This window comes from Camellia sinensis, chromosome 6 (assembly GCF_055761805.1).
Source record: "Camellia sinensis isolate YWXY chromosome 6, ASM5576180v1, whole genome shotgun sequence".
Lineage (NCBI taxonomy): Eukaryota > Viridiplantae > Streptophyta > Magnoliopsida > Ericales > Theaceae > Camellia > Camellia sinensis.
The window spans coordinates 112,208,628-112,496,985 of NC_138966.1; the positions used below are offsets into that span (position 1 = coordinate 112,208,628).

A 288,358-nucleotide genomic window follows, 5' to 3' on the forward strand; every position below is an offset into this window, starting at 1 on the left:
TAGTTGTCCACCAACGGTTACCAACGAAATTTGATGAAAGATTGAACGCTTTCTTAATTTAATAAAAAATCTAGCTTTGCCTTCATTAGATATGAGTTTAATGACATTGTTGAGCAAACAAAAGGGGCTTGTTTCATCAAATTTCTGAGTAAGCGGTTCCCCTTCCTTGATCCAATAACTTTCATTGCTTCTTGCTCTTCCACGATATAGAGCTCAATGACAATACAATTTCTTTCCAGTGATGGATTTCCTATCTAGCCCATCTCTTGCCCAATCTGCATCGGAGTCTCCTGGAACTGGAAGATGGGAAAGGAAGATCCAGGTGAACCCTTACGCTATGTTTGGTTGGGGGATTTGGAGAGGGATTTGGAGAGGGAAAGAGAAAAGGTGTGTGAAACTATGTGAATTGTAGGCATGTTTTTTTTCACATTTCACCTACCTTTTCCATTTCTCTTTCCAAATCCCTCCTCAAATCCCTCAACCAAACACAGCATTAAGATATCTGAGGATTCTGTATGCAGCATCTAGATGACCCTCTTAGTGAACCTCAAAAATCAATTAAAAATCCAAAATTTATAATTTTACTTTTTAATATTTATCAAATTTTAATTAATTTGAAAATATTTTTCCAAATGTTCATTGATGTAAAATTATCTGTATCTATTTTATTACAGGGGTAATTGCATCCCAGTGATGTTAGGGAAAAAAATACAAATTCAAGAAAAAATTTATAATTTTAATTATTAATATTTATAAAATTTCACAATGATTTGTTATTACTCTTTTAACACACTAGTGATATGATATTTCCCCTTTGTTATAAAGTATATAACTCACACCGTGTTTTAAAATTAGGTAATGCTACACACTTTTATACCTTATGCATTCATATTACGCATGTTTATGATATATGTTACTAAAGACAAAAGTAGCTAAGGACTAGGGAGTCACGTGCCCCCTAACTGTTTAATATTTATACTAATAGCTTTACAAATAAAGATTATTTCTTATTTATCCTTCATAGAATTGCTTGACTAACATGTGTCCCTCTATTTTAAATTTCTAACTCTGTCACTATATGTTACGTATTTTTTTGGATAAAGTTACGACAATTTATGGTTGAGAAATGAAATTATATATTTTGTGATAGTGTTACACATTGTTTGGTTAAAAAATGTTTGGACAAAAAAATACATAACATTACGACAAAATGCATAACTTCATTTCTCAATCATAAATTATCATAACTTTACCAAAAAATTACATAACATTTACCACAAAAATACGTAACATACACCATAACAATACATAACAGGTGCATATGGTATACACTCAAATTACCATTATGCAACTGTCCAAATATTTGATTTCAAATTTTTATTTCTTCAAAAAAAATAAAATAAAATAAAATAAAATAAAATAAAATTTCAACGGTACAACCATCATTTCTCTACAACATCATAGGTGTGCGTGGCCTTCTAATACTGTAAAATACCGTTATATCATTTTGCATATACACTGAGGATATGTTTATTTAGACGGACATGATCTTCGGATTGGACTAATAATCTAACAAAATATAAATCTAATGATTGGCTAAGAAAATTGAGGTTAAGAGTAATAGCCTATCTAAACAGAGCGGACTACTGACGTAAGATATAAAATGGAGGACTAAGAAGATGTTTAAATTAATTACTTAAAATACAAAATTGATAGGATTTTATTAATTACTTAGAATCTTAAGACAATCCAAACATGGAATATGATATACAATATAAAGTTATTGATAATTTCAGGACTAACAGTCCTAAGAATGATAATCTCATCTAATCTAATCGGTCTAAAGAAACATAGTTTGAGTGGGTTGATGACAAAATAGCAACTATGGGTTTGTGGCTTGGCTAATTTGCTATGAGAGGCCTATGTTTGACTGGAAACAACCTAACAATTGAAACTCACCGATTTGTTGTAAGTTGTTGTTTTTAAGTAGATTCTGTATTTTAGGCTTTAAATTATTGATATTATTGTTTTAAGAAAAGATTATTTTGCTTGTAATTTTGACTAGAAATTTTAAGTTTTCAGTATAGTTTCTTTTGGCACTTTTCTTTTTCTTTCTAATATTCAAATTTGAGCATAACTCAAATTTGTCAATTTTGATAATTTTCTGATTTGATTAACTAGTGTTGTAATTAGCAAAAAATTGATCGCATTTCCCATTTATTATAAATAACAATTATGTGTTAGGAAAAATATGTGATTCCCCATAAGTAAATCAATCAATGGAAAAAAACTAATGTGGAAAAATTAAATCAAAAGCAACACAAGAATTTTACGTGGTTCCTTCAATGTGAGGTACGTCTACGGGATCGAAATCCGATTCCACTATCAACCAAATAGTTTCCAAACGATTACAAACGAGACACGAATAGTCTTGCAAACTACCCTTAGGTGAATTCCAGATAATCACAAATAAACAACAGGAAAGAACTCACCAAATAGATGAACAAAAATCTTCGAAATCAAATTTGTAGAAGAACCAAAATAACTTCACCAAATTAACCATCTATGAAGCCGAAACCGAAGTAGCCAACCAAAGATCTACTGAATTTGATCTAAGAGTTCTGTTTCTCCACACGTCAAGATTGAATGACAAACCCACAAGTGCATCAAGCACTATCTCAACAAATATGACTCAGCAGCCACGTTCTTCCACCGAACCAAAAACAAAGACAATATATATATATATATATATATATATGTTAAATCTTGAGTTTATTTATCAAGCCCTAGTTGTTACCAATTTGAATTAGGTCTCCATAAATTAAATATAATATATAAAAAATATATTATACCTAAACCAAACCAATTTAAAATTCTTTTAACAAACCAATTATGTCTCACACTCTAATAAGGAGGTATACCCAACATTATGATCCTTAAGGGGTTCTTCATTTGATGAATAATATAGATTTTTCTCAATGTTTCCTATTATTAGGGTATTCCGCACCTGTTAATGGATCGGATTCATAGGAATTCAACCCGATCCAATTCAATTAGGCATCCAAAATATGATTAATTTTTGGATCGGATATTAATTGGATCAGACTAGACAGATTCGGCTTTAATCAGGTTTAGGACCAGAGTTTAATAAACGGATTGGATGTTTTGGATGAAACCTGAACTATTGACAAGCCTAATTTCGTGGGTTCAATTGCAATGATTTATTAAATTGTTTATCATATGGACTCTTATGTGCATATATTTATTTAATTTTTACAATGATAGAATTTATGATTATTAAATTAATTCAAAAAAAATTCATTGATTATTTATACACAAAACTAACAAGATTAAAATTTAAATAAATCAAAATAGAATATATGCTGTTGTGCAATCCGCTTGGTAGAACAAACCACATCTATAAAACAATTATCTTCAGTTACCTGCCAATTAAGTTGTGAATGCTTTAAAGATCATCCGGCAAAATCAATGTAAAGTTGCTTAGAAAAAATAAAAATTTGCTTAAGATTTTGCAAGTATTAAAAGTAAATATCAAAATACGATATTATCTAATCAAGTTTTTAAAAAGTTAAGGTTTTTGATTGTAAGAATTCTTTGAAATTTTTTCGTGAGTCTTAAGCGATAGTTGAAGTGATCTAATAATTGAGTCACCTCTTATAAATACTCATCTAAACAGTATATAATGATTGGGGGCATTTAGCTACTTTTGACCACTCGGTAGCCTTGATCAGGAATGCTATGTACGAAGAAAAAAAAAGTTTTTGCGTACAGAAAGTAATGTTCATCATTGCATAGATGTGAGATAAAATATTTGTATTTATAATTGCGATAGATGCAAATATTTTGTCTTACATCTATATCTATAGGATTGTCAAGTGAATTAAATTGCTCGAGCTGAACTTGTATCCTATCGGCACAGTTACACAAAATTCATTTTTCTATACTTTTTGTTATATATATTTTTTTAATTTTTTATAGATAAATTATATTTTGCACTCTTGCATTTTATAACGATATCTACTTTAGTTTCCCGTCTTCATCTGTCTCGCATGTGTATCGTGAGGGTAATTCTGTGGCTCATTGCCTATGTAGGTTAGTCTTTGATTTTGATTTCCCACACATTTGGATAGAAGCTGAAAGCTATGCCTTCATCCTTATTGTTGTTGGTTGCATCTAAGGTCCCTTCTGTTTTGTAATTGCTTTCCTATCTAAAAAACTAAAAATGTAGTCCTTATGTTTAGTCTAGTGTTAAATTGATTAACAAAAATGACATGTGTCTCATACATGAAATATTTTTTAGGACAAAAATAAGAATTTTTTAGGACAACAAAATACAATTAAAAGAAAAAAATACGTAAGAGAGAGTAACATATGTATTAAAGTTACATATATGCCCTTAAAAATGCCACACCTATGGGTCACATGCCAAATTTTCTTTGCTAAATTTAACATTTAACAAAATAATCACATTACAACTTAATTAAAAATGTAAATAATTAATTATTATAACTGAAAATTTTGGGATTTAATATAAACAGTAAAGCTGCAAAGCATAATTTATAGTGATTTATAATTTTGGGATTTATAAATCCCTTTTAGCAGATTTATAAGCCAATAAACCTACAAGGTTTTCTTGTGTTCCATCAAGTCCCATATATTTAGACTTATATCCCAGGAGGTCATTTTTTCCTGATTTATAATTTTTTTGGGACTATTATATCCTTTGTTCTATTTTGATAGTATGTATTATACACAATAGGATATATACGTTCTTCATATTTTGTTATTTCTATTTTGAAAATTTTGGTGATTAGAGATCTTGGAGGAATCAATAGATACGTTTCCATTATATGTTTTTGTAGGAGTTTCGTTTATACATTGGTGGTGAGAGAATATTCGAATATTTTATTCTTCTATTGTTGTGGTTCAAAACTCTTTTCTTTCTTTTTTTCATTGTTACGATTTTGAAGTTCTATTTTCTGCCATTGTTGTGGTTTTCAAGTTCAGAATTGTTGGACGAAGGTTAGAGAATATTCAAATACATTGTTGTAGTTCAAAACTCTTTTTTTTTTTCGTTGTTGCGGTTTTGAAGCTCTGTTTTCTTCCATTGTTGCAGTTTTGAAGTTCAGAATTGTTGGATGAAGGTTAGCACCATTTTTGTTTTTCAACTACATGTAGGTATGCGTTTGATAGAGATTCATTTTCAATAATTTATTAAAGTTGGATTCGACTTTTTGTTTCGAAATGAATTGATATGGTGCTATGTATCAGTGTGTATATGCTTCTTGGGTGGGTATTTTAGTGAATGTGAATGTTCACATCCATTGAAGTTATTGTTGTTGTGAATTATCAGATTTTAATTTTTTGCATTTGATGATATGAACTTCAACATTAAAAGCATGTCATGGTTGCATTATATGCAATGTAAACTGATAATTGCATGGTTATTGCATAATGTGAATGTTTACATATCACTTATTATTGTATGAGTTTTGCATGATTATTATAAGGTGTGAATATTCACATTGTAAGGAGTCATTGCTTGTTGTGAATTATCACATTGTAATGTATTGCAATTGGTGTTGTGATCATTACATTATTAATCAATGTTAATATTCACATTCAGAAATAGTCATACAAGTGCAAACAACAGTGTGTTATTTTATCAACATGCATTTGTAATGTGAAAGTTCATATCAACATTTATTTACCACAACTCACATTAAGCCAATGGTTATGTGTATACAAATATCAGCAACTACCAGTAATGTGGATGTTCACAGTGTCTACACTTTGATCGATGTGAATGTTCACAGCGTTGCTTCTTCATGTCATAGTAAGGTAGAAGATTTAGGGTTTTGGAAATGTGAGAGACTTTCTTTCTAGAATAAGGGAGAGATTTTTTCCATAGAATAAATAAGAGATTTTCTCCATAAAATAAAGGAGATATTTTCTCTAGAATAAGGGAGAAATATTCTCCATGAAATAAGAGACTATTATTATTTTTTATTGTATAATGGTTTCAAAATGGAAACACGCCCAAAAAGTTTGAAAGGGTGATTTGGTCATATTAACTTAAATAGGACCTAATGGAACATTAAGAAAAAAGATGGATTAAATGGAACATAACATTTAGGAATATGACTTTCTGAAAAATGGCCCTAATTTATATATTTTTGAATAAACTATCAATAGGTCTTAATAGTTAGACTAAGTCCTATTAAAAATAAATTCTGATAAAATCGTGGCTAAAAATAATTTTTTGTGATGATTTTTTGTATATGTTACTAGAAATTGATAATTAATGACTTTTTTTGTCACGATTTGTATAAATTATTGCTAAAACTTACAATTAGTATTTTTCCTGTGACGAATTATTCAAACTATCCCTGAAAGTTAAAAATTTATGACCTTTTTTTATAATGATTTTTTAAGCTGTTGCTATAGTGACAATTTTTAAACTGTGTCTGAAAATTAACAATTAGTGACGTTTTATAATAGTGTTCAATGAAAAATGTCATTAATTATCATAAGACCTATTGAACAATAAGTTTACCTATTAAGACCTACACGTAAACCCTTTTTTATTTTTGTATATCACCCAATTTCACTTTTTTTCTTTTTTTTTTCTTCTTCTGTATAACGTATTATACCCTAGCTGGAGAAGGAAACAAGAAGGCAGAGTCAAAGTCACAAACTTAGAAATGGTATGGTTCCAATATTCCAACTAAATTAACTTCCATTATTATATATACCAGGCTTAGCTACTCTTCATCACACACACACACAGAGCTCTCATATTTAGAGAGAGAAAGTAGCCTTTAGAGAGAGAGAGAAAGACATGAAATTTTTGGTTGTGGTTGTGGTTGTGGGGTATCAAATTCATTCTGCATGTAATGTGGTGGTCCTCCAGATCCAACAGATGGATTCACCAATGTGGCATTGACACAGTATAACTTTGAATTGCAAAACCGTATGATATTCCACTTGAAGAGCGATACAGTTATGATAATGGAGTGAGAAAATTGTGGGTTTATGCTGATGATAAGCCTCATGACCCCACTAGTTCTACCCAGCCCCGCACTGAAATTCGCATCCGAGTACTCTCTCTCCCTCTCTCTATTTATGTACATGTAGTAGATATATTTCTCATCTATTTGCGGAATTTAAATTACATGTTAGTGAACTCAAAAATTAATCACAAAAAATCAACAAAAATAACCACTCATTACATGATCATAACGCAAACACATACTAAAAAAAAATATAAAAATATAAAAGATTTATCATTTTTATACAGTAATTTTTATCTTTGCTAGGTGGAAATAATTTTTAAGAATTCAAAAATAATTTTTTCACATTTATTTTTATTAAATTAGTTTATTTTATCAAATTGATGATTTTGCCCTTAAAATGGAGCAACAGTGTCTTCAATTGTCTTTATTTGAAACAAGATTCAAAATTTAGGATCAAATGTATTACAATTGAAAGATCAAGGATCAAAATGACACAAGTTTCAAACAACAGGAACTATTAGTGTAATTCGCCAAAAAAAAAAAAAAAAAAAGTTCCGTGGGGGTATTATAGTTTTCGTAGGCCCTGGCCTTGGAATAACTTGTTGACAGGCAAATTTAACCAATCCAAAGGAAGGGTCTCCCACTGGGGTAACATTGGGTCCCAAACTTAGTCCACAGTAAGAGTCGTAGAGTTGTACAATAGAAATATAACACATTATTCAAAAATTTATGTGTCCCTAAATGACAAACCCAAATAACTTGTGTGAAAAGAGCCTCAAAAACCAATGAACCATCACCCTCGATGGTTATCGTATTGTTAGTCTAACTATATCACCTTCGAATAAAAATAAATACAGTCAAAGTTTTATTTATTTATTTTTTTGAATTGCTTTCGAATTTTTAGTATAAATATTCAATACATGGATAAGAAAAGTTTAAATAGGAAAATGACAAAAGGTAGGCTCACTTCCCAAAATTTAGGCTCAATATTAGCCTTAGGCTCCAATTTCATAGCCCACAAAATGGTCCAATTAGTGGCTCAAAACTTGACACTTCAATTCGACAGCCCAAACAGGTTCAGTTCCCCAAAGCCTTAGTTCAAGCAGCTAATGGATCATCAATTAACAATTTAAGGCTTTAAATTGATAACTAATCAAAGGCCTAAAACAGTGTATTGTTTCATTTTTGCTTGCACTATGGACTTTTTTGTCTTTCTCTTTTGTTTTACTGATTCGTCTCCGGTGTGGTGTTTATATCTATTTTCCCTTTGTAACATCATGATTCAATTTATCAAGATGAGATTGATTATGTTGCCTATTGCTTATTAATTAGTCAAAATAGAACATGGTTTTTATTTATTTATTATTTATTTTGTGTGTACAATACCTGTTATGATTTTTTTATAGCATTAATATACACTGAGATTCAAATGAAAACATAAACTTGTTCTTAACATGGGGTGAGAACAATGCAAAGAGTATGAATGAATTAATGAGAAAACTGATACAATTTTTTCAATGCATTCCTAGTTACCCAACTATTATTATTAATATACTCAATATATACACAGAGCCTAATGCATTCCTAGTTGCAAAAAATCACATATAACCACTACTCTTGATGTATGATTTTGTTGTTGTGATCCACATTCTATGACATTCTATTTTGTTATTGCTGATCTTTTAGGCCTTTAAATTACTTTACTGTGGACTTTCATGAGTAATTGAGGACGATAAACTTAATATACATACAATTAATTATTGGATGAATTCAAATAACATTCTCCCCCCTTCCTTTTTGGTAGATTATCTTCAATTACTTGCTAGTGGAGGAGAGACTTTGTGAAGCAGCCATTGTTGGCAATTTGATTTCTCTTATCAATTTTAGGTCATATACTCTTTGCTGAAGTACAGCCAGATTGACGTAAATGCTATTAATGCGGCTGGGCACACTGCGATGGATGTTCTAACTCTAGCACGGAGTGGAATAAATCCAGTGTGTCCAAGTGACGTCTGTGTAAAATGTCTTCGAAGAGCCGAAGACCTCATCAAATTTGATTGGCTACAGAGAAGAGACATCTTAATGGTGGTGGCATATGTTGTGGCAGAAATGACATTTGATGCTGCTGAAAACCCTCCAGGTGGGGTTTGGCAAGATGATAAAGATGGCCACAAAGCTGGGGAAGCTGTCATGGCTTATAATAATCCACAGCTATACACCTATTTTTTGGGGTTTAATGATGTAGGATTCATCGCGGCCTTGTGCCTCATGCTTTTGCTTACGAATTTGGTTCCACTTGGAAAGAGGTCATTTTTGCTTGTTTTTGTAGCGATTAACTCATTGATAATTGCATCCATTACAACAAGTTTTGCGATCTCCAACATTGCGGTGACACCGAATGGTCAAAAAGGAATCGGAACAAAAATTGAAGTCACAGCCATTGTGTGTGGTGTTGTAATTGCACTTTACCTCTTTAGCCCACACGGTTCGTTTGATAGATGTTGTGCTTAGAGAGAAATGGAGTAAAGAGGTGACCATGCAATTTGCAGCAAACATGTGAGCATGAGAGACTTATGATTAGCTGGGACAATTTGTATTTATAGTTCTTGTAATATATTTATGTGTTGGATTATGGTTTCTTATAGGTTTTTTTTGGGCCAACTTTGAACCTAAATTTGAGTGGGTCTCACACGTCTTTTGGGGTGGGTCCAAAGAGGTGACGTGTTATTTGCCGCATGGTAAATCATAAAGTGCAAACGGTTCGTCAAAACTATTTATGAGTGAATGGAAAGCTAACGTCATTTTCTGGTTCGTAGAATGGACAATTAAAGAGTAAAATGTGGGTTTTCTTGTAATGTTTGCCCCACATTGAAATTTTAAGGGAGTTTGTGTATGTATATAAGCTTTAGGTGGACAAACTTGGGTTGGGCCCCAAGGGGGCACCCCAAGTTTATAGAAGGAAAGAGTTATGGATAAAGTAGGTTTTGGCTCAAACCATCACGCGCTGCCGCCAGCTGGGTGTGGGTTGGATCGGTTCTAATATTAATTTTTTTGACAAAATTTATTTGAATTTTTTTCCAAAAGCTCTTGCGGGAAAATTATTATTTTTGAATGAAATTAATTCAAATTTTGGGCCAAATTTGAATTCAATTTTTCTGTCCAAAATAGTGCCTCCTCTGGTCCAATTTCCAGCAGGTTCAAACAGACAGATTCAAACTGTGCACCGAACATGTTCAATTTCTTTCCAGATCTGTTCAGTTTAAATACCATACCTGTTCAGTTTGAATCTGTATCTGTTCAGATTGAATTGCACCTGTTCAATTCAAAATCATATGTGTTCGGCCTTTCCTAAAGGTCACCACTTAGCCTATAAATACTAGAACCTTTCTAGCAGATTTTCACATTCAGAAAAATCAATTCTCTTCCCGCTCTCTCTCTTTCTCTTTGCATTATTCTACATACAGTTTTTTAGAGAAAATTCTGAAAGTATAGAACACAGATTCTAGTTCGCCATACAGATTGTTTGGAGTGCTACTACAGTCTGTGTAAGATTATTGTATCCTGGGAGATAGACGTCATTTATCCGTAACCACCGGAGTGGGGCGAATCTGTCTTAAGGACAGAGTGTCACACATTCGATTTGTCATGCCCCGAAAATAATTCAACATGAAACCCCAAACGAACAAACATTCTCTCTGCATTGACAATAACTCTTCCATCTTCATTTATTTAATAACTGGGTTTAATACCAAAGTTCCACATGCGGTATACATTCACTAAACAAAAGGATATATGAATCTATAGCATGTGAAGCACCTATCATCAAAATAATAAAGTGCCCTTACGGGCTTGCATTTTCCAAGGCAATAGCCCGGTTACACAAAAAGGGGGTCTTTCGGACCCATACATGTTGGCCCTTGGCTTTACAAAAAGAAATCATAACAAAAGAAGAGCCATGCCCTTTACAATTATCTATGCCCTCAACTTGGCGGGATCACCACGTCTTTACCTGCACCAAAACCCATAGGGGTGAGCATAAAGCCCAGTAGAAAAATACCAAACAAAGTATATACGTTTATGTTAGATGGCCAAAATGAATGCAAGTGCAATTGCGATGCAATACTCTTTTCAAAATATCATTCATGTCATTCTTGAGATACACCATGCATTTCATCTACAATTACAATCTCATCAACTTCCAAATTTTAAACTTTTTAATCACAAGGGGCGGTAAATACGACACTGGTAATCCCTAGGTTGGTGTCTGCAAGTAGACTCTACGAGTACTACCAAATTGTCATTTTTACCGGTATTAATCGGAAGGCTCAACACCTATCGACGTGGTTTTCTGGTTTTTCACCATGGACACTCAGGCCAACTTATCAATTTATCTACACCCCCTAACCGGACTTACCACCATATTTACCCCATACACAGTTTCATAGTTCTCATTATAGTGTAATCATTCTCAAAATAATCATGATGAGAGTGTGCAATAATAATGATGAATCAAATGGGAACATGATGCAATATAAATATCTCAAACATCTTTCCATTTCAAAACATTTCTACAACAAAGTCAATTCACCACTTTACTCATTACTTCTTCTTAACATTATTTCACCAATGGCCATGCCATCCATTCATAGCTATAGCGACATTTATTCATGCTCAATTTATAACAATTTAGCCTCTTCCAGGTCACATGCGATGCCTTCAATTGACAATTTCAATATTCACAATTTTCTCTAGCCAAGGTGCACAACCACTTATTATCTCACAACAATATACTTTCAAATGTTCAACAATAATGTTAAGATAATAACTCTTTTCTCATACAGTAGGTAAATTACCACTATGCTACACAATGTGATGAAAGTTTCACTCTCTAATCTTTGAAACCACAAGATATCCCATGTTTTCACCTTTCAAAATCCCCAAAAATTTTTTTCTAGGGTTTTAAGTTAAAAGCCAAAACAACCATTTTCCCCTTCTTTTGAGAGGGTTTTTCTCTCAAAATATCACACCTACTATCATATGAGTTAAAAGCTTCAAGAGGATAGTTAAGAAAAGAGAGAGATTAAAAACCCATTTTTGGAACCCTAGCATTTATGAGGCAAATCTAAGCATTTAATACCATTAATGGAGCCTTTAAAACCAACCAAATCTAACATAAATATATATATATATATATATAACTCAAGGAGACTTCCCTACCTCAAGGTTTTGATGAAAAGATGATGAAACCCTAGCTTCAATGGAGGATCTTTCACTTCTCTACTACACCAAGAAGGACTCTAGCTCAGATCCTCAAGATTATGGAGAGATGATGATCTTTGGCCCAAGAATCACAAGAGATCAAGGGTTTGGTGTGCTAGATGAGGGTTTTTAGAGAGAAGGAGGAGAGAAAATGTTTTTAGAGAGAGAGAGGGAGAGACTTGAGAATGAGATGCAAACAGCCCCAAATTGTAAAAAAAATAGAGTTTTCGAACTGGTCCCGCCCTGCATGTGCGGCTGGTCCCGTACTTCCCCTTTGTACCTGCAATTTAAGCAGAATGCAACACACTCGGACTCCCCTCTTCTAGCACGTGCGGCTTGGCCTCCCGCACGTGCGGCCCCAGCCTAGTAGCCTAAAATTTCCTGATTTGACTCCCGGGCGCTTCGGACCCCACCACGCATCCTCCGGAATAGGTGAAATCTCACAACAAACAAGACAAGGATAAGAGCTAAATCTCAAGGAGTATTTCCGGATACCTCAAACTCACTAAGAGCAAGAAGAAAACGGAGTGAGGACAGAAGAAAAGAAAAGAAAACAAGACCCGGTCATCACACGACTTGATCAATTTTGTACTTATTCATTTCGGTAAATAAATTTTGTAAGTGGTTTATTTTGTATTTGTTTGATTTGTTTCACATTATTTATTTTACATAGATGATTGTTCCAACAATCTTAAGACAAATTTGAATTATTCTGTTTATATAGAATTTTTCGTTTGTTTCATTTTCTTATTTTCTTCTTCTTATAGAAAATTATTTTTCTGTGTGAAAAATCTAGAAATCCCCTAGATGTTGATTTGTGATTATGTATCAATTTTAAGCAGTATATAACAATCCCAATCAAACAATCAAGACAAATCGACACAATAATTTTAACGTGGAAAAACCATAATTGGACACCTCCAATTGTGATTAAAAAACCACCGGCAACCGCCACAAAACAATCCACTAAGAAGATTTAAAGGAATTACACAGGTATACTCTCAATTACCTAGCGAATCCACGCCTAATTGAACCAACCTCTATGTGCCTCTTCCAACCCCGTCTTCACCTCGGAATTGTCTTTACGATGAGCCACTCCAGAATCCACCGAAGCTTCAGGCTCGAATTCTTCAGAATCCACCGAAGAACAACTCTCTCTCTCTTGTGTATAACAAACAAATCCTTTGATGTACTCTCTTTAAACCATGAGTTGAATACTAACATCAAAGAAAACTAACAAAATATCCCCAGATATAAACCTTAAGAACCAAAAAGAAGATCTGGAGGAATTAAATAGTTTTGGGAGAAAACCAACTATTTATAGAAAATCCAAAAGTAATCCTAGTTTTGGAAGAAATCCAATTACTTATAGAAATCCAAAAGTAATCCTAGTTTTGGAAGAAAATTAACTTCTTAAAGAAATCCTTGTCAAACAGAATTGTCAATAATAAAACCTAACAATCTCCCCTTTGGCAATGCCGTGACAAAACACACCTAACAAATAAAATCCTAATCACCCCAACCCATGACAACCAACAAACACAAACTTCTTTCTCAAGATTAAGATCTGCAAAACAGCTATTAGTGCCACAATCTCCAAAACAACTATTAGTCTCACAAGAGTATATGAAAAAGCAATAAACATATGGCTAGATTATCTTGAAGTATTTGAAGCATGAGATGGAAAACATGAATAGATGCAACTTGGAGATTTTAAGAACATGTAGCATGAAAACCTGAAAACTAAGACACGTGCCTAAGACACATGCACCGAACAACATTACTCCCCCTTTTTGGCACGAATTGACAAAGGAAGCTCAAACAACTATAGCATGCAATAAGGAAATAATAAGCAAACAGTGCATAGCAACATGCAAAACATATAGCCAATCTCCCTTACCAAACATATCAAAGTGTTCATGCTAAACAACTCTTACAATGAACAACCAAACTCCCTTACCAAAAACAATGAACAAGAAGAAAACGACAAAAATAATATGGTGGAGCAAGCAAGGAATTTCTGATTTGTACCTTGAAACACACAAGATTATCCAAGAAGCACCACTACAAGAAAACACAATGTGCACAGCCTCTAGAAGATTCCTCATAAAAGAAAGTGATGCATTATGTGAAAAACATAGATCCCATGATAAAAGTGTGTGTGTGACCCTTGGAGTTCGACAAACACTAGATTCAATCCTAATAGTGATCTGAAAGTTGAACCTCCGACATGAGAATCTAAGCACAACAAAGGAAAATCAAACCACTAGGAATCAAGGGGTATTTGGTGAGTAAAGGCGGAAGCTCCCCCTCAATCAATGAATCCTTTATTTTTTTATTTCTTTCTTTTGCACATTTTTTCTTTCTTTTGCATATTTTGTCTTCTTCTCTTTCTTTTTCTTTTGCACACTCATTGGCGGCTGACATGCTCAAGAGTATGGAAACCGAACCAGAGAAGCATGGACATAATAAGGATGGCCTGGTTGGTGACTCTGAGGTAACCTTTTCCTCATGGCTAGACTGCAAAGAATTGAGGGTAAAGCCGTGGAGGTGCAAAAAGATGGAAGGTGGTTAAGAGACTCAACATCACCCATGATATGCTAGTATAGGTCAATTCCTCTAGAAAAGCAAAAGATACAGTGCTAGAAGTCCATAGAAAAAAATAATCACTAAGGCGGAAGACTCCGATATTTGCTAATCCAAGAGTGTGTACAGAATGAGACATACTAATCAAAAAACACGCACTCCAAAATGAGAAAAGACCACAGAAAGCACACATATATTAACATGTAATGAATGTTCTCATCAATTCCAATATGCACCAAGGACCACTCAAAAATTTCAAGCTTGCAAAACCATACTAAGAAAATCTTTTTGGCTTTTTTTTTTTTTCTTAACCAAAGCAAGACAAAAAACGAACATGCACACATTTTTTCCCCATTAAAAAAAAAACACACAGAAACCCAAAAACTAAAACAAATAAACAAAGACCCAAAAACTAAAACAAATAAACAAATTAACACAAGTCAAGTTTTCTTACCCAAACCGCTTTAGTATGAACAAATTTGTGAGCATTGCGGTTCTTGGGTGGTGTCTTGACGTTGTGGTTCCCTTTACTTTCAATGGGAACCCGTCTCGACTTGGTTTCCAACATCCTATTTTTAGGTCTAGGCAAATACACTCTCCCATGTAACTTATAACAATAAGGGCGAATATGACCATGCATACCATAATGATGGCAAATAAAAACAGGATATACAGGGTGTACCTTTTTTTCTTTTACCTTACCAACTCTAGGAAGTTTGAGAAGTCCATCATCGTGTTGAATTTTTTGTTCTCCTTTTCCTTGAGTTCTTGTATCATGAGATGTAGATACACTCTGTTTTTGCTCTTTGTTATCACCAAAGCCAATGCCACTCTTGTCACAGCTCATTTGTTGTGACCCAATGATATCCTCCAAAGTCTTTGATCCTTTGTTCCAAAGACCAATGGTAGCCATAGCACACTTGAGCTCTTCCTCTTTCTTGATCATTAGTTCTTCCAAAGCAACTTGTGACATCTCGAGAGATTCAATCTTTTCTTCATACATGGCATGGGTTTGCAGTAGCTCATTCCTCTCTGTCTCACAAGTCAACAGTTTTGCACAAAGAACTTGTCGATCATCAGCTACCTTAATGGCATTAATCCTGGCCTCGGAAATCTCCTCCTTAAGTCTGACATTCTCACTTTCACATGGTTTGAGTTTCTTTGTAAGTTTGTCATTCAATTTGAATAAGTTAAGAGACTCCTTATACAACTTTTCATAAGCTTGCTCAAGCTCTTCATCATCACTCTCCGAGGATTCATCAAGTAGGGGTGGTCGAACCATAGAATTTCCCTCACGAATTGAATCCATTATCACAAATCAAACAAGATCTCGTTCTAAAAGAATTTTTTTTTTAAAAAATAGAACGGCCTACTCTGATACCAATTAAAAAATCTAGAAATTCCCTAGATGTTGATTTGTGATTATGTATCAATTTTAAGCAGTATACAACAATCCCAATCAAACAATCAAGACAAACCGACACAATGATTTTAACGTGAAAAAACCACAATTGGACACCTCCAACTGTGATTAAAAAACCACCGGCAACTGCCACAAAACAATCCACTAAGAAGATTTAAAGGAATTACACAGGTATACTCTCAATTACCTAGCGAATCCACGCCTAATTGAACCAACCTCTATGTACCTCTTCCAACCCCGTCTTCACCTCGGAATTGTCTTTACGATGAGCCACTCCAGAATCCACCGAAGCTTCAGGTTCGAATTCTTCAGAATCCACCGAAGAACAATCTCTCTCTCTCTTGTGTATAACAAACAAAACCTTTGATGTACTCTCTTTAAACCATGAGTTGAATACTAACATCAAAGAAAACTAACAAAATATCCCCAGATATAAACTTTAAGAACCAAAAAGAAGATCTGGAGGAATTAAATAGTTTTGGGAGAAAACCAACTATTTATAGTAAATCCAAAAGTAATCCTAGTTTTGGAAGAAATCTAATTACTTATAGAAATCCAAAAGTAATCCTAGTTTTGGAAGAAAATCAACTTCTTAAAGAAATCCTTGTCAAACGGGATTGCCAATAATAAAACCTAACACTGTGTTTATACAAAATAATATTTTGGTTGGAAAATATAAATAGTAGTAATATACTATTTGACAAATAGTAGTAATATACTTTTTATTTTCTTTGACAACTAATAGTAATATACTGGTTATCATTAACAATTTCAGAATATTCATTTGTAAAGTTGGTCAGAAATTAATTTTGGTTTTCAGAAATAATTTCTAAGTTTTCATTAATTAAAATTCTGTTTTCAGTATTTCAATTTTTGAAGTGTAACAGAAATATTTTTCTGTTTGGAATTAATTTGTTTAAATAAATTTTATTTTCAAATTAATTGGAAATAAAAGTTACAATTTTTGTTTCTTTTATTTTTACAGAATTAAATTTTGTGTTTATGATTTAAATTTATGTGTAGTATAAAATTCTAATTAAAATTTTGTTTTATAATTTAGAATTCATGGCTATTGAAACTAATGCTCAAACCAGTACTGGTATGGTGACTTCAATTGCTCCAACCCTCTCTCCTGTTGTGACTATGCTAGTCAATCTCAGTAAAAAGCCAGAGAAGTTCTTAGGAACTGATTTTAAAATATGACAGTAGAAAATGTTATTTTATCTTACTACTCTCAACCTGGCACATTTCCTCCATGGGAATGCTCCTACTCTGAAAGAGGTTGAAACCAACCGACAAGTGGTTGCTGCACTCGATGTTTGGAAATATGCTGATTTCCTTTGCCGGAACTACATTTTGAACAAACTTGATAACACATTGTACAACATCTACAGCCCTATCAAGAGGGCAAAGGAACTTTGGGAATTTTTGGAGAAAAAGTACAAAATAGAATATGCTGGCTCAAAGAAATTTGTGGTTAGCAAATTTCTGAATTTTGTAATGACTGATTCAAAGACTATGATTAGTCAAGTTCAAGATCTCCAACTTATTCTGCATGACATTCACGCAGAAGGCATGTCTCTCAGTGAATCCTTCCAAGTTACTGCCTTAATTAAAAAATTACCACAAGGCTGGAAGGAATTCAAAAACTACCTCAAACACAAGTGCAAAAGGAAGATCAAGCAAGAAGTCTGCTTAAGCCAGTATGATCGAAGTGGATAAAATTTCTAATGATGTAGATGACATAAATCTTTGTAGACCGCCCGAACTCCGCTCCGCGCGCGGGGGCGCGAGTTGTAGTTCATAGCTACTATAGTTCGAACTCATGTCACGGTTCTGAATCTAATCTCACAAAGTGCAATGTAAGACTGATAAATCACCAAAGAGTCCAAATCTAGCAAATCATTTTGGAAAATCGATTTTAATCAAAAAGCGCCAAACATGGACTGCTTTGCCAGATTTCAGAGTCGCCACCTAAATATTTTGTTTTGGGAAATTTAGAAAACCCTGACTCGTGCCTAAGGCTACGTGTCCGTCATCACCAAAGTTGCCTCGACTCGGGAACTTGGGTATGAGAGGGGAAGGTCATGCAATGAGCACCCCCGCTCGCTCGATCAAAGGATTGGCCTTTACTGACATGATATGTTGTTTTTGAAAACACTGGTGTTCTTATTCCGATTATTAGCTAGCTTACTATGTGATGCGCACAACACACAAGTATAGACTAAATCGCTCGATTTGGAATAAAACATCTCATTTTTGTTTGTTTGAAAATGGTTTGAAGTTGCTACTCGCAAGTAGGCTAAGACGCGGATTTTGCCACCCTCAAGTGGGCTTAGAACATGATGATTTGCCACTTCAAGTGGACTTAAAACTCGCATTTTGATGATTTTTTCCAATTCAAGCAATGAAGCCTTCATCCACAGACATTCAGACAGTTAAACACTTAAGCAGTTGGCCTCATGGCAAGCATGCTATACATGGCAACATGCACATCTCATGCAATATGCTAAAGCGTAAACACTTACAGTGTACTCCGAGCCAAAACAGAAGCTAGTTAGTAATCAATGCATGACCCTAGCTATGTCAAGAATGCCTAATGCAACACATGCAAAATGCAACTAAGATAGGCTCGGCTATTCTAAGATGCAATGTGAATGCAACTTGATAACATGTATTCAAATTGATATTGAAATACAATGCAGTTTGTATGATGTGCCGAGCCCGGTGCATGCAAAACAAATGAATGGATGCAAACATGCAAGCATAAGGATGCTAATTGAAATATGCCCTAAACTAACCATCAAAAGCGGATAAGTAAAAGGGAGAAAGACGTGGGGTTGAAAGACATGCATCACACACACGCATGCTTATTACAACATTGCCCTCGCGAAGGAGGGTCCGAATGATAAGCTAAGCTAATTATTACAAGCCGAAACTAATTAACTAATTCTAGCTAATATTACAATCCAAATTGAAGCAAATAGCTATGCTAAACTAAATAGAATATTACAAAACGAATCAAATGACTAGTTTATACGAACTAATCACAAGTAATGAAATGGCCTCGCAGGCAAGGAAGAGATGCATGCTCGGTCAGCTTCGCTCGGAAATCCACCACCGTGCCTCATGTTGCCTCTGTTTGCACACTTCTGGACTTCTGAAAATTGTGCCAACTTCCAAGGTACTTCTGACCCACTTTATGAACATTCTGATGGATGATCGGCCAAGAGGAATGGCCATCGGCCAGAGTTAATGGTCATTGACCACTTTTGATAGCCGATCGGTAGCCTTTGATGGCTGGTCAGCAGCTTTGATGGCCGGTCGGCCACTGATTCCTGCAATTTCTCCTTTTGCTGCAACAGAGCACAAACAGAGGCATGACAGTGTATTTGCAAGGGAATGTGTGTGCAACCACACTCCTTATCATGTCCCAAGCTCAAAGGAGTGTAGTGCTCGGCTCTTGAGCCATCAATCACACATCTCAATGCATGATGGCCAAAGAGGCCAAGTTGCACAAATCAATGTCAATGAATGCACACAAATAACACATAAGACTCGATGAACCTCCACCTTATCATACATGATCAAAGGTGTCGGTGACCTAAGGAATGAGGTACGTTTCATCACTTTGAGTATGAAACATCCCTCGTTCCTCGTGTTTGGATTGACGTCCAACCCAAACAAAATGCAAAACACAACATGCTAACACAATGTAATGCAACAGCATACAAACACAACGCAATGCAACAACATGCAAACAACGATGCAATGCAACAACATGCAAACAACATGAACATGGCAAGGGCTATGTAATGCAATACTCAATGGACCAAACCAACCTCAAACAAGCCTCATGCATGCCAAGACAATGGCCAAAACATGCTGAAAATGAAGTCCAAAAACAATTACAAGCATGCATACACATTGGTTCACAAACAAGGCATGAAGACAACAACTCTCAAGCATATTGAAGGAGTGGAAAATGTAAGAGTGTGGCAATGAAATAGGCTCTGAAATCTTGTAAGGAATGATGCCAAATCATGCACATAACACAAGCATAGCATGCTAGGAGGCTCAAAGCTTAAGACTAACAAAGGGACTTGCACCATGGCCATATCAATCAAACCCCAAGGAGCCAAGATAACTCAAAATAGTCCCAAGGTAGGTCAAAACAATGCTAGAAACATGCTTAAACATAGTCAACATATGCTAGAATTAGAGGCACGAAGCATGGAGCATACAAGGCCAATGAGTAGGATTACACTACACCTACCAAAACCAAACATGAGATGACTCCACCAACCAAAAACAGAGTTATGGCATGGCAAAATAAGACCAAATACACACTGAAATGGTAACCTAAAAGCTTAGGCAAGATGGCATACATATTGGCTCATGTTTAAGGCATAAAATACCAACCCTCCAATGCATTGAAAGAGTGAAAGATGTGAAGGCATGACCACACTACACACACTGAAATCACATGCCAAATGATGCTAAATCATTCAAATAGCCCAAGCAATGCATGCTAGTGACTTGGAAACTCAAAGCTAGTGAACAAAATTGCACTATGGCTATATAAAGCAAGGCATGCATGACCAAAACAACATAAAACAGAGCTTAAGCATGGTAAAACATGAGTAAAAGCTTCCTGGAGCAGAGCCAAAAGCATGCTAGAATGATGATCCAAAACATGATGCATGTTAGGCTAGAAAGGAGGATTGCACTACAAGTGCAAGGAGCATGCAAGAGGCTATCAAACCAACCCTAGACAGAGCTATAACATGCTGAAATAATGCCTAAAACATGCTAAGATGGAGCCAAAACAAGCTAGAAAGGCATGCTACTTTGAGAAGCTTCAAGTAGGATTACACTACACATACAAGAAGCATGCAAGGGGTGACCAAGACAACCAAAAACAGAGTCATGGCAGGTCTAAAAGGTCACAAAGAACTGCTCAAACAAAGCTTCAAGAAGATAGAGCTACATGCTCCTTTGATGAGCCATCAACACAAGCAAACAAGAGAAGAGGGGGGGGGGGAAACCCCCTCCTATTTAAGACCTCAAAACACACTTTTCACCACTGAAATTCCTTTGGAATTCAGTGGTGAAGAGGCCAAATAAAGGTGATCCAAAGGCCTAAAAGAGATGGCTCAAAACAAGGCCAAACAAGGCACAAAATGGAGTAGACCACCCCCAACACCAAAGAGGCCTCAAACAAACACTTTTAAAACTTAAAATGAAGCTTTTTACAGTTGAAAGTTAAGCCAAAAGAAGCATGCAAATAGGGCCAAATAAGCTATGAAAACAAAGCTTTAAAGAGGTGAGAGACTCACCCTTGAAGAACCTCTTTAGAACAGCAACTTCAGAGGCAAAAACCAAGCTTAAACCATTCAAATGCAACCTCTAAGAACCTCAGCTCAGTAGTGAAGGTGTTTCACTAGGTGATTTAGTGCAAAAGTGTGAAGAAAAGACACTTTTGAGCACAAACAAGTGCAAATATAGAGAGAGAGGAAGAAATATAGAGAGAGAGATATATGTTTTGTATCTCAAATTTTCAGAACCTCTGGAAAGGGAGAGGGACCTCCCTTCTTATAGAAATTCAAGTCCTAAGCTTGTTGGACAAGCTAAAGACTTGGTTCAATCCCTCCATACATATGGAGGATGAAATCTATGCTCACCAGCTGTCACAGCTGGCACAAAAATATCTGCAAAAGTAAATAAAAAGGCCTCGGCCAACAAACATGGCTGACCGGCCAAAAAGGGTGCCGACTGGCCACCACTGATGGCCGATGGGAAGAAGGAACGACCGATAGGCACGAGGCCTGGCCGATGGGTTGTAGGGCTGGCCAACAAGCCACCCCCTTCCCTCAGAAACAAAACTACAAGCTCTTGGTCCACAACCAAGCACAAAACAGACAAGTTGACAGGTTCTAAGCAAGGTGCGCAGCCGAAAGCTTCAAGAACTCAAAACGAACACAAGCATGGATGATCATCGAGTGTTCAAATGATGACGTCCAAGTTTTGAGGACGGTAAAAAATGGGGAGTCTACAATCTTTTTACAGTTGTTTCCGAGGCAGACGTTGTCGGAAATCCTAAAGAATGGTGGGTGGACACTAGTGCTACTCGCCACATCTGTGTCGACAAAAAGATGTTCACATCTTATTCTGTGGTGGACAACGGCGAACAACTTTTTACGGGCAACTCTTCGACTTCTAAAGTTGAAGGACAATGAAAGATTATTCTGAAGATGACATTTGGAAAGGAATTCACTCTCAACAATGTGTTGCAAATTGATTTTTAAGGTATAGTTTGGGGGTAAATTGATTTTTAATTTGGGGGGCAAATGGATTTTTAAGGTATAGTTTGGGGGGTAACATAAAATTTCAAATGAACTTTGATGCCATATCAGCACATTCCATCTAATTGTAGACGGAATGTGACGGTAGGGGTCAAATTTATCAAAATTTCGAAAGTTTAGATAGAAAATTGATATTAATCAATCAAAATTTAAGGGTCAAATTGGAAAACACGTGAAAATTTGAGGGGTAAAATGATATTTCCTCTTTGCATAATTTACCCAATAATCAAAGTCCAGCGTATTGGTGAAAAGAAAAAGTCAAGTCAAGTCTATTGGGGGGGTAGCATAAACATTTGGTTATGATTTTCTTGCCCTCTTTGCACGACTGCATGCGGTAAACATAGGTGAAGTAATTTGAGTCAAGCAGTACTTTTACAATAGACTCTATCATCTCATATGTATAATTAAAATTATTTTATTTTCTTTCTATAAAAAATATATATATTTATATATATTTTATAGGTCTAGCTTCTGTTTAGCCCAGATCTTGAATTGAAGGATATTGTTCGAGCTTGTAAGACTCACTACGGTCTACAGGTATCGTTTTATGATATGAATGGTTTATTTTGTATGAATTTTCATATATATTATCTACACAAAAAATTATGTTGATTCAATAATCATTATTTGTTCAATTTATTGTGTTTGTCTCCAAAGTGTATTTTCAAAAGGGGAAATATCATTTTTCCCCCCAAACTGTCACGCATTTTTCACATTGACCCCCATACTTCGATTTATTTCAATTTAGTATATGAACTTTTTGCAAATTGATCAATTAGACTCTTACCATCACCTTCCGTCCACAATTGGACGAAATGTGTTAATGTGGGAGGAAATTGATTTTTAAAGTATAGTTTGAGGGGCAAATTGATTTTTAATTTGGGGGGTAATTTGATTTTTAAGGTATAGTTTGGGGGTAAAATGAAATTTTAAATGCCACGTCAGCATATTTTGTCCAATTGTAGACGGAAGGTGACGGCAGGGGTCTAATTGATCAATTTGTGAAAAGTTCAGGTACTAAATTGAAATAAATAGAAGTATGGGGGTCAATGTGAAAAATGAGTGATAGTTTGGGGGGCAAAATGATATTTCCTCGTTTCAAAAACATACTTATCGTCTAATTTTTTTTTTTTAAACCAATGAGATAAATTGAATATGTTACGATTATCGAATTAATCTAACTTTTTGTATGGATGATATACATGAAAGGCTCCATAAAATAAATGATTTGGATAATTGGAAAACGGGATGTATGGTGAGTTCCACAAGCCTAAATAGTACACTCCTTTAGATTAGAGAAAAGTCCAACCCTATTATTCACATTAAAAAAATAGATCAATTCAATAATTGTAATTTATTCAATTTGTCAAATTTATCTCAAAAAAATATTGATAACAAGTGTATTTTTTAAAAAAATCATTCATTTTTTTTTGTTGATAATAAACACTATAAATTGAACGTGTTACGATTATTGGATTGACTAAATTTTTTGTGTGAATGATATACACGACGCACTCTCCAAAATGAATGATTCGGATTATTGAAACGAGATCCGTGATGGCGATCCGGATCTTATGTATAAATTTGTTGTCGTATAAGTTAAAGAAGGGGGATTGTAGGCTAATTAAAATAAAGGAAATTTTACAATACATACCGTATATATCAATCATGACACTTATAGTCTTTTGTTATGACTTATTATGGTATTTGTTATGACTTGATTATAATTATGATTTTTTTATGACTTATAGCGATGTTAATTATAACCTTTCATAATTATTAGTTTGGTTAGAAATCCAAAAAGTTGTTAATTATACTTTATGTAATGTTTGTTTATGAGCCTTTTTTTTTAGTTACAGCAAACAAAAAAATAATTGTCATAATCAAAATTACAAATTTCATAACTTGTATATAGGTGTTTATCGGCATCTATAGTCAACTCAAGTCTTGATATTATACAATGGGGGATGTTTGGTGCAGATTAAGTAGGTGTTTGGAATTTGCTTTTTTGATATTTTTTTGCTGACTTATTTTTTTGTGATGAATTATAAATACATTTTTTGAGATTTTTTAAAAATATATATTGCCCTTTGTGATTTTGAAAATTACAAATACTTCTAGTCAAAATTTGTCATTTAATAAAATTAATATAAAATGAGAAATTTTTAACTACCCCCTTATATAACAATAAAATTACTAAAAATATTAATTAAACTATATTTATAACATCATTAAAAATTGTTTATGACTTAATGATTTATTAATAAAATGAGTCATTTATTATGCAATTAATTTTTTTTAAAAAAATATAGGTTGCGTTTGGTAGAGTTTTTTTAACTATGATTTGAGAATATGAGTTGTATTTTGAGTTTATGAGTTTTGGAATTATGATTTGAGTGCAGAAAATTTGTTTGATGAAAGAGTTTTGAATTGAGTGGGAAATTTTTGATGTGACATGTAATATTTGATACAAAAATTTACAACTCATAACCAAATATACAACTTAAAAATCTATTAAAACCTCATAAAAAAATTTAAAAAATTCCAAAAATATTGTTTTATTAAAAATAAAAAAAATAAAAAAAAAATCGCACTGTAGAGGTCAACTGGCCGGACATCCGGTAGGCCAAATTTCAAAATTTAAAAGCCCACCCGGAACGAGTTTTCAAAACAAGAGATGGAATTAACTTTCCAAAACTCAAACCAAACATCATACTAGAGTATAAAGGTGGAACTATAATTCCAAAACACTTCCAAACACAGATAATTTTCAAAAGAGTAGTGTTACATTCCCTAATATATCACATCTATTTTGACTTTTAATGAGGTTAGAGAGAGAGAGAGAATAGAAAGAGATAGAGAGATGAAGGATGAGAAGTGAGAAATGGGGTCCATTTCACATTATTAGTGGGGCTGATTCCCTTACTGCCATTTTTAAAACTTTATTCCCACTCTAGGGTGAGTTTTTATCTTTATTCCCATTGTGGAGTAAAACGGCTTTAGCAATTCTGTTTTCCAGAAAATGACTTTTGAAAAGCCGTGTTTCACAATTAAAATAATAATAAAATTTGAACAAAAAAAAAACCAACTTTGGAAAAGCCAGTTTTAATTAACTTCTAATTAATTTTGAATTAATTAAAATTGGTTTTGGTAAAACCATTTTTACACTAATTTTTTTTTAATTTATATTTTCAACATAAATATTTTTTAATCAAAAATATTTTTAATATAAAAACGGTTTTAGAAAAGACGTTTCATGAAAAACCGTTTTCACAATTATTTATTTATGTTTTTTTTTCATGTGGGAAGGTTGGACTTGGGAACCAAAAGAAATGAGAGAGAGAGAGAGAAAGAGAGAGCGGCAATTCCAATGCATTCAAAGATGGGTTTCTTTAGAAAATCACAACACAGACAAAACATAATCTATATAATACTCCAACAAAACATAATCTCACCAAGATTCCATGCTCAATTAGTTATTATATGAAACCTATATTATATATACACACATTCTTGGATCTTTAGAAAATCACATACAAGGCCGGCCTGCACCTCCAACTAGGGGCTAAAAATAGGGGATCCAAATATAATTTTGTATTTTAGATATTAAAAAAAAAATTTCAAATAATATAGACCCAATAGAACATGGGGCTTAAAAAAAACAACAAGACTAGATTTTTATTTTTTTTAAATATTTGTCACGATTGCTTCCTATCTTAATATATGAAAATAAAATTTTATTTATAATTTTAATGATTATATGTGCAAGTAATTTTTTTTGTAGCTACAAACAAATAAAAAAGTTGTAACTTATTGTTTTATCTATGATTTTTTTTTTTCCAATATAAGAGGGCCCCATTTCTGAAATTCGCCTTGGGTCCCCAAAATCTCAGGGCCGGCCTTGATCACATATATTATATATACACACATTCCTGCATCTGTGATTTATGGTCCACCGAGAACAGAACAAGATGACAGGACTAGCCACCCAAAGTGAAGTCAAGTCTACCTATAATAATAAAAGTAATATTATGGATTCAAATATAAAAATAAAAAATTATTCAAAATTTTATATTAGTAGTTTCTATTTATTTTATATACAGATCTCACACTATATAAATTCAATCTTTACGTATTCCTCTATCCAAAAAAATCTGGATAGATATGTCATGGTTCATAACAATTTTGTAATAATAATAATAATAATAAAAGTAAATTACTAAAAATATGTAAGTTGATAAAATTATTACATATGCATGAAAAAATTTATAATTTTAATTATTAATATTAATAAAATTTATTATTAATTTATAATTATTTTCAAAATTATATCCTGATATTATTCTTATTAAAAAACACAAAATGACAGGAATTGCCAAAAGTCAAGTCAAGTCTAGTCTGCATATAATATTGTTGTTATTATTAAAAGTTGTAATTTGAAAATTATGTATCATTGTGTTGTTTAAATTATCAACAGAATGATTATGATAAATGATAAATGATAAAGTTATGTTTTACTTCTTTTTTCTTCATCAGTGTTTAGGATTCAAAGTCACACTTAAAAAATAAAAATAAAAAAGTTTAGGATTTAAAGTGACAAAAATTAAAATATTAGAGTCCAAAATAACATGAAATTCATATTTTAGAAACTATAGATATTATTTCACTATCATTTGTTGATTTAGATGATTTGTTTAAAATTGAATCAATTCAATTCAATTCAACTCAAAGTGAATATTTGAATGATAATATTAAAAATTTTAGAAATCAAAGTAACACGAAAAAGTATATTTATAGAAATATATTTTATCCTAATTTATAATAATATGGTGAGAGCTGCAAATGAAACTATTGGAGGATCAAACACGGGGCAAGGTCGTTCATCCAAATGATTGGATGCTTATGTTGTATAATTTGTTACAGAAGTGATGGTCCAAAGATATCTCTTTCATATGCATTGATCTGGCATGATCTTATTGGTCATCAATTTCCCAAAATTGAATACTTCCTAGTGGAGGATCCAAACCAAAACTATCGAAAGAAAGACCTCTCTAGGTTCGATAAAAAAAAATAATTTTCCAAGTTGTATTATCTATAAATACCTCTCCATGCTCTTGCAGCTCTTCATCCCTCCATCCTATTACTGTCTTTCATAGCTTTCTATTCTATTAATAACAAGCAAGCCTACAATACAATGACATTCTTGCCCAATACACTTCCCAACCACTTTCTTTCTTTCCCACCCCTTTTACTCTGCCTCATTATCCTTGCATTCCCCACTTTTTTTGATTATGCTGCTTTTGCTTCTTCCTTAACTACTGGAAAACAACCAAGTGAAGCCACGGCTCTCTTGACGTGGAAAGCTAGCCTTCACAACCAAACTCAAACTCTCCTGTCCTCCTGGGTTGGAACCAACCATTGCACTTGGCTTGGAATTCGTTGCAACAAGGCCGGTAGAGTTGCCCATATAGACCTTCAGAGTTATGGTTTGAAAGGTACTCTTTCTGATCTTAATTTCTCATCCTTTCCTCATCTCCTCACCCTTCAACTTTTTAACAACTCATTTTATGGGACCATCCCCCCCCCATATTGGTAACCTTTGGAGACTCACCTACCTTAGCTTGCCTCTCAACAATCTCTCTGGAACAATTCCAACTGAAATAGGCCAACTAACTAATCTAAGGATCTTGTTCCTCAATAGAAACCAAATCGGTGGCTCCATCCCTCAACAAATAGGATTGCTCAACTCTCTCAATGAGCTTAGCTTGTATGCTAACAATCTCAAGGGTTCAATCCCTTCTTTAATTGGAAACTTGGGCAACTTAACCAGTCTGCTCCTTTATGACAACCAACTTTCCGGATCAATCCCTCAAGAAGTTGGGATGCTGAGGTCTCTCGTTGATCTCGTACTCTCAAGGAACAATCTCACAGGTTCAATCCCTGCATCTATAGGGAACTTGGGAAACTTAACCCTTTTGTACCTTTATGACAACCAACTTTCTGGATCAATCCCTCCAAAAATTGGGATGCTAAGGTCTCTCGTTGATCTCAGACTCTCAATGAACAGCCTCACGGGTTCAATCCCTGCATCTATAGGGAACTTGGGCAACTTAACCACACTGCACCTTTATGACAACCAACTTTCTGGATCAATCCCTCAAGAAATTGGAATGCTGAGGTCTCTCATTGAACTCATACTCTATAGGAACTATCTCACCGGTTCAATCCCTGCATCTATAGGGAACTTGGGCAACTTAACCGCACTGTACCTTTATGACAACCAACTTTCTGGATCAATCCCTCAAGAAATTGGGATGCTGAGGTCTCTCATTGAACTCATACTCTATAGGAACTATCTCACCGGTTCAATCCCTGCATCTATAGGGAACTTGGGCAACTTAACCACACTGCACCTTTATGACAACCAACTTTCTGGATCAATCCCTCAAGAAATTGGGATGCTGAGGTCTCTCATTGAACTCATACTCTATAGGAACTATCTCACCGGTTCAATCCCTGCATCTATAGGGAACTTGGGCCACTTGACCACTCTGTCCTTTTATGACAACCGACTTTCTGGATCAATCCCTCAAGAAGTTGGGATGCTAAGGTCTCTCGTTATTCTCGAACTCTCAACGAACAATCTCACCGGTTCAATCCCTGCATCTATAGGGAACTTGGGCAACTTAGCCACTCTGCACCTTTTTGAGAACCAACTTTCCGGATCAATCCCTCCAGAAGTTGGGCTGCTGAGGTCTCTTGTTGATTTCGAACTCTCAATGAATAATCTCACAGGTGCAATCCCTGCATCTATAGGGAACTTAAGCAACTTAACCAATTTGTACCTTCATTACAATAAGCTTTTTGGATCTATTCCCCCAATGTTCAATAATCTTACACATTTGACTATACTTTCTTTAAGTGTAAACATGCTCACTGGTCAAATCCCAGAAGGCCTATGCCTCAATGGATCGTTGGTTTGGTTTGCAGCAAACGATAATAACCTTAGAGGTCCCATCCCAAAAAGTTTGAGAAATTGCTCTAGCTTATACAGAGTTAGGCTTGAAAGAAACCAATTTTCGGGAAATATATCAGAAGATTTTGGCATATACCGAAGCTTGGATTACATTGATTTGAGTCATAACAATTTTTATGGTGAGCTATCTAAAAACTGGGGAAAATGCCACAATTTAACTAGTCTCAAAATGGCTAACAATAAAATTTCTGGTAAGATACCATCTGAATTAGTAGGGGCAACTCAGCTATCCGTTCTTGATCTCTCTTCAAATCATCTCGTTGGGGAGATCCCATTGAAATTGGGAAGGTTGGTTTCACTATTCAACCTTAAGCTGGATGATAACTATCTATTAGGCAATATTCCTCCAGAATTAAGTAAGTTGTCCAATTTAGAGAACCTTAACTTGGCAGCAAATGATCTTAGTGGCTCAATCCCTAGAGAACTTGGAGACTACTTAAAACTATTGAACTTAAATTTGAGCAATAATAGATTTGGGGAAAGCATTCCTATTGAAATAGGCCAGATCAGCACTCTTCAAAGTCTTGATCTTGGTAATAACTTGCTAATTGGTAAGATACCACAACAGATTGGTGAATTGCAAAGATTAGAAACATTGAATCTCTCCCACAATGAGTTCTTTGGTTCTATACCATCATCTTTCAATAAAATGGTAAGTCTTACTTCCGTTGATGTGTCATACAATCAGTTAGAGGGTCCTCTTCCTGACATCAAGGCCTTCCAAGAGGCTCCATTCGAGGCACTCAAAGGTAATAAAGGTTTATGTGGTAATGCTACTGGTCTGAAGGCTTGCTTGACAAAATTGAACAATGGGGATGTTGAAAAAAAGGGCAAGAAAGTAATGCTACTAACTGTACTTCTTGTTTTTGGAATTTTGTTTCTTTTGCTAATGGTTCTTGGCATTTTCATGGCTTTTCGTAAGAAAGCGAGGAACACAAAAAACGAGCCATCACGAGTAAACCATGATAATGTTTTTGCAATATGGAGCTATGATGGAAAAATGGTCTATGAAAACGTCATTGAAGTCACTGAGAACTTCAGTGCCAAATATTGTGTTGGAGAGGGAGGATATGGTACTGTTTATAGAGCTGACCTACCAAATGGTCAAGTAGTTGCTGTGAAGAAACTTCATGCAACACTTGATGATGACTCGGCTAATCTAAAAGGGTTTACAAGTGAGATCCGTGCATTAACTGAGATTCGGCATCACAACATTGTAAAGCTGTACGGTTATTGTTCACACCCAAGGCACTCATTTTTGGTTTATGAGTTCTTGGAAGGGGGAAGCTTGGGAAATGTGCTGAGTATGGACAATGATGTAGTAGTCTTTGATTGGATTAAGAGAGTGAACACTGTTAAAGGTGTGGCAAATGCTCTGTCTTATATGCACCATGATTGTTTTCAACCAATCATCCATCGAGACATATCAAGCAAGAATGTTTTGTTTGATTTGGAGTATGTGGCTCACATATCTGATTTTGGCACAGCTAGATTTATGAATCTCAACTCATCCAATTGGACCTCCTTTGCTGGGACCTTTGGTTATGCTGCTCCTGGTATATATTTTTCTATTGCAATGATTTATTTCCAATTAAATTACCCATGTAGTGTTTGTTCATTTTAACTTACTAATGATGACAAATTGCTAGATTTAATCTTGTTATTCAATTTTTTCTAATATGCATACCTTAAATTCTCATGTATGATGAACATAGCTACTGAAAAGCCATTTTAGAAGAAAAATATTCATTGAAGTAAATAGTGTTGCAGATTGGTTAAGCCTATTGTGGCTTTAGATAGGTCAGGTACTTTGTATATATATATATATTCAAGTTTGTTAGTGTTGATTCTTTTTTGGGCCAAATTACACTGTATCCTTATAGTTTACACCATTTATTACTTTGCCCCTTGACTTTTAAATTATTTTAGTCAGCCCTAGACTTTAAGTCGAGTTTCAATTGGGCCTAAGCATATAACATTGTCTTAGAATGAGACTTTGGTAAAAATACAAGTTGATAAGGAATAAAGTGAGATTTTGATAAAAGTGCAAGCGTGCTAATTGTAATTAATTCTATCAGATGACTATTCTTTGTTAGTTTTTGAAACAAGGTTATACAAATAGGCCCAATTCCAATTTGACTCAAAGTCTGGAGGGGTTGCCTAAAACAATTAAAAGGTCAAAAGGTAAAGTGGGATTAGATGTAAAGTATAAGGATGTAAAGTGTAATTTACCCATTCTTTTGCATGAATATTTTTTATCTTATATTGCTTAAGAGGTAAGGCTCATTACCCCTCTCGATTTTAGTTTTAGATTATTAATAAATTTCTCCTTATGTTGTCAAGGTTAACCAAAAAGTAAAAAATAAAAACTCTTTTTTGCAAGACATGGAATATTTTCTCCTTGTTTGACGTTCATTTAAGAAAATGATTATTTCAGTAGGATTCCATGTGTTTCCTTTATTTAGTACTTATGGTTTTAGTTGAGACTTTGGCGTGCTCTAATGACCTACCACTCGTGCACGAATGGATCGAGGGGGTTGGCAGGGTGACCGCCACCCCAAAATTTTGAAATAACTCCTTAAATATAGTAGTATTAGTTATCAATATTTATAAATTATATAGGTTCACCCCTCCAAGATTTTATTGTTTTTCTTTAACTCGATTTGCAGTTTTAAGTTTCAATCATTACTCTTCAACTCTAGGTTTCCTTTCTCTCTCTGCCTCTTATTCTTCTCGTTTGTTTCGGTTCTATTCTTCTCTTCTTGTTCTTCTTTTTCCTCAATTTTTTCCTCTATCTTTTTTGTCATTTCAATTCTGCCCAGAACTCAATTTCCATTTTCAATTTTTCTTTCTGTTCTCCTTCTCTATTTTAAAACAACTTATATTTTCTATTCTTTCTCTTTTTCTTGTTTCTCAATTTAAATTATGTCTTTCTTTCTTCTTCTTCTTTGAGATCTTAATTACATTCGATGGAAGTTGTACTCACCAACGAAGAGATCACATTGCCATTGAGTTTTTTCAAGTTGACATTTTACAATTACATGTGATACTCAATTACAAGAATTAAAAAAACTGATTGATTTTTCAAAATTGAAGATATTTGCAAGCTTGCAAGTAAATTTAATTTACATTTGAAATTCCAGTTAAAAAATTAGACATTCCGAATTTCAAAAATTGTTAATAATATTTGAGTTGTGCCAAAGTGTTTGTAAAGCAAGAAAGTCGATTATCTATCCTCTTGTCAATAGATTGAATCATCATCTTTTAACTTTACCTATTTCTATGGTGACTACAAAATGCACATTTTTGTCAATGAAAATTATCCAAACTAAGCAACACAAGTAGTATTTTTTCTCCTTGAGTATAAGTTCGCCCCCTATGATTAAAATCATGCCTCCATCCTTACACTTGTGAACAGTCCTTCAAAAGCTTCATTGCTTCAAAAACCTATCTTTCTACAGTTAACATTTGGTAGTGACCAAATTTTCATTAATTCTTTATTTCTCTCAAATTGTTTGGGTTGGTCATCAAATCAAAAATACTAATAACACTTGAAAGACTTTAGTTAATATTGGTGACTAACAATCCTATTGATGTCTTGAAAATCATGTATGGAAAAGTAGGTAGTTGCTTCAATGAACTAACTATCCTGTTTTAAGATATTCATAGTTCTTAGGTTTTCATATTCTGAAATTTTCGCATTGGCTTTCATCAAGCATTTATATAATTTCCTTCTTTTGGAACCCTAAACTATTCGCGTCATTTATCAAAGAATTCCAAGCAATTTAATCAATGTCTGGAAATGGGCCAGGAGCATTTTTGTTTACTTTTCCACCCTTTCTTTGCTTAACTATTTTCTGTTGGGCATTTTTATTTTTGGCAGAACTTGCTTATACAATGGAAGTGAATGAGAAGTGTGATGTTTATAGTTTTGGGGTGCTAGCACTGGAAGTGATTATGGGGAAGCATCCGGGTGATCTAATCTCCTCTTTATCATCGTCCTCGTCCTCATCATCAACATCAACTGCGCAAGGGATATTTTTGAAGGACGTCTTGGACCAACGCCTCCTACCTCCGAGGAATCAAGTGGCAGAGCAAGTAGTTGTTGTTGCGAAACTAGCATTTGCATGTTTACACACCACTCCACTGTCTCGGCCAACCATGCAACAAGTTGCTACGATGCTATCAAATGAAAGACCAACACCACAAAACCAATTCTACATGATTACATTAGGACAACTCTTTGACATCAACTGCTCGAGCTCTTGAGTATTTATTTTTCCTTTTATTCTTGGATTGCATGATGTTCTTACTTTCAATTGTCTTCTTATACCATTCAATTTCACACCGTTTCTAGTCTATTTTGCTACTCTTTTCTACTAATTATCATCTTACAAACTTCTATATGCCAAATTTAAAAGTATCAATACTCTATGATTTCTATCATAGTTAGAGATACAATAATGTGTCTGGAATTCTGCAGTGGCTCACTTGTTGTATTACATATATATTGGCTCTCAATCAACAAGTAGGCTCTATGGTCAGCGTAATCCAACCATAAATAATAGACACACTCAAGCTCTTGCCATCTTGCATGCTATCAACACGTATGACATTGTATAATATCCTGTCTTCTTGACTTTTGCATTTCCAGGTAGCTGGTGAACAAGATTTTCCATTAGAACTTGGCTCCACTGTTATTGGACATCTACGACTTTAGTCCTGAGTTCCAAAAGCCAAGAGAACCAAGCTTTTTTTTTTGATGAATGCAAGGATTCAACTGAGTCTTCGTTGGTCATCTCAAGCAGAGGGCAATCATCTAAGTTTTGTGTGGGTTTGTTTGTCCTGTTTTATATGTTTTGTTTTGATTTTGCTTCTAGCAAGGTAGTGGTGTGGTGTGTTGCTTTCATTTTTTAGGATTCTGTCTCCTATACTAGACTTAGGTGGTATTTTTCTTTCGATCTCTCTATCCTATGGTTCACTTGTGATTGGTTTGTATATGAAATGAAGTTCATGAATCACACCTATGATATTTAACAAGCATTCAAGGTAGGAATCAATTTGCATAGGATGGATAATTCCTTGATCATTTCCTACTCTTTCCTCCTTCCACTCACTCTCTCAAATAAACAAAGAAATGCTAAACCTCAAAAAGGGCTTTTAGTTTATAATCTGATCTTCAATTTGCAGCAGTGTAGGCATGGTGCTGGGGCTTGAGCTTTTGTTCTGTTTCCTCTGTTCTGCTTCTTTTTTGTGTAGCCATATTGAAACCTCTCCAATTCTGGTTTTCTGGTTTGTTGTGGGATTGCTCATGATTAATCATGCATAGGGTGCCAACATAGTTGGGATGCTATGTTTTTTATAATGATGCAGTGTTTGTTCCCACTTTTTGTAAGTTTTTTGATCTACTTTCGATTAATAAAATCTTTGCTTTTGGCTGATCAAAAAAAAAAAAAAAAAAAAAGAGGCTTTCAGTTGCAAAAAAAATATCAACTCAAACACATTGTAAAAGATTTAATCCTTTTGCCTGGCCCAATCTCTAGACATCAGTCTCAAACATGTGCACATGTAGGTCTAACACATAAAGCAAACTGATACAAATGAACGCATAACCATTCACATGACCACTTTTGTCAACAAAAAAGTGTTGTTGAATTATTACAGGAGAAATGAGCAAAGTCAAGATATCTTGACTTGCTTAAGAAGTTTATTGTATTTAAGATGAACATTTTAGAAAATATACACAAGCAAATTCTAAATTCACAGACAAAATATTAGTAGATCAAATAAAAATCGAAATGTTGTGTTTGGAAAGTTGGTTATTTTAATTGACTATTTGACTTTTTAACTATTTTAACTTGGCTAAAATAGTTGTGTGTGGGAAGTTGGTTGGTAGTTCACACACACACACAACTCATAGTTCACAATTAGATAGAGAAAGTAGTCCTGAGAGAGAGAGAGAGAGTAATACATGAAATTTTCAGTTTGCAGCTATGCACTTGTGGTTGTGGTGGTGATTGTGGAAAATAGTGGGATATCAAATTCATTCTGCATGTTATGTGGTGTTCCTCCAGATCCAACAAATGGATTCACCAATGTGGCATTGACAGAGTATAACTTTGAATTGCAAAAACCGTATGATATTCCACTTGAACAGCGATACAGTTATTATAATGGAGTGAGAAAATTGTGGGTTTATGTTGATGATAAGCCTCATGACCCCACTCGTCCGAGTACTCTCTCTCTCTCTATTCATCTACATGTAGCAGATATATATCTATTTGGGGAATTTTAAATTGCATGTTAGAGCATCTCAAACGTTTAAAGTTTGATCTAATATATTGTATTTCAATCGTTTCATTAAATTTGGCTGGTCGTTCGGCCTGCAGTAAATTTTCAGCAAAACTTTCCCAAGCTAGTCATCTACCCGGATGTCCCGCCAGTCATCCACCCAATTGACCAGCCAGTCGTTCACCAATGGTTACCAACAAAATTTGATAAAAGATTAAATGCTCTCTTAATTTGATAAAAAAATCTAGCTTTGCCTTCATTTGATATGCGTTTAATGACATAATTGAGCAAAAAAAAGGGACGAGTTTCATCAAATTTAAATTTGATGAAACATATGAGTAAGCGTTAGAGACCCTCTTAGTGAACCTCAAAAATTAATTACAAATCCAAAATTTATAATTTTACTTTTTAATATTTATAAAATTTTAATTAATTTGAAAATATTTTTCCAAATGTTCATTGATGTAAAATTATCCCTATCTATTTATTACAGGGGTAATTGCATCCCAGTGATGTTAGGGAAAAAAAATACAAATTCATGAAAACATTTATAATTTTAATTATTAATATTTATAAAATTTCACGATGATTTGTTATTACTTTTTTAACACACTAGTGATGTGATATTTCCCCTCTGTTATAAGGTATATAACTCACACCATGTTTTAAAATTAGATAATGCTGTGGTACACACTTTTATACCTTATGCATTCATATTACGCATGTTTATGATATATGTTACTGAAGACAAAAGTAGCTAAGGACTAGGGGGTCACGTGCCCCCTAACTTTTTTATATTTATACTAATAGCTTTACAAATAAAGATTATTTCTTATTTATCCTTCATAGAATTGCGTGATTAACACGTGTCCCTCTATTTTAAATTTCGAACTCTGTCACTATATGTTACGTATTTTTTTGGATAAAGTTACGATAATTTATGGTTGAAAAATGAAATTACGTATTTTGTGATAGTGTTACACATTTTTTGGTTAAAAAATTTTTGAACAAAAAAATACGTAACATTACGACAAAATGCATAACTTCATTTCTAAATCATAAATTATCATAACTTTACCAAAAAATTATATAACATTTACCACAAAAATATGTAACACACCATAAAAATACATAACAGGTGAATATGGTATACACTCAAATTACCATTATGCAACTGTCCAAATATTTGATTTCAAATTTTAATTTCTTCCAAAAATAAAAAAATAAAAAAATTTCAACAGTACAACAATCATTTCTCTACAACATCATAGGTGTGTATGGTCTTCTAATACTGTATAATACCATTATATCATTGTGCATATACACTGAGGATATGTTTATTTAGACAGACATGATCTTTGGATTGGACTAATAATCTAACAAAATATAAATCTAATGATTGGCTAAGAAAATTGAGGTTAAGAGTAATAGCATATCTAAACAAGGCGGACTATTAACGTGAGATATAAAATGGAGGACTAAGATGTTTAAATTAATTAGTTAAAATATAAAATTGATAGGATTTTATTAATTACTTAGAATCTTAAGACAATCCAAACATAGAATATGATACACAATATAAAGTTATTGATAATTTCAGGACTAACAGTCCTAAGAATGATAATCTCATCTAATCCAATCGGTTTGAAGAAATAGCACTAAAAGGTAAAATAAGCTAAAATAGCTAATAAGACAAAATATCACATCAAACCCATAATCATTTCACTTTTTCTCTCACAAACATCATATCTAACAATAAAAAAATCCAACTATATTCCCAAATACAAAAAATTTAGCCTCCTAAAATAACCAAAAACTAAAATAGCCTATTAAAATAGCAACTTCCCAAACACCCACATAATTTGAGTAGGTTGATGACAAAATAGCAACTATGGGTTTGCGGCTTGGCTAATTTGCTATGAGAGGCCTGTGTTTGATTGGAAACAACCTAATAATTGAAACTCACCGATTTGTTGTAAGTTGTTTTCAAATAGATTATGTGCCTCCGTTTGGGAAGTGGGTTGGCTTTTTGGCTATTTTAGCCTGGGCTAAAAAGCTTGGTTTGGGAAGGGCTTTTTGACTTTTTGACTTTTTTTGTGAGAAAAGAGTATAATGATTATGGATTGGATGTGATGTTTTGTTTGTTGTGACTGAAATAGCCTATTTTGTCTTTTGTGGCTAAAATAGCCCCAACCTCTTTGTTTTATGAAAAGATTATCTTGCTTGTAATTTTTACTAGAAATTTTAAGTTTTCAGTATAGTTTCTTTTGACACTTTTCTTGTTCTTTCTAATATTCAAATTTGAGCATAACTCAAATTTGTCAATTTTGATAATTTTCTGATTTGATTAACTAGGGTTGTAATTAGCAGAAAATTGATCGCATTATGGTTCCCATTTATTATAAATAACAATTATGATCCTTAAGGGGTTATTCATTTGATGAATAATACAGATTTTTCTCAATGTTTCCTATTATTAGGGTATTCCGCACCTGTAAATGGATCGGATTCATAGGAATTCAACCCAATCCAATTAAATTAGGCATCCAAAATATGATTAATTTTTGGATCGGATATTAATTGGATCAGACTAGACAGATTCGGCTTTAATCAGGTTTAGGACCAGGGTTTAATAAACGGATTGTACGTTTTGGATGAAACCCGAACTATTGACAAGCCTAATTTCGTGGAATCAACTGAATCATAAAAGAATTGTAGTGATTTCATAACTACAAATTCTGCTTTTACACGTTTCCGCTATGGTTTTGTCCGGAGTTTGGCAATCGAAGGCTATGGTTTTGTCCCAAACTCAACCTCCGGTGCTACAATTGTGCAGATCCATGGTGCGACCAATTACACTACAACTATCATACTGAGGATCTACAATGGGGACATGAGGTACTACAGTGGTGATCTTGTGGATACAGACTTGTATGATAAATGGTTCAGGGTCAACTTAATCCATGATGTGTATAAAAGAAATCTCACAGTTTTCATTGATGGTATGAAAAAGTTTGAAACAAAAGATACAGGTGCTGGAGACTTTTATTTCAAATGTGGTGTGTATGCTGCACCAGCAAATATAAGCTATTAAATGGAGTCAAGGTGAAGAGACATCAAAATATACAAGAAGTCATGTTAGATAGAGCGGTGTTTGGTGTAGTAGAATGAAGGTTAGAATAGAGTGGTCATTGTCTTGTTTTGTTTGGTAAAATAGCAGAGAATGTGCGTTTTGAATGGAATTACCATTCACCAATGTTGGGAAATGGTTATTCGATTAGGAGATCAAGGAATAGTTATTTTATTCTTGTTCAAAATCATTCCAATAAACCAAAAATTAATTTAAGAAGTACTAGTCAATGTTGCTTAGTTTTGAGTGATGTGAGATTGTTAGAAAAGTCTTGTAATGAAGTTGTTATTTAGTTATGTTCTATGAATTCACTATAACTAGAACTATTAGCAACCAATTTCTCCACAAAAACGTGCTTAAATCCCTCAAGAGAGGAGAGAGACACCCCTCAATGCAATGCTGATAGCCTCTAATAGAGGCCCGACTTCAACCTTTTTACAAAATTATTCATCCTTCAAAAGCAAATACATTCCCCCAAACTAAGTAGGCCATACAAATAAAGTTGCAAGAAACAAAATACTGAAGTTCAAAAGATAAGATAAGCGTTGATGCTACTCCATGTTTTGGCTAATATTGCTCTATGTGCTCTTTTAAAATAAAATAAAAAAATGTCTTGCTCTCCTACTAACTTTAGTAATCAAAAAGGTTGTCAATATTGTATTGTGTTCTACGTATACATGATCGATGTCATTATCCATCACATTATTCTTCAAGTCCAAGATTTGCATATATGTAGCTGTTTTCCTCAGTTCATTCTTCAAGTTCAATGTCTTGTAATGAAGGTAAGTAATGTATCTCATATTATCAATACAAAATTCTACATTTTATTCTATGTGAAAGCTTCAACACAAACTATAGACTAAGATTGGGAAAAGATGTCTGCCCTCAATACAAAATTATTCAAAATTTAAAATCAAATACATTCTGCCAAATTAAAGCAGGTCGCACAAATAAAATTGAAAGAAACAAAACACACTAAAGTTGAAAAGATAAAATAGACTTTGATGCTATGTGTTAATTGAGACTGTTCTATGTGCTTTCTAAATAGAAGATGATGTCTTTCTTTTTGTGCATAATTACATCCCATGACAATTAACCCTCAAACTGATGTTTTAATTAGAGGTGACAAATTCACCTCGAAAACCATGAACCTATTCTAGTACATCCATTTAAAATCTGCGTAAACTGTCCAAATTCATAAATGGACTTAATAGGTTGCATCTTGCAAATATCCATTTAAACTCTTTTAAACTAATACCACCAATACCATACCACAACCACCACCACCAAGGCTGCCATCAAAGCACGAAATAAGCAGGTTAGTTAGGTTCATATGTCTAATCCATATCCAATTCAACCTAACTCTCTTAAACTCGTTTATGAAATAGGTAAATTTGGGTTAAATTGTTTTAAATACATAATCCATTTTGACCTGGTCCAAATTTGCCCATTTTGACACCTCTAGTTGCAGCACAACCAGCATGTCTTTTATCATAAGAAGGCAAAATTTTATAGTATTAAGAAAAATATCATCTGTATAACTGCCGAATCACTCAATTGCAACGCGGACAACACCATATTCGCATGCTATTTATTTTCAGAAACATTGGCCGTCACCAAAAGCTAAAGTTTCCCAACGAAATAATGAATAGAATTCTTAACTTGTTAATCACTCCACAAGGAGAAGCAGGTGAAAATGAATTTATTGCGAAAGAAAGTAAATATGATATTTGCATTCATTTTTGCAATGAAACTAAGCACTTTTTTGCCTTTTGTAATTCAAAAAGCTCAGTTCGAGACTCTAACTTCAATGATGGAAACAACTGCTGCCGCACTATGGCACTCCATTCAACTCTGTTCTTCAACTTACTAATATTTGGAATAGTGGTCAATTTTTGAAGAGGAATATTCGTAATTTAATGTTTTGTTCACATGGTGATATTTTATCTTTTCAAGGGAGAAAACAATTCATGTATGATATCATAAGTTTCATTCCGGAATGGTATCCCCTCTGATTTGCTGGGAAAATTTGACAAAAGATTGGCACAAAATAATAACAATAATAATTCACCTAAGACTCACTTTAAAATCCAAGGGTAGTAATCGAGCTTAGATAAGTATAACAGTAGCAATCAGATGAAGAGGCTCCCTGCCTATCAAAAACAATTTTGAATTCTTATACTCACACAAGGCCAGGCCCATCAAGAATAGAGCTGCAAAAGAGTTGAGTCGAGCAGCGGGCTGTCTAAGTTTTATTTAAAAACTTAAGTTTCAAAATTGTTCAAAATTTGACTTGTTTACATAATAAACTTATTTTAAATGAGTTTTTAATGAGCTAAACATGAGTCGAACTTGAATAGTTTGGTTTTTTCTGATACACATGCTTATTGCGCGAGTGGTATGTTGTTCAAATTTTGTTTAAAAATTTAAGGAACTTTAAAATATGTTTAAATTTGATTTATTTATATAACGAGTTGATCTTAAACGAATTAAACACGAGTTGAGGTCAACTAACTTGGTTCGTTTTATCAAAAACAAATTCATAGAGGCCTTCCAAAGGAAGAGCAACGCAATTGACGTGCAAATTGAACTTTTTCTAGTATGCAATGAATCATTTTGGCATTACTAACAAGCACAAAACAGAGGTCACATGTTCAAAGACATTTTAGAGAATCCTAGTCCTTCACTAAAACTGAACCAAAGACATTCATGTTTGCAAATCATAAGACAAAATTTTAACATTTTTTAATTGGGTACAAGATTTGTTGGTGATATCAACTTCTAAAAAATCATGTTATTTTCTGGTTCTGTTTGGTTTTAAAAATAAAAAATAACTTTCTCAATAACGAAAGCAAATTTTTTTAGCATTTGACAATCGCATCGACTTTTTCAACTACCATATCCTACAAAATAGTACAAAAAGTTGGAAATAAATAAATAAACTACTTGAAGAGCAATTTCCAAACCAAGCCTCTATGTCCGATTTTATATTTAATTTCTTGACTTACTGCAACAAAGCAGCTGCCTGCTAGTGGCAAGCCCGCAAGAAATCTGAGCATAATAGGCTTCCAAGTCCCCAAGCAAAGCATCTTCACAACTTCAATCAGTGCTCTACTTCATAGAAGTCCTAGCTCTGCAAACAAAACATGGAAATTTCTCACAAGAACAGTCTTCTATTCCTTGTTCTTGTGGGATTTTCAGCAAAACTTGTTCTGTTTTGCTCCACAGATGGATTCACCCTGGCGCCACTAACCGAAAAGAATTTCTGGTTGCAAAAACCATACAACGTGCCTCTGGACAATCGTTACAGTTATGAAGATGAAGTCCGGAGATTATGGGTCTACAACCATGACAAGCCCTTCTACGATGACAGTGGAACCAGGCCCGCACAGAAGGTACTCTCCTCCACTCCCTCCACATGCATATACCAAAAAAAAAAAAAAAAAGTCTACCTGCACAGAAGAATATACTAGTCACAACAAATATAGCTAAAATAACACAGTTTCAAGTGATCATTATGTGAAATTCCACTTCAATTTTTTTCTTTCCAGGGTCATGATTACTCATCTGGAGTATGGCAATTTGAAGGGTATTTTTATGTACCAAAGGGAACATCAGGTGTCACCATAATGCAGGTCCATGGTGCGAAAAAAGGTGCTACAACTCTAAAACTGAGGATATATGACGGTGATATGAGGTACTACAGGTTTGAGGCGGTGGACACAGATCTATATGATAAATAGTTCCGATTAAACGTGATCCGGGACGTGGATGAAGGGAAAGTTGGGACACAAATCTATATGATAAATAGTTCCGATTAAATGTGATTTAGGAAAAATATGAAATTTATATCTTATATTCATGTGACAAGTTATAAATGTTTCTTTACTAGCAAATTTGAGCATCTTCTTCAAACATCATATAAAATTAAAATATTCAGATGTCTAAATTGGATACGCATGTCAGACAAGTATCTACACCCTTACCCTTGTTGGGGAAAGAAATGAACTACCAATGCAATCACTTGTTGGCAAGAAACTATTTTCATGACCATTCAACTCAGTTTTTGAAACTTATTTAACACATATTTTACATGTGGAAGCATCATACTGATATTCTCATATGCAGCCAAGAATACTACAACAATGAAAAACTTATGAACACGAATATTACCCCAGCCCTTAGTCCTGTAGCTGTGGTTCCAGCACTGCCATGATGTACCTGCACATTCGTGACAATATCATTTCCTTTTAGTGATCTATCACACAGATCTGTAACTTTAAAATGCATTACAAAACTGTGCATTTGTGTAGTATTTCCTGGCATGTATAGCTGCATTCAAAACATTAACAATGCAACTACATAGATGATAGATCATGTAACAATTGATTTCCAAAGGCATTTCAACACCCACATTCACCTTTAACAAAGAGTCTACAACCTTCACCCCCCCAAAATAAGCTTAAAAAATAAATACAAGGTTCACCAATCTAAAGGTAGCTTAAAATAGAACTCACCACAGCCAAACATTGAGGGAACAGCCAATCATGAGGGCAATCCTCTAGAGGGAAAACACTGTCAGAAACTTCTGGAACTGCAATACAAATTTGAAGTAAAATATAAATTAATTTACTCAAGGTAGCTATATTGACAATGTAGTCTTTCACAAAAGATTGTAGGAAGCAAGAAATAACCATTAATCATTGAACAGGAAAAAAATATGAAGAAGAAGAAAGACACTCATGTGTACCAAGGTCCCCCCAACCTCGACAAATTATTCCCCTTTGTCCTGTATTCTTCAATGCCTCCAAAATAATATCCATAGTTTTCTTGGGATCTTCAAGAGGCTTAACAAGAAATAAGTAATATATTGAGTTATACTCTCTCCACATTTCAATTAATAAAATGCATGACATCTGGAAACAATATTGATTGGAAAATTCACAGAAAATTCAGCAGACACATGCATTATGTCAATGTCAAAATAGGACTGGGTACAGACCAAACTGTGTTTCGGATGAAGAGTGCAGTGAACAAAGTAATACAGTGGAAATAAAGCAAAGGGGGGAAATAAATAAACAAATAAAAATTCTCTACCTAATTGGCCAAGGAACAATTTGAAAAGAGACTATGAAGAGCAAAGTTAATGCATGTGGACACACACACATGGAGACCATAACAGAGACATGAAGGCTCACTTTTTTGTAGATGGCTACAGCAGATTATTTTGCTTCTCAAATGGTGTTCCATATTATTTTGGCTTTCTTGGGAATCATTGTGTCTGGATTCATTTTACTTCTCAAATCCATTTTTTTTAAATTTGTAAGTGTTGCTACTTTTTTCGATAAGCCTATGACTCTTTTCAAAACACACTTTTCCTTCCTTATAAGCTACTCTTTTCCAATATACTAATGATATTTTCTATTAAATCCTTGCATTCTTGATGTGGTTTTAAAATATTTACTTGTATGTAATAGCCTGGTGTCAATCCTACCAAGAATCCCAATTCTAGACACATATACGAGTAGTCTTGAAGTTCATCAAACATGGGCCTCCATTGGAGATACCATAATTTTTTTAAAATTTTCTACTTTTTTTTTAATTAATTTTTTGGCTTCACTGTAGAGTGCGACAAATTCAACAGCAAACAAATTACATTCCTAGAAATCCTTAATTTCAGTTTCTTGACCAGTATATACTTCCTGACCAACAGCATTCTAAATGAAGCATTTCACATCAAGGACATGCTGATTCAAAGTGATTAAAATCCTATTACATGAAGGAAGAAGCACAGAACACCGGCTTAACCACTAACGCAACCTGCATGACCCCAAAACTGACACCTAACAATCTAAAGCCACCTTCAAATTTGAATAACCAATATGATGTAGGATGAGTAGGGATTACTTTCCTACAAGTAGTGAGCCCAGTTTAAGTATATTAACAGCAGCAATAATAGACTTATAGGGCTAGATTTGGTGGGATTTTGTGGCTGCAAAAGGGTAGGGTTTTGGGAATGACAACACGAGTGTTTAGGGGCTGTCGGGTGGCTGTTCTAAGCACTTTGAACAGTGAAGTGAACAGTAACCTTGTTAGAGAGAGAGAGAGAGAGATGCTTCACCCTCACAAGGGATAGGCCAATCATACAAACACAATCTCAAATTTTCATAATATTTACTCTGCTTGTCAATCATTGAGTTACACATATTTATAGGCTAAAGACTCCTAATTCTATAAGGACTACAATTCAAATTTAGATACTAAAAATATTTAGCAATTACTAATATTTTAGACCAATTATGACTTCCATTCTACTTCAATCATAATAGGAAACTTTAATGATTTCTAATTCTACTTCCATATCAAAATAGGAAACTTAAACTTTTGACCACTAAAATTATTTTAGAAATAATAAAACCCATATATAAGACCCATTTAATAACTTGATCCAAAATAAAACCCATAGGTGACCCCTACAACCCGTGTCCAACAATTATGAGAATTACCGTTATACCCTTAAAAACTAAAACCTACTATAATGACATGAAGACTCAAAATTATTCCAAATCTTTAATTCTTGATACCCTAAATGTACTTCAGGTGAAATTCTAGATTTGCTCTTTTTCTTCTTTCCATGATTTTCATCACAATATGTAGCCCACTTCTTAGCAAATTTTGCAAGTTTGGACTGATAAAACATCAAAAATACAAAGCCAGACCCATTTGAGGTTTCATGAATTCAAGAAGATGAAAGTTGGGTAAATCTGAACATAATTGATGCAAAGATAAACTATTGATGAGGTCAAAATATTGTTAATTACGAAAAAATGCTTTGGAGTCCAAGTAATCTAGAGAAATGTAAAACATATTAGGGTGACTCAAACTGTTTTACTCAATCAGAACGTGAAGGATAAGAACCCTAATAATAATAATAATAATAATACAATGGCATGTAGCCATCAGAAATGCTACAATTACAAATGTAAATTATTTTTCTCACATAGTTTTGATAAGGTCACCATACCATGCTCCCAAACCCAATATAAATAGGTTGAGGTCCTTTTTGAATCCATTGAACAAACTCCTCAGGAGGTTGATACTTTGACCCGAGGTTGATACTTTGACCCAAGGTTTAGGAAACAATAACCAACAACATCGACTTGGGGGCCCCAATCTGCATGTTAGCCAAATGAAATCAGTTTTTTAAAAAGTAGTTGATATATGAACCATAGACTCAATTCCACATCCAAACCAAGAATTCATGTGGAGTAAAAAGCTCAGATGTAAATAGTAATGATATTCATGCTGTGAAGTAAAAGAAGAATTGTTTTACATGACAAACTCTAATTGAAAAGTCCAGCCCACACTCATCCTAAAAACTCAGTTGTTCAGAAGAGAGAAACTAGAGCCTTATAACCAACACAAATGGGGCAACTCCAGGCGATGTGAGACACATTCCAACACACCCTCTTGGACCAAGACATACAATAGTCGGACAAACGACACACCAGTCACAGGCCCAACTTAGCTCTGATACCAAATTGAAAAGCTCAGCCCACACTTATCCTTAAAAACCAGGTGTTAAGGAGAGAAAATCTGGAACCTTGTAACCAGCATAGATGGGCCAGCTCCAGGCAATATGGGACACATTCCAACAGCTCTCACACTAATCACATAATCCAACAAATTGGTGCCAACTCAAGGAAAGAGTATAAGAAACATACCGTCCATACATAATTATGTCTTAACTAGGGAACTACAATTGATTTCACTACTTTTGAGAAGGGAAAAAAAAAACAGTTCCGTTGATACGCTAAAACTGACCCCACTTGCATGTATGTGGTGTATCTTCCACTTGACTCTAGGGCATAACCATACTAGTCATGCCTAATATGAAAACCACTGTCATATAGCCCAATGTAGGGGAAGCAACACGAATATGAGGTGAACAACTGACAATAACAAAACAACAAGCCACAAATATGGAAAACAAGTAGTAGCTCCCTTAAACCAACCCAATACCACCTCTATTGAACCCAAATTAAAAACAAAATGATGGGAGTAAAATTGATAAGAAATGGGTTTATTTGCAATCATCAAAAGATTAATTACCAAGCATTGGGTAATAAGCACAAGATGAGCCGTCCATAATGATGCAAGAAGACCGTTATGTCAACAATGAGCCAATGACTAATAAGAAATTACCAAGGCATTAGAAGACGCTAGAGTATGTTCAGGCATTAGTGAAGAAATAGACAACGAAACAGATAAATCTACATCCCATAATCAATACACAAATAATCTCTGTTTTGATATAGACAATATCATCCTTACCACTTGGCTTTGGCATAACATGAGGACTCCACATATAGGCTGTTGGCAAATGGGATACTGACCCACGGTACAAACTAAAGTATGCAATAGGAGCAAGCTTCAAATTCCTTTTCCTGAAGTCATTGATATATCCCCTTATGCCCCACCATATCAGTAAATCGACAACTATATATGAAAGCTGGAACCAGCAAGAAATATTAGGAAACAATTTGGGGTAAAATTTAATTCAAAAGCTCTTCAATTGGGAAATCAAATAAAGAACAAATTGTCAGACAAGAACATACCCAATAACCAGTGCTTTGGGGTACGCGTGCCAATGGATGGGGAAATTCATAGGTTGGCCTGCCTATTGAAAAGGATGTAAGGAGCTGTTCTCTGATAAAAACAAAATTAAGGAAAAGAAGTAAAACATGGATGAGAATTTTCAATCAATACTCACGTCCAGGGCATTGTGAAGAAAATGTGAAGCGGTACAGCAAGAGCTTCGGCAACATGTGCATGCCCTGCAAACCAGGACACAGTAATTATTTCAAGTTCACCAATAATGAAATGGCACTTGCAACAACTTTATCATTCTAACATTGTTCATCAAAGAGATAACTGATAAGAAGTTAAAATATATTTCATAAGCTCCATCAAGGGATCACTAAGAAGCCATCAGTACAAATATCATTCCACCTAGGTTCTTTAAAACTTGCCCAGACAAACACTGCTAAAGGAAGTCTATATTTAAAATTATCAAACTATGGATACACAACCTATCCCGTTAATACTATAATTCTACACCATTAACTTGTATCATTAAAATCTTCCTCCTTTTTCTTCGGCTCCACAACCTGGCAAAGTATGTGCTTAAGCATAGAACATATTTGTATATCATGTTTTGATCCACCATCATTTTATTGTATAACAAAACAAACATAAGTTTTGACTAAATAAAATGTTCTAACACTTCAATTAACAAACTGGCAGCCCACAGCTTGAAAATCACTTTAATTGATTCCAAACTTCTTTATTCACTACATGAGAAAGCAAAGTTTAGACGAATTTATTCCAAACTTTTATCATTTCACTTCCTGAGTTTGATGCAGCTTTTCCCAAATTGAAAAATCATCATAAAGAAGAAGCTAAAAACACCTATCCCCTAGCTTCCAAATAAGATTTTCTAAACTTATTTAAGCTATTTTTGCCTCACAAGCTAAAAGCAAAAGTTGCACCTAACACTCTGGTACAACTTCCAAAAAAACAAAGCAACTTTAATAAGATGCACCAAATAGGTCCAAATTCAAGTTTACAATAATATATTGACTTTTGAGACATTTTTATGACTATACATACTTGGTGACTGCTATTCACATGATGCATGTTAACCCAAATTACACTTTTGTACTATTTTGTGACACATATTTTCTTTTCCCAATTTTTAAGAGTGACCTGGGTTCAAAAAAGAATAAAAAATGATTGACCCTAGTTTCAATTGAATCCATACTTCCATCCAAGTAACAAACATAAATATGTAATTTTCATACCAATAAGCGTCAACATCAGATTGGGGGCACGCAATGCAGGTATTTATCACTGCTTTCTATATTAGCAGGATTTCACAAGAGGGTGATGATAGAATTGTTTTTGAAAATCAACAACAAAATTTATTAAAGAAGAAGGTGTGGAGGACAAGAAGTCTTCATACAGTGAAAAAGAACTTAATCAAAATAAAAACAGCCAACAAAAAGTAAGAAAAAACAAGAAAATCTAATCACTAGGGGTTGCAAACAGCAGTCCAATCCTAGAAATCAAGAAAAGTGGAACTCCCTTAAAAGGAGGAGACACAAAAGCCCAAAATGAAGCCAAAAACCCAGCCTTATCCCATAAAGAATCTGCAGCAGCCTCCTTTCCATCAAAGATCCATGAATTTCTCTCCAGCCAAATAATCCAGAAAATAGCACAAAAAAGATCGGGGTTAATACAAAATTCCAAGCCAAATGACAATAACTTGTATAAAACCCATGACTCGAATCAACAAACCAAGCCTAATTTACCGGTTCTATACCCTCAAACATTACAAAAGAACCCTCTTCTTTGTGTACAAGCGTACATGAAATTATTTCCTAACCCATCAAGCGGAGCCATGAATGAAATGAATAAGAAGTTGAAATGAAATCAAACAATAACCTAAAACTGAAGCATAACTATACGGCACTGTAAGTTACAGCAGAAAAATCCAATGAACCACTGTAAAGGGTTTGATTGGTCATCTTCCTGTGGAAATGACCTTGGAAGATGACCAACCAAACCCTTTACAACAAATTAAACACATATATCGATTTTTACGAGCGGAGTAAAGATTCATCAGATTTGAAGAGAAGAGAAGAGAAGAGAAATTGTGTATTACCGGTGCCACTCGAGGCCGAGGACGGCGGTGACGAAGCGAACGGAGAGACCTTCGAAGAGAAGAGCAGAGAGCATGAAAAGCAAGGCGGCGACAAAGGGGAGAGCGAAGCGGAGCTCGGCGGACCAGTGCTTGTAGAAAGGAACGCGAACGACGGCGATGAGAGCGAGAACGGTCCAGAGCAGCGGCTGGAGCTTCTCGTGTTAGTTCCAACTCACATGCATGCAAAGCAAAGAAGGATGGCGTACGACGACTTCCATCGCAAGTGACGGAAGTCTGAGCTGGGCATCTCTCCCTTCTCACTTCACGTTCTTGCTTGTTGAAATTTTGGTGGGTTTGTCTTCTTGTCTGTTCATCTTTGTGTACAAATGAGACGAGAGGGAGTGGGTGAATTGTATCAGAAAATTATATCATCAGAAAATTAAGAGGGAAATTTGTGAGTTGAGCGAGAGTTTTATTTTCTTTCTTTCTTCCTCTTTTCTTTTCTTTTTTTTTTTTAGTGAAATTTTCTTTTTTGTTCTAACGTAAGCATTGGACTGAACCACGTAAAGCTTATGTTTTTTGTGTGTTTTTTATTTATTAATTTGGGTGTCTATAATCCTAACAAGTGGTATCAATGTCGCATTGTGTGTTTTCGGAAAAACAGAGTGCGTTCTCAAAAATTGTCCAAAATTCAAAGTGGTCAAAATCCAATTTTATCATACACCAGGTTGAAAATCTCGACGAGATGAGTTCAGACGTGAAAGTCGTGTCGAAAAAGGGCGTCAAAGGAGTCCCCACACGCCGTCACGCGTTTTGTGACGTCGTAACCACGTGCTTTGACGCGCTACCACGTCCCTACGCATCGTCCCCAGTTCGGCAAGCACTGACGTCATTCCATCACCGTTAGCTAACATCACAACGACGACCGCTGACATCGTCTGAGCTGCCAAGCCAAGCTGAAGATGTTGACTGAGCCGCCAACCAAGCCGCCATTGACTGAGCCACTGACCAAGCCGCGGCGCCAGCCGACAAACCGCTGAAGTCATCTTGACGCCAGCTGAACTGGAGAAATTATCCGATGCTTCTCAGTCGCACCCGATTACACCGATCTGAGCCGTTCAACCTATTTTGGCTAGATCTAAGCCATTTAAGGTCCAATTTGGGTGATCCAATAGTTCTTTCCAACTATTTGGAATATTCCGAACATATCTGTATGGTCAAATTTTGTAAATCAGATTTCAAAATTTGTAGTTTTTATTTTGGCAATCCGAAGTGCTTTTCCGACTAATTTGATCAATCCAGAATCAACAATGAAACCTGATTTTCAGACTGAGATCATTTTCTGTAGAGACAAGTGTTGATGGAGGAATCAACGTCGACTTTGGGATCTATGATCAAGCTGACTACTTCCAACTATGCAATCTGGAAGCCCAGAATGGAAGATGTCCTGTACTATCGAGATTTGTTTGACCCCATTGAGCTCAATGGAGTTAAACTAGTAACGGAAAATGACGAAAACTGGAAGCGAAAGAATCAGAAAACCATTAGGCAGATCAGACAATGGATCGATCACAGTGTCTTTCACCATGTCGCCCAGGAAACTAATGCTTATGCTCTCTGGACGAAGTTAGAAGGCATGTACCAATCGAAGACTGCTCAGAACAAAGCCCTCCTAATGAGAAGACTTGTAAATTTGAAGCTGAAAGGCAGTATCTCTGTTGCTGAACACACCAGTGAGTTTCAAAATCTGGTGAACCAACTGGCAACTGGCAAAAATGGAGTTAGATGATAAGATACAAACCCTATTGTTGCTCAGTTCTTTGCCAAACAGTTGGGAGACGTTGGTGGTGTCCCTCAACAACTCTGCACCAGAAGGAAAACTGGCCACGAACATGGTTATAGATGCTCTATTCAGTGAAGAGGCAAGAAAGAAAGACATGGGTAGAGATCAGTCCCATGCCCTCGTCATAGAAAATAAAGGTAGAGGTAAAGGCAGAGGCAGAAGCAGGGGAAGAATCAAAAGCAGAGGACGTAGTAAGGGATGATCTCAAAACAGGGGAAAATCTAGAGAATGTACAAGCCGGCCGAAGTTCAAATGTTACCACTGTGGCCAGAAGGGTCACATAAAGAATTATTACTATGGCTTGAAAGAAGAACAAAAACAAGGCACTAGACAGCCAAAGACTGAAGATGGGAACACTGTAGTTACTATATTAGAGGATATTGCATTATTCTCTGTTAGAGAAGAAAAGTGCCTCCATATGTCAGACAACGACACCGAGTGGGTAGTAGATACAGCAACATCCTACCACGCTACATCCCGAAAAGAGTTTTTCATTACATACCAAGCTGGAGATTTTGGTACAGTAAAGATGGGTAACTCCAGTTTTTCAAAGATTGTGGGAATCGGTGATGTTCGCATCCAAACCAAAGTTGGGTGCACGATGGTGTTAAAAGATGTCAGGCATGTTCTTGATTTACTCCTAAATCTTATCTTAAGGGTAGCCTTAGATCGACAAGGCTATGAGAACTACTTCGGCAAAGGCATATGGAAGTTGAAAAAGGGATCTCTAGTGGTAACCAGAAGACAGACAAGTGGCACGCTGTACAAGACTCATGTGGAGATAAATTCAAATAGCCTCAACGTAGCAGAAGATGAGGCATCACCAAATTTGTGGCACAAAAGGCTGGGTCACATGAGTGAGAAAGGGTTACAGATTTTGGCAAAAAAGTCTCTCATTCCCCTTGCCAAAGATGCGAAATTGAATCTTTGTGACAACTGCTTATTTGGAAAGCATCATAAAGTCGCTTTCCATTCATCATCTAGAAAATAATCAGAGTTGTTGAGCAGAGTATACTCTGATGTATGTGGTCTTTAGAAGTGGAATCTTTAGGTGGCAGAAAATACTTCCTGACGTTTATTGAAGATGCATCACGCAAGGTATGGGTTTATGTCCTAAAGACTAAAGCTGAGGTGTTCCAGCATGTTCAGACATTCCATGTCATGGTGGAAAAGGAGACCGAAAAGAAGCTGAAATGTCTCTAAACAGACAATGAAGGCGAGTACACGTCAAAAGAGTTTGAAGCCTACTGTGCTACTCGCGACATCCGGCATGAGAAGACTGTTCCTAGAACCCCACAACACAATGGTGTAGCCGAGAGAATGAACCGAACCATTGTGGAAAAAGTCAGATGTATGCTCAAAATGGCAAAGTTGCCAAAGCCATCGTGTTGCCTGCTATCTGATCAACAGATTGCCATCTGTTCCACTGAATTTTCAGATTCCATAAAAAGTATAGTCTGGAAGGGAGATTTCTTACTCTCACTTAAGAGTGTTTAGGTGCAAAGCATTTGCACTTGTCTCCAAGGAGTACAGACAGAAGCTGGATGATAAAGCCACTCCATGCATCTTTATTAGCTATGGAGATGAAGAATTTGGATACAGATTATGGGATCCGAAAAACAAGAAGGTCATTCAAAGCCGAGATGTGGTGTTTCAAGAAGGCTAGACTTTAGAAGACTTTGGGCAACCAGCCAAACCCAAAGTTGATGATGTTTCAGAAATTATTCCCAATTCTACACCATCCCAGCATGCCACTGATGAAGAAGAGCTACCGCAGCATGCAGCCAATGATGTAAAGTTGCAGATGGTTTTCCAGAAGAAAAAGATCTGGAAGAAGACGGTGTTGAGCAGAGGGAGCCATAACCCCCTCCGCCAAAGACTGTTGGTCCACAGTTATGAAGATCAACAAGAGAGTCTAAGCCGTCGTCAAAATACCTTGCTTTTGAGTATATTTTGCTTACTGATGAGGGGGAGCCAGAAAGTTTTTAAGAAGCTCAGAATCATAAGGAGAAAAGTAGCTGACAACAAGATATGCAAAAAGAGATGCAATCTTTGCAGAAAAATCAGACTTATGATTTGGTAAAACTTCCCTAAGGTCGAAAAGCACTGAAGAACAAATGGGTGTTCAAGTTGAAGAAAGATGGCAACGGAAAACTAGGCGATTGGTTGTCAAAGGTATTGGGAAGAAGAAAGGTATTGATTTTGATGAAATTTTCTCACCAGTTGTGAAATGACATCCATTCGAGTAGTTTTGGGACTAGCGGCCAGTTTGAATTTGGAACTTGAACAAATGGATGTGAAGATGGCATTTCTCTATGGTGATCTGAAGGAAGAAATTTACATGGAGCAGCCAAAAGGTTTTGAAGTAAAAGGGAAAGAAAACTTAGTCTACAAATTGAAGAAAAGTCTCTACGGCCTCAAACAAGTGCCGAGACAGTGGTACAAGAAGTTTGACTCATTCATGGTAGGTCATGAGTACAAGAGAACTGTCGCAAGCCAGTGTGTATATGTTAGGAAATTTCCCAGTGGAAACTTCATCATACACCTACTCTATGTTGATAACATGGTGATTGTTGGATAGGATACCACAACAATCAAATCACTAAAAAATGAGTTATCATAATTCTTTGACAAGAAAGACCTAGGCCCTGCACAACAAATTTTGGGCATGAAAATTATGTGTGACAAGAAAGCCAAAAAGTTGTGGTTGTCACAAGAGAAGTACGTTGAATGGGTGATTGAGAAGTTCAACATGAAAGATGCCAAGCCAGTCAGTACTCCGCTGGCTAATCATTTCAAGCTGAGCAAGAGTGCTTGTCCTTTCTCTACTAAAGAAAGAGAAGAGATGGAGGCTATTCCCTCCTTATCCACTGTAGGGAGTTTAATGTATGCAATGGTGTCCACCCAACCAGATATTGTTATGTTGTTGGAGTAATAAGAAGATTTCTTTCCAATCCAGGGAAAGAGCATTGGGAAGCAGTTAAGTGGATTCTGAGATACCTTAAGGGTACATCTAAAATGTGTTTGTGCTTTAGAGATGTTAAACCAGTCTTGGAACGCTATACTGATTCAAATATGGCAGGCGATCTTGATGGTAGGAAATCTACATCAGGATTTATGTTCACTTTCGCAGGGGGAGCTGTGCCTTAGCAGTCCAAGCTGTAGAAGTGTGTTGCTTTATCCACAATTGAGGCAGAGTACATTGTCGCAGCAGAAGCTGGGAAATAGATGTTGTGGTTGAAGCGATTTCTCCAAGAACTGGGACTAAAGCAAGAGAAGTTCACGGTACATTGTGATAGCCAGAGTGCCATAGACCTGAGCAAGAATTCTATGTACCATTCTCGCACGAAGCACATTGATGTTCGGTATCATTGGATACACGAAGTGATAGAAAAACAGTTATTCGAACTGATCAAAATCCATACAGATAAGAATCCAGCTGGCATGCTTACAAAGGTGGCCTCGAGAGACAAACTCGAAATTTACAGAGACATTGCTAGGATAGACTTCAAGTGAGAAGTCAGTCATGCATGTGGGTATGGAGGGGGAGAATTGTTAGTTCCAACTCACATGCATGCAAAACATAGAAGGATTGTGTACGACGACTTCCATTGCAGTGACAGAAGTCTGAGCTGGGCATCTCTCCCTTCTCTTCACGTTCTTGCCATTGTTGACTCTCACCAACAGAAGGTAGAAATTTTGGTGGGTTTGTCTCCCTCCATCTTTCTCATCTTTGTGTATAAATAGAGACGAGAGGGAGAGGGTGAATTGTATCAGAATATTGTATCATCAGAAAATTGAAAGAGAAATCTGTGAGTTGAGTGAGAGTTTTATCTCCTCCTCTTTTTTTTTTGTATTTTGCTCAATTTTAGTGAAATTCTCTTTTTTGCTCCGTGGACGTAGGCATTGAGCCAAATCACGTAAAGTTTTTGTGTTCTCTGTGTGTTTGTTGTTTATTAATCTGGGTGTCCATAATCCTAACATCTTGTGCCACAACGGAGCAAGGTAGCGGAGGTAGTCAACGCCGACGTACGACATAATGGCTAAACCGAGACCTTCGCCGTGTAAGGCAATGAAGATCGCCACCGGCCGTGGGGGAGGCGGCGGCGGCGACCACCTCATGGTTTGGTGGTGTGTGGCGGCAATGTGTGAGGGAGTGAAACAGTTGAAGATACTTTGGAGTGGTTGTTAAGTTAGATCGGTGAAACTGTATTTGGAAAAGTTTGTTTTGACTTTCACTTTTTACCGGGTTTCTATTTTAAAAGTTTGTTAAAGATAATTAGTATAATTGGAAATTTCTTTAGTTTGTTATCTGAAAAAAAAAAAGAAAAAAAAAAAGAAGAAGATTTATTTTCAGTTTTGTTTTCTGCATTTTTTTATATTTTTAGTGAACTTTTTAAATTTATATTTTATTTTGTTCATTCACTTAATCTAAAAGTACACAAAAAAAATAAAATATTTGTGATTTTTTAATAAATTAAAATTTACTAAATACACAAAAAAAAGTCTATATTTTTAAAAAAATTTATTTTTGTAGGTTCATCTAGATTTGTGTTTAAATAATAATTTTTTTGATTTAAATATATTAAAAAAACTCATTAAAAATAATATAAAAAAAACACGAAGAATAAAATAATTTAAAATAGTATTCAAAAATTAGACTAAACAAATAAAAAGAAAAAAAATAAGAAGAAATATTGACTGGAAGAAGAAGAAAAAAACTCGGTTAATGATGTATTACAAATTTAATTAATGTTGTCGGATGTTTTGTTTTAATTAGAGTTAGACGTTAAAATAAAAATAAAAATAAAAATAAAAATAAAAATAAAAATAAAAACTTATTTATTTAAACTTATTGATTTTTATATATTAAAAAAAAAATTTTAACAATTGACTGTAGTACTTTCACCTGCAGGCTACACCTCAGCCAAAACTTCATCGTTTTGGCTAGGTTTGATTTGTATATATATATATAAATTATTGTTTTTTGCAATACACATGTATTAAAGAAATTAAAAGGGTTTGTTTAGTTAAAATTAAAAAAATAAAAGTTGTATGAAAATTTAGTTTTACAATATTTTTATGTCTCAAAATCACTTCTCTGTAAAAAAAAATAAAATAAAATGCAAATCACCATTAAAACATAAACACTTGAAATAGAAAACATAAACACTTGAAATAGACTCACAAAAATTTAAATTTAAATGCAAATCAATGTTAAAACATAAACACTTAATTAATTTATTTACTTTTTTATAAAAAAAGTGATTCGAAACAAATAAAATTATTGCAAAATTAAATTTTCATACAATTTGTATTGTTTCTCATTTTAAGGATTGTTTGAGATGTTCTAAGTAAGTGTTCTTTTTGATTTTTTATGAAATATAAGTTGAATTTGAAGTGATGTGGTAGAGATGTGATGTGACTTAAACAGAATAGTGACTTTTTGACTTTTTTAATATATGCCAAACAAGACAATTTCTTTATAGATTTATATTACAAAATTTAATAATATATATATATATATATATATTATACATATACAAATCAAACCCAGCCAAAACGGTGAAGTTTTGGCTGGGCTGCAGCCTGCAGGTGGAAGCACTATAGTCAGTTTTATTTATTTATTTATTTTATATACAAATCAAAGTGGTGCTGTAGGGGGCTGTGACAGGGCCCACCTTACTCCCAGACTATGATCCTGTTTGGTAGGGCTTATTTCCAACTTATTTCACCTTTTAGCTTAATTTAATCTATTTTGATGTGTTTGGTTCAGCTTAACAATACAACTTATAACTTTTTGTAAGTCAAAAATCAACTTATTCTTTGAGTGGGGGAGGAGAAGTTTAATTTATAAGTCAAAAATCAGCTTATGTTCACAGTTATAAGCTATAAGCTGTTAAGGTATAAGCTATAATCACTTTCCTACAGCTCTACCAAACGGCGCCTATAGCGCATTTCATCATAGAAAATAAGGCATTTCTTAGGTGTGCCTTGCATGTGGTATGCAAGGCACTTACACCTTTTTATTTTGTACATACACCTTTCTATGTATTGAGTTATATGAAAATATTTGAAAATTTACACATTGGTGACCTGCTAAGCATGTCACTTTCCAAGTAAATTAATCAAATAATACATTATATGACTAAATGTGTAAATTGTCATAAAAAAGTGTAAATAATTTCACAAAAGCGTAAATTTTCACAAAAGGCGTAAGTAATTTCAGAAAAAGGCGTAAGTGATTTTTGAAAACTTACACCCTTTGGGAAAACTTACGTTTTTTATGAAAACTTGCGCCTTTTGTGAAAACTTGCACTTTTTTTGAAAACTTATACTTTTTGATGAAATTACTTACACCTTTTCTGAGAACTTACGTTTTTTTTATGAAATTACTTATACCTTTTCTGAAATTACTTACGCCTTTTGTGAAATTACTTATCCCTTTCGTGAACACTTACTCCTTTTGTGAAAAAGTTACACTATAGGTTAAAAATTTTCATATGGTAAAACTTACACCTTACTCCTTTTGTAAAATAATTTTTTTCATAAAATTTACACATTTTGTTGAAACTTACACCTTTTGTGAAAACGAAACTTACATCTTTTGTGAAATAACTTACACTATTTCTGAAAAGGTACACCTTCTGTAAAATAATTTCTTTCATAAAATTTACACCTTTTGTAAAAACTTACACATTTTCGTGAAAATACTTACACCTTTTTTGAAATGTTACTCCTTTTGTGAAATAATTTTTTTCATAAAGTTTACACCTTTTGTGAAAACCAAACTTAAACCCTTTGTAAAGTCAGTTATATCTCTTGTGAAAAAACTTACACTATTTCTGAAAAGTTACATCTTTTGTGTAATAATTTTTTTCATAAAATTTACACATTTTCTGAAAATTTACATCTTTTCGTGGAAATACTTACACATTTTCTGAAAAGTTACTCCTTTTGTGAAATAATTTTTTTCATAAAATTTACACTTTTTCTTGGAACTTACACCTTTTGTGAAAACCAAACTTAAACCTTTTCTGAAGTCACTTACATCTTTTGTGAAATAACTTACACTAATTCTAAAAAGTTACACCTTTTGTGGGAAAAAAAAATTCATAAAATTTACACCTTTTGCTAAAATTTACACCTTTTCGTGGAAGTACTTACATCTTTTCTGAAAAGTTACTCTATTTGTGAAATAAGTTTCAACAAAATGTGTAAATTTTATGAAAAAAATTATTTCACAAATGGAGTAACTTTTTAGAAAAGATGTAAGTACTTCCACGAAAAAGCATAAATTTTCAAAAAATGTGCAAGTTTTAGCAATAGGTGTAAATTTTATGAAAGAAATTATTTCACAAAATGCGTAACTTTTCAGAATTAGTGTAAGTTATTACACAAACGATGTAAGTGACTTCACAAAAAGTATAAGTTTCGTTTTCACAAAAAGTGTTAGTTCCAATAAAATGTGTAAATTTTATGAAAAAAATTATTTCACAAAAGGAGTAACTTTTCAGAAACGGTGTAAGTATTTTCACGAAAAGGTGTGTAAATTTTAGCAAAAGGTGTAAATTTTATAATTTTTTTTTTCACAAAAGGAGTAACTTTTCAGAATTAATGTAAGTTATTTCACAAAAGATGTAAGTGATTTCACAAAAGGTGTAAGTTTGGTTTTCACAAAAAGTGTAAGTTTAAAAAAAAAGTGTAAATTTTGTGAAAAAAATTATTTCACAGAAGGAGTAACTTTTCAGAAAATGTGTAAATATTTCCACGAAAAGGTGTAATTTTTCAGAAAATGTATAAGTTTTAGCAAAAGGTATAAATTTTATAAAAGAAATTATTTTACAAAAGATGTAACTTTTCAGAAATAGTGTAAGTTTTTTCACAAAAGATGTAGTGGTTTGACTTTAGTGGTTAAGTTTTTACTCAACAAATACCCCATGATTTTAGTGGTTTGACTTTTCTCAGTGATGTTTATTTACTCTCGTCGGAGGTCCAGCCATCCGATCACTACGAGGATTAACTCTAGCTTTGTGGCCTATCAAGGATTGCACACACACATATTCATTATGTGAGCTCTCATGTTTGCTTTGGAGTTGCGGATTCTCATGTAGCTTATGTTCATTGATTAATTTTTATCTGATTTGCTCATGATATTGTGCTTCCTCTTGTCATAATTGCAAGTTTGCAGGCTTCATGGTTTGTGGATTATCTCATCTTAGTGTCACATTCTTGCTATTGTGCTCACTTCTTCTTGTTTTAGGTCCCTCTTGATAGTGCGAGTTGATTTTTAATTGCTTAGAAGGGTGTTTTTTTGCCTTTGGTGATTTTTCTTATCCGCTCGAGCACTTTTTTCCTTCATCCAGTTCTTTTGCAGAATGCGGGAGATTCTGAGAGCAGGTTTGTTATGCTCGAGTGCCTTTTTCTTCACTCGAACGGATAGACGCGCATAAGTGACTCCGCTCGACCGTTGAGTCTCACTCTTGAGCGGTAAGCCCTCATATATATTCTGCAACCCATCCTTTCAGTCTCAATTTTTTTCCTCCTTTTCGCGATTGTCTCTCTCTCTCTTTCATAGGGTTTCGTTTGTGACTCACTTGGGCTGTGTTTTGGTCATCCTTCTTCTTTTTCCTCCTCTGATTCATCTCTGGTAAGTTTCTCACCCCAAATTTTTTAGTTATTTCCTTTGCTCTATCTCTCTCTTTTGGTCTGATTTCGAGTTTGTTTGTTTTTTTGTGCTTCGGTTTGTTTTGTGCTTCGTCTGTGGTTTGTTCACTTGTTCATATGTTTACAAGTAGGTTTTTGAACTTGGCGATGTCATTCTATGCTACACTGGTGAGATTGGGCATGTTTTTGATCCATGTTAAGCTTTTTCACAGACTTGTTTCTCTGTCTAGTTTTTTTTTTTTATCTGTATGCTCTATTGCTGCTACTGTGTAATTTTGCTTTGGCATTTGTCCTATGGCCGGTTTCCTAATGGATTATGCATTGTTTGGTTTTTGTTAGTATTGGTTTTGTTCCTACTCATTTTGTGTTACTAATGTTTTTTTTTTGTTTTGCTCTTACTGTTTTATTTTTTTTAACTATGGTTTTGGGGGTTTTGTCTAACTTGTTTTGGGTGTCCTTGGGTTAGCTATGTCCACTGCCAAATGTAGGAAGTCCACTGCCACTCGCCCATCTTATAATCCCAACCGGTTTCCATCAGCTGAAAAAGCCAAGTCCTTTAGAGAGGCTTACGCTTCTAGAACTGTCCATCTTGAGCGTCATGTCCAACCTAACACTTTTGAGTCTTTACCTATACATTCCTTGTTCGATCCGTTGGGGGGTGATTTTGTGCTCTCTTTCACTGGCCGTCAAAACCTCGACTAGGTTGAAGAATTTTATTTTGATATTGAGGGCATTGATGATATTGGTCCTTCATTTCAGACTTGGGTTCAGTCTAAGTCCATTTCTATTACCCCAGATCTTATCCAAGAGTTGTTAGGCATAGACCGTGTCTTTCCAATCCACTATCCCTTTCCAGTCCGCCCAACTTGTGATTTTAATGAGGTGGCCACTGCATTGTGCGGTACACCTCGTACTTAGGTTAAGGGAACTTTGATCAAACAACATGAGCTACTTCCACGGTTCCATTTGCTTAACCTAATCATCTGTGCCAATGTCATCGTCACAACCCATAGTTTTGAAATCAATCAGGATCAAGGCTTTGTTCTCTTTTGCATTGAATGCCATCGTTCTATTGACCTTGCCACTGTTATTCTTCAAAAAAATGATCGTCGCGTTTGAGAGAAAGTCTTTAGGGCTACCTTATGGCTGTCTCCTTAACCGTCTCTTGTTCAAATTAGAAGTCCCGATTCTTGAAGACAATGAGTTTTCTTTACCTACCAAATATTTCACTAAAAAGACCATCTCTCAAAGTCGGGCACATGTTAAGGGGGAGTCTTCTAGGGCAGGTCCATCTTCTATAGGTGATTATGATCTTATGGCTGAGGAGGTCGAGTTTGATGTCGCCGCCATAGGAGCAGAGGAGCTAGATATATCTCCCCAGACTATGCGTGTGCAGTTTCGCCACTTTGAGCAGTCCATGACTCAGCGGTTGGTTCACATAGATGCTCGTTTGGATGTTTTCGATGGTCGGCTTGGCCATCTTGAGTAGTCAGCTGCCCAGACCACTCTACAGCAGGATCAGATTTTTTCATTGCTTCAGTTACAGCCGTCACATCCATCGCCGGCAAATCATTAAGTTTGTTTTTTTTTTGGCTAGTTTCTTTTTGGACAGATTTTGCTTATTTTTTCGTATCTCTCCTGTCTTTCTCCTTTTTTGGCTAGTTTCTCTTGTTTTGTTTTATTGTCTCCTAGACAAAAAGGGGGAGTAGTTTTTGTGGTGGTTGTTTTTTGGCTAGTGGTTGGTTTTGGTTATTTATTGGTTTTTACATGCTGGTTTGTACATGTTGGACAGAGACACACATATCTTTGGATTATGGGATGTCTTGGATCTTGGAAATGCGATGGTTGTGGGTTGTTTTTTTACATTCATGCATTATTTCTATTTGTATCTTATCTCGTTCCACAGTTTTGGTTTTTGTGGTATTTTGATTGTTTCCACAGGTGGATTGTTCCAAATGGTTCTCCATGTTTTCAAATTGACATTTGTGGTTTTGCAGTTTTTTTTTTTTTTTTTTTTTTTTTTTTTTTTTGTGTCTAGTAGGCCGGCTCTTTTGTTTGTGCTAATTAGTGTGTCTAGTGCGTGTGTTGTTCAGAAAAATTGTTAGAAAAGTTTTGTCTGGGATTTGACAAAGGGGGAGATTGTTAGGTCCCTACTTGTTGCCAATTCTGCGAACAAGCTTAGTTTAATTGAGTTGTATTTTTTCCATGTTTTTTGGTCTTCTCGCTTGAGCGACCAAAGTTGTTCTCAAGCGGAGTTTGCATCTTCTTAGAAGTTTGGCTTGTCTGCAAACATATTGGGAGGTATATTGTTGCCCTCAATCGTAGACCTGTTTATTTACACACGTTTTAGTGACGCAGCTCGAGCGGCAAGTCTTGCGCTCGAGTGGAGATCGTGGCCTTGTTTGCTATAAATATGCGATTCAGTCCGTTTTTAGGGTTAATGCTTCCAGATTTGTTTTGAGGGCTCTAGGGTTTTCTTTTAGGGCTAGTTTGCTAGTTTTCGTTTGATGTTTGCTCGAGTATTAAACTCATCACATGGTTTGATAATTCACATCAAAGGGTTGTTTGAGTGATCATCTTCAAGAGTGTTCTTCTTTGGTGAAATTTGGAGATTCAAGCATGGAGTGTTCGAAGGTGTTCGAAGCTGTGAGTAGTCGTTAAGTCGACGTGGATGTTGTGGAATCAATATCAATTTAATCAATTCTAAGACGAAGGTTGCGGTGGAAGATATACAAATCGTTAAAGAAAAATTGACAGAGTTTGGGTAATTTGTTTGGGTATTTTGTATTCTTTCTTTCCTTCATAGTAGATTGATTTGTGATGTTTCGCCCGTGGTTTTTTAATCATAATGGGAGGTGCTCTAACAATGATTTTTTCCACGTAAAAATCGTTTGTGTCAATTTATTATTTTTTAAAACAACAATCTAAATCACTTTCGTACGTACTTGATGATTTAGATTGTTAGTTTTAATTGTTTAGGAATTGGTACAATTAAATATTGATCTAATCACGAATCACTTAGATTTTTCATAAATCATTTTGTCACTCCTACAAAGTCAATCATACTTGAAAAAAAAATTTGTTTCTGTACGGGGAGCAAATATTCCGGCGAGCCCGTACTCCTTTCTTCCGAGCTCCGTTACTGTCCGATCACCTGCGAGCAAATAACGATGAGCTACCCGGCGGTGTGTGGCCGGAAAACCCCTCCGACGATCAAGTTAGAACACACACAGGGGATAGATAGAGAGAAGGGAGAGTGTCTAGAGTTTAGTGTATGTCTCACCAAATGTTCATCTGTCGCGTATGGGGGGCGCAGACATGCTCATATACCCTCTGTGCCCCATATCTACTCCCAGTCATCTCCTGACACGTGGCTCTGCTATCCCATCTGTCAGCATAAACCTTGCTGAACATCACCTAATCTCAACTGCCTGCCATCACAGCTGGAGCTCGGCAGCCGAGCTGCTCTATCCGTTGCTGTGCCGTGCCGTGCTTCATACCCAAGCACTTCGCTGGCTAAGACCAAGGAGGACCGGGCTAGGCGGCATCTCGGCAAAGCCCAGCCCGAGGCACCTCCTGTGGTCGGCCTTTCTGCCGGTCAAACAGTTACCTCAGCTGACCACGCCTTTCCGGGCGCCGGTCATTCAGCTTGTCTGGCTTCGGCCATCCCTTGATCGAGCAGCTCGGTCCGACCGAGCACTGCCTTGTCGAGCAGCTTCTTTACGGTCTGGGGCGGCACACACTCGGCCCAAGTTCTGCCCGGCCCAAGTTCTAGCAGCCCATCTCTGGGCGGATAGTCGATCATCTCGGCCCCATGCACCGTTAGGCTCTCAACCTGCTCGGCCGTTACCTCGGCCCAACTCCAGATCATAAATCACCCTCTCAATTGCCCCTTAATTCCCGTCCGCGATAACGTGACTGGGATTACTCACTTCGACCGAGATAACATTTCTCCGGTCTTCAAGATGCCAAACCTCGACCGAGCCAGTTAACATAACTGTCTGCAAACTTGCCCGGTTATACTCCTCGGCTGACATCTTTTGCTTCGAAAGTAGCTCGGTTGGCTCTTCGACTCTTCAACCCGTCGCTTCAGTCCTGACGTCGCCATAAATGGGGACACGTGGCGGGCTGCCATTGGTCATCGAGCAGCCAACCCGCCGTTTTTGCCAGAATTTGAATTTGGGCGGCCTCTCGTTCCTACATATACAGGACCCCCCTTATACAATTTCTTCCTACTACTTCTTTTCCATCTGATGCTTCAGAGCTCAAGCCATTCCCTCTCAGCCTCGACTGTCATTCTTCATGATTGGAAGAATAGCTCCTGCCCTTCACAGGTAAGACCTTCGATCCCACTTGAGTTGCTATTTTCTTTCATATTACACACATTAGGGTACAAAAACGTAGCTCTTAGGGCATAGGCCATAGAAACCGTCCCAAACCTCCCACTGTTCTTGGTGTTCTTCATCTTCTTGAAGAACACTGAAGAACTGGGGCGAACCGGGCTCCTGGTCTTCTTTTGATCCCAAAAACCAATCTGACCGAGCAAAATAACATGTTTGTCTCAACCCCAATAAAAACTGAGATAACAAAAGGACTTGGTCGCTTAACCGGGCTAACATCTGGTCTGCTTGGGCGACCGGGTTCCTTAGTTAGAATAACCGAGGTGGTTTGGCACTCTTAATGACTGAGCTAAAGTCCAGCTCCTTTTGCGCGACCGCGCTCACATTTACACTTGCCATCCTTTTCCTGCAGAGTCCAAGGGGACCACTGTCATTCCTGAGGCTCTCAGGACCGAGCAGCAACCAATTACACAGTGCCAAACCCCTCAGCTGGGATACTAAGCCGGCCACAAATGGGGAAATTCCGCTTCCTAGTGGATACTCCGGCCGCGCTAGCTGCTTTCAGGGAGGAGTACGGCGTCCCGGCCGATGTCCACCTGGAGCTCGCAGAAGAAGAGACCACGCCTTGGGGTAGAACAGAACAATGCCCTTTCACCGTGCTGTCGGTCGTCGAAGGAGGACTCCGCTTCCCTCTGAACCAGCTCATCACCGAGTTCCTGCGCCGAACTGGGCTAGCACCCACCCAAGTGTCGACCAACACTTACCGGATAATAAACGGCGTGCACGAGCTAAACAACCGGTTAGGCATTAGCCTAGGTTTAGTCGAGATCCTGCGCCAATACACCCTAGGCCACACCGGCGACGGTCTCGCCTATTATCTCAAAATTAGACCGGGCAGAGAGAAAATCGTGACCGGCACACCAGACAAGGATCTTCACGACGATGATTTCTTCTGGGTGTCTGGTAATTACAAGACAGCCGAGGTACCGGGCTGGATGATTAGCAAAAATTTTGGGAGCACATGTAAGCCGCGCAAATTATCTCGGTTAATACACTTTCTTGATGTTTCTGTACTTTAACCATTCTTTTCCTTGTTTCTTTTGCAGCCATCCAAGCCTTGCAAGCCAACTATAATTTCCCCAACGTAGAGGCAATCAGGACCGCGCTTCGCTACCGCGACCGAGATTGCAACCAATTGCTCGGCTACAGTCCCACATACAGATACTCCGCTCCCCGCCGGAGTAAAGTTACTGACTTCCTCCGAGCTCCAACACCTCCACCGGATCCTACTCTGCCAGACGTTCCCCTCATTCCCCTGACCGAGGAACAAGAAATGGCCAAGCGCAACAGAATCAAGAACCTGTTCACCGCCACATCCGTCGAGCTGCCGAGCGTTGTAACTCGCTCGCCAGCCGTCGGTCAATCCAGTGGCGCTGTGGTCGCCCTTGCCTCTCAAGCGACCGGGCAATCCAGCCGAGAACCCTCTGCACGACGTGCCGGTAAAAGAGCTCGGGCAGACCCATCCGCCGAGCTAGTCGCCGAGCTCACTACCGAGCATCCATCTGACGCCCCCGTCCCAGTACCGGCCTGGCGTCCACAGTTGAAGCACCGGGGTCAAGACATCCCGGCAATGGCTTCGATCAAGGCTGACAAAGAGCATCTGCTCGCCTTTGATCTGTCCAAAGCTCTTCTGCTACCGAGCGACGTGGTCAGCAGCGACCACGTCCCTGACACTCGGTTGGTCAAATCATCAATGAAGTCCATGGCAAGGGTAAGTCAGTGTTCCTCTGAAAATTTCACAAGTGTTTGCCCGGTTCCTTTTCTAATCAACTTTGCTTTTTGCAGGCCATTCAAAAACAACACCTGGTTTTGGAGCGCATCCATAGACTTCGGCAAAAGGCCAATGACACAGCCAGCCAGGTCGAGAGCCTTCAAGCCGAGCTCGGCCGGGCTAAGTCTTCCCTTGAGATGGCCAACGCCGATAATAACAGACTGCTCGGTCAGCTGGATGCGGCCGAGAAGAAATGGGATGAGCTCCAGACCGAGGTGGACACACTCAAAAAGTCGAAGAAGAAAGCATGTCGGGCTGCCAACAATGCCGGTTTTAACGAAGCCGAGCAGAGCTACAAGAAGCAAGTCTTTGCAACATAAGACATCTACTTCAAGGCTGGCTGGAAGTCTGCCTGCGAACACCTCGGCCAGGGCTCTGACACCGACGTATTTGCCAACCCTCCTCCAGCTTCGCTACCGGTCTACCTCGTGCCTTATGCAAACGACGTCTTCAGCGCTTTGCAAGCTGAGGCCGAGGAAGGACTTGAAGAGGGAGACGGTGAGACAGATTCTGAGGCAGAAGAGGCCGAGGTGCAAGAGCAACCCGGCAATGACGAGCCCGGTGCCCAAGCCATAAGTCCAACCATCAACCTTGATGCCGGCGAGGACGAGTTTACCAATCTCTCCCCCTTAGTTTAATTTTCTTTTATTTTTTGTATTTTTGCTTTCAACGCTTTTGATGTAACCGAGCTATGTCCCCACCTTTTGTATTGATTTTCTTATCAATGAAAAGGCCAAATTTTGCCAAGTGTTTGCGCGGTTGCCATCAATTCCATTTTCAGCAAAGCATCTCGGTATAAATCATTGTTTGAACAAAACACCTCGTCGACCGGAATTCATAACTCGGTTGAAGTACTTAAGCAGAACAAAACAACAAATTCATGAACCGAAATGACCATCTCGGTTGGTAATAACAAAGTTTGAACAAATCATCAACACTTCCAACCGGATTAGATCATCTCAGTTGGGAATCTGAAGTTGGACAAAACATTAACTCTTCCAACCGGAGTAAATCATCTCGGTTGGGAATCCAAAGTTGGACAAAACACCAACTCTTCCAACCGGAGTAAATCATCTCGGTTGGGAATTCCGAAGTTGGACAAAACACCAACTCTTCCAACCGGAGTAAATCATCTCGGTTGGGAATCCGAAGTTGGACAAAACACCAACTCTTCCAACTGGAGTAAATCATCTCGGTTGGGAATCCGAAGTTGGACAAAACACCAACTCTTCCAACTGGAGTAAATCATCTCGGTTGGGAGTCCAAAGTTGGACAAAACACCAACTCTTCCAACCGGAGTAAATCATCTCGGTCTTTAACATTAAAATAACAGTCCAAGTGCTAAAGCAAAATTACTTCTATAAATTGACAGAAAGAATTACATGTTGTAGTGCAAGCCAAAAAATTTCTTTGCACAAGAAAAGAAAGCAAAAGCTTTAAAAATAATACAGTTTCAAGTTGGCCGCATTCTATGGCCGGGGTATTGCTCTTCCCTCTAAATCCTCCAAGTGGTAAGCCCCCTTGCCCGCCAGACCGGTGATTTTGTAGGGTCCTTCCCAATTTGCCCCTAGTTTGCCTTCTCCTGGCACCAGGGTGTTGCCCATAATCTTCCTCAAAACCCAATCACCAACCTTGAATGGTCTGGGGTGCACCGTCTTGTTGTATTTCTTGGAGAGCTCTTGTTGGTAGGCGGCCACATGGATGAGGGCCTTTTCCCGACGCTCTTCCACGAGGTCCAATTCCAAGGCAATAGCTTCGGCATTCAGTTCGGGCTCGAAACTCTCGCTTCTTAGGGTGGGCATGCCAACTTCCAGGGGTATGACCGCCTCCATGCCATAAGCCAAAGCATATGGAGTTTCCCCGGTAAAACGTCGCGGGGTTATTCGGTAAGCCCAAAGGACGCTGGGTAATTCCTCAGCCCATTTTCCCTTTGCCTTTTCCAGCCGTTTCTTCAACCTATCCAGTATAGTCTTGTTTGATGCCTCGGCTTGACCATTGGACTGCGGGTAAGCCGGGGTGGAGTTGTAGAATTCTATCTTTAAATCCTCGCAAAATCCTCTGAATAGGCGACCATCAAACTGGGTGCCGTTGTCAGAGATCAAGATCTTGGGGACGCCAAACCGCGTGACCACGTTCTGCCAGACAAACCGCTTCACGTCTTTCTCTTTGATGGTTGCCAAGGGCTCAGCTTCAACCCATTTCGTGAAGTAATCTGTGGCCGCGATGAAGAATTTCCGGTTGCCCGGTGCTGTTGGCAGTGGTCCCACTATATCTAGCCCCCACATGGCGAAGGGCCAAGGACTGGTGAGGGGAAGAAGTTCCCTAGCAGGCTGATGGATCTGATGGGCGAATTTCTGGCATTTTTCGCACTTGCAAACGTACTTTTGTGCGTCGGCCTGCATGCACGGCCACCAGTATCCCTGCGAAATAGCTCGGTAGGCCAAGGATCTGCCCCCTATGTGGCTGCCACAAATGCCTTCATGAATTTCATACAAGAAGGTCTCCACACTATTCGGGTGCACGCACTTGAGATAAGGACCAGTGAAGGACTTTTTATACAGCGCACCAGATGGAGAGAGCCAAAACCGCTCTGACTTCACCCGGATTTTGTGGGCTTCTTTCTTGTCAGTTGGTAGAGTCCGGTCTCTGAGGAATAAGATCAAGGGGTCCATCCAAGAAGGACCTAGCGCGGCGCAGAGTACATCTGTCTGCCCGGGGTTTTCAATGCTTGGTTGTGGAAGAAAGTCAATTAACAGGGGGTTTGGAGACGTACTATCTACCATGGAAGCGAGGCCGGCCAGCTCATCAGCTCGGCTGTTTTCTTCACGGCCAATCTGTTGGACTCTGATTGCCTCAAACTGCTTGATGTGTTCCCTGACGAAAGCTTGGTACTTCGCCATCCTGTCGTCCTTTGCTTCGTAAATCCCAGAGACTTGGTTAACCACAAGTTGGGAATCACTGTACACCAGGAGCTCGGCAGCCTTCATTTGGATTGCGCTTTTGAGCCCGGCGAGAAGGGCCTCGTACTCAGCCTCGTTGTTAGATGCTGGGAAGCCAAGCATGATAGAATGTTCAATGGTTAGGCCATCCGGGGAGATAAGAACGATACCTAGGCCGACACCATGACGGTTGGACGCTCCATCAACAAAAAGCTTCCACATTTCCCCCACAAAAAGCTTCCAGCAGTCTGATGGGTCCTGAGAGTTGCGAAGGGCAGTGGGATCACCACTGCTCGACTGTGCGGTTTCAAGTTCTGTGTTGACCAGTTCTAATTCAGTCCCCCTTGGTGATTCAGCACCGGACTCAGCAAGTTGTTCTATAATGCTCAAGTCCGTGGGCGAATCATCAAGTTGCGGTGTTAAGCCTGCCGCAAGTTCTGGGCTGCGTGGGTCCATTCTTTCCCCCCTTGATGATTCGGCACCGGACTCAGCAAGTTAGTCTGTAATGCTCAAGTTCGTAGGCGAATCATCAGGTTGCGGTGTTACGCCGGCCGCAGGTCCTGACCTGTGTGGTTCAATTGCTTCCCCCTTGGTGATGCGGGACCGGACAGAGTGGATGGGTCGGTGATACTCAACTCCGTCATCGCATCACCGGGTGGTATAACCGTGCAGACTGAGGGTGCTTCAATGATGCGCGCAAAGTCCGCGTCGCTACTTCCTCTAACTGGTTGTACCTTGGTTGGCCTTGCGTGCATCTCATCATCTGCCACGGTAATATTGACCGGGCATACCGGATGAGTGCCAGGTGAGAACTCGGCAACAAAATCTGCCAAGGTCTGGGCTTTGATAGCAGTGCGCGGCTGGAACTTGACATCAAACTGTCCCAACTCGACTGCCCACTTAAGAATTCGGCCTGAAAAGTTCGCCCGTTCAAACAAGGCCTTGAGGGGAAACTCGGTCAATACGACGATGGTATGGGCGTGAAAATAATGCACCAACTTCCTCGAAGCCATCATAAATGCCAATGCAAGTTTTTCCAGCGGCAAATATCTCGTCTCAGCCGGCAGCAAGGTCTTGCTGACATAAAAAATTGGGAAGTGCTTGATTCCTTCAGCGCGGACTAGCACCGCACTGACCGCGTGCTGGGAGACGGCAAGGTAAAGGTAAAGTTCCTCACCCGGCTTTGGTGTAACCAACAGTGGCGGAGTAGACAGATATTCCTTGAGCTCGGCCAAAGCTCGGTCACACTCTGCGTCCCACGAGAACTTTGACTTCAATGCTTGAAAGAAAGGGCGGCAGCGATCTGATGACCGGCTTATAAACCGATTAAGCGCGGCGGCCATCCCGACCAGATGCTGCACGTCCTTAGCCGAGCTGGGCTGCTTCAATTCTTGCACGGTTCTGATCTGAGTAGGGTCTGCTTCGATGCCTCGGTTTGTGACTAAGAATCCCAAAAATTTTCCAGATCCCACGCCAAAGGCACACTTTGACGCATTCAAGCGCAGCTTGTACTTCTTTAGAATGGCAAACATCTCGGCTAAGTCGGACAAATGGTTTGCTTCATGTCGGCTCTTTACCACCATATCATCGATATAAGCCTCCATTGTCCGGCCCAGCAAAGGAGCAAACATTTTGGTCACCATCCTCTGAAAGGTTGCCCCAGCGTTCTTCAAACCAAAAGGCATAACTCGGTAGCAGAAGAGTCCCCTTGGAGTCGTGAAAGAGGTGATCTCTCAGTCAGGCCCGTGCATGGCAATCTGATGCTAGCCATGGTAGGCATCCAAGAAACTGAGCCTGTTGTGTCCAGCTGTCAAGTCCACTAGCTGGTCAATGCGCGGCAAAGGGAAACTGTCTTTGGGACAAGCTCGGTTGACTGTCTTATAGTCGACACAAACTCGCCACTTTCCATTCTTCTTGGGCACCACCACTGTGTTGGAAATCCATCGAGGGTAGTGCACTTCCTGAATTGCTCGTGCCTCAAGCAGGTTCTTAACCTCCTTTGCAACTACCTCGGCGTGATGCAGTGTCGATCTCCTTGTTCGCTGGATGACTGGCTTTGCTCCAGGGTAGACGTTGAGGTGGTGGCAGATGAAACTTGGATCGAGGCCAGGCATGTCGTAGGGCGACCACGCGAAGACTTCGATGTTGGCCATTAAAAACTCAACCATCTCGGTCCTCTCTACGGCCGTGAGACTGGAGCCGAGCAAGAAGAACTTGTCCGGCTGTTCTGTATCAATTCGCACCTCAACCAATTCCTCAACAGCCTTGTCTTCGGCCTTGGTGCCCACATCATCCAAGACACCCTGGTCCTTCGGTCCCTCGATCATTTGAACGAATCCTTTAGCAGCCCGGCTCCCGTTGACCGCCACAAAGCACTGCTTGGACATGACCTGATCGCCCCAAATCTCCTCGATTGCCCCCATAACCGAGGGGAATCTCATCACCTGGTGATAAGTCGATGCTACAGCTTGCATGGCGTGTAGCCATCCCCTTCCAAGGATAAGGTTGTACGTCGAAGGCACTTGTAGCACCCAGAACTCAACTTGTTTGACCACGGATCCCGCTTTGACCGGCAGGATAATCTTTCCCAAAGGCCACTCCGGTTGTGAGTTGAATCCGACCAGTGGCGAAGTTGCCGGAGCCAAGTCTGTCTCTCGGAGTTTAAGCTGCTTGAACGCATCATAGTACATGATCTCGACCGAGCTTCCCTGATCGATCAAGATCCGCTTCACATTAAAGTCCTTGACGCGTAGTGTTACTACTAGGGCATCGTTGTGCGGCGTCTGGATACGCTCTAGATCCCTTGAGGTGAAACTAATCACGTCTTTTTCTTCAGTTTTCCCCCTTTTGATGGCAGGCTGTACCGACAAAACTTCCCTCATATGCTCTGCCTTTTTTATCATGCCCTGGAGTTCGCAAACACGCTCCGGTTCCACGATGCCGTGGATGACATTAATAACCCCTTGGGGTGGTCCGTCTCGGTCATCCTGTCCCCTGGGATCGACCGGAGCCTGATTCGGCTTCATGCTGCCATCAATGTAAAGGTTTAGATGCCCGGCCACAACCAGCTCTTCCAAGTGTTGCCGCAAAGGCAAACAATCCTCAGTCCGGTGGCCCCTCTCCCGGTGGAACGTGCAACGATACCGCGGATTATAGCCCTTTTGTCTATCGCCCAACTTAGCAGGAAACCGGACATACTCCTCGTCTCGGATTTCACTAAGTATGCGATAGATTGGAATCTTGAAGATCGTGGTTATACCAGTCCTTGCCTTCATCCTTCTGTTTGCGTCCGCTACATCATCCCGGAGATAGTCATCCCGGTCATTCCGACGTCCTCTACCCCGGTTTTTACGGTTCGAGCCACGGTCCGATTCCTCTGCTCGGTCACTTGAGCGGCTGGACTCTTGCCCAACTGCGTGCACTTTGCCTGCTGTCTTCTTGTCTGTTGCTACCGGAGTGGCCTTCACGGTAGAAGCTGACGCGTCATCCTCTACTCGGATGTGTTCATTGATGCGTTGCATGAGTTGGCCCTTGGAGGTCGGCTGGTGCATGGTAAGCGAGTCTCGTAGTCTATGTCCGACCGGGAGACCATGCTTGTATTGCGTGATTACAAGGTTGACCGGGCAGTCCAAGATCTCGTTGAAGGTTTCCCAGTACCTTGAGTTGTATACCTTCAGTGTGTCGCTCGGTTCCATCTTGACACTTAGCAAATGATCGACTTCCTTTGGTGTCTTTGTGTTGGTTTTGAAGCGTGTAACAAACGCCTTGGCCAATTGATGCCACCTTTGTATGCTCCCTTCCGGCAATCTCTCGAACCATTTTAAGCCCAGCTCGCCTAAACTTGACGGGAAGATTAGGCACATAAGTCCGTCATTGCGCCTATGTCCGGCCATAACCTGTCGGAAGTGGCTCACATGCATGTATGGATCGGTTTTTCCGTCGTAAAGTGTGAACTTAGGCTGGTGGAAGCCTGCCGGAAGCGGTGTTGTTTCTATTTCCAGGGAGAAAGGGGTGGCGCTCAGCCTAGCCAAGTCCGTATCTTCAAAGAGCGGCACAGCTTGGCGGGGTGGAGGCATTCCGACCTCCTCGCTGGTGTGAACCCCGTAGGATAGCCGCTGGAAAGCAGGTATTCTTTGAGCTTCGCGCCGGCGAGCCCGCTCCTTTAAGACCGCCCGTAAATCCTCTGAATGAGCGGAATAAGAGTACCTCGATGTCGTCGATGGACGTGAGGGTTTGTAGGTGCTGTCTTGCGCGCTAGACTTTTCTGCATGCGCGTCGGAATCACCAACCTGGTAACTTCTGGTAATAGATATGGACTGAGTACGTCGCTAACTCTGGCCGCGCTGAACGACGGGATGGGGTGCGCTCACTGTGGTCTCCCACTCCAGCTACACCCTTCCCTTTGACATGCCGCTTCAGATCCTTCATCTCCGCCGCCATTCGCCAGATGACAGCATCTTGGTCTCTCAACTTACTTTCCAGTCGCCTGGCGTGGGAGTCTCTCCTCCACTGGTGACCGTCTGGACTCCGCGAATTACTATGACTTCTGCCGCGCTTATCCCGCGTGTCTACTGACTGTCCTCCAGTGGGTGTCCCCAAGTCCGCCATTGGATGGATGGCGGGAGGACCTTCTCTCCTTCGGGTGAACTCCGGGGTAGCTCCGTCTATGGCAGACAACGGAAACTCGTCGTTGTTCGCCATGGACGGCGATCAGATGAACCTGGAAGACAAGGTTTTGTCTGTCAAGCTTCCCACAGACGGCGCCAATTGTACAAGGAGCAAATATTCCGGCGAGCCCGTACTCCCTTCTTCCGAGCTCCGTTACTATCCGATCACCTGCGAGCAAATAACGATGAGCTACCCGGCGGTGTGTGGCCAGAAAACCCCTCTGATGATCAAGTTAGAACACACACAGGGGATAGATAGAGAGAAGGGAGAGTGTCTAGAGTTTAGTGTATGTCTCACCAAATGTTCATCTGTCGCGTATGGGGGGCGCAGACATGCTCATATACCCTCTGTGCCCCATATCTACTCCCAGTCATCTCCTGACACGTGGCTCCGCTATCCCATCTGTCAGCATAAACCTTGCTAAACATCACCTAATCTCAACTACCTGCCATCACAGCTGGAGCTCGGCAGCCGAGCTGCTCTATCCGTTGCTGTGCCGTGCCGTGCTTCATACCCAAGCACTTCGCTGGCTAAGACCAAGGAGGACCGGGCTAGGCGGCATCTCGGCAAAGCCCAGCCCGAGGCACCTCCTGTGGTCGGCCTTTCTGCCGGTCAAACAGTTACCTCGGCTGACCACGCCTTTCCGGGCGCCGGTCACTCAGCTTGTCTGGCTTCGGGCATCCCCTGATCGAGCAGCTCGGTCCGACCGAGCACTGCCTTGCCGAGCAGCTTCTTTATGGTCTGGGGCGGCACACACTCGGCCCAAGTTCTGGCAGCCCATCTCTGGGCGGATAGTCGATCATCTCGGCCCTATGCACCGTTGGGCTCTCAACCTGCTCGGCCGTGACCTCGGCCCAACTCCAGATCATAAATCACCCTCTCAGTTTCTAATAAGCTATAAAAAGTGAAAGTACTTAATATATAAGAAGTGACTTTATTATTTTGTAAAGTGGATGTATAATAGTGTTTTCACTTCCAATTTCATAAGATTGGATTGTGAAACCTAATCTTTTATGGAATTGCTAATATCATTAGGAGGAGATTGGTAGTTTCACGGGACTATTAGTCTTATGGCATTGTTGCAAAACAAATATAATTTATGTGAGACTAATTGTATTATTAGTCTCTTTTTTTTTATTTATCAAAAAAATAAAGGGTGAATTACACTAATCGTCCCTGTAATTTGGGGCTCGGGTTACTTTGATTCATAACTTTTCAATTGTGATACTTTGACTTTAAATTTTGAATCTTGTTTCAAATAAGAACAATCAAAGATGTTTTCTTTGTAAATGGTCCATTTTAAGGGCAAAGTCATCATATAACTTATTTTGTGTTAGTTAACTTGTATATTATTTGAAATGTAATAAAAAAATTTTTAATGAACAATGCTGAAATTTTTTTGGTTATGAAATTCTATTTGATTTGGTTTTTAGAATCTATTTTCAGATTTTTTTAAGAAATTAAAATTAAATTGGTCAAAAAAAAATTAAAAACACGTTATTTTTATATAATTTTATCTTTTGGGAAGATAGAAATAAAATTTTAAAATATTTTTTTTGATATTTATTTTTATTAAATTAATTTCAGTTTTTCAAAAATCAAACATAGCGACAACTTCAATATTATTATTAAACCAATCTATTAAATCAAAAAATCCAAAACTAAAAAGATTTCATATATTAAATATATCGATTAGGTATTAAAAGCTTAACAACCATCTATTACATGATAGCTATAAAAAAATATCTATTAATAATAAATACAGTCATCTATTACATTATAATTAACTATCCAATTATCGCTATTAAACCAATTTATTAAATCAAAAAATCCAAAACTAAAAAGATTTGATATATTAAATATATCGATTACGCATTAAAAGCCTAATAACCATCTATTACATGATAACCATAAAAAAATATCTATTAATAACAAATACAGTCATCTATTACATTATAACTATCCAAAAAATCAGTAAAAATAACCACTCATTACAGGATCATAATCTAAACACATACTAAAAATTAATTTGACAAAAATATAAAAATACAAAAGATTTATCATTTTTATATAGTAATTTTTATCTTTGGTAGGTAGAAATAATTTTTAAAAATTCAAAAATAATTTTTTGACATTTATTTTTGTCAAATTAGTTTATTTTATCAAATTGATGACTTTGTCTTAGAAATGGAACAACAATGTCTTCAATTGTTCTTATTTGAAACAAGATTTAAAATTTAAAATCAAATGTATCATAATTGAAAGATCAAGGATTAAAGTGATACAAGTTCCAAACATCAGGAACTATTAGTGTAATTTGTTAAAAAAAAAAAAGAAGAGTTCCATAGCGGTATTATAGTTTTCAGAGGCCCTGACCCCAAAGTAACCTGTTGACAGGCAAATTTAACCAAACCAACGGAAGGGCCCCCCAGTGGGGTAACATTGGGTCCCACGTAGTCCACAATAAGGGTCGTAGAGGTATGCGAGATGTGTCTCCAAATATCAAACCCGGATAACTGGTGTGAAAAGAGCCTCAAAAACCACTGAACCATTACCCTTGATGGTTATCGTATTGTTAGTTTAATTCCATCACCTTCCAATAAAATTAAATAGAGTCAAAGTTTCATTTATTTATTTTTTTGAATTGCTTTCGAATTTTTAGTATAAATATTCAATAAATTAGCCTCTTTCATGGATAAGAAAAGTTTAAAAAGGAAAATGACCAAAGGTAGGCTCACTTCCCAAAATTTAGGCTCAATATCAGCCTTAGGCTCCAATTTCATAGCCCACAAAATGGTCCAATTAGTGGCTCAAAACTTGACACTTCCAATTCGATAGCCCAAACGGGTTCAGTTCTCCGAAGCCTTAGTTCAAGCAGCTAATGGATCATAAATTAACAATTTAAGGCTTTAAATTGATAACTAATCAAGGGCCTAAAACAGTGTATTGTATCATTTTTGCATGCACTATGGACTTTTTTTCTTACTTTTTTGTTTTACTGACTGGTCTGTGGTGTGGTTTTATATCTATTTTCCCTTTGTAACATCATGATTCAATTTATCAAGATGAGATTGATTATGTTGCCTATTGCTTATTAATGAGTCAAAATAGAACATGGTTTTTATTTATTTATTATTATTTTGTGTGATCAAGACGTGTTTTGATTTTTTTATATCATTATTATGCATTGAGATTCAAATGAAAACATAAACTTGTTCTTAACATGGGGCGAGAACAATGCAAAGAGTATGAATGAATTAATGAGAAACTGATACAATTTTTTCAATGCATTCCTAGTTACCCAACTATTATTATTAATATACTCAATATATAGATACAACCCAATGCATTCCTAGTTGCAAAAAATCACATATAACCACTACTCTTGATGTATGATTTTGTTGTTGTGATCCACATTCTATGACATTCTATTTTGTTATTGCTGATCTTTTAGGCCTTTAAATTACTTTGCTGTGGACTTTCATGAGTAATTGAGGAAGATAAACTTGATATACATACAATTAATTATTGGATGAATTCAAATAACATTCTCCCCCCTTCCTATTTGGTAGATTATCTTCAATTACTTGCTAATGGAGGAGAGACTTTGTGAAGCAGCCATTGTTGGCAATTTGATTTCTTTTATCAATTTTAGGTCATATACTCTTTGCTTAAGGACAACCAGATTGATGTAAATGTTGTTAATGCGGATGGGAACACTGCGATAGATGTTCTAACTCTAGCACGGAGTGGAATGAATCCAGTGTGTCCAAGTGATGTTTGTGTAAAACGTGTTCAAAGAGCCAAAGACCTCAACAAGTTTGATTGGCTACAGAGAATGCCATCGAGTTAAGGTACCAGCTGACGTGAAAGTTGGGGTCCGACTTACAGTCGTATATCTGGAATCTCGGCATGTGGAACCTCTTCGGGACTTTGAATTTGTCCAATTCTACCAAGAATGGCGTTCTCGGCTTGACCAGAGAAGTTACCTCGGCATCTTGTCGCTTCCTCTGGAGGTAATCCCTCAGATCCTCCTTGGTCCGCCTAGGAGCCCGGCTATCTCCGGATTTCAGCCTTTTGGGTGCATTACTTCTAGTGTCACCATGAGTCCTTTTGGACTTCCCTCCATTGGTCGTGTCGAAACAAACTTCCTTTCCTTGAACATCCCGATGTTCTTTGGTGCAAGTTTCTTTGGTTCGACGTGTCTTCTGGGATTCTCTTCTCGTTGATTCTCCATGTCCGACCTCTTGTGAAGGCCGGTGAGAATGTCCCTTGGTCCTGTAGTACTGAGGGACTGCAGGAACTGTTTTCGGCCCTCCTTTCTAGGCATCTTTCTTAGCCGCTAGAATCGACGTATCTTGTAATGGGTATGGTGGCTGCATGACGTTGTTCTGCATCATGAAGTTGACGACCGTTTGCAGGTCCACCAATTTTTTCTCCATTTCCTTCATCTTGTCGTCCCTCCGCAGGCATCTATCCTTCCATACTTGGAGGTCATCCTCGTTATAATACCCGCTTCGGTCTGATTTCTTTGGCACGTCGCCCTCTTGGGCGACGTCCTTTTCTCCGTGATTCTTATCACGAGTCTCTTCGTTACAGTTGTCTTCTTCGACGTCAAGGTCAATATGTTTCCCACTCCCTGTAGGAATGTCGTCCCTAACCTTTTCTTTATGTCCGTCGTTGGCCATCTATTCTCCTTTCTTTTCCACAGACGACGCCAAATTGTGGGTATTGATTTTCGACCACACGACCAAAAGGGGGAACTCAGCTGGAGAGCACCGACAGAATAGATTAAGCCCAAACAACTTGTCACAGAAAGATAAGAATCCCGTGGTGGTTCGTCCACCCGGGAGCACTCCGACGATCAAGTCAGTAAAATATCTCTCAAAGATAACCAATAGTGCTTAACTCACTAGACAAAGCATAAAAGACATACCTTAGACCCATGAGGGTGCCTTTCTTTTATAGCCAACACTATCCTAATCCCAATAGAAGCCTAGCTTCAATGGACTTTGGATTACTGCTAATCTTGGACTCCCAGTAGGATTGGGATAAACTCTCTAAGAGTCCTATTTTTACCCAAACTGAAGTCTTCTCTCATTCTAGGACTCTTGTCCCTTATCCGCTTGTCCCGGATTCCGGTATTCTCGCAGATAACCTCGGCCTAGCCGAGATCACCTTGACGTCATGACCAGGACACATGGCACCCCAGCTGGCACTTCGGTGACACCTCGGCCACGTGTTGTCACTCAAAAATTATGCCCCCACAAGTAATCATGTATCTCATAACCTTTACCCACATATATCATAAACCACATCTCATATTTGCCTCATAACCAACATCACATATATCATAATCACTAATCATATATCTCATAACCACTACCCACATATAGGGGTGTAAATTTGGTCCACGAGCTCGTGGCACACCCCAAGTCCGCTCGTGACCTGGGTGGGCCCAACCAAGCTCGAGCCTAAGCCCAACCTAAGACCTTGGGCTATGTGTTCTAGAGCGGGGCCCAACCCTGGTGTGTTATGGAGTGTGACCCATCCTGTGAGCTCGGCTCAAATTTTTTTTCCCTATTTGGCTTGACCCAACCCCAATGGTTCCATGCCTCCTTGTCAGTGCAACGGTAAAAAATTTTAATTTTTTTTTTGAAACAATCATATAACTGTTAATTCCACCAACAACCAATTTAAATTTAAATTTTTATTTATATATATATAAATTAACCTCTCACTCCTAAGTCCCATAAATACCACCCCTCTCTTTTTTTATTTCTCACAAACAAATCTATCTCTCAAACTCTCAACTCTCTCAATTAATTTTGAAATGTCATCCCTAAGTGACAATTGCAATTGATCACATATATCTATTTTTAGATTTATTTTTAGTCATAGTATCTTCATTAAATATAATAGAAATAGTAATATACAAACGATATACTTTTTAAAATATCTATATACACTTATAGACAAATATATATATATATATATATAATTTAACTAAATTTTAATAAAAAAATATGTTGAAATTTTTTTATCTATGACGTGATTTTATTTTGTTCTACAAAATAATTTTGCTCCTAAATTTTTTTTTTCCAACTTTTCTTTGTTTTTTTCTCTACTTTATTTTCTTCTCCTTGATTTGTCTTAGTTGTGCCTAAGCTCTCTCTATTTCTTACTCAAACTTCTCTATTTCGCTCAAATTATCGAAGAACCATCATTGATAGTTCTTCCTCACTGGATTCTTCCTCTCTCTACTCCTGTGTCTCTGCAATAGATTCTTGAACTCGTCACTACTCTCTCTGTCTATTTCAACACTATTCATTCTGGTGATATTTCTGTATCTAGTAAATGCATCTATCTCAAAACTCTAGCTCTTTCACATTAATATGTTATACATACACAAACTTTTGGTCGTAGTTATGATTTAAAAGATTTTGTTATTATCAATTTGTACATGTGTTATAGAACTGTTGAAAAATGAATATTACGCATTTTGTTTATTGTTCTGCTATCTTAGTCATCTTCATCCCTCAAGCATCTCTCTCATTCTTTACTGTCACTATAGATATCTCCAATGTTCCTTATCGGAAACGACACCACCTTTGACGTCATTTTTATAGGCGATAAGCCCATTCAGTCTCTCTTTCTCATATTTCCTTTCCTCTCTCGCTCTACTCATTAATCTTCCCTAACTCTCATCTTCTGTTCCATGGTTTTAAGTTGTTGATTAAATTATTTAATTATTGTCATTTTACATTTTGTTTTCTCTGTATCATGAGAGATCCCGATTGGTGATTCTAGGGTTTTTAGTGATTTGTTAGTCATTTTATGATAATTGTTATGAAAGTTTGTTGTTTGATTACAATATTTGTGGTTTATAAAAAATTTGAATATTTTGGCTACATCACAGTTAATTGTGTTGTTACGCATTTAGTGATTGATGTTATGAAATTTTATGGGTTCGTTATGACATTTGTGATTTGTAAAAATTTTGATTATTTTTTATTATGTCAATCAGTGGTGTAGTTACACATTTTGTGATTGATATTATTAAATTTTGTGAGTTGATTATGACATTTGTGGTTTTTAAAATCTTTAGATGTTTTTATTACACAAATTAGTGGATAGTTACATTTTGGTTAATGTTACGAAATTTTGGAAATTAATTATGACATTTTTGATTTTCTATAATTTTAAACAATTTTGTTATGCCAATTAGTGATGGCGTTATGTATTTTGTGTTTTATATTACAAAAATTTGTGATTTGATTACGATATTTGTGATTTTTAAAATTTTAAATATTTTTATTACACCAATTAATAGTGTGATTACATATTTTGTAGTTGATGAATAAAATACTTTTTTTAATAATTTTACTTAATAAAAATAGATGAAGAATTTATATTAAAAATAAATAAAAAAATTTATGTATAAATTAACAAAATTATAAATTAATAATTTATTTTATTATAATACTCTTTTATTTTTTTTTATAATAATTATTACATAATTCTCCCCCCTAATGATTATTACATAATTCCCCCACCCCCAAATAATTTTCTCAAAAAATTTTGGAACAAGCAACCAAATTTGTCAAAATTAAAATTTTCTCATTGTTGACTAGGGGTGCAACTCGGGCGGGTTTGGTTGGGTTGGGAGGTTATCTAAACCCAGCCCAAGTTGTGCTGAGACTTGCCCAAGCCCGCCCAAGCCCAAATTGTAACCCGAGGTTGTCTACCCAAGCCCGACCCGAGCTAAACCCGAATTGTAAATGAATTTCAGTTTTTTTTTTCAATTTTTTTTTTATTTTTTTTAATAGAAAATCATTAATACCATCAAAACAAATAATTTATATAATGTAAGAGAGATGCTACTATAGTAGTCCTTACAATTTATGAGTGAAAATAAAAAGAAAAAAAGTAAGATTTTATGTTATTTGTATATATAATATATATTCAATATGATTTAATAACATAAATTACTTTAATATCATGTAATGACTAATAATTTATATTTATATTTAATATTTTTATATATCTATATATGTATAATTTGGGCTTTGGGTTGCTCGGGTTGTTTGACATCTTTTCCCAAATCCGTCTAAATTTAATTCAAGCTTCTGAATTTTTGTCAAAATTCGTACCGAATTTAAAAATATTTTATCCAAACCCTAAAAAAATTCAGACCGAGGATTGCTCGGGTTGAACCCGCCCAAGTTGCACCCCTATTGTTGACAAATCCGTAGACCGTTTCTTCAGCCCGAACGTTCTAAAAAATTACTCTCTCTCACTCTCGGTCGTCGCCGCTGCCTGTTGCCACCGCCGAGACCTGTTTTGCTTTCGCCGCCGCATCCGTCGCCATGGAGGAAAGCTCCCAAAGCTGTTGACGAAGATCTTTACAGGATCTCGCCGAAGCTCCTCCACCGAAGAGTGAGTTTATACCTCTGCCCTTTTCTTTTCCTCCTCGTTTTAGTAAGCTACATGCCTCAATGTATGTCTCTCTCTCTCTCTCTCGCTCTACAACTTCTTTCTCTTCCTTTCTTCATCTCCATTCTATGAAACCCTAGACCGAAATCCCCTTCTTTGAAACTGCCCCTTTCACCTTGTGAACTCACTGGGTTGGTTTATAAAATTAGGAAAATATGATTTGAATAGGTTTAGGTTTTTTATGTTTGTTAGTTGTGTTGATTCCAGATATATATAGATATATACTTGAAATTTGGCTTGACTGTGTGAAATCTGATGTGTGGGACTCATGTAACTGATATGAGACTGTAATTTTTATTTGTTTATTGAAATCTGTTTATGTTTCTAACAATTACTCTTGTGGTGGCTTGATTTTCCTATGAGAAAGAAAATTAAAGTGGTTTGTGATGTATTAGCTTTAGCAATTTTCTGGGAATTGTGGAAACTGACAAATGAATAGATATTTTGATGTTACTGGAGAAGATGGTCTATGGATGCATGTTAATCAAGCCAAAGAGTTGGCTATTTATAGAGGGAGTGTAGATACAAGAATTATCAATTTTATTGGTTTTTAAAAAAATTAAAATGTAAAAAGAAAAAAAAAAGAAGAGAGCTAATAAATTCCTAGAAAACAGAGAAACAGAGGATGATTTGGGAATGTGATCAATGACATTGCTGATTATAGATGGGATCAAAGAGAGAAAGAAAGAGTCAATAATTGGATTACAAATATTGAACTTTTTCAAAGGGAAAAGTTGAGAAAATAAAACTTAATATCAGATATTCATTCTTCACAGTTAGAGTTTTGAAATCAAAGTGGCACAACTATTGGCTACAGATGTTAATTTTGATTGAGAACCAAACTTAATATCAAATATTCAATAAGGGTTAGAGTTTTCAAATCAAAATCCCTAATGTAAATGAAGTTTAGAGTTAGAAACAAACTTGAGCTACAGAAAATATCTCTTGGAAAGAATGAAAGCAACTAGTTCTTGACGTTGAGAGAGAGAGAGATTGTGAAGAAGATGTCAACACTGAGAGAATGGTTGCCCCGACACCGACGGGGCTAGTGGTCTTCGGCAATGGCTGAAGCTTCGGCTATGGCGGAAGAGAGGAGGGAGGAGAAGGGAAGAGCAAGAGCAAGATAGGGAGGCCAAATGACTTGGGACCCCTCGATTCCTCTGATTTCCTTTGCCCTCTTTTTGGTAACCGACACCAACTGGGCTGGTGGTCTTCGGCAATGGCTGAAGCTCCGGCTATGGCGGAAGAGAGGAGGGTGGAGAAGAGAAGAGCAAGAGGAAGAGAAAGAGAGGGAGGCTAGCCGACTTGGGACTCCTCGACTTCTCTGATTTCCTTTGCCCTCTTTTTGGTAATCGGTTACGCCGGTTGCCAATTCAAAATTATATTATTAAAATAATTTAGTTATGTGGTAGTTATGAGATAATATGGTATGTATGAATAACTAAATATAACTAAGTTATGAGTTAATATGATAATGGTTATGATCTATATGATATTGGTTGTAGTATAAAATCACATAACCTCATAGCTTATGTATGGTACATCCAAATGTACCATAGCATCACCTGTAAAGTAAGTAGTAGTTGGGAATTTGATGATGAAACATTTCTCAAATTTGAGGCAACACCCATTTACGCTGTGTTTGGTTGGGAGATTTAGGGAGGGGTTTGGAAAGCGAAAGGGAAAAGATGTGTAAAACTAGGTGACATGTAGGTATATTTTATTCACATTTCACCTATCTTTTTCATTTCCCTTTTCAAATCCCACCTCAAATCCTCCAACCAAACACAACATTAGTGAATGTTGTTTAAATTTTTGTTGCTAAATTTGTTCAAATTGAACCTGTTATCCATTCATCATCAATCATGCTTTGAGGCAATGGATGCTGTTGTGATTGCGGGAATCATGCAATTGCTATTCAGCTAAAATCTTCAGAATATAATGGGGGTGTTTGGGAAGAAAAAAAATAGCCTAGTTTAGGCTAAAAATCACAAAAAAAAAAAGGCTAAAATAGTTAATAAGAAAAAATATCACATCAAACCCATAATCATTTCACTTTTTCTCTCACAAACATCACATTCAACCACAAAAAAATCTAATCATCTTCCCAAACACAAAAATTTTAACCTACTAAAATAGTCAAAAACTAAAATAGCCTACTAAAATAGCCACTTCCCAAACGAGGCCAATGTTTTGGATTATGTACAAAACATTCTCATCAAGTGAAGCAGAGCTTCTAAGGGGTGAGAACAAGTTGCGAATCCTCATAAGGCAACTCTTGAATTTTTCGGGTGAAACGCAGCCAGCGGGATGTAGTGACATTAGGCTTTATTGATGCAGTGTGAAACGCGAAATAATAACAATCTTAAAATCTGTTGATTTAAACAAGAATATTGGAAACAAGATTTCTCTCTATACTCGTTAATTCACCAAGAATACCAAGAATAAAGGCTCAACAATAATCGATTATCAAAGAATATCTAAGGTTGAAACAAAAGAGTATATCAACTCACAATTTCATTAATCATCAAAAATTGAAGAACCCTAAAGCTTACAACCATTATTTATAGTAAATGTAATTGTTAAAGAACAAGAAACTAATAAAATAAAAAATCAAATCAAAACTAATTGCATCATATCAAATTAGGAAATTGAATAACTAAATAATTCTATAATATTTTATACTAAATTAAAAAATTCGTAATAAACTATTAATTTCAAAATAATAAAATAAAAAAAATAGTATATTTTTTTCAATTTGGTCTGCATCGCTGATGAATGCATTGCCAAGCATGGAAAAGAGATTGTTTGGGTTGGTTCACAGCAATTGGGGATGGCACTGGAGCCAGGGGACCTGTTTGCAAATGCAGACCAAAGGGTTGAAATTGTCCCCTACATTGACAAACGATTTCTCCTCTAAAATAGGATTTATGGGGTTTGGGTATATTATTGCTATTGTTCCATGAGTTAAATGTCATTGTTTATCAATTTAGATTAAACAAGCAATTGTTATGTTTGAAATGAAGTGATGTCTACATTCATGGTGGTGTATATTCTAAAGCCAGGAATTGGATTTGAATAGCATAATTTGCATTTCACTTCCACTTCTTTTCTTTTGTATTTTATTTTTTTCTTTTCTCTTCTTTTCTTTTTACCCCCTAAACCGTACCTGTCTCAGTCCATCTCCGGTCGATTTCGCGTCACCGGCGACCACCAGTCTCATCGCCACGGCGCCGTCACTTCTCATCCCTGTTGTCGACTTCACGGCCATCGTGTTGCCCTCTCACTCTCCTTAGGTATGTTCCTTCATTTGGCATTGATTATGGTGTTAGAATAGCTTTAGCATAGCTTTAGCAGACTTCATTATTATTTGTATAGCTTTATGATAGACTAGCTTTAACTTTATATTATTAATTGTATAGTGTTTGCTTTCGGTGATAATGGTGGTATCCAATGCCCCTTTCTCTCTCTATAAAGAGAGCCTTCATCTCTTTGTAAATCACACAACATAATACAAACATTTCAGAGTCTCTCTCTCACTCTATAGCTTCTCTCACTCTCTCAAACTAATCTTTCATGGTATCAGAGCCCAGTGTTACATTTCTGGCAATTTTCAATTTTTGTGTTTAGTCCCGTACACAGTGGCATACATCAAAACGCTCGGAATTTTCTCACGATTCCAACGGCACCTAGCCCGTTCTCAGAACACCCTCCACGCGCCCACACGCGCCGCCTTTACCTTCTGCGCGTCACCAGCTCCGCCACCACTCTCACACGCGCCCGCACGCGCCATCTGTTGCCACTCACCTCCGCCACGTGCCTCCACGCGCCCACACAACCGCGGCTGACGTCAGCCCTGCCACTCCCGTACGCCGCGCCTGCTATCGTGCGCCTTTCGTGCGCCGCTTCACTACATTGCACCCGCGTGCGCCAAAACGGCTATTGTGCGCCGCGCCTGCGCCTGTTTCGCTACCGTGCGCCGCCGCCTTTCTGCTAACGTGCTCCTCCCTGCACTCTGCTAACGTGCGCCGCTGACATCATCGCTGACATCATCTCTGTCCAGCAGCCTTTTCTGGCTATTTTCGACCTTCCGGACTCACTGGTACACTCTGTTTTACCAAATTTTGCTCCTACAGGTCTCTTCCTGTTGCTTTAATCCTACTTAACTAGTATTATGGATCGTCTTGACACCTCCCATCCCATTTCCGTTATTCTGAATGGTTCAAACTATGTTCTGTGGGCCCAAGCCATGTCTTCCTTTCTTAAAGGCAAGAAGCTCTGGCGAATTGTCACCGGGGATGTGACTAAACCAGTCAAAGACAGTGCCACTACTGAAACTCCTGTTCTTACTGCTACATATGAAGACCGACTTGAGGAATGGGACAGTAAGAATTACCAAATCATTACCTGGTTTCGTAATACCTCTGTTACCTCTATCAGTCTTCAATTTGGCCGGTTTCAGCTTGACTCTGTAACTACTCCTGCGAAAGACATCTGGGATTTTTTGAAAGAACGATACCAGACTACTGGTCTTGCCCATCAATATCAACTTCAGAACCAACTTCACCGCATGCGTCAAGAATCCACTCAGTCCATTAATGACTTCCTTTCTCAAATATACTCTGTTTGGGATCAGCTTGCTCTTTCAGAACCAACCTGGCATGACCCCGAAGATGCAGTTTTATTTACTAACCATCGCAACCAGCAGAGGTTGGTGCAATTTCTCATGGCTCTTACCCCCTCTTTTGAGCCCGTACGTGCCTCTCTGCTTCATCGCCATCCCTTGCCCACTCTTGAACAAGCCATTTCTGAGTTGCTATCAGAGGAGACTCGTCTAGGTACTCTTCAAACTCATCATGTGGACTCTGTTCTTGCCACTCCTCCGTCCCGGCCATCATTTACCCAGCGGACAACTGCTTGCCTCTATTGTCAGAATCGGGGCCTTCCTTCAACCCATCTCCTGGTCAATTGCCCCGTCAGATCCTGCCGCTACTGCAACAAACTTGGTCCTGGTCATCTGCAACAGGATTGTTTTCGCAATCCATCTCGCTCATCCTCCAATAGCCACTCCTCTCGCGGTGGCTCTTCCCGGGGAAGTTTTCATCGTTCCGGCAACCAGTCTCATCACACTGCTACTTCTGCTTCCGGGAATCAGTCTTATCACACTGCTGCTGCTGCTTCCGGGAATCAGTCTCATCACCCTGACACTGCCCCCTCTGTAGGGTTCTCTGAGTCACCTGCTCCATCTACCCTTCACTTTTCTCCAACGGATGTAGAGGCCATGCTCAAACAACTTCTCTCCTCATCTGGTACACCTCCTCCTACTGCTTTGTCTGTCATCCCAGGTAACTCTTCTTGGTATTTTGACTCTGCCTGTTGTAATCATATGACCTCCAGTTCTACTATCTTTTCTTCCTTATCTTCATCTCCTCATATTCCCTCAATACATACTGCTGATGGTTCCCTCATGTCTGTTCGTCATGTTGGTACTGTTTCCACCTCTTCTTTATCTCTACCTCACGTTTATCATATCCCTGCTCTTACCTTAAACCTTATTTCCATTGGTCAATTATGTGAACTTGGTCTAACTGTCACCTTTTCTGCTACTGATTGTTTGGTACAGGACCCTCAGACAGGGCAGACTATTGGGATCGGCCGTAAGCGTGGACGTCTCTATGAACTCATTCACCTTCATGTTCCTGCCTCTCCTCAGATTGCTGCTCCTACATCTACTTCCTTATTATCTCCCTTTCATCTTTGGCATTGTCGCTTAGGGCATATTTCTGTTACTCGTTTAAGGTCTTTGGTTTCTAGTGGACAGTTGGGTCATGTAATTCCCGATAATTTCGATTGTATACCCTGTCAACTTGCCAAACAACCTGCTTTATCATTTAATAAGAGTACTTCTGTTTCTCTTGCCCCTTTTGATCTTATACATTCGGATATTTGGGGGCCCTCCCCTACTACTACTATGGGGGGATCCCGCTATTTTGTTGTTTTTATTGATGATTTTTCCCGGTTTACTTGGCTTTTTCTCATGAAAAATAGGTCTGAACTTAAACACATTTATTATCGATTTGCACAAATGGTTCACACCCAATTCTCCAAAACCATCAAAATTTTTCGCTCTGACAATGCTATGGAATATCGGGATTCAGATTTCCTTTCCTTTCTTCAGCATCATGGTACACTGCCTCATCGTTCCTGTGCTGGCACGTCCCAGCAAAATGGCCGCGCTGAACGGAAACATAGGCATATTCTTGACACTACTCGCGCTCTCCTTCTCTCTTCTTCCTGTCCTGAAAACTTTTGGGGAGAAGCTGCTCTCACTGCTGTTTACACTATCAACTGTGCTCCTACCCCTGTCATCCATAATCAAACTCCCTTTGAACGTCTGCATGGCACTCCCCCTCCTTACGCCAATCTCCGGGTTTTTGGCTCTGCTTGTTTTGTTTTACTTCAATCCCATGAACACACCAAGCTTGAACCTCGCTCTCGTCTTTGTTGCTTTCTTGGGTATGGAATTGAACATAAAGGTTTTCGCTGTTGGGATCCTCTCTCTAAACGTCTTCGTATCTCCCGCCATGTCGTTTTCTGGGAACACCAAATGTTTTCCTCGCTATCCTCCTTTCACTTACCCGGACTTTCCACTACTGCACTGTTTACTAATCCTTCCATCGATCTTTTCTCTGCTGAATTTGATACAGGTTCCTCCTCCATCGAGACGCCCTTGCTCACCCCTGATCCTGTCCAGCCTGCTCTACCTGAAGGTCTACCTCTGGTTGCCACACCTCCTTCTCCACCGACTCTTCCTCCCACCGATCCTCCTACGGGTCGACCCCGCCGGGTAACTCAACCTCCTATTCATCTTCGTGATTATATTGTTGGATCTGCTGCCTTCTCTACTTATGAACCTACCTCCTATCGTGAGGCTTGTACTAATCCTCTTTGGCAGCAAGCTATGACTGATGAACTCCATGCCTTGGACAAAGCTCATACTTGGGATCTTGTTGATCTTCCTCCTGGCAAGACTGCGATTGGCTGCAAATGGGTTTACAAAATCAAAACACATTCTGATGGCTCTATTGAACGCTACAAAGCTCGTCTTGTTGCCAAGGGTTTCAACCAAGAATATGGCATTGATTATGAGGAGACATTCTCTCCTGTTGCTCGGCTTACCTCTGTTCGCAGTTTACTTGCTGTTGCTACTGCTCGCCACTGGGGGCTCTTTCAGATGGATGTCAAAAATGCTTTCCTCAATGGTCATCTTCTTGAAGAGGTCTACATGCAACCCCCACCTGGGTCCACTTTTCAACCTCATCAGGTTTGCAAACTACAGCGTGCTCTCTATGGTCTCAAGCAAGCGCCTCGTGCTTGGTTTGCTAAGTTCAGTTCTACCATTCATGACTTCGGATTCACCTCTAGCTCCTATGACTCTGCTCTTTTTATACGGACTACTTCTCATGGTACTACTCTTCTTCTTCTGTATGTGGATGATATGATTATCACTGGTGATGATCAAGCTGGTATTCTCCACCTCAAACAATTTCTCCACCAACAGTTTGAGATGAAGGACCTTGGTACTCTTAACTACTTCTTAGGCCTTGAAGTCTCTCATGATTCTACTGGTTCCTATTTGTCCCAGGCCAAATATGCATCCGATCTTCTGGCTCGAGCTGGTCTTACTGATTGCAAAACTGCCTCTACTCCGGTTGATCCCCAGATTCGTCTCATTCCTCTCGATGGGACTCTTCTCTCTGATGCTACTCTTTATCGCCAGCTCGTCGGCAGTCTTGTCTATCTCACAGTCACTCGTCCTGACATTGCCTATGCTGTTCACATTGTCAGTCAGTACATGTCGGCTCCTCGCACTCCCCACTATACTGCTCTACTCCGTATCCTTCGCTACCTCAAAGGCACTATGTTCCATGGTCTTCACTTCTCGGCTTCTTCCTCTCTTGACCTACGTGCCTTTTCTGATGCTGATTGGGCTGGGGATCCTACGGATCGACGCTCCACCACGGGCTTCTGTTTCTTCTTAGGGGATTCTCTTCTTGCTTGGCGTAGCAAAAAACAATCCCTCACTGCCCGCTCTAGCACCGAAGCTGAATACCGAGCTCTTGCGGATACTACTCAAGAACTTCTCTGGTTTCGCTGGCTCCTTGCTGATATGGGTGTTTCTTCATCTGCTCCTACGCCTCTCTACTGTGACAATCAGAGTGCCATTCAGATTGCTCACAATGATGTTTTTCATGATCGCACCAAACATATTGAGATTGATTGTCATTTTATTCGCCAGCATGTCACCTGTGGAACTGTTCATCTTCTTCTTATTGCTTCAGTCGATCAACCCGCTGATATCTTCACTAAGGCTCATCCTCCTGGCCGCTTCAATGATCTTGTTTCCAAACTCACCTTGGTTGATGCTTTCCCTCCTTGAGTTTGCGGGGGGCTGTTAGAATAGCTTTAGCAGACTTCATTATTATTTGTATAGCTTTATGATAGACTAGCTTTAACTTTATATTATTAATTGTATAGTGTTTGCTTTCGGTGATAATGGTGGTATCCAATGCCCCTTTCTCTCTCTATAAAGAGAGCCTTCATCTCTTTGTAAATCACACAACATAATACAAACATTTCAGAGTCTCTCTCTCACTCTATAGCTTCTCTCACTCTCTCAAACTAATCTTTCATATGGTAGGTTACTTTACAGCCTTCATTTGGGTATGTTCATTCGGAAGGCGTGGATGCTTGCTTCTCATTGTATTCTATGGTTGGTTTGATTGGAGCAAAATAAGCGCATTTTTGAAAGGCTGTCTCATTCAGTCCCTTGGTTAGAACGACGGCTTCTTACGATATTGTATGGTTGGATGACTAGATCTGTTGAACTGGATGTTTTGGTTTTTGTAGAATTTGTGGAGGATTTGATTTGCTAGGTTGTTAGTTTGTGGAGCCTCTATGGCTTCCTTTTATGTATTCTTCGCATCGTCTTGGTCCTTTTTAATAAAGTTTGGTTCTTTATCCAAAAAAAAAGTAGAAAAAAGGTTACTTTACAAAATTTTATAGAAACTTTGTTATTGTTGCTACTAGAAGCCCTACACTTTCATGCTTCAAATTCAATTTTATGAATTGGGTTTGTGCTTGATTCGATTGTCCTTTTAAACCCTATAAATGTGATTAGTAAGTTTTCTTGGAATTGTGTGAAAAAGAAAAAAAATTTACAGCTCAGGTTGTCACCATTGCACTACAGCCATCCCATTGTCGCAATCGGTACCGTTGTGGTGGCCACCATTGTTATTTAAAAACCTAATTTAATTGAAATAATGTTGTTTTTTAACATACAGTATAATATAATATATGCATGTATATATATATATATATATATATATATATATTTATTCAACGTGTCCCATTATGTGTTTGCCTCTTAATTTTTAGAAAAATGCCAGCTGTATTTTTATTTGAGTAGGTGTTGGATGTAGGTATGTGTCTTTGTATTGAATTCATCTAATTGTCCAAAGACACCAGTGTATGGCGAAATTTCATATATCTTAAATAATTTGTTTATCAGTTAAGGGTAAAATGGTGATTACAAACTAACATAAACATTTTATGCATGAAATGAGAGTCTTACGCAAGTAATATAATATAACCCAACTATTTAGGCATACTTGTTGGGCAGTTGTAGAGCCAAGCAATTAAATAAATAAATAAAGGATCTAGCTGGTGAACCCTCAACCGGATTCCAGGCCCTCTCTCCCCCTTTTTCACTGTCACTCTCCGTTGGTAAGTGTTGATGGTTGCCTTTCTCTTTGATGCTCCAATTTTATGCATTGGATTGGTGGTTCGTTGTTCACTTCTTGTTGGGTTTTACTCTCTGTCCTCTATATGATGCCTAGTTGAGTGAGTTGAAATTTGTGTGTGGTGTTTGATTGGTTCTCTGTGGATATGGTTTTGGGGTGGGGTTATTTCCAGCTACTGTTATTTTGTGCTTTGAATATCTGTGGGAATTGCCCCTGTGCTTGATATCACTTGGCTTTGTGTGTTCATTTTCACATGATCTCTTCTAAGCAATTCTCATTTTTGTTGGTGTGTGCTTGAACTTGATATTGGTTGCCCATGACAGTGCACTCTTAACTCTCTATTCTTGGCATTAATCTACCTTCTCACTTGATGTTGACACCACTAATTTGTTAGGTGGCTATAGCAGCTGCAATAATGACCAGAGGGACCAACAAGAAACGGGCTAGGGATGCTATCTCTTCTACCTGAACCAAGAAGCCTAATCAAATGCGGACAGGGTATAAAGAACAACCCAAGAATGCATGGAAAACCAAGGGCTTAGCTCTTCCAACTATTTTTGCAATTGACGAATTCTTTCGCCATAATGAAGACACCAAATGGGCAGTGAAGGAACTAGAAAGGCGTGAGTTGGTGGGGTTGTTTGGGCCTTTTTTGAAGGTGTACCCATGTTTGGTTCGCCTTCTTTATCAAAATATGCACAAGCAGTATAGGTTCCCCAATGTTTTGTACACTTTTCTTGATGGGGTCTGTGTTCAGGTTACCCGCTCCAACATTCAACAGGCCCTTGATTGTGAAGACTAGTGTCCATTGGAAGAAGGCCCCTACCAGGATCTACATGGTGATCTCTCCCCTGAAGCAATAGTCAATGATATGTGCAAGGGTCACTTCGGTTCTGACCACCAGTCCACCTGCCGTGTGCACCTTCCTCCGCAGATGTGGTTGATTGACTCAATTTTTCATTTGAGTGGCCATAAGGATGAGTGTCAAGGGCATTACTTGAAAGCCTTCTATAAGATCGAGAAAGGGTATTGGGTGTCCGTGCCCGACTTAATTTGGGCCGAGATGGACAAGCTTCATAAGGGACTTGTGGTAACTCAGACACAGAAGAGTGAGAGTTGGGCGCTTCCTTTTCCGAGTTTGATTACTAAACTGTTGCTAGATCAGGGTTTCCCGATAGATACGGATGAGATAGTTGTTAACGAGCGTGTTGGCATGTATGGTAAGTCTTATTGGACTGCTAGTGTTCAGTCTATGCTTCCAACTCGGACAAATCGACAGCCTGCCCCTCCTCCTGTGCCTATTCCACTGGAACTGCCCCTGCCCCTTTTCAGATGACCTCCGAGCAGTATGAGCAACTGTGTCAGGAAGTTCGTGGTCTACGGCAGGACGTCATTGCTTACCATACTCAGTCTCAACAAGACTTTTTGGAGTTCAGATCCCAGTATCAGCAGGATATGTTAGATCTCCAGTCTCTTTTGCAGGCAATTCTTGATGCCCAGCAACGTCCTCCTAGGGTGTGAGTGTTGTGTGCGAGTGGCATGGTCTGAATCTCATAGTCTGTTGTTGTTCTTAAGACTTGCAGCTAACTTTTGGATGGATAGTATGACTTTCTGGTTTTATATATATGTATATATTGTATCGTGATCCATCTCTTTTTGGTGCATATCAGCTGCTCATCTAGTTGCAGGTTCACACAAATTTTAGTTGGGGGGGATATCCCTCTTCCTTTTTCTTGCATATTTGTATTGGCCATGCTCGAGGTGATATCTCTTACTCTCTTCTTTGGGTTATTTGTGTTGTCTCTTTGATATGTCATTGATGTAATGAATTGGATGCCTTGTGGACATTGTGATCAAGTTAATTATAATGTGAATTGCATTGATGTGGAATCAATGAAAACAAATCAAGGAATTAAACTTGTGCATGTGCTTACTTTTCTTACTGAGCTCTTTACTTAGTAACCGGGTATCTTGCCTCAATAAGCAATGAGTGTTCGTGTCAAACCGTGAGAGTCTTGGAAAGAATGTAATGCGAGGTTAACTTGAGTTTGTAGCCTATTTAATTCTAGTTAGTGAGCCGTAGGGTTGTTTAACTGGTTTGGGAGTCACTGGTCCAAACCTTGATACATGGGTTATTTAGAAAGCATAAGGGACCCAAGCATTGCACTACCCACATTCAAGCATAGTGATGCAATTAACGTGACAAAGGATCATAAGTGCAACAAAAAGCTTGATTCACTGATGAACATGGGAAATTTGATGGGGTTATGGGATTTGGTGATATGTGTTCAAGGATTAAGTTGGGGCCACATCTTTATGTTAACATTCACTTTACACCAAAGGCACTTATGATATCTTACTATCTGATTATACACAGTAGAGAACTTGACTTGCATTGTTGGAGATAGTGAATTGTTCAATTGCTTAACTGTGTTCATGAATGAGAATTGTGTTTGAACTCAATTGATGTGTGCAATGGTTGTGTGGGAGTTGAGGCGTTGCTTGAATTTAGAGTCTTCATTGAATATGTATTTTGTGGTGAGAGACTAACATGGATGAATTTTGTGTGCAAATTCATTGCAAATCCTCACGAGATTATAACTTGGTTACTAGGAATAACCTTGTAGTTTAAAGACTTGTTACACATGGTAACTGTAGTTGTGAGTCCGACGAAGTGGCCTATGATAGTTTATTTTAGTTTTTTTTTTTACTTTGCTCAAGGACTTGCATTTGCTAAGTCTCAAGTCATTGTTACTTGACTTAATTATTCCACTTATATGTGTTTTTTTGTAGTTGAACTCTTATGGTGGGATAGTTCTTTAATGGCGTTTTTCAGAAGTTTGTGGAGCCTTGATGATAGAGTGGCAATTGGGTTACAAGAACAAGAAGGAAAATTAAGTTTCAACACTTTTCTGCCTGGGCGAGGGGAGCAGAAACAGAATTAGCTCTCAGCATTTTTCTGCCCGAGTGAGTCTGGCAACAATCTACTCACTACTTTTAGTTAATTTGGCATTTATTTTCCCTTTAAGACCTAATTAGGGGAGGACTATATAAGTCTCTTTTAAAGACTTAGAGAGGGTTCCACTTATTGAAGAAAACGGCTCGATGAGTGGCTAGGCATTCCCCTTAGGTTTAGATGAAAACCTAGCCAGGTTGCGTAGACTATTTTATTTAGTTTTGGGATTGGTTTGCTGGTAATTGTATAACTTTGACACTATTTTTATCGGAATGGATAATGCGACGAACGAGAAGAATATTTTGGATGGGTTTATATACTCCCTGTCAAATGAGCTATGTCTGAATTTTTATGTTTTTGGGGTTAAATACCATCATAAATAGTTTCAATCATTAAATACACCATGCAATAGGGTCATTTTTTTATATTTTTTTCATTTTTTGGAAACATAATTACCACATTTAAGTTTATGGCCTTTTGGGGATATAGAGAATGTAATGGTCCATTATAGACTAAATGCATGTGAGAAGCCCTCGTGCATTATATAGCTAGGTTCCCTTCTGATACATATTCCAACTCCTCTGATCTGTTCTCGACAGTCCTGATGGACTAGCGAGATTTGAACTCATGAAACTACCATTGATTCTCATAAACTAACCTACCTTATAGAGAGACTTGATACGAATGGTACTCTATGATTTTGTAAACAGCCAAATTATTAAATATATAGATATGCTGTGTACCTTGTAAGGGGAGGATAGATAACTCCTTGTTGGCCACATCCAGAATGTCATCCAAAGGCTCAAAATGAGTCCATCCTCACCTGGTGTTAAAAAATAGAGAAACAAACTTACCTCATCCTAACTCTGTTTCTTTCCCTTCTTCCCTTTCTCTCTCTACTCGATCGTACAAATTTATATGCAGAATGATATGATAGTTTGTGATCTTTTCATTTCAAATTAAATCATTTACCATTTTAGCTTGTGATTTCAAGAAATTCCACTAGATATTCTTGTTGAGTTATATATATAATATATATATGTAAAAAAATTCTCATACAATGTTCGTCCAATTTGACTTAGCTGGCTAGCAATCCCAGTTGGTGACAGAGAACAAGATAGCAAGCCCGAGCACCTTTGATTGCTTGTTCTCCACCAAGCATGGAACTTTAAAGATAACTACAGGTTGGTGGCTAGTTAAGGAAACTTCAGTTTTTAATCCCCTAAATTCTATTTTTAAGTTATTTATTTATTTTTAAATTAAATAACAAATGATATGTATTTAAAAGATATTCATAATTTAAAATATATGGATCAAATTTATTGTGAGTGCAACTCACACTACATTAAATAGTATATTAAATCTTTTTCTCAAATGTCGTTTGATTGAATTTTCAGAATCTATTTCTTAAAATCAAACATCCCAATGAAGATAGAAAAAGAAGAATTGTTTCAATCCAATTTGTACACATGGTTCTAAATAACCATTATACGTATCAGTATCAGTATCAGTGATACTTATATAAACCTGAGTTTGCAATATTTAAGGTTTTTCTGTTCTTTTTCATTTGTCACCTTATCATTCAAAATGCCTACCTATAGATACTGTCAACCATTTTGCTTTTTAGTTTTATTTTGTTAAAAAACAACTTAAGTCCAAGACCTAACATTTTCATAGTACTTCCCATAGCAATGTTTTAAACCAACTTTTCACTACAAAAACTTGCATTCACATCTACATTGAGTTCTCATCTCACCATTAGAGAGAGAGAGAGAGATATATGATTTCTTATACATCTCCCTTGTTGTAGTGATTGTGGTTCTAGTGGGCTTGCTGACTAATTTCTATCCGTTGCTATGTGATGCAGATCCAACTGATGGATTCACAAATATTCCATTAACAGAATCGAACTTCAAACTGCAGAAACCATATGACATACCACTTGAGCAGCGCTGCAGCTTCCAAAATGGAGTTCACCGCTTGTGGGTCTATGCCGATGACAAGCCATATGACCCCAGTAGTCCTACCCAGCCCCGCACCGAGATTCGCATACTAGTACTCTCTCTCCACTTAAATTTTGTTTATATATATATGGAAAATTCTATGGTATATTTAATTGTGTACTTATTTTCTATATTTCATTATGGGTAAATTACATGAATAATGGCCTGTATAATTTCAATTAATTCGATTTTGTTCATTAATATTTATTTTGTGTTAATATGATTCAATTGATAGCAAAAGGTTTTGTTTTTTTGTTGGACAAAATATAAATTTTATGTCATTTTGGTCCTCAATAATTAAATTGGGTCAATTTGGTCTTATATAATAGGAACTAGATTGACACAATTTAAACATTGGGGACAAAATTGAAGTACTTTTTTGTATTGGAAACCAAATTGATACAACTTAAAATTAGAGACTAAAATGACACAACTCATACTTTAGGAACCATACTAAAATCACACATGGCCTATTTTCAAGAATAAAATGGTAAATTCAGTGCCCAGCTCAGCGAGTTAGCTCACTCAACTAAAACCCAACTCCTCTCTTCTTCCCACGGCTAGCCACTCTCCCATCATTAGATCACCCCCAATCCTCCCTCTTAATTTATATTTCCTCCTAAGAAGTGAAAGCCAAAAGATTGAAATGGAATTCAAATCTAGGAGAAACCCAAATTCCTCTGCCCGCATGGCTTTAGGATTATGAGGATGGATGGCAGTGATTAATTCACCATTTTGCTCATACAAATATATCACGTGAGCCTTAATGCCTATTATCCTTAAATTGACACATTAAAAATTTAGGAAAAATCAAACTAATTGAAACTATAGGGTCTAAATCGATACAAGAAGCAAAGTATAGACGCTACTGACATAATTTTCCTTTCATTTATCTTTCCTTACTAATATTGTGCTGGAAATTTGTGTTAATGTATATAATATGATAGTGGTGTTAGTGGTAGATAGTGGTATGTATATAATATGATAGTGGTGTTGGTGGTAGATAGTGGCATGTATATAATATGATAGTGGTGTTGGTGGTAGATAGTGGCATGTATATAATATGATAGTGGTGTTGGTGGTAGATAGTGGCATGTATATAATATGTAAGTGGCATATAATGGGTTATAATGATGTTTGTAATATCTCCTATATAAGGAGTGTCATTTGGTCTTGTAAGATAAGAAGTTTTGAATATAACAGAAATATATTCCTTCTTCCTCATATTTTCGGAGTTCTTCTTCCTCATATTTTCTAAGTTGGTATCAGAGCAACAAAAAACACAGCAGCCCTAAAACCGTCATAGCCATGTCGGAAGTCACGTCCGAAACCACTTCAACCCCTGCCGCTGCCATTCCGGTGAAAACATCCAACTCTCACTCTGTCCAAATCACCACCATCCGCCTAAATGGTGATAATTTTCTCCGCTGGTCACAATCTGTCCGGATGTATATCCGTGGGCAAGGAAAGATCGGTTACATCACTGGTGACAAGAAGGCTCCTGCTGTTAATGATCCGCTGTTCGACAATTGGGACGCTGAAAACTCCATGGTTATGACATGGTTGGTCAATTCCATGGAGGAGGATATAAGCTCTAATTACATGTGCTATACTACTGCACAAGAATTGTGGGATAATGTTAGTCAGATGTATTCTGACCTAGGAAATCAATCTCAAGTTTTCGAATTAACTTTGAAGTTGGGAGAGATTCGTCAAGGAGATGATTCTGTCACCAAATATTTCAATTCGTTGAAAAGGTTGTGGCAGGATCTTGACATCTTCAATACATACGAATGGAAATCGGTTGACGACTGCAACCACCACAAGAAAACTGTGGAAGACAGCCGTATTTACAAGTTTCTTGCCGGCCTCAACATTGAGTTCGATGAAGTGCGAGGAAGAATTATTGGCAGACCTCCTCTCCCATCCATTGGCGAAGTATTTGCCGAAGTCAGAAGGGAAGAGAGCCGAAGGAGCGTCATGCTTAAGAAAAAAGGTACTGGTGAATCAATTGAAATTTCTGCTTTAATTAGCGATGCTGCGGCCAACAAGGCTGCAAATTACCAGCGCAGGTTTGATGATAAGCCACGGGTCTGGTGTGATTTTTGCAACAAGCCTCGCCATACACGCGAAACGTGTTGGAAGATCCATGGCAAACCTGTCAACTGGAAAAGCAGCAAACAAGGAGAGAAGAATCGTGGCTTTCCTATTGCTAATGAAGCCGATTCAGGTCCCTTCAACAAAGAGCAGATTGATCAACTCTTAAAACTGATAAAATCCAACTCCTCATCCGGTACTCCTAGTGTTTTGTTGGCACAAACAGGTAGAAATCCTAAAGCCTTCTCTTGCCTAAACTTCACTCCGTGGATCATAGATTTCGGTGCCTCCGATCACATGACTAGTTTTTCCCATTTATTTAGTACCTATTTCCCTTGTTCTGGTCATGACAAAATCAAAATAGCCGATGGTAGTTTTTCACCTATTGCAGGAAAAGGATTTATTAAACTAACTGAGAAAATTAATCTCAATGCTGTTCTTTACGTCCCCAACTTAGCCTGTAACCTTTTGTCTGTCAGTAAACTATCTAAGGATTTTAATTGTCGTGTTACATTTTTTGAATCCCATTGTGAATTTCAGGACCAGAACTCGGGGATGATGATTGGGCGTGCTAGGATGCTTGAAGGTCTTTACTACTTTGATGAAGTACCTATTAGTAATAAAAAAGCTCAGAGCTTTAATAGTACTAGTTCAATCTCTGTTCGAGAAAAAATAATGCTATGGCACTATAGGCTAGGACATCCTAGTTTTCTTTATCTGAAACATTTATTTCCAGAATTATTTAAAGGGATTGATTGTTCTTCTTTTCATTGTGAAAGTTGCATTTTTGCAAAATTTCATCGCTCTACTTATTTGCCAAAACCTTACCAGGCTTCCAAACCTTTTTATTTGATTCATAGTGATGTTTGGGGCCCTTCTAAAATCACTACTCTTTCTGGTAAAAGATGGTTTGTTACATTTATTGATGACCATACCCGCTTATGTTGGATTTATTTGATGAATAAAAAATCTGACGTGAAAAATTTTCACAAATTTTTACAATATGATTGAAAACCAATTTCAAACCAAAATTGGTATTTTACATTCTGATAATGGAATAGAATATTTCAATGAGCAGTTGGGTGAGTTTTTGAAAAAAAAGGGGATTTTTCATCAATCTACATGTCGGGATACCCCTCAACAAAATGGCATTGCAGAACGAAAAAATAAACATCTACTTGAAGTAGCACGTGCTATAATGTTTTACATGCATGTTCCTAAATATTTATGGGGTGAAGCAATTTTAACAGCCTCTTATTTGATAAACAGGATGCCTACAAAGGTGTTAACATACAAAACACCTTTTGATTGTCTCAAAACTTTTTTTCCTGACACGAGGTTGTTTTCTGATTTACCCGCCAAAGTTTTTGGATGTACTGCCTATGTTCATGTTCCCAGTCAATTTCGTTCAAAACTTGACCCCCGTGCTATAAAATGTGTTTTTTTGGGTTATTCCTCAAACAAAAAGGGGTATAAGTGTTTCGATCCTCAAACCAAGAAATTTCATGTGAGTATGGATGTGTCATTTGTGGAAACAAAATCCTATTTCCCCAACACTTCTCTTCAGGGGGAGACAAGTGGAGTAGAAGACCATTTTTGGGATATTTCTATCCCGCTCCCCAATGTCATTTATCCTACACAAAAACCACATCTGTCTGATAATGATCACTTAGGAAAACCAAGTTCTATGGTGCCTAGTCAAGAAGATTCTTGTTTAGGGAGAGAAGTACTACAAAATGATCTAAATCCCGAGCTTCAGGTTTATACTAGGAAGCGATTTCATCTGAGGAATAATGACCCGAATGTCCATCCTAATGACCCGAATGTCCACCCGAGTTCTGGCATCGAAATTTTAGGTAATCCTATTCCTTCTATTTCCGACCTTGATGTTCCTATAGCAATTAGGAAAGGTGTCCGAAATTGCATTAAACATCCTATTGCAAATACCTCTCCTATCAAAGACTGTCTAAAAACCATAGAGCTTTCACATCTAGGATTTCCAACTTGTTTGTTCCAAGGAATATACAGGAAGCATTGGATGATCCGAATTGGAAATTAGGAGTCATGGAGGAGATGAATGCTTTAAGGAGAAGTGGTACTTGGGAGATAGTTGATCTACCCAAAGACAAGAAAACAGTTGGGTGTAAATGGGTGTTTACGATAAAATGTAACGCAGATGGAAGCGTTGAGAGATACAAGGCGAGACTGGTGGCTAAAGGCTTCACTCAAACTTATGGGATCGACTATCAGGAGACGTTTGCTCTTGTTTCTAAAATAAATTCCATCAGAGTACTGTTATCTCTTACAGTAAATTCAGATTGGCCTCTACATCAACTTGACATTAAAAATGCATTTCTCAATGGTGATCTTGAAGAGGAGGTGTTTATGAGCCTACCGCCGAGATTTGAGCAGAGACTTGGAAGCGACAGAGTATGCAGATTGAACAAGTCATTATACGGACTCAAGCAATCACCAAGAGCGTGGTTTGAACACTTTGGGAAGGCAGTTATCAGTTGTGGCTTCTCGCAGAGTCAAGCAGATCACACAATATTTTATAAACATTCAAAAAACAATAAAATTGCAATTTTGATTGTTTATGTTGATGACATCATTTTAACTGGTAATGATGAAGCAGAGTTAGCAGCCCTCAAAGAGAAACTCGCAAACGAATTTCACATTAAGGATCTGGGAGCCCTCAAGTATTTCCTCGGAATGGAATTTGCAAGATCCAAGGAAGGTATATTCGTTAATCAGAGAAAATATGTTCTTGATCTCCTTGGAGAAACAGGTATGCTTGGTTGTAAGATGGTGGAGACTTCGATCGAGCCTAACTTGAAGTTACAAGCTGCTAAGGCTGAAGAAGTCAAAGAGAGGGAACAATATCAGCGACTTGTAGGGAAATTGATTTACTTGTCTCATACGCGGCCTGATATTGCCTTTGCAGTCAGCATGGTAAGTCAGTTCATGCACTCACCAGGGGCAGAGCACTTTGAGGCCGTTTATAAGATCTTAAGATATTTGAAAGGAACTCCAGGGAGAGGCTTACTGTTCAAGAAACATGGACATCTTCAAGTTGAAGTATACACAGATGCAGACTGGGCAGGAAGTGTTACAGACAGGAGATCAACATCCGGATACTGCTCCTTTGTAGGTGGGAACCTAGTTACATGGCGGAGTAAAAAACAGAATGTGGTAGCTAGAAGTAGTGCAGAAGCAGAGTTCAGAGCTGTTGCCCATGGAATCTGTGAAGTAATGTGGATTAAAAGAATTCTTGAAGAATTAAAGCTTTCTCACCCGACACCTATGAAGGTCTATTGTGACAACAAAGCAGCTATATCTATAGCTCATAATCCAGTTCTACATGATCGCACAAAACATATAGAAGTGGATAAACATTTCATCAAGGAGAAAATCAATGCTGGCATAATCTGTATGACCTACCTTCCAACAGGTGAACAATTAGCTGATGTGCTAACGAAGGGACTACACAAGAAGCAATTTGATAAGCTGACTAGCAAGCTGGCTATGGAAGATATCTTCAAACCAGCTTGAGGGGGAGTGCTGGAAATTTGTGTTAATGTATATAATATGATAGTGGTGTTAGTGGTAGATAGTGGTATGTATATAATATGATAGTGGTGTTGGTGGTAGATAGTGGCATGTATATAATATGATAGTGGTGTTGGTGGTAGATAGTGGCATGTATATAATATGATAGTGGTGTTGGTGGTAGATAGTGGCATGTATATAATATGTAAGTGGCATATAATGGGTTATAATGATGTTTGTAATATCTCCTATATAAGGAGTGTCATTTGGTCTTGTAAGATAAGAAGTTTTGAATATAACAGAAATATATTCCTTCTTCCTCATATTTTCGGAGTTCTTCTTCCTCATATTTTCTAAGTTATTGCATGCATGAATTTATGTTTCTCAATATTAAGTCTTGATCCCAATCTTATTGAGGGCATAGTAGTCACCCTATGTGTGACCATAGGAGCCCTTACCCATTAGAAAGCCGAACAAGAGGAGTCTAGAGGGGTTTGCAGACATTGGGGGTTTGCGAGGGATCTACAAGTGCTCCCTCAAAGAGGGCTGAGCCATAGTGGCAAAAGATCCATGGTGCAGCCAATGATCCCAAAGGCGCAACAATACTTTGAAGGATCTTTAATGGGGACATGAGGTACTATAGCCATGACTTAGTGACCACTGATCTGTATGATAAATGGTGCAGACTAAACATAATCCATAATGTGGAAAAAGGGAGTGTGAAAGTCTTCATCAAGGGCTCAAAAACAGTTTGGGGTGAAGGATAGAGGCCCCGGTGATTCGTTCTTTTAAGTGTGGAGTTTATGCTGCACCAACTAATGTAAGCTACTATATGAGTCAAGGTGGAAAGACATCAAAATATTCAAGAAGTGCAATTAAAAGCCTCGTGTAAGACAAATATACAAGTTTGCTTGTGGGATGATTGATAGAGCATTTATGAAAGGTTAGTTCATAGTCCTATATATGTCATGGGTGTACTTTTTTGATGGTAAACAATCAGTCTTTCATATATGCAAAGTTTTTTTTTCTGTTTTTTTTGGGCGAAATATTCACAATCATTAATTTATGTGAAAATTTTGATGTGCGAAAATCTCGAGACACGATCCAACAATGATGAGTATGTAAGACAAATAGGTAAAAGGATTTGGAGGCTAAGAATTGAGTATCCATTTCTCTACTATGGCATAAAAAACAAATAAAAATAAATTCTCTGCTATGGATTCTCTCTCTCCCTCCTTGTCGCTATGTTTGAAGACACAGATGCATTTATGCACAATAGGTTCTCTCGCCTACCCTGTCACTCCATATTACGTCTCTGTTATATAATGGATCTCTCTAACTTGATCATATGTAGAAAGGAGATTTAGAATAGTATGGGACAGGGATCCACATTTCTTTCTCCAAAACACAGTTTTTTCTTGATGAGATGATTAATACTTAAACAGGCTGTGATTTAGCGAAATTAAGAACACTGACATACCTATGGTCTACTTTGGTTGTGCCAACAAATGTATCCAGACAATTGGCAACCATAACAATTTGTAATGCCTAATTTTTCTTAAACATTTTGAAGTGTTTTAGTTTATGGGTCTAATGAAAACCTTATACGCAGTCACAGAACCCCTTGATTGTCCGATCATATACAATAATGAATGGCCTTGCTTGTGGCTAATAATCCCTTACATTTTACTTGCTTGTGATCTAATCTCTTATATTTTAATTTATGTAAAATTAGGCTCATTTTCACCTATAATTTGTTAGTTATATAGATAGAAAATTGTCATATCTTTTAATACATATTATCATATCTTTCACATTAAAATATATTTATTATTTCTATGTTTACATGCCATATGTATTAAATTTGTGTATTTTAGCCTAACTAAAAAGAAAATTAGAGTAATTAAGAAAAAAATATTTAACATATTGTATTTTTTTTCAAACCTAAGAAATGGTCAGTATAATTTATCGTGTTTACTTTTTTATACATTACATTCTGTAAATGTCATTAGACATTGACAACAGGAAATTGATGAATCATTAACATAAATATTTACAGTAGTGTTACGTCTACCGAATTTGGGCTCGTTTGAATTGTCTGAATTTGTGCATGCCAGTTGACACACAGTCATCTAGGAGGATACCGATCATCCGGGTGGATGCATGTTGACACACCGGTTGACAAAGGTGCCATTAGTCATTCGAGCGGTCGTTTGACTTATGTAATTCGAATAATTCAGGCAAGCCCAAATTCAGTGAATCAATCATTAACATAAATCTTTAACAATTTTCAATAACCCATCTAAAATTAACACCCAAAAGGGAATAGTCCTTCCTAGCTATGTACAGAATATTCTATGTGATCTATAGTAATTTAGAATACAATACGAACATTAGATTAGTTAGAGAAGAAAACACCCATGCAAATCCAAATTTCTTCTGAAAATTGTCAATATAGCAACCCCCCCCCTATAGGTACTTACGTCGCATATATTATATTTCTTCTGGAAATTATACCTGTAATTCTTATAATTTATCTATTATTTTATAATTTTAATTGTATCAATTTGAGACCCACTATTGGGTAATTCGGCTGGATAACCCCTAGATCTGCTTCCCTTGGGGCCCCTATTGGATTTAGGGCCCAGTGAATAATACTTATCAGGTCCACAAATCTAACATTTTTTATATTTGTGAGACTTGTATTTCATTTTGGTGTGCAAAGTTCATTGGAATGATCATTCCGTGAAAATATTCATTCCTATGTTTGATTAGACTAAAAAAATAATGACAAATACATAATAAATGAAATCATCTTTTACAATTTTAAAGGAATGATCATTTTATAGGAAAGTCTAAAGGAATCACTATTCCATTTCATTCTTGCTCATTTCAATAAACTTGTTTGGAAAGTGTTAGATTAGTATACTTTTGACTTTTTACGAAAAAACGTGAAATATGGGTTAAGTTTAAAATGATGTGGTAGAGAGGTGATGTGACCCAAATAAGATGATTGTGACTCAAATAGGATAATGTGCTAAAATAGCTTGTGCTATTTTAGCACATGCCAAACAAGCACTAAATAGAGTATCTGTGTTTGGTGTTTATGATGCTAGCATTACTGTGGCCTTGTTTGGGAAGTTGACTATTTTAGTTGGCTATTTGACTTTTTAGCTATTTTAGCGTGGCTAAAATAGTTGTGTTTGGAAAGTTGGTTGACTTTTTTTTTGCAATTGATTTGATAGTTGTGAGAAAAAAAAAAGTGAAATGATTATAGGTTGGATGTGACATTTTGTCTTATTAACTATTTTAACCTATTTTATCTTTTAATAAGCTATTTCAACGTAACCCTCCTCCCAAACACCCTGTATAAAATAAGAACACATGGATTGTTGCAGTCCACTAAAGTTGAGTAAAGTTGAGTGTAGTTGAGTTCCTGAGGTTGACTAGGGGTTCAATTGTAATGATTTATTAACTGGTGTTTTGGGAAGATAGTTAAAAACTAGTTTTTTGACTTTTTTGAAAACCATATGTAAAAAAATGTGAAAAGTGATGTGACCCAAAATGAGTTAAAAGTTGGCTTTTGGTTTTTAACCCTCTTCCCAAATGGGGCCTAAATTGTTTATCATATATAAGTCTATCACAAACACCATATAATGTATATGGATATATGCAGAATAATGGATATCAGGACCTCCTTAAGAATTTTACATGAATTGCAACAAAAATGGCAATGTGATCGTGTTAGTACAAAAATGTTTATACTTCATTTATAATGTATGTGGATGTGTTGTTGTTAGTACAAAAACGTCTTGGTATTTCTGCACTTTTATCTTATTCCTCTAATTTTTATGTAGGGTAAGACGGGCTGTCTTTGTATCATATAATTTTTTATTTTATTTTATCATTATGAAAATAGCAGCAGTCGTGGATGTAACTATTGTTTTGGGACAAACAACGTAAATCATTGTATTTCTATGTGCTTGTATGGTTTCTATTTTTTTATTTTTTATTTTTTATTTTCTATTCGTGTTTTTTATTTCACCTATCCAGATTAGGTGTATCAATTCCTGACAAAATGTGGTATACAGGAAATATGTTGGACTCAAATTCGAAATTCTTGAACATACTAGCAAAATCATACCAAAATCCATTGAATTTTAAAAAAATAAATATGAACTATTAATTTAATTTGTGACTAATCAAACATCACTAAATTCATTACAAAAAACAAATATGGTAAATTACACTTTGCACCCCTACACTTTGCACCAAATCTGACTTTGGTCTCTACACATGAAATCGTGACAGTCAACCCCCTGCACTTTTGGTGAAATCCCACTTTGATCTTTACACATAAAATCATGACAGTCAACCCCCTACACTTCTGGTCAAGTGTCAATTTGCCCCTTCTATTACTCCATTATTAAAGTTTTTAACAGAATCCAATTATGTAATAAATATGTGACTATGAAATGAGGGCAAGAGAGGAAAATCATTCTCATTTCCCACCAATATATACTTTGTCCCACGTGATAAGCATGTGAAAGTTATATAATATAATATGTGTATGATTGTGTAACAAAAGGGAGACATTGACGCTTGATTAGAAGTGCAAGGAATTAATTGTCACGATTTCATAAGTGCAGGGAGTTAATTGTCACGATTTTATATGTAAGGATCAAAGTGGGATTTGGCCAGAAGTGTGGGGATTTTTTTTTTTGGGGTGAATGAAGTGTAAGGGGTTAACTATCACGACTTCATATGTACGGACTAAAGTGAGATTTGGTGTAAAGTGCAAGGATGCACAGTGTAATTTAGGGCTGTACAAAATACCGCCCAATCTGCTAAAACCGCACTAATTCACATCAATCCGCACCACTCTATCCGTTAACTGCGGTTTAAACTTTAAAATTTATAATTCGTCTTTGAAACTGCTCTGCTCTACTATAGTTAATACATATATATTTTTTAACCTTTAATGAAATATTAAAGTAAAAATGAGTGTGTAAGAGATTTAATATGTGAAATTTATTACAAATTAGTTGTTACATATATGAAAAATATTATGTAAAATTAGTTTGTGTTATATATATGAAAAATATTATGCAAATTAGTGTTATATATTATGCAAATGCTTGATAATTGGTTAGAATATTCTTCAATCCGCCAATTCATCCAAAACCGCTCAAACCGCAATTTGTCAATCTACCAATCTACTAATCCACCATTTGGTTTATAATTTTACTCTCAAACCGCCCAAACCGCGCTGTGCACACCCCTAGTGTAATTTACCTAAACAAATAATATGAATCATAATCAAATATCTCTGAGTTGTAACTCAACAGTACTAAGTTCATAACCTATTTTGGTTAAATAATATGAATTATAAACAAATATCACTATGAGTTGTTTTTGTAACCTATTTTGGTTTAACATTTAAGTAGTCTTAAAATTGCAAATGGGATATAAAAAAATACCACAAAAGATAAAATTAAACGAGTACTGCTGGATATTGAGTAAAGTTCAAACCATGATCACGAGTAAATCTTAGATATCTAAGAACTCGAATGATCGCTTTCCAATGGTCTTCTCCAGGGTTACTAGTGTACCTACTCAATGTACTGATAGCATAAGCTATATCAGGACGAGTACAATTCATTAGGTACATTAGGCTTCCAATGATTTGGGAGTATTTTAACTGAGACACTGCATCACCTTTATTTTTCGATAAATAAAGACTGACGTCTACAGGTGTTCTAGCTAAATTCAAATCATCCTTGATAAATTTATCAAGAATTTTCTCAATATAATGAGATTGAGATAATGCATATCCGTCAGATGTTTTAGTAATTTTCATTCCTAATATAACATCTGCGACCCCCATATCTTTCATATCAAATCTCTTGTTAAGCATCTGCTTAGTTGATTTGATCATGTTTTGACTGCTTCCAATGATAAGCATGTCATCCACATAAAGACAAACTATGACATATCCTTGGTCAGTGTTTTTAACATAGACACATTTGTCACATTCGTTTATCTTAAACCCATTAGTAAGCATTGCATGATCAAATTTTTCATGCCATTGCTTAGGTGCTTGTTTTAATCCATAAAGGGATTTTACAAGTCGACAAACTTTCTTTTCTTGCCCTGATACTACAAACCCTTCGGGTTGTTCCATATAGATCTCTTCATTTAGATCACCGTTTAAGAAAGTTGTCTTAACATCCATTTGATGTATTTCTAAATTAAACAATGCTGCTATAGAAATAAGCATGCGAATGGATGTTATTCTTGTCACAGGGGAATATGTGTCAAAATAGTCCAGACCTTCCTTTTGTCTGTAACCTTTAACAACAAGTCTTGCTTTATACTTATCAATTGAACCATCTGCTTTCATTTTTCTCTTGAATATCCATTTATATCCAAGAGGTTTAGAACCTGGTGGAAGATCCACCAATTCCCAAGTATGATTTTGCATAATGGATTCAATTTCATTATTAACAGCCTCTTTCCACAAAGGTGCTTCAGGACCTGTCACTGCTGCCTTAAAGCTTTGAGGTTCATTTTCTAACAAGTATGTCAGAAAATTTGGACTAAAGGATTTTGATGTTCTTGCTCTCTTACTTCGTCTAGGTTCATCATTAGTTAAATCCTGTTGGTCAAGACTATTACTAGTCTCTTGTGTTTGATTGTCATTAGTCTCTTGACTTTGTGTACAATCATAAGTTCTTTTCTGTGAACTTAATTCCTGTCCTTTCTTGTAAGGAAAGACATGTTCAAAAAACACAGCATTCCTTGACTCTATAATAGTGTTCACATTTATATCAGGTATATCTGATTTATAAGTCAGAAACCGATATGCACTACTATTCTGAGCAAAACCAATAAACACACAATCTACTGTTTTTGGTCCAATCTTAGTCTTTTTAGGAACAGGTACTTCAACTTTTGCCAAACACCCCCACACTTTTAAGTATTTGTAGGAAGGTGGTCGACCTTTCCACAATTCATAAGGAATGCTTTTGGTTTTCTTGTGGGGTATTCTATTAAGAACATAATTAGCAGACAATATTGCTTCCCCCCACAAGTTCTGTGGTAAGCCTGAACTTAGTAACATGGCATTCATCATTTCTTTTAGGGTTCTATTCTTCCTTTCAGCAATTCCATTTTGCTGTGGAGAATAAGGGGCTGTAGTTTGGTGAATAATGCCATGTTGTGCACAAAAATCATTTAATGGTGCATCATATTCACCACCCCTATCACTTCTAACCATTTTAATGGTTTTACCAAGTTGATTTTCAACTTCTGTTTTGTAGAGTTTAAACATTTCTAAGGCTTCATCTTTACTTCTAAGTAAATAAACATAACAATACATTATGGTACACACTCCTCAAATGGTATGTACAATATGCACTTTATAATTAAAGAATAAAATAGCATAATTTCATACTTTCTCAGTTATAACAAAAAAAACTATCATAATTAAACATAACAAGAGCCAGAACTAAAAAACTCATGAATCATAATTAAAATAATGTCGTAACTAAATAAGAAAACTAATTATAACTAAAAAAGAAAATGACATAATTAGAAATGTATACAGTACTTCCCTTTCAAGGGTGTGTGTATTACAATTTCCCTTAAATGTATGGTACATACTCAAAAAGTGTGTGTGGGTCTCAATTCTCCAAAACTCCTACACCTTGCTCGGAGGTCAGTAATTCGAATCTCCACACCTCTATGTGAGTCCTATTTCTCGTGTATTAATTGGGTTTTCTCTCCTACTTTGAGAGTTTCTTTGTAAAAGTTTGTATTGTATTTGATCTTCATTACTATGATTGTAATTTAATCGGGACTTTCTCTCCTATTTCGAGAGTTTCTTTGTAAAAATATGAGGTTTTCTCTCCTATTTTAGGATTTTCTTTGCAAGAATTTATATTGTATTTAATCTCTATTACCATAATTGTAATTCATTGAATTTTATTGCAAATTTATAATAGCTTATATAAATTAAATCTTTTAAAAAATAATAATAATAAGTGTGGTTGTGTGTAGAATATAATTGTTTAATTTTGAATAATCAAAGTCCAGCCTATTGGATTGAAAAGTAAAAGTCAAGTCTATTGGGGCGCAGCATAAACATTTGGTTATGATTTTCTTGCCCTCTTTGCACGACTGCATGCCGTGAACGTAGGTGAAGTACTTTGAGTCGAGCAGTACTTTTACAATAGATTCTGTCATCTCATATGTATAATTAAAATTATTTTATTTTTCTTCTATAATTTTTTTTTAATTTTTTTTAATTTTATAAGTCTAGCTTTTCTTTAGCTCAATTCTTGAATTGAAGGATATTGTTCGAGTTTGTAAGACTCACTACATGTATCGCTTTATTATATGAACTGTTTATTTTGAAGGAATTTTCATGTATATTATCTACACAAAAAACTAAGTTGATTCGATAATCATTATTTGTTCAATTTATTGTGTTTGTCGCCAAAATGTATTTTCAAAAACATATTTATCGTCTATTTTTTTTAAACCAATGAGATAAATTGAATATGTTACGATTATCAAATTAATCTAATTTTTTTGTATGGATGATAAACACGAAAAACTCCATAAAATAAATGATTTGGATAATTGAAAAACGGGAATGTATGGTGAGCTCCACAAGCCTATATAGTACACTCCGTTGGATTAGAGAAAAGTCCAACCCTATTATTCACATAAACAAATAGATTGATTCAATAATTGTAATTTATTCAATTTCTCAAATTCATCTCAAAAATATATTGATAACAAGTGTATTTTTTAAAAGCGATCATTTTTTCAATAATCACTTGATCGAAGACTCTGTTATTGTGGAAAACAAAGTTTCATTATCTCAATTTTTGCAAAACCTAGTTTATCTCCTTAACCGTTCACAATTTACGTTTTGTATTAGCTGAATACAATCAAAATTTGATGTAAATTTTAGGATGAAATTTGTATAGATGGGAAATTTGGATGATTTTTCTCTTTTGCCATCATTTTATAGTCATATATTTGTCACATTATTGACTTCTGTTAAAAACTTATATGAGAGAGTAACAAAAGGTAGACCTTGACACTTGATTAGAAGTGTAAGGAATTAATTGTCATGATTTCATAAGTGCAGGGAGTCAACTGTCACGATTTGATATGTAAGGACCAAAGTAGGATTTGACCAAAAGTGTAGGGGGTTAACTATCACGATTTCATATGTAGGGACTAAAGTGAGATTTGGTGTAAAGTACAGAGATGCATTGTGTAATTTGGGACTGTACAAAATACCGCATAATTCCCTAAAACCGCACCGATTCACATCAATCCGCACCACTCCATTCGTTAACCGCGGTTTAAACTTTAAAATTTCTAATCCGCATTCGAAACCGCTCTATTCCGCTATAGTTAATACATATCTATTTTTTAACCTATAATGAATTATCAAAGTAAAAATAAGTGTAAAAGAGATTTAATATGTGAAATTTATTACAAATCAATAGTTATATATATGAAAAATATTATGTAAAATTAGTTTGTGTTATATATATGAAAAATATTATGCAAATTAGTGTTATATATTATGCAAATGCTTGATAACTGGTTAGAATATTCTTCAATCCGCTAATCCGCCAATCTACTAATCCACCAATTGGTTTATAATTTTACTTTCAAATAGCCTGAACCGTACTGTGCACACCACTAGTGTAATTTACCCAAACAAATAATATCGATCATAAACAAATATCTCTAAGTTGTAACTCAACAGTACTAAGTTCATAACCTATCTTGGTTAAATAATATGAATCATAAACAAATATCACTATGAGTTGTTTTTGTAACCTATTTTGGTTTAACATTTAAGTAGTCTTGTAATCACTTAAAATTGCAAATGGGATATAACAAAATACCACAAAAGATAAAATTAAATGTAGGAAAACATTATGGTACACACTCCTCAAATGGTATGTACAATATGCACTATATAATTAAAGAATAAAATAGCACAATTTCATACTTTCTCAGTTATAACAAAAAAAACTATCATAATTAAACATAACAAGAGCCAGAACTAAAAAACTCATGAATCATAATTAAATAATATCGTAACTAAATAAGAAAACTAATTATAACTAAAAAAGAAAATGACATAATTAGAAATGTATACGGTACTTCCCTTTCAAGGGTGTGTATATTACAATTTCCCTTAAATGTATGGTACAGACTCAAAAAGTGTGTGTGGGTCTCAATTCTCCAAAACTCCTACACCTTGCTCGGAGGTCAGTAATTCGAATCTCCACACTTCTATGTGAGTCTTATTTCTCATGTATTAATTGGGTTTTCTCTCCTACTTTGAGAGTTTCTTTGTAAAGGTTTGTATTGTATTTGATCTTCATTACTATGATTGTAATTTAATCGGGACTTTCTCTCCTATATTTTGAGAGTTTCTGTGTAAAAAAATGAGGTTTTCCCTCCTATTTTAGGATTTTCTTTGTAAAAATTTATATTGTATTTAATCTCTATTACTATAATTGCAATTCATTGAATTTTATTGTAAATTTATAATAGCTTATATCAATTAAATCTTAAAGGAAAAAATGATAATAAGTGTGGTTGTGTGTAGCATATAATTGTCTAATTTTGAATAATCAAAGTCCAGCCTATTGGATTGAAAAGTAAAAGTCAAGTCAAGTCTATTGGGGGGCAGCATAAACATTTGGTTATGATTTTCTTGCCCTCTTTCCACGACTACATGCCGTGAACGTAGGTGAAGTAATTTGAGTCGAGCAGTACTTCTACAATAGATTCTGTCATCTCATATGTATAATTAAAATTATTTTATTTTTCTTCTATAAAAAAAAAAAAATATTTTTTTGTAAGTCTAGCTTCTCTTTAGCTCAGTTCTTGAATTGAAGGATATTGTTCGAGTTTGTAAGACTCACTACAGGTATCATTTTATGATATGAACGGTTTATTTTGTAGGAATTTTCATGTATATTATCTACACAAAAAAATAAGTTGATTCGATAATCATTATTTGTTCAATTTATTGTGTTTGTCGCCAAAGTGTATTTTCAAAAACATACTTATCGTCTATTTTTTTTTTAAACCAATGAGATAAATTGAATATATTATGATTATCAAATTAATCTAATTTTTTTGTATGAATGATATACAGGAAAGACTCAATAAAATAAATGATTTGGATAATTGGAAAATGGGATGTATGGTGAGCTCCACAAGCCTAAATAGTACACTCCTTTGGATTAGAGAAAAGTCCAACCCTATTATTCACATAAAAAAAGAGATCGATTTAATAATTGTAATTTATTCAATTTCTCAAATTCATCTGAAAAAAATATTGATAACAAGTGTATTTTTTTAAAAAAGATCATTTTTTTTATGGTAATAAACGCTATAAACTGAACGTGTTACGATTATTGGATCGATTAAATTTTTTGTGTGAATGATATACATGACGCACTCTCCAAAATGAATGATTCTAATTATCGAAATGAGATCTATCCAGATATTATGTTTAAATTTGTTGTCGTATAAGTTAAAGAAGGGGGATTGTAGGCTAATTAAAATAAAGGAAATTTTACAATACACAGTGTATGTATCAATTATGACATTTATAGTCTATTGTTATGACTTATTATGGTATTTGTTATGACTTGATTATAATTATGATTCTGTTATGACTTATAGTGATATTAATTATAACCTTTCGTAATTATTAGTTTGATTATAATCCAAAAAGTCGTTAATTATACTTTATGTAGTGTTTGTTTATGAGTTTTTTTTAGTTATGGCAAACAAAAAAATAATGGTGATAATCAAAATTACAAATGTCATAAGTTGTATACAGGTGTTTATCGGCATCTATAGTTAAGTCTTGATATTATACAATGGGGGGTGTTTGGTGCAGATTAAGTAGGTGTATGGAATTTTCTTTTTTGATATTTTTTTCCTTGACTTATTTTTTATGATAAGTTATAAATATTTTTTGAGATTTTTAAAAAATATATATTACCTTATGTGATTTTGAAAATTACAAATACTTTTAGTCAGAATTTGTCATTTAACAGAATTAATATAAAAAGAGAAATTTTTAACTACCCTCCTATATAACAATAAAATTATTAAAAATATTAATTCAATTATATTTCTAACATTATTAAAAATTGTTTATGACTTAATGATTTATTAACAAAATGAGTCATTTATTATGCAATTAAAATTTAAAGACAATATAATTTTCAAAAGAGTAGTGCTACATCCCTTAATATATGATATCTATTTTGACTTTTAATGAGATGGGAGAGAGAGAGAATAGAAAGAGATAGAGAGAGGAAGGATGAGGAGTGAGAAGTGGGGTCCATTTCACATTATTAGAGGTGGATTAGGGGTACTCAATTAGAGCTCTCAAACATTTTTCTTTTCGAAATTACAATTAATATTTTAAACAAATCTCAATAAGGAACAACTTCTCTCTAATTGGACTGGAGCGTGTTGTTGGACTTCTATGGTTCCATTACGGAGCCTACATCAATGATTCGAACCGTTCAATATATAGGGTTCGTCGAGTACTTTATCTTTATAAAAAATCACGTTAATCAAATATTAATAATCATTTGATTAGATCACATTTGTGTTTATAATTTATTTTTAAAATCATAGTTACCATTAATATGAATATGATTTGATCAAATAGTTATTGATATCTTATCAACAAAATTTTTTGTAGAAATAAAATACTCGGTGAGGTTCATACATTGAGAGGTTTAAATTATCGATTTAGACTCCGTAATAAACTTACAAAATCTAACAATACGTTCCAATCCGATTTCAAACCAGAGATGCGTGTGCCATCTCAATATATTTATAATTTGCTTTAAATATTAAAATGCACGAACTTTGCATCTGTGATTTATGGTCCACCGAGAACAGAACAAGATGATAGGAGTGGCCACCCAAAGTCAAGTCAAGTCAACCTATAATAATAAAAGTAATATTATGGATTCAATTATAGAACTCAAAAATTATTCAAAATTTTATATTAATGGTTTCTATTCATTTCATGTACAGATCTCACATTGCATAAATCCAATCTTCACCACGTATCCCTCTATTCAAAAAAATCTTGATAGACATGTCATGGTTCATAACATTTTTGTAATAAGAATAATAAAAGTAAATTACTAAAAAGATGTAAGTAAATTATGTATCATTGTGTTGTTTAAATTATTAACAGAATGATTATGATAAATGATAAAGTTATGTTTTACTTCTCTTTTTTTTTTTTTTTACCATTAGTGTTTAGGATTCAAAGTTACACTTAAAAAATAAAAATAAAAAAGTTGAGGTTTTAAAGTGACAAAAAATAAAATATTAGAGTCCAAAATAACTTGAAATTCATATTTTAGAAACTACAGATATATTTCATTATCATTTTGTTGATTTAGATGATTTGTTTAAAATTGAATCAATTCAATTCGACTCAAAGTGAATATTTGAATGATAATATCAAAAATTTTAAAAATCAAAGTAACACGAAAAAGTATATTTATGGAAATGTAATTCATCCTAATTTATAATAATATGGTGAGAGCCGCAAATGAAACTATTGGATGCTTATGTTGTCTAATTTGTTACAGAAGTGATGGTCCAAAGATATCTCTTTCATAAGCATCGATCTGGCATGATCTTACAGGTCATCAATTTCCCAAAATTGAATACTTCCTAGTGGAGCATCCAAACCAAAACTATCGAAAGAAATACCTCTCCAGGTTTGATAAAAAAAAAAAAAAAATTTCAAGTTGTATTATTTATCTATAAATACCTCTCCATGCTCTTGCAGCTCTTCATCCCTCCATCCTATTACTGTCTTTCATAGCTTTCTATTCTATTAATAACAAACAAGCCTACAATGACATTCTTCCCCAATACACTTCCCAACCACTTTCTTTCTTTCCCACCCCTTTTACTCTGCCTCATCATCCTTGCATTGCCCATTTTTTTTGATTATGCTGCTTTTGCTTCTTCCTTAACTGGAAAACAAGCAACTGAACCCACGGCTCTCTTCATGTGGAAAGCTAGCCTTCACAACCAAACTCAAACTCTCCTGTCCTTCTGGGTTGGAACCAACCATTGCACTTGGCTTGGAATTCGTTGCAACAAGGCCGATAGAGTTGCCCATATAGACCTTCACGGTTACGGTTTGAAAGGTACTCTTTCTAATCTTAATTTCTCATCCTTTCTATATCTCCTCACCCTTTATCTTTTTAACAACTCACTTTATGGGACCATCCCTCCCCATATTGGTAGCCTTTGGAGACTCACCTCCATTGGCTTGCCTTTCAACAATCTCTCTGGAACAATTCCGACCGAAATAGGATTGCTCAGCTCTCTCAATGAGCTCAGCTTGTCTACTAACAATCTCATGGGTTCAATCCCTTCTTCAATTGGAAACTTGGGCAACTTAACCATTTTGTACCTTTATGACAACCAACTTTCCGGATCAATCCCTCAAGAAATTGGGATGCTGAGGTCTCTCGTTGAGCTCGATCTCTCAATGAACAATCTCACAGGTTCAATCCCTGCATCTATAGGGAACTTGGGCCACTTGACCACTCTGTACCTTTATGACAACCGACTTTCTGGATCAATCCCTCAAGAAGTTGGGATGCTGAGGTCTCTCGTTGAACTCGCACTCTTAATGAACAATCTCACTGGTTCAATCCCTGCATCTATAGGGAACTTGGGCAACTTGACTGCTCTGTACCTTCAAGTCAACCAACTTTCCGGATTAATCCCTCAAGAAGTTGGGATGCTAAGGTTGCTCGTTCATATCGAACTCTCAATGAATAACCTCACGGGTTCAATCCCTGCATCTATAGGAAACTTATTGCTGGTTAATTTTATAGCAAATGATAATAATCTAATAGGTCCTATCCCAAAAAGCTTGAGAAATTGCTCTAGCTTATATAGAGTTAGGCTTGACAGAAACCAGCTTTCGGGAAATATATCAGAAGATTTTGGCATATACCCAAGCTTGGATTACATTGATTTGAGTCATAACAATTTTTATGGCGAGCTATCTAAAAACTGAGGAAAATGCCACAATTTAACTAGTCTCAAAATGTCTAACAATAAAATTTCTGGTGAGATACCATATGAAATAATGGATTCAACTCAGCTACACCTCCTTGACCTCTCGTCAAATGACCTAGTTGGAGAAATCCCAATGAAATTGAAAAAGATGGTTTCATTGTTCAGCCTTAAGCAAAATAATAACCATATATCAGGAAACATTCCTCCAGAATTTGGTAAGTTGTCCAATCTAGAGATCCTTGACTTGGCAGCAAATGATCTAAGTGGCTCAATCCCTGGAGCACTAGGGGAGTGCATGAAACTTTAGAACTTGAATTTAAGCAATAATAGATTTGGTGAAAGCATTCTTACTGAAATAGGTCGTATCCATAACCTTCAAATTCTTGATCTTGGTCATAATTTGCTAATAGGTAAGATACCACAGCAGATTGGAGAATTGCAAAGGTTAGAAACATTGAATCTCTCCCACAATGAACTCTCTGGTTTCATTCCATCATCTTTTGATAATATGTTAAGTTTGACATCGGTAGATGTATCTTTCAATCAGTTGGATGGTGCTATTCCTAACATCAGAGCCTTCCAAGAGGCTCCATTTGATGCACTCAGAGGTAATAAAGGTTTATGTGGTAATGCCACTGGTTTGAAAACTTGTCCAGCAAAAATGAACAATGGGGTAGCTAAGAAAAAGAGTAACAAACTTGTGTTACTAATTGTTCTTCTTTTAGGATTTCTATTTCTTTCATTAATGGTTGTCGGAATAGTACTCTTATTTTTTTGTGAAAAATATAGGAACACGAAAAATGAGCCAAGACGAGTAAATAACGAAAATTTGTTTGCAATTTGGAGCCATGATGGAAAAATGGTGTATGAAAGCATCATTGAAGCGATTGAAAACTTTAGTACCAAAAATTGTGTTGGAAAGGGAGGATGCGGTATTGTTTACCGAGCTGATCTCACAAGTGGTCAGGTAGTTGCTGTGAAGAAACTTCATGTATCACCCGATGGTGACTTGGCTAATCTGAAAGGCTTTATGAGTGAGATCTGTGCATTAACAAAGATTCGCCATCACAATATTGTAAGACTTTATGGCTATTGTTCACACCGAAGGCACTCGTTTTTGGTTTATGAGTTCTTGGAAGGGGGAAGCTTGGGAAAGATATTGAGCACGGAGGATCATGTATCATACTTTGATTGGATTAAGAGAGTGAATGTCGTCAAAGATGTGGCAAATGCTTTGTCTTATATGCACCACGACTGTTCTCCAACAATCATCCATCGAGACATATCAAGAAAGAATGTTTTGCTTGATTTAGAGTCCGTGGCTTACATATCCGATTTCGGCACAGCTAGATTTTTGAAGCCTGACTCATCCAATTGGACTTCATTTGCTGGGACCTTTGGTTATGCTGCTCCTGGTATATATTTTTCCATTGCAATGATTTATTTCCGATTAAATTACCCATGTAGTATTTGTTCATTTTAACTAACTAATGATGACAAATTGCTAGATTTAAGCTTGTTATTCCATTTGTTTCTAATATGCATACCCTTAAATTCTCATGTATGATGAAAAGCCATTTTAGATGAAAAATATGCACTGAAGTAAGTAAATAGAGTTGCAGATGTGTTACCTAATTGGGGTTGTGATAATAATTCTTATTTCTCTACTTTTTAAGAGCCTTGTAGATTGGTTAAGCCTGCTGTGGCTTTAGACAGGTTCGGTGCTTTGTGTATATATATATTCAAGTTTGTTAGTGTTGATTCTTTTTTGGACCAAATTACACTGTATCCCTATACTTTACACCATTTATTGCTTTGCCCCTTGACTTTTAAATTATTTCAGTCAGCCTCTAGACTTCAAGTCCGGTTTCAATTGGGCCTAAGCATATAACATTTTATTAAAATGAGATTTTGGTAAAAATACAAGTTTTTTTTGGGTAAGTAAAAATACAAGTTGATAAGGAATAAAGTGAGATTTTGATAAAAGTGCAGGGGTGCTAATTGTAATTAATTCTATCAAATGACTATTCTTTGTTAGTTTTTGAAAAAAGGTTATACAAATGGGCCCAATTCTAATTTGACTCGAAGTCTGGAGGGTTGACTAAAACAATTAAAAGGTCAGAAGGTAAGGTGAGATTAAATGTAAAGTATAAGGATGTAATGTGTAATTTACCCATTTTTTTGCATGAATATTTTTTTTCTTCTATTTCTTGAGAGATAAGGCTCATTACCCCTCTCGATTTTAGATTATTAATAAATTTCTCCTTATGTCGTCAAGGTTTACCAAAAAGTAAAAAATAAAAACTCTTTTTTGCAAGACATGGAATATTTTCTCTTTGTTTAACATTCATTTAAGAAAATGATTATTTTAGCAGGATTCTATGTGTTTCCTTTATTTTGGTATTTATGGTTATAGTTGAGACTTTGGCCCCTCTAATGACCTACCACTTGTGCAGGGATGGGTCGACGGGGTTGGCAGGGCGACTGCCACCCCAAAATTTTGAAATAACTCCTTAAATATAGTGGTATTAGTTATCAATATTTATAAATTATATACGCTCACCCCTCCAAGATTTTATTGATTTTCTTTAAGTCGATTTGCAGTGTTATGTTTCAATCGTTACTCTTCTGACTTTAGGTTTCCTTTCTCTCTTTGCCTCTTGTTCTTCTTGTTTGTTTCGGTTCTCCTCTTCTCTTCTTGTTCTTCTCTTTCCTCAATTTTTTCCTATCTTTATTGTTATTTAAATTCTGCCTAGAATTCAATTTCCATTTTCACTTTTTGTTCCTCTTCTCCATCTATATTTTAAAACAACTTATACTTTCAATTCTTCCTCCTTTTCTTATTTCTGTATTTAAATTCTGTCTTTCTTTATTCTTCTTCTTCTTCTTCTTCGACTTAATTACATTCGATGGAAGTCGTACTTGCCAACAAAGAGATCACATTACCATTGAGCATTTTCGAGTTGACATTTTACAATTACATGCGATACTCAATAACAAGAATTAGAAAAACTGATCTAAAAAAAAAATGATTGATTTTTTCAAAATTAAAGATATTTGCAAGCTTGCAAGTAAATTTAATTTACATTTCAAATTCCAGTTAAAAAATTAGACATTCCGAATTTCAAAAATTATTAATAATATTTCAGTTGTGCCAAAGTGTTTGTAAAGCAAGAAAGCCTATAATTTATCCTCTTGTCAATAGACTGAATCGTCATCTTTTAACTTTACCTACGTCTACAGTGACTACAAAATGCACATTTTTGTTAGGGAAAATTATCCAAACTAAGCAACACATGTAGTATTTTTTTCTCCTTGATTATAAGTTTGCCCCCTATGATTAAAATCATGCATCCATCCTTGCACTTGTGAACAGTCCTTCAAAAGTCACTATATATAGTTCTTTGCTTCAAAAACTTATATTTCTACTGTTAACATTGGGCAGTGAGCAAACTTTCATTAATTCTTTATTTCTCTCAAATTGCTTAGGTTGGTCATCAAATCAGAAAGACTAATAACACTTGAAAGACTTTAGTTAATATTGGTGACTAACAATCTTATTGATGTCTTGAAAATCATGTATCGAAAGGTAGGTAGTTGCTTCAATGAACTAACTATCCTATTTTAAGACATTCATGGTTCTCAGGTTTTCATATTCTGAAATTTCGGCATTGGCATTCATCAAGCATTTATAATATTTCCTTCTTTTGGAGCCCTAAACTATTCGTATCATTTATCAAAGAATTCCAAGAAATTTAATCAATGTCTGGAAATGGGCCAGGAGCATTTTTGTTTTCTTTTCCATCCTTTTTTTATTTAACTATTTTCTGTTGTTGGGCATTTTTAATTTTGGGCAGAACTTGCTTATACAATGGAAGTGAATGAGAAGTGCGATGTTTATAGTTTTGGGGTGCTAGTGTCACGACCCCAAACCACCCCTAGTAGGATGGTGTCATGATGGCCGGTAATCCGAGATTACCAAGGCCTCTTACGAGGATTCACACACACACAGAGTATAAATATGGGTCTTACAAATGCGGAAGCAGTAATTAAAATCCGGGTGGTCCATAAGAGCTGTGCATAGATCAAATGAAATGGCATACATAATATGATTTTACAATCGGTTGATTAATAAACAAAATACAAGTTACATCTTGATCAAAAGGCTTCTCAAGCCGACGTATACAAAATACAAGTATTACAGGTCGAGAAGCATAATCTTCAAGATTGCCGACATGAATGCAAGTCAAGCCGACATAACAAGAATCCAAAACAAGCTTGCGAAACACATCTAGGCGTCACCGCCTTCTTGCTCATCACCTACATATATATATATATATATATAGAGAGGGTGAGCTTGGGTACTCAGTGAATGATATAGATAATAAAGGGATTTTCATGAATAATAGCCGAAGTCTTTTCAAAACAATACATATCAAGTTTACGTAACAAGGGATGAACCACATTCATCTAACAAATCTTCAAAGCTTCAAGGGATGCTTATTAGCATCAACATATTGTAGAACGATGACATTCCGGACAAACAAACCCACGCGGTAAACCGTCAGTGGCAAAACAAAACAAAACAAGGGAGATATCTCAAACGATGGTGCAGTTGCATTATAGTCCCCTGGCACTAAGGACTTTCGAAACAAGATGTGCAGTTGCATTATAGTCCCCTGGCACTAAGGACTTTCCAAGAATTTCATCAAAACAAACATATTTACTCGATACACAAAAATAGGGATATTCATTCATGCTTGAACAAATACTTTTATCAAAACAAAGCAAAGCAAAGCTTTATCAAAACTTTTTAACATAGCTTTATTAAAAATACCACTCACTTAGTTCTTCAAACGTCGGGGTCAAGGTAGAAGTCGAAGTCCTACAAACACATGGTAAAGTCTATTGAACGCACTTTCAAACAAGCTTCACATACATACGGATGATCTCGGCATTTTTTTTTCTTCAAAAACTAAGTTAAATCAAAACAAAACACTGATTCTCATCTCGGGAAAGCATGCTGGGCGCCAACCAGGTCTTGTCGAGGTCCCACACCTTCTCGCCGAGGTATGGTCCCGACGCCTACATTCAAAAGCGAAGTCAGAAAAATCTGGGTTTCCCTTTCTTTGAAGAACATGAAGAACATGATCATGAAGAACATAAATGCAAAGTGCATAACTTGTTATTACAAAATCTGAGATTTCATGCTATGAATTCAAAACATGGACCTGGGCACCCATACTCGAAGATTTTATGAAAACAAACACAAAAACATGAATCTTAATGCAAACTTTCGGATCAAATAAGGCTTTTTCTTCAAGAACACATGAATACCACTTTCTCTTTCTAAACCCAACTTTAAATCGATGCATGGCTTGCAAATCAGGTTCGATCATGCAATGCAGCTAGATGATCAATAAGAACAACAAGAGTAGATTAAGATTCTGACCTCAAAACTCGAATCTAACGGTTCAACTCCAACGATCAAGCTTGGAGGTCCACTCTCTCTATAGCGACCCCGGTCTTTTCCCATTTGATTTTTGTATCCGGATTTAGGTTCCGTAGATTCCGTCATTGTATAATTGTTGTTGTCATTCATTATTTTCTTATTTTGAGTCTTGGGTTGTGTTGGGAAGATTTGGAGCAGGTTGGTTGAGCTTAGGAACCAAGTCTAGTTGCCCAGATTTTGGCTTATCCGCTCGAGCGGGGGTTTGGACGCTCGAGCGGGGAATACACCCATCCAGTATGTCCTGTGTAGTGTTGGCCGTTCGAGCGGGGGACTGGACGCTCGAGCGGGAAGTTGTGAGTGACGCTCGAGCGGGGAGTTGGGCGCTCGAGCGGGGACCTGTCTGCAAAAACTTCTGGGAGAGTGCATTAGCCGCTCGAGCGGGTGTTTGGCCGCTCGAGCGGGAGTCTGTGAGTGGCGCTCGAGCGGGGGTTTCCACGCTCGAGCGGGGCGACTGGTATAAAAATCCGAGATCCGACTTTCAGGATCATTTTTCATCTCCTTTTTGATTTTAAAACCCTAGAACCGTCTTCTCCCTCTCCCTACACACCTTCTCTCTTAGGTTTGATCTACTTAGAGTGTATTTCTACCCTAAGCCCTTTGTTAAAAAGATAGAGTGGGTCGAGGGCTTCCGTTTAATCTGAACAATCTTGGGTTTGGAGCACTTTGGTTTTCGTCATCTTCTCCATTCGAGTTCTTCGCTTCAAGGTAGAGATTTCCTACTCCAACCTATAAGTTTTGTCCTAAGTTTTGGCATTTTGATATGTTGGGAGTACTTTGGTAATTTTGGGAAAAACCCTAGTTGTATTAATAAATTAATTTGTATAATTAATTTAAGGAAATTGGGAAAATTGGTTAAATGCATGAAATTGAGGAATTCATTGATTAAATGGTGTAGTTGGATAATTAAAATCACTCGCCTATTGAATTGTTGATATATTTATTTCCAGTCTAGAAATAACTGTTTTGGGCTATCGGTGGAGGATAGTCGTGTTTGTTGTAGACATTGCATGTGGATTAGGAATAACTGAAACTAATCATATTGGTTAAGTCATTAATTTTGACTATTGCATTAATACAGAAAATACGTGTATTGATTGAGCATTGCATTTGCATATATGTTGTTTTGTGTGGGAGGAGATAGGGGATGTACTCCACGGTTTAGGGGAAGATAGGGGATGGACCTCTAAACCGGATTTTGTTTGGGAGGAGATAGGGGATGGACTCCATTAGCACCATTTTTATGTGTGCTTATTAAATTGAAGTGTTTTTACATGATTATTGATACAGCACTAAAATGTGTATCAAATGGGAAGTATGAAGTGTTTTGATATGAGCATGAGTCTCATTTGTTTTGTTGATATTGGAAGTAATGTGAATATGATATATAATTCACTGTTGTAAGTTTGGCCAGGTTTTGAGCCATGTTGATAATAATGGAAAGTGAAATGTGTCTTAGACATTAGTGTCATGAGACTGTTTAATGATAAAATTGATTATCTTGGTTAACCATCTATTGAATGCTATAGCTTTATTCAATGCTTATATTTGGTTTAGTATTTTTCTACTGGGCTGTGGCTCACCCTTTATGGGAACATCATTTTCAGGTGCAGGTGATAAGCTACTTCCACGGACTTAGCCTGGAAGGATTTGATGTTTGGGATTTTGAAGACTTGTCTTTAGTTATATGTTTTATTTTGTTATTTTTGAGATTTCATGTAAACATTCAAGCCTAGGGCTTAACTTGTAATTGAGTTAGTACTCATCCTTTTTGTGTCCAAGTGTTAGCTTGGAAAGATGTAAGCCCTTAGGGCATTTATTTTGATGTTGCAGGATGTTACATGTGATGTCTTTCAATAAGAATACTCTGATGAATAACTCAAATGACTCGTTTTCTTTTATAAATGCATGTTAATGTTATGGTTATTATGGGTTTATTTTGAGGGCGTTCCAACTTGTTATCAGAGCGTACCGGGTTTGAATACTTTGGGTACGTGGGAAGTGATTAGTATCACATTGGGTTCGTCTCGTTTGATAGAGACTTAGTGTAATGTTATATGCTTAGGTGATGACATGTTTATGTGATTATGTGGGTATGGAACGTAGTTTCGAGGATGTTTATTGGACCTTTGAGTTTCTAGTAGTCTTGTTGGAAAGGCACTTGATCACTGCTGCTTCCAACCGGAACTATAGTAACGCATTGGGACTATCATTATCCGGGAATGAAATTCGTAGGTGCTTATGTGATTATGTGCTTACGTGGAATGTATTATTGTTGTCCATTGCATTAGGACGCAAGTGTTTAGCTTCGGCACATTTATTAATGTGCTAATGTCTCTGTTTCCTTTATTAGGATGTCAGGACGAGGACGAGGACGCGGTAGGCGTGGTAGGCCGGGTAGGCAGGAGGTGCCTGTGCCAGAGGATATTCCGGCAGTTCAGGAGGGAATTGGCCAGGCTAATGTGGCCGAGCCAGTAGGCCAGCAGGCTATGGGCGCTTTAGCTCGAGAGATAGCAGGAGCATTCAGGGAGTCAGTAGGCATTCTTAGGGCTGAGAATCAAGCCCAGGTTGTTGTTGCGGATGCAGGACCTTCCTTTCTGAAGAGGGAGTTCTTCCGGTCTAATCCGGATGAATTTGTGGGTGATCCTAAAGAGCCGCTTAAGGCAGATGAATGGCTCGAACAGACAACGAAGACGTTTGAGATGCTTGGCGTCGAAGACGAGGGGTTGAAAGTGACCTTGGCATCTTTCCAGTTGAAGGGGGATGCAGGTCAGTGGTGGAAGTTTACTAAGGGGCATATAGGGGGTACGTGGGAGGCTTTTGTGAATGCTTTCCAGGAGAAGTTCTTATCTCCAGCAGTTAGGGAGAAGCTGAGAGACCAGTTCTGCCAGCTTAAGCAGTTGAGTTCTTCAGTGGCCGAGTTTGAGGCTGCATTTACTAGTTTGTCCAGGTTTGCACCTGAGTTGGTGGCGTCTGAGGAACGCCGTTGTATTGAGTTTGAGAAGAAGTTGAGGCGTGGCCTCAAGCTGAGAGTTGGGGGAACTATGATTCGGGATTATGGGCGTATGGTTGATGCTGCAGCCCATATGGAAATCATGATGCAGGAGGAGGAGGAAGGGCAGAAGGGCTCCAAGAGGAGTCAGGATGGTCAGAATGATGGTAGGAGACAGAAGGATTTTAATCCCCAGCAGTCTCAGGGTAGCTTTTCTAGATCGACTTTTCCTGTACCGAGTGCTAGTTCGGGGAAAGGCAGTCAGGGAGACATTACCTGTTTCAAGTGTGGCCAGCTGGGCCACAAGTCTCCAGTTTGTCCTCAGAGGGGAGGAGTTCAGAGAGCAGCATCTTCTTCGGCTCGATCTCAGAGCCAGGTTCAGGGTAGAGGTCAGCCACTCTCGTGTTATCAGTGTGGTCAGCCAGGGCATATGAAGAGGTATTGCCCGCAGTTGGGTGGCACTTCTGGTGCATCTGGTTTGAGGCAGATTCAGGGTCAACAGCCAGCTCAGTCGGGTCAGGCCTCGAGGGCCAATCAGGGGGGGGGGCTTCATCGTCTCAGTCGGTGCAGCAATCTTATGCTCCTAGGGTTGAGCAAGTTGATCAGAGGTCGTCTGGGCGCGTGTATGCTGTTACCGCGCAGGATCTTGTGCCAGCACCATCAGTTGTGAGAGGTACCTTCTTGTTTTGCAACTCGGTTGCTAATGTTTTGATTGATACGGGTGCATCTCATTCCTTTGTGTCTGCTGCATTTGCATCTGTTTTGGAGTTGGAGTTAGCACAGCTAGCATCTCCTATTTGTGTTGTGTCACCTCTTGGGGGTGAATTTATTTTGAAACAAGGTGTTAGGGGTTGTGATATAGAGGTTGATTATCATAGAATCCCATTTTCCTTTGTAGTTATGCCTATGAGGGGTTTCGATGTTATTTTGGGTATGGACTGGTTATCGTCATACCGGGCAGTTATTGATTGCTACCGCCAGAGGGTCACTTGTTGTACTATGAGCGGAGAGTATTTTCATTTTCTGGGGGACCGGGTTGGTGATGTGTTGCCACCGGGGTATGTTCCAAGAGGACGGAGTGAGCTTAGTGGTCTACTTGCTAACCTTTCGATTAGTGAGGATGAGGAAACACAGATTGTGTTGCCAAGGGTGGTTTGTGAGTACTCGGACGTCTTTCCCGAGGATCTTGTTGGTTTGCCACCGCATAGGGAGATTGAGTTCTCCATTGACCTAGTGCCCGGCACGGCGCCGATTTCTATGGCACCTTATCGTTTTGCCCCAGCTGAGTTAGTTGAGTTGAAGATCCAACTCCAGGAGTTGCTGGATAAGGGCTTTATACGTCCTAGTGTTTCGCCGTGGGGAGCACCAGCCCTCTTTGTTAAAAAGAAAGGAGGCGCTTTGAGACTTTGTATAGATTACCGGAAATTGAATCGGGCTACGGTTAAGAATAAGTACCCTATGCCTCGTATAGATGATCTGTTTGACCAGTTGAAGGGTTCCCGTTGTTTCTCTAAGATAGACTTGAGATCGGGTTACCACCAGTTGAGGGTCAGGGAAGAGGATATTTCGAAGACGGCATTCCGTACGCGGTATGGCCACTATGAGTTTCTGGTGATGCCATTTGGGCTCACCAATGCACCGGCAGTTTTTATGGATTTGATGAACCGGATCTTCCGGAAATTCTTAGATCGGTTTGTAGTCGTTTTTGTGGATGATATCCTTATCTATTCGCCTTCTGAGGAGGAGCATGAGGAACACTTGAGAGTGGTGCTTGAGTTACTTAGAGCCCATAGGCTGTATGCCAAGTTTGGGAAGTGTGAGTTCTGGCTGAGAGAAGTCAAATTCTTAGGCCATGTGGTATCCAGTGAAGGAGTGTCTGTTGATACATCCAAGGTAGAGGCAGTGCAGGATTGGGCACAGCCTAAGAGTGTATTTGAGATCCGCAGTTTTCTGGGATTAGCTGGGTATTACCGTCGGTTTGTGAAAGATTTCTCCAGGTTAGCATCACCGTTGACTAGACTGACTCGGAAGGGAGTCAAATTTGCATGGAGTAAGACTTGTGAAAAGTCGTTTCAGGAGTTGAAAGTTAGACTGACTACCGCTCCAGTATTGATTATTCCAGAGAGAGGGTTGGGTTATGCAGTCTATTGTGACGCCTCACGAGAGGGTCTGGGTTGTGTGTTGATGCAGGAAGGGAAAGTGGTTGCCTATGGCTCACGTCAGTTGAAAATTCACGAGCAGAATTACCCTACGCATGATCTAGAGTTAACAGCTATGATATTTGCCTTGAAGATTTGGAGGCATTATCTTTATGGTGAGAGATTCGAGGTATTCTCGGATCATAAGAGTCTGAAATATTTGTTTACACAGCAAGACTTGAACTTGAGGCAGAGGAGGTGGATGGAATTTATTGAGGATTATGACTTTGAATTGCATTATCATCCGGGAAAGGCCAATGTTGTGGCCGACGCCCTTAGTAGGAAACCTGTTGGTGACATAGCTAGTATAGCCATCCGAGAGTGGGAGATGTTAGGTGCACTTGGAGAGTTTGATTTGCTTCTGGGCGAATCCGTTGAGGCTGCGGCCTTGTTTTCTGTTGTTGCGCAACCTACACTTGTGACTCGAGTGTTAGAGGCTCAGAGGGGCGACCTTGAGGTAGAATCCCTCCGTGAGAAGATTTCTGGTGGGAAGGTTGAGAAAGGTTTGACGGTGTATCCCGACCTGAGTGTGAGATACCGAGACCGTCTGTTTGTGCCGGAGTCTCATCGAGAGGAGGTACTCCGAGAGTTTCATCATTCACGCCTTGCGGTGCATCCGGGAGGTACTAAGATGTATCGGAATTTGGGTCGCCAGTTTTGGTGGCGGGGTATGAAAAGAGATGTGGCAGCTTTCGTGTCTAAGTGCCTTACTTGTCAGCAAGTGAAGGCCGAACATCAGAGGCCAGCGGGTTTGTTGCAACCCTTGCCTATTGCCGAGTGGAAGTGGGAGCATGTCACTATGGACTTCGTTGTAGGTCTTCCGAGGACTCAGCGGGGCAGTGATGCTATTTGGGTGGTTGTAGACCGGTTGACTAAGTCGGCGCACTTTATTCCTATGCGCATGAGAGATACGGTAGATCATCTTGCCGACTTGTATATTCGGGACATAGTGAGATTGCACGGGGTCCCAGTGACGATCGTCTCAGATAGAGATCCTCGTTTTACTGCCAGGTTGTGGCAGAGTTTGCAGAGTGCCTTAGGTACTAAGTTGACCTTTAGCACAGCTTATCATCCTCAGACTGATGGGCAGTCCGAGCGTACTATTCAGATCCTTGAAGATATGCTTCGGGGTTGTGTTCTTGACTTTAGTGGGTCATGGGAGAGGCACTTGCCATTAGTGGAGTTTGCCTACAACAACAGCTTCCAGTCTAGTATCGGTATGGCACCGTTTGAGGCCTTATACGGCCGACCGTGTAGATCTCCTGTGTGTTGGGCTGAGGTGGGTGATGCACCTCTGTTGGGTCCAGAGTTGGTGAGGGAAACGACGGAGAAAGTTGAGCTTATCCGTAAGAGGCTTGTTACATCACAGAGTCGTCAGAAATCGTATGCCGACCGTAGGAGGAGACCTTTGGTATTTGAGGTGGGTGATCATGTCTTTTTGAAGATATCACCTAGACGGGGTTCGATGAGGTTTGGGAAGAGTGGGAAGTTGTCCCCTCGGTTCATTGGTCCGTTTGAGATCCTTGAGAGGATTGGCGAGACTGCTTATCGTTTAGCTTTGCCACCGCAGTTGTCCGGAGTACATGACGTGTTTCATGTGAGTATGCTTCGGAAGTATGAGCCGGATCCATCACATGTGCTGGATTGGACCGATTTAGTGGTTGATGAGGATGTTTCGTATGAGGAGAGACCGGTTCGGGTCTTGGATAGGCGGGATCAAGTTTTGCGAGGCAAGACCATCCCTTTGGTAAAAGTTTTGTGGAAACATCATGGAGTGGAGGAAGCCACTTGGGAGCGTGAATTGGAAGTCCGCGAAAAATATCCGGACATATTTATAGATTTGTAATCTTGTATTTAGATTTTGTAATATTGTTGAACTTAAGAGCTTTATAAATGTCTTAAGTTGTAAAATACTGGGTATGTTTTGGTCAATGGTTATATTTTGGAATTGAATTCGATATGGGAATTGCTAACATTGGAAGGAATAATGCACAATAGTAATGCAGGTTGAAATATATGTTGTTTTATATATATTGTGAGATACCCCTTGATAAAGAGATGAAGTGACCAGTATTGGGTCAAGATGTTTATTGTTGTTATACAATATCTTTGAGAATTGAGGAAAACTTGTTTTTATTTACAGACTTATGCTTAATTTCGGGGACGAAATTCTTTTAAGGGGGGGAGGTTATAGCGACCCCGGTCTTTTCCCATTTGATTTTTGTATCCGGACTTAGGTTCCGTAGATTCCGTCATTGTATAATTGTTGTTGTCATTCATTATTTTCTTATTTTGAGTCTTGGGTTGTGTTGGGAAGATTTGGAGCAGGTTGGTTGAGCTTAGGAACCAAGTCTAGTTGCCCAGATTTTGGCTTATCCGCTCGAGCGGGGGTTTGGACGCTCGAGCGGGGAATACACCCATCCAGTATGTCCTGTGTAGTGTTGGCCGTTCGAGCGGGGGACTGGACGCTCGAGCGGGAAGTTGTGAGTGACGCTCGAGCGGGGAGTTGGGCGCTCGAGTGGGGACCTGTCTGCAAAAACTTCTGGGAGAGTGCATTAGCCGCTCGAGCGGGTGTTTGGCCGCTCGAGCGGGAGTCTGTGAGTGGCGCTCGAGCGGGGGTTTCCACGCTCGAGCGGGGCGACTGGTATAAAAATCCGAGATCCGACTTTCAGGATCATTTTTCATCTCCTTTTTGATTTTAAAACCCTAGAACCGTCTTCTCCCTCTCCCTACACACCTTCTCTCTTAGGTTTGATCTACTTAGAGTGTATTTCTACCCTAAGCCCTTTGTTAAAAAGATAGAGTGGGTCGAGGGCTTCCGTTTAATCTGAACAATCTTGGGTTTGGAGCACTTTGGTTTTCGTCATCTTCTCCATTCGAGTTCTTCGCTTCAAGGTAGGGATTTCCTACTCCAACCTATAAGTTTTGTCCTAAGTTTTGGCATTTTGATATGTTGGGAGTACTTTGGTAATTTTGGGAAAAACCCTAGTTGTATTAATAAATTAATTTGTATAATTAATTTAAGGAAATTGGGAAAATTGGTTAAATGCATGAAATTGAGGAATTCATTGATTAAATGGTGTAGTTGGATAATTAAAATCACTCGCCTATTGAATTGTTGATATATTTATTTCCAGTCTAGAAATAACTGTTTTGGGCTATCAGTGGAGGATAGTCGTGTTTGTTGTAGACATTGCATGTGGATTAGGAATAACTGAAACTAATCACATTGGTTAAGTCATTAATTTTGACTATTGCATTAATACAGAAAATACGTGTATTGATTGAGCATTGCATTTGCATATATGTTGTTTTGTGTGGGAGGAGATAGGGGATGTACTCCACGGTTTAGGGGAAGATAGGGGATGGACCTCTAAACCGGATTTTGTTTGGGAGGAGATAGGGGATGGACTCCATTAGCACCATTTTTATGTGTGCTTATTAAATTGAAGTGTTTTTACATGATTATTGATACAGCACTAAAATGTGTATCAAATGGGAAGTATGAAGTGTTTTGATATGAGCATGAGTCTCATTTGTTTTGTTGATATTGGAAGTAATGTGAATATGATATATAATTCACTGTTGTAAGTTTGGCCAGGTTTTGAGCCATGTTGATAATAATGGAAAGTGAAATGTGTCTTAGACATTAGTGTCATGAGACTGTTTAATGATAAAATTGATTATCTTGGTTAACCATCTATTGAATGCTATAGCTTTATTCAATGCTTATATTTGGTTTAGTATTTTTCTACTGGGCTGTGGCTCACCCTTTATGGGAACATCATTTTCAGGTGCAGGTGATAAGCTACTTCCACGGACTTAGCCTGGAAGGATTTGATGTTTGGGATTTTGAAGACTTGTCTTTAGTTATATGTTTTATTTTGTTATTTTTGAGATTTCATGTAAACATTCAAGCCTAGGGCTTAACTTGTAATTGAGTTAGTACTCATCCTTTTTGTGTCCAAGTGTTAGCTTGGAAAGATGTAAGCCCTTAGGGCATTTATTTTGATGTTGCAGGATGTTACATGTGATGTCTTTCAATAAGAATACTCTGATGAATAACTCAAATGACTCGTTTTCTTTTATAAATGCATGTTAATGTTATGGTTATTATGGGTTTATTTTGAGGGCGTTACACTCTCACTCAAAAGCTTCTCCTTCTTCTTCCTAGAGTCTCTCTCTCTAAAAGACAAGATTCGATACAAAATGATATGTTTTCTCGACAGTCACTGACTTAACCCTCTGCCGGGACACGTGGCAACGGCTGATTGGCTCTTCTAAAAAAGGTGACTGACTGACAAGACAAGACCATGACAAAGTGTGTTCAACACGCTAGACGGCAAGAGCACTCCGGCAAGTGATGATCTCGGCTAAGGGCAAAGCTTTGGCAAGTAGGGTGACAACGACATCGGCTTGGAAGGACAACACTTGACTAAGCTGTGCCACACCTTGGCCTAGATGTGCCACACCTCGGTCTAGGTCGTACCAATCTAGGAACAAATCACTAGGTGCAAGGATCAAGGATCTAGGACTCCTAGATGATAACATCTCGGCCTAGATGACGACATCTCGGCCAATATGCCTAGGTGATGGTGGAGGTCAACCAAAGTGGTTCCAAGATAGTTCTAAGTGTAAAAAGGTTCAAAGGTGACTAGGCTTAAGGTGACCTTGGCAACACACCAGGCAAGAACAAAGCATGCAGGCAACACTCAAGCAAAACAAGACAAGATTTGCAAATGTATCATAACAAGACAAGATCACACATAGATGTATGCAAGTATGACTAAGTTGAAGCGAGGGTTGTTACATCCTACCTCCCTTAAAGAAGTTTGGTCCCCAAACTTGAGTTACCTTGTTCCAAAAACAATTCTGGATGTCGGACTTTCATTTCATCTTCCATTTCCCAAGTAGCATCCTTTCCGTAATGCTCCTTCCATTCAACTTTCACCATGGGTATCGACTTACTTTTCAACTATTTTACCTGCCTATTGATAATCCGTATAGCGATCCCGGTTTCCTTTCCTTTGATTGTTGTATTCCGGACTTAGGTTCCGTGGAGTTGGTGGTTGCATATCTTGTTGTTATCCTTTAATTCTGTGTGTTTGAGTTCTAGGATGTATTGGGTGTGTTTCGAACAGGTTGGTTGAGCTTTTGTACCATTCCTTGTTGCTCAAAAATTTTGTGGTACGCTCGAGTGGGTCCCTTTGCGCTCGAGCAGAGTTTGATTTTTGGTTGTCCGCTTGAGTGGGTCTTATTGCGCTCGAGCGGGATTTACACACTCTCAGCATTTCGTGCCTCTGTAAAACTTTTGCAGGTGTGCTTTTCACGCTCGAGCGGATTTTCTTACGCTCGAGCGGGTCGCGCTCGAGCGGGTATCTTGGCATTCGAGCGGGTAGTTCATTGTCTGAAAAAGTACTGGAAGGGGGAAATCTACGCTCGAGCGGCTTTCCCTTTGCGCTCGAGCTGGTGTGTTTTGCAGTTGTGTCTTGGCACTTGAGTGGTCATCTTTGCGCTCGAGCGGGTCCAGTTTTTGTGTTTGACGCTCGAGCGTCCTATTCTCCGCTCGAGCGGGTCATACGTATATCAGTAGACAGTAGCGGGATTACATTTCACTTTTTCATCTCTTTCTTTTTCAAAAATCCTAGATCTGAGCTCTCTCTCTCTCTAAACAACTTCTCTCTAGGGATTGATCTACTTCTAGTGAGTTTCTAGCCTAGACGCTTTGTAAGAAAGATAGAGGGTGTTGAGGGCTTCCTTTTAATCTGAAAAATCTTGGATTTGGAGCACTTTGGATTTTGGTCATCTCCTCTATTTGAGCTCTTCATCTCGAGGTAGGGATATCCTACTCCATCTTATGAGCTTTGTCTTTAATTTTGGTCATTTTGATTAGTTGGTGATGTTGGGAGATTTTGGAAAAAGTTAGGGTTTGGTTGTAATTTATAAAAGAGGGGTTTTGTGTTGTAAAGCTCCATGTATATTTAGAGCCTTGGAAATGTGGGCTTGAGAGTTAAATTGGTGGAATTTGGTCTTAGGATCATTATTTAAGAATAAGGGAATAATGCCCTAAATGTGTTGTAATAAATTAATTGGTATAATTAATTTGGGAAAGGTGTGGAATCGGGTTGAAATCCATGAAATTGGGGAATTATGGGATTGAATGGTGTAGTTGGATTAATTAATCACTCACCCATTAAAATGTTGATATTGTATCGGTTTAGTGCATTTATTTTTTGTTTAGAAATAACTGCTTTGGGCTATTGGTGGAGGATAGTCTTGATTGTTGTAGACACTGTATGTTGATTAGGGAAAACTGAAACTAATCACATTGAATATGTCATCGGATATGACGGTTGGAATAATACATCAAATTTATGTATTGATTGATTATGTATATGATATGTGTTTATATACATTGTTTTGTGTGGGAGGAGATAGGGGATGTACTCCACGGTTTAGGGGAAGATAGGGGATGAACTCCTAAACCGGATATTTTTTGGGAGGAGATAGCGGATGGACTCCAACGATACAACAAAAATATGTATCTATTGAAGTATTGATACAACAAATCTGTGTATCATGTATGAAGTACGGAAGTGTTTTATTTAAGATTGATATAGCAATTATGTGTATCTAATGTAAAGTATAAAGTGTTTAATTTGAGTTGTTATCTCAATTGAAATGGAAGTACTGTTGATATGAGATGTAATCTCATTTAAATTGTTTGGCCAGGTTCTGAGCCATTGTTATGAATTGGGAAATTGGATAAGAAATGGAAAGTGGAACGTAACATGGACACAATTGTCATGGAACTGTATTGTGATGTAATTGGATTATAAGTGCTAACCATCTATCAAATGCTATTGTTTTAGTCATTGCTTATATTTGGTTTAGTATATCTCTACTGGGCTGTGGCTCACCCTATATGGGAAATCATTTTCAGGTACAGGTAACAGGGCATCTCCAAGGACGTAGCTTGGGAGGCTTGAGGCTGTTTGACTTTATCTTGACGTTCTTTTGTCGTATTACATGTATATCAAGCCAAGGGCTTATTTTGTGTAGAGCTAGTACTCTTCTTTTTGTAACCAAGTGTTGACTTGGAAAGTTATAAGCCTATAGGGCATTTACTTTTGTTGTCAACATGTAATACTTTTTGTAATGAATACTCTGATGAAATGTAATTATGCTTCATTCTCTTATGTTTAAGCATCTCAAGAATGTATGATTTATGGCTTTATTTTGAGGGCGTTACAACTTGGTATCAGAGCGTACCGGGTTTGAATACTTTGGGTACGTGGGAAGTGATTAGTAACACAATGGTTTTGTCTCGCTTCTTAGAGACTTAGGTATGATAGTATGTGTTTATTTGATAACATGCTTATGTGACTACTTGGGTATGGGATTTAGTTTCTAGGATGGTGGTTGGATCCTTGGGTTTCTGTGAGTCTTGTTGGAGAAGCACTTGATCAATGCTGTTTCTAACCGGAACTCTAGTAACGCCTTGGGACTATCATTATCTGGAAATGAAATTCGTAAGTGCTTATATGATTATGTGCTTACGTGGAGTGAATTATGGTTGTCCATGTATTAGGACGCGAGTGTTTTAGCTTCGGCACATTTATGAATGTGCTAATGTTCTTCGTTACCTTTATTAGGATGTCAGGACGAGGACGAGAACGTGGTGGTAGGCGAGGTAGGCCTAGAAGGCAGGAGGTGCCTATACCGAATGATATTCCGGCGCAGCAGGAGGGTGTTGGTCAGGCCAATGTGGTCGAGCCAGCGGGTCAGCAGGCCATGGGTGCCTTAGCCCGCGAGATAGCAGAAGCATTGAGGGAATCCATGGGTATCCTCAGAGTTGAGGCTCCAGTTCAGGCCCAGGTTGTTGATGCAGGGCTTTCCTTCCTAAAAAGGGAGTTTTTTCGGTCTAATCCGGACGAGTTTGTGGGGAATCCGAAAGAGCCACTGAAAGCTGATGAATGGCTCGAACAGATGACGAAGACGTTTGAGATGCTTGGCATCAAAGACGGGGTTTTGAAGGTGACCTTGGCATCTTTCCAGTTGAAGGGGGATGCGGGTCAGTGGTGGAAGTACATGAGGGGTCGTATTGGTGGCACGTGGGAGGCTTTTGTAGATGTTTTCCAGGAGAAGTTTCTATCTCCAACTGCCAGGGAGAAACTGAGAGACCAGTTTTGTCAGCTCAAGCAGCTGAGTTTATCGGTGGCCGAGTTTGAGGTCGCATTTACGAGTCTATCCAGGTTTGCACCTGAGCTTGTGGCGTTTGAGGAACGCCGTTGTCTGGAGTTTGAGAAGAAGTTGAGGCATGGCCTCAAGATGAGAGTTGGGGGTTCTATGACCCGGGATTATGGGCGCCTTGTGGATGCTGCGGCCTATATGGAGAGTAATGTAGGAGGAGGAGGAGAGACAGAGGGGCTCCAAGAGGAGTCAAGATGGCCAGGGTGATGGCAGGAGACAGAGGGGTTCTAACCCTCAGCAGTCTCAGGGTGGTTTTGCTAGATCTACCTTTCCAGTGCCGAGTGTAGGCCCTAGGAGAGGCAGTCAGGGAGACATTACTTGTTACAAGTGTGGTCAGCTAGGCTATAAGTCTCCAGCTTGCCCGTAGAAGGGCGGAGGGCAGAGAGCAGCTTCATCTTCGGCTCGACCTCAGAGCCAGAGTCAGGGCAGAGGCCAGCTACTCTCTTGTTATCAGTGTGGTCAGGCGGGGCACCTGAAGAGGTTTTGCCCGCAGTTGAGTGGCACTTCTGGTGCATATGGGCAGAGACAGAGTTTTTAGCCAGCTCAGTCAGTTCAGGCCTCGAGGGCCAATCAGGGAGCTTCGTCGTCCCAGTCTATGCAGCAGTCCTTTGCTCCGAGAGGTGAGCAGGTAGATCAGGGGCCTTCAGGGCGCGTGTATGCTGTTACCACGCAGGATCTTGTACCGGCTCCATCTTTTGTGAGAGGTACCTTTTTGTTTTGCAACTCGGTTGCCAATGTGTTGATTGATACGAGTGCATCCCATTCTTTTATATCTGCTGCATTTGTATCTGTTTTGGGTTTGGAGTTGGCACAGTTAGCATCTCCTATATGTCTTGTATCGCGTCTTTGGGGGTGAATTGATTTTGAAACAGGGGTGTCGGGGCTGTGATATAGAGGTCGCCGACCGCCGACTTCCATTTCCTTTTGTAGTTATGCCCATGTCGGGTTTTGATGTTATTTTGGGTATAGACTGGTTATCGTCATACCGGGCAGTTATTGATTACTATCGCCAGAGGGTCACTGTATGTACCTTGAGCGGGGATTGTTTCCATTTCTTGGGGGATCAGGTTGGTAGTGTGTTGCGATCGGTGTATGATCGGCGAGGGCGGAGTGAACTTAGCAGTCTTCTTGTTAGCCTTATGAGTAGTGAATGTGATAAGACCCAAATTGTATTGCCAAGAGTGGTTTGCGAGTATTCGGATGTTTTTCCCGAGGATCTTGTTAGTTTGCCACCACATCGAGAGATCGAGTTCTCCATTGATTTAGTGCCTGGCACAGCGCTGATTTCTATGGCACCCTACCGTTTTGCCCCAGCCGAGTTGAGTAAATTGAAGATTCAGCTCCAGGAGTTGCTGGATAAAGGTTTTGTCCGCCCTAGTGTTTTGCCGTGGGGAGCACCGACCCTCTTTGCTAAAAAGAAAGATGGTGCCTTGAGACTTTGTATTGATTACCAAAAATTGAACCGGGCTACGGTTAAGAATAAGTACCCTATGCCCCGTATAGATGATTTGTTTGACTAGTTGAAGGGTTCTCGTTGTTTCTCTAAGATAGACTTGAGATCGGGTTACCACCAGTTGAGGGTCAGGGAGGAGGACATTCCGATGACGGCATTCTGTACGCGGTATGGCCACTATGACTTTCTGGTGATGCCATTTGGGCTCACTAATGCACCGGCAGTGTTTATGGATTTGATAAACCAGATATTCTGGAAATTTTTAGATCGTTTTGTAGTCGTTTTTGTGGACGGCATTCTGATTTATTCACCTTCTGAGGAGGAGCACGAGGAACACTTGAGAGTGGTGCTCGAGTTGCTTAGAGCCCATAGGCTATATGCCAAGTTTGGGAAGTGTGAGTTCTGGCTAGGAGAGGTCAAGTTCTTAGGCCATGTGGTTTCCGGGGAAGGGGTGTCTGTTGATACATCCAAGATTGAGGCAGTGCAAGATCGGGCACAGCCTAAGAGCGTTTTTTAGATCTGCAGCTTTCTGGGATTAGCTGGGTATTACCACCGGTTTGTGAAAGATTTCTCCAGACTAGCTTCGCCGTTGACTAGATTGATGCGGAAAGGGGTCAAATTTGTATGGAGTGAGACTTGTGAAAAGTCGTTCCAAGAGTTGAAGGTTAGATTGACCACTGCTCCGGTTTTGATTATTCCGGAGAGAGGTTTGGGTTATGCGGTTTATTGTGATGCCTCACGAGAGGGTTTGGGTTGTGTGTTGATGCAAAAGGGGAAAGTGGCAGCCTATGGCTTACGTCAGTTGAAAATACACGAGAAGAATTACCCTACACATGACCTATTTGCCTTGAAGATTTGGAGGCACTACCTTTATGGTGAGAGATTCGAGGTATTCTCGGATCATAAGAGTTTGAAGTATCTGTTTACACAGAGAGACTTGAATTTGAGGCAGAGAAGATGGATGGAGTTCATTGAGGATTACGACTTCGAGTTGCACTACCACTCGGGTAAGGCCAATGTTGTGGCCGATGCCCTTAGTAGGAAATCCATTAGTGATGTAGCTTGTGTAGCCATCCGGGAGTGGGAGATGTCAGGTGCACTTGGCGAGTTTGATTTGCTTCTGGGCGAATCCGTTGAGGCTGCGGCCTCGTTTTCTGTTGTTGCGCAGCCTACACTTATGAATCGAGTGTTAGAGGCACAGAGAGGTGACCTTGAGGTAGAATCCCTCCGAGAGAAGATCTCTAGTGGGAGGGTTGAGAAGGGTTTGACTGTGTGTCCCGACCTGAGTGTGAGATACCGAGACCGTCTGTTTTTGCCGGAGTCTTGCCGAGAGGAGGTACTCCGAGAGTTTCACCATTCACGCCTTGCAGTGCATCCGGGAGGTACCAAGATGTATCGTGACTTGGGTCGCCAGTTTTGGTGGCAGGGTATGAAGAGAGATGTGGCAATTTTCGTATCAAGGTGCCTTACTTGTCAGCAAGTGAAGGCCGAACATCAGAGGCCAGCAGGTTTGTTACAACCCTTGCCTATTGCCGAGTGGAAGTGGGAGCATGTCACTATGGACTTCGTTGTAGGTCTTTCGAGGACTCAGCGGGGTAGTGATGCTATTTGGGTGGTAGTAGATCGGTTGACTAAGTCGGCGCACTTTATTCCTATGCGCGTGAGAGATTCGGTAGATCATCTTGCCGACTTGTATATCCGGGACATAGTGAGGTTGCACGGGGTCCCAGTGTCGATTGTCTTAGATAGAGATTCTCGTTTTACTACTAGGTTGTGGCAGAGTTTGCAGAGTGCCTTGGGTACTAGGTTGACCTTTAGCACGACTTATCATCCTCAGACTGACGGGCAGTCCGAGCGTACTATTCAGATCCTTGAGGATATGCTTCGAGGTTGTGTCCTTGACTTTAATGGGATGTGGGAGAGGCACTTGCCCTTGGTGGAGTTTGCCTACAACAACAGTTTTCAGTCGAGTATCGGTATGGCACCGTTTGAGGCCTTGTATGGCCAACCGTGTAGGTCTCCAGTTTGTTGGGCCGAGGTGGGTGATGCACCTTTGTTGGGTCCCGGTTTGGTGGGGGAAACGACGGAGAAAGTTGAGCTTATTCGTAAGAGTCTTATTACAGCCCAGAGTCGCCAAAAGAGTTACGCCAACCGTAGGAGGAGGCCTTTGGCATTTGAGACGGGTGATCACGTTTTTCTGAAAATATCACCTAGGCGGGGTTTGATGAGGTTTGGGAAGAGTGGGAAGTTGTCCACTCGATTTATCGGTCCCTTTGAGATCCTTGAGAGGATTGGGGAGGTTGCTTACCGTTTAGCTTTGCCGCCGCAGTTGTCCGGAGTGCATGACGTGTTTCATGTTAGTATGCTTCGGAAGTATGAGCTGGATCCGTCCCATGTGCTGGATTGGACCGATTTGGAGGTTGACGAGGATATCTCGTATGAGGAGAGACTGGTTCGGGTCTTGGATAGGCGGGATCAAGTCTTGCGAGGCAATACCATCCCCTTGGTAAAAGTTTTGTGGAAACATCACGGAGTGGAGGAAGCCACTTGGGAACGTGAGGTGGATGTCCGTGAGAAATATCCGGACTTGTTTGTAAATATTTAACCATGCATTGAGATTTTGTACTATTGATGAACTTTAAGAGCATTATATATGTCTTGAGTTGTAAAACATTGTATATGTTTTGGTTTATGGAAGTATTTTGAAACTTGCCTTATAATGGAAGTTTAATGTAACATTGCATATGTTGAATGTATTGTAGAAATGGAATTATGTCATGAACATTGAATATGATATAGAATTGTGAAATATATGTTGAAATTGGTAAATTTCAAAGGAAAGCATGCTAATAATGCATATCGAGTTATATATTGTGATTTGCCTCTTGAAAAGAGATGGGATGACCGGTAATGGGTCAAGTTGTTGAATTTTACATTGTAATAATGTTGGTAATTGAGAAGTCATGCTTTTGAGAAACTTGTACTTAATTTCGGGGATGAAATTCTTTAAGGGGGGGGGGGGGAGGTTATAGCGATTTCGGTTTCCCTTCCTTTGATTGTTGTATTCCGGACTTAGGTTCCGTGGAGTTGGTGGTTGCATATCTTGTTGTTATCTTTTAATTCCGTGTGTTTGAGTTCTAGGATGTATTAGGCGTGTTTCGAACAGGTTGGTTGAGCTTTTGTACCATTCCTTGTTGCCCATAAATTTTGTGGTACGCTCGAGCGGGTCCCTTTGCGCTCGAGCGAAGTTTGATTTTTGGTTGTCCGCTCGAGCGGGTCTTATTGCGCTCGAGCGGGGTTTACACACTCTCAGCATTTCGTGCCTCTGCAAAACTTCTGCAGGTGTGTTTTTCACGCTCGAGCTGATTTTCTTACGCTTGAGCGGGTCACGCTCGAGCGGGTATCTTGGCGCTCGAGCGGGTAGTTCATTGTTTGAAAAAGTACTGGAAGGGGGAAATCTACGCTCGAGCGGCTTTCCTTTGCGCTCGAGCAGGTGTCTTTTGCAGTTGTGTCTTGGCGCTCGAGCGATCATCTTTGCGCTCGAGCGGGTCCAGTTTTTGTGTCTGACGCTCGAGCGTCCTATTCTCCGCTCGAGCGGGTCATACGTATATCAATAGACAGCATCGGGATTACACTTCACTTTTTCATCTATTTCTTTTTCAAAAACCCTAGATCTGAGCTCTCTCTCTCTCTAAACAACTTCTCTCTAGGGATTGATCTACTTCTAGTGAGTTTCTAGCCTAGACTCTTTGTAAGAAAGATAGAGGGCGTTGAGGGCTTCCTTTTAATCTGAAAAATCTTGGATTTGGAGCACTTTGGATTTTGGTCATCTCCTCCATTTGAGCTCTTCATCTCGAGGTAGGGATATCCGATTCCATCTTATGAGCTTTGTTTTTAATTTTGGTCATTTTGATTAGTTGGTGATGTTGGGAGATTTTGGAAAAAGTTAGGGTTTGGTTGTAATTTATAAAAGAGGGGTTTTGTGTTGTAAAGCTCCATGTATATTTAGAGCCTTGGAAATGTGGGCTTGAGAGTTAAATTGGTGGAATTTGGTCTTAGGATCATTATTTGAGAATAAGGGAATAATGCCCTAAATGTGTTGTAATAAATTAATTGGTATAATTAATTTGGGAAAGGTGTGGAATCGAGTTGAAATCCATGAAATTGGGGATTTATGGGATTGAATGGTGTAGTTGGATTAATTAATCACTCACCCATTAAAATGTTGATATTGTATCGGTTTAGTGCATTTATTTTTTGTTTAGAAATAACTGCTTTGGGCTATTGGTGGAGGATAGTTTTGATTGTTGTAGACACTGTATGTTGATTAGGGAAAACTGAAACTAATCACATTGAATATGTCATCGGATATGACGGTTGGAATAATACATCAAATTTATGTATTGATTGATTATGTATATGATATGTGTTTATATACATTGTTTTGTGTGGGAGGAGATAGGAGATGTACTCCACGGTTTAGGAGAAGATAGGGGATGGACTCCTAAACCAGATATTGTTTGGGGGGAGATAGGGGATGGACTCCATCAATACAGCAAAAATGTGTATCTATTGAAGTATTGATACAGCAAATCTATGTATCATGTATGAAGTACGTAAGTGTTTTATTTGAGATTGATACAACAATTATGTGTATCTAATGTAAAGTATAAAGTGTTTAATTTGAGTTGTTATCTCAATTGAAATGGAAGTACTGTTGATATGAGATGTAATCTCATTTAAATTGTTTGGCCAGGTTCTGAGCCATTGTTATGAATTGGGAAATTGGATAAGAAATGGAAAGTGGAACGTAACATGGACACAATTGTCATGGAACTGTATTGTGATGTAATTGGATTATAAGTGCTAACCATCTATCAAATGCTATTGTTTTAGTCATTGCTTATATTTGGTTTAGTATATCTCTACTGGGCTGTGGCTCACTCTATATGGGAAATCATTTTCAGGTACAGGTAGCAGGCCATCTCCAAGGACGTAGCTTGGGAGGCTTGAGGCTGTTTGACTTTATTTTGACGTTCTTTTGTCGTATTACATGTATATCAAGCCAAGGGCTTATTTTGTGTAGAGTTAGTACTCTTCTTTTTGTAACCAAGTGTTGACTTGGAAAGTTGTAAGCCTATAGGGCATTTACTTTTGTTATCAACATGTAATACTTTTTGTAATGAATACTCTGATGAAATGTAATTATGCTTCATTCTCTTATGTTTAAGCATGTCAAGAATGTATGATTTATGGGTTTATTTTGAGGGCGTTACAGCGAGTGAATCATCCACATGTACTTTGCCAAGGAAAGGAATATAAGGTGGTCAGATGGATTCTAATAATTTTGAAATTCGAAATTTGTCCAAGTTAGTGAAAGTTTTCAACACCTTTGAGACACATCTTCCTTCTAATAATAATAATAATAATAAATAAAAACTCAGAGACTTTAGCTAAAGCAAGATCTGAGAAGAGTAAAAGATATATTGATATTTTTTTTTTATAAAAATAAATAAATAACTAACGACTTAGTACATGAAACTCTTGCTAAAGCTGCGGAGAGCACGATGTACATATTAGGCATATTTGGTGCAGTTCATAACAAGTTGATAATTAAAACGCAAAAGTTGAAAACACCTCCCCTCCCCAATAATAAGCCGAGAAATGTTTATCTATTTAATTTTTTACTCAATGTATGGAGAAACATGTCGTACTTGTAATAAATTTATGACAGTTTTTAGCTAGAGTTTCTTATTGAAATTTGCTCAACTGTATCGCTTGTCTTATTTACTTCTGCATATTAAAAACAAGAAAGAAATCAGTCAGGCATTCTGTTTTCTGGTGAACTAGATGTGGCACACAATTTGTTTGCACATTCACAATCAGATGATTAATGTATGACTTGTTGACGGCTATCTTGATTCACTAGGGTTCTGTTGTAAATAACAGTGATTACGTAGCACATGTTCAAGGATGCGAATACAAGTAAGTAGTAGTTGGGAATTTGATGATGAAACATTTCTCAAACTTGAGGCAGCACCCATTTAGTGAATGTTGTTTAAATTTTTGTTGCTAAATTTGTTAAAATTGAACCTGTTATCCATTCATCATCAATCATGCTTTGAGGCAAAGGATGTTGTTGTGATTGCGGGAATCATGCAATTGCTATTCAGCCAAAATTTTCAGAATAAAATGTTGTGGATTCTGTACAAAACATTCTCATCAAGTGAAGCAACAGAGCTTCCAAGGGGTGAGAAGAAGTTGCCAATCCTCATAAGGCAACTCTTGAATTTTTCTGGTGAAACACAGCCAGTGGGATGTAGTGACATTAGGCCTTATTGATGCTGTGTGAAATGCGAAATAATAACAATCTTAAAATCCGTTGATTCAAACAAGAATACCGGAAATAAGATTTCTCTCTATACTCGTTGATTCACCAAGAATGCCAAGAATAAAGGCTCAACAATTATTGATTCTCAAATAATATCTGAGGTTAGAACAAAAGAGTATATCAACTCACATGTTAATATATTAATGTATATATATTAATGTATATAGAATACAATATAGCTAATGTATAATATATTAATGTATATAAAATACAGCTAAGATAGGATTTAGTCTGCTTTTGATCTGTCAGTCTGCTTTCGGTCCCTTTTCATAATTATGTTTTGTGACATGATGATGTTTGTAACACAGAAGCTCCTATATAATGGAGACTCTCTATATGGTTTCAGATAAATTGAAATACAGAGATTACTCTCTCAATAGCCCTCTCTCAACTTATTTTACATGGTATCAAAGCCTCAAATATATAGGTCATTAACCAGAAAAATTCACATTGTCTGGTAGTTATCTCTGTTTCATCACTGATCAGAACCTTTTTGTTTTCAAAAATTTTCGCACTGCCTACCAACGTGCTCGGAATCTTCTCACGATTCCAACGCCACTAATGGTATCCTCAGATCTGCTTTAACGCGCCCTCACGTGCCATATTTGTCGACGGCGCGTCACCCACTTCCGCCTTCAACATATCATGCGCCACACGCACTCCTCAGCCGCTCGAGTCGTCTCGTCATCGTCGTCTCATGCGCTACATGCCTCAATAGCCGCTTGAGCCGTCTCTCCCAGCGCGCGTCACTCACTTGCACCGCTCTAGCCACTCGCGCAGCGCCTTCGCCTTTGGCTCCAGCCGGTTCAGCTCAAACCGGCTCAGCAACTTCCCCAGGCCGGTTCAAACCGGTTCCCCACTAATTTGGACTTTCTGAATTCACTGGTACCCTCGATTTTTTCAGCTTCTACCTTGACCGTGTTGTTTTTCCTTCATGGATCGCTCGGACTCCTCTAACCACCCTATTTCCGTTGTTCTTGACGGGACTAATTATGTCTTATGGGCACAAGCCATGTTTGGCTTCCTCAAAGGCAAGAAACTTTGGCGCATCATCACTGGGGATGTGTGCAAACCCATCCAAGAGACCGCGGAATCCCCTGCCAAATATGTTGACCGACTGGAGCATTAGGATAGTAAAAACTATCAGGTCATCACTTGGCTTTGCAATACTGCTACTACATCTAGCAGCCTTCAGTTTGGTCAATTCCAACTTGACTCCGTTTCCACTCCGACAAAAGCCATATGGGATTTTTTAAAAGAACGCTATCAGACTACTGGCCTTGCTCATCAATATTAACTTCTGAGTCATCTTCATCGTATGCGCCAAGATACAACTCAGACTATTAATGATTTCCTCCCCCAAATGTATTCTGTTTGGGATCAGCTTGCTCTTTCTGAACCTCCATGGCCCCATACTGAGGATGTTGCCTTGTTTACTACTTACCGTGACCAACAACGCTTGGTTCAGTTTCTAATGGCTCTTAATCCCCATTTTGAGCCAACACGTTCATCTCTCCTTCATCGCACTCCTTAACCCACTCTTGAGCAAGCAATCTCTAAACTACTTTCCGAGGAAACCAAGTTTAGTACTCTCCATCCGCACCCTGTGGACTATGTTCTTACTACTCCCCAGATTCGGAGTTCTCCTTCACCACCTTCACCACAGAGATCAACTACTGCCTGCAACTACTGTCAAAACCGCAGTCTTCCGTCGACTCATCTTCTGGTTAATTGTCCAGTTCGCCTTTGTCGGTTTTGCAACAAGACTAGCCCTGGTCATCTCCAGCAAGATTGCTTCCGCAATCCAGCCCGAGCCTCTCGCAATGGTCCTTCCATCGGGAATTTTTCACGCGGCAACTCTCATCGTTCTAGGACTCAATTTAAACTGATGCCTATTCATCGCACTGCTGCTGCTGCCTCAGAGGATTTACCTTCCTCTGTCCCTATAGACCTTTCCACTCCAGTCTTCTCTCAAACAGATGTCGAAGCCATATTCCAACAATTTCTTTCCACTTCCGGTACTCCTCCATCTACTGCTTTGTTTGTCACCTCAGGCAACACTTCCTGGTACTTTGACTTCGCTTGTTGTAATCACATGACCTTTGACCCTACTATTTTTACTACTCTCTCTTCTAATCCTCCTGTTCCTTCTATCCATACTACTGATGGGTCTCTTCTGTCTGTAAGTCATGTTGGTTCTATTTTCACTTCTCACTTATCTTCATCCCATGTATATCTTATGCCTGCTCTTACTTTAAATCTTATCTCCATTTGTCAATTATGTGAGCATGGTCTAACTGTTACCTTTTCCCATACTGGTTGTTTGGTGTAGGACCATCGGACGGGGCGGACTCTTGGGATAGGCCGTAAGCATGGACATCTCTATGAACTCATCCATCTTCATGTTCTGGATTCTTCTCAGATCGCAGCTCCTACCACTGCTCCTCTTTTATCTCCTTTTCAATTTTGGCACTGTCGTTTAGGCCATCTTTCTGTTGGTCGGTTAAAGTCTTTAATTTCTAGTGGTCATTTAGGTCCTGTCAGTTCTGATACTTTAGATTGTTTGTCATGTCAACTTGCCAAACAACCTGCTTTATCGTTTAATAAAAGTGACTCTGTTTCTCTTGCACCATTTGATTTCATCCATTCTGATATTTGGGGCCCCTCTCCTACTCCTACTATGGGAGGCACATGCTATTTTGTTATTTTTATAGATGATTTTTCCCGTTTTACATGGTTGTTTCTTATAAAAAATCGCTCTAAGGTCAAATAACTTTATTACAATTTTATTGCAATGGTTAAAACCCAATTTTCTAAAACTATTAAGCTTTTTCGCTCCGACAATGCCATGGAATATAAAGATTTTGACTTTCTTTCTTTCCTTCAGAGTCATGGTACTTAACCTCATCGTTCTTGTCCAGGTACGTCTCAACAAAATGGACGTGCTGAACGGAAACATCGACATATTCTCGACACTACTTGAGCTCTCCTTCTCTTTTCCTCTTGTCCAAAAATTTTTTGGGGAGAAGCAACTCTCACTACTGCTTACACTATCAATTGTATCCCTACACCTGTCATTCATAATCACACTCCCTATGAGCGTTTGCATGGCACCCGTCCCCCTTACACCAACCTTAGGGTCTTTGGATATGCCTGTTTTGCTCTTCTCCAACCTCATGAAGGTACCAAACTTGAACCTCGTTCCCGCCTTTGTTGCTTCTTGGGGTATGGTATTGAACATAAGGGGTATCGTTGTTGGGATCCTCTCTCCCAGCGCCTCCGTATCTCTCGTCATGTGGTCTTTTGGGAACACAAAATGTTTTCCTCTCTCTCTCTCTTCCGCTTATCCGTTCCCTCACCCTCTCTGTTTTTTTACTAACCCTTCTATAGATCTGTTTTTTGATGAGCTTACTCCACCGCCCCTGCCAACCTCTCTCGAGACCACCTTGCCCACTGGTCTTTTCCACGCGACTGTTTGCTCTGATGGTCCTACTCTTGCTCCCTCGGGATCCTCACCTCCTGTTGAGTCTCTTCCTCTGGCTCCTCCTCCCTCTACTCGACCACACCGGGTAACCCAACCTTCTACTCGTCTTCGTGACTTTATTGTTAGTTCTACTGCTTTTTCTACTTATGAACCTACCTCCTATCGTGAGGCTCGCTCTAATCCTCTTTGGCAGCATGCTATGCCTGATGAATTGTAGGCTTTAGACAAAACTCATACTTGGGACATTGTTGATCTTCCTCTTGGCAAGACTGCCATTGGCTGCAAATGGGTATACAAAATCAAGACTTGTTCTGATGGATCTATTGAGCGCTACAAAGTCTGCCTTGTTGCCAAAGGCTTCAACCAGGAATATGGTATTGACTATGAGGAGACCTTTGCTCCTGTTGCCTGTCTCACCTCTGTTTGCAACTTGATTGCTGTTGCTACCACCTGACAATGGGATCTTTATCAACTGGACGTGAAAAATGCTTTCCTGAATGGTGTTCTTCTCGAGGAGGTCTACGTGCAACCTCCCCTTGAGTCTACTTATCCACCTCATAAAGTCTGCAAACTTCAACGTGCTTTATATGGTCTCAAACAAGCCCCGCGCGCTTGGTTTACCAAGTTCAGCTCTACTATTCATGAATATGGTTTCACCTCCAGTTCTTATGATACTGCTCTTTTTATACGGAAAACAGCTCAAGGGACCACCCTGCTTCTGCTTTATGTGGATGACATGATTATCACCGGTGATGATATTGATGTTATTCATTGCCTTAAACAGTTTCTTAGCCATCATTTCGAGATGAAAGACCTTGGTCCTCTCAGCTATTTCTTGGGTCTTGAAATCTTCCATGATTCCACGGGTTCTTTTCTCTCTCAGGCTAAGTATACCTCTGATCGTCTCACCGCGCTGGTCTTACAGATTGCAAGACTACCTCTACTCCTTTAGAGCCTTAGAGTCGTCTTACACCTCTCGATGGAACTCTTCCCTCTGATGCTACCTGTAGCACGTCCGCGAGGGACCCCGCTACGGTTCGGACTCAATTTGTGTCACGGTTCTAAATCTGAACCAAAGAGTCCAAATCAGGCAAATCGTTTTGAGAAAACAGATTTTTTAGAAAAGAAGTGCCAAACATAGACTGCTTTGCCAGATACAGAGTCGCCACCTAAATATTTTTATTAATGGGGAATTTAGGAAACCCTGACTCGGTGCCAAAGGCCACGTGTCCGTCATCACCAAAGTTGCCTCGGCTTGGGAGCTTGGGTACGATTGGGGAAGGTCAGCTATGAGCACCCCCTCTCGCCCGATCCGAAGATCGGCCTCTACTAACCGTGATATCCGTTTTTGAAAACGAAATGTGTTCTTATTCCGGTTATTAGCCTAGAATTATTATGTTATGCGCACAGCAAACAAGTATAGACCAAATTGCCTAGATTGGAACAAAACATTGCATATCCATTTGCTTTAAAAAAACGCTTTTGAATTTGCTACTCGCAAGTAGGCTAAAACACAGATTTCAACGAGTTATCCCAACTCAAACAATCCAACCTTCACCCACGGGCAATCAATCAGTAATATCACGTAAGCATTTAGCCGCATGGCGAGCATACTGTCATGTTAACATCCACACGCATACGGCATGCTAAAGCATAAAAATACTTACATCGTACTCCGTGCCAAAACAATAAACTAGTTAGCAAACATGCATGACCCTAGTCCATGTTTAAATGCCTAATGCAACGCATACGGTATGTCACTAGAGTAGGCTCGGCTAGTCTATAAATGACATGTGAAAATGCACAAGTAGCATGTATTCAAGTTAGATTTGAAATACTTTATGCAGTTAGTATGATGCGCCGAGCCCGGTGCATGCAAGACTAATGAATGATGCACGCATGCGTAGCATAAGGTATGCTAAAGTAAACATGTCCTAATACTAACCATCGGAAGCAGGTAAGTAAAAGGGAGAAGGAAGATGTGGGGTTTGGAAGACATGCACACACACGCACCCACACTTATTACAAATTTGCCCTCGTTCGGAGGGACCGAAAGAATAATACAAATTAACTAACTACGAGCTAATTAATTATTACAAATTACCAATTTAGTTAACAAACTAACTAAGCAGGAAAAACAGTAAACCGCCTCGGGAAGGGAGCCTAATGCAATCCATGTTCGGTCTTGCTCGGAAATGCACTGCCATGCGCAATCTGCCCCTTTTTCGCTGCTTTGACCTTTGAAGACTGTCGAAGTCTCAGGGTTGCTTCTATGGATGCTGGGGAATGCCACCGGCTGGAAGGGATCATCACCGGTTGCGATTTGGTGGTCATCGGCCAAGAATTCATCCATCGGCCATCGATGGATTGCCGGTCGGCACTCTGTTCAGTCGATCGGCAGAAAGTGCCTGCAGAACCTGTTTGACAGCAGCAGAGGACAGGCCTTCGCATGGCAATGCAATTCAAGCAATGTATGCACCAACCAAGCCCCTTATCACGTGTATGACTCAAAGGGACACAGTTCTTGGTTCTCGGACCACCAATCGCGCATTTCAATGCGTGATGGCCCATGAGACCAAGTTATGCATTTTCATGTCAAATGAAATGCAATGCACACAATCAAACCAAGGGGCTTCTCCCTCCATCATGACTTGATCAAGAGGTAGAGCATGCATGCCAATGCAATGCAATCCTAATCACGTGAGCTAGCATGCGACATGAGCATACAAGCAAGTGATGTGCACTAGGTACACAAACTAAGCAAACAAGCAAACAAGCATGCCATAACTATGTAAACTTCTAAAGCATGCAAGATGCAATCTAATCATGCGACATGCTAGCAACTTGACCAAGGGAATGCATGCCAAATGCGAGTGATTTCAAGCATGCAACACATGCAACCAAAGCATGCAAACATGGGATAATGTAACAACACTTGAATGGCATGCAAGGGATGGACTTACACTAATTGGACAGCTCTAAGTTAGGTCCAAAACAGTGGCCAATGTGCCCAAAATGGAGGACTAACACACACGCGCACATGCATGCAAAGGGTGTCCAATACTTCAAGCATTTAAAAGCAATTCTCAAGCACACTAAAGAGGATGCAAACATGGACAAATGACATGCATTAAGCTCTGAAAATCATGCAAGAACATGGTGCCAAACCGAGCAAACAAGATAGGCTAAGCATGTAGCAATGGTCCAAGATTCAAGGCAAGCTAAAGGGGTGTTTGACCACACTTAGCAAGACCAAACATGGCATGAATTTAATGACCAAAACAGAGTTTTAGCACATAAAACAAAGCCCAAAAGACCACTTAGATGACGTCCAAATGGCTTGAATTCAAAAGCATGCACAAATGCACTTTCAAGGAGCGTACCACACAAGCTCATAAGGCATCAAAGAGGCGTCCAAGGCAAGCATACAAGCATGCTAAGGGGACTGAAATGATGCTATAAATGGTGCCAAACCATTAAAAGAAAGCAAGTAATGCATGCTACACACTCACACACTTAAGGCCAACAAACCAAAAATGCAAAGGGACAATACTAAGCATGCCAAAGTCGACCCAAACAACTAAGGACAGACCTCAAACATAGCAAAATAAGCACAAAAGCTTCACAAAGCCAAGCCTAAAACATGTTAGAACAATGGTTTACAACCTATGGCATGTTAAGGCCTAAACATGGCATTACAAGGTAGGTATGCTAAGCATGCACGGTGTACCAAAACCAGCTAAAAACAGAGGCATATTATAAGCACAAAAACCTGCTAAGGCATGGTCAACATGAGGCTTAGCTAGGTACTCACTAAAGAGGCAAAAATGGCCCTTTTCAAGGACAATAAGGAGAGGGGGTGGCCCTCTCCTTCTTGGGACTTCAAGGCACCATCCTCACCACTGAAATCCCTCAAGATTTCAGTGGTGAGGAGGCCCAAACACCAAAGTCCCGGAGCTCACTCAAAATAGCACAAAATGGAGCCCCTTAAGGCTTAAGAGGGGTCAAACACCTCCAAACCACAAAACACTTTAAACAAACTATTTAGAGGGCCCAAAAACAGAACTTTTTTATATTATACACTAAGCTCAAAAACAGTTCTAAGGTAGGAAAAAATAGTATGCAAGAATGGGATAAAAAGGAGTAAGTTTCTTACCTTTGTAGAACCTCTTCAACAATGGTGGACCAGCTGCTTCTTAAGCTCCAAACCGGCTCCAAAACTCTGAAAACAATCCCTTAGAACCTCAATAGCCAAGGGAAGGTGTAATAGTAGGTGTTTGTGTGCAATACTATGAACAAATACACCTAGAACACTCAAGAGAGAGAGAGATATAGAGATAGAATATATATAAAAGCTCTAACCCTAGAACCAGAACTTCTAACGATGTTTTTCTCTCTAAAATGTCTAACCTAGAGCAAGGGAGAGGAGGGCTCCTCTTATAGAGGAGCCAATCTTGTAAAGCTTACAAGGTAAGCTAACAAGAAGGCCATCCCTCCATACACGTGTATGGAGGGGAACAAAATGCAAGCCAGCTGTATTAAAATATCTGCTAAAGCAGATGAACAGTAGTCGGCTGCTCAAAAAAGCCATTTTGACAAAATGGACTGCCGACCGGCAACAAAGAATGCCGACCGGCAATATACATTGCCCATGGAAACAAAACACCAGCCGGTGGCCTCTGGCCATGGCCGGTGATGTGTGGGGATGCCTCACAAGGCATTCCCTTCCCCTCCAAGGCAAAACACAAGTGTTTGGTGCAAAACCAGACACTAAACAGTCAAGTCGAGAGATCTTGAGGCAAGGCGCGCAAGCCGAGACCTCCGGGAACTCAAGACGAACACAAACATGGATGATCACCGAGTGTTCCAACAGTGACGTCCAAGTCTTGAGGATGGTCAAAAATGGAGTGTCTACAGTTGCCCCTCTTTGACAGAACTCGAAAGTCATAACAATGACGGGAGTGAATGTCAAAGCCTAGAGACGACCCATTTTTGACAAGGCCGAAGACTTAGACAAACATGCAAGACAATAAAGATATGCGCCCGAAGGCAGGGGCAAAATGCAAGACAATGCACAGAGCTGGACATAACTTATGATCATGCAAAGAAAGCTGTAACGAAGCATAACATGCGACAGTTTTAAGCTAGCATAGACCAAACTACACTACAATGCAGAGAGGGTGTAAGAGAATTGTGCAATTCTCGATACGTCTCACTCGGAGGATACAATACCTGTCTGGCTCGTCCGGTTCCACCAGTCGCAAATGAACCGTACATACAATATCGTGCCTGCAAAGAAAACAAACTTAACAGGCACAATGTGATTAACAATCATGCATATTGATGTACTTGAAAATGCGTGACAACGCAAAGCAAGTGGGAAGTATAACAATGCCGTGAAGGCACAGTCATGTAAGTGGAGCACTCGGTCTACGCAGGCAACGAAATCGATCATAAGAATGCGGTCTACGCAAACAAAATATGCGGTCTACGCAAGTAATGAAATGATCATAAGCATGCGGTCTACGCAAACAAAACATGCGGTCTACGCAAGTAATGAAATGATTACAATCATGCGGTCTACGCAAACAAAACATGCGGTCTACGCAAGTAATGAAATGATTACAATCATGCGGTCTACGCAAACAAAACATGCGGTCTACGCAAGTAATGAAATTGATTAAAATCATGCGGTCTACGCAAACAAAACATGCGGTCTACGCAAGTAACGAAATGATTACAATCATGCGGTCTACGCAAATAAAACATGCGGTCTACGCAAGTAATGAAATGATTACAATCATGCGGTCTACGCAAACAAAACATGCGGTCTACGTAAGTAATGAATTGATTACAATCATGCGGTCTACGCAAGAAAAACATGCAGCCTACGTAAGTAATGAAATTGAATCATAATCATGCGGTCTACGCAAACAAAACATGTGGTCTACGCAAGTAATTAAATTGAATCATAAGCATGCGGTCTACGCAAACAAAACATGCGGTCTACGCAAGTAATAAAATTGATTACAATCATGCGGTCTACGCAAACAAAACATGCGGTCTACACAAGTAATGAAATTGATTACAATCATGCGGTCTACGCAAGTAATGAAATGATTACAATCATGCGGTCTACGCAAGTAAAACATGCGGTCTACGCAAATAATGAAATTGAATCATAAGCATGCGGTCTACGCAAACAAAACATGCGGTCTACGCAAGTAATGAAATTGATTACAATCATGCGGTCTAAGCAAACAAAGCATGTGGTCTACGCAAGTAATAAAATTGAATCATAAGCATGCGGTCTACGCAGACAAAACATGCGGTCTACGCAAGTAATGAAATGATTACAATCATGCGGTCTACGCAAGTAATGAAATTGAACATAATCATGCGGTCTACGCAAACAAAACATGCGGTCTACGCAAGTAATGAAATGATTACGAACATGCGGTCTACGCAAGCAAAGCATGCGGTCTACGCAAGTAATGAAATTGAATCATAATCATGCGGTCTACGCAAACAAAACATGCGGTCTACGCAAGTAATGAAATTGAATCATAAGCATGCGGTCTACGCAAGTAATGAAATTGATTACAATCATGCGGTCTACGCAAACAAAACATGCGGTCTACGCAAGTAATGAAATTGAGTACAATCATGCGGTCTACGCAAACAAAACATGCGGTCTACGCAAGTAATGAAATGATTATAATCGTGCGGTCTACGCAAGCAAAACATGCGGTCTACGCAAGTAATGAAATTGAATCGTAAGCATGCGGTCTACGCAAACAAAACATGCGGTCTACGCAAGTAATGAAATTGATTACAATCATGCGGTCTACACAAACAAAACATGCGGTCTACGCAAGTAATGAAATTGATTACAATCATGCGGTCTGCGCAAACCAAAACATGCGGTCTACGCAAGTAATGAAATTGAACATAATCATGCGGTCTACGCAAGCAAAACATGCGGTCTACGCAAGTAATGAAATTGATTACAATTATGCGGTCTACGCAAACAAAACATGCGGTCTACGCAAGTAATGAAATTGAATCATTTGCATGCGGTCTACGCGAGCAATGTGTATAAAAGAAACTTGAATACATGCAAGTAAAGCATAACGCGACAACGCACGCAATGTGTATTGGGATGGAAAAGATACGATGGATAAGGCACGCAGGCCGAACCAAATCTTTGCCTAGGAAGGGCATGTACACGTATAAGCCGCGTCTAACATAGAACGGTCCACTGAACTATGCTTCGACATGAGAAGTATGGGCACATATCGGACCAAGCTCAACATGGAAAGGCGCAAGCCATAGATGGAAGGTGATGCAGTGAATGCATGCAAATTACAATGCAATGTGCACTATATTACAATGATGCATGACAATGTAACTATTTACGATTGTGCATGACAATGCAACTATTTACGATGATGCATGACAATGCAACTATATTTTTTGTTTGTTTTTTTCGAAATGCAAATGATGTATGAAATGCATGTTGCATGGAATGCGCGACAACGAGCGGCCTTTGGGATGCATGACAGTGCATGTTGATGCAAGTGCGTGACAACGCACGTTCGATGACAATGCATGTTAACCCGAATGCGCAACCATGCGCGCCGTTTGGAATGCATGATAATGCAACCGAGTGGGTTTAAGGTCTCGCCAGACCAGCGAAATCATGAGTTAGGATGCGCAAGACAGCGCGATAGAATGCATGCCAAATGCAACTTTCGAGCTTCTGTAAGAACCGAAAGGATACGGAAAGGATACACCTTGCACGAATTTGAGTGCCACGCACAGGAGACACGATCCGAGGTCAAAACGGAGGCCGGTTGAGCATCAGAAATGCACTGTTTTGCACTGTTTTGAGCACCAAAGGCCCTGGGCCACACATATAACCCAAACAAGGCTATGGGAGGATCAAAAATCACTGTAGGAGACCACCAGATGTCCACCGGCCATTAGAATGCATCATCGGCCGTCCATCGGCCTTCATAAAATTCCATCGGCACAATATATTGCCGACCGGCAAAGAGTGTGGCCGACCGGCAAAAACTCCCTGTTTGGGGCAGTTTTGACATTTCGGCCGTGGGTCTTTAAATATAGGGCCTCTAGCCCTATTTTCTTCACTTCTCCTTGGTCGAAAATCCTCTCCCTCTCTCTCTAAAGTGTTTTCCTCCTTCGATTCTCTCATTTTCTTGCGTTCTAGCTCCCATTTCGTTGTTCGATTTGCGATCTTCTTCGCGTTTCGGACATTTTCAACCGAACGAAACTTCATTTTGGTGTTTCTTTCTTGATTTCCGCCACTCGGGGCTTGTTTCCCTTGAGTTTTTCTCGATACCCATGCCTTTTCCATACTCCGACTTTTCCAGCCTTTCCCGACCCTCTCGGGGTTTGACTTTTTGTTGACTTTTCGCATTCTTGCCCGATTTTTCCTCTTCCGGCCATTTTCACATTCTTTTCGAGATGACGGACGATCTTCCACGGGGCGGGACCCCTCCAGAGCACGAGATGGATCCTGAGGCCGAGCCCTTGCCACTTCACATCCGGCTGTTCGATCCGGAGACCTACAGGCCTGCGATTCATATGATGCTCCCCGATGGACTATGCCAGTTCCGGAGCTTCGAGAGGGGCGTGGCACGCGAGCTTCTCCTGCGTGAGCCTACCTCCCACCTATCCTTCGGCGCTTCCGAGGTAACTTTCTTTCTCTGCTTTACTTTCTGCAATGTAGGATACAAAACTACCGTAGCTGGTTGTGTTCTTTAACTGCTTTAGCTTAGATACCCTGACGTATTGTAGATGATTACAAACAAACTTGCTACTGATATCTGTTTAAGACTGACACATGCACACACACTGCACTGACCTTGAATCATCCAAACACACGGCGCACACTGTGTTTTATTGCATACACACTGGTACCCGGTATCTGCTTGAGTCAGAAAACATGCACACATGCTACATTTGCCCTGAACCACCTAAACACGCTGACGCATCACACGTTGTAGTTCACTGTAAGCACACCGGCACCCGGTATCTGTTTGAATCTAAAAACATGCACACATGCTGTATACCTGTATGCTTCTTAAAACTACGTTTTGAATATTGCCTCGCAATTGTTGTTTTTGATTACAGGGGGATTCCCATACCATCCGTGGGTATGGGAACACCGTTGCTCGGGACTGGTATATGGAGTTGCCAGACGCGGTTCGTCACATTGTCGACGGGGCCAGTTTCGGCATCTTCTGCAGGGGGCTCTCCCGACTGACTACCTGCAGGCCCTTGCTTGCTGCTCTAGTGGAGAGGTGGTGGGATACCACCAACTCCTTCCACTTCTCCGTCGCGGGGGACATGATGATGACCCCTTATGACTTTTCGATGCTCATCGGCATCGGGGTAGGGGGTGATCCGATCCCCTTCGACACTGATATGGATGAGTGGGACGCCGCCCAGCTGTACCTGCTCGGCACTCAGCCTCCCCTCGTTCGAGCGGGGTTCGTCAGGTATTCCTGGTTCGAGAGCCACTTTCGGGTTCAGCCAGCCTTGGCGGAGGAGGCGCAGATGACCCCTGAGGAGGTGGACCAGTACGCGCGGGGTTTCATCATGTTCCTTTTCGGGATGACCCTTTTCGCCGACCGGGCGAACACCGTGCCTCTATGTCTGTTAAGCGCACTGGTGGATGTCAGGTGGATCCACCATTATGACTGGGGTGGCGCCGTTCTGGCCACTTTGTATGGTTACATGAGCTCTTCTTCCCGCCTCAGCGGATAGTTTCTCAGCGGCTACTGGCGAGCTTGGGAGGTATATCTTCTTCCCCTTTTACATTTCTACTTTCTGCTTTCTGTACTCTGTACACTGCACACACCACGGTCTGCCTCATACTGACTGTATACTGCACACCCGGTACACATATACTCCGCTTTACACTGACTGTACACTGCACACTCTGCACAATACACTGCACAACACACGACTATGCCATTTCTGCTTTATTCTGTATTCTGCTTTATCTGATAGTCATACTGATATCTGTTCTACAGTTGTGGGTGTATGCCTACTTTTCCAGGCTTGCTCCAGTACCCGATGAGGAGATCCCACTCGGCGTCCCCTTCTCTCATCGCTTTGATGTGCGATGCGTGCGGAGACCACGGTAGTCTCTTATTTTCTTCCGCCGATACTTCGACACCATCACCGCCGCGGAGGTATGTTCAACTTTAGAGTTTATTTTTTGGCTTTGCTTCGCACCGTATTTTTGATGATAGACAGCTGACAAACTGCACATTTACCCGCAGATTACCTGGCAGCCTTGGACTCCACTGCCGGCTGAGGTGAGAGACCATTATGAGGGTGCGGAGGATACCGCCCGCCTCAGGATCCTATTAGAGGGCCCGGTCTGTCGGGCTTGGTACCTGGGCGAGCGCTTCTTGCGTCAGACCATCGGTTTACCGGAGCAGATAGTTCCGCGTCCCCCCTACACACATGAGGGATACAGAGGGATACTCCTTTAGGCACATGAGGGAGTACACCACCGACTGGGGTGAGGAGCATCACAGAGGCGAGGGTGACTACGCAGAGTACGTTCGGACCTATATTATGTGACCCTTGAGCGGTGGTCGCCGAGCTGAGAGGGAGAGGCCAGCGGCGCCGGCAGCTGGAGCGGGAGCGGGGGTTGGAGCAGGAGCGTCGAGGAGAGCTCGAGTCCGCGGCAAGGGTGTAGTTCAAAGGGGGCGGGGGATTGGCTGGCCTGCCCTACCCACTGTACTGTCATATAGAGGGCAGGATGAGGCGACCTACCAGATCCCCTTTGCTCCTCCCCCGGCTGATCATGAGTTAGCCGGTATCCCCGACTTGCCTCCGGTATGTATTACTTCATTTTGCATCTTGCATTGGCATTTCATTTCAATTTATTTGACATTCCGCGGAATACTGATATATCTTATACTCTTGTAGGCGTCCTCCGAGTACACCCGACAGTCCGTGGAGTTGAATGCCTCCATGATGGGGATGCTACAGCGGACCTTCGACCTCCTGGCCCTCTACAGTATTCCGGTATGTTCTTCTGACGATGGTCTCAAACCATTCATAAGCTGATTCGCGTAACCTGATGCACGACACAACACTTGATACACTGATCTCACAGCATCTGGTATACTACATATCCTGCATTTATACACTGCATTCTGCACTAGATAAACTGCTCACGGCGTTCACACTGTACTCATACACTGCATTCTGCACTGATAAACTACTCACGGCATTCACATACTGTACTCATACACTGCATTCTGCACTGATACACTGCTCACGGCATTCACATATTGTACTCATACACTGCATTCTGCACTGATAAACTGCTCACGACACTCACATACTGTACTCATACACTGCATTCTGCACTGATACACTGCTCACAGTATTCTGATGTATTTGCCTTTTGTGCTTTTCAGCCTCCTTTCCAGATTCCTCCGGTGGGTGGTGCTCCAGCTGGGCCCTCTATTCCTACTCGAAGAGGGCGTGGAGACACTGCACGTCCCCGTACCAGGGGAGGGCGTACTCATGTTGGGAGTAGCTCTCGGGCACCCGTCCCTGACGATGACGATGACGATGAGTCCGAGGCAGAGGCAGAGGCCGAGTCATCTGAGGAGGCTGGAGACGACTTAGACTCAGGCTCAGATGGCGATGCTGATGACGATGCCCCTGGACCCTCGTCCAGGAAGAGGGCGAGGACAGATCCCTGGGCCCGAGACTACTGATGATGATGATGACCCAGACTTTTGCTGCTTTTCTTCTTTTTCTTTTCTTGTACTTTTTCTTTCTTTGCTGGTAGTTAGATTACCTTGTACTGCCATGGGCAGATTTTTGTTTTCTTCAAAACTTTGTACTTGAAAAAAAAAGATTATGAAATGAAACGAACTTTTTATCTGAAAAAGCGTTACATTTTTTATATTCCACTGCATTGCATCATGTTACACCTCAATGTAAATGAAATTGATCTGTGGTCTGAATGTTGAACACTTGTATTGTAATAACAAGATAACCAAACCAAGTAACAGCAAGGTAACCCATACAAACCACTGCTTAACCTGAACACACGGCCCATACTCTGCTGAGGATTAATCTGCATACAGCCCATAACCCAACACTTAGTTTATTCTGCACACGGCAAACTTTAAACAAAACAGCCCAATCTGACAAGACGGCCTTCAAAGGTGAAACCGGCTAGGGTTGAAACATGCTCGGATGCCCCAAATTTTCCCTTCCTTCTTTTGGTTCGCCCAAATGTAGAGAATGGCACAGCACTCAGAGCATAAACGATTAACCTTTGGAAAAGGGGTTTTCTTAACCAGGGTATCGAGCCTACAACTGGCTATAGCGGAAAAGGACTCAACAAAAAGTACACGGCCTAAATACAACGAGACACGCTCGGAAAAGACTAAAAGCAAAAGTCGAGACCAACAAATCAAAAAGACACGACACACGGACATGCTTATAAACTGAGAGACCTCAAATCTCGAGGAGCCGGTTCCTCCGGGTATACTTCCCACCCTTTCTGATTTGTGATTCTCACATCACTCGACCCTCAGGCTCGATTTTTCTCTCAAAACCCTTTTCTTACTTTTCTCTCAACTTACACCTCTCTATTCTTTATTCTCTCATTTTTCATCCCTCCCCGGGGTGATTGATGGATGAATAGGAAGGTGTGGGTTCATGCTCAACACCGTTAGCTCACGGCTATTTCTTCTGGTGGATAGAGTGCCCTTCTGGCAAGTACGTCGATGACGGGGGAAAGACAGAACACCTGACTCAACTGTGCCCCTAGTTTATCACTTTGACCATTTTTTTGTTTTTGCTTTCTACTAAAACAGTTTTGATCAAGATGAGAGTTAGATTAACACACTTGTTCGATTTTGATTTGAAGACCACGTAGGTCAGACTATGGGTACTGAAAATTTTCCTTTTCGGGTCCAAGAAAAGGTCGGGTTTTGGAAAATGGAATATTTTTCGAGAAAATAGTCAACCTCAGTAAAAATTTTCAAAAACTATTTTGCAAACAGTCAATGCTCAACGAGCATGGAACTTACTCTTTGAGATGCGCAACCTCGGATCGGAGACAATGGAAAATTGCCCCTGGCTTGAAGGGGGTGGATGGCAACGGAAAGTTGCCCCTGGTTTGAATGGCGACTCGCGACGACTCGTGGCAACGGAAAGTTGCCCCTTGTTTGGATGATGCCGCAGCAGTTCGCAAACAGTTTTCATTGGTGGTGGTCGAACTCTTGGACACGGAGATGATGAAGACGGTCATAATCAATATATGGACACAGCCACTTTGGGAGTGTTGGTGACTGGATTTTGGGATGAAATCGAAACCATTGCATGGACTGAGATGCTATGAAAGCGTTGGCGGTTGGACTTTAGAATGAAGTTGCCTACGTATCCCAAACATGGGAATCAAGCCTTACGTAGTTCCGGTCAAGGTACACTCGAGTATTTTAACCTTCACTTTTCAGGCTCTAACTTTTGCCAAGGTGCCCGTTGCGGGTTTTCGACCTTGCGAGCTTTATTCTTCTTTTCTTTTCAATTTTTTCATTTATTTTTCTCTCTTTTTTTTGCATTTTTTTTCTTTCTTTTTTTTCTTGCTTTGCATTTTTTGCTTCTTTTTTTGTATTTTTCTCTTGCTCTAACTTTTGCCTGGGTCGCCCTTCCGGGTTTTCGGCCCAGCGAGCCTCTCAAAGGGTAAAAATGTAACAAGTCCATGTCAAATGGTTTTTAGGGTTTTGAAGCCATCTGTATCCAGGAGAGTGGCTGTTGTATTGATTTACTGAAGAGTCCATCTTTGGCTCTTCGAGCATATCTGACATTTTTGCCCCTAGTTTGAGGGGGGGCTTCTGATCTAGCTTTACAAGCTTCATTTGATCTGATCTTTCTTGATCTAACTTTGGTGCCTTTTGTTTGAGGGCTGCTTCCAATCTGGCCGCACAGGCCTCTCTTGATGGTCGATCGTTGAACACTTCGAATCGTGGTTCAAGGTTTTAAAACAAGGGCTCGAGTCTTGAGGCTGAGAGCGATCCTAAGCTACACAATCTCAAGAGTGATTCTACACCGGTCTTCACAGGACCACGCAAAACATTTTGTTTTTGAAAGTTTTTAAAGAAGCGACAATCGCTCGCGCTGAAGATAGTGTGGAACCATCCTGGATCAAGCCAGGGTCCTTCTCAGTACTCACGCTAACAAGCATGATTTCAATCATCAAAGGCTTAGCACGCCTCTCTTTCTCTCAATTGATCAAGTTTTGCAAAACCCGAGGAATCCCTTCCTCTTCGTTTTTATCACCACAGTGTTCAAAAGGGTTTTGAAAAACTTAGGTCAATGCAATGATTTTCAGGGCACAAGAGAACAGGTGGAATGTACTGCTATTCTATTCAAATCATCTGGCACCACCGGCCCAAAACCAACAATAAGCACGGAAACATGATAGCCTCAGCTGTTTCATTCAGATTGCCTGGTTGTAACTGGCTCCTCAGCAGAGACAGGCTCAAAAGGAAGAAAAAGGGTAATTACAAAACAAAACGGAGTTTGAGGCAACAGCCCCGGGATCACCCGACATTCTATACAAGGGAACCGACTCATCACGACAAGACAGACCCTTAAACGAAAAGAACTGACTCGAAACGATGAGACAGACTCGAAACAAAACAAAAGACTGACCCGACACCCAAGCCAGAATTTACAGGGGTAGCATTCGCAGATGCTCAAAAATGCGTGCTAGACGCCACATCAAAAAATACCGGGATCACCCCACCTCATTGTCGATCAAATCTTGCACTTCATGACGAAGGCGGAAACAACCATCGGTACTGTGGCCGGACTGTTGGTGGTACGCGCAGTACAAGGTAGCATCATGTGAGAGAGGGAGATTCTTCGGGAGGGGCCGGGGCTCGAGGGGTTTAAGATGCCCCTTTTTAGCCAATATTTGAAATGCCCTAGACAAAGGCATGTGGAGGGCATGAAAGACTCTGCGCCCTCGAGGCAGATACTTTGAAGTCTGAGGATTCTTGCTAAACGCACTAGCGAAAGGGTCGGCTGGCACTGCCTTGGCCTTCTGATCTTTTCCTGGTGCAGGGTTGGGAATGACAGGAATTGTCTGGGCATGACGGGGCCCTTCCCGATTTTCTGCTTGGCTTGAGCCTCCTTCGGTTGGAGTAGGGAAAACATCATCCACAGCTTTAGTCATGACTGCAGATGCCTGCTGCTTATTCATCCCCCCGGCTTTCAAAGCCTCGACTGCCCACAGCAGTTATTCAACGGGATCGGCATCTGCCTTCACTTTGTCTTTACCTCTGGCCTCAGCTTGATCAAGGGTTTGGGTTAATGTTGGTACGTCATTATTGTGGTTGGATGCCATCTCCGGTTGGCTAAGCTCGATCACAATCCACCCCAGTAGCGGGGGCTCCTGGGGCACAAGATTCCCGGCATATGCTGCTGCTGGTGATGAAACTGACATTCCGTAGGCGAGATCCGCCACAAACCTCTGGAGGTCACCTATCATTCCCATCAATTCAAAGGTAGTGGGCTCGCGAGCCTGGTACAACTGGGGTGCCCAAACTGGGTGCGCGACAGGCGACCTGGGCGGATGTGATATATCAACATTGGTTTCATCTCGCAGGCTGATCCCTTGATCCAGCGCGGCCGCCATAACCACAATCTCTTCTGAATTTTGCGTCATCATAAGTCCTGCCTCAGCAAAGGGGGAACACTGGCTATTCTGTATCAACTCTCTGAATTCTCTGAACTGAAAGGAAAAACAAGCAGCATTTCAGTCCAAACGGATCAAATACAGGTGTAGCCGAACAACTGCACTCTACTACTGATCACTGTTCCCTAGAATCACTGTTCTCAAAACTGAACTGATACTCGCAGATATAACTGATTTCTTGACAACACTGATACTGGTGCCCTCGGGCCTGATACTCAAACTTGCAAACTGATATGTACGTTCCTGTAGAGATACACTCTAAAGCACATAGCAGATAAGTGAGAGCCAAAATACCCCTATGTTGGGGTAGGGTTTCCCTGTCCTATTTTGTCAGGAGCTAGGGTTTCACTACGCACGCAGCGGTTTCAAACAACCTATGATCGGGTAAGCAACCTGTCCTAGCTTGGAATGGTCACTATGGATTCCAAATATGCACTAGGTCGAATGGTCGAAAAGGGTGTCCCGGTAAAACTGGGGTTTGTGTTCCCATACTGTTAGAGCCCATAACCGGTCAGCTTTACGGTCATGCCTTGACAAGACAAGCCTCTGGAAAACCGTTCAGGAATGGCAGATGGCAAACACGGTGTCCTAGGCGCACCAATGCACATGCAATGCAAAGAAACACATAAGTGAAATCAAACCAGGATATCACGAGTTCGAGTCAAGCTCTCTAAATCCCCAGCAGAGTCGCCAGAAACTGTAGCACGTCTGCGAGGGACCCCGCTACGGTTCGGACTCGATTTGTGTCACGGTTCTAAATCTGAACCAAAGAGTCCAAATCCGGCAAATCGTTTTGAGAAAACAGATTTTTTTAGAAAAGAAGTGCCAAACATGGACTGCTTTGCCAGATACAGAGTCGCCACCTAAATATTTTTATTAATGGGGAATTTAGGAAACCCTGACTCGGTGCCAAAGGCCACGTGTCCGTCATCACCAAAGTTGCCTCGGCTCAAGAGCTTGGGTACGATTGGGGAAGGTCAGCTATGAGCACCCCCTCTCGCCCGATCCGAAGATCGGCCTCTACTAACCGTGATATCCGTTTTTGAAAACGTTATGTGTTCTTATTCCGGTTATTAGCCTAGAATTACTATGTTATGCGCATAGCAAACAAGTATAGACCAAATTGCCTAGATTGGAACAAAACATTGCATATTCGTTTGCTTTAAAAAAACGCTTTTGAATTTGCTACTCGCAAGTAGGCTAAAACACGGATTTCAACGAGTTATCCCAACTCAAACAATCCAACCTTCACCCACGGGCAATCAATCAGTAATATCACATAAGCATTTAGCCGCATGGCAAGCATACTGTCATGTTAACATCCACACGCATGCGGCATGCTAAAGCATAAAAATACTTACATCGTACTCCGTGCCAAAATAATAAACTAGTTAGCAAACATGCATGACCCTAGTCCATGTTTAAATGCCTAATGCAACGCATACGGAATGTCACTAGAGTAGGCTCGGCTAGTCTATAAATGACATGTGAAAATGCACAAGTAGCATGTATTCAAGTTAGATTTGAAATACTTTATGCAGTAAGCATGACGCGCCGAGCCCGGTGCATGCAAGACTATTGAATGATGCACGCATGCGTAGCATAAGGTATGCTAAAGTGAACATGTCCTAATACTAACCATCGGAAGCAGGTAAGTAAAAGGGAGAAGGAAGATGTGGGGTTTGGAAGACATGCACACACACGTACCCACACTTATTACAAATTTGCCCTCGTTCGGAGGGACCGAAAGATTAATACAAATTAACTAACTACGAGCTAATTAATTATTACAAATTACCAAATTAGTTAACAAACTAACTAAGCTAGGAAAAACAATAAACCGCCTCGGGAAGGGAGCCTAATGCAATGCATGCTCGGTCTTGCTCGGAAATGCACTGCCATGCGCAATCTGCCCCTGTTTTCCCTGCTTTGCTCCTCTGAAGACTGTCGAAGTCTCAGGGTTGCTTCTATGGATGCTGGGGAATGCCACCGGCTGGAAGAGATCATCACCGGCTACGATTTGGTGGTCATCGGCCAAGAATTCATCCATCGGCCATCGATGGATTGCCGGTCGGCACTCTGTTCAGTCGATCGGCAGAAAGTGCCTGCAGAACCTGTTTGACAGCAACAGAGGACAGGCCTTCGCATGGCAATGCAATTCAAGCAATGTATGCACCAACCAAGCCCCTTATCACGTGTATGACTCAAAGGGACACAGTCCTTGGTTCTCGGACCACCAATCGCGCATTTCAATGCGTGATGGCCCAAGAGACCAAGTTATGCATTTTCATGTCAAATGAAATGCAATGCACACAATCAAACCAAGGGGCTTCTCCCTCCATCATGACTTGATCAAGAGGTAGAGCATGCATGCCAATGCGATGCAATCCTAATCACGTGAGCTAGCATGCGACATGAGCATACAAGCAAGTGATGTGCACTAGGTACACAAACTAAGCAAACAAGCAAACAAGCATGCCATAACTATGTAAACTTCTAAAGCATGCAAGATGCAATCTAATCATGCGACATGCTAGCAACTTGACCAAGGGAATGCATGCCAAATGCGAGTGATTTCAAGCATGCAACACATGCAACCAAAGCATGCAAACATGGGATAATGTAACAACACTTGAATGGCATGCAAGGGATGGACTTACACTAATTGGACGGCTCTAAGTTAGGTCCAAAACAGTGGCCAATGTGCCCAAAATGGAGGACTAACACACACGCGCACATGCATGCAAAGGGTGTCCAATACTTCAAGCATTTAAAAGCAATTCTCAAGCACACTAAAGAGGATGCAAACATGGACAAATGACATGCATTAAGCTCTGAAAATCATGCAAGAACATGGTGCCAAACCGAGCAAACAAGATAGGCTAAGCATGTAGCAATGGTCCAAGATTCAAGGCAAGCTAAAGGGGTGTTTGACCACACTTAGCAAGACCAAACATGGCATGAATTTAATGACCAAAACAGAGTTTTAGCACATAAAACAAAGCCCAAAAGACCACTTAGATGACGTCCAAATGGCTTGAATTCAAAAGCATGCACAAATGCACTTTCAAGGAGCGTACCACACAAGCTCATAAGGCATCAAAGAGGCGTCCAAGGCAAGCATACAAGCATGCTAAGGGGACTGAAATGATGCTATAAATGGTGCCAAACCATTAAAATAAAGCAAGTAATGCATGCTACACACTCACACACTTAAGGCCAACAAACCAAAAATGCAAAGGGACAATACTAAGCATGCCAAAGTCGACCCAAACAACTAAGGATAGACCTCAAACATAGCAAAATAAGCACAAAAGCTTCACAAAGCCAAGCCTAAAACATGCTAGAACAATGGTTTACAACCTAAGGCATGTTAAGGCCTAAACATGGCATTACAAGGTAGGTATGCTAAGCATGCACGGTGTACCAAAACCAGCTAAAAACAGAGGCATATTATAAGCACAAAAACCTGCTAAGGCATGGTCAACATGAGGCTTAGCTAGGTACTCACTAAAGAGGCAAAAATGGCCCTTTTCAAGGACAATAAGGAGAGGGGGTGGCCCTCTCCTTCTTGGGACTTCAAGGCACCATCCTCACCACTGAAATCCCTCAAGATTTCAGTGGTGAGGAGTCCCAAACACCAAAGTCCCGGAGCTCACTCAAAATAGCACAAAATGGAGCCCCTTAAGGCTTAAGAGGGGTCAAACACCTCCAAACCACAAAACACTTTAAACAAACTATTTAGAGGGCCCAAAAACAGAACTTTTTTATATTATACACTAAGCTCAAAAACAGTTCTAAGGTAGGCAAAAATAGTATGCAAGAATGGGATAAAAAGGAGTAAGTTTCTTACCTTTGTAGAACCTCTTCAACAATGGTGGACCAGCTGCTTCTTAAGCCCCAAACCAACTCCAAAACTCTGAAAACAATCCCTTAGAACCTCAATAGCCAAGGGAAGGTGTAATAGTAGGTGTTTGTGTGCAATACTATAAACAAATACACCTAGAACACTCAAGAGAGAGAGATATATAGAGATAGAATATATATAAAAGCTCTAACCCTAGAACCAGAACTTCTAACAATGTTTTTCTCTCTAAAATGTCTAACCTAGAGCAAGGGAGAGGAGGGCTCCTCTTATAGAGGAGCCAATCTTGTAAAGCTTACAAGGTAAGCTAACAAGAAGGCCATCCCTCCATACACGTGTATGGAGGGGAACAAAATGCAAGCCAGCTGTATTAAAATATCTGCAAAAGCAGATGAACAGTAGTCGGCTGCTCAAAAATGCCATTTTGACAAAATGGACTGCCGATCGGCAACAAAGAATGCCGACCGGCAATATACATTGCCGATGGAAACAAAACACCAGCCGGTGGCCTCTGGCCATGGCCGGTGATGTGTGGGGATGCCTCACAAGGCATTCCCTTCCCCTCCAAGGCAAAACACAAGTGTTTGGTGCAAAACCAGACACTAAACAGTCGAGTCGAGAGATCCTGAGGCAAGGCGCGCAAGCCGAGACCTCCGGGAACTCAAGACGAACACAAACATGGATGATCACCGAGTGTTCCAACGGTGACGTCCAAGTCTTGAGGATGGTCAAAAATGGGGTGTCTACAGTTGCCCCTCTTTGACAGAACTCGAAAGTCATAACAATGACGGAAATGAATGTCAAAGCCTAGAGACGACCCATTTTTGACAAGGCCGAAGACTTAGACAAACATGCAAGACAATAAAGATATGCGCCCGAAGGCAGGGGCAAAATGCAAGACAATGCACAGATCTGGACATAACTTATGATCATGCAAAGAAAGCTGTAACGAAGCATAACATGCGACAGTTTTAAGCTAGCATAGACCAAACTACACTACAATGCAGAGAGGGTGTAAGAGAATTGTGCAATTCTCGATACGTCTCACTCGGAGGATACAATACCTGTCCGGCTCGTCCGGTTCCACCAGTCGCAAATGAACCGTACATACAATATCGTGCCTGCAAAGAAAACAAACTTAACAGGCACAATGTGATTAACAATCATGCATATTGATGTACTTGAAAATGCGTGACAACGCAAAGCAAGTGGGAAGTATAACAATGCCGTGAAGGCACAGTCATGTAAGTGGAGCACGCGGTCTACGCAGGCAACGAAATCGATCATAAGAATGCGGTCTACGCAAACAAAATATGCGGTCTACGCAAGTAATAAAATGATCATAAGCATGCGGTCTACGCAAACATAACATGCGGTCTACGCAAGTAATGAAATGATTACAATCATGCGGTCTACGCAAACAAAACATGCGGTCTACGCAAGTAATGAAATGATTACAATCATGCGGTCTACGCAAACAAAACATGCGGTCTACGCAAGTAATGAAATTGATTAAAATCATGAGGTCTACGCAAACAAAACATGCGGTCTACGCAAGTAACGAAATGATTACAATCATGCGGTCTACGCAAATAAAACATGCGGTCTACGCAAGTAATGAAATGATTACAATCATGCGGTCTACGCAAACAAAACATGCGGTCTACGTAAGTAATGAATTGATTACAATCATGCGGTCTACGCAAGCAAAACATGCGGTCTACGCAAGTAATGAAATTGAATCATAATCATGCGGTCTACGCAAACAAAACATGCGGTCTACGCAAGTAATTAAATTGAATCATAAGCATGCGGTCTACGCAAACAAAACATGCGGTCTACGCAAGTAATAAAATTGATTACAATCATGCGGTCTACGCAAACAAAACATGCGGTCTACACAAGTAATGAAATTGATTACAATCATGCGGTCTTCGCAAACAAAACATGCGGTCTACGCAAGTAATGAAATTATTACAATCATGCGGTCTACGCAAGTAAAACATGCGGTCTACGCAAATAATGAAATTGAATCATAAGCATGCGGTCTACGCAAACAAAACATGCGGTCTACGCAAGTAATGAAATTGATTACAATCATGCGGTCTACGCAAACAAAGCATGTGGTCTACGCAAGTAATAAAATTGAATCATAAGCATGCGGTCTACGCAAACAAAACATGCGGTCTACGCAAGTAATGAAATGATTACAATCATGCGGTCTACGCAAGTAATGAAATTGAACATAATCATGCGGTCTACGCAAACAAAACATGCGGTCTACGCAAGTAATGAAATGATTACGAACATGCGGTCTACGCAAGCAAAACATGCGGTCTACGCAAGTAATGAAATTGAATCATAATCATGCGGTCTACACAAACAAAACATGCGGTCTACGCAAGTAATGAAATTGAATCATAAGCATGCGGTCTACGCAAGTAATGAAATTATTACAATCATGCGGTCTACGCAAACAAAACATGCGGTCTATGCAAGTAATGATATTGAGTACAATCATGCGGTCTACGCAAACAAAACATGCGGTCTACGCAAGTAATGAAATGATTATAATCGTGCGGTCTGCGCAAGCAAAACATGCGGTCTACGCAAGTAATGAAATTGAATCGTAAGCATGCGGTCTACGCAAACAAAACATGCGTTCTACGCAAGTAATGAAATTGATTACAATCATGCGGTCTACACAAACAAAACATGCGGTCTACGCAAGTAATGAAATTGATTACAATCATGCGGTCTGCGCAAACCAAAACATGCGGTCTACGCAAGTAATGAAATTGAACATAATCATGCGGTCTACGCAAGCAAAACATGCGGTCTACGCAAGTAATGAAATTGATTACAATTATGCGGTCTACGCAAACAAAACATGCGGTCTACGCAAGTAATGAAATTGAATCATAAGCATGCGGTCTACGCGAGCAATGTGTATAAAAGAAACTTGAACACCTGCAAGTAAAGCATAACGCGACAAGGCACGCAATGTGTATTGGGATGGAAAAGATACGATGGATAAGGCACGCAGGCCGAACCAAATCTTTGCCTAGGAAGGGCATGTACACGTATAAGCCGCGTCTAACATAGAACGGTCCACTGAACTATGCTTCGACATGAGAAGTATGGGCACATATCGGACCAAGCTCAACATGGAAAGGCGCAAGCCATAGATGGAAGGTGATGCAGTGAATGCATGCAAATAACAATGCAATGTGCACTATATTACAATGATGCATGACAATGTAACTATTTACGATTGTGCATGACAATGCAACTATTTACGATGATGCATGACAATGCAACTATATTTTTTGTTTGTTTTTTTCAAAATGCAAATGATGTATGAAATGCATGTTGCATGGAATGCGCGACAACGCGCGGCCTTTGGGATGCATGACAATGCATGTTGATGCAAGTGCGTGACAATGCACGTTCGATGACAATGCATGTTAACCCGAATGCGCAACTATGCGCGCCGTTTGGAATGCATGATAATGCAACCGAGTGGGTTTAAGGTCTCGCCAGACCGGCGAAATCATGAGTTAGGATGCGCAAGACAGCGCGATAGAATGCATGCCAAATGCAACTTTCGAGCTTCTGTAAGAACCGAAAGGATACGGAAAGGATACACCTTGCACGAATTTGAGTGCCACGCACAGGAGACACGATCCGAGGTCAAAACGGAGGCCGGTTGAGCGTCGGAAATGCACTGTTTTGCACTGTTTTGAGCACCAAAGGCCCTGGGCCACACATATAACCCAAACAAGGCTGTGGGAGGATCAAAAATCACTGTAGGAGACCACCAGATGTCCACCGGCCATTAGAATGCATCATCGGCCGTCCATCGGCCTTCATAAAATTCCATCGGCACAATATATTGCCGACCGGCAAAGAGTGTGGCCGACCGGCAAAAACTCCCTGTTGGGGGCAGTTTGGACATTTCGGCCGTGGGTCTTTAAATATAGGGCCTCTAGCCCTATTTTCTTCACTTCTCCTTGGTCGAAAATCCTCTCCCTTTCTCTCTAAAGTGTTTTCCTCCTTCGATTCTCTCATTTTCTTGCGTTCTAGCTCCCATTTCGTTGTTCGATTTGCGATCTTCTTCGCGTTTCGGACATTTTCAACAGAACGAAACTTCGTTTCGGTGTTTCTTTCTTGATTTCCGCCACTCGGGGCTTGTTTCCCTTGAGTTTTTCTCGATACCCATGCCTTTTCCATACTCCGACTTTTCCAGCCTTTCCCGACCCTCTCGGGGTTTGACTTTTTGTTGACTTTTCGCATTCTTGCCCGATTTTTCCTCTTTCGGCCATTTTCACATTCTTTTCGAGATGGCGGACGATCTTCCATGGGGCGGGACCCCTCCAGAGCACGAGATGGATCCCGAGGCCGAGCCCTTGTCACTTCACATCCGGCTGTTCGATCCGGAGACCTACAGGCCTGCGATTCATATGATGCTCCCTGATGGACTATGGAGAGGGGCGTGGCACGCGAGCTTCTCCTGCGTGAGCCTACCTCCCACCTGTCCTTCGGCGCTTCCAAGGTAACTTTCTTTCTCTGCTTTACTTTCTGCAATGTAGGATACAAAACTACCGTAGCTGGTTGTGTTCTTTAACTGCTTTAGCTCAGATACCCTGACGTATTGTAGTTGATTGCAAACAAACTTGCAACTGATATCTGTTTAAGACTGACACATGCACACACACTGCACTGACCTTGAATCATCCAAACACACGGCGCACACTGTGTTTTATTGCATACACACTGGTACCCGGTATCTGCTTGAGTCAGAAAACATGCATACATGCTACATTTGCCCTGAACCACCCAAACACGCTGACGCATCACACGTTGTAGTTCACTGTAAGCACACCGGCACCCGGTATCTGTTTGAATCTAAAAACATGCACACATGCTGTATACCTGTATGCTTCTTAAAACTACGTTTTGAATATTGCCTCGCAATTGTTGTTTTTGATTACAGGGGGATTCCCATACCATCCGTGGGTATGGGAACACCGTTGCTCGGGACTGGTATATGGAGCTGCCAGACGCGGTTCGTCACATTGTCGACGGGGCCGGTTTCGGCATCTTCTGCAGGGGGCTCTCCCGACTGACTACCTGCAGGCCCTTGCTCGCTGCTCTAGTGGAGAGGTGGTGGGATACCACCAACTCCTTCCACTTCTCCGTCGCGGGGGACATGACGATGACCCCTTATGACTTCTCGATGCTCATCGGCATCAGGGTAGGGGGTGATCCGATCCCCTTCGACACTGATATGGATGAGTGGGACGCCGCCCAGCTGTACCTGCTTGGCACTCAGCCTCCCCTCGTTCGAGCGGGGTTCGTCAGGTATTCCTGGTTCGAGAGCCACTTTCGGGTTTAGCCAGCCTTGGCGGAGGAGGCGCAGATGACCCCTGAGGAGGTGGACCAATACGCGCGGGGTTTCATCATGTTCCTTTTCGGGATGACCCTTTTCGCCGACCGGGCGAACACCGTGTCTCTATGTCTGTTAAGCGCACTGGTGGATGTCAGGTGGATCCACCATTATGACTGGGGTGGCGCCGTTCTGGCCACTTTGTATGGTTACATGAGCTCTTCTTCCCGCCTCAGCGGATAGCTTCTCGGCGGCTATTGGCGAGCTTGGGAGGTATATCTTCTTCCCCTTTTACATTTCTACTTTCTGCTTTCTGTACTCTGTACACTACACACACCATGGTCTGCCTCATACTGACTATATACTGCACACCCGGTACACATATACTCCGCTTTACACTGACTGTACACTGCACACTCTGCACAATACACTGCACAACACACGGCTATGCCATTTCTGCTTTATTCTGTATTCTGCTTTATCTGATAGTCATACTGATATCTGTTCTGCAGTTGCGGGTGTATGCCTACTTTTCCAGGCTTGCTCCAGTACCCGATGAGGAGATCCCACTCGGCGTCCCCTTCTCTCATCGCTTTGATGTGCGATGCGTGCGGAGACCACGGGAGTCTCTTATTTTCTTCCGCCGATACTTCGACACCATCACCGCCGCGGAGGTATGTTCAACTTTAGAGTTTATTTTTTGGCTTTGCTTCGCACCGTATTTTTGATGATAGACAGCTGACAAACTGCACATTTACCCGCAGATTACCTGGCAGCCTTGGACTCCACTGCCGGCTGAGGTGAGAGACCATTATGAGGGTGCGGAGGATACTGCCCGCCTCAGGATCCTGTTAGAGGGCCCAGTCTGTCAGGCTTAGTACCTGGGTGAGCGCTTCTTGCGTCAGACCCTGGGTTTATCGGAGCAGATAGTTCCGCGTCCCCCCTACACACATGAGGGATACAGAGGGACACTCCCTTAGGCACATGAGGGAGTACACCACCGGCTAGGGTGAGGAGCATCACAGAGGCGAAGGCGACTACGCAGAGTACGTTCGGACCTATATTATGCGACCCTTGAGCGGTGGTCGCCGAGCTGAGAGGGAGAGGCCAGCGGCGCCGGCAGCTGGAGCGGGAGCGAGGGCTGGAGCAGGAGCGTCGAGGAGAGCTCGAGTCTGCGGCAGGGGTGGAGTTCAAAGGGGGCGGGGGACTGGCTGGCCTGCCCTACCCACTGTACTGTCATATAGAGGGCAGGATGGGGCGACCTACCAGATCCCCTTTGCTCCTCCCCCGGCTGATCATGAGTTAGCCGGTATCCCCGACTTGCCTCCGGTATGTATTACTTCATTTTGCATCTTGCATTGGCATTTCATTTCAGTTTATTTGACATTCCGCGGAATACTGATATATCTTATACTCTTGCAGGCGTCTTCCGAGTACACCCGACAGTCCGTGGAGTTGAATGCCTCCATGATGGGGATGCTACAGCGGACCTTCGACCTCCTGGCCTTCTACAGTATTCCGGTATGTTCTTCTGACGATGGTCTCAAACCATTCATAAGCTGATTCGCGTAACCTGATGCACGACACAACACTTGATACACTGATCTCACAGCATCTGGTATACTACATACCCTGTATTTATACACTGCATTCTACACTTGATAAACTGCTCACGGCGTTCACACTGTACTCATACACTGCATTTTGCACTGATACACTGCTCACGGCATTCACATACTGTACTCATACACTGCATTCTGCACTGATAAACTGCTCACGGCACTCATATAGTGTACTCATACACTGTATTCTGCACTGATACACTGCTCATCGTATTCTGATGTATTTGCCTTTTGTGCTTTTCAGCCTCCTTTCCAGATTCCTCCGGTGGGTGGTGCTCCAGCTGGGCCCTCTATTCCTGCTCGAGGAGGGCGTGGAGACACTGCACGTCCCCGTACCAGGGGAGGGCGTACTCATGTCGGGAGTAGCTCTCAGGCACCCGTCCCTGATGATGACGATGACGATGATGATGACGATGACGATGACGATGAGTCCGAGGCAGAGGCAGAGGCCGAGTCATCTGAGGAGGCTGGAGACGACTCGGACTCAGGCTCAGATGGCGATGCTGATGACGATGCCCTGGACCCTCGTCCAGGAAGAGGGCGAGGACAGATCCCTGGGCCCGAGACTACTGATGATGATGATGACCCAGACTTTTGCTACTTTTCTTCTTTTTCTTTTCTTGTACTTTTTCTTTTTTTGCTGGTAGTTAGATTACCTTGTACTGCCATGGGCAGATTTTTGTTTTCCTCAAAACTTTGTACTTGAAAAAAAAAGATTATGAAATGAAACGAACTTTTTATCTGAAAAAGCGTTACATTTTTTATATTCCACTGCATTGCATCATGTTACACCTCAATGTAAATGAAATTGATCTGTGGTCTGAATGTTGAACACTTGCATTGTAATAACAAGATAACCAAACCAAGTAACAGCAAGGCAACCCATACAAACCACTGCTTAACCTGAACACACGGCGCATACTCTGCTGAGGATTAATCTGCATACAGCCCATAACCCAACACTTAGTTTATTCTGCACACGGCAAACTTTAAACAAAACAGCCCAATCTGACAAGACGGCCTTCAAAGGTGAAACCGGCTAGGGTTGAAACATGCTCGGATGCCCCAAATTTTCCCTTCCTTCTTTTGGTTCACCCAAATGTAGAGAATGGCACAGCACTCCGAGCATAAACGATTAACCTTTGGAAAAGGGGTTTTCTTAACTGGGTTATCGAGCCTACAACTGGATATAGCGGAAAAGGACTCAACAAAGGGTACACGACCTAAATACAACGAGACACGCTCGGAAAAGACTAAAAGCAAAAGGCGAGACCAACAAATCAAAAAGACACGACACACGGACATGCTTATAAACTGAGAAACCTCAAATCTCGAGGAGCCGGTTCCTCTGGGTATACTTCCCACCCTTTCTGATTTGTGATTCTCACATCACTCGACCCTCAGGCTCGGTTTTTCTCTCAAAACCCTTTTCTTACTTTTCTCTCAACTTACACCTCTCTATTCTTTATTCTCTTATTTTTCATCCCTCCCCGGGGTGATTGATGGATGAATAGGAAGGTGTGGGTTCATGCTCAACACCGTTAGCTCACGGCTATTTCTTCTGGTAGATAGAGTGCCCTTCTGGCAAGTACGTCGATGATGGGGGAAAGACAGAACACCTGACTCAACTGTGCCCCTAGTTTATCACTTTGACCATTTTTTTGTTTTTGCTTTCTACTAAAACAGTTTTGATCAAGATGAGAGTTAGATTAACACACTTGTTCGATTTTGATTTGAAGACCACGTAGGTCAGACTATGGGTACTGAAAATTTTCCTTTTCGGGTCCAAGAAAAGGTCGGGTTTTGGAAAATGGAATAGTTTTCAAGAAAATAGTCAACCTCAGTAAAAATTTTCAAAAACTATTTTGCAAACAGTCAATGCTCAACGAGCATGGAACTTACTCTTTGAGATGCGCAACCTCAGATCGGAGACAATGGAAAATTGCCCCTGGCTTGAAGGGGGGTGGATGGCAACGGAAAGTTGCCCCTGGTTTGAATGGCGACTCGCGACAACTCGTGGCAACGGAAAGTTGCCCCTTGTTTGGATGATGCCGCAGCAATTCGCAAACAGTCTTCATTGGTGGTGGTCAAACTCTTGGACATGGAGATGATGAAGACGGTCATAATCAATATATGGACACAGCCACTTTGGGAGTGTTGGTGATTGGATTTTGGGATGAAATCGAAACCATTGCATGGACTGAGATGCTATGAAAGCGTTGGCGGCTGGACTTCAGAATGAAGTTGCCTACGTATCCCAAACATGGGAATCAAGCCTTACGTAGTTCCGGTCAAGGTACACTTGAGTATTTTAACCTTCACTTTTCAGGCTCTAACTTTTGCCAAGGTGCCCGTATCGGGTTTTCGACCTTGCGAGCTTTATTCTTCTTTTCTTTTCAATTTTTTCATTTCTTTTTCTCTCTTTTTTTTGCATTTTTTTTTCTTTTTTTTTTCTTGCTTTGCATTTTTTGCTTCTTTTTTTTATATTTTTCTTTTGCTCTAACTTTTGCCTGGGTCGCCCTTCCGGGTTTTCGGCCCAGCGAGCCTCTTAAAGGGTAAAAATGTAACAAGTCCATGTCAAATGGTTTTTAGGGTTTTGAAGCCATCTGTATCCAGGAGAGTGGCTGTTGTATTGATTTACTGAAGGGTCCATCTTCGGCTCTTCGAGCATATCTGACATTTTTGCCCCTAGTTTGAGGGGGGGCTTCTGATCTAGCTTTACAAGCTTCCTTTGATCTGATCTTTCTTGATCTAACTTTGGTGCCTCTTGTTTGAGGGCTGCTTCCAATCTGGCCGCACAGGCCTCTCTTGATGGTCGATCGTTGAACACTCCGAATCGTGGTTCAAGGTTTTAAAACAAGGGCTCGAGTCTTGAGGCTGAGAGCGATCCTAAGCTGCACAATCTCAAGAGTGATTCCACACCGGTCTTCACAGGACCACGCAAAACATTTTGTTTTTGAAAGTTTTTAAAGAAGCGACAATCGCTTGCACTGAAGATAGTGTGGAACCATCCTGGATCAAGCCAGGGTCCTTCTCAGTACTCACGCTGACAAGCATGATTTCAATCATCAAAGGCTTAGCACGCCTCTCTTTCTCTCAATTGATCAAGTTTTGCAAAACCCGAGGAATCCCTTCCTCTTCGTTTTTATCACCACAGTGTTCAAAAGGGTTTTGAAAAACTTAGGTCAATGCAATGATTTTCAGGGCACAAGAGAACAGGTGGAATGTACTGCTATTTTATTCAAATCATCTGGCACAACTGGCCCAAAACCAACAATAAGCACGGAAACATGATAGCCTCAGCTGTTTCATTCAGATTCCCCGGTTGTAATTGGCTCCTCAGCAGAGACAGACTCAAAAGGAAGAAAAAGGGTAATTACAAAACAAAACGGTGTTTGAGGCAACAGCCCCGGGATCACCTGACATTTTATACAAAGGAACCGACTCATCACGACAAGACAGACCCTTAAACGAAAAGAACTGACTCGAAACGATGAGACAGACTCGAAACAAAACAAAAGACTGACCCGACACCCAAGCCAGAATTTACAGGGGTAGCATTCGCAGATGCTCAAAAATGCGTGCCAGACGCCACATCAGAAAATACCGGGATCACCCCACCTCATTGTCGATCAAATCTTGCACTTCATGACGAAGGCGGAAACAACCATCGGTACTGTGGCCAGACTGTTGGTGGTACGCGCAGTACAAGGTAGCATCATGTGAGAGAGGGAGATTCTTCGGGAGGGGCCGGGGCTCGAGGGGTTTAAGATGCCCCTTTTTAGCCAATATTTGAAATGCCCTAGACAAAGGCATGTGGAGGGCATGAAAGACTCTGCGCCCTCGAGGCAGATACTTTGAAGTCTGAGGATTCTTGCTAGACGCACTAGCGAAAGGGTCGGCTGGCACTGCCTTGGCCTTCTGATCTTTTCCTGGTGCAGGGTTGGGAATGACAGGAATTGTCTGGGCATGACGGGGCCCTTCCCTATTTTCTGCCTGGCTTGAGCTGCCTTCGGTTGGAGTAGGGAAAACATCATCCACAGCTTTAGTCATGACTGCAGATGCCTGCTGCTTATTCATCCCCCCGGCTTTCAAAGCCTCGACTGCCCACAGCAGTTGTTCAATGGGATCAGCATCTGCCTTCACTTTGTCTTTACCTCTAGCCTCAGCTTGATCAAGGGTTTGGGTTAATGTTGGTACGTCATTATTGTGGTTGGATGCCATCTCCGGTTGGCTAAGCTCGATCACAATCCGCCCCAGTAGCGGGGGCTCCTGGGGCACAAGATTCCCGGCATATGCTGCTGCTGGTGATGAAACTGACATTCCGTAGGCGAGATCCGCCACAGACCTCTGGAGGTCACCTATCATTCCCATCAATTCAAAGGTAGTGGGCTCGCGAGCCTGGTACAACTGGGGTGCCCAAACTGGGTGCGCGACAGGCGACCTGGGCGGATGTGATATATCAACATTGGTTTCATCTCGCAGGCTGATCCCTTGATCCAGCGCGGCCGCCATAACCACAATCTCTTCTGAATTCTGCGTCATCATAAGTCCTGCCTCAGTAAAGGGGGAACACTGGCTATTCTGTATCAACTCTCTGAATTCTCTGAATTGAAAGGAAAAACAAGCAGCATTTCAGCCCAAACGGATCAAATACAGGTGTAGCCGAACAACTGCACTCTACTACTGATCACTGTTCCCTAGAATCACTGTTCTCAAAACTGAACTGATACCCGCAGATATAACTGATTTCTTGACAACACTGATACTGGTGCCCTCGGGCCTGATACTCAAACTTGCAAACTGATATGTACGTTCCTGTAGAGATACACTCTAAAGCACATAGCAGATAAGTGAGAGCCAAAACACCCCTATGTTGGGGTAGGGTTTCCCTGTCCTATTTTGTCAGGAGCTTGGGTTTCACTACACACGCAGCGGTTTCAAACAACCTATGATCGGGTAAGCAACTTGTCCTAGCTTGGAATGGTCACTATGGATTCCGAATATGCACTAGGTCGAATGGTCGAAAAGGGTGCCCCGGTAAAACCGGGGTTTGTGTTCCCATACTGTTAGAGCCCATAACCGGTCAGCTTTACGGTCATGCCTTGACAAGACAAGCCTCTGGCAAACCGTTCAGGAATGGCAGATGGCAAACACGGTGTCCTAGGCGCACCAATGCACATGCAATGCAAAGAAACACATAAGTGAAATCAAACCAGGATATCACGAGTTCGAGTCAAGCTCTCTAAATCCCCAGCAGAGTCGCCAGAAACTGTAGCACGTCTGCGAGGGACCCCGCTACGGTTCGGACTCGATTTGTGTCACGGTTCTAAATCTGAACCAAAGAGTCCAAATCCGGCAAATCATTTTGAGAAAACAGATTTTTTAGAAAAGAAGTGCCCAACATGGACTGCTTTGCCAGATACAGAGTCGCCACCTAAATATTTTTATTAATGGGGAATTTAGGAAACCCTGACTCGGTGCCAAAGGCCACGTGTCCGTCATCACCAAAGTTGCCTCGGCTCGAGAGCTTGGGTACGATTGGGGAAGGTCAGCTATGAGCACCCCCTCTCGCCCGATCCGAAGATCGGCCTCTACTAACCGTGATATCCGTTTTTGAAAACGTTATGTGTTCTTATTCCGGTTATTAGCCTAGAATTACTATGTTATGCGCATAGCAAACAAGTATAGACCAAATTGCCTAGATTGGAACAAAACATTGCATATCCGTTTGCTTTAAAAAAACGCTTTTGAATTTGCTACTCGCAAGTAGGCTAAAACACGGATTTCAACGAGTTATCCCAACTCAAACAATCCAACCTTCACCCACGGGCAATCAATCAGTAATATCACGTAAGCATTTAGCCGTATGGCAAGCATACTGTCATGTTAACATCCACACGCATGCAGCATGCTAAAGCATAAAAATACTTACATCGTACTCCGTGCCAAAACAATAAACTAGTTAGCAAACATGCATGACCCTAGTCCATGTTTAAATGCCTAATGCAACGCATACGGAATGTCACTAGAGTAGGCTCGGCTAGTCTATAAATGACATGTGAAAATGCACAAGTAGCATGTATTCAAGTTAGATTTGAAATACTTTATGCAGTTAGCATGATGCGCCGAGCCCGGTGCATGCAAGACTAATGAATGATACACGCATGCGTAGCATAAGGTATGCTAAAGTAAACATGTCCTAATACTAACCATCGGAAGCAGGTAATTAAAAGGGAGAAGGAAGATGTGGGGTTTGGAAGACATGCACACACACGTACCCACACTTATCACAAATTTGCCCTCGTTCGGAGGGACCGAAAGATTAATACAAATTAACTAACTACGAGCTAATTAATTATTACAAATTACCAATTTAGTTAACAAACTAACTAAGCTAGGAAAAACAGTAAACCGCCTCGGGAAGGGAGCCTAATGCAATGCATGCTCGGTCTTGCTCGGAAATGCACTGCCATGCGCAATCTGCCCCTATTTTCCCTGCTTTGCTCCTCTGAAGACTGTCGAAGTCTCAGGGTTGCTTCTATGGATGCTGGGGAATGCCACCGGCTGGAAGGGATCATCACCGACTGCGATTTGGTGGTCATCGGCCAAGAATTCATCCATCGGCCATCGATGGATTGCCGGTCGGCACTCTGTTCAATCAATCAGCAGAAAGTGCCTGCAGAACCTGTTTGACAGCAGCAGAGGACAGGACTTCACATGGCAATGCAATTCAAGCAATGTATGCACCAACCAAGCCCCTTATCACGTGTATGACTCAAAGGGACACAGTCCTTGGTTCTCGGACCACCAATCGCGCATTTCAATGCGTGATGGCCCAAGAGACCAAGTTATGCATTTTCATGTCAAATGAAATGCAATGCACACAATCAAACCAAGGGGCTTCTCCATCCATCATGACTTGATCAAGAGGTAGAGCATGCATGCCAATGCAATGCAATGCAATCCTAATCATGTGAGCTAGCATGCGACATGAGCATACAAGCAAGTGATGTGTACTAGGTACACAAACTAAGCAAACAAGCAAACAAGCATGCCATAACTATGTAAACTTCTAAAGCATGCAAGATGCAATCTAATCATGCGACATGCTAGCAACTTGACCAAGGGAATGCATGCCAAATGCGAGTGATTTCAAGCATGCAACACATGCAACCAAAGCATGCAAACATGGGATAATGTAACAACACTTGAATGGCATGCAAGGGATGGACTTACACTAATTGGACAGCTCTAAGTTAGGTCCAAAACAGTGGCCAATGTGCCCAAAATGGAGGACTAACACACACGCGCACATGCATGCAAAGGGTGTCCAATACTTCAAGCATTTAAAAGCAATTCTCAAGCACACTAAAGAGGATGCAAACATGGACAAATGACATGCATTAAGCTCTGAAAATCATGCAAGAACATGGTGCCAAACCGAGCAAACAAGATAGGCTAAGCATGTAGCAATGGTCCAAGATTCAAGGCAAGCTAAAGGGGTGTTTGACCACACTTAGCAAGACCAAACATGGCATGAATTTAATGACCAAAACAGAGTTTTAGCACATAAAACAAAGCCCAAAAGACCACTTAGATGACGTCCAAATGGCTTGAATTCAAAAGCATGCACAAATGCACTTTCAAGGAGCGTACCACACAAGCTCATAAGGCATCAAAGAGGCGTCCAAGGCAAGCATACAAGCATGCTAAGGGGACTGAAATGATGCTATAAATGGTGCCAAACCATTAAAATAAAGCAAGTAATGCATGCTACACACTCACACACTTAAGGCCAACAAACCAAAAATGCAAAGGGACAATACTAAGCATGCCAAAGTCGACCCAAACAACTAAGGATAGACCTCAAACATAGCAAAATAAGCACAAAAGCTTCACAAAGCCAAGCCTAAAACATGCTAGAACAATGGTTTACAACCTAAGGCATGTTAAGGCCTAAACATGGCATTACAAGGTAGGTATGCTAAGCATGCACGGTGTACCAAAACCAGCTAAAAACAGAGGCATATTATAAGCACAAAAACCTGCTAAGGCATGGTCAACATGAGGCTTAGCTAGGAACTCACTAAAGAGGCAAAAATGGCCCTTTTCAAGGATAATAAGGAGAGGGGGTGGCCCTCTCCTTCTTGGGACTTCAAGGCACCATCCTCACCACTGAAATCCCTCAAGATTTCAGTGGTGAGGAGGCCCAAACACCAAAGTCCCGGAGCTCACTCAAAATAGCACAAAATGGAGCCCCTTAAGGCTTAAGAGGGGTCAAACACCTCCAAACCACAAAACACTTTAAACAAACTATTTAGAGGGCCCAAAAACAGAACTTTTTTATATTATACACTAAGCTCAAAAATAGTTCTAAGGTAGGCAAAAATAGTATGCAAGAATGGGATAAAAAGGAGTAAGTTTCTTACCTTTGTAGAACCTCTTCAACAATGGTCGACCAGCTGCTTCTTAAGCTCCAAACCGGCTCCAAAACTCTGAAAACAATCCCTTAGAACCTCAATAGCCAAGGGAAGGTGTAATAGTAGGTGTTTGTGTGCAATACTATGAACAAATACACCTAGAACACTCAAGAGAGAGAGAGATATAGAGATAGAATATATATAAAAGCTCTAATCCTAGAACCAGAACTTCTAACAATGTTTTTCTCTCTAAAATGTCTAACCTAGAGCAAGGGAGAGGAGGGCTTCTCTTATAGAGGAGCCAATCTTGTAAAGCTTACAAGGTAAGCTAACAAGAAGGCCATCCCTCCATACACGTGTATGGAGGGGAACAAAATGCAAGCCAGCTATATTAAAATATCTGCAAAAGCAGATGAACAGTAGTCGGCTGCTCAAAAATGCCATTTTGACAAAATGGACTGCCGACCGGCAACAAAGAATGCCGACCGGCAATATACATTGCCGATGGAAACAAAACACCAGCCGGTGGCCTCTGGCCATGGCCGGTGATGTGTGGGGATGCCTCACAAGGCATTCCCTCCCCCTCCAAGGCAAAACACAAGTGTTTGGTGCAAAACCAGACACTAAACAGTCGAGTCGAGAGATCCTGAGGCAAGGCGCACAAGCCGAGACCTCCGGTAACTCAAGACAAACACAAACATGAATGATCACCAAGTGTTCCAACGGTGACGTCCAAGTCTTGAGGACGGTCAAAAATGGGGTGTCTACACTACCCTATATCGTCAGCTGGTTGGCAGTCTTGTCTATCTCACTGTTACTTGTCTTGATATTGCCTATGCCGTTCATATTGTCAGCCAGTTTATGTCGGCTCCTCGTACCCCTCATTATGTTGCATTAGCTCGTATCTTTCGCTATCTCAAAGGCACCTTGTTTCATGGTCTTCATTATTCCGTCCGCTCCTCTCTATAGCTTCGTGCTTTCTTCGATGCTGATTGGGCTGGGGATCTTACTGACCGCTGCTCTACTACTGGGTTCTGCTTTTTCTTGGGTGATTCTCTTATTTCTTGGCACAGCAAAAAATAATCTCTTACTGCTCGTTCCAGTACCGAGGCCAAATACCATACTCTTGTTGATACTACTCAGGAGCTTCTTTGGCTTCGTTGGCTTCTTACTGACATGGGTGTTACCCCCTCTGGCGTTACTGCCCTCTTTTGTGACAATCAAAGTGCTTTTCAAATTGCTCACAATGATGTTTTTCATGATCGCACCAAGCACATTGAGATTGACTGCCATTTTATTCGTCAACATGTCACTCGTGGTACTATCCATCTCCATCCGATCTCTTCTGCTGATCAACCTGCTGATATCTTCACCAAAGCTTATTCTTTTGGCCGCTTCGTTGAATTTGTCTCCAAATTCCAGTTGGTTGATGTTTGTCCTCCTTGAGTTTGAGGAGGGTTGTTAATATATTAATGTATATAGAATACAATACAGCTAATGTATAATATATTAATGTATATAGAATATAGTTAAGATAGGAATGAGTTTGCTTTCGGTCTGTTAGTCTGCTTTCGGTCTCTTTTCATAATTATGTTTTGTGACATGATGATGTTTGTAACACAGAACCTCCTATATAATGGAGACTCTCTATATGGTTTCAGATATATTGAAATACAAAGATTACTCTCTCAATATCCCTCTCTCAACTTATTTTACATCACAATTTCATTAATCATAAAAAATTGAAGAACCCTAAAATTTACAACCATTATTTATAGTAAACGTAATTCTTAAAGAACAAGAAACTAATAAAATCAAAAATAAAATTAAAACTAATAAAGTAGGAAAATTGTATCATATCAAATCAGGAAACAAAATAACTAAATAATTCTATAATATTTTATACTAAATTAAAAAATTCGTAATCAACTATTAATTTCAAAATAATAAAATAAAAATATATAGTATATTTTTTTCAATTTGGTCTGCATCACTGATGAATGCATTGCAAAGCATGGAAAAGAGATTGTTTGGGTTCTTTCTCAGCAATTGGGGATGGCACTGGAGAAGGGGGACCTGTTTGCAAATGCAGACCGAAGGGTTGAAATTGTCCCCTGCATTGAAAAAAGATTTCTCCTCTAAAATAGGATTTCTGGGGTTTGGGTATATTATTGCTATTGTTTCATGAGTCAAATGTCATTGTTTATCAATTTAGATTAAACAAGCAATTGTTTTTGAAATGAAGTGAGGCCAACATTCATGGTGGTGTATATTCTAAAGCCAGCAATTGGATTTGAATTGCATAATTTGCATTTCACTTCCACTTATTTTCTTTTTACCCCCTAAACCCTACCCGTCACAGTCCATCTCCGGTCGATTTCGCGTCGCCGGCGACCACCAGTCTCATCGCCACGGCGCCGTCACTTCTCAGCCCTGTTGTCGACTTCACGGCCATCGTGTTGCCTTCTCACTCTCCTTGGGTATGTTCCTTCATTTGGCATTGATGATGGTAGGCTACTTTACAAAATTTTATAGAAACTTTGTTATTGTTGCTACTAGAAGCCCTACTCTTTCATGCTTCAAATTCAATTTCATGAATTGGGTTTGTGCTTGATTCGATTGTCCTTTTAAACCCTATAAATGTGATTAGTAAGTTTTCTTGGAATTGTGTGAAAAAGAAAAAAAAAATTACTGCTCAGGTTGCCACCATTGCACTACAGCCATCCCATTGTCGCAATCAGTACCGTTGTGGTGGCCACCATTGTTATTTAAAAACCTAATTTAATTGAAATAACGTTGTTTTTTTTATTATATATAGTATCATATAATATACTAGTGGATGCCTGTGCTTTCAGGCATGGTGTAAATAATGTTGGTATTATATACTTTACAGAAATTAATTAAAATAAATCAATTCAAAATGATAACAATTTCACTATTACAAAAATTAACTGTAATAAATTAATTCAAAATGATAACAATTTCATTGCAATATAAAACTTTACACATAAGTCGAAATAGCAAATTACAATTTTGGCAAACTTCATAATTAAAGTTTAAATAGCAAATTTATAATTAAAAAATATTGTATACAACATAAACAAAGATATTTACGCCAAAATAACACATGTACAGTGAATTAAAATGAGGCAACCTTCAATAAAAGAATGTCTAAATAAGTATTATAACTGAGTGAACATTTTGGTACAAAAGAGTAACCATCCTAGCTTTAAAAAAATAAAAAATAAAAAAGAAGAAAAATTAATCATCCAATTTAGAATGAAAGAGCCAACCATCAACACGTATAGAAAAACAACACAATCCCAACATTTGTAAGGTGGATTAGTCACCTGTAACAAAAATTCACTTTAAAAAATCAATTAAAAAAAATCATAACAGGAACAATCATATCAAAATACCTTTGAAAAACAAATAAACCAATAACAATGAATTAACAAGAATTAAACATATGATCAAGCACCTTTCAATTTAGTTCCCAAGTCTCTTGATTAGTGTATATCATAACTTGTGAGTTCACCTGTTGCTGCTTAATGAATATGACTCGCTAAGTATAACTCTTCTTTCTTTTCCTTTTCCAATTGAACATGAAGAATTTAACAATTTAGATAATACATGAAAACAAATGAAAATAAATAATTACATCTAATTTGGAATCCCATTACAGGTAGGCTCATGACAAAAAGCTTTGTCCAATTAATTATTATATAACAATTTACTCAAAATTCTCATTATCACTATTTTTCTTCAATATACTCATCACAGCAAAAGAATACGTAATGTAAAACCCAATAAAAAAATTTAAATACAAAGATGTTATCTTCTGCAATATCATGGACAATTGTCACTTTTATACACCTGAAATTTGAAGGAAAAAACAAATTTAAAAGTCAAAGTCAAAATATATCACTCTAATTGAGTCCCAAGGATTAACAAAAAAAACAAAAAAAAACAATTTATGTTAGTGATGAGAAGAGATCGAACAATTTATGTGTAATAAAGTTTTATATTTAGGTAGTGCCTAGTGAAACGATTAGAATGCTTTTTTAAATTCAACAATTAGAAGGCTTAACCATAAAGTGAAAATTACCACCACCTCAATAAGTTAAAAAACTAGAATGATTGATGAGATCGTACTTGAGTGCACAAAGTTGTGATCTAAAACATTCCCTAAAAAAAACTTGAATGTGGTTTTTTTTTTTTTTTTTTTTTTTTTTTTTTTTTTTTTTTTAATAAACTTGGAGTGTCATAAGCACAGGTGGTTCTTTTATGATGAAATGTTGTTCTTTTACAATGAAATCATGAAACTATCATATTTATATCCAAAAGACAATATAAGTTGATTTTCCTATTGCTCAACACTATCAATTTAACCGAATTGAATCAATCTGACAAAGACATGAGTCATTACACATTGGTCTCCTATGCATTTTGTTAGTTTCTTTAGACCAAGAATCCAACCATCTAATTCAAGCAATCAATCAAAACCACACACAAAATAATATAAAATTCTAAACTTGCCAATATCAATAATATAAAATTTAAGCTGAAGATGCACTGTTTTATATCAATATCAATAACCTGCCAATCAATAATACCAAGAACAAAAAGAGATTAGATTCCACAATAAACATAGTTAAATAATTACACTATGAAAAAAAATAGAATTTTAAAGTAGACTAACAAATAGAAGGCTTCTCTGTTAAACCAACTGATAATGATGAAATTATAAACAACCAATTAGAGGATTCTATGTAAATAAGAAGACTTTTGTTAATGAGATTAATCAAAGATTGAAACACCACAGACCTGTAGTGAAGAAATAACTCATTTAATAGTGCTATAAATAGATTGGGTTTAAATAACAATGGGCTGTACAATGACTATTTGATTACTTAATTGTGCCATAAGTTAAGTACGATGGGCTATTTCTTTCTTACTATAATTCTAATTTTTAACAATCAAATAAAAACATAAGATCACAGAACATTACCTTTCATGTTAAAAAAGGAAACCCAATTCACACATTTATCAAAATCACCCAAATCATTTATCAAAACAGTAATCAGGTGACTTCAATCTCATTTATGCTTTATTTGGTTCACTGGAATGAGATGAGATGAAATGAAATGGTTATTCCTTACACTTCAAGCTGATAAGTTAGTTTGGTCTGCCACAAAATCAGGTGACTTCCCAAGATTGCCACTATGGAATAAATATATTATACATATGTGTATATGTACATAACCTGATTAGAATAATAAACATTGTAAATTTAAGTAATAATAAAAAAGTCCCATCAAGAATAAATATTGTAAATTTAAACAGAAGTCCCATCAAGAATCAAAAATAGAGCTTCCTTGGCCAGGGAAAAAGAATAAAAGTCATGAAAGAGAATGTGCTCAAACTTCACAATTCAAAAATCCATGTATAACACAATCCTAGTGAAACATAACACGTTAGGGAAAGATAACCTGTTTGCGGGTAAATGTTAGCACCAATTTACATAACCTGTTTGTGGGTAGATGTCATAACACAATCCTAGTGCATAATTAACACCAATTCAAAAATCCTAAGGAAAGAGAATGTTAGGACCAATTCAAAAATCCATGCATAACACCTGTTTGTGGGTAAATTTTAGCAACAATTTACAAAACTCATCCATGCCATAATGGGTATAATTAACCACTAATCAGGAAAAGATCCATGTAAGAATGATTTTGATAGTCAAATTAAACAAAATAGTATAGCAATTTATGTGTGTTACTGAGATAATAAACATGAAAACAATATTTCTAATTAGCCCCGAATAATGACACATCAATGCTAATTGCAGGTATTTCTACAGAGGCCTATTAAATGCTCAGATATGGAAAAATCTGAGCATTTAAAATCTTTAGGTTCTTTTTCTTAAGGCCCAAGACACTAAATATTGGCCAGGGAAAAAGAATAAAAGACATGAAAGAGAATGTGCTCAGACTTCACCATTCAACAATCCACAAATGGTGATCTAATAAAAAACGTGATCTAATCAAAAACCCACAAATGAAACCAGATCAATAGTAGAAAATGCTAGAAAAGTTGTGATGAAATTTAGTCAATGGTGGCAAGTATTCCAAAACCAAATTTCAATCATCACCACAACATCTCACACCTTCAATTCAACTTAAAAAAATAACAATTTTCTATTTTGAATTCCACACAAACTGAATCCAAAACCAAACCAGTATAAAAATTAAAAATTAAAAAGCAAATTGAGATTTAGTTGAGAGAATGAGAAAGTGAATCAACAACTATTAACAATTCTATTGAAGCTCTATTCAAAATCACTTAATAACAAATGTTACATGCAAAAACAAAATTAAATGTCCCAAATGAGCAATATTCAACAAAACAGCCCCATCCACAAAAATTTTTAGTTCAAACTTCCCAATTTCTTTTGATTATTCAAGTAAAAATGATAAAATTTACAATGAAATCATGAAACTGTCCTATTTATACCCAAAAGACAGTATACATTCAGTTTACTATTACCCAATACTATTAATTGAATTGAATTGAATCAATTTGACAAAGATATGAGCTATTACACTTTGTTTTCCTATGCATTTTGTTATAGTTTCTTTGGACCAAGAATCAAACCATATAATTCAAGCAATCAATTAAAACCACACACATATGCAGATGCCAAACTAATAATATAAAATTTAAGCTAAAGATACACTGTTTTATGTCAATATCAATAACCTACCAATCAATAATACTAAGAACAAATAGAGATTAGATTCCACAATGAACATAGTTAAAATAGAATTTGCAAATCAAATTGAAAGCAGGCTAACAAATAGAAACCAATTAATAATGATGAAATTCTAAACAACCAATTAGAGGATTCTATGTAAATAAGAAGACTTTTGTTAATGAGATTAATAAAAAATTGAACTGGATGGTATTACAAGTCCAAATAATTAAGTTATGAAATTCAAAACCAATTAACTGGAAAAAAAAATTTCAAATATTAATCATTAACACAACTTCTATAAGTAAATAAAAACTTGAAATTAAGTCATGAATTTGAATTTGAATAAAAACTTGAAATTAATCATTAATCATGAATTTGAAATCTTAGTAAATAAAAACTCCAACTCAACTTCTATAAGTATAAAACAAATTAAGTCATGAATTTACCTTTTATATCTATAACTCATGCCTCAACTTGAAATTGCTTCCGTTGGTAAAGTTTCGAATTCTATGGAAATTGAATATATTTGTACCAATTAAAAAAACCAAAATTGTATTTAGATATAACTGAGATAGGGGGTGGGAGTGAGTGAGAATCATTCCATTATGAATCTTCAGCCTAAAACAAAATCCAAACACACGTGGGCTCAACTGGTGGTGTATGATGAGATTACAAATGTACATTAAATATTGGGGGGGGGGGAACAAAGGTGAGAAAGGTTCAAATGAAAACCTCTTTGTACAATAATGCAATAACAACATACTAAAAACCCCCAAAATCCCGTACTAATATACCAATAAAAACACGAAACAACAACCCATTCACATGAAAAATATATCTAAAAATCTAAGTTTGGGTGCTCACCACGAAAAAGTTATTGAACCCATTAATCTAGAGAGAGAGAGAGAGAGAGAGAGAGAGAGAGAGAATCACCACAAATCAACTATGTAGAGCATGTGTTGGTCTTCAAAATCAAAGAATCATGGAAGTCAAAAATTATTGAAATCAACTTCCAAACTGCCCACAAGGATGCAAGTTTCTCAGAATGTTATTATTACCTTCATCAGTCAAATCATTAGAATGTTATTATTATTATTATTATTATTTTGCTAAATACATTAGAATGTTACTATTACCTTTATTATTACCTTGATCACCACTCTTAAAAGGATGCACATCACATTAATAAAGTTTGTTTATTTGTCAAAAAAAAAAGACAAAAAAAGAAAAGGATGCACATCATAAGATAGTTATGAATTTTTATGATGAAGATTGCCAATGTTTGTGGTGTGTGTTAAAGTCAATTTGTGTGTGTGTAAATTCCATTGAAACATTTTATCAAGCACTTAATAAGCAAGGAAGATAGAATGGTTATCGAACATTTTAGTAACAACCAAACGATAGTAATGGCACAACAAACATTCAATAGAGTAAATCAATACAATAGCCCTACAAATTCTTACTAAATCAAAGTAAATGGGTTTCGTGGAACCCAACCAACTCTTCATATATGTGTGTATATCCAAAATCCATAAAAGTATACCCAAAATCCTACAAGCATATAGAAAATTAAGGAAAAACAATACTCACAATTTGATTTTGGGAATCGTTCTTTCTCTATTCCACTAATGATCAATTGATGGTCTCTATGGCTTCAAAGAAAAAAAAAATTGTAATTAATATATGTACACACAATAATCTATTAAGAAAGAGATGAGAGTATTACTTTTAATTTGCAGAACAGAGCACCCAACAAACCCATAGTTTATTTGCACTATATATATATTTTTAATGCATTCTCTTGGCTAAATATTGATTTATCATGTATTGATTTCTCATAGATTAGGGGAAATTAATAATGTCCACTCTTAAAAGGGTGCACATCATATTAATAAAGTTTGTTTATTTGTCCAAAAAAAAAAAAAAGAATAATATATAATTTGAAAACCAACAATTCTAGAATTTTGCTAACAATTCTATGCCGTATAGAATCTGAAAGGTATAGAATTTAGAAAACCAACAATTCTATACCAACATCATTGTAGCTTAAGCCTAAACTTAGAAAACCCACAAATTCCTACTAAATCAAAGTAAGAAAAATAAAAATAAACGATACTCAAAAACCCAACCAACTCTTCATATATGTGGGTATATATTATCTGTATAGGTAAAAATCTTCATATATGTGTGTAAACAAAAATCCATAAAAGTGCACCCAAAATTAAAGGAAAACAATACTTACAGAAAAAAAAAAAACAAAGAAAAAAATTGGTAAAAATCTGTAATCAATATATAAAAAGTGCAACCAACTCTTCAATTGATGATCTCTGTGGCTTCAAAGAAAAAAAACAAAGGGATGAAAACAGAGACTAAAATAAAGTATCCCTTTCTTTCTCAATATATATATTTTTTTCAGTTTATAATTAACCCCATAAACTGCACCAAATAGAGCAGCATGTACCCTAGCATTTATATAATCAAAATCAATAATCAAAGTCAATAATCCCATCAAAATCAATATAATCAAAATCAAAATCAATAATTACAAAATCAATTAGAAACTTTATAAATATTAATAATTAAAATTGTAATTTTTTTCATGAATATTATTATTATTATTATTTTTTTTCTGAATTCCACTACAGTGCAATTACCCCAAATTAATACTTCTCCATATATTACTACACATTACTCAAAAATGAAGTTTGAAACTTAAATATAGATAATAAAAGCTTTCAATGCAGATTAGTGACAGAATAGAAATTACATAAATATTCACATTGGGTTTTTGGGTTTTTAAACTTAAGCAAAATAGAGAACTTTTCGGTGCAACTAATTGTAAAGCTATTCCATGGAAATCATGTTTGGAAGAATATGCATTTTCAAAACTCAATAGGTAGTTTAGCAAAATTGCTATCCCATTCATAACACCAGTTAATGCTTCTGAAACCCAATGAGCTCCAAAATCAAATCTATTCATATTAAACTCTAAATTAGAAAGTTTTATGAAAATTCATATAATCAAAATCAATAATCCCATCACTGAAGAAGAAACACCACCCAGTATTTCAACATATTTCTGGTTTGAACATAAAAGAGATTCAATCATGGGGTAAAACAACTCATCAGAATCATACTAAATCGGACACACTTCATCATATCATACACCACAACATCAGCATTTCTGGCTCCAGTCATTCAACTGACCTTTTTGAATGATGCCATTCTTGTTCAAGTATTCAACAAATTCAAGTATTCAACAAACTCTTCAATATATATACATAAAGGGATGATCTCTGTGGCTTCAATATATATACACACAAAGAAAACAAAGGGATGGTATGTGAAGCGCCAAAAAAATTTGGAGATGAACAAATATAGTGAACCTCACCGATTTGGACCTACCGATCTAGCAAGGCTAGCACCCAACAAACTCTCCATCTGCGAAGTCGCCGATCTGCTCTTGAATGAGAGAGAGAGAGAGAGAGAGAGAGAGAGAGAGAGAGAGAGAGAGAGAGAGATGGAAGGGAAGAAGAGATCTGCTCTTGAATGAGATCTCCTCTTGAATCAAAACAAAAGAAACTCTTCTCTTGAACACCAAAGAAACTCTTCTCTTGAACATCGTAGGATTGAATCACCATTGTAAATCCACCATTGAAATATAATTTGTTTCTTGGACATTTTTTAGCTGTTGGATTGAATCAATCCAAGGGTTCACATTTTCACAAAGGATAACAGTCCCATCAGATTTCAAAAACCACTCTCCCTTATTATATAGATGCATGTATATATATATATTTATTCAACGTGTCCCGTTATGTGTCTGCCTCCGAATATTTAGAAAAATGCCAGCTGTATTTGTATTTGGGTAGGTGTCGGGTGTAGATATGTGTCTTCATATTGAATTCATCTAATTGTCCAAAGACACCAGTGTATGGCTAAATTTCATAAATCTTAAATAATTTGTTTATCGGTTAAGGGTAAAATGGTGATTACCAACCAACATAAACATTTTATGCATGAAATGAGAGTCTTATGCAAGTAATATAATGTAACCCAACTATTTAAGCATACTTGTTGGGCAGTTGTAGAGCCAAGGAATTAAATAAATAAATAAAGGATCTAGCCGGTGAACCCTCAACCGGATTCCAGGCCCTCTCTCCATCTCCATCAGTCGATCCCCCTGTTTCACTGTCACTCTCCTTTGGTAAGTCTTGGTGGTTGCCTTTCTCTTTGATGCTCCGATTTTATGCATTGGATTGGTGGTTCGTTGTTCACTTGTTGTTAGGTTTTACTCTCTGCCCTCTATATGATGCCTAGTTGAGTGAGTTGAAATTTTGTGTGGTGTCTGATTGGTTCTCTGTGGATATGGTTTTGGGGTGGGGTTATTTCCAGCTACTGTTAGTTTGTGCTTTGAATATATGTGGGAATTGCCCCTGTGCTTGATATCACTTGGCTTTGTGTGTTCATTTTCACATGATCTCTTCTAAGCAATTCTCATTTTTGTTGGTGTGTGCTTGAACTTGATATTGGTTGCCCATGACAGTGCACTTTTAACTCTTTATTCTTGGCATTAATCTACCTTCTCACTTGATGTTGACACCACTAATTTGTTAGGTGGCTATTGCAGCTGCAATAATGACCAGAGGGACCAACAAGAAACTGGCTAGGGATGCTATCTCTTCTACCTGAACCAAGAAGCGTAATCAAATGCGGACAGGGTATAAAGAACAACCCAAGAATGCATGGAAAACCAAGGGCTTAGCTCTTCCAACTGTTTTTGCAATTGACGAATTCTTTGGCCATAATGAAGACACCAAATGGGCAGTGGAGGAACTAGAAAGGTGCAAGTTGGTGGGCTTGTTTGGGATTTTTTTGAAGGTGTACCCATGTTTGGTTCGCCTTTTTTATCAAAATATGCACAAGCAGTATAGGTTCCCCAATGTTTTGTGCACTGTTCTTGATGGGGTCTGTGTTCAGGTTACCAGCTCTGACATTCAACAGGCCCTTGATTGTGAAGACTTGTGTCTATTGGAAGAAGGCCCCTACCAGGATCTACATGGTGATCTCTCCCCTGAAGCAATAGTCAATGATATGTTCAAGGGTCACTTCGGTTCTGACCGCCAGTCCACCTGTCGTGTGCACCTTCCTCCGCAGATGTGGTTGATTGACTCAATTTTTCATTTTGTGTTTCTGAGTGGCCATGAGGATGAGCGTCGGGGGCATTACTTGAAAGCCTTGTATAAGATCGAGAAAGGGTATTGGGTGTCCGTGCCTGACTTAATTTGGGCCGAGATGGACAAGCTTCATAAGGGACTTGTGGTTACTCAGACACAGAGGAGTGAGAGTTGGGTGCTTCCTTTTCCAAGTTTGATTACTAAACTGTTGCCAGATCAGGGTTTCCCGATAGATACGGATGAGATTGTTGTTAACGAGCCTGTTGGCATGTATGGTAAGTCTTGTTGGACTGCTAGTGTTCAGTCTATGCCTCGAACTCGGACAAATTGACAGCCTGCCCCTCCTCCTGTGCCTATTCCAGTGGAACCTGCCCCTGCACCTTTTCAGATGACCTCCAAGCAGTATGAGCAAAACTGTGTCAGAAATTCGTGGTCTACGGCAGGACATCATTGCTTAGCGTACTCAGTCTCAACAAGACTTTTTGGAGTTCAGATCCCAGTATCAGCAGGATATGTTAGATCTACGGTCTCTTTTGCAGGCTATTCTTGATGCCCAGCAACGTCCTCCTAGGGTGTGAGTGTTGTGTGCGAGTGGCATGGTCTGAATCTCATAGTCTGTTGTTGTTCTTAAGACTTGCAGCTAACTTTTGGATGCATATAGACTTTCTGGTTTTATATATATATATATATATTGTATCGTGATCCATCTCTTTTTGGTGCATATCAGCTGCTTATCTAGTTGCAGGTTCACGCCAATTTCAGTTGGGGGGGATATCCGTCTTCCTTTTTCTTGCATATTTGTATTGGCCATACTCGAGGTGATATCTCTTATTCTCTTCTTTGGGTTATTTGTGTCGTCTCTTTGATATGTCATTGACGTAATGAGTTGGATGCCATGTGGACATTGTGATCAAGTTAATTATAATGTGAATTGCATTGATGTGGAATCAATGAAAAAAAATCAAGGAATTAAACTTGTGCATGTGCTTGCTTGTCTTACTGAGCTCTTTACTTAGTAACCAGGTATCTTGCCTCAATAAGCAATGAGTATTCGTGTCAAACCGTGAGTGTCTTAGAAAGAATGTAATCCGAGGTTAGCTTGAGTCTGTAGCCTATTTAAGCCGTAGGGATGTTTAACTGGTTTGGGAGTCACTGGTCCAAAGCTTGATACATGGGTTATTTAGAAAGCACAAGGGACCCAAGCATTGCACTACCCACATTCAAGCATAGTGATGCAATTAACGTGACAAAGGATCGTAAGTGCAACAAAAAGCTTGATTCACTGATGAACATGAAATTTGATGGGGTTATGGGATTTGGTGATATGTGTTCAAGGATTAAGTTGGGGCCACATCTTTATGTGAACGTTCAGTTTACACCAAAGGCACTTATGATATCTTACTATCTGATTATACATGGTAGAGAACTTGACTTGCAGTGTCGGAGATAGTGAATTGTTCAATTGCTTAACTGTGTTCATGAATGAGAATTGTGTTTGAACTCAATTGATGTGTGTATTGGTTGTGTGGGAGTTGAGGCGTTGCTTGAATTTAGAGTCTTCATTGAATATGTATTTTGTGGTGAGAGACTGACATGGATGAATTTTGTGTGTAAATTCATTGCAAATCCTCACGAGATTATAACTCGGCCACTAGGAATAACCTTGTAGTTTGAAGACTTGTTACACGTGCTAACTGCAGTTGTGAGTCCGACGAAGTGGCCTATGATAGTTTTTTTTTTTTTTGTTCTTTTTACTTTGCTCGAGGACTTGCATTTGCTAAGTCTCAAGTCATTGTTACTTGGCTTAATTATTCCACTTATATGTTTTTTTTTGTAGTTGAACTTATGGTGGGATAGTTCTTTAAATGGAGTTTTTCAGAAGTTTGTGGAGCCTTGATGATAGAGTGCCAATTGGGTTACAAGACCAAGAAGGAAAATTAAGTTTCAGCACTTTTCTGCCTGGGCGAGGGGAGCAGAAACAGAATTAGCTCTCAGCATTTTTTTGCCCGAGTGAGTGTGGCAACAATCTACTCACTACTTTTAGTTAATTTGGCATTTATTTTTCCCTTTAAGACCTAATTAGGGGAGGACTATATAAGTCTCTTTTAAAGACTTAGAGAGGGTTCCACTTATTGAAGAAAACGGCTCAATGAGTGGCTAGGCATTCCACTTCAGTTTAGATGAAAACCTAGCCAAGTTGCGTTGACTATTTTATTTAGTTTTGGGATTGGTTTGTTGATACAAATTGTATAACTTTGACACAATAATTTTATCGGAATGGATAATGCCCCGAATGAGAAGAATATTTTGGATGGGTTTATGTACTCCCTGTCAAATGAGCAATGTCTGAATTTTTATGTTTTTGGGGTTAAATACCATCATAAATAGTTTCAATCATTAAATTCACCATGCAATAGGATCATTTTTTGGAAACATAATTACCACATTTAAGTTTATGGCCTTTTGGGGATGTAGAGAATGTAATAACGCTCGTGCATTATATAGCTAGGTTCCCTTCTAATACATATTCCAACTCCTCTGATCTGTTCTCGACAGTCCTGATGGACTAGCAAGATTCGAACCCATGAAATTACCATTGATTTTCATAAACTAACCTACCTTATAGAGAGACTTGATACGAGTGGTGCTCTATGATTTTGTAACAGCCAAATCATTAAATGTATAGATATGCTGTGCACCTTGTAAGGGGAGGATAGATAACTCCTTGTTGGCCACATCCAGAATGTCATCCAAAGGCTCAAAATGAGTCCATCCTCACCTGGTGTAAAAAAATAGAGAAACAAACTTACCTCATCCTAACTCTGTTTCTTTCCCTTCTTCCCTTTCTCTCTCTACTCCATCGTACAAATTTATATGCAAAATGATATGATACTTTGTGATCTTTTCATTTCAAATTAAATCATTTACCATTTTAGCTTGTGATTTCAAGAAATTCCACTAGATATTCTTGTTGAGTTATATATATAATATATATATATATATATATATGCAAAATTCCACCCCCCTTGTCCATAAATATGAGTAAAAAAATTCTCATACAATGGTCCTCCAATTTGACTTAGCTGGCTAGCAATCCCAGTTGGTGACAGAGAACAAGATAGCAAGCCAGAGCACCTTTGATTGCTTGTTCTCCCTCAAGCATGGAACTTTAAAGATAACTATAGGTTGGTGGCTGGTTAAGGAAACTCCAGTTTTTAATCCCCTAAATTCTATTTGTAAGTTATTTATTTATTTTTAAATTAAATAACAAATGATACGTATTTAAAAGATATTCATAATTTAAAATATATGAATCAAATTTATTGTGAGTGCAACTCACACTACATTAAATAGTATATTAAAACTTTTTCTCAAATATCGTTTGATTGAATTTTCAGAATCTATTTCTTGAAAACAAGCATCCCAATGAAGATAGAAAAGGAAGAAGTGTTTCAATCCAAGTTGTACACATGGTTCTAAATAACCATTATACGTATCAGTATCAGTATAAGTGATACTTATTTAAACCCGAGTGTACAATATTTAAGGTTTTTCTGTTCTTTTTCATTTGTCTCCTTATCATTCAAAATGCCTACCTATAGATACTGTCAACCATTTTTCTTTTTAGTTTTTTTTTGTTAAAAAACAACATATGTCCAAGACCTAACATTTTCATAATAATTTCGCCAGCAATGTTTTAAACTAACTTTTTTCGTTACAAAAACTTGCATCCACACCTACATTGAGTGTTCTCATCTCACCATTAGAGAGAGACATGAATTTTTTCTACATTTCCCATGTTGTAGTGCTTGTGGTTCTAGTGGGCTTGCTGACTAATTTCTATCCATTGTTGTGTGATGACAAGCCATATGACCCCAATAGTACTACCCAGCCCCGCACGGACACGGGTCCCTGCGGTGGGTAATCTCCTGCCGTGCCTGCTGTGCCTAGAACGGCACCGTTTAATTTATTTATTTATTTATTTTTCATGTTCTGGCTTTATTTTTTGGCATGATAAATTACACTTTGCCCTAAACCTTAAACCCTAAAATAAAAATAAATAAATTTTAAGAAATAAACTCCAAACCCTAAACCCTAAAATAAAAAAAATAAAATTTAAGAATTAAACCCTAAATCCTAAACCCTAAACTATAAAATAAAAATAAAAAAATTTAAGAATTAAACCCTAAACTCTAAATCCTAAACCCTAAAATAAAAAAATAAAATTTAAGAATTAAACCCTAAAATAAAAATAAAAAAAATTTATCCCTAAACCCTAAAATAAAAAAAATTAAGAATTAAATCCTAAATCCTAAACCGTAAAATAAAAAATAAATAAATTTTATCCCTAAACCCTAAAATAAAATAAAAAAGTTTAAGAATTAAAGTAAAAAAGTGACAAACCAAATGCCATTTCTTTTTTTTTTTTTTTGGTTGGTCAATAAAAAAATAAATAAATTTTAAGAATTAAAGTAAAAAAGTGACAAACCAAATGCCGTTTCTTTTTTTTTTTTTTTGGTTGGTCACTTTTTTACTTTAATTCTTAAAATTTATTTATTTATTTATTTTAGGGTTTAGAGTTTAGGATTTAGTTCTTAAAATTTATTTATTTTTTTATTTTAGGGTTTAATTCTTAAATTTTTTTTATTTTATTTTAGGGTTTAGGGATAAAATTTATTATTTTTATTTTAGGATTTAGGGTTTAATTCTTAAAATTTATTTTTTTATTTTAGGGTTTAGGGTTTAATTCTTAATTTTTTTTATTTTTATTTTATGGTTTAGGGATTAGGGATTAGGGTTTAGGGTTTGAGGTTAAAATTTATTTTTTTTATTTTGGAGTTTAGGGTTTGGGGTTTAATTCTTAAAATTTATTTATTTTTATTTTAGGGTTACAAGTTTAGGGCAAAGTGTAATTTATCATGCCAAAAAATAAAGTCAAAACATGAAAAAAAGAAAAAGAAAGATTAAACGGTGCCGTTTTAGGCACAACAGGCACGACAAGGGATTACCCACCGCAGGGACCCCGCGTTCGCCCCGCACCGAGATTCGCATACTAGTACTCTCTCTCTACTTAAATTTTTTATATATATATATGGAAAATTCTATAGTATATTTAATTGTGTACTTATTTTCTATATTTCATTATGGGTAAATTACATAAATAATGGCCTATATAATTTCAATCAATTCGATTTTGTTCATTAATATTTTATTTTGTGTTAATATGATTCAATTGATAGCAAAAGGTTTTGTTTTTTTGTTGGATTAATCACATTTTTAGTCCTCAAAATATAAATCTCATGTTATTTTGGTCCTCAATATTTAAATTGTGTCAATCTGATCTTATATAATAGGGACTAGATTGACACAATTTAAACATTGGGGACAAAATTAAAACACTTTTATATATTGGGAACTAAATTGATACAACTTCAAATTAGAGACTAAAATGACACAACTCATACTTGAGGGACCATACTAAAATCACACATGGCCTATTTTCAAGAATAAAATTGTAAATTCAGTGCTCAGCTCAGCGAGTTAGCTCACTCAATTAAAACCCAACTCCTATCTTCTTCCCGTGGCTAGCTACTCTCGGTCCTTCCCTCCCATCATTAGATCACCCCAATCCTCCCTCTTAATTCAAATCTAGGAGAAGCCCAAATTCCTCTGCCTGCATGGCTTTAGGATTATGAGGATGGATGGCAGTGACGAATTCACCATTTTGCTCATACAAATATATCACGTGAGCTGTAATGCCTATAATCCTTAAATTGACACTAAAAAATTTAGGAAAAATCAAACTGATTGAAACTATAGGCTCTAAATCGATACAAGAAGCAAAGTATTGACACTACTGACATAATTTTTCCTTTCATTTATCTTTCTTTACTAATATTGCATGCATGAATTTATGTTTCTCAATATGGGTTGAGTCTTGATCCCAATCTTATTGACGGCATAGTAGTCACCCTATCTGTGACCATAGGAGCCCTTACCCATTAGAAAGCCAAACAGGAGGGGTCTAGAGGGGTTTGGAAACATTGGGGGTTTGCGAGGGATCTACAAGTGTTCCCTCAAAGAGGCTCCTCTCCACCAAACCACTTAGGAGTAAACCCCTAACAATCAGGCCACCACCTACTGTGACGCATGCATTTGTCTTTTGTTATATCTAAATCATGTATTTATATGCTGATATTCTTCTTGCAGGGGCTTGACTATTCATCTGGAGTTAGGCAATTCGAAGGCTATGCGTTTGTGCCAAATGGAACCTCTGGTGCAACCATAGCACAGATCCATGGTGCAGCCAATGATCCCAAAGGCACAAGACAATACTATTAAGGATCTTTAATGGGGACATGAGGTACTATAGCCATGACGTAGTGACAACTGATCTGTATGATAAAGGATTTGGCGGCTAAGAATTGAGTATCCATTTCTCTACTACGCCGTCAAAAAAAAAAAAAAAAAAAAAAAAAAAATTCTCTACTATGGATTCTCTCTCCTTCCTTGTTGCTATGTTTGGAGACAGATGCATATGCATGCACAATAGATTCTCTCGATCTACTCTGTCACTCCAAAACACAGTTTTTTCTTGATGAGACGATTAGTACTTAAAAAGGGTGTGATTTAGCTAAATTAAGAACACTGATATACCTATGGTCTACTCTGGTTGTGCCAACAAATGTATCCAGACAATTGGCAACCATAACAATTTGTAATGCCTAATTTTTCTTAAACATTTTGAAGTGTTTTAGTTTATGGGTCTAATGAAAACCTTAAACTCAGTCACAGAACCCCTTGATTGTCCGATCATATACAATAATGAATAGCCTTGCTTGTCGCTAATAATTCCTTATATTTTACTTGCTTGCGCTCTAATCTCTTATATTTTAATTTATGTAAAATTTGGCTTATTTCACCTATCATTTGTTGGTCATATAGATAGGGAAAAAAATAAAATAATATTATCATATCTTTTACATTAAAATATATTTATTGTTTCTATGCTTACATGCCATATGTATTAAATTTGTGTATTTTAGCCTCACTAAAAGAACATTAGAGTAATTATGCAAAATTTATAAAACATATTGTATTTTTTTCAAATCTAAGAAATGGTCAGTATAATTTATCCTGTTTATTTTTCTGTACATTACACACTGTAAATGCCATTAGATATTGACAACAGGAAATTGATGAATCATTAACATAAATATTTATAGTAATGCTACATCTACCGAATTTAGGCTTGCTCGAATTGTTCGAATTTGTGTATGTCGGTTGACACACCGGTCATCCAAGAGGTCATTCGGTTGGTCATCCAGAAGGATACCGATCATCCGGGCGGATGCCAGTTGACACACTGGTTGACAAAGGTGACGTCAGTAGTCATTCGAGCGATCGTCTAACTTACCTAATTCGGATAATTTGGGCAAACCCAAATTTAGTGGATCAATCATTAACATAAATCTTTAACAATTTTCAATAACCCATCTAACCTTAACACCCAGAAGGGAATAGTCCTTCCTAGCTATGTGCAGAATATTCTATGAGATCCATAGTAATTTAGAATACAATACAAACATGAGATTAGTTAGAGAAGAAAACACCCATGCAAATTCTTCTGAAAATTGTCAATATAGCAACTCCCCCACCTAGGTACATATGTGGCATATATTATATTTCATCGTAGGTATATAATACTTGCATATTATTACTTGGGTAAATTATACCTGTAGTTCTTATAATTTATATATTATTTTATAATTTTAATTGGATCAATTTGAGACCCACTATTGGGTAATTCGGCTGGATAACCCCTTGATCTGCTTCCCTTGGGGCCCCCAATTGGATTTAGGGGCCATAATACTCATCAGGTCCACAAACCTAACATATTTTATATTTGTGAGATATATGTATTTTATTTTGGTGTGCAAAGTTCACTAGAATGATCATTCCATGAAAATTTTCATTCGTATATTTGATTAGACTAAAAAAATAATGATATATGCATAACAAATGAAATCATCTTTCACAATTTTAAAGGAATGATCATTTTATAGGAAAGTCTAAGGAATCATTATTCCATTTCATTCTCTCTCGATTCAATACACTAAATAGAGTATCTGTGTTTGGTGTTTACTTGTTTGGGAAGTTGACTATTTTAGTTGATTATTTGATTTTTTAGCTATTTAAGTGTGCAAAAATAGTTGCATTTGGGAAGTTAGTTGGCTTTTTTTTGTAGTTGATTTGATAGTTGTGAGAAAAAAATGAAATAATTAGGGATTGAATGTGATATTTTGTCTTATTGACTATTTTAACTTATTTTATCTTTTAATAAGCTGTTTTAACCTAATCGTCCTCCCGAACACCCTATATGAAATTAGAACACATTGATTGGTGCAATCCACTAAAATTGGGTAAAGTTGACTGCAGTTGAGTTACTAAGGTTGACTAGGGGCTCAATTGTAATGATTTATTAAATTGTTTATCATATGGACTCTTATCTGCATATATTTATTTAATTTTTACAATGATAGAATTTAGGATTATTAAATTAATTTTAAAAAAATTCATTGATAATTTATACACAAAACTAACTAGATTAAAATTTAGATTAATCAAAATAGAATCTATGCTGTTGTGCAATCCGCTTGGTAGAACAAACCACATGTATAAAACAAAATATCTTCAGTTACCTGTCAGTTAAGTTGTGAAGGCTATAAAGATCATCCGGTGAAATCAATGTGAAGTTGCTTGGAAAAATGAAAAATTTGCTTAAGATTTTGAAAGTCTTAAAAGTAAATATCAAAATACAATATTATTTAATTAAGTTTCTGAAAAGTTAATGTTTTCGATCTGAAAAATCTAGAAATCCCCTAGATGTTGATTTGTGATTATGTATCAATTTTAAGCAGTAAACAACAATCCCAATCAAACAATCAAGACAAATCAACACAACGATTTTACGTGGAAAAACCACAATTGGACACCTCCAATTGTGATAAAAAAAAACCACAGACAATAGCTACAAAACAATCCACTAAGAAGATATAAAGGAATTACACAGGTATACTCTCAATTACCTAGCGAATCCACGCCTAAATTGAACCAACCTCTATGTGTCTCTTCCAACCCCATCTTCACCTCGAAATTGTCTTGACGATGAGTCACTCCAGAATCCACCAAAGCTTCAGGCTCAAATTCTTCAGAATCCACCGAAGAACAACTCTCTCTTTTGTGTAGAACAAACAAATAATCCTTTGATATATACTCTTTAAACCATGAGTTGAATACTCAATCAAAACATCAAAGAAAACTAGCAAAATATCCCCAGATATAAACCCTAGAACCCAAGAAGAAGATCTGGGGGAAGTAATCCTAGATTTGGAGCAACTTGCGAATTTATAGAATCTGAAATCGTGAGGTCCGCTCGAGCGTGGGAATTGACGCTGGAGCGGGGACTCTATATGACATGTTCCGCACTAGGGTGTACGCTTGAGCGGGGAAATAGACGCTCGAGCGTGAAAATACGGACTCCAGTATTTTTGCAGACTCACCAAACTTCTGGAACTCAGCATTCTTCGCTCGAGCGGGGGAATGTCCGCTCGAGCAGACAGGCAACTTTGAATGCATTTTTCTTCGGGGGCGCTGCCCCTCAACCCCCTCAAGCTGACCAGGAAGCTTAATCCCTGTCATAATCAGCGAAGTGGTAATCTTGAAAGTATTAACATCACAAACTTCTCTGCAAGGCACAATTCGGGTTGGATTCGCATCTAAAAACTCATAGCCTCACTGAAATAAAAAGTGCGAAAACAAATACAACTTAAAGGAGTTTTGTCAAACGGGGTTGCCAAGAATAAAAACCTAACACGATCGTAAGAATTTTATAAAATGTTTTCATTAGTCTTAAATGATCTAATAATTGAGTCACCTATTATGAATACTCATCTAAACAATATATAATGATTGGGGCATTTAGCAACTTTTGACCACTCAGTAGCCTTGATCAGGAATGCTGTGTACAAAGAAAAAAAAAAAGTTTATGCATACAGAAAGTAATGCTAGTCATTGCATAGATGTGAGATAAAATATTTGTATTTATAATTGCGATAGATGCAAATATTTTATCTTACATCTGTATCTGTAGGGTTGTTAAGTGAATCGAATTGATCGAGCTGGACTTATATTGGCACAGTTACACAAAAAATTCATTTTTTCTATACCTTCTTTTTTTTTTTTTTATACATAAATTATATTTTGCACTCTTGCATTTTATACCGATATTTACTTTAGTTTCCCGTCTTCATATGTCTCGCCTGTGTATCGGGAGGGTAATTCTATGGCCCATTGCCTATGTAGGTTAGTCTTTGATTTTGATTTTCCACGTGTTTGGATAGAAGCTAAAAGCTATGCCTTCATCCTTATTGTTGTTGGTTGCATCTAAGGTCCCTTCTGTTTTGTAATTGCTTTCCTTATCTAAAAAAATAAAAATGTAGTCCTTATGTTTAGTCTAGTGTTAAATTGATTGACAAAAATGACATGTTCGTCTCATACATGAAATATTTTTTAGGACAAGAAAACACAATTAAAAAAAAAAGAGAAAACATTAGAGAGAGTAACATATGTATTAAAGTTACATATATGCCCTTAAAAATGCCCCACATATGGGTCGCATCACATGGCAAAATTTCTTTGCTAAATTTAACATTTAACAAAATAATCACATTACAACTTAATTAAAAATGTAAATAATTAACTATTATAATTGAAGATTTTGGGATTTAACTCGTTTGGGAGCATCATTTTTAGCATAAAAGTTAAATAGTCATTAATAAAATAAAAAAAGCCAACAAACTATATAAAAAAGTCAAAGATTATATTTTCTCTCTACTTTTTGCACATCTTTTCATAAAAAGTTAAAAAGTCATTCCACACATACTAATTTTTTTATAGCGATCTCGGTTGTCCCTTTACTGTTCTGTTGTATTCCGGACTTGGCTCCGTGAAGTGGTAGTGGTATCTATCTTGTTGTCGTCCTTTAATTCCCCTTGATTGAGTTTTAGGATGTTTTGAGGAAGGTTGTTACAGGTTGGTTAGGCCTTGGTTTCAATTCCTTGTTGTTCAGTTTTTAGGCGATTCGCTCGAGCGGGTCTTCTTGCGCTCGAGCGGAGATTGCATACCTCCAGTATTTCGTGTTCCTGCAAAACTTCTGCAGATGTGATTTCTGCGCTCGAGCGGGTTTTCTTATGCTTGAGCGGTGGCGCTCGAGCGGGTCGGTTGGCGCTCGAGCGGGTAGTACTTCCAGAGTATAAGTTCTGGGAGGAGGAAATCTACGCTCGAGCGGACTGGTTTTCGCGCTCGAGCGGAAGTACTTTATTCTTGTGTCTTGGCGCTCGAGCGGGCCTTATTGCGCTCGAGCGTGTCATACGTATATGAGTTATCCGCTGGGTGATTTCAAATCACTTTTTACTTTTCCTTCTCTCTCCTACTTTTTCTAAAAGCCATTTTGAGAGCTCCTCTCTCTAAAATCTTGCCTTTTCTCTAGATTTTGATCTAGCTAGGGTGAGTTCCTCACATTCGGCCTTTGTAATAGTTGTGTTGATCGTCGAGGGCGTCATTTTGATCCGAAAATCTTGGTCTTTGGAGCACTTTGGTTTTGGTCTCTTCTCCATCCGAGCTCTAACTTCGAGGTAGGGATATCCTACTCCTCTTTATGAGCTTTGTCTTTAAATTTTGATATTTTGAGATGTTGGGGTTGGTTTGGTAATTTTGTGAAAGTTTGGGGCTTTTGTGTAAATTTACAAAAGTTGGGGTTTTAGCTATATAAAGCCTAGATGCATGTTTGGCATGGAAAAGTAAAATAAATGTTAAGACATTAATGAAAATGGAACCTAAGGGTTGAAATGTAGATTATGGAAAATGCCCTAACTACATTGATTGATTAATTTGTATAATTAATTGTTGGAAATGAGGCATTAAATTGAGAATGTGGAAATTGGAAAGGGAAGGGGTTAAAGGGTGTAGTTGGATTATTTATCACTCACCTAGTCGAAATGTTGATTATATATCCATTGTTGCATTTATTTTCTGTATAGAAATAACTGCTTTGGGCTATCGGTGGAGGATAGTCGTGATTGTTGTAGACAATGCATGATGATTAGGCAAACGGAAACTAATCACTGGAATGAGTCATTGAGTATGATGATTGAAAGAACACGTTAAATTTATGTGTTGTGTGATGATATGTATAATTATTGTTTATATGCATTGTGTTGTGTTGGAGGAGATAGGGGATGTACTCCACGGTTTAGGGAAAGATAGGGGATGGACCTCTAAACCGGATGTTGTTGGGAGGAGATAGGGGATGGACTCCGTAGATAGAGTTCATATGCTTATCTAGTAATGTGTTGACAGAGGTCATATGCTTGTTATTGGAAGTGTGATAGTACTCATATGCATATCTGTGGAATTGATGATATAGCTTGTATGCTTATCTGTTGGTTTGTGATATAGCTAGTATGCTTATCTATTATGAAATGGGGAAGTGCTTGATATGAGTCATTGTCTCATATGAGTTGTTTGGCCAGGTTCTGAGCCATGATTATAAAATGAGAATTGAAAGGAACTGGAAAAATGAATTGTAACGTGGACTTGTATGTCATGAAACTGTAAAGTGTGATAAGAGAAAGTATCAGTGTTGGCCATCTATCAACTGCTAATCTTTTAGTCACTGTTCATATTTGGTTTAGTGTATTTCTACTGGGCTGTGGCTCACCCTATATGGGAATATCATTTTCAGGTACAGGTAGCATGCCACTTCCAAGGACATAGCTTGGGAGGCTAGAGGCGGACACACTTTTGTTGTCTTATTTCTTTTGGTGTATTACATGTAAATTCAAGCCAAGGGCTTAATGTGTAAATGAGTTAGTACTCTTTTATTGTAACCAAGTGTTAACTTGGAAAGCTGTAAGCCCGTAGGGCATTTGCTTTTGTCGTTAACATGTAATACTTTTTGTAATGGAACTTTGATGAATGGAAGAATGTGGAGTTTTTATCTATCAATGCATGTCTATATTGATGGGTTTAATGCAATTATTTTGAGGGCGTTACAACTTGGTATCAGAGCGTACCGGGTTCGAATACTTTGGGTACGTGGGAAGTGATTAGGGTCACAATGGGTTTGTCTCGCTTGATAGAGACTTAGATGTAGTGTTATATGCTACATGCTTAATTGATAACATGCTTATGTGACTATGTGGGTATGGAATTTAGTTTCTAGGATGTTGATTGGATCCTTGGGTTTCTATGAGTCTTGTTGGAAAGACACTTGATCAATGCTGTTTCTGACCGGAACTCTAGTAACGCCTCGGGCTATCATTATCCGGAGATGAAATTCGTAAGTGCTTATGTGTTTATGTGCTTACGTGGAGTGAATTACAGTTGTCCATGCATTAGGACGTGAGTGTTTAGTTTTGGCACATTTGTGAATGTGCTAACATTCTGTATTACCTTTATTAGGATGTTAGGGCGAGGAAGAGGTGCTAGGCGTGGTAGGCCTGCGAGGCAGGAAGCACCTTTACCGGATGATATTCCGGCAGTGCAGGAGGGTGTTGGTCAGGCCAACGTGGCCGAGCCAGCGGGCCAGCAGGCTATGAGTGCCTTGGCACGAGAGATAGCAGGGGCTTTGGGTATTCTCAGAGCTGGGAATCAGGCAGTTGAGGCAGGGTCTTCTTTCTTGAAGAGGGAGTTCTTCCGGTCTAACCCGGATGAGTTTGTTGGGGATCCAAAGGAGCCACTGAAGGCTGACGAGTGGTTGGAACAAATGAGTAAGACATTCGAGATGCTTGGCATCGAGGACGGAGCATTGAAAGTGACCTTGGCATCTTTCCAGCTGAAGGGAGATGCGGGTCAATGGTGGAAGTACGAGAAGGCTCGTGTTGGTGGTACATGGGAGGCGTTTGTAAATGCTTTCCAGGAGAGGTTCTTATCTGCAGTGGCTAGGGAGAAGCTGAGGGATCAGTTTAGCCGGCTTATTCAGCAGGGCATGTCTGTGGCAGAGTTTGAGGCCACTTTCACTAGTTTGTCCAGGTTTGCACCTGAGTTGGTGGCGTCCGAAGAGCGCCGTTGTTATGAGTTTGAGCAGAAGTTGAGGCGGGGCCTCAAGTTGAGGGTTGGTGGGTCTTACATCCGAGAGTATAGACACTTAGTGGATGCTGCAGCTCATATGGAGCTTATGATGCAGGAGGAAGACGAGGAGAAACACAGAGGCTCCAAGTGGGGCCAGGAGGGTCAGGGTGATGGCAGGAGACAGAGGGGTTATAACCCTCAGCAGTCTCAGGGTGGAGTTGCTAGATCGACCTTTCCGGTGCCGAGTGCAGGCTCGGGGAGAGGTAGTCAGGGAGGCCTGACTTGTTTTGCGTGTGGCCAGCTGGGTCACAAGTCTTCGGTTTGCCCGCAGAAGGGAGGGGGTCAGCGAGCTGCTTCTTCTTCAGCTAGACCTCAGGGCCAGAGTCAGGGCAGGGGCCAGCATTTGTCTTGTTATCAGTGTGGTCAACCCGGGCACCTGAAGAGGTTTTGCCCGCAGTTGAGTGCCACATTGGGAGCGTCTGGTTCTAGGCAGACGCAGGGATTTCAGCCAGCTCAGTCTGTGCAGGCCTCGAGGGCCAATCCGGGAGCTTCGTCATCTCAGTCAGTGCAGCAGTCGTATGCTCCGAGGGGTGAGCAGGTGGATCAGGGGCCTACAGGGTGCGTGTATGCTGTTACCGCGCAGGATTTAGTACCGGCTCCGTCAGTAGTGAGAGGTACTTTTCTGTTTTGCAACTCGGTTGCTAGTGTGTTGATTAACACGGGTGCATCTCATTCTTTTGTATCTGCTGCATTTGCATCTGTTTTGGAATTGGAGTTGGCACAGTTAGCATCTCCTATTTGTGTAGTGTCACCTCTTGGGGGTGAGTTGATCTTGAAACAAGGTGTTAGAGGTTGTGATATAGAGGTCGCCGACCATAGGCTTCCTTTTCCGTTTGTTGTCATGCCCATGAAGGGCTTTGATGTTATTTTGGGTATGGACTGGCTATCGTCATACCGGGCTGTTATCGATTACTACCGCCAGAGGGTCACGTTATGTACCTTGAGCGGGGAGTGGTTCCATTTCTTGGGAGACCGGGTTGGTTGTGTTTTACCACCGGGGTATGATTCGCGAGGGCGAAGTGAGCTTAGTGGTCTACTTGCTAGCTTTGAGAGTGGTGAGTGTGATGAGACCCAGCTTGTGTTGCCGAGGGTGGTTTGTAAGTATTCGGATGTCTTTCCCGAGGATCTCGTTAGTTTGCCACCTCATCGAGAGATAGAGTTCTCTATTGATTTAGTGCCCGGCACGGCGCCGATTTCTATGGCATCTTATCATTTTGCTCCAACAGAGTTGGTTGAGTTGAAAGTTCAGCTCCAAGAATTGCTAGATGAGGGTTTTGTTCGCCCTAGTGTTTCACCGTGGGGAGCACCGGCCCTCTTTGCTAAAAAGAAAAATGGTGCCTTGAGATTGTGTATAGACTACCGGAAGTTGAATCAAGCTACGGTCAAGAATAAGTACCCTATGCCCCGTATAGATGATCTGTTTGACCAGTTGAAGGGTTCCCGTTGTTTCTCTAAGATAGACTTGAGATCGGGTTACCACCAGTTGAGGGTCAGGGAGGAGGATATTCCTAAGACGGCATTCTATACGCGGTATGGCCATTATGAGTTTCTGGTGATGCCATTCGGACTCACCAATGCACCGGCAGTCTTTATGGACTTGATGAACCGGATCTTCCGGGAATTCTTGGATCGTTTTGTAGTCATTTTCGTGGATGACATCCTGATTTATTCGTCTTCAGAGGAGGAGCACGAGGCACACTTGAGAGTAGTGCTTGAGTTACTTAGAGCCCATAGGCTGTATGCCAAGTTTGGGAAGTGTGAGTTCTGGCTGAGGGAAGTCAAATTCTTAGGCCACGTGGTATCCGGGGAAGGGGTGTCTGTTAATGCATCCAAGGTTGAGGCAGTGCAAGATTGGGCACAGCCTAAGAGTGTGTTTGAGATCCGCAGTTTTCTGGGATTAGCTGGGTATTACCGTCGGTTTGTGAAAGATTTCTCCAGGCTAGCTTCGCCGTTGACTAGACTGACTCGGAAGGGAGTCAAATTTGTGTGGAGTGAGACTTGTGAAAAGTCGTTCCAAGAGTTGAAGGTTAGGTTGACCACCGCTCCGGTTTTGATTATTCCGGAGAGAGGGTTGGGTTACGCGGTTTACTGTGATGCCCCACGAGAGGGTTTGGGTTGTGTGTTGATGCAAGAGGGAAAAGTGGTAGCTTATGGCTCACGTCAGTTGAAAATTCACGAGAAGAATTACCCTACACATGACCTAGAGTTAGCAGCGGTGATCTTTGCCTTGAAGATCTGGAGGCACTACCTTTACGGTGAAAAGTTCGAGGTGTTCTCAGACCACAAGAGTTTGAAGTATCTGTTTACACAGAGAGACTTGAATTTGAGGCAGAGAAGATGGATGGAGTTCATTGAGGACTATGATTTTGAGTTACACTATCACCCGGGAAAGGCCAATGTTGTGGTTGATGCCCTCAGTAGGAAATCCATTAGTGATGTAGCTTGTATAGCCATCCGGGAATGGGGGATGTTGGGAGCACTTGGCGAGTTTGATTTGCATCTGAGCGAATCTGTTGAGGCTGCGGCCTTGTTTTTTGTTGTTGCGCAGCCTACACTTGTGACTCAAGTGTTAGAGGCGCAGAGAGGTGACCTTGAGGTAGAATCCCTCCGAGAGAAGATCTCAAGTGGGAAGATTGAGAAGGGTTTGACGGTGTATCCCGACCAGAGTGTGAGATACCGAGACCGTTTGTTTGTGCCGGAGTCTTGCCGAGAGGAAGTACTCCGAGAGTTTCATCATTCACGTCTTGCGGTGCATCCCGGAGGTACTAAGATGTATCGGGATTTGGGTCGCCAGTTTTGGTGGCGGGGTATGAAGAGAGATGTGGCTGTTTTCGTATCGAAGTGCCTTACTTGCCAGCAAGTGAAGGCTGAGCATCAGAGGCCAGCGGGTTTGTTGCAACCCTTGCCTATTGTCGTGTGGAAGTGGGAGCATGTCACTATGGACTTCGTTGTAAGTCTTCCGAGGACTCAGCGGGGTAGTGATGCTATTTGGGTGGTTGTAGACCGGTTGACTAAGTCGGCGCATTTCATTCCTATGCGAGTGAGAGATTCGGTAGACCATCTCGTCGACTTGTATATTCGGGACATAGTGAGGTTACACAGGGTCCCAGTGACGATCGTCTCAGATAGAGATCCTCGTTTTACTGCTAGGTTGTGGCAGAGTTTGCAGAGTGCCTTGGGCACTAAGTTGACCTTTAGTACGGCCTATCATCCTCAAACTGACGGGCAATCCGAGCGTACTATTCAGATCCTTGAGGATATGCTTCGAGGTTGTGTCCTTGACTTTAGTGGGACGTGGGAGAGGCACTTGCCATTGGTAGAGTTTGCCTACAACAACAGTTTTCAGTCTAGTATCGGTATGGCACCGTTTGAGGCCTTGTATGGCCGACCGTGTAGGTCTCCAATTTGTTGGGTCGAAGTAGGTGATGCACCTTTGTTGGGTCCGGAGTTGTTTAGGGAGACGACGGAGAAAGTTGAACTTATCTGTAGGAGGCTTGTTACAGCCCAGAGTCGCCAAAAGAGTTATGCCGACCGTAGGAGGAGGCCTTTGGCATTTGAGGTAGGTGATCATGTTTTCTTGAAAGTATCACCTAGGCGAGGTTTGATGAGGTTTGGGAAGAGTGGGAAGTTATCCCCTCGGTTTATTGGTCCTTTTGAGATCCTTGAGAGGATTGGAGAGGTTGCTTATCGTTTAGCGCTACCGCCTCAGTTATCCGGAGTTCATGACGTGTTTCATGTGTGTATGCTTCGGAGGTATGAGCCGGATCCATCGCATGTGTTAGATTGGACCGACTTAGAAGTAGATGAGGATGCCTCGTATGAGGAGAGACCGGTTCGGGTCTTGGATAGGCGGGATCAAGTCCTGCGTGGCAAGACCATCCCTTTGGTAAAGGTTTTGTGGAAACATCACGGGGTGGAGGAAGCCACTTGGGAACGTGAGTTGAAGGTCCGCGAGAAATATCCGGACCTGTTTGTTGATGAGTAATCTTGTATTTAAACTTTATAATGTGGTTGGACTTAAGAACTTTATATATGTCTTAAGTTGTAAAACATTGGTAATGTTTTGGTTTAATGGAAGTATGTTGTAGAACTTGCCTTGGTATGGGAGTTGATTATGATATTGCATATGTTGGCTATATTGTAGAATTGGAGCTATATCATGTATATTGATTATGATATGAACTGTGAACCATATATGCTGAAAATGGTTGGAAATGGACGAAAATTGCATGTTGTTAATGCACTTGTAATATTTGTTGTGAAATGCCTCTTGAAAAGAGATGGAATTGACCGGTAATGGGTCGGGTTGTTTAATATTACGTTGTCATATTATTGAGAATGCATAAAACTTGTTTTTGAAAAACTTGTGTTTAATTTCGGGGACGAAATTCTTTAAGGGGGGGAGGTTATAGCGATCCCGGTTGTCCCTTTACTGTTCTGTTGTATTCCGGACTCGGCTCCGTGAAGTGGTAGTGGTATCTATCTTGTTGTCGTCCTTTAATTCCCCTTGATTGAGTTTTAGGATGTTTTGAGGAAGGTTGTTACAGGTTGGTTAGGCCTTGGTTTCAATTCCTTGTTGTTCAGTTTTTAGGCGATCCGCTCGAGCGGGTCTTCTTGTGCTCGAGCGGAGATTGCATACCTCCAGTATTTCGTGTTCCTGCAAAACTTCTACAGATGTGATTTCTGCGCTCGAGTGGGTTTTCTTATGCTCGAGCAATGGCGCTCGAGTGGGTCGGTTGGCGCTCGAGCGGGTAGTACTTCCAGAGTATAAGTTCTGGGAGGGGGAAATCTACGCTCGAGCGGACTGGTTTTCGCGCTCGAGCGGAAGTGCTTTATTCTTGTGTCTTGGCGCTCGAGCGGGCCTTATTGCGCTCGAGCATGTCCAGGTTTTTGTTCTTGGAGCTCGAGTGTCGTGTTCTCCGCTCGAGCGGGTCATACGTATATAAGTTATCCGCTGGGTGATTTCAAATCACTTTTTACTTTTCCTTCTCTCTCCTACTTTTTCTAAAAGCCATTTTGAGAGCTCCTCTCTCTAAAATCTTGCCTTTTCTCTAGATTTTGATCTAGCTAGGGTGAGTTCCTCACCTTCGGCCTTTGTAATAGTTGTGTTGATCGTTGTAGACACCCCATTTTTGACCGTCCTCAAGACTTGGATGTCACCGTTTGAACACTCGGTGATCATCCATGTTTGTGTTCGTTTGGAGTTCCCGGAGGCCTCGGCTACGCGCCTTGCCTCAGGATCTCCGAACTCGACCGTTTAGTGTCTGGTTTTGCACCAAACACTTGCATTTTGCCTTTGAGAGGCAAGGTAGGGCTTGTAGACCATCCCCACCCACCACCGGCAGTGGCTAGAGGCCACCGGCTGGTTTTTGCTTCCACCGGCAATGTATATTGCCGGTCGGCACTGTTTAGTGCTGGTCGACACTTTTTAGTGCCGGTCGGCACTCTTTTTGGCCAAAATGGCATTTTTGGCCGGCCGACTACTGTGCATCTGCTTTTGCAGATATTTTAAGACAGTTGTCATGCTTTTGCTCCCCTCCATACACGTGTATGGAGGGATCTCCCTCTTATGAAGCTTGTCTTGTAAGCTTTACAAGACAAGAAGCTTCTAAAAAGAGAGGGGCTCTCTCTTGTTGCTAAGGTTAGAGACTTGAGATATTTTAGAGGGTTTAGACAGCCATTGTTAGGGTTTGAGCTCTGGTTTTAGGGTTTGAGTTATATACACATCCTATCTCTATATTACTCTTGTGTGTGTTTTAGTCCATACTATTGCACACAAGCACCTAGTGTTTCACCTTCCTCTTGAAACTAAGGTTCTAAGGGCTTCTTCTTGAGGTTCTTGACTGGTTTGGAGCCTAAGGAAGGCCATTGGAGCATCATTGTTGAAGAGGACTTCAAAGGTAAGAATCTAGCCTTTTTATTTCCCAATCTTGCATTGTATTTCTACCTATCTTAAAATCGTTTTTGAGCTTAGTGTATAATACAAAAAAGTTCTGTTTTTAGGCCCTCTTGACTATTTATTAAGAGTGTTTTGTGGTTTGGAGGTGTTTGACCCCTCCTAGGCCTTGAAAGGCCCCATTTTGTGCTATTTTGTGTGAGTTTCGAGACTTTGGTGTTTGGGCCTCTTCACCACTGAAATCTTAAGGGATTTCAGTGGTAAAGATGGTGCCTTGAAGTCTCCGAAAGGGGAGGGCCACCCCCTCCCTTTGTTGTCCTTGAAATGGACCATTTTTGGCCTCTTGAGAGAGCATCGTGATAGAGTGTGTATTGACCATGTCTTGGCTGCTTTCCATGCTTAATATGTCGTGATATACCTCTATTTTTTATTGGTTTTGGTACTCCATGCATGCTTAGCATAGTTGCCATGTAATGCCATGTTTATACCTTAATGTGCCTTAGGTTGTTAGCCTTTGTTCAAGCATGTTTTAGGCTTAGTCTTGTGAAGGTTTTGTGCATATTTTGCCATGTTTTAGGTCTGTCCATGGTTGTTTGGGTCGGATTTGGTATGCCTAATATAGCCCCTTTGCATTCCGGCTTGTTGGCCTTAAGTATATGCATGTATAACATGACATTCTTGTCTTGATTTAGTGGTTTAGAGTTATCCACCATGTCATTTCAGACCTTAGAGTATGCTTGTATGCTTGCTTTAGTTACCCCTTTGATGCTTTGAAAGCATGTGTTGCATGCTCCGTGTTTTGACCATTGTGCATGCCTCTAAATTGGAGCCACTTAGATGCCATCTAAGTAGTCCTTTAGCCTTGTTTTAACATGCTAAAAATCTGTTTTTAGTTGTTTAATGCATGCTATGATTGTTATGCTAAATGTGCTTCAAAGCTTCATGACTTGCCTCAAGTATTTGGACCATGCTTCCATGCATTTGCCTATCTTGTTTAACATGATTCGGGCATCATTTTATAGCATGATTTTAGGGCTTATAATGCATGTTAATTTGTCCATGAATACCTTCTTTCAAATGTGTTTGAGAGTTGTTCAATTTGTACCTAAGTGTTGGCCTTTCAATATATGTATGTGTGCATGTGTTTTGGTCCCTCATTGTAGCACTTTGGCCACTGTTTTAGGCCTATTTGGAGTTGCCTAAATCATGTATAAGTCCATCTTTCCATCTATTTGCATTGCCATATGTATGCTTGTATGCTTGCATAAGTGCCTTGCCATGCCATGTTGCATCCTTAGCTTGTATGCCTAGGTTGCATTGCATCTTACATGCATGCCTTGTTCCTTGACTTGATGATGGGAATTGGGCTTTGCTTTGCTTAATTGGTTTGCATTTCATTTGACATGAATGTTGCATACTTGATTCTTTGGGCCATCATGCATGGAAATGCGTGATTGGTGGTCCGAGAATCGAGGCACATGCCCCTTTGAGTCATTACCATGATAAGGGACATGATTGGTGCATACATGCCTTGAATGGTGCTGCCATGCTTTGCCTTGCCCTCTGTTGCTGTGTGTTGCAGGTTCTGCAGGCTTTCTTTGCCGACCGGCAGCATATATTGCCGACCGGCAGTAAATCACCAGCCGACAGCTTTATTCTGTGCCGGTGACCACACCACACTGCCGGTGGCAATTCCATGCAGCCGGTGATGTCTCCCAGAACCCAAGGAAGCAGTCCTGAGGTTTCGGCAGCCTCCAGAGGAGTGAAGGAAGGAAAACAGAGGCAGCCTACGCATGGCGGTGCATTTCCCGAGGCGGTTTACTGTTTTTCTAGCTTTAGTTAATTTGCTTAGTTGATTAGGCAATTTGTAATATTTAATTAGCTTGTGTAGTTAATTAATTTGTATTATTTATTTGGTCCCTCCGAGTGAGGGCAAATCTGTAATAAGTGTGCGTGAGTGTGTGTATGTCTTCCAACCTCACGTCGTTCTTCCCTTTTATTTACCTGCTTATGATGGTAGATTAGGGCACGTTTAATTTAGCACACCTTATGCTATGCATGCGTGCATTCATGTATTTGTATTGCATGCATTAGGCTTGGTACATCATGCTAACTGCATTTGTATTTCAATTCAAAGTAAATATGTGATAGTTGATCGCATTTCATATGCCATGCTTAGGTTAGCCGAGCCTATCTAATTGCATCCTGTATGTGTTGCATTAGGCAATCTAACATGAACTAGGACATGAATGTTTGCTAACTAGTTTACTGTTTTGGCATGGAGTACGATGTAAGTATTTATGTTTTAGCATCCCGCATGCGTGTGAATGTTAACATCACAGTATGCTTGCCATGCGGCTAAATGCTTATATGATAAACTGATTGAATGCCTGTGGGTGAAGGTTGGATTGTTTGAGTTGGAAAAACTCATTGAAATCCCTGTTTTAGCCTACTTGCGAGTAGCAAATTCCAAAACATCTTGTCAAAACAAACGGATATGCAATGCTTATTTCCAAATTAGGCAATCTAGTCTATACTTGTTTGCTGCGCGCATAATATAGTAATTCTAGGCTAATAATTGGTTTAAGAACACATAACGTTTTCAAAAACGGATATCACGATTAGTAGAGGCCGATCTTTGGATCGGGCGAGAGGGGGTGCTCATAGCTGACCTTCCCCAATCGTACCCAAGTTCCCGAGCCGAGGCAACTTTGGTGATGACGGACATGTGGCCTTTGGCACCGAGTCAGGGTTTCCTAAATTTCCCCATTTTAAAATATTTAGGTGGCGACTCTGTATCTGGCAAAGCAGTCCATGTTTGGCACTTCTTTTCAAAAAAAATCTATTTCTCAAAACGATTTTCCGGATTTGGACTCTTTGGTTCAGACTTAGAACCGTGACACAAATCGAGTTCGAACTGTAGCGAGGGTCCCACGCGGGCGCGTCTACAATCGTCGAGGGCGTCGTTTTGATCCGAAAATCTTGGTCTTTGGAGCACTTTGGTTTTGGTCTCTTCTCCATCCGAGCTCTAACTTCGAGGTAGGGATATCCTACTCCTCTTTATGAGCTTTGTCTTTAAATTTTGATATTTTGAGATGTTGGGGTTGGTTTGGTAATTTTGTGAAAGTTTGAGGCTTTTGTGTAAATTTATAAAAGTTGGGGTTTTAGCTATATAAAGCCTAGATGCATGTTTGGCATGGAAAAGTAAAATAAATGTTAAGACATTAATGAAAATGGAACCTAAGGGTTGAAATGTAGATTATGGAAAATGCCCTAACTACATTGATTGATTAATTTGTATAATTAATTGTTGGAAATGAGGCATTGAATTGAGAATGTGGAAATTGGAAAGGGAAGCGATTAAAGGGTGTAGTTGGATTATTTATCACTCACCTAGTCGAAATGTTGATTATATATCCATTGTTGCATTTATTTTCTGTATAGAAATAACTGCTTTGGGCTATCGATGGAGGATAGTCGTGATTGTTGTAGACAATGCATGATGATTAGGCAAACAGAAACTAATCACTGGAATGAGTCATTGAGTATGATGATTGAAAGAACACGTTAAATTTATGTGTTGTGTGATGATGTGTATAATTATTGTTTATATGCATTGTGTTGTGTTGGAGGAGATAGGGGATGTACTCCACGGTTTAGGGGAAGATAGGGGATGGACCTCTAAACCGGATGTTGTTGGGAGGAGATAGGGGATGGACTCCGTAGATAGAGCTCATATGCTTATCTAGTAATGTGTTGACAGAGGTCATATGCTTGTCATTGGAAGTGTGATAGTGCTCATATGCATATCTGTGGAATTGATGATATAGCTTGTATGCTTATCTGTTGGTTTGTGATATAGCTAGTATGCTTATCTATTATGAAATGGGGAAGTGCTTGATATGAGTCATTGTCTCATATGAGTTGTTTGGCCAGGTTCTGAGCCATGATTATAAAATGAGAATTGAAAGGAACTGGAAAAATGAATTGTAACGTGGACTTGTATGTCATGAAACTGTAAAGTGTGATAAGAGAAAGTATCAGTGTTGGCCATCTATCAACTGCTAATCGTTTAGTCACTGTTCATATTTGGTTTAGTGTATTTCTACTGGGCTGTGGCTCACCCTATATGGGAATATCATTTTCAGGTACAGGTAGCATGCCACCTCCAAGGACATAGCTTGGGAGGCTAGAGGCGGACACACTTTTGTTGTTTTATTTCTTTTGGTGTATTACATGTAAATTCAAGCCAAGGGCTTTATGTGTAAATGAGTTAGTACTCTTTTATTATAACCAAGTGTTAACTTGGAAAGCTGTAAGCCCGTAGGGCATTTGCTTTTGTCGTTAACATGTAATACTTTTTGTAATGGAACTTTGATGAATGGAAGAATGTGGAGTTTTTATATATCAATGCATGTCTATATTGATGGGTTTAATGTAATTGTTTTGAGGGCGTTACATTTTTTATCTCGTTTTTTAACCAAAAAATTAAAAATTTACTAAAATAGCCTATTTCCAAATGAGAGTTTGCAAAGCATAATTTATATATTTTTGGATAAACTACCAATAGGTCTTAATAATTAGACTTAATTCTTATCAAGTTTTATTGAAAATAAATCCTAATAAAATTGTAGTTAAATATAATTTTTTGTGATGATTTTTTGCGTCTGTTACTAGAAATTGACAACTAATGACTTTTTTTTATCATGATTTTTATAAATTGTCGTTAAAACTTAGAATTAGTGATTTTTTATGTGATGAATTTTTCAAACTGTCGTTGAAAGTTAAAAATTATTGCCTTAAATATCTTAATTGATTTTTTTAAATGTTGCTATAGTGACGTTTTTTAATAGTATATGATGAAAAATATCATTAATTATCATAGAACTTATCGAACAATAAGACCTACACGTAGGCCCCATTTATTTTTGTATATTACCCAACTTCACTTCTTTTTTTTTTTTTTTCTCTTCTGTATAACGTATTATACCGTAGTTGGAGAAGAAAACAAGAAAGCAAAGTCAAAGTCACAAACTTGGAAATGGTAAAGTTCCAATATTCCAACTAAATTAACTCTTCCATTATTATATATACCAGGCTTAGCTAGTCTTCATCACACACACACATCTCTCATATTTAGAGAGAGAAAGACATGAAAATTTCAAAGTGCAGCCATGCACTTGTGGTTGTGGTTGTGGTGTGGGATATCATCTTCATTCTGCATGTTATGCGGTGGTCCTAGATCCAACAGATGGATTCATTCAGAATTGTTGGATGAAGGTTAGCACCATTTTTGTTTTGCAACTGCATGTATGTATGTGTTTGATAGAGATTCATGTTCAGTAATTTATTAAAGTTGGATTCGACTTTTTGTTTCGAATTGAATTGATATGGTAATATGTATCAGTGTGCATATGCTTATTGGGTGGGTATTTTAGTGAATGTGAATGTTCACATCTATTGAAGTTATTGTTGTTGTGAATTATCAGATTTTAATGTTTTGCATTTGATGATGTGAACTTCAACATTAGAAGCACGTGATGGTTGCATGACGTGCAATGTAAACTGATAATTGCCTGATTATTGCATAATGTGAATGTTTACATATCACTTATTATTGTATGAGTTTTGCATGATTATTATAAGGTGTGAATATTCACATTATAAGGAGTCATTGCTTGTTGTGAATTATCACATTGTAATGTATTGCAATTAGTGTTGTGATCATCACATTATTAATCGATGTTAATATTCACATTCAGAAATAGTCATACAAGTGCAAACAACAACGTGTTATTTTACCAGCATGCATCTGTAATGTGAAAGTTCATATCAACATTTATTTACCACAACTCACATTAAGCCAATGGTTATGTGTATACAAATATAAGAAACCACCAGTAATGTGGATGTTCATAATGTCTACACTTCGATTGATGCGAATGTTCGTAACATTGCTTGTTCATGTTAGAGTAAGGTAGACGATTTAGGGTTTTGGAAATATGAGAGATTTTCTTCCTAGAATAAGGGAGAGATTTTTTCCATAGAATAAATGGGAGATTTTCTCCATAAAATAAGGGAGATATTTTCTCTAGAATGAGGGAGAAATATTCTCCATGAAATAAGAGTCCGTTATTATTTTTTATTGTGTATTGGTTTCAAAATGGAAACACGCCCAAAAAGTTTGAAAGGGTGATTTGGTCATATTAACTTAAATAGGACCTAATGGAATATTAAAAAAGAAGATGGATTAAATGGAACATAACATTTAGGAATATGACTTTGTGAAAAATGACCCTAATTTATATATTTTTGAATAAACTATCATTAGGTCTTACCAGTTAGACTAAGTCCTATTAAAAATAAATCCTGATAAAATTGTCACTCAAAATAATTTTTTGTGATGATTTTTTGTATATGTTACTAGAAATTGATAATTAATGACTTTTTTTTGTCACGATTTAAATAAATTGTCGCTAAAACTTACAATTAGTATTTTTTCTATGATAAATTTTTCAAACTATCGCTGAAAGTTAAAAATTAATGACGTTTTTTTTGTAATGATTTTTTTAAACTGTTGCTATAGTGACATTTTTTGTGACAATTTTTAAACTGTGTCTGAAAATTAACAACTAGTGACGTTTTAAAATAGTGTTCAATGAAAAATGTCATTAATGATCATAAGACGGGCTGTCTTTGTATCATTTAATTTTTTTTAAAAAAAATCATTATGAAAATAGAAGCAACCGTGGATGTAACTATTGTTTTGGGACAAACTACGTAAATCATTGTATTCCTATGTGCTTGTATCGTTTTTATTTTTTTATTTTTTATTTTCTATTCGTGTTTTGCATTTCACCAATCCTGATTAGCTGTATCAATTCCTAACAAAATGTAGTATACAGGAATATGTAGCACTCAAATTCGCGCCAGCGACGGGATGCGTGGCCCGCGATGGGGGCTCGCGAATGTGCTGATCGCGCCCGTGGTCTTCTTGGTCGCACTTGTTATCGTGTTTTCTCTCTGTTCACGCCCATGGTATCCATGGTCGCGCTCGTGACCATGTTAGGCGGCCTAGTCGCGACCGCGGTTCAAGGTTCGCGCTCGCAGTCTATTCGACTATATAACCCGTTAATGCATGGAAAAATCACTTTTTTAGATCTTTTCTCTCGCCTCTCTCTCCCTCTTGCCATTTTTGATCATTTTAAGCTTTCTAGCTTGGTTTTCATCTATTTTCACCCATTTTCTACTTCTAGTCGTATAGACCAAAACGTAGAGGGTGATGAGGGCTTCATTTTAATTTGAGCGGATTGTGTTTTCGTCACCATGAAATTTTCAGCTTTTCTTCTATTCGTTTCAAGAAGTAGGGATTTCGTGCTCCTTTTCAATACTTCGTCTATAAATAGACATGTGGTAGATTTTATTGCATAAAAATCATATCTATTATGGATTTTTCGAAAATCATGAAAGGGGATCTAGGGTTTGACCATTTGGGGTTCAAATTGTTAAATTGGCTGTTTGTTTGATTCATTGGGGAGTAGTTAAATGTGTATATGTAGAAAAGGAGAGAAAGCCCTAATTTTAATACTATTAATTTAATGAGTTATAAAGGGGTAAAGTTGATAAATAATTATGGTTTTCTTAATTATGAATTGTGTAAATGTGTTAAAGGCAAAAAAGGAGAATTAACCATGGTATTGGAGTTATTTTGGATTTAATCATGTTAAGTTGAAATGGATTATGGCCTTGATGTCCACGGCTTTAGTTTTGTGAAATGAAGCGAATGAATTTTGGAATAAAGATTGGAATATGTTAACTTGGAAAATAAGGGAATCGATTTTTGAAATGAAAAGAAATGATAACACCTTGTAAATTTTGAAATGAATTTGAGGTTGGATTATGAACGTTTTATCTTCTTTCTATTGTTGTGATTGGACTTAAGGTCTCATGAAGAATTTGATTATTGTATTACTTGTATTAAGTACATATGTTTGGAGGTTTTGTCCTTGGTCATCGGTGGAGGATAACATAGTTGTGTTGAATAGATTAGGTGTATGTATTACACTTATGTTATTTGTGCATGTAACATGTTGTGATGGTTGGTAACGAATACTGCGCAGAGAATCAAAGGTACCATTACCTTTTAGTTAGTGCTTGGAGAATTGGCTACGCTCGAATGAGAGGTGCCAGTACCTTCCAACTAGCGCCTGGAGAACTTGGTAGAGGTACCATTACCTTCCAGCCGATGTTTGGTAAATTGGCATTTCGTTATGAAAGATGTACCCTTGGCTTACCGTTCATAAGGCAGGTAAAACAGGGCTTGTTTATTATTGTTGTCTTAGTGTAATTGTGTATGTCATGTGTTATGACGGTTGTGGCCCCAGAAGACCGAGTTGTCTTATATGTTGAGTAGGTAGTGGTTGGGTGTGTGTTGTTTTCAGTTCTTGAGTTAGATGTTTATGTGTACATGTGGGTGCGTCAAATAAATTGTTGGATGTATCTCTTTAACTTTGGGCCTAAGACCCGAAAATGTGATGAACGTGTTGGAGACGAATGTAAGTTATGCATTGAGTTTGTAAGGAGCATAAGGAAATTAGATCTTTGAGAACTTGTTTCAAAAGCAAAACGGTTATTATGTGATATTTTGTTAAAGATGGAAAATGAGAAGTAATTGTGAACCGTTTATATTGTTTAGTAAATTGGTTCATTTTAGGAAAAGAATTTATGTAAGTATATGAACAAACTAGAAATCCCCTAGATATTGATTTGTGATTATGTGTCAATTTTAAACAGTAAATAACAATCCCAATCAAACAATCAAGACAAATTGACACAACGATTTAACGTGGAAAAATCACAATTGGAGCGCCTCCAATTGTGATAAAAAACTACAGGCAAAAGCCACAAAACAATCCACTAAGAAGACAAAGGGAATTACACAAGTGTACTCTTAATTACCTAGTGAATCCACGCCCGAATTGAACCGACCCCTATGTGCCTCTTCCAACCTTGTCTTCACCTCGAAATTGTCTTGCGCAACGTTGAATCCACAATGTCGATGTCGAATCCACAAGGATGAGCCACTCCAGAATCCACCAAAGCTTCAGGTCCAAATTCCCGAGAATCCACCGAAGAACAACTCTCTCTTTTGTATTGAATAAATAAAACAAACAAAATCCTTTGATATAATCCATTCAATTCATGATTAAACTCTCACAGATATCAAAGGAAACAAGCAAAGAAGCTCCAGATAAAAACCCTAATACCCAAAAAGAAGATCTGGAAGTTGTAACCCTAAAATCTAACTGAACCGCGTATTTATAGAAAACAGATCCGCGATCTCCGCTTGAGCACAAGAATGGCCGCTCGAGCGGATCTATGATTGAGCGCAGGAATGGCCGCTCGAGCGGGAAAAAATAACTCCCAGTACTTTTACAAGTGAGTGAAACTTCTGAAAGGTCGCGATCCCCGACATAGTCAGCGAAGTGGCAAACATGAAAGAATTAACTTCTGATACAACTTTGCAAGGCACAATTCGGGTTGGATTCATATCTAAAAACTCATAGCCTCACTGAAATAAAAATATCGAATAAAATTACAACTGAAAGGAGTTTTGTCAAACGGGATTTCCAATAGCAAAAACCTAACAGTATCCTTTGGTTATAAACCGTCACATTATTTATACAGTATGAGGTGAAGCATTCACGATCATAGCAATCTGTAAGTTTTTATTGTTTAGGATCATGTTGGGATCCCGACTAGACTTTATGTTCATCCCATGTTGCTAATCCTTTTTCAGGTGAACGTCAAAAAGTGTTTCAAGCTCAAGGATCTTCTTTATTTGTTGGCCACGGGACCATTTGTATTTGTTGGTAGAACGCTATTGTTGTAGAAGGGTTGAATCCTTCCTTTTATTATGTAGTGATGTAAGCACACGAGCAACTTCTTTAAATATATCTCTTGTTGCATTCGTTATGTAATCGAATGAGAGAATCTACCTTTATTTATCCTTGTTAATATTTAGAACTTCTGTATATTATCTCTAAAATTGTATTATAATAATGGATTGGTAATGATATCCGTGAAACAAAAAGTGGGGCGTTACACTAACAGTCCTAAGAATGATAATATCATCTAATCCAATCCATCTAAAGAAACATGGCTTGAGTGGGTTGATGACAAAATATCAACTATGGGTTTGCGGCTTGGCTAATTTGCTATGAGAGACCTGTGTTTGATTGGAAACAACCTAATAATTAAAACTCACCGATTTGTTGTAACCTAAGTTTTTTAAAATAGATTTTGTCGTTTAGGCTTTAAATTAGTGATTTTATTGTTTTAAGAAAAGATCATTTTGTTTATAATTTTTACTAGAAATTTTAATTTTCAATGTAGTTTCTTTTGGCACTTTCATTTTTCTTTCTAATATTCAAATTTGAGCATAACTCAAACTCGCCAAATTTGATAATTTTCTGATTTAATAATTAGTGTTGTGATTAGCAAGAAATTGATTGCATTATGGTTGTCAAATAACAATTATAATCCCTTGGGGGTTCTTCATTGGATGAATAATATAGATTTTTCTCAATGTTTCCTTTTGTTCGGGTAGTCTGCACTTGTTAATGAATCGGATTCATAGGAATTCAACCCGATCCAATTCAATTAGGCATCCAAAATATGATTAATTTTTGTATCGGACTAGACATATACGCCTTTAATCAGGTTTAGGACCAGAGTTTAATAAACGGATTCGATGTTTTGGATGAAACCCAAACCATTGACAAGCATAATTTCGTGGAATCAACTAAATCATAGAAGATTTGTAGTGATTTCATTACTACAAATTCTGGTTTTACATGTTTCTGCTACGTTACACACCTATTTATCAGTTCGATCTTTCGCGTAGGGCCTTGACTACTCATCTGGAGTTTGGCAGTTTGAAGGCTATGGTTTCGTCCCAAACTTAACCTCCGGTGCTACAATTGTGCAGATCCATGGTGCGACCAATTATGAAATAACTATCGTACTAAGGATCTACAATGGGGACATGAGGTACTACAGTGGTGATCTTGTGGATACAGACTTTTATGATAAATGGTTTAGGGTTAACTTAATCCATAATGTGGATAAAAGAAATCTCATAGTTTTCATTGATGGTGTGAAAAAGTTTGAAACAAAAGGTAGAGGTGCTGGAGATTTTTATTTCAAATATGGTGTGTGTGCTGCACCAACAAATATAAGCTATTACATGGAGTCAAGGTGGACAGACATTGTAACGCCCCAAAATAATTACAATATACCCATATCATAACAACTAGTAAATAGCAAAATAATGGGATTGAGAAGCTTTCATTAGTCAGAGTTTAATATACAAAAGGTGACACATGCGATATACATTCATAAACGGTACATCCTGAATCTACAACATGTGTTACGAGATAGTGAAGAGAAATGAAAGCTAAACAAATAACCATATGCCCTAAAGGCTTACATCTTTCCAAGTCTGAAAAATCTAGAAATCCCCTAGATGTTGATTTGTGATTATGCATCAATTTTAAGCAGTATATAACAATCCCAATCAAACAATCAAGACAAATCGACACAACGATTTTAATGTGGAAAAATCACAATTGGAGCACCTCCAATTGTGATAAAAAAACTAAGGGCAACAGCCACAAAACAATCCACTAAGAAGATATAAAGGAATTACACAGGTATACTCTCAATTACCTAGCGAATCCATGCTCGAATTGAACCAACCCCTATGTGGCTCTTCCAACCCCGTCTTCACCTCGGAATTGTCTTGACGATGAGCCACTCCGGAATCCACCAAAGCTTTAGGCTCGAATTCTTCAGAATCCACCGAAGAACAACTCTCTCTTTTGTGTAAAACAAACAAATAATCCTTTGATGTATACTCTTTAAACCATGAGTTGAATACTCAATCAAAACATCAAAGAAAACTAGCAAAATATCTCCAGATATAAACCCTAGAACCCAAGAAGAAGATATGAAGCAGTTGATCCTAGATTTGGACTGAAACATGTATTTATAGAAATCTATCCCGCGATCTCCGCTCGAGTGTCAGATTGGCCGCTCGAGCGGACATACGCTCGAGCGTGGAAAGTTCCACTCGAGCGGTAAAAAACAACATCTAGTATTTTTGCAGGCGAATAAACTTCTGGAACTCGGCATTCTCCGCTCAAGCGGGGGAATGTCCGTTCGAGCGGACAGGCAACTTGGAATGTATTTTTGCATTTTGCTTCGGGGGCGCTGCCCTTCAACCCCGCCGTGGCGCTGCCCTGGACCCACCAAGTGGCGCTGCCCCCTCGACCCTCGCGAGCTAACCAGGCAGCTCGATCCCCGTCATAATTAGCGAAGTGGCAAGCTTGAAAGCATTAACATCACAAACTTCTCTACAAAGCACAATTCGGGTTGGATTCGCATCTAAAAACTCATAGCCTCATTGAAATAAAAAGTGCAAAAATAAGTACAACTGAAAGAAGTTTTGTCAATCGGGATTGCCAAGAATAAAAACCTAACAATGTCAATGCTTGGGTACATCAAAAGTGAGTCTTAAGCTTAATACAAATAAAGCCCTAGGCTTGTGCAAAATTAAATACAAAATAATGAAAGTGAAGCTCTTGCTCTAATCCTCCCAAGCTACTACCTTGGCAGAAGCATCTCACCAATACCTGAAAATGGTTTTCCCATATAGGGTGAGCCAAAACCCAATAAAAATAATCCAACACAATATATGAATCTTAACAAAGATATAAGGTTGAAATGCATATGTAATGCTCATGTCAAAATGTTTTACATTTCTTCCCCAAAGACTATGCCATGCTCAGGTTATATCAAAATTCTCAATTTATGTCCTTTACAATAGGAAACAAAGGGGAATTCTCAACCGATACAGCTTTTCACGGATATGTCGTCCGCCGGAAACCGTTAAACAGCACTTATGTAAACGTACGTAACCTATTCAAGCGCTACTATTGCCATTTTACGGATATTTCGTCCGCGGGAACCGGTTCCCATGTATACACGTGTTTTTCAAGCTTTCACCCTGGACACAAAACTTAACTTGGTGATACATACCTCTTTCCAACATTCACCTTTTTTTTCTCAAAATTATACATTTGCAATATATTAAATGAGCAATAATGTTCAATGCATATGGATGAGAAATTAGTTTCAATTCACCTAATCCTCATGCAATTTCTACAACAATCATAGCTATCCTCCACCGATAACCCAAAATAGATATTTCTAAGTAGATATAAAATCTTCAATATAGATAATCTTTGAAAAATTTAAGATGTGAGTAATAATGCATATCCAACTCCACCATCCATAACAATATCTATCCAATTTCACATTTTCAAAATCAATTCCATTTATTTATATAAAATAAATATTTGAGACATTTAGGGCAAAACCCCGTTTTCTTCCAAAATCAATTCCAAGTATAAAATCAATAAGTTAATCACAACTCAAACTCATTTCCTCTCCCACAACCATTTTCGACCCATCCATTTAAAAACCCCTCTTTTGATTTTAAACCAAAACCCTAGGTTTATTCAAAATCTTCCAAAATCACAAGATTGTTTTATAAAAGCAAATAGCTTAATTAAAAATCGTAAAAGAGTGTAGAGAATCACTACCTCAAAGCTAGAAGACGAGACAAACAAGGGTGAAACTCGGTTGAAGCCGAAACTCAACTCTACTTGGATGAAAATAAAGCTCTAGGTGAGCTTTAAAATTTAACAAAGGAAGTAGGGTGGAGAAATGGGTAGATCTTGGTATATTTGTAGAGACAGAGATTTAGGGTTTTGAAATGTTTTAGAGAGAGAGATATGAAAAAGTGATGTAAAAAATGACTTTTACGAACTAATATACGCATAGTCCGCTCGAGCGCAAGATGCGACGCTCGAGCGCCCAGACACAATAAATTGTTATGCTCAAGTGCAGAATACACACTCCTAGTAGTTTTACAGACAGAAGGCTAACGCTCGAGCCTCGAGTGCAAACCGCTAGAGCGCAGAAAGTTTCGCTCGAGGGAAGAATAACAAGTCCCAGTTGTTTTGCAGACCTGCAAAAGTACTGAGATTTCCAAAGTCCGCTCGAGCACAAGAAGTGGCGCTCGAGCAAAGAGACAAAATTCTAGGCAACAAGGTTTTTGAAAAACAAGGTGCCAACTTGTTCCAAACACGGCTAACACATCCCAATAGCCGAACTCAAGGAGAGAAAAGAGAAACAAGACATAAACAACAATATAGAACCCTAAAACCCAAATTCAGAACATCAAATGGGTTGGGTCTAAACCGGAATCGCTATAGACATCAAAATATACAAGAAGTCATGTTAGATAGAGCGGTGTTTGGTTTAGTAGAATGAAGGTTAGAATAGAGTGGTCATTATGTTGGAATATTCATTCTCTTGTTTTGTTTGGTAAAATAGTAGGGAATGTGCGTTTTGAATGGAATCAACATTCACCAATTTTTGGAAATGATTATTCGATTAGGAAATCAAAGAATAGTTATTTTATTCTTGTTCAAAGTCATTCTAGTAAACCAAATAGTAACTTAAGAAGTACCAGTCAATGTGAATGAATGCTATTGGATAGAGACCAATTTAAAGATTTATGAAAACATGATACAACCTCTAAATGGTCCTAAATTGTGGTCCAAGACTGGATTATTACCCCCATTACCTCATGTTTATCATAAGCCTCCAGGAAGGTCTCCAACTGCTAGAAGGAAGGGACCATATGAACCTACTAAACCTACCAAAGTCACAAAGCATAATACAATAGTAAAGTGTGGTAATTGTGGGACATGGGGCCATAACTATAGGAGTTGCAAGAATCCACCAAACAGGGAGTACCAACAAAAAAATAAGCCAAGATGGAAGAGCTTAAGCAATAAAAGGAAGAGGGTGAATGCATACTTTGTTGTTAATGTTTTAAATTAATACAACTAAATATATGTTTGATTGGACCAAATATTTTCCAAGGGCAACTTCAGCAATTCCAAGGGCACCAAATCCATCTACATCAAGGGCAAGTTCACAAACACAAAGGGAAACTTCGGCAACAAAAGCAACTTTAACATCAAGGGCAACAATAGTAACAGGAACAAGGACAACACCAACAACAACAACAACAACAACAAAGGCAACATCATCACAAACATCTGAAGCATCAAGGGAAGCAACATCAACATCAACACCACCAACAGCCAAATTTACATGGAAATGGAGGAATGTTGTGAGCTTGTCCTCATTTGTCATGCCCCACTTTTTTATTACACGGATTCCATTACCAAAACCATTATTTTTAATCCAATTTCAGAGATAGCATACAGAAGCTCGTTATATTTACAAGGGATACATAAATAAGAATTCTCTCATTCGAATATAAAATGAATGGAACAGGGGTGTATTCAAATAAATTGCCTGAAGGCTTACATCTTAAAAAAAAAAAAGATAGAGGGCTCAACCCTTATACACGAATGGCATTCCGCCAGCAAATAAAAGGCCCCGTGGCCAACAGATGAAGAAGATCAATGACCTTGAAGCACTTCTCTATGTTCACCTGAAAAAGATTAGCAATGTGGGATGAACATAAAGTCCAGTAGGAATCTCAACATGATCCTCAACAATAATAACTTACAGATAGCTATGATCATGAATGCTAGTGTCATACCATATAAATAATGTGACATTTTGTAACCGAAGTATACTTACATAAATACTTTTCTCAAAATCATTCAGTTTATTCAACCACGCCAAGGTTCGCTTTTACTACCTATTCTTATTTTAACAATTATTACACGATAACCGTATTTTCCATTTGTAACAAAATACCACATAATACCCGCTTTATTTTTGAAAACACGTTCGCCAAATCCGATTTCTTCACATTATTTATTACCCAATACATAACCAAGGCCCGTCTCCACATGTTCATTGCGTTCTCAATCTTTAAGCTCAAGTTAAAAGAGATACTTTTAATAACTAATTTATGGTAGAAAAATCCCTCAACCACTCTCTAACACCTCCAAATATACATAAACACATCTACTCAACATATAAGACATCTCAACCTTACTGAATCATAATCATCATAACACATGACACACATGATCAAATTGAGACAACAATGATAAATAACCTCTGCTCTACCTGCCTAAGGCAAGGTAACCCAATGATACATCTTTCCACAATGGAATGCCAATTTACCAGACACCAGTTGGAAGGGAATGGTACCTCTGCCAATTCTCCAGGCACTAGCTGGAAGGTAATGGTACCTCTCATTCTCAACGCAGCCAATTCTCCAGGCGCTAGCGGGAAGGTAATGGTACCTCTTATTCTCAACGCAGTACACATTTCCTTAACCATCACACCATGACGCGGTACAACCAACACAAGTGTAACACATAGACATAAACTATTCAATAGAGCATAATCCAACTCATGTGTAATGACAATTATTCAACACAACAATGTCATCCTCCACCGATGACCAAGGACAAAACCTCTAAATATATGTATTCAACACATGTTTTACAATGATTCGACTCCCATGAGGTTTTAAATCCAACAACAACGACGACATATTTATGATTCAATCTCAAGTTACATTCCGAAATTCACATAGAGTTATTATTTCATTCTTCTATTTCAAAAAAATCAATTCTCTTATTTTCCAAGTAAACATACTTCTCTTCCTTCCCAATCCATTCATCTTATTCCTCAAAATTCAATTCATGAATAGCAAGGCCACAACCTACTTTATCTCAACATCACAAGGGCACAACCTATAAATCCTACCCTCATGATTTACTCCCTATCAGCAATATACAAGCTACCAATTTGTTACATTCAACTATGAACAACCCAACACAAAGTAAATGTTAAAAACACAAGGCCCAAATTAATCTCAATTTAATCACCAAATCATTAATCAAATTCCTTAATTCATAACATGATAATTTCACAATTTCAACCTTTTATCTGTTAGGTATTACATCAAAATTAGGGCTCTATTTCTCTCTACACATAAACATATTAACCCCTCTCTAATTTAACCCAAATGACAACCATGTTCACAACATTTCAATCTCAACTACCAAATCTTAAATCCTCTATCATGATTTTTGAAAAATCCATAACAACATGGTTTTTATGCAATAAAAACCTACCACATGTCTATCTATAGGTGAAGTATTGAAAAAGATCAAAGAAATCCCTACCTCAAAAGAGAAGAGGAGAAAAAATCCAAAAATCAACTTCATCGGAAAATGATCTCCACCGGTCAAGACGAAGCCCTCGACATGCTCATCATTTTGGTATAAGGAACTAGTACCAAAATCCCAATGGATTCTTGAGATCAAAAGGAAATGTAAAGATTTGAGGGTTTGGGTATAGAGAGATGAGAGAAAAAGAGAGAAATATTGGAGAGAGAGAGATATATACATCAGAAATGAAGTGAAAAAGGGGTAAAACTCAATACATAGCTGAAATGCATGAAAAACAAGACAAAAAACGCGCCTGGCCGCACGTGCGGCGTCCTCTCCCGCACGTGTGGTTCTCACCCCCGCACATGCGGTCTCCCCCGTACTTCCCCTCCTGCACCTACATATAATGCAGTGCTGCACACGCAGCCTCTCCCTGTTTCCCGCACGTGCGGCCTGACCTCCCACATGTGCGGCCCAAGGCCCCGCACATGCGGCCCTGGCCCTCCAGCCCGGAAAATCCTCGGCTTCTCTCCCGACACTCCGGAGCCAACCCCGCATCCTCTGAAACGAGTGAAAACTCAAAAATGAAACAATGTAACCAAAAGTATTTAGAGAAGAGATTTTCAACAACAACTTAGCCAACATAACTCAAAAGAAACAAGACGGCTTTCGAATCGGTCATCACATCATTTCAAAATGCATCTGCCTCTAAGGAGAAGAACCCAAAGTAGGGGTGTTGTTTATTTTGATTATCAAACACTTGACAATGTGGCATGTTTGTCTATGTAGTTATGGATACTACCAACATGTTTCCTTCATGAACATGTGGCCATTTTGACTTGGTGGATACCAACAACATATTTTATGAAATGAATTATGGCCATTTGCATGTTCATGTGGATATTGGCTTCATTTGTGGCAATGTAGTTATGGATACTTCCAACAAGTTTTCCCTCCTTCGTTGTCATTTATTGATCACATGTTTTTCATGTTACTAACTTCTGTTAAAAAGTCAAACAGTGGGAGTAATAGAAGGGCCAATTAGACACTTGACCAAAAGCGCATGGGGTTAAGTGTCACAATTTGATGTATAGGACCAAAATGGGATTCTGTGGACCTTTTTTTTTTTTTTTTTTTTTTTAGAACTTGCTTATACAATGGAAGTGAATGAGAGATTTCTAAGTAAAAGCTTTATACCTTTTGCAGAATGAGAGATTTCTTTTTCCATTTTCATTTTGTGAAAGCTTTATACCTTTTACTATAAAGGGATTTCTATATAAGCCTATCAACAAACACCATATAATGTATGTGGATATATCTAGAATAATGGATATCAGGACATGCTTAAGAATTTTACATGAATTGCAACAAAAATGGCAAAAATGTTTATACTTCATTTATAATGTATGTGGATATGTGATGCTGTTAGTACAAAAATGTTTTGGCATTTCCGTACTTTTATCTTATTCCTCTAATTTCTATGTAGGGTAAGACGGGTTAAATCATTATGAAAATAGCAGCAACCGTGGATGTAACTATTGTTTTGGGACAAACTACGTAAATCATTGTATTCCTATGTGCTTGTATCATTTTTATTTTTTATTTTCTATTCGTGTTTCGTATCTCACCTATCTTGATTAGGTGTATCAATTCCTAACGCAATGTAGTATACAGGAAATATGTAGGACTCAAATTCGAAATTCCTGAATAACATACTAGCAAAATCATACCAAAATCCATTGAATTTTGAAAAAATAAATATGAACTATTAATTTATTTTGTGACTAATCAAACATCACTAAATTCATTACAAAAAAAAAGGAGGGTAAATTACACTTTACATCCCTACACTTTGCACCAAATCTAACTTTGGTCACTATACATGAAATCGTGATAGTCAACCCCCTACACTTTTGGTCAAATCCCACTTTGATCTATACACATAAAATCATGACAGTCAACCCCTTGCACTTTTGGTCAAGTGCCAATTTGCCCCTTCTATCACTCCATTATTAAAGTTTTTAACAGAATCTAACCATGTAATAAATATGTGATTATGAAATGAGGGTAAGAGAGGAAAATCATTCTTATTTCCCGCATCGAGAAAAGAAAGAAAAAGTGAGTTATTTCATTTATATAAAGTGAGTCTTATACTCCCATTTAATATTGTAGTATTGTGCATGTTTCAATTCAAGATGATTTAATTTTTTAAAATAAAATTTAAAAGTTTTAATTAATTAATTTTGTTGTAAATTGGTTGGCCTTTTGACTTAGCCGATTAGGTTGAATCATTTTCGATTTGCCTGATTCACTGGTTTAACCGCAATTTTAGTTGCTTAATCAAAATATATAGCTTAGATTTGTTTGATTTGAAATAAATTAAGATTGACCCTATAAAAAATAAAATGGCTTTGATTGCTTGATTAGAAATGAATTTCTCGTTCAAATAACTTTTAACTTTTATTTTACAATCCCACATCAGGAAAACGAGAAAAAAATGAGTTATTTCACTATATAAACTTTACGCTCCCATTTATATTGTAATGTTGTGTATAATTCAGTTTAAATTTTTAAATTAAAATAAAATTTAAAAGTTTTAATTAATTAATTTTTCTATAAGTTGGTTGGTCTTTTGACCTACTCGATAGGGTGAACCGTTTTTGATTTGACTGACTTGCTAGTTTAACCTCAATTTTAGCAGTTTTATCAAAATATATTGGTTAGATTAGTTTGATTTGAAATAAATTATAGTTTGACCTAATTAAAGATTAAACGGCTGAGATTGCTTGATTTGAAACAAACTTTCCGCCCAAACAATTGTTAACTTTTATTTTACACAATCCCACATCGGGAAAAGAAGGAAAAACTGAGTTATTTCACTTATATTATATAGGGAAAATTACAACGGTAGTCCTTGTAATTTATCTTTTTTCATTTTGGTCCATGTTGTTTCAATTTGCACAATTTTGCCCCTTAATTTTACGGATTGTGTCATATTAGTCCAACAAATAACGGCGGTTAAGTTTGATGAACGGATAATCATATGATGTTTCAATTTGGTCTTTGTAGTTTCACTACAAAAAAAGTCACTTTTAGCGACTAAAATATTAGTCGCCAATTGTCTATTTTTTGGTCACCAATGACATTCTGCGACTAAAAATTTTGGTTGCTACGTTTGTCGCCAAAACCCTGTCGGGAAAGGTCTTGGAGGGTTTTGCCGACCAAAAAACCTTTGGTCAGCAAAAAGCAAGTCTTTAGTGACCAAAATTTCGGTCACCAATAGTCAATTATATTTCTTTAAAATTATACATTTACCGACCAATGTTTTAGTTGCCAATAGTCAAGGAATCGCCGACTAACACCTTTGGTCGCCAAAAGTAACCAATCGCCGACCAACACCTTTAGTCGCCAAAAGCTTCAAACATGAAAAAAATAATAATAATTCATTGTAAAACAATTTGATCCACTCTTGTGGAGACTCGAACCACCAACCTCCTGCACCATAAACCTTATGCACCACACTCTTCCCACTACGCCTCTATAGCACCACAAAATTATATATGTGACATATATTATTTATATAGTACATACATCCATATTAATATAAAAGTATATGTATAAACATAATTATTTTATTGAACATAATTTATGTAAAATAAACTACTTTGGCAAAAATAAAAAAGACCACTTTTGGCGACTAAACATATTTTTTAGCCGCCAATTCTATACTTTCGGCTACTAATTGTTTTTTAGTCGATAAAAAACTTAACTTTTGCTAACCAAAGTTGGATTTGGTTGCCGAAGATGCACTTTCAGCTACCAAAATTTTGGTTGCTAAAAAATTTAATTCCCGCCTTAGGATTTTAGTTCTCCCGCGCTAAAAATGACCACTTTTGGCGACTAAACTTATTTTTTTGTCGCCAATTGTAGACTTTTGGCTACTAAAATTTTTTTAGTCACTAAAAAGCCTTACTTTTGACTACTAAAATTTTTTAGTCACTAAAACCCATATAATCAGCGACCAAACTTAGTTTTTGTCGCCAATTATAGACTTTTGGCTACTAAAATTTTTTAGTCGCCAAAAAGCTTTACTTTTGGCTACTAATGCTGTTTTGGTCGCTGAAAGCTATACTTTCAATGACCAATTTTTTTTTAGTTTGGAAATTTGGTCACCGAATGTGCTTTTTCCTGTAGTTTTTACAGGATGTGTCAATTTGGTCCATATTGTTTTGACTTTCCTATAAACTACGGGGACCAAATTGACACATCCTATAAACTACATGGTCCAAATTGAAACATCATTTGATTTTTCGTCCATCAAATTTAACCACCATTATTTATTGGACTAATATGACACAATCCGTAAAATCAAGGAGCAAAATTGATCAAATTGAAACAATGGGGACCAAAATGAAAAAATGGGTAAACTATAGAGACCATTTGCATAATTTACCCTATTATATATGGAAAAGGGGGTTTTAGAAAGAAGCTTTCTAAAAGCTCCAAACCTTCATTCTAAAATTATTGAATTTTCTTAATTTTAAACAATTAAGAAAATTCTCATTGGCTAGCTTCCATTTAACTTTTATTCTACAATCTTACATCGAAAAAATAAGGAAAAAGTGAATTGTTTCACTTACATAAAGTGAATATTACACTCCCATTTATATAAATTATTGAATTTTCTTAATTTTCAACAATTAAGAAAATTCTCATTGACTAGCTTCTATTTAATTTTTATTTCACAATCCCATATCAAAAAAAGAAAGAAAAAGGGAATTGTTTCACTTACATAAAGTGAATCTTATACTCCCATTTATATAAGCAAAATGAGATTTTTAGTGAGAAGTGTTATAATCAATATCTCATACTATTTTTTTTTTTTTCTTAATTTTAAACAATTAAGAAAATCCTGATTGGCTAGCTTCTATTTAACTTTTATTTTACAATCTAGCATAGAGGTTTTGATTTTAAAAATAATTTTATATGAAATTTTGAAACTCTCATAATATCTCAAGGTCACTCTTACTGCTCCTTAATACAAAAATTATGACATAATTATGATGATTTTAAATTTGTATTTAAAACTTATAAATGATGGGATATATTATTATAATTTTAAATTTATATTATCTCAATTTTAATTTTAAATTAATAGATTGTTTTCCATATTTAGTGACATTTTAAATTTTAATAAAATAAAATTTAAAAGTTTTAATTAATTAATTTTTGTGTAAGCTGGTTAGTCTTTTGACCTAACTAATTAAGCTAAATTAACTATTGTTAGTTTGAATAATTTGCTGGTTTAACTGTGATTTTATCGGTTTTACATGCTACAATGATTCCTTTTTACTCATTAAGTTTTTAAAATTTCATTAATTATTTCTCTTTCAAAAACCAATATGACAATTTTTTAAAATTCATATATTTTTATTCTAAAATAGTGAAATATTAGAACTATGGCATTTTGTTTATAACAAATGTAACGCCCTCAAAATAATAACATTAAACCCATCAATATAGACATACATTGATATAGAAAAGTTCCACATTTTTCTATTCATCAGAGTTTCATTACAAAAAGTATTACATGTTAACGACAAAAGCAAATGCCCTAAAGGCTTACAGCTTTCCAAGTTAACACTTGGTTACAATAAAAGAGTACTAACTCATTTACACATTAAGCCCTTGGCTTGAATATACATGTAATACATCAAAAGAGAAAAGACAACAAAAGTCTGCCCGCCTCTAGCCTCCCAAGCTGCGTCCTTGGAGGTGGCATGCTACCTGTACCTGAAAATGATAGTCCCATATAGGGTGAGCCACAACCCAGTAGAAATACACTAAACCAAATATGAACTATGACTAAAAGATTAGCAGTTTGATAGATGGCCAACACTGATACTTTCTCTTATCATACTTTATAGTTTCATGACATACAAGTCCATGTTACAATCCATTTTCCAATTCCTTTCAATTTTCAATTTGTAACCCTGGCTCAGAACCTGGCCAAACAACTCATATGAGATAGTAACTCATATTAAACACTTTCCCATTTCATAATAGATAAGCATACTAGCTATATCACACACCAACAGATAAGCATACAAGCTATATCATCACTTCCATAGATATGCATAAGAGCACTATCACACTTCCAAAGACAAGCATATGAGCTATGTCAACACATCACTAGATAAGCATATGAGCTCTATCTATGGAGTCTATCCCCTATCTTCTCCCAAACAACATCCGGTTTAGAGGTCCATCCCCTGTCATCCCCTAAACCGTGGAGTATATCCCCTATCTCCTCCAACACAACACAATGCATATAAACAATAATTATACACATCATCAACCAATACATAACATTTAATGTATTCATTCAACCGTCATACTCAATGACACATTCCGGTGATTAGTTTTAGTTTGCCTAATCATCATGCATTGTCTACAACAATCAAGACTATCCTCCACCGATAGCCCAAAACAGTTATTTCTATTCAGAATATAAATGCAACAAATGGATATAAAATCAACATTTCCAACTAGGTGAGTGATATAAAATCCAACTACACCCTTTAATCCCACACATCCCAATCTCAACATTTCCACTTCAATTCCTCATTTCTCACAATTAATTTTACAAATTAATTAACCAATGTAATTAGGGTATTTTCCATAATTAACATTACAACCCTTAGGTTCCATTTTCATTAATGTCTTAACATTAAGTCCACTTTTCCATGCCAAACATGCATCTAGGCTTTTATATAGTTAAAACCCCAACTTTGTAAATTTGCACAAAAGTCCCAAACTTTCACAAAATTACCAAACCAACTCCAACATCTCAAACTACTAAAATTTAAAGACAAAACCCATAGTAAGGAGTAGGTTATCCCTACCTCAAATTCGTAGCTCAAGGGAAGAAGGTGACGAAACTCAACGTGCTCCAAAACTCAAAATTTTCGGATCAATGTAAAGCCCTCGACGATCAACCCAACTTTTGTAAAGACCAAAGGTGAGGAATACACCCTAGCTAGATCAATACCTAGAGAGAAGTTGAGGTTCTAGTAAGAGAAGCTCTCAAATTGAGGTTTGGAAAAGTAAGAGAGAGAAAAGGAGTTGAAAAAGTGATCCAAAAGTCGGATCTCGGATTTATATAAAAGTCGCCCCGCTCGAGCGTCCAAACCCCCGCTCGAGCGTCACTCACAGACTCCCGCTCGAGCGTCAACAATCCCGCTCGAGCGGCTGATACACACTTCCAGAACTTTTACAGAACCAGATCTCCGCTCGAGCGTCACACACAACATCCCGCTCGAGCGTCAAAACTCCCACTCGAGCGCACAACACTGCAGAGGAGACACTGGAAGATGGAAAACTACGCTCGAGCGTCGGAAACCCCGCTCGAGCGGACAGACAACAACGAAGGGCCCGCTCGAGAGTCAAAATCCCCGCTCGAGCGTGACGGCCAAAATCTGGGCAACTACTCTTGGTTTCTAAGTCCAACCAACCTGTTTCAAACTCGCCAAACACAACCCAAGACTCGAATGCAAGGAGTAAAGGATGTAAACAAGACATATACAACAACCAACTCCACGGAACCTAAGTCCGGGTGCAACAGTTAAAGAAAAGGGGAAACCGGGATCGCTATAACCTCCCTCCCTTAAAGAATTTCGTCCCCGAAATTAAACACAGGTTTAAAAATAGGTTTTCCCCATGCCCAACAACATTACGACATAATATTAAACATTTCGACCCATTACCGGTCAATTCCATCTCTTTTCAAGAGGCATTTCACAACATATTACAAGTGCATTATCAATATGCAATTTTCTTCCATTTCCAACCATTTTCAACATACATGGTTCACAGTTCATATCATATCATATCATAATCAATATACATGATACAACTCCAATTTTATAATATAGCCAACATATGCAATATCATAATCAACTCCCATATCAAGGTAAGTTCTACAACATACTTCCATTAAACCAAAACATTACCAATGTTTTACAACTTAAGACATATATAAGCTCTTAAGTCCAGCAATATTACAAAATCTAAATACAAGATTACTCATCAATAAACAAGTCCGGATATTTCTCGCGGACTTCCAACTCACGTTCCCAAGTGGCTTCCTCCACTCCGTGATGTTTCCACAAAACCTTTACCAAAGGGATGGTCTTGCCACGCAGGACTTGATCCCGCCTATCTAAGACCCGAACCGGTCTCTCCTCATACGAGGCATCCTCATCTACCTCCAAGTCGGTCCAATCTAACACATGGGATGGATCTGGCTCATACTTCTGAAGCATACTCACATGAAACACGTCATGAACTCCGGACAACTGTGGCGGCAACGCTAAACAATAAGCAACCTCGCCAATCCTCTCAAGGATCTCAAAAGGCCCAATAAATCGAGGGGATAACTTCCCACTCTTCCCAAACCTCATCAACCCCTGCCTAGGTGATATCTTCAAAAAGACATGATCACCTATCTCAAACACCAAAGGCCTCCTCCTATGGTCAGCATAAGATTTCTGACGACTCTAGGCTGTAACAAGCCTCCTACGGATAAGTTCAACTTTCTCCGTCGTCTCCCTAACCAACTCCGGACCCAACAAAGGTACATCACCCACCTCGGCCCAACAAATTGGAGACCTACACGGTCGGCCATACAAGGCCTCAAACGGTGCCATACCGATACTAGACTGAAAGCTGTTGTTGTAGGCAAACTCCACCAATGGTAAGTGCCTCTCCCACGTCCCACTAAAGTCAAGGACACAACCTCGAAGCATATCCTCAAGGATCTGAATAGTACGCTCGGACTGCCCGTCAGTCTGAGGATGATAAGCCGTACTAAAGGTCAACTTAGTACCCAAGGCACTCTGCAAACTCTGCCACAATCTAGCAGTAAAACGAGGATCTCTATCTGAGACGATCGTCACTGGGACCCCGTGCAACCTCACTACATCCCGAATATACAAGTCGGCAAGATGACCTACCGAATCTCTCACGCGCATGGGAATGAAGTGCGCCGACTTAGTCAACCGGTCTACAACCACCCAGATAGCATCACTACCCCACTGAGTCCTCGGAAGACCTACAACGAAGTCCATAGTGACATGCTCCCACTTCCACTCGACAATAGGCAAGGGTTGCAACAAACCCGCTGGCCTCTGATGCTCGGCCTTCACTTGCTGACAAGTAAAGCACCTTGACACGAAAGCTGCCACATCCCTCTTCATACCTCGCCACCAAAACTGGCGACCCAAATCCCGATACATCTTAGTACCTCTCGGATGCACCGCAAGGCGCGAATAATGGAACTCTCGGAGTACTTCCTCTCGGCAAGACTCTGGCACAAATAAACGGTCTCTGTATCTCACACTCAGGTCGGGATACACCGTCAAACCCTTTTCAACCTTCCCACTGGAGATCTTCTCTCGGAGGGATTCTACCTCAAGGTCACCTCTCTGCGCCTCTAACACCCGTGTCACTAGTGTAGGCTGCGCAACTACAGAAAACAAGGCCGCAGCCTCAACAGATTCGCCCAGAAGCAAATCAAACTCGCCCAATGCACCCAATATCTCCCATTCCCGGATGGCTATACAAGCTACATCACTAATGGATTTCCTACTAAGGGCATCGACCACAACATTGGCCTTCCCCGGGTGATAGTGCAACTCAAAGTCATAATCCTCAATGAACTCCATCCACCTCCTCTGCCTCAAATTCAAGTCCCTCTGTGTAAACAGATACTTCAAACTCTTATAATTCGAGAACACCTCGAACCTCTCACCATAAAGGTAGTGCCTCTAGATCTTCAAGGCAAAGATCACTGCGGCTAACTCTAAGTCGTGTGTAGGATAATTCTTCTCGTGTATTTTCAACTGACGTGAGCCATAAGCTACCACTTTCCCCTCTTGCATCAACACACAACCCAAACCCTCTCATGAGGCATCACAATAAACCGCATAACCCAACCCTCTCTCCGGAATAATCAAAACTGGAGCGGTGGTCAACCTAACCTTCAACTCTTGGAACGACTTTTCACAAGTCTCACTCCACACATACTTGACCCCTTTCCGCGTCAATCTAGTCAACGGCGAAGCTAACTTGGAGAAATCCTTTACAAATCGACAGTAATACCCAGCTAATCCCAGAAAATTGCGGATCTCAAACACACTCTTAGGCTGTGCCCAATCTTGCACTGCCTCAACTTTTGATGCATCAACAGACACCCCTTTCCCGGATACCACATGGTCTAATAACTTGACTTCTTCTAGCCAGAACTCACACTTCCCAAACTTGGCGTACAGCCTATGGGCTCTAAGTAACTCAAGCACCACTCTCAAGTGTGCCTCGTGCTCCTCCTCTGAAGGTGAATAAATCAGGATGTCGTCCACAAAAACGACTACAAAACGATCCAAGAATTCCTGGAAGATCCGGTTCATCAAGTCCATAAAGACTACCGGTGCGTTGGTAAGCCCAAATGGCATCACCAGAAACTCATAGTGGCCATATCGCGTACGGAATGCCGTCTTCGGGATATCCTCCTCCCTGACCCGCAACTGGTGGTAACCCGATCTCAAGTCTATCTTAGAGAAACAACGGGAACCCTTCAACTGGTCAAACAAATCATCTATACGGGGCATAGGGTATTTATTCTTGACCGTAGCCCTATTCAACTTCCGGTAGTCGATACACAACCTCAAGACACCATCTTTCTTTTTAGCAAAGAGGGTCGGTGCTCCCCACGGCGAAACACTAGGGCGAACAAAACTGTCACGACCCAAACCCGGCCCTATGGGTCTAGCACCGTAACCGGCCAGTAATCCGAGATTACCACAGGCCTACAGAACAGTAGTACAGTAAAACAAAGTACAGGGCCTAGCGGAAGCCAATACAGTAAATGAATAATGTCCATTGAGCTGTGTCAGTCTGTATGCCAAAAAGATTTTTCATGCATTCACATATACAAACAGTACAGTCTATACAAAATTTACAGTCACACAGTACAGGGACCTAATCCCTTGATAACAGTACAGTAAACATTCAGTCTATACGGAACAGTAGACGGTATAGAAGGGGAAATTGTAAAACACCCCTAAGCCTTAACACGATAGGCTCGGAACCTCGCAGTGAGGTACATAGGCTGTATAGCAATCTCGGGTTTACCCTTGTTGTACAGTGATCCGGACATGTGTCCGTGGATGTTGGTTGTTGTTTATTATCGTGTTTGCATCCTTTGTACCTTGTATATCGAGTTATAGGATGTGTTGGGTGGATTTGTTTCAGGTTGGTTGAGTTTAAAAACCAAAACTAGTTGCCCAGATTTTTGGCCTGTAAGCTCGAGCGGAGGTGTTGGCGCTCGAGCGTAGATTACATCCATCCAGTATCTTGTTGTGCAGTGTTGTGAGCTCGAGCGTAGGGTTGGGAGCTCGAGCGGAGGCCTGGTTCTGCAAAAGTGCTGGGCGAGTGCATTCTGCGCTCGAGCGGGAGGTTGGCCGCTCGAGCGGAAGTCTGTGAGTGGCCGCTCGAGCGGGGTGTTTTACGCTCGAGCGGAGACCTGGGTTAAAGTCCCGAAATTGTGACTTTTCAAATCACTTTTTCACTTTCTCTTCTCTCTCTTACTTTTCCAAAATCACCATTGTTGAGCCTCTCACTCTAGACTCTACCTTCTCTCTAGGTTTTGATCTAGTAGGAGTGATTTACTCACCTTTGGCCTTTACAAAAAAGTTGTTGATCGTCGAGGGCTTCATTTTAATCTGAAAATCTCGAGTTTTGGAGCACGTTGGGTTTTGTCGTCTTCTCCTTTGGGACTCCGAATTTGAGGTAGGGATAACCTACTCCTCTCTATGGGTTTTGTCTTTAAATTTTGGTATTTTGAGATGTTGGGCTTGGTTTGGTAATTTTGTGAGAGTTTGGGGCTTTTGTGTAATTTTACAAAAGTTGGGGTTTTATTCATAATAAACCTAGATGCATGTTTGGCATAGAAAAATGGAATGATTGTTGAATCATTGATGAAAATGGGACCTAAGGGTTGAAATGGTAATTATGGAAAATGGCCTAATTACATTGTTTAATTAATTGGGATAATTAATTGGTGAGAAATGAGGAAATGAAATGTTGATTGAATATCCATTTGTGCATTTATTTTCTGTTTTAGAAATAACTGCTTTGGGCTATCGGTGGAGGATAGTCGAGATTGTTGTAGACAATGCATGATGATTAGGTAAACGGAAACTAATCAATGGAATGTGTCATGGAACTTGACGGTTGATAGAATACATTAATTGTGTGTATTGTGTGATTGTATATAGAACCAATGTGTTTATATACGTTATGTGTAGAGGAGGAGATAGGGGATGTACTCCGCGGTTTAGGGGAAGATAGGGGATGTACCTCTAAACCGGATAGGTATTGGGAGGAGATAGGGGATGAACTCCGTAGACAGAGCTCATATGCTTGTCTAGAGAAGTGAAGATAGAGCTCATATGCTTATCTTTGTGAAGTGTGGATATAGCTTGTATGCTTATCTGTGGATATTGTTGATATACATATCTGTTGTAGAGTGTGGATACAGCTTGTATGCTTATCTGTGGATATTGTTGATATACATATCTGTTGAGAATGTGGGTATAGCTTTTATGCTTATCTGAACGTGAGATATAGTTTTTATACATATCTGTGGAAATGATGATAGAGCTAGCATGCTTATCTGTTGAAAAAGGGAAAATGAAAAGAAATTGGGACTTGTAAGTCGTTGACATAAATATGTAATTTATGTGATTGTATCAGTGTTGACCAACTATCAATTGCTAATGTTTTAGTCATTGTCCATGGTTGGTTTAGTGTATTTCTACTGGGCTGTGGCTCACCCTATATGGGAATATCATTTTCAGGTGCAGGAAGCATGCCACCTCCAAGGACATAGCTGGGAGACTAGTGGCAGGCATCGTTTTTGTCGTTTTACTTTTGATGTATTACATGTAATTTCAGGCCAAGGGCTTAATGTGTAAACGAGTTAGTACTCTTTTGTTGAAACCAAGTGTTAACTTGGAAAGCTGTAAGCCCGTAGGGCATTTTGTTTTGATGTTAACATGTAATACTTATGTAATGAAACTCAATGAAATAAAGAAATGTGGTTAGGTTATTTGTGAATGCATGTCTTATCTGATGGGTTTAATGTTATTATTTTGAGGGCGTTACAACTTGGTATCAGAGCGTACCGGGTTCGAATACTTTGGGTACGTGGGAAGTGATTAGTATCACAATGGGTTTGTCTCGCTTGGTAGAGACTTAGATGTAGTATCATATGCTATGTGCTTAATTGATAACATGTTTATGTGACTATGTGGGTATGGGATTTAATTTCTGGGATATTGATTGGATCCTTGAGTTTCTGGGAGTCTTGTTGGAAAAAGCACTTGATCAATGCTGTTTCTAACCGGAACTCTAGTAACGCCTCGGAACTATTATTATCCGGAAATGAAGTTCGTAAGTGCTTATGTGTTTATGTGCTTATGTGGAGTGAATTACAGTTGTCCATGCATTAGGACGTGAGTGTTTAGTTTCGGCACATTTATGAATGTGCTAACGTTCTGTGTTGCCTTTATTAGGATGTCAGGACGAGGAAGAGGTGCTAGGCGTGGTAGACCTGCGAGGCAGGAAGTACCGTTACAGGGTGAGATTCCGGCAGTGCAGGAGGGAGTTGGGCAGGCCAATGTGGCCGAGCCAGTGGGTCAGCAGGCTATGGGTGCCTTGGCCAGAGAGATAGCAGGAGCTTTAGGTATTCTTAGAGCTGGGAATCAAGCAGCTGAGACAGGGCCTTCCTTCTTGAAGAGGGAGTTCTTTCGGTGTAATCCGGACGAGTTTATCGGGGATCCTAAAGAGCCGCTTAAGGCAGATGAATGGCTCGAACAGACAACGAAGACGTTTGAGATGCTTGGCATCGAGGACGGAGCACTGAAAGTGACCTTGGCATCCTTCCAACTGAAGGGAGATGCGGGTCAATGGTGGAAGTACGAGAAAGCTCGTGTTGGTGGTACTTGGGAGGCGTTTGTGAATGCTTTTCAGGAGAGGTTTTTATCAGCAGCAGCTAGGGAAAAGCTGAGGGATCAGTTTAGCCGGCTTAATCAGCAGGGCTTGTCAGTGGCCGAGTTTGAGGCTACTTTTACCAGTCTGTCTAGGTTTGCACCTGAACTGGTGGCGTCTGAGGAACGCCGTTGCTATGAGTTTGAGCGGAAGTTGAGGCGGGGCCTCAAGTTGAGAATTGGTGGGTCTTACATTCGAGAGTATAGACACCTGGTAGATGCTGCAGCTCATATGGAGCTTATGATGCAGGAGGAGGATGAGGGTCAGAGAGGCTCCAAGAGGAGCCAGGATAGTCAGAGTGATGGTAGGAGGCAGAGGGGTTATAACCCTCAGCAGTCTCAGGGTGCAGTCTCTAGATCGACCTTTCCAGTGCCGAGTGTAGGCTCGGGGAGAGGCAGTCAGGGGGAATTCACTTGTTACAAGTGTGGCCAGCTGGGTCACAAGGTTTATGTTTGCCCGCAGAAGGGTGGGGGTCAGAAAGCTGCTTCTTCTTCAGCTAGGCCGCAGAGTCAGAGTTTGGGCAGGGGGCAGCTCTTGACTTGTTATCAGTGTGGACAACCTGGGCACATGAAGAGGTTTTGCCCACAGTTGAGTGCCACTTCGGGAGCGTCTGGTTCTAGGCAGACGCAGGGTTTTCAGCCAGCTCAGTCTGTGCAGGCCTCGAGGGCCAATCCGGGAGCTTCGTCATCCCAGTCTGTGCAGCAGTCTTTCGCTCCGAGAGGTGAGCAGGTAGACCAGGGGCCTACGGGGCGCGTGTATGCTGTTACCGCGCAGGATTTAGTACCGGCTCCATCAGTAGTGAGAGGTACTTTTCTGTTTTGCAACTCAGTTGCTAATGTGTTGATAGACACGGGTGCATCTCATTCTTTTGTATCTGCTGCATTTGCATCTGTTTTGGAATTGGAGTTAGCACAGTTAGCATCTCCTATTTGTGTGGTATCGCCTTTGGGTGGTGAGTTGATTCTGAAACAGGGTGTTAGAGGATGTGATATAGAGGTCGCCGACTATAGGCTTCCTTTTCCGTTTGTTGTCATGCCCATGAAGGGTTTTGATGTTATTTTGGGTATGGACTGGTTATCGTCATACCGGGCTGTTATTGATTGCTACCGCCAGAGGGTTACATTGTGTACCTTGAGCGGGGAGTGGTTCCATTTCTTGGGAGACCGGGTTGGTAGTGTTTTGCCACCGGAGTATGATTCGCGAGGGCGAAGTGAGCTTAGTAGTCTACTTGCTAGCTTTGAGAGTGGTGAGAGTGGTGAGACCCAGCATGTATTGCCGAGGGTGGTTTGTGAGTATTCGGATGTCTTTCCCGAAGATCTTGTTAGTTTGCCACCTCACCGAGAGATAGAGTTCTCTATTGATTTAGTGCCTGGTACGGCACCGATTTCTATGACACCTTACCGTTTTGCTCCAGCAGAGTTGGTTGAGTTGAAAGTTCAGCTCCAGGAATTGCTCGATAAGGGCTTTGTTCGCCCTAGTGTTTCACCGTGGGGAGCACCGGCACTCTTTGTTAAAAAGAAAGATGGTGCCATGAGATTGTGTATTGACTATCGGAAGTTGAATCGGGCTACGGTTAAGAATAAGTACCCTATGCCCCGTATAGATGATTTGTTTGACCAGTTGAAGGGTTCCCGTTGTTTCTCTAAAATAGACTTGAGATCGGGTTACCACCAGTTGAGGGTCAGGGATGAGGATATTCCGAAAACGGCATTCCGTACGCGGTATGGCCATTACGAGTTTCTGGTGATGCCATTCGGGCTTACCAATGCACCGGCAGTCTTTATGGACTTGATGAACCGGATTTTCCGGGAGTTCTTAGACCGATTTGTGGTCGTCTTCGTGGACGACATTCTTATCTATTCGCCTTCTGAGGAGGAGCACGAGGCACACTTGAGAGTGGTGCTTGAGTTACTTAGAGTCCATAGGCTGTATGCCAAGTTTGGGAAGTGTGAGTTCTGGCTGAGGGAAGTCAAATTCTTAGGCCACGTGGTATCCGGGGAAGGGGTGTCTGTTGATACATCCAAGGTTGAGGCAGTGCAAGATTGGGCACAGCCTAAGAGTGTGTTTGAGATCCGCAGTTTCCTGGGATTAGCTGGGTATTACCGTCGGTTTGTGAAAGATTTCTCCAGGATAGCGTCACCGTTGACTAGACTGACTCGGAAGGGAGTCAAGTTTGTGTGGAGTGAGGCTTGTGAAAAGTCGTTCCAAGAGTTGAAAGTTAGATTGACCACCGCTCCGGTATTGATTATTCCGGAGAGAGGGTTGGGTTATGCGGTTTATTGTGATGCCTCACGAGAGGGTTTGGGTTGTGTGTTGATGCAAGAGGGGAAAGTGGTAGCTTATGGCTCACGTCAGTTGAAAATACACGAGAAGAATTACCCCACACACGACCTAGAGTTAGCAGCAGTGATCTTTGCCTTGAAAATCTGGAGGCACTACCTTTATGGTGAGAAGTTCGAGGTGTTCTCGGACCACAAGAGTTTGAAGTATCTGTTTACCCAGAGAGACTTGAATTTGAGGCAGAGGAGATGGATGGAGTTCATCGAAGACTATGATTTTGAGTTACATTATCATCCGGGAAAGGCCAATGTTGTGGCCGATGCCCTTAGTAGGAAATCCATTAGTGATGTTGCTAGTATAGCCATCCGGGAATGGGAGATGTTGGGAGCACTTGGCGAGTTTGATTTGCTACTGGGCGAATCTGTCGAGGCTGCGGCCATGTTTTCTGTTGTTGCGCAGCCTACACTTGTGACTAGAGTGTTAGAGGCACAGAGAGGTGACCTTGAGGTAGAATCCCTCCGAGAGAAGATCTCCAGTGGGAAAGTTGAGAAGGGTTTGACGGTGTATCCCGACCTGAGTGTGAGATACCGAAACCGTTTGTTTGTACCGGAGTCTTGCCGAGAGGAAGTACTCCGAGAGTTTCACCATTCGCGCCTTGCGGTGCATCCGGGAGGTACTAAGATGTATCAGGATTTGGGTCGCCAATTTTGGTGGCGGGGTATGAAGAGAGATGTGGCTGTTTTCGTATCAAGGTGCCTTACTTGCCAGCAAGTGAAGGCCGAGCATCAGAGGCCAGCGGGTTTGTTGCAACCCTTGCCTATTGCTGAGTGGAAGTGGGAGCATGTCACTATGGACTTCGTTGTGGGTCTTCCGAGGACTCAGCGGGGTAGTGATGCTATTTGGGTGGTTGTAGACCGGTTGACTAAGTCTGCGCACTTTATTCCTATGCGCGTGAGAGATTCGGTAGATCATCTTGCCGACTTGTATATTCGGGACGTAGTGAGATTGCACGGGGTCCCAGTGATGATTGTCTCAGATAGAGATCCTCGTTTTACTGCTAGGTTGTGGCAGAGTTTGCAGAGTGCCTTGGGCACTAAGTTGACCTTTAGTACGGCTTATCATCCTCAGACTGACGGACAGTCCGAACGTACTATTCAGATCCTCGAGGATATGCTTCGGGGTTGTGTCCTGGACTTCAGTGGGACGTGGGAGAGGCACTTGCCATTGGTAGAGTTTGCCTACAACAACAGTTTTCAGTCTAGCATCGGTATGGCACCGTTTGAGGCCTTGTATGGCCGACCGTGTAGGTCTCCAGTGTGTTGGGCCGAGGTGGGTGATGCACCTTTGTTGGGTCCGGAGTTGGTTAGGGAGACGACGGAAAAAGTTGAGCTTATCCGTAAGAGGCTTGTTACAGCCCAGAGTCGACAAAAGAGTTATGCCGATCGTAGGAGGAGGCCTTTGGCGTTTGAGGTAGGTGATCATGTCTTTCTGAAGATATCACCTAGGCGAGGTCTGATGAGGTTTGGGAAGAGTGGGAAGTTATCCCCTCGGTTTATAGGTCCTTTTGAGATCCTTGAGAGGATAGGTGAGGTTGCTTATCGGTTAGCCTTACCACCACAGTTGTCCGGAGTGCATGACGTGTTTCATGTGAGTATGCTTTGGAAGTATGAGCCAGATCCATCACATGTGTTGGATTGGACTGATTTAGAGGTAGATGAGGATGCCTCGTATGAGGAGAGACCGGTACGGGTCTTGGATAGGCGGGATCAGGTCCTGCGTGGCAAGACCATTCCTTTGGTGAAAGTCTTGTGGAAACATCACGGAGTAGAGGAAGCCACTTGGGAACGTGAGTCGGGAGTCCGTGAGAAATATCCGGACTTGTTTGTTGATATGTAATCTTGTATTTAAATTTTATTTTTTTTGAACTTAAGAGCTTTTATATATGTCTTAAGTTGTGAAACATTGAAAATGTTTTGATTATTGGAAGTATGTTTGGAACTTGCCTCATATGGAAGTTGAATGTGACACTATATGTGTTGAATATATTGTTAAAATTGGAAAGATAGTGCATAATGTTGATGCATGTTGAAAATACATATGTTGTTTACATATTGTGATATGTCTCTTGTTAAAGGGATGGGATGACCGGTAATGGGTCGAATTGTTGAATGTTAAATTGTAACATTGTCTAAAATGAAGGAAAACTTGTTTTGAAAACTTGTGCTTAATTTCGGGGGCGAAATTCTTTAAGGGGGGGAGGTTATAGCGATCTCGGGTTTACCCTTGTTGTACAGTGATCCGGACATGTGTCCGTGGATGTTGGTTGTTGTTTATTATCGTGTTTGCATCCTTTTTACCTTGTATATCGAGTTATAGGATGTGTTGGGCGGATTTGTTTCAGGTTGGTTGAGTTTAGAAACCAAAACTAGTTGCCCAGATTTTTGGCCTGTAAGCTCGAGCGGAGGTGTTGGCGCTCGAGCGTAGATTACATCCATCCAGTATCTTGTTGTGCAGTGTTGTGAGCTCGAGCGTAGGGTTGGGAGCTCGAGCGGAGGCCTGGTTCTGCAAAAGTGCTGGGCGAGTGCATTCTGCGCTCGAGCGGGAGGTTGGCCGCTCGAGCGGAAGTCTGTGAGTGGCCGCTCGAGCGGGGTGTTTTACGCTCGAGCGGAGACCTGGGTTAAAGTCCCGAAATTGTGACTTTTCAAATCACTTTTTCACTTTCTCTTCTCTCTCTTACTTTTCCAAAATCACCATTGTTGAGCCTCTCACTCTAGACTCTACCTTCTCTCTAGGTTTTGATCTAGTAGGAGTGATTTACTCACCTTTGGCCTTTACAAAAAAGTTGTTGATCGTCGAGGGCTTCATTTTAATCTGAAAATCTTGAGTTTTGGAGCACGTTGGGTTTTGTCGTCTTCTCCTTTGGGACTCCGAATTTGAGGTAGGGATAACCTACTCCTCTCTATGGGTTTTGTCTTTAAATTTTGGTATTTTGAGATGTTGGGCTTGGTTTGGTAATTTTGTGAGAGTTTGGGGCTTTTGTGTAATTTTACAAAAGTTGGGGTTTTATTCATAATAAACCTAGATGCATGTTTGGCATAGAAAAATGGAATGATTGTTGAATCATTGATGAAAATGGGACCTAAGGGTTGAAATGGTAATTATGGAAAATGGCCTAATTACATTGTTTAATTAATTGGGATAATTAATTGGTGAGAAATGAGGAAATGAAATGTTGATTGAATATCCATTTGTGCATTTATTTTCTGTTTTAGAAATAACTGCTTTGGGCTATCGGTGGAGGATAGTCGAGATTGTTGTAGACAATGCATGATGATTAGGTAAACGGAAACTAATCAATGGAATGTGTCATGGAACTTGACGGTTGATAGAATACATTAATTGTGTGTATTGTGTGATTGTATATAGAACCAATGTGTTTATATACGTTATGTGTAGAGGAGGAGATAGGGGATGTACTCCGCGGTTTAGGGGAAGATAGGGGATGTACCTCTAAACCGGATAGGTATTGGGAGGAGATAGGGGATGAACTCCGTAGACAGAGCTCATATGCTTGTCTAGAGAAGTGAAGATAGAGCTCATATGCTTATCTTTGTGAAGTGTGGATATAGCTTGTATGCTTATCTGTGGATATTGTTGATATACATATCTGTTGTAGAGTGTGGATACAGCTTGTATGCTTATCTGTGGATATTGTTGATATACATATCTGTTGAGAATGTGGGTATAGCTTTTATGCTTATCTGAACGTGAGATATAGTTTTTATACATATCTGTGGAAATGATGATAGAGCTAGCATGCTTATCTGTTGAAAAAGGGAAAATGAAAAGAAATTGGGACTTGTAAGTCGTTGACATAAATATGTAATTTATGTGATTGTATCAGTGTTGACCAACTATCAATTGCTAATGTTTTAGTCATTGTCCATGGTTGGTTTAGTGTATTTCTACTGGGCTGTGGCTCACCCTATATGGGAATATCATTTTCAGGTGCAGGAAGCATGCCACCTCCAAGGACATAGCTGGGAGACTAGTGGCAGGCATCGTTTTTGTCGTTTTACTTTTGATGTATTACATGTAATTTCAGGCCAAGGGCTTAATGTGTAAACGAGTTAGTACTCTTTTGTTGAAACCAAGTGTTAACTTGGAAAGCTGTAAGCCCGTAGGGCATTTTGTTTTGATGTTAACATGTAATACTTATGTAATGAAACTCAATGAAATAAAGAAATGTGGTTAGGTTATTTGTGAATGCATGTCTTATCTGATGGGTTTAATGTTATTATTTTGAGGGCGTTACAGGCTGGCTTGACAAAACTGGAGTCTAACCCACGCTCCTAGCTCCGATCTGGTGGCTGAGCACCTACATATATATATATATATATAAACAGTGAGCTAAAGCCCAGTGAATAACATAATGCGTAAAGAGGTTATGAATGAAATGTCCTTACAGTAATGAAAACAGTCCATTAAATCGGTATTTCAGTCAGAACAGTTATTCAATCATATGTGGTACATCCATTAGCATAGCAGTAAACAGTAGGTCTTAAAGACCGAACAGTATTGATGGCCATCAATCAGTAAACAGTAGTGGTTCCACGAGGGAACCGACAGAGATCTCTGTAACAGTAACAGTCAGTAACAGTAGTTGCTAAGGATGCCACAATACAGTTCAGAATAGAGGACATACATTCATTCAATTAACAGTAACAGTTCAGAGAGCAGTACAGTTCAATTGTTCAGAAAATAATCATTTTGAACATATCTTTACACAGTTGTTACTCACAGAGTTTGGGTTACAGTATGCTAGAGCGTGCCTCCCCAGTCGCCAACCCTACACAGTTCACAGGTTGAACACACACTAAGCTACACAGTTGGGAAAGATGACAACTTAAACCCTAATTTGCCTCGGTGTGTTCTACATCTATATCCTCAATAAGATGCCTTAAACTAGGTCTAAGAATGCCTAGAATGGGATGAGGGTGCAAAGATGTGATCAGAAAACAGTCTCGGAGTTTTCAGAAAAACAGAGTCCCGCTCGAGCGCATGTTTCCCCGCTCGAGCGGACATGCAACAAAGGTACACGCTCGAGCGTAAACTTTTCCGCTCGAGCGTACTGTAAAAGTACTGGATGGGTGAAATCTCCGCTCGACGCCCGCTCGAGCTTGAGACATGACTCCGCTCGAGCGCCCAATCCTCCGCTCGAGCGGACTGTAAAACAGTGCAGAGATACTGGATGCTCGGATTCCACGCTCGAGCGGCAATTCCCCCGCTCGAGCGGAAATGCAAAATCTGGAAATTCCAGATTGCACCTCCAAGCCAAAAACCAAGTTCAAAAGCATCAAAACCGATCCTCTTGGGCCCATTTTCTGGAAAACATTTATAAACACATAGAATAACATGTTTCAAAGCTCAATTTTAAGAAATCAAAGCCCAAGGGTGTTTAATTCAAACTCAATTTAAACCAATTTCATGAACAATATGAACATGCAAACATGCATGAATTCAAATCATTTGGAAGTTCCAATCTGATGCTCTAAGGAGCCAATTGATCCAAAAACAAGTTGAAAACATGGACCATTACACAATTATGGACATGCATGCACCATTTTGCCATGAACTCAACTCCAAATTCAACCAAGAACACATGCAAGCATGAATTATGCTCTATATCAACATGTATGAACTAAAACATGACTTAGCTCTACAACTAAACATGGACCATGCAAGAATCAACTTAAAGACAAACCAAAAGGATGAAATTCATACCTAGGTTCCTTAATTACTAGTCTTGAGGTTCAATCTAGCAATCCACACTTCAATTAGCAAGCAATTCTCAAGTTGAGCTCAATTCTCTCCTATCTCCTCTCTTGGTCGGCTAGTGTAAGGAAAAAGGGCTGAGGAAATGGTTTTTGATTCAAGTGTATGAGTGTATACAAGGCTCAAAGGTGTGTGAGATAGTGGCCCACTTAGTGGCAAGTTGGTAATTACGGCAAACTTTGCAATTAACTCATTTTAATCTAATTTAATCATACCTAAACCCTTTTTCAGATAACTTTACTATAAAATCACATTAATTATGATGATCATAAAACTTCAATCAATTCCGGATTCGGCCGCCGATAAGGCCTTCAATTAGCAGTTTAAACACAAAGACATGAACAGATAATTAATCAATCAAACAGATAGAATGTGCAACACAATAGTTATACTTGGCTAATTCAGTTTCAATTTCAGTCAGTCGGTTCAGTACTTTTAATCAGTTCAATCATCAGTCATAATCAATTCAGTTTAACGGTAATCGATGGTTATCGGTAATCAATCAGTCATTAATCGGTAAACAGTATGAGGGTTGTTACAAAAACCCTTATCTAACAACTCCTAAAGCTGAGTCTTCAACTCACTCAACTCGGCTGGGGCAAAACGATAAGGTGCCATAGAAATCGGCGCTGTGCCGGGCACTAAATCAATAGAGAACTTTATCTCTCAGTGAGGTGGCAATCTAACAAGGTCCTCGGGAAAAACATCCGAGTACTCACAAACCACCCTCGGTAACATAGTCTGGGTCTCATCACACTCACCACTCATGAAACTAGCAAGTAGACCACTAAGCTCACTCCGCCCTCGCGAATCATACCCCGGTAGCAAAACACTACCAACCCGGTCTCCCAAGAAATGGAACCACTCCCCGCTCAAGGTACATAACGTGACCCTCTGGCAGTAGCAATCGATAACAGCCCGGTATGACGATAGCCAGTCCATACCCAAAATAACATCAAAACCCTTCATGGGCATAACTACAAAAGGGAACGCAAGTCTATAGTCGGCTACCTCTATATCGCAACCTCTACAACCCTATTTCAAGATCAATTCACCCCCAAGAGGTGACATTACACATATAGGAGATGCTAACTGTGCTAACTCCAACTCCAAAACAGATGCAAATGCAGCAGATACAAAAGAATGAGATGCACCCGTATCAATCAACACATTAGCAACCGAGTTGCAAAACAAAAAGGTACCTCTCACTACTGATGGAGCCGGTACTAGATCCTGCGCGGTAACAGCATACACGCGCCCTGTAGGCCCCTGGTCCACCTGCTCACCCCTCGGAGCATACGACTGCTGTACTGACTGGGACGACGAAGCTCCCGGATTGGCCTTCGAGGCCTGCACAGACTGAGCTGGCTGAAATCCCTACGTCTGTCTAGAACCAGACGCTCCTGAAGTGGCACTCAACTGTGGGCAGAACCTCTTCCGGTGCCCAGGCTATCCACACTGATAGCAAGATAAGGGCTGCCCTTTGCCCAAACCCTGACTCTGCGGTCTAGCTGAAGAAGAAGTAGTTCTCTGACCTCCGCCCTTCTGCGGGCAAACCGAAGACTTGTGACCCAGCTGGCCACAGGTGAAACAAGTCAAACCTCCCTGGTTACCTCTCCCCGAGCCTGCACTCAGCACCGGAAAGGTCGATCTAGCAACTCCACCCTGAGACTGCTGAGGGTTATAACCCCTCTGTCTTCTGCCATCACCCTGATCCTTCTGGCCCCTCTTAGAGCCTCTATGTTTCTCCTCGTCCTCCTCCTGCATCATAAGCTCCATATGAGCTGCAACATCCACTAAATGTCTATACTCTCGGATGTAAGACCCACCAACCCTCAACTTGAGGCCCCGCCTTAACTTCCGCTCAAACTCATAGCAACGGCGTTCTTCAGACGCCACCAACTCAGGTGCAAACCTGGACAAGCTAGTAAAAGTGGCCTCAAACTCTGCCACAGACATACCCTGCTGATTAAGCCGACTAAACTGATCCCTCAGCTTCTCCCTAGCCACTGCAGACAAGAACCTCTCCTGGAAAGCATTTACAAACGCCTCCCATGTGCCACCAACACGAGCCTTCTCGTACTTCCACCATTGACCCGCATCTCCCTTCAGCTGGAAGGATGCCAAGGTCACTTTCAGTGCCCCGTCCTCGATGCCAAGCATCTCGAACGTCTTACTCATTTGTTCCAACCACTCGTCAGCCTTCAGTGGTTCCTTCGAATCTCCAACAAACTCATCCGGATTAGACTAGAAAAACTCCCTCTTCAAGAAGGAAGGCCCTGCCTTAGCTGCCTGATTCCCCGCTCTGAGAATACCCAAAGCCCCTGCTATCTCTTGGGCCAAGGCACTCATAGCCTGCTGACCCGCTGGCTCGGCCACATTGGCCTGGCCAACTCCCTCCTGCACTGTCGGAATATCATCCGGTAGAGGTACTTCCTGTAGAGGTACTTCCTGCCTCGCAGGCCTACCACGCCTAGCACCTCTTCCTCGTCCTAACATCCTAATAAAGGTCATAGAGAACGTTAGCACATTCACAAATGTGCCAAAACTAAACACTCACGTCCTAATGCATGGACAACTGTAATTCACTCCACGTAAGCATATAAACACATAAGCACTTACGAATTTCATTTTCGGATAATGATAGTCCCGAGGCATTACTAGAGTTCTGGTTAGAAACAGCATTGATCAAGTGCCTTTCCAACAAGACTCCCAGAAACCCAAGGATCCAATCAACATCCTAGAAACTACATTCCATACCCACATAGTCACATAAGCATGTTATCAATTAAATACATAGCATATGACACTACACCTAAGTCTCTATCAAGCGAGACAAACCCATTGTGATACTAATCACTTCCCACGTACCCAGAGTATTCGAACCCGGTACGCTCTGATACCAAGTTGTAACGCCCTCAAGATAATAACATTAAACCCATCAATATAGACATACATTGATATATAAAAGTTCCACATTCTTCTATTCATTAGAGTTTCATTACAAAAAGTATTACATGTTAACGACAAAAGCAAATGCCCTAAAGGCTTACAGCTTTCCAAGTTAACACTTGGTTACAACAAAAGAGTACTAACTCATTTACACATTAAGCCCTTGGCTTGAATATACATGTAATACATCAAAAGAGAAAAGACAACAAAAGTCTGCCCGCCTCTAGCCTCCCAAGCTACGTCCTTGGAGGTGGCATGCTACATGTACCTGAAAATGATAGTCCCATATAGGGTGAGCCACAGCCCAGTAGAAATACACTAAACCAAATATGAACTATGACTAAAAGATTAGCAGTTTGATAGATGGCCAACACTGATACTTTCTCTTATCATACTTTATAGTTTCATGACATACAAGTCCATGTTACAATCCATTTTCCAATTCCTTTCAATTTTCAATTTGTAACCCTGGCTCAGAACCTGGCCAAACAACTCATATGAGATAGTAACTCATATTAAACACTTTCCCATTTCATAATAGATAAGCATACTAGCTATATCACACACCAACAGATAAGCATACAAGCTATATCATCCCTTCCATAGATATGCATAAGAGCACTATCACACTTCTAAAGACAAGCATATGAGTTATGTCAACACATCACTAGATAAGCATATGAGCTCTATCTATAGAGTCCATCCCCTATCTTCTCCCAAACAACATCCGGTTTAGAGGTCCATCCCCTATCATCCCCTAAACCGTGGAGTACATCCCCTATCTCCTCCAACACAACACAATGCATATAAACAATAATTATACACATCATCAACCAATACATAACATTCAATGTATTCATTCAACCGTCATACTCAATGACACATTCCGGTGATTAGTTTTAGTTTGCCTAATCATCATACATTGTCTACAACAATCAAGACTATCCTCCACCGATAGCCCAAAGCAGTTATTTCTATTCAGAATATAAATGCAACAAATGGATATAAAATCAACATTTCCAACTAGGTGAGTGATATAAAATCCAACTACACCCTTTAATCCCACACATCCCAATCTCAACATTTCCACTTCAATTCCTCATTTCTTACAATTAATTTTACAAATTAATTAACTAATGTAATTAGGGTATTTTCCATAATTAACATTACAACCCTTAGGTTCCATTTTCATTAATGTCTTAACATTAAGTCCACTTTTCCATGCCAAACATGCATCTAGGCTTTTATATAGTTAAAACCCCAACTTTGTAAATTTGCACAAAAGTCCCAAACTTTCACAAAATTACCAAACCAACTCCAACATCTCAAACTACTAAAATTTAAAAACAAAACCCATAGTAAGGAGTAGGTTATCCCTACCTCAAATTCGTAGCTCAAGGGAAGAAGGTGACGAAACTCAACGTGCTCCAAAACTCGAAATTTTCAGATCAATGTAAAGCCCTCGACGATCAACCCAACTTTTGTAAAGACCAAAGGTGAGGAATACACCCTAGCTAGATCAATACCTAGAGAGAAGTTGAGGTTCTAGTGAGAGAAGCTCTCAAATTGAGGTTTGGAAAAGTAAGAGAGAGAAAAGGAGTTGAAAAAGTGATCCAAAGGTCGGATCTCGGATTTATATAAAAGTCACCCCGCTCGAGCGTCCAAACCCCCGCTCGAACGTCACTCACAGACTCCCGCTCGAGCATTAACAATGCCGCTCGAGCGGCTGATACACACTTCCAGAACTTTTACAGAACCAGATCTCCGCTCAAGCGTCAACCCTCTCCGCTCGAGCGTCACACACAACATCCCGCTCGAGCGTCAAAACTCCCACTCGAGCGCACAACACTGCAGAGGAGATACTGGAAGATGGAAAACTACGCTCGAGCGTCGGAAACCCCGCTCGAGCGGACAGACAACAACGAAGGGCCCGCTCGAGCGTCAAAATCCCCGCTCGAGCGTGACGGCCAAAATCTGGGCAACTACTCTTGGTTTCTAAGTCCAACCAACCTGTTTCAAACTCGCCCAACACAACCCAAGACTCAAATGCAAGGAGTAAATGATGTAAACAAGACATATACAACAACCAACTCCACGAAACCTAAGTTCGGGTATAACAGTTAAAGAAAAGGGGAAACCGGGATCGCTATAACAAAGCATAATTTTAATTATTAATTGTCAATACAACAATTTTAATCTATATATACTATATATTATACTAAACGAACATTTGAAACAAAACCCTTAAACTTATATATAAAATTTTATTTACGAGAGACAAAATATAAAAAAATTAAATATAATTATCATATTTTTAATAAATAATATATTATAGTCACTTAAAATTGCAAATGGGATATAACAAAATACTACAAAAGATAAAATTAAATGTAGGAAAACATTATGGTACACACTCCTCAAATGGTATGTATAATATGCACTTTATAATTAAAGAATAAAATAGCATAATTTCATACTTTCATACTTTCTGGACATGTTTGTTTGGCGGGGTGGGGGGGCCGGATTGGATTGGTATGGGTGTAGTTCCCACCCATACCTTGTTTGGTGATGGTTTGGGAGGGGGGATTAACAGTGTGAGGGGGATTAGCTTGGCTGAATTTTTTATGGGATTAGGAAAATAGTAAGGGGATTAAGTCTATTTTATATAAAATTTTTATTTTTTTTTACGAAGTGCACATGTTCTGTTTAATATTTGTTTTAAGTTTTTTTAATATAGAAATAATTTATTTATTTATTTTATATAAAAATAATTTAACAATTTCATCACTAATCATCTCCCACACTATCATCAAAACAAACACACTTTTACTTAATTTCCTCACTAACAATCCCCACATTAACAATCTTTTCACTAACAATCTCATTCAACCTAATCCGCCAAACAAACGTGGCCTCTGAGTTATAACAAAAAAACTGTCATAATTAAACATGACATGAGCCATAACTAAAAAACTCATGAATCATAATTAAAATAATATCATAACGAAATAAGAAAATTAATCATAACTTAAAAAAATGGCATAATTAGGAATGTATATGGTACATCCCTTTCAAGGGTTTGTATATTACAATTTCCCTTAAATGTATGCAACATACTCAAAAAGTGTGTGTGGCTCTCGATTCGCCAAAAGTCCTACACCTCGCCAAGAGGTCAGTAATTCAAATCTCCACACCTCTATGTCAGTCTCATTCCTTGTGTATTAATTGGGGAGGAAATATCATTTTTCCCCCAAAACTATCACGCATTTTTCACGTTGACCCCCATACTTCGATTTATTTCAATTTAGTACCTGAACTTTCCACAAATTGATCAATTAGACCCTTGCCGACACCTTCTATCCACAATTGGATGGAATGTGTTGATGTGGGGGGGCAAATTGATTTTTAAAGTATAGTTTGGGGGGCATTTAATTTGGGCGGTAAATTGATTTTTAAGGTATTGTTTGGGGGTAAAATGAAATTTTAAATGCCACGTCAGCACATTCCGTCCAATTGTAGATGGTAGGTGACGGCAGGGGTCTAATTGATCAATTTGTGGAAAGTTCAGGTACTAAATTGAAATAAATCGAAGTATGGGGGTCAACGTGAAAAACGCGTGATAGTTTGGGGGGCAAAATGATATTTCCTCTTAATTGGGTTTTCTCTCCTACTTTGAGAGTTTCTTTGTAAAAGTTTGTATTGTATTTGATTTTCATTACTATGAATGTAATTTAATCGGGACTTTCTCTCCTATTTTGAGAGTTTCTTTGTAAAAATATGAGGTTTTCTCTCCTGTTTTAGGGTTTTCTTTGTTAAAAATTATATTTTATTTAATCTCTATTACTATAATTGTAATGCATTGAATTTTATTGTAAATTTATAATAGCTTATATCAATTAAATCTTAAAAAAATAAAATAATAATAAGTGTGGTTGTGTGTAGCATATAATTGTCTAATTTTGAATAATCAAGGTCAAATTACAACGATAGTCCCTATAATTTACCCGATTTTTCATTTTGGTCCCTATTGTTTCAATTTGCTCAATTTTGCCTCTTAATTTTACAGACTGTGTCATATTAGTGCAATAAATAACGGCGGTTAAGTTTGATGGACGGAAAATCAAATGATGTGTCAATTTGGTCCCTGTAGTTTACACTTTGGCGACAAACACAATCAATTGAACAAATAATGATTATCGAATCAACCTAATTTTTTGTGTAGATAATATACATGAAAATTACTACAAAATAAACAGTTCATATCATAAAACGATACCTGTAGTGAGTCTTAAAAGCTCGAACAATATCCTTCAATTCAAGAACTGAGCTAAAGAGAAGCTAGACTTCTAAATATATATATATATATATATATATATATATTTTATAGACGAAAAATAAAATAATTTTAATTATAGATATGAGTTGATATATATATTTTTTATTTTTCTACAAAATTATGTTATTTTTCTTCTATATATATATTAGAAGTCTAGCTTCTCTTTAGCTCAGTTCTTGAATTGAAGGATATTTGTAAGACTCACTACAGGTATCGTTTTATAATATGAATGTTTATTTTGTAGGAATTTTCATGTGTATTATCTATACAAAAAATTAGGTTGATTTGATAATCATTATTTGTTCAATTTATTGTGTTTGTCGCCAAAGTGTATTTTGAAAAACATACTTATCATGTATTTTTTTTTTAAACCAATGAGATAAATTGAATATGTTACAATTATCAAATTAATCTAACTTTTTTGTATGGATGATATACACGAAAGACTCCATAAAATAAATGATTTGGATAATTGGAAAACGGGATGTATGGTGAGCTCCACAAGCCTAAATAGTACACTTCTTTGGATTAGAGAAAAGTCCAACCCTATTATTCACATAAAAAAATAGATCGATTCAATAATTGTAATTTATTCATTTTCTCAAATTTATCTAAAAAACATATTGTTAACAAGGGTATTTTTTAAAAAAGATCATTCAATTTTTATTTTTTTTTGGTAATAAACGCTATAAATTGAATGTGTTACGATTATTGGATCGACTAAATTTTTTGTGTGAATGATATAGATGATGCACTCTTCAAAATGAATAATTCTGATTATTGAAACGAGATCCGTAATGGCGATCCAGATTATTATGTTTAAATTTGTTGTTGTATAAGTTAAAGAAGGGGGATTGTAGGCTAATTAAAATAAAGGAAATTTTACAATACACACCGTATGTATCAATTATGACATTTATAGTCTTTTGTTTTGACTTATTATGGTATTTGTTATGACTTGATCATAATTATGATTCTATTATGACTTATAGTGATGTTAATTATAACCTTTCGTGATTATTAGTTTGGTTATAATCCAAATAATCGTCATAATCAAAATTACAAATGTCATAACTTGCATATTGGTGTTTATCATCATCTATAGTCAACTCAAGTCTTGATATTATACAGTGGGGGGTGTTTGGTGTAGATTAAGTAGCTGTTTGGAATTTGCATTAACAATTTATTTTTAAAATTATAGTTTACCGTTAATATGAATTTGATTTGATCAAATAGTTATTGATATGTTATCAACGTGATTTTTCACAGGAATAAAATACTCGGCAATGTTTATACATTGAACGATTCAAATTATCGATTTAGACTCCGTAATGAACTTACAAAACCCAACAACACGTTCTAATCCGATTTCAAACCAGAGAAGTGTGTGCCATCTCAATATATTTATAATTTGCTTTAAATATTAAAATGCACAAACTTTACATCCGTGATTTATGGTCCATCGAGAACTAGCAATGATTCAGAGCACTAATTTTGATGTTTTAATAGAATACTAATGACATAGCAAGGAGAAAAAAAAAAGACCAAAACATCACATCATAGTGGGTGGGGCCCACTGCCATCTCATTAGAATTGGTTTTAGAGCTCAAGAATTAAAGCTCCAAAACATTTTTCACCGAGAACAGAACAAGATGACAAGAGTAGCCACCCAAAGTCAAGTCTACCTAATACCTATAATAATAAAAGTAATATTATGGATTCCAATATAAAACTCAAAAATTATTCAAAATTTTATATTAATGGTTTCTATTCATTTCATATATAGATTTTACACTGCATAAATTCAATCTTCACCGCGTATCCCTCTATCCAAAAAAATTTGGATAGATATGTCATGGTTCATAACATTTTTGTAATAATAATAACAAAAGTAAATTACTAAAAAGATGTAAGTTGATAAAATTATTACATATGCATGAAAAAATTTATAATTTTAATTATTACTATTAATAAAATTTATTAATAATTTATAATTATTTTCAAAATTATATCCTAATGTTATTCTTATTAAAAAAAAACAAAATGACAGGAATCGGCAAAAAGTCTCCTAATGTTATTCTTATTAAAAAAAACAAAATGACAGGAATCGGCAAAAGGTCCCCTAATGTTATTCTTATTAAAAAATCAAAATGACAGGAATCGGCAAAAAGTCAAGTCAAGTGTGCATATAATATTATTATTATTATTAAGTTGTGATTTTGTATACTTCCTAGTGGATATTATTATTAAGTTGTGATTTGAATACTTCCTAGTTGAGGATCCAAAACTATTGAAAGGAATTGTTCTAGAATTTTCAAACCCAGCTAATATGAGTGTTTGGTTTGAATTTTTTGGATCAAATTTTTTGAAAATTGAATTTTTTATTTTTCGTATTTTTTTATTTTTAGTGAATATTTTTAAAATTTTAAATATTTTTTTTTTACTTTTTTAGATGCACCTTAGATGTATCTAAAAAGTAAAAAATTTGTGAAAAAATATTTTAAAAAATTAATAAATACATAAAAATACAAAAAATATATTGAATTCTCATTTTTTTTTTTTTGTATTTTTGGTATTTAGTGAATTTTTAAAAGATTTTTTTTGCAAAAATTATATTTATATGTATTTATGTTAGGTGTGTCTATAAATTAAAAAAATTACTTAAAATATTTTAAAAATTCAATAAAAACAAAAAAAAAACACGAAAAAAAAAGAAAGTAGAATTTTCTAAAACGTGTTTTTGGAAGACTAAAAACAAGCAAAATAATTTTGCAAGTTCTATTGTCTATATTCCAAACCAATACTACTTAAAGGAATTACACTAGAATTTTCAAACCCAACTAATAATTTTCCAAGTTGTATTATCTATAAATACCTCTCCATGCTCTTGCAGCTCTTCATCCCTCCATCCTATTACTGTCTTTCATAGCTTTCTATTCTATTAATAACAAACAAGCCTACAACGACATTCTTCCCCAATACACTTCCCAACCACTTTCTTTCTTTCCCACTTTTTTTGATTATGCTGCTTTGGCTTCTTCCTTAACTACTGGAAAACAACCAAGTGAAGCCACGGCTCTCTTGACGTGGAAAGCTAGCCTTCACAACCAAACTCAAACTCCCCTGTCCTCCTGGGTTGGAACCAACCATTGCACTTGGCTTGGAATTCGTTGCAACAAGGCCGGTAGAGTTGCCCATATAGACCTTCAGAGTTACGGATTGAAAGGTACTCTTTTTAATCTTAATTTCTCATCCTTTCCTCATCTCCTCACCCTTGAACTTTTTAACAACTCACTTTACGGGGCCATCCCTCCCCAGATTGGTAGCCTTCGGAGACTCACCTTCCTTAGCTTGGCTCTCAACAATCTCTCTGGAACAATTCCGACCGAAATAGGCCAACTAACTAATCTAAGGATCTTGTACATGAATAGAAACCAAATCGGTGGCTCCATCCCTCAACAAATAGGATTCCTCAACTCTCTCAATGAGCTCAGCTTGTCAACTAACAATCTCATACGTTCAATCCCTTCTTCAATTGGAAACTTAGGCAACTTAACCCTTCTGTACCTTTATGATAACCAACTTTCCGGATCAATCCCTCAAGAAGTTGGGTTGCTGAGGTCTCTCGTTGATCTCGAGCTCTCAAGGAACTATCTCACCGGTTCAATCCCTGCATCTATAGGGAACTTGGGCAACTTAACCACTTTGTACCTTTATGAAAACCAACTTTCCGGATCAATCCCTCAAAAAGTTGGGATGCTAAGGTCTCTCGTTGATTTTGAACTGCAATGGAACAAGCTCACGGGTCCAATCCCTCCATCTATAGGGAACTTGGGCAACTTAACCATTTTGTACCTTCATCACAACCAACTTTCCCGATCAATCCCTCAAGAAGTTGGGATGCTGAGGTCTCTCCTTGATCTCTCTTTCTCCGTGAACAATCTCACAAGTTTAATCCCTGCATCTATGGGAAACTTGACAAAGTTGATTACATTAGGCTTAAATCTAAATTCATTATCAGGCTCCATTCCTTCAGAGATAGGAAATTTAAAACAACTTGGTTATTTGTTATTCGTTGGAAACCAACTCACTGGCTCTATTCCTCCAAGATTGAACAATCTTACATATTTGAAATGGTTTCAGATAGGTCACAACAAGCTCATTGGTCATTTAGCAGAAAACCTATGCTTTAGTGGATTACTTACGAAATTAACTGCATGTGACAACAATCTCACTAGTCCCATCCCCAAAAGCTTGAGAAATTGCTCTAGCTTATACAGAATTTGGCTTCATGGAAACCAACTTTCAGGAAATATATCAGAAGATTTTGGCATATACCCAAGCTTGAATTACATTGATTTGAGTCATAACAATTTTTATGGTGAGCTATTTGAAAACTGGGGAAAATGCCACAATTTAACTAGTCTCCAAATGTCTAACAATAAAATTTCTGGTAAGATACCATCTAATTTAGTAGGGGAAACTCAGCTATCCCTTCTTGATCTCTCTTCAAATCATTTGGATGGAGCGATCCCATTGAAATTAGGAAGGTTGGTTTCACTATACAACCTTAAGCTAGATGATAACTATCTATTAGGCAATATTCCTCCAGAATTCAGTAAGTTGTCCAATTTAGAGGTCCTTAACTTGGCAGTGAATGATCTAAGTGGCTCAATCCCTAGAGCACTAGGAGAGTGCAAGAAACTTTGGAACTTGAATTTGAGCAATAATAGATTTGGGGAAAGCATTCCTATTGAAATAGGCCAGATCAACACTCTTCAAAGTCTTGATCTTGGTAATAACTTGCTAATTGGTAAGATACCACAACAGATTGGAGAATTGCAAAGCTTAGAAACGTTGAATCTCTCCCACAATGAGCTCTTTGGTTCTATACCATCATCTTTCAATAAAATGGAAAGTCTTACTTCCATTGATGTGTCATACAATCAGTTAGAGGGTCCTCTTCCTGACATCAAGGTGTTCCAAGAGGCTCCATTCGAGGCACTCAAAGGTAATAAAGGTTTATGTGGTAATGCTACTGGTCTGAAGGCTTGCTTGACAAAATTGAACAATGGGGATGTTAAAAAAATGGGTAAGAAAGTTATGTTACTAACTGTACTTCTTGTTTTTGGAATTTTGTTTCTTTTGCTAATGGTTCTTGGCATTTTCATGGCTTTTCGTAAGAAAGTGAGGAACACAAAAAACGAGCCATCACGAGTAAACCATGATAATGTTTTTGCAATATGGAGCTATGATGGAAAAATGGTCTATGAAAACATCATTGAAGTCACTGAGAACTTCAGTGCCAAATATTGTGTTGGAGAGGGAGGATATGGTACCGTTTATAGAGCTGACCTACCAAATGGTCAAGTAGTTGCTGTGAAGAAACTTCATGCAACACTTGATGATGACTGGGCTAATCTAAAGGGGTTTAGAAGTGAGATCCGTGCATTTACTGAGATTCGGCATCACAACATTGTAAAGCTGTACGGTTATTGTTCATACCCAAGGCACTCGTTTTTGGTTTATGAGTTCTTGGAAGGGAGAAGCTTGCGAAAGGTACTAAGCACGGACGATGATATAGTAGTCTTTGATTGGATGAAGAGAGTGAACACTGTTAAAGGTGTGGCAAATGCTCTGTCTTATATGCACCATGATTGTTTTCAAACAATCATCCATCGAGATATATCAAGCAAGAATGTTTTGTTTGATTTGGAGCATGTGGCTCACATCTCTGATTTTGGCACAGCTAGATTTATGAATCTCAACTCATCCAATTGGACTTCATTTGCTGGGACCTTTGGTTATGCTGCTCCTGGTATATATTTTTCTATTGCAATGATTTATTTCCAATTAAATTACCCATGTAGTGTTTGTTCATTTTAACTTGCTAATGATGACAAATTGTTAGATTTAAGCTTGTTATTCCAATTTTTTCTAATATGCATACCCTTGAATTCTGATGTATGATGAGCATAGCTATTGAAAAACCATTTTAGATGAAAAATATGCACTGAAGTAAGTAAATAGAGTTGCAGATGTGTTAGCTAATTGGGGTTGTGATAATAATTCTTATTTATCTACTTTTTAAGAGCCTGGTAGATTGGTTAAGCATGTTGTGGCTTTAGACAGGTTGGGTACTTTGTATATATATGTATTCAAGTTTGTTAGCGTTGATTCTTTTTTGGACCAAATTACATTGTATCCCTATACTTTACACCATTTATTACTTTGCCCCTTGACTTTTAAATTATTTCAGTCAGCCCCTAGACTCCAAGCCCAGTTTCAATTGGGCCTAAGCATATAACATTGTCTTACAATGAGATTTTAATAAAAATACAAGTTGATAAGGAATAAAGTGAGATTTTGATAAAAGTGCCGGGGTGCTAATTGTAATTAATTCTATCACATGACTATTCTTTGTTAGTTTTTGAAACAAAGTTATACAAATGGGCCCAATTCCAATTTGACTCGAAGTCTGGAGGGTTGAGTAAAACAAATAAAAGGTCAGAAGGTAAGGTGTGATTAGATGTAAAGCATAAGGATGTAAAGTGTAATTTACCCATTCTTTAGCATGAATATTTTTTTTTTTCTATTGCTTGAGAGATAAGGCTCATTACCCCTCTCGATTTTAGATTATTAATAAATTTCTCCTTATGTCATCAAGATTTACCAAAAAGTAAAAAATAAAAACTCTTTTTTGCAAGACATGGAATATTTTCTCTTTGTTTAACTTTCATTTAAGAAAATGAATATTTCAGCACGATTCTATGTGTTTCCTTTATTTTGGTATTTATGGTTATAGTTGAGACTTTGGCCCGCTCTAATGACCTACCACTTGTGCAGGGATGGATTGAGGGGGTTGGGAGGGCGACCGCCACCCCAAAATTTTGAAATAACTCCTTAGATATAGTGGTATTAGTTATCAATATTTATAAATTATATGGGTTCACCCCTCCAAGATTTTATTGATTTTCTTTAACTCGATTTGCACTGTTAAGTTTCAATCTTACTCTTCTAACTCTAGGTTTCCTTTCTCTCTCTGCCTCTTATTCTTCTTGTTTGTTTCGATTCTTCTCTTTTCTTCTTGTTCTTCTCTTTCCTCAATTTTTTCCTCTATCTTTTTTGTTATTTAAATTCTACCCAAAACTCAATTTCCATTTTCACTTTTTCTTCCTCTTCTCCATCTCTATTTTAAAACAACTTATACTTTCAATTCTTCCTCCTTTTTCTTATTTCTGTATTTAAATTCTATCTTTATTTATTTTGCTTCTTCTTTTTCTTCTTTGACTTAATTACATTCGATGGAAGTCGTACTTGCCAACAAAGAGATCATATTACCATTGAGCATTTTCGAGTTGACATTTTACAATTACATGCAATACTCAATTACAAGAATTAAAAAAACAGATTGATTTTTCAAAATTAAAGATATTTGCAAGCTTGCAAGTAAATTTAATTTACATTTGAAATTCCAGTTAAAAAATTAGACATTCCAATTTCAAAAATTATTAATAATATTTGAGTTGTGCCAAAGTGTTTGTAAAGCAAGAAAATCTATCATTTATCCTCTTGTCAATAGATTGAATCGTCATCTTTTAACTTTACCTATGTCTACCGTGACTACAAAATGCACGTTTTTGTCAGTGAAAATTATCCAAACTAAGCAACACAAGTAGTATTTTTTTCTCCTTGATTAAAAGTTCACCCCCCATGATTAAAATCATGCATCCATCCTTGCACTTGTGAACAGTCCTTCAAAAGCCACTATATATAGTTCATTGCGTCAAAAACTTATATTTCTGCTGTTAACATATGGCAATGAGCAAATTTTCATTAATTCTTTATTTCTCTCAAATTGTTTAGGTTGGTCATCAAATCAGAAAGACTAATAACACTTGAAAGACTTTAGTTAATATTGGTGACTAACAATCCTATTGATGTCTTGAAAATCATGTATGGAAAGGTAGGTAGTTGCTTCAATGAACTAACTATCCTATTTTCAGATATTCATGGTTCTCAGGTTTTCATATCCTGAAATTTCGGCATTGGCATTCATCAAGCATTTATATAATTTCCTTCTTTTGGAACCCTAAACTATTCGCATCATTTATCAAAGAATTCCAAGCAATTTAATCAATGTCTTGAAATGGGCCAGGAGCATTTTTGTTTTCTTGTCCACCCTTTCTTTATTTAACTATTTTCTATTGTTGGGCATTTTTAATTTTGGGCAGAACTTGGTTATACAATGGAAGTGAATGAGAAGTGCGATGTTTATAGTTTTGGGGTGCTAGCACTGGAAGTGATTATGGGGAAGCATCCGGGCGATCTAATCTCCTCTTTATCATCATTCTCGTCCTCATCATCAACATCAACTGCGCAAGGGATATTTTTGAAGGACGTCTTGGACCAACGCCTCCTACCTCCGAGGAATCAAGTGGCAGAGCAAATAGTTGTTGCGAAACTAGCATTTGCATGTCTACACACCACTCCACTATCTCGGCCAACCATGCAACAAGTTGCTACGATACTATCAAAGCAAAGGCCAACACTGCAAAATCAATTCTACACGATTACATTAAGGCAGCTCTTTGACATCAACTGCTCCAGCTCTTGAGTATATATTTTCCCTTTTATTCTTGGATTGCATTATGTTCTTCCTTTCAGTTGTCTTCTTATACCATTCAATTTCACCCTGTTTCCAGTCTATTTTGCTACTCTTTTATACTAACTACCATTTTACAAACTTTTATATGCCTAATTTAAAAGTATCAATCCTCTATAATTTCCATCACAGTTAGAGATAAATAATGTGTCTTGAATTCGGCAGTAGCTCACTTGTTGTATTACATATATCTTGGCTCTCGATCAACAAGTAGGCACTGTGGTCAGTGTAATCCAACCATGAATAATAGAAACACTCGAGGTCTGGCCATCTTGCATGCTATCAAAATGTACGACGTTGTATAATATCCTGTCTTCTTGTTTTTTGTATTTCCAGGTAGCTGGTGAACAAGATTTTCCATGGGAACTTGGCTCCACTATTATTGGACATCTACGACTTTAGTCCTGAGTTCCAAAAGCCAAGAGAACCAAGCATGTTTTTCGAGAAATGCAAGGATTCAACTAAGTCTTCGTTGGGCATCTTAACCAGAGGGCAATCATCTAAGTTTTGGGTGGGTTTGTTTATCCTGTTTTATGTGTTTTGTTTTGATTTTGCTTCTAGCAGGGTCGTGGTGTGGTGTGTTGCTTTCATTTTTTAGGATTCTGTCTCCTATGCTAGACTTAGGTGGTGTTTTTCTTTCGATCTCTCTATTCCTATGGTTCACTTGTGATTGCTTTGTATATGAAATGAAGTTCATGAATCACACCTATGATATTTAACAAGCATTCAAGATTGGAACCAATTTGCATAGGATGGATAATTCCTTGATCATTTCATAAACTCTTTCCTCCTTCCACTCATTCTCTCGAATAAACAAAGAAATGCTAAATCTTTGTAAGTCCTTAAACCTCAAAAGGGGCTTTTAGTTTATAATCTAATCTTCAATTTGCAGCAGTGTAGGCATGGTGCTGGGGCTTGAGCTTTAGCTCTGTTTCCTCTGTTCTGCTTCTTTTTTCTGTAGCCATATTGAAACCTCTCCAATTCTGGTTTTTTGGTTTGTTGTGGGATTGCTCATGATTAATCACGCATAGGATGCCAACATAGTTGGGATGCTATGTTTTTGATAATGATGTAGTGTTTGTTCCCACTTTTTGTAAGTTTCTTGATCTACTTTTGATTAATAAAATCTTTGCTTTTGACTGATCAAAAAAAAAAAAAAAAGAAAAAAGGCTTTGAGTTGCAAAAAAATATCAATTCAAACACATTGTAAAACATCCTCAATATACAAAAACATTTACTAGAAAGTCAATTTCAAGTATCCAAATCATTCCTTCAACATTGATTTTACAAAAGCTTTAAGCCTTTTGCCTGGCCCAATCTCTAGACATCAATCTCAAACATGTGCACAAGTAAAGCTAACACACAAAGCAAACTAATACAAATGAACTCATAACCATTCACATGACCACTTTTGTCAACAAAGAAGTGTTGTTGAATTATTACCAGAAAAATGAGCAAAGTCAAGATATCTTGATTTGCTTAAGAAGTTTATTGTATTTAAGATGAACATTTTAGAAAATATACACAAGCAAATTCTAAATTCACAGACAACATATTAGTAGATCAAATAAAAATCGAAATGTTGTGTTTGGGAAGTGGGCTATTTTAATTGACAATTTGACTTTTTAGCTATTTTAACCTGGCTAAAATAGTTGTGTGTGGGAAGTTAGTTGGCTTTTATTTTTGTAGTTGATTTGATGGTCGTGAAAAAAAAAAGTGTAATAATTATGGGTTGGATGTGACATTTTGTCTTATTAACTATTTTAACCTATTTTATCTTTTAATAAGCTATTTGAACCTAACCCTTTAGCCGAACATCCTGTATGAAATAAGAACACATGGATTGTTGCAGTCCACTAAAGTTGAGCTCCCGAGGTTGACTACGGGTTCAATTATAATGATTTATTAAATTGTTTATCATATGGACTCTTATGTGCATATATTTATTTAATTTTTACAATGATAGAATTTATGATTATTAAATTAATTCAAAAAAATTCATTGATTATTTATACACAAAACTAACTAGATTAAAATTTAGATCAATGAAAATAGAATCTATGCTGTTGTGCAATCCGCTTGGTAGAACAAGCCATATGTATAAGACAAATATCTTCAGTTAAGTTGTGAATGCCATAAAGATCATCCGGCAAAATCAATGTGAAGTTGCTTAGAAAAAATAAAAAATTGCTTAAGATTTTGCAAGTCTTAAAAGTAAATATCAAAATACGATATTATCTAATCAAGTTTTTAAAAAGTTAAGGTTTTTGATCGTAAGAATTCTTTGAAATTTTTTCATAAGTCTTAAGCGATAGCTGAAGTGATCTAATAATTGAGTCACCTCCTATGAATACTCATCTAAACAGTATATAATGATTGGGGCATTTAGCAACTTTTGACCACTCGGTTGCCTTGATCAGGAATGCTATGTACAAAGAAAAAAAACATTTATGCGTACATAAAGTAATGTTCATCATTGCATAGATGTGAGATAAAATATTTGTATTTATAATTGCGATAGATGCAACTATTTTGTCTTACATCTATCTCTATAGGATTGTCAAGTGAATTAAATTGCTCGAGTTAAACTTGTATCCTATTGGCATAGTAACACAAAAAATTCATTTTTCTATACTTTTTTTTTTATAGATAAATTATATTTTGCACTCTTGCATTTTATACCCATATCTACTTTTGTTTCCCGTCTTCATCTGTCTCGCATGCGTATCGCGAGGGCAATTCTGTGGCTCATTGCCTATGTAGGTTAGTCTTTGATTTTGATTTTCCACACCTTTGGATAGAAGCTAAAAGCTATGCCTTCATCCTTATTGTTGTTGATTGCATCTAAGGTCCCTTCTGTTTTGTAATTGCTTTCCCTATCTAAAAAAATAAAAATGTAGTCCTTATGTTTAGTCTAGTGTTAAATTGATTGACAAAAATGATATGTGTCTCATACATGAAATATTTTTTAGGACAAAATTAAGAATTTTTTAGGACAGGAAAATACAATTAAAAGAAAAAATTACATTAGAGAGAGTAACATATGTATTAAAGTTACTTATATGCCCTTAATAATGCCCCACATATGGGTCACATGCCAAATTTTCTTTCCTAAATTTAACATTTAACAAAATAATCACATTACAACTTAATTAAAAATGAAAATAATTAACTATTACAATTGAAAATTTTGGGATTTAATATAAAGAGTAAAGCTGCAAAGCATAATTTATAAGGAGATTTATTTATAAATCCCTTTTAGTAGATTTATAATCCAATAAACCTACAAGGTTTTCTTGTGTTCCATCAATTCCCACATATTTAGACTTATATCCCAAGAGGTCCTTTTTTCCTGATTTATAATTTTTTTGGGACTATTATACCCTTTGTTCTATTTTGATAGCATGTATTATACACAATATGATATATACATTTTTCATAACATAAGGTCTTGTAATGAAGGTGTGTAATATATCTCATATTATCAAGGGCAAAACACCAATAAATCTCAAATTTTAATTTGTTAAACCATTTGGTCCTGCCTTTTATTTTGTAGACTAATAAGTCCTATTTGAATGTTAAAAGCTCACTATAGACCTTTTTTAGATTTCTCTCCTTTCCGAACATCATCAACATCATCAAACATCAACTACATCAGGAAAACATCATCAACATCATCGAACATCAACTACATCATCAAACATCAACAGCATCACCAACATCATAAAACATCATCAACATCATCAAACATCAACTACATCATCATACATCATCAACATCACCAACATTGTGAACATCAGTTCTTCTTCACAAACGTCCCGCAAATTGTCAACAAACAGTTCTTCTTCACAGTGGGTCTCGGGACAATCCCGTGCCAAAGCAATGCCACTTGTCAGTGGCCAAACGGAACCAAATTCGCAGTCTCGGTCAGCAACGTCTCGTTTTCTCTCCCATCGATTGCGATGTTTTTTGGGCAATCCAGTGGAGTTTATTGTGTTTAACTATACGGGTTCTCCGCCGAACAACACGATGGTGAGTAATGGGATGAAGGCGGTGGTGTTGGGGTTTAATACCAGTGTGGAGTTGATTTTGCAGGATACGAGTATTTTGGGGGCTGAGAGTCATCCACTTCATCTTCATGGGTTTAATTTCTTTGTTGTTGGACAAGGGTTTGGGAATTATGATCCAGTGAAGGACCCTAGTGGGTTCAATTTGGTGGATCTTGTGGAGAGGAACACGGTCGGAGTTCCCTCCGGTGGGTTGATCACCATCCGCTTCCTAGACCCATCCGCCATTGCAAAAATGATCCTCACCCATCCACCATTGCTGATGTTTGATGAAGACATTAACTACACCACCAACATCATCAAACATCATATATCAAAAACATATATCACACCAAAAATAAAAAGAACTAAATGGTTTAAGAAAAAACACTTAAGACTAACTAGAGTAACATTTACTAAAATGGGATTTATAAGTAATTTTTCCTATTATGAATGACTACAAAATTCTACATTTTATTCTATGTGAATGCTTCAACACAAACTATTGACTAAGATTGGGAAAAGTGGTCTACCCTCAATACAAAATTATTCAAAATTTAAAAACAAATACATTCTGCCAAATTAAAGCAGGTCACACAAATAAAGTTGAAAGAAACAAAACACACTAAAGTTTAAAAGATAAAATAGACTTTGATGCTATGTGCTAATTGAGACTGTTCTTTGTGCTTTCTAAATAGAAGATGATGTCACTCTTTTTGTGCATAATTACATCCCATGACAATTAACCCTCAAACTGATGTTGTAATTAGAGGTGACAAATTCAACTTGAAACCATGAACCTGTTCTAGTACATCCATTTAAAATCTGTTTAAACCGTCCAAATCTATAAATGGACTTAAATAGGTTGCATCTTCCAAATCAAATTAAAATTGAATTTATATGGGTTGAATATCCATTTAAACTCTTTTAAACTGATACCACCAATACCATACCACAACCACCACCACCAAAGCTGCCATCAAAGCACCAAGTAAGCAGGTTGGTCAGGTTCATTTGTCTAATCCATATCCATATCCAATTCAACCTAACTCTCTTAAACTCATTTATTAAATGGGTGAATTTGGATTAAATTGTTTTAAATACATAACCCATTTTGACCTGCCCATTTTAACACCTCTAGTTGCAGCACAACTAGCATGTCTTTTATTATAAGAAGGCAAAATTTTACAGTATTAAGAAAAATATCATCTGTATAACTGCCAAGTCACTCAGTTGCAACACGAACAATGCCATATTTGCATGCTGTTATTTTCAGAAACATTGGCCGTCACCAAAAGCTATAGTTTCCCAATGAAATAATGAATCAAATTCTTAACTTGTTAATCACTGATGTAAAGTGCAACAAGGAGAAGCAGGTAAAAATGAAGTTATTGTGAAAGAAAGTAAATATGATACTTGCATTGATTTTTGCAACGAAACTAAGCACTTTTTTGCTTTTTGTAATTTGAAAAGCTCAGTTCGAGACTCTAACTTCAATGATGGAAACAACCGCTGCCGCACTATGGCACTCCATTGAACTCTGTTCTTCAACTTACTAATATTTAGAATAGTGGTCGATTTTTGAAGAGGTATATTTGTAATTTAATGTTTTGTTTACACGGTGATATTTTATCTTTTCAAGAGAGAAAACAATTCATGTATGATATCAAAAGTTTCGTTCCGGAGTGGTATCCCCTCTGATTTGCTGGGGAAAATTTGACAAAAGATTGGCATAAAATAATAACAATAATAATTCACCTAAGACTCACTTTAAAATCCAAGGGTAGTAATCAAGCTTAGATAAGTATAACAGTAGCAATCAGATGAAGAGTCTCCCTGCCTATCAAAAACAATTTTGAATTCTTATACTCACACAAGGCCATGCCCATCAAGAATAGAGCTGCAAAAGAGTTGAGCCGAGCAGCAGATTGTTTAAGGTTTATTTGAAAACTTAAGTTTCAAGGGTGATGCTATGGTACATTTAGATGTACCATACATTTAGTTATGAACTTATATGATTTTACATCATAATCAATACCATATTAGTCATAACTACTATCATATTAAGTCATAACTTAGTTATGTTCAATTATTTACTTATACCATATTACTTCATAACCAGGTCATAAGTAAGATATTTAAATAATTTGACTCTCAAATTAGGCAACCTATGTAACCGGTTACCAAACAGAGCAAAAGATCAGAGTAGTCCAACAGTCGGAAGTCAGTTGGTCTCCCTCTCTGGCTCGTGCTGTTGCTCTTCTCTTCTCCTCCCTCCCCTCTTCCACCATAGCCGAAGCTTCAGCCATTGCCGAAGACCACCAGCCCCGTCGGCGTCGGGGCCACCATTCTCTCGGTGTAGACATCTTTCTTCATAACCTCCCACTGTCTTGACGTCAAGAACCAGAGTTTCTTCCATTCTAATCGAATATTTCCAAGAGATATTTTCTATAGCTCAGGTTTGTTTCTAACTCTAAACTTCATACATTAGGGCTTTTGATTTGAAAACCCTAACCATTTCTTGGAAATATCTCTTGGAAATTAATAGTAAGAAATTAATTTTGATGGGAATTTGAATCACCATTTCTTCCTCAAAGTAAGTATGAAAATCTATATGGGCAAGCAGGGGCGACGGCACGTCAACAAAGAGGGTTCATGTGAACCCAATGAAATTTGCAAAATGAGTATTAGGTATGTGAAGTTTTACGAATAAAAGTCAGCAATGTTCTGAATGAACCCACTCATTTTATTCTTTGAACTGTGCATTTCTGGGAATTCTTAATATCTTTTAAGGAATGAGTGGTTCATTGGAATGAAATTATTTCATTAAAATATTCATTTATATGTTTGGTTGAATAAAAAATAATTAAAATTATATTGTAAATAAAATTACAATTCATTATTGTAAAAGAATTATCATTCCATAGAGAAACTTAAGGAATGATAATTCCATTTCATTTCCATATCAATCCAGTAAACCAAATAATGCATAACTTGTATAAGAATACACTAGACCTTTTCACTCTGTTTTGTAGAATCAATTCTATATTTTTTGAAATTTGTGAACTTGCACTTTACGTCTGAGGCCAAGTTTCTCCAATGACTGACCAAATTTCTTCTTTATTCTTCTTTATATTCATTTTTGATCAGATGATAAAATTGAAAATTATATAAAAAAACATTCATTGAATATATCCATAGTTCCATACTCTTGATTTTTTAAGTAACCCGTGTCTAAGAAGATTCTGGGTCTGTACTGTCAAAGTATTAACATTTGCAAAATCTCAACCCTTTTGTCACATCATAAGTTTATTATGCTAAAGGCTTGCAATGTAGATTTTTTGTTGCAGATTAAATCCATTTTCTTTTAAGTTGTGGTGTTGATATCTTTACCAAAATTATTTCCAAACAGTCAATTGTAGTCATTCACTAAGAAAAGAATTTATTTGAACCTGTCACTGTCCGTGTCTTCTTTTATATATAATTTTTGTGTTTTTTTAATCTCAGATTTGGCAAGCCCACAAGGAATTCCAAAAAAACTGTGCAATTTACTTTTGTTTAGCAGAAGACTCCACTTTTTTACTAACTCGGTCTGCTAAATTCCGTTTATGCAAATTCATTGCCATCTTTATATGGGGTTCCGTCTTTTTTTTTTTTTTTAATTTTATTTTGAGACCAATATTTCCAGTGACCACCTGAACTTGTTTAGTCTTCTTTAGATTCAATTCCCACTTCTTTTTCCTTTCCAACCCTGAAGGCTTTTTAGTCTATTTTATTTGTTTCCAATTTTTGTTAATTAGAATCTCTTGGTAAGAACAAATCATAAGGTAGAACAAGTAAGAATATGTATCATTGAAATTACTTATCAAAAAAAGAAAAAAAGAAAAAAAAAAGAGAATATGTATCATTGAAATTGAAAAAAGGAACATGAACTACCAGCTGTGATACATATCTTTGAATCCTCTCTTCTTTTTCCTTTTTAAGTTCATACAAAGAAGCACGATTCAGATATGCATCATGGCTAAAGTTTCTTTCTTCCTCTACCGCTGTGTGCAGATAGCCGGCCCAAGTTGATTGCTGGATCACCTGATGGGTATTCGGGGCTTGTGGATGGAAAGCCAAGAGAAGCTAGGATGAATCACCCAAAAGGGATTACTGTAGATCACAGAGGAAATATCTACATTGCTGACACTCTGAATATGGCCATCAGGAAGATCAGTGATGCAGGTAGAGTAGAGTTTTTGCTTAAAAACAGATGTACCATACATTTAGTTATGAACTTATATGATTTTATGTCATAACCAATACCATATTAATCATAACCACTATCATATTGACTCATAACTTAGTTATATTCAGTTATTTATTTATACCATACTATCTCATAATCAAGTCATAACTAAATTACTTAAATAATTTAACTCTCAAATAGGCAACCGGTGTAGCCGGTTAGAAGGGGAAACAAAATTGAATCAGTCGTGTTTGGCCCTCTTGTTGGCTCTTCTCCTCCCTCTTCTCTTCCCTCTTCTCTTCCGCCATAGCCGAAGCTTCCAAGGATCACCAGCCTCGTCGGCGATCCGAGCTTCAGCCATGTCGACATCTTCTTCACAAGCTCTCACTCTCTGGACGTCTCCACCATGGGTTTATGACCAAAGACCTAGTCATCGTCTTTTCCCTTCCCTTCCAGTCGAATCGAATTTTTCCGAGAACTCTTTTCCGTAGTTCAGGTTTGTTGCTAACTCTAAGCTTCATCTAAATGTGCCATTGGGGCTTTGATTTCAAAACCGTAATTGTAAAGAATGAATATTTACTTTTCTATGTAATTTTTTGTTACTTCATAGCTGTCTAATCGATTGTTAGTGTGAGGTTGTAGATCAAACTTCAAAAAAAAATCTGAAGTTTTTATTTTTCTCACTTATCTGTGTATCTCTAACTTTGGACCCTCTTGAATTCTGGCTATTGTGTTTGTTTCTTATTCAAAGATACCAATGAAGTTCTATGAAAGTTCAGATTGGATCCAAAACCTGGCTGTTTGATTTATATGTTATGGAGTTCCTTTAAATGGTGTTTGGTTATATAGATTTGGAACTGAGTGCTGGATCCTGGGATTTTGTAGTCCTTGGGAGTTGAGGCTTATACATCATGGCAAGGATTAAACCTCAAGCTCTGCTACAACAAAGCAAGAAGAAGAAGGGTCCAAGTCGTATCGGTGCCACTACAGTTATTTTATACAGCTTAATTATAGTTGTGATGGTGTTTTTCCTGTTTGCTAGTTACAGACATTGGATTCAGAGGTTTGTTGGAATCTTCTTTGATGAATAAATACTTGTTATTTTGATAAATTGGGATTCAGAGGGACTAGCATGACACCTTGTATCTTGTTAACCGAATTTAATTTTTAGTTTGATTATTAATTCATATGTTTTGAATCTTGTGGGTTTGGTGAAAGACCTATATCTGTTTTCTTGGAATGATTTCTGAATTCTAAATTTAGCAACAACCCATGTATTTAATAAGTGATAAAAAGAATTTTAATTTAATCCTGGACCTGGTGTTTTGAAATATTGCAGGAGGTCTGTTGCAGTGGTATCTGCATTTATTTAGTAACAAAATAGAACCACTTGAAATAATCATTATTTTATAGACCAAAGAGGGCTTTATATGGCTTTTAACTTTTATCTGCTAACTTGTGTTTAGGTCAATAATTCAAACAGAGCATCGGTTATCAGTTATTGAGGTACTCTTTTCTGGATAATGTTGTTACCTGTGTATTGTTGTTGTTGTTGTACCTTTCGCGAGCATGAGTGTTGGTTATTGATTAGAAAGACTTACAAATTGCTGATATCTTCTTCTCTCTTTGCCTTTTAAGTCATAATGACGACTTATAATGACAATTAAAGATTTATTAAGTTTATCTTACTTTGTGTGTGTGTGTTTGTGTTTGTCTATTATACAGTGTTAATGCTATTGAGGTTTGAACAAATTCCTTTCAAGTGACCATCACTATTTCTTTATTCTTTCTCTTCGTATTTGGTTGTGTGTGTGCTGCAGCGTGACGATGCTTTTGCAGATGGAAAGAAATCTGATGTCCCCGGATATGTTGTGAGTTTCTTTATATCCTAGTCATTGTAAATTGCTTTTATTTTGTTCTTATTTTAAATGTCGATCCACTATATTAGGTATTGCTTTTAGATTTAATCTGCTCCTGAGGAATCATTTCACTTATTGGTCAGTTCAGAGGATGCTACAGGCTTTAGTTTAGATACCAATATGTGGCAGGGAGCTACTGTTTTGTTAATAAAGTTTCATTTAGTTCTCCATTTCTCTGTTTGTTGTTTTCGCATAATGTCCATTTATCTTTTTTCTTTTTATTGGGACATGCAGGGGGTATCAGTTCTTTTGGAGAGTCTTCTCAAAATTTTATTGTTTATTGTCTATTGATAAACTTGTATATTTTTTTGTTTTCCTGTTTTAATAGATTTTAAATACCTCAAAAGGGTCAATAACAATCGAGTTATACAAAGAAGGCTCTCCTGAGGTGGTTGATGCATTTATTGACTTATGGTGGGTACTGGACTCAACTCTATTATATTTCGATCCGTTGTTGTGGATTCTTATTTTCATTGTTCACATGGCTGACCTTGTTTGTTTCCCAAATCCTTATTTACTTATTTGCTTACTGCACTTTCTTCCTTGTACATAGTTAATCACTTGAGTGGTTCTTTAGACACGTTAACAGCAGTGAGATGAGAGGGTTTAGTGTTTTTGTGGTCTTTATGCTTCTCCAACATTTCATCACATATTTTTTTTGGAATCTATCATTTTACTTGAACCTCAAGCTTTGCCTTCAGTCAAGCAAAGCTATGGAAACTTTAATTTGGTTGGGCAATCTGATGCTTGCAAGTGTATAATCAAAACACATATCATCAATTTGATCTTTGCACTAAAGAAGTAGTTCAATTATTGCATATGCTTAGTGCATCATCTTTATGTAATACATCACTTGAAAATGGTGTAGGCAGTCTCCACGCAAGCCTTCCACCTGGGGGGATAATTTTTGACTTTGTACATATACTGAAGTTTTAAATTGAAACGATTTTTTAGTCAGAGGGGGCACTTCAAGGGGATGCCTTTTCACCATGTAATAAAGAACTTTGTGATTCAAGGAGGTAATTCTGATATACCTGGAGCTACAGATGATTGGACTTTGAAAGTAAAGCATAACAACCAACTTGAAACAAGGTTTGCCCTCCTGTTGACCCAACCTGTGGAGTTCCCTTTTTACCTCTATAGTTTCTTATTCTATCCTGGTTACTGAATTTGTGATTTTCATCCAGCATGAAGCATGAGGCGTTTATGCTTGGTACTACAAAGGCTAAACATGACAAAGAGGGATTCGAGCTTTTTATTACAGCTGCACCAATCCCTGATCTAAATGAGAAGCTGATTGTGTTTGGGCGGGTCATTAAGAGAGAGGATGTTGTTCAGGTTATAAGCCTTTTGCTCTATTTCTCTCTGATTTTTGTGAACTATGAGCATGTGGATGTTTTACTTAAAGTTGTTGCATGCTAGGAGCAATTGAGAGTCTATTCTTTCTGGACATATGAACCATAATCATATTTATTCTCAAACTTTTTCATGAAGAATATGATGGGAATTTTTATTTGTTTTGGCAATGAATGATTGTATCATAGGATTGAGACTACCAAATTCTTGAGACAATGTAATAGGACCATCTCCTTTTATGCTGATAAATTGACATGGATTCATGATGATTCAACACAAGGCAGCTGCTTGTAGTACTCTAATGACTGTATCTGATCTAAAAAAAAGGAGGCTATAGCACATTTGTTGTTATATAAATCTTTTATATATTAAGTTGAGATTGTTATCTCGATAAACTAGTAAAGTTTTTTTTGGTGGTGTGGTGGTGGCTCCCCAATCGTCTTAGCCCATTACATTGGGCCACAAAAAAAAAAAAAAAAAGATGCTTGCATTCGTCGTTAATATAGTCAAATGGCACTATGTCAAGCCAGTTGGATCATGTTAAGTTAATGGGGGAAAAATATGCCATGCTTTTAGTTTTCAAGTCATTAAATCATATTCTTTATTGATGTTTGAACGCATGTCCTGCAATGTGCTTACCAGGAAATTGAAGAGGTGGATACGGATGAACATTATCGACCTAAATCTCCAATAGGAATCATCAATGTGACTCTGAAAGAGAAGGTTTGAAGGAGGTTTTATCAGTTTAAAGCTTCTTTCAATGGCATGGTTTCCCCATCTTAGATGCCAACGTGCTGATAATCACCAAGCAAGCAAGAGGTTTATGGAAAGTATAAATTTTTAGTCCAGGTATAAATTTCATTTTCTGCTTGTATGTAAAAGACTTGAATTTATTTTTGTCAAACTTTTTCACCAATGTGTGTTACTATAGGGTCGTAAGATGGGTCAATGTGAACCTCATAAGTTGAATTTCGGTTGTACGAATGGGATGGAAGACAATACGTACGAGCGAGTATGTGTTTCATGGTCCAGTACAATTTTTTGTATGGTGTTCATTACATTATGTTTGAACTTATTAATGATATTTTGTTATTATGGTATTTTTAGGTGCCGCAAGGTCAATCCTATTATTTTCCGTGTATGGATGGGACACAAGAGAGCGCATTGCAAATGGTGGACAAAATTGGAAGCTCATCTTTCAGTGAATCAGGAATGACGAATAGGTTTTGAACAGATTCGGAACAGGTTATATTTGATTCTAAATAGGTTTTGAACAGATTCGGAACAGATTATATTTGGTTTTGAACAGGTTTTGAACAGGTTCTGAAGAGGTTAATTTCAGATTTTGAACAGATTCTGAATAGGTTAATTTCAGATTTTGTATTTCAGATTCTGAACATGTTAATCTGGTTTTGAACAGGTTTTGAACAGGTTCTGAACAGGTTAATGTGGTTTTGAACAGGTTTTGAACAGGTTCTGAAAAGGTTAATTTCAGATTTTGAACAGATTCTGAACAGGTTAATTTCAGATTTTGTATTTCAGATTCTGAACATGTTAATCTGGTTTTGAACAGGTTTTGAATAGGTTCTGAACAGGTTAATGTGGTTTTGAACAGGTTTTGAACAGGTTCTGAAGAGGTTAATTTCAGATTTTGAACAGATTCTGAACAGGTTAATTTCAGATTTTGAATTTCAGATTGTGAACAGGTTAATCTGATTTTCAGATTCAGATTCTGAAGAGGTTAATCTGAATTTTAGATTTAGTCAATTTGTGTAGAATGACAGGTTCAGAAGCAGAATCACAGGTTGATTGTTTGAAGCAGAATGACAGGTTCAGCAGAATGAAGTTCAGACTGATGCAGTCTAGAATAAAGCACTCCAGAATTGAAGCTCAGAATGATGCAGTCCAGAACTTAAGAATGATGCAGTCCAGAATTACATGAAGTTCAGAATGATGCAGTCCAGAATGAAGCAGCATGGCTATGCACTATTAAAGTAGTATTGAGCAGTCCAAAATGAAGCATTTGGCAATAATATGTAATCTGTTGCTGGATATATGTAATCTTTTGCTGGATAATATGTAATTTTTTGGAGTTGTTATAGATTATGAATGTCTAAGTAGCATGGTAAGAGATTACATATTATTAGTAACATTTGGCTGTAAGTAGCATAGATTATGAATGTTTACGTAGCATGGTAAGAGTTAAATTGAGGTCAATATGATGATTGTTGAACAGAGGTTTAAGCATTTGGCAATAATATGTAATCTGTTGTTGGATATATGTAATCTTTTGCTGGATAATATGTAATTTTTTGGAGTTGTTATAGATTATGAATGTCTAAGTAGCATGGTAAGAGATTACATATTATTAGTAACATTTGGCTGTAAGTAGCATATATTATGAATGTCTAAGTAGCATGGTAAGAGTTAAATTGAGGTCAATATGATGATTGTTGCTGTGGATTACTAAAATAGTTATGTGAATTGTTGTCAATTGAAAAAAGAAGGGCGTCAATAATTTCAAATAATTCAAAACCTACAAATTAACAAAACTCATCACAGAATTACCTACAATGTTGCTTAAATTTTCTTACATGTGGGAGATGCAAGATAATGCATTAAAATACAGGACATCCAACAAAAGAAAGGGAATTTCTATTACTTAGCAAATGAGCAATTCTGGCATGAATTTAGACCATGTCTAGCAGGGACATCATTATCATTTATCATTCATTACAAGAACCAAGGATGTGAAATGCAAAACAAGGGCATCATTGTCATTTATCAGTCATTATCCTTGCAATAACTTTGTGATTGGAGAAAGGGGGGGAAGATTAATCTGATTTTATAATTATCCAATCCTGCTGTTCCTTAAAAAAAAAAAAAAATGCAAACAAAACAATAAAGAAAAAACTAGCCATTGTGGCATTTTATCAAACACCTAGCAGACCCATAATCAGAAGCATGAGACTTTACTCTCTGTGTGTGTAGAATCACCAACAATTTATTCACTTCAATGATTATATTGGGTAGAATATGAATATCATAATCAAAATACATAACATGTTAATCATTCTGTTTTCTATATTTTTTTTCCCAAATTAAAATCATTCAAGTTATTCATGGAACCCTTTAAAGTAGAGAAGGTTTGGAGATGTTAGAACTAATGAATGGAATGACTTTAATCTCATCTTAACAATGAATTCCATTTACAGAAACACGTCCGAAAACAGAGTGAGGGTAGAGAATGAGAAACCCAGAGACCAGAAGAGAGAGAGAGGGGTAGAGAAAGAGAAACAGAGACAACAAACTGACCTAGAACTCACGGTGGTGTTGTAGCTTGATGTCGGTGCAGGATGAACTCACGGTGTGGAGGATGAATCGTCCTCACGGTGGAGGATGAGCTCACGTTGTTCTCTGCTACTGCTTTGTGAAAGAACTATGGATAGATTATTAGGGCACAAAGTTCTAACCAAGGAGTTGAAAACAATTTAGGCGCTAAATCAGAATTTTTTTAGTGCTTTAATTTTGGGTTTATGTAAAGACATGGAAAAATATGAAAAAAAATAAAAATAAATCATAATTCATAAATTGGACGGGTAATGGGAAATTATTCCTGCTAAAAAATAAATTTGTGTGTTTTATGAAATTTTTTAATTGTTAAAATTATAATTTGTTGCAGTGAGAGAGAGATATGAGAGGAAAACTGATAAACACAAAAAAAAAAAAAAAAAAAATTAGTAGAGTATTTTTTTTCATTATTGCCCAATTTGTCAAAATTTTCCATCCAAAATTAGTGACAAAATAATTTTCTAAGTAAAAGGTCTCAAAATATTAAAAATTATTAGTAACGAAAATATATTTCTCACCAAATAATCTTAAAATATTTAAAATCAAGTTTTTTTTTAAAAACAAAATGTAAAATTATTGGTGACGAAAATATATTCCTCACTAATAATTTTATAATTAGTGACAAATTTTTTTCTCACCAAAAGTCTCAAAATTTTGGCGCCACCAAAAAAATTTGGCGGAAAAGCCTTCAATGACGCAACTTAATTTTTTCTCACCTAAAAAGAAGTATTTATTGACACAAATAAATTTCATCACCTATTATTTTTATTTTTTTATTATATGTGACAAAATTTTATAATTCGTCACAAATTGTTCTTATTTAGTGACAAAATTTATTTTCTTCACTACTTTTTGTCACCATAGGTTACTTTTGTTATAGTGAAAACAGTGTAACTAAGCATATGAGTAATGAATTTTTGAATACTACAACTGTTAGAATACTCACTGGATTCAAGAATCCCCTCACAAAAGTTGCATGGGTATGTTGTAACTGCCTATTAGGAATTAAAAATGTAGGCGTAAAGTTGAGGAGGCCGACGCTGCTGCTGCTCCGACGCTGCTCCTCCGCCGCTCGACGTCGATCGATCGATCGAGAGAGAGAGAGAGAGAGAGAGAGAGAGAGAGGGTAAGAAGAGATTAGGGATTTTTGAGTTTGAGATTGGGGATTTTTTTTTTTTTTTTTGGGGTGGGGGGGATGAAAAAAAAAGGAACGGAGGAGCAGAAATGGAAAAAAAAAAGGGGACGGGAATAAAAAATTAAAAATATATATATTTTTTAGTCACATATGAAATTTAAATAATAAAATAACGTCATTTAATTTAAAAAAAAAATTTTGCGACAGGAGTTGTTGTCATCAAAAAAAATTATTTTTTGTTAAAATATATTTTTTTTTGTAGTTAATGAATTTTTTTAAAAAAATATTATTATTATTTATTTGGTAGAAGTAGGGGTAATATTTTAATGAAAAATATTTTTCACTAAAATAAAAGTTAATTTTTTGTAGTCAATGAAAAATATTTTTCTGCGGCCTTTTTTTTTTTTTTTTTGTTACTAAAAATCATGAACTAAATTTTTGTGATAGAGGAAAGGGAGCGGCAATAGTAGTGAAGATGGTGGATAAGAGATGATGGTAATGGTGATGGTGATGGTGAAAGAGATTAGTAGTGAAGTTGTGGTAGTGGTAGTGTAAATGGAGTGACAGGGGTGAATGAGAGGTAATGGTAATAGTAGTAGCAGTAGTGGTAGTGGTGGTAATGAAGTGGTGGCGATGGCAGTAGTAATGGTAGTCGTAGAGGTGAAGTGGCGACAGTGGAAGTAGTGGTGGTGGTGGAATAGTGTTTGTAGTAGTGGTGAAGGTGGTAGAGGAGATGGGTGGTGAGAGAGATAAATGAGTGAGAGACAGATAGAGGAAAGAGAGAGACAGAGTGATAAGAGAGAGAGAGAAAGAACGCAAACACAGTGGGAGAGAGAGAGAACAACGCAAACAGAGAAGACGGGAGTGAGAGAGTGAACAACGCAAACACAGTGGGAGAGAGAGAGAAAGAAAGAAAAAGAGATAGAGAGTGAGAGACAAAAAGAGACATAGAGAGAAGAGAGATGAACGAGAGAGATAGAGAGAGATAGAGAGAAGAGAGATGAGCGAAAGAGACATAAAGAGAAGAGAGATAAACGAGAGAGACAGAGAGAAAGATAGAAAGAAGAGAGATATGTGATTATTAGTTATAAGATATGTGATATTGGTTATGATCAAAGTGATGTGGTTATGAGCAAAAGGGTGTTGATTATGAGATATGTAATGTTGGTTATGAGTCAAAGGGGGATTGGTTATAAGATGTGGTTATGAGTTATATGGGTAGTAATTATGAGATATGTGATTAATGTTATGAGATATGTGATATTGGTTATGATCAAAGTGGTGTGATTATGAGCTAAAGGATATTGGTTATGAGATGTAGTTATGAGATATGTGATTGTAGTTATGAA

General features: G+C 38.4%; 4 protein-coding genes, 1 long non-coding RNA gene and 2 pseudogenes across 43 annotated transcripts; 6 read left to right on the top strand and 1 right to left on the bottom strand.

Annotated features, from left to right (window-relative positions):
• The first annotated feature begins 27,812 nt into the window (after window positions 1-27,812).
• Window positions 27,813-34,738, top strand: LOC114270995 (uncharacterized). Its single transcript, XM_082874547.1, is given in 3 exon segments — window positions 27,813-28,248; window positions 28,250-31,262; window positions 33,590-34,738. Coding segments are annotated over 3 exon segments (3,783 nt in total). The 5' UTR covers window positions 27,813-27,864; the 3' UTR covers window positions 33,976-34,738.
• Window positions 34,739-35,677: 939 nt separating this feature from the next.
• On the top strand, window positions 35,678-39,091 carry LOC145793501 (citrate-binding protein pseudogene; annotated as a pseudogene).
• Window positions 39,092-41,970: 2,879 nt separating this feature from the next.
• On the bottom strand, window positions 41,971-50,825 carry LOC114271018 (sterol 3-beta-glucosyltransferase UGT80B1-like; annotated as a pseudogene). Its single transcript, XR_014333870.1, has 10 exons — window positions 50,745-50,825; window positions 49,854-50,064; window positions 47,901-47,964; window positions 47,746-47,803; window positions 47,462-47,639; window positions 46,152-46,301; window positions 43,878-43,974; window positions 43,645-43,721; window positions 43,301-43,348; window positions 41,971-42,579 (listed from the first exon to the last, which is right to left on the bottom strand). The product of XR_014333870.1 is annotated as a sterol 3-beta-glucosyltransferase UGT80B1-like (transcript).
• A 44,822-nt stretch (window positions 50,826-95,647) lies between these two features.
• On the top strand, window positions 95,648-229,922 carry LOC145793502 (citrate-binding protein-like). The gene is made up of 4 exons (XM_082876344.1): window positions 95,648-95,714; window positions 97,243-97,430; window positions 226,458-226,820; window positions 229,896-229,922. The coding sequence occupies exons 1-4, from the start codon at window positions 95,648-95,650 to the stop codon at window positions 229,920-229,922; spliced, it is 645 nt and encodes a 214-aa protein (XP_082732470.1).
• On the top strand, window positions 194,298-198,004 carry LOC145792835 (uncharacterized). Its single transcript, XR_014332838.1, has 3 exons — window positions 194,298-194,492; window positions 194,916-196,280; window positions 197,300-198,004. It is a non-coding gene; the product is annotated as an uncharacterized LOC145792835 (long non-coding RNA).
• Window positions 229,923-265,729: 35,807 nt separating the features above from the next.
• On the top strand, window positions 265,730-271,000 carry LOC114270992 (uncharacterized). The gene is made up of 2 exons (XM_082876345.1): window positions 265,730-268,124; window positions 270,541-271,000. Exons 1-2 carry the CDS (start codon window positions 265,730-265,732, stop codon window positions 270,921-270,923), a joined length of 2,778 nt encoding a protein of 925 aa, XP_082732471.1. The 3' UTR covers window positions 270,924-271,000.
• An 8,104-nt stretch (window positions 271,001-279,104) lies between these two features.
• LOC114303670 (peptidyl-prolyl cis-trans isomerase CYP21-4) lies at window positions 279,105-284,831 on the top strand. Of its 38 annotated transcripts, none has more exons than XM_082874514.1 (14): window positions 279,105-279,244; window positions 280,134-280,311; window positions 280,715-280,754; window positions 281,069-281,119; window positions 281,496-281,581; window positions 282,122-282,259; window positions 282,355-282,505; window positions 283,166-283,372; window positions 283,455-283,535; window positions 283,631-283,768; window positions 283,833-283,887; window positions 283,986-284,040; window positions 284,139-284,193; window positions 284,281-284,831. In XM_082874514.1, exons 2-8 carry the CDS (start codon window positions 280,160-280,162, stop codon window positions 283,250-283,252), a joined length of 705 nt encoding a protein of 234 aa, XP_082730640.1. In that variant the 5' UTR covers window positions 279,105-279,244; window positions 280,134-280,159; the 3' UTR covers window positions 283,253-283,372; window positions 283,455-283,535; window positions 283,631-283,768; window positions 283,833-283,887; window positions 283,986-284,040; window positions 284,139-284,193; window positions 284,281-284,831. The 38 variants fall into 38 exon arrangements, with proteins under 38 accessions (XP_082730640.1, XP_082730638.1, XP_082730639.1 ...); XM_082874512.1 differs by having other exon boundaries at window positions 284,287-284,831; XM_082874513.1 differs by having other exon boundaries at window positions 284,300-284,831.
• The last annotated feature ends 3,527 nt before the right edge of the window (window positions 284,832-288,358 follow it).

Bases quoted from the DNA above. Each gene is read 5' to 3' on its own strand.
- LOC145793502 (XM_082876344.1), top strand. From the start codon at position 95,648: ATGGATAATGCGACGAACGAGAAGAATATTTTGGATGGGTTTATATAC. The intron at 95,715-97,242 runs GTCTGAATTTTT...TATGTGATGCAG, and splicing joins CTCCCTGTCAAATGAGCTAT to ATCCAACTGATGGATTCACA. The intron at 226,821-229,895 runs ATTGTAACGCCC...ATCGCTATAGAC, and splicing joins TGGAGTCAAGGTGGACAGAC to ATCAAAATATACAAGAAGTC.
- LOC114270992 (XM_082876345.1), top strand. From the start codon at position 265,730: ATGAATAGAAACCAAATCGGTGGCTCCATCCCTCAACAAATAGGATTC. The intron at 268,125-270,540 runs GTATATATTTTT...AATTTTGGGCAG, and splicing joins CTTTGGTTATGCTGCTCCTG to AACTTGGTTATACAATGGAA.
- LOC114303670 (XM_082874497.1), top strand. From the start codon at position 280,160: ATGGCAAGGATTAAACCTCAAGCTCTGCTACAACAAAGCAAGAAGAAG. The intron at 281,120-281,495 runs GTGAGTTTCTTT...CTGTTTTAATAG, and splicing joins CTGATGTCCCCGGATATGTT to ATTTTAAATACCTCAAAAGG. The intron at 281,582-282,121 runs GTGGGTACTGGA...ACGATTTTTTAG, and splicing joins GATGCATTTATTGACTTATG to TCAGAGGGGGCACTTCAAGG.